At 44.1% G+C, this 287,452-nt stretch overlaps 6 protein-coding genes and 3 non-coding genes across 11 annotated transcripts; 3 read left to right on the forward strand and 6 right to left on the reverse strand.

The window, feature by feature from the left end:
• Nucleotides 1-28,022: 28,022 nt before the first annotated feature.
• On the forward strand, nt 28,023-99,021 carry UBASH3B (ubiquitin associated and SH3 domain containing B). The gene is made up of 14 exons (XM_075116106.1): nt 28,023-28,512; nt 76,711-76,764; nt 77,355-77,541; nt 78,068-78,266; nt 80,508-80,677; nt 82,906-83,114; nt 89,008-89,143; nt 89,547-89,667; nt 90,619-90,741; nt 92,735-92,827; nt 93,570-93,714; nt 96,469-96,575; nt 97,524-97,633; nt 98,513-99,021. The coding sequence occupies exons 1-14, from the start codon at nt 28,352-28,354 to the stop codon at nt 98,648-98,650; spliced, it is 1,953 nt and encodes a 650-aa protein (XP_074972207.1). The 5' UTR covers nt 28,023-28,351; the 3' UTR covers nt 98,651-99,021.
• A 6,587-nt stretch (nt 99,022-105,608) lies between these two features.
• CRTAM (cytotoxic and regulatory T cell molecule) lies at nt 105,609-120,766 on the forward strand. Its single transcript, XM_075116317.1, has 13 exons — nt 105,609-105,695; nt 108,936-109,082; nt 111,671-111,823; nt 112,035-112,166; nt 115,148-115,318; nt 115,859-115,930; nt 116,063-116,128; nt 116,360-116,467; nt 117,184-117,255; nt 117,764-117,868; nt 118,276-118,422; nt 118,794-118,877; nt 119,619-120,766. Exons 1-13 carry the CDS (start codon nt 105,647-105,649, stop codon nt 119,747-119,749), a joined length of 1,437 nt encoding a protein of 478 aa, XP_074972418.1. The 5' UTR covers nt 105,609-105,646; the 3' UTR covers nt 119,750-120,766.
• A 640-nt stretch (nt 120,767-121,406) lies between these two features.
• JHY (junctional cadherin complex regulator) lies at nt 121,407-140,345 on the forward strand. Its single transcript, XM_075116316.1, has 9 exons — nt 121,407-121,523; nt 122,018-122,444; nt 125,366-125,864; nt 129,827-129,937; nt 132,560-133,176; nt 133,998-134,283; nt 136,197-136,277; nt 137,525-137,650; nt 140,038-140,345. The coding sequence occupies exons 2-9, from the start codon at nt 122,050-122,052 to the stop codon at nt 140,239-140,241; spliced, it is 2,319 nt and encodes a 772-aa protein (XP_074972417.1). The 5' UTR covers nt 121,407-121,523; nt 122,018-122,049; the 3' UTR covers nt 140,242-140,345.
• An 8,835-nt stretch (nt 140,346-149,180) lies between these two features.
• Nucleotides 149,181-150,920, reverse strand: BSX (brain specific homeobox). Its single transcript, XM_075116433.1, has 3 exons — nt 150,656-150,920; nt 149,538-149,734; nt 149,181-149,426 (listed from the first exon to the last, which is right to left on the reverse strand). Exons 1-3 carry the CDS (start codon nt 150,918-150,920, stop codon nt 149,181-149,183), a joined length of 708 nt encoding a protein of 235 aa, XP_074972534.1.
• Nucleotides 150,921-177,053: 26,133 nt separating this feature from the next.
• On the reverse strand, nt 177,054-182,551 carry HSPA8 (heat shock protein family A (Hsp70) member 8). The gene is made up of 9 exons (XM_075116044.1): nt 182,231-182,551; nt 181,258-181,467; nt 180,528-180,733; nt 180,279-180,431; nt 179,621-180,176; nt 179,088-179,290; nt 178,569-178,767; nt 178,049-178,281; nt 177,054-177,533 (listed from the first exon to the last, which is right to left on the reverse strand). Exons 2-9 carry the CDS (start codon nt 181,460-181,462, stop codon nt 177,336-177,338), a joined length of 1,953 nt encoding a protein of 650 aa, XP_074972145.1. The 5' UTR covers nt 181,463-181,467; nt 182,231-182,551; the 3' UTR covers nt 177,054-177,335.
• LOC142067666 (small nucleolar RNA SNORD14) lies at nt 177,867-177,963 on the reverse strand. Its single transcript, XR_012664122.1, has one exon. It is a non-coding gene; the product is annotated as a small nucleolar RNA SNORD14 (small nucleolar RNA).
• Nucleotides 178,851-178,947, reverse strand: LOC142067665 (small nucleolar RNA SNORD14). The gene has a single exon (XR_012664121.1). It is a non-coding gene; the product is annotated as a small nucleolar RNA SNORD14 (small nucleolar RNA).
• On the reverse strand, nt 179,365-179,455 carry LOC142067667 (small nucleolar RNA SNORD14). The gene has a single exon (XR_012664123.1). It is a non-coding gene; the product is annotated as a small nucleolar RNA SNORD14 (small nucleolar RNA).
• A 3,233-nt stretch (nt 182,552-185,784) lies between the features above and the next one.
• CLMP (CXADR like cell adhesion molecule) lies at nt 185,785-231,111 on the reverse strand. Of its 3 annotated transcripts, XM_075116225.1 has the most exons (8): nt 231,033-231,111; nt 230,525-230,870; nt 195,098-195,255; nt 194,192-194,393; nt 193,210-193,377; nt 192,732-192,854; nt 190,960-191,101; nt 185,785-189,504 (listed from the first exon to the last, which is right to left on the reverse strand). In XM_075116225.1, the coding sequence occupies exons 2-8, from the start codon at nt 230,550-230,552 to the stop codon at nt 189,210-189,212; spliced, it is 1,116 nt and encodes a 371-aa protein (XP_074972326.1). In that variant the 5' UTR covers nt 230,553-230,870; nt 231,033-231,111; the 3' UTR covers nt 185,785-189,209. The 3 variants fall into 3 exon arrangements, with proteins under 3 accessions (XP_074972326.1, XP_074972325.1, XP_074972324.1); XM_075116224.1 differs by lacking the exon at nt 231,033-231,111 and having other exon boundaries at nt 230,525-230,943; XM_075116223.1 differs by lacking the exons at nt 230,525-230,870; nt 231,033-231,111 and adding an exon at nt 196,227-196,344.
• Between the last annotated feature and the right edge of the window lie 56,341 nt (nt 231,112-287,452).

Raw genomic sequence — 287,452 nt, forward strand, 5'->3', positions numbered from 1 at the left:
ACACCTCTGAAGAAGATGCCTACATGATTCAGACTCTTCACTAGACAACCTTGGAACTCTTGCTTGTCTATGTATTTTCTAATGCTGAAAGTTGAGACATTTCATAGTGCCATTTGTCCCCTAAGAAGAGCTTATTGCCAAAAATCACTCCCTACTTTGCTTAGGTGTCAACTCCTCAAATATAGGGACGAAAAAAATTCAAATGTCCCTTCTTTACACAAAAATGATTCCAAATCCAGAGATCTATCTCTCACATATTGACATTTCTCCATCTGTGACCCACCGAAGGGTTAAAGCAATAGCGCATTTGTAGATGAAGACAACTGCAGGTGTGAGTGCACTAATTGGATAAGCGAACAATAATGAAAGCAAGAACAGGGGATGGTGGAAAGTGGTTTTTGCAGTAGACTGAACAATTGCAAGTGCAAGATTCTGTGAATGAAGATAAAACCACAATGAAGTTTAGTGGTTTGACACTGCCCCACACCCAGCACATGCAGTTCCCACTGAGCTCAAGGAGAGTTACGCCGCCAGCGAGGCCAAGTCCATACATCCCTCATTTGTTTGCCACATCTCTTCAGAAGTACACATTGGCAAATTTCTACATCAATATCAGGTTCTGCTGACCCATGTTACTTCGGGCTGTGAGCCTAACCCGAGCCTCCAGCTGCGAAGGGACACAAACATTGGGGCTGTGATGGAACAGCACACCTAAAGTTTTCGGCCAAAGCCCAGGGGAAAAAAAGATTGTAGTTTGGCTCAGGTTTCAGTGCTAAGGAAACAAAGGTAAATATTATTAATTATTACAAGCAGGTAGGCAAAAATGCCAGCAGTGGAGGATAAAAATAAAATCCCCAACTATGGTTCAGTCCAAGTTCCTTCCCTGAAGTCTGGCTCCACTAATGCAAGAACCACAACAAGAGCAATGTCGTTCAGCACAAGCATGGTAACAGCCAATGGCCCTCTGAGCTTTCAGCAAGCTATGAAAGAGGCAGGCAAATGCAAAACAAGAGCTAATGCTGCAGCAACACCCCAACTGTAGTTTTTAATGCCCACAACTAATCGCCTCTAGGGCAGAATCCCAGGATCTACTGGAAAGGGTCAATATGAGCATTAAGAGATCTCTTGAAGGCGTGACACACGAGAAAAGACTAAACGACTTACTGCTGGATTGAAAGACGGATGACTTACTAAAAAAGGGGGCTGGGGGTTGGTGGTGGGACGGGTGGGGACCACGATTACAAATACCTAGAAAGCTGGCACAAAAAAGGAAGAGAATAACGATTATTTAGAACAAGCGGCTTCTTATTCCCAGTACGAGGCTCACCGAATTTTCTCACCAAGGGATTCAGTAGAGCCTCCAACAAATCTCTGTGCGGGAAAACATCTGCCACGGGACAATCTGGGCCTTGTGATCCTGGACTGGAGAGAGGGGACGGACCACAGCGCATCCCCTCTGACCTTATGATTATAAAGCAACTTCCACTTCCTCCACTCTGCAGAGGTGGCCAACTTAGGTACAGACGGGTGAATCATGACAGACACCGAGTCCTGAGAGGGGCTCTCATTATGAAATGACTGGGCTTTTTCCTCAGATGAGTATTAAATAGAGTAATGCAGACCACACACTATTTGTTTATTATAGCTAACAGGGAATGAATATCAGAGACTTTTAAAGCAGGAATAGCAAAGAACTTCCAGACAAATTAAAAATGTAAATGTATTTCTGATATCGGTTTCAGATTCCTTCCCCCCCACCCCACTTCCTGAAAATTAGCGTATAAGCCTCTGCCACCAGATTTCCAAGATAGCTTCCTGTAATACAACTGGAGGCATATGCCATCAGCACCTGAATATTACTTTGTTGTTAGGGACCAGCCATATGTTTCCTATTTAAAAAAATTACTTTATATCACAGGAAGCCACTTTTTCTAGCAACAATAGCGTAGGTTCTTTTAACCGTTTCACCCATAGAGGGAAAAATAATGAGTAACGACCAACTATAGCAGCTTTATCAAAGTCACAAGGGTAACGTGTTTTTTGAGTCTTCATATTCAACAAATCTTATGTTCTGATTAATTTATTCAGTGAAATGGTGCTATTGCAACAGCAGCCAGGGGAAATTAAAAGACTTCAGGATATGAACAACATGTTGGAATAGCGTCAGCTTCCTCAGCCACTGAGCCTCCTGCCTCAAACTAACACTCACCTTTACGTAGGGATAGAAAACTTGAAATCTGACAGAGCATTTGGCTCTGACAAGGAGACACCTCTCCCTTGTTAAAACTGAGACCCAGTCACTTGACATAGAATTTCCGAATTCCTATTAAAGACAGTTTCTGACACTACCCACAACCGTAACATGGAGTATCTGGAATGGAAGGCAGACGGGAGTTTGCCAAAATTGTATTACATTTTTCACTTGAAAAGGAAACTTTCTTTCAAACAACATTATTTGCAATGACAGTGGTTTTCCTCCTGAAAAACATCCTGAGTGTATTTCGATTTGACAGACCACTGCGTCACTCCGAGGCTGGGGAGCATCGTGGGAGAGGGAGAAAAGAGTCTCCCATATAAAGAGGGACCAAGAAGCATTGCAATTACAGTTCATAAGACAGCGTGATGTCTTATTTCTGGAACCTAAATCATTTGGGGTTTCAACTACAATATTTAGTGTTTGATTTCTAGCAGGAACCAAAAAAAAATTTCTTCCTCAGAAGCTCTCCTGGAAAAGCTCCACATCCCATTCCTCCCTCGCCAGCTGGCCAAGCGTTCAGAAACATGGCACCAGGCAGCGCTTGCTTGTGGGTATTTATTTCCCTTAGATATTGAGGTAGACATTTGATGCGTCTCTTGACAGAAATCAAAAGTGTGCAAAGTTTTAAGAAAAAGTGACAACGATAAGGAAAACTTTCCAAAGATGAAAGGCTCGATATTTCGGCATTTTCAAGGTATTCTGATGGTGGCGGGTACACCTTCCATCTACTTTACGAGAAGGAAGGTATCCGAGTCTCAAATTCTGCTTTGTGAGAAACAAGTTTATTTCACTTTTCACTCAGTTACAGCTGGGATTTTTCAATTGCCAATATCAGAAAATTTCCAGTCAGAGCGAGCCGAGTGCTAAAGCTGGTTTGTCGTTGAATTCAGATTGTCACAACATGTATTTGAATTTGAGTTGAAATTCTCGTGATATTTTTGGGAAAATGAAAGTATATGACAAACTCTGCCTTGCTCTGAATATAAGCATTTTAGGTTTTATACCCCAATCTCAGTTTCCCCCTGAGGAGTAAAGTACTGCTTATCATGTGAAACTCCGGCACACACAGTCTATCCTGGTATCGCCACAGTGTAATTCATATTGTCCCTCCGAAATTCCCATAAGGTCAGAGTCAGACTCAAGACACCCTTCCCCTCAGAGCTTTGGCTGAGCTTCTTGCAAGATATTTTGATGTTTCCAGTCCTAGATGAAAACACATGACTTCCAAATGTGTGAAAATTCACAGGCAAATACTTAGGGTTAAAAAAAAATATATTATTTTCTGCCAAGTAGATGTTTTGGACAAAGATTCTGGTTGGCTGTGGGTGTGTGCAAAGTGGTTCAAACTGCCATCTGCATTAGAGACAGTAATGGGATGTGATAGGAGCGCAGACACAACACGGCAAAGGCAGCTCTCCCTCACTCGCGCTATTGTCTTTCAGCCTCTGGGAGCTCTGCCTGCATCTGGCAGAAAAGTTGATCAACTTGGGGTAGCTAATCAGGCTGCTGCAATTTCCGGCCCTTTCTTTCCCAGATTCCTCAGATCAAAGTTCAAGTCCCAGAATTATTATTCCCCGAATGCTTAATGAGCTCCAACCGAGGGACACCAAAGGCAAAGCTAAAACATTGGCCGTGCACTTCATTGAGTTTGGCCAATGTGGCTAAAAACAAGAGGGTGGGATCCATAGCATGCAAAATCGCAATATACAGATTCGTATTTTAATCCAATTAAGATTCCTACGCACGAGCAGGGACGATAAAGGACTTCAGTCACTTTGTAAAGAGGCGTCTGCTTCCCTCATATTAAAATTTTGCAAAGGTAGAATTGGCCTTGTTGTCAATCATTTCTAAAGAACTCTCTTTTGGGAGAATAGCAGAGCCCCACAAGCACAAAAGCTTCCTTGAAGACTAAAGTTCAGGATGTTGAAATGCAAAAGTCGGATTTTGCCAGGAGGCACGATTTCTGAAGCCAGATGATTCCACCTCAGATTAAGTTATTGAAGATCTTTGCATGCAGAAACATTTCTTTGTTCTGGCAAACACTCCCCGAGTTTTCTATTCACAAACGTGACCCCTCGGAAAGCCAGCCAAGATTCTTTCACGTTATCAGGTCAGAATGTTCAGGGCCCAATTATTTTAATAGTTATAAAAAACCCCGACAATGGTTCAGTACACCAGTGAGAATAGTATTCAGGGACTTAACAAGTCACTCTAACATCTGGCATGTTCTTTCGAGAAGACTAAACACATGGAGAGTCTTGCTGCAAAAGTCAATGGAAAGGAATGATAATTGCTCATTATAATGCCTCCTCCACAGGTTATTTTTAACTTCCCCTACTCTTTCTAATCATGGTGTATGCATCAGATGATACTGAAAAAGGTCAGTGCATAGGTTTCTCCTCTCCAAAAACACATTCATAACAAAGCCTTTTCACGAAGCTGAAGATTCACATGCTACACCGATGGCACCTGTTTTGTTTTTAGACTACAAGCAGGGGCCCAGACAAAATACTCCCAAAGCTCCAGGCTTGAGCCAGCAATCCAGATTGCAAAGGCAAAGACGGGCTATAAAAATAAAGAGCTTCATTTTAATCTATGATGAAGATAGTCGTTTTCCCTCGCCCTCAGCTTTAAGAGGGCTTTGCATGGGAAGAATCTGAGATGCCCCAATGCAAAGGCATTAGAAGACATGAGACATGGAGAACAAGGCAGAGTCCTGATATCAGGAGGCTGGCATCAACAAAGCAGTAAAGCAGAAGCCACTAAGTGTCAAATGAAGCAAAACAGCTATTCATCTACTTTTGAAGGGAGAAAAAAATCTGGCTGAATTTCCGCAGCGTATTTCAACTTATATTTTCAAAATGGGGGGCTGCAGGTCCTTTGCATTCTTAAAATCAGCGTTACTGGAGTATACCCACGAGTACACAGAAAAGAGACAGCAAACTGGTCAGGTCTGCACACTGTTCTTGAAAGGATGGACTGTATTAGCCAGGCTTGGCAGGGACACCTTTCTATCCCTAGCTGTGTCTCTTCTGCCTTTCAGCCACTGAAATGCAAAGACATCTCAAGCTCAGCCCTGTCTAAATGAGTTCAGATCTTTTTGCTGAAGCCATCACCATAGCATCTGAGCCTTTGTAAGAGACACAAAAACTATTTGCATGGGTCACCCCACTTCCTCTCAACCTAGTTACATAAAACTTTTTTTTTTTTTAATGGGGGTTCAGCAGAGCATTAGGAAAAAGGGGAGATTCTTTGTGGTGTAACATCAAAGACTGCACACAAGGAATCTTGTTCTGAAGCCTCTCACCAGGAAAAGCCAAACGAATGAAAAGCTCACATCAGACAGTTAGAAGACCGCAAAGGCAACGGACCTAGAGGCACAAGGAAAGCTTAAATCCAACAGTTTATGGCCAAGACTCAGGAGGCTGTGTCCTTATTTAAGGCTTTTTAAAACAGCAAAAAGCTGCATGAAGAGGAACTGAAGGACATGCTCATAATGGGCTGTAATTTGTTTGTTTATCTGTCTGTTTTTAATGAAGGAACCACAGAGCCTACTGGAGGATATTTGAGTTTCACTTCTGTCATTGTCCCAGCCATTCTCTAAAAGCACTGCAACCACATCAAATAGCTGCCAGAGCTCCCTAGGAACAGGCCTTAAAACATGTTTCAGAGCTCTGAGCCCTGGGGGAACGCAGTGGCTGGATGCTCCTGGAATGAAAATATTCTTTCAGCAACCAGAGATGACCCTGACAGTAGCCATGCAAGCATCCCCCGTGCCTCCTGCACCAACCTGCCCCCAGACCACCCGGGAAGGATAAATTGCAGGCAGAGGAATTGAGATCAGGCATAGAGGGCTTTTCAGCCTTGATAACTGGAGCGAAGCTGCCAACAAGCAGGCCACCTGCGCAGCAGCCGCGTACGCTGGGATGTTGGACACCCTCCGCTCCAGCTGGCCCACGTCTGCCAAACCGCTTCACCTCCACCAAACAGCTGTCTGCGGCTGCAAGGAAACACTTGGGCCAAAAACAAGGCAATGATTTGGAGGCGAGAGTCTGCAGCTCCCTGGACCAGCTCAGACCTGAGCCATCTAGCGTCTGTTCCCAGCCCCCTGCCTCCGCAAAGGCGTGAAATCCAGACCGCAACACGTCCTGCAGCTTTCCTTTCACGCTTGCAGCAAATCCCTGTTCCTTCCAGGAAGGTGCTCCTCACTAGCACCGGGGTTTCGCTGAACACAGAACTAAACCAGGGTGGCAAACTACCCAGAAGTGCCCGAGACGAATGAACCCTCCCTTCTGGGTCAAGTTTTCCTCCAAGGCCATGCTGCCTTTTTGCAGCCATATCCACAGTGCAACACTGACCTCCTGTGGCTGCCGCTCCTCAGACACGACCCAGAGCAGCGAGCTCTTCCCTTCTCCCCCGGCCAGCTGATTATTTACTCTACCTGGGCAAAAGGGCTGAAAAACTCCCTCTATGCACATCCCTCTACTTATGTCATCTTCCATGCATCTGTCACCTCAAAGATGATGAAGGAAAGCTTGCCTTTCCTCAACTCTTGGCATCACTCCCAAAAGAAAACCTACCTTTAGGAGACAAAGCTCGTGCCTGACCGAGGGACAGAGACATGTATTTCTACAAAATCAGGCTTGCGCTGTTCAGGGCCCTTGTGAAGTCATCTACAAACAGATGAACTCCACCCATAGTTCAGTGGCAATGTTAAAGCCATTTCTGTTTTTCTCTCATGGCTGCCTAAATTGAAACTGAAATGGCATCTTGCCTGTGTCAGAAGGGTGTCTCAGGGAAGCCAGGATGTACGGTCATTCCCATAGACGCTGCTCTTCTGAGCAATAGAGTGGGAAGGCAGCTTGCTCGGGTTCTTATGGTTGTCACAGCTACCAGGTCTTGAAACAACTTCCATAGTGTGTTTTCTCTTCCTGCAAGCTTATGCTCTTTTACCACAAGCAATATGAAAATCCCTTCTACGAGACAAATGCAGACTGTCCATGAGTTTCCACCTGAGAAATCATGCTGACCTGCCGTATGGCTCAGAGATCACAGAAGCAAGGAACCCCACAGCAAATCAAAGTGCTTTTAAAAGGTCACCATGGTAAAAACTTTCAAAACCTAAGCCCTACTCAAAAAATGCCTGGCCTGCATTCACGGCATTACCTGCCTTAATTTTGCAAGCAACCTTTGTTCCTCAGGAGCTCTGTTTTCTTGCTGGCACCACCACAGAGCATGTTGGGAGTGAGGAGAGCCTCTTGGCAGCAGACTAATATCCCCATACAACAGTCCCAAAACACATGCCTCAGCTCTCTGAGAGCCCAAGATGAAGAGGGCTCTGGGATCACCTTGCAGGAGGAAGATGACAGCAGATCCCCCAGGGAATTTCTCCATTCAGGACTATGGTAAGCCTGGCTACACAACTGAGCCATGCACAAGCAGACGATGCTGGCCTCAGCCACACTCTCAGATACCCTCTAGGATGCTCAGCAGCACCCAGCCCTGTACTGCCCGACTCCCACGCTCACAGGAGCCACACACATGTTCCCAGGAACCAAAGTTTGACTATCCACAGAGCGTACTATCTCCAGATATCACCAGACACCTTTTGTTGTTGCTGTTCCCGCCTTGTTTCAAACTTTTTAGGACCCTCTTTAAAACAGCCTGGCATTAGGAGACTTTTACACCGACGAGCAGCAACACACCATTCAAAAGCAAACAGTTGCCTCCTAGATGCAGCGGGAAATCAGCAGGTGCCACTGTGTCTCACAGAGCAAATTTATACCTGTTGGGCTGCCCTGGGTGCCACCAAAACCTGACACGGTCCTGCAGATATGGCTTGGAAGCTGTACAGAGGGCATGCTCAGCTGATAGTGGTAACCTGCCATAGCGAAAGAACACTTTCTGTGCCGTGCCCGCAGGAAACAAGTGGGAACCAAGAACCGTTGCCCTTGCCAGAAGCTGTTAATCAGTTGGTTTTTGCCCCTGTGCAGAGCAGTGGCTCCTGCTGAGCTGAGAATTATAAACCTACATTTTCACTCCCACCTGCCCCCAGCCTGCCCCTCATTTTGAACACTGGGTTGTAAATGATGCATAACCCTTCTGGGCCTTCTGCCTGGGCACAGAACTTTCCCATATTGAGGGAATTAAAAACTAGGTTAAGCATATTTATCACTCCAGTAAGTTCCTTAAAGCAGATGCAAAAGACTTTTTTTGGTCACTTCTCATTACAGTTTTGTGACAAGATTCCCTGCAAAGGCTGGAGGTGTTAGATCACAGCTGAAACGGGCTTGTCGTGGCCCATCCAGACAGCCACCTCCATGTGTTTAACAGGCTCATACTCCAACAGCTATCAGCCCTTCCAGAATTTATCAGGGTAAAGCCATAAAAGTCACGTAAGAGATTAAACTGACAGTCTACCTGAGCGCACACATTCATTACCCTGAATGCTTGATCCTTAACTGAGCATATTGTAGCTCTATCACCCTTAAGGAAAGTCGGATGGCAATATTGATGTTCGGATATGAAGCATCCCAAAGTACAAAAGATCAGGTTACCACATGGGGCATCTTCACTGCCAGCTCCACATTATTTAAAGACAAGGTAAAAGCATTCAGAAGATTCTTTTTTAAAGCCCTGTTCTCAACACATGGTATACATGTCATTGATACACAATTAACTGCATGTGTGCAATGACGGAGACATTGGCAGAAGAAATGTACATCTAAAGGAAAAGAAAAGCAAAGAGACATGCCGTGACATGTTATCATTAGGGAGTCATAATTTCCTTCCTGTAGTCATACAACAGCTGTCACTAACATCTTGAACACAGACCACGTATTAGAATACCATAGCAAATGGCTTTTCAGGCAAAAGAAAGAGAGGGCATGTTAACTGGGTGAATAGCAGGAAGAATATTTTGACAGCTTGAATGCATTAACCTCCCGGTAGAACGCCCCCAACCTTTGCTAGAACTTGGCTTGGTAGATATCACCCACGTGCCGGGCGAGAGCGGGTCACCCCAGCAGCTCTGTCGCAGGCACACCCCGAGGCCTCAGCTGTCCAGGGGAGATGCATTTGCCCATAGTCACCTCTGGGGTGCATCTCTATCTCCACCCTCCCAGTTTGCACTTTTTAGCCTGGATTCGGAAGGGCCAAAATGGATGTCTGAAATAGCGTGAGTGTCCTATCTTGTAGACAGAGGGAATGATAGCACAGGTAGACCTTACACATGAGAATATACCCTCCAGCCTTGTCTTCAGGAGGAGGCATTCTCTTACCTTCTAGCTATGACTGTTAACCAACACAGAGGTCTCACCAAAGATGCTATAGTTGCTTTTGCAAAACAGAAGTAATTCAACCTAAGTAGCTAGATGTCTCATGGTTTCTGCCTCAGTCTTGTCACTTGTGAGAAAGCTACACACCACCGTCTTCAGTAGGAATCTGCTTTCTCTTAGCGATAATATGTCAGCCAACGCATTTTAAGAACATGTTTTCCTGATGTGAATGAGGTCCTCAAAGGTTACCGCAATAGGACCATGTTCAGGCTCTTTGAGTGTTTGCCATAAGTACTGATTATTAAAGCTTTCTGTGCAGCTTTTCCAGAAGCGGTAGTTCTCATTACAAGGCAGGCTGCAACAACTCATCAACCTTGGGCAAAAGATAATTAATCAGCACCCAGAGCCATTTTTGCAAATACAAAGCCTGGTTGAAACAAACCAAAATAAGGCGGGGGGGAACCAAACATGACAGAGCTGTTGGCACTTGCCAACTCCTCTTGATTAAACTTATTTTCACCTCCAGGTGCATACACAGGATGAGTTTTGTTAATTAAACCTGCCAGTCAACTCATTATGCATTCAATTAATAAAGCCTGATGCCTTGATTTTATGCAGCTGGCAGGCTGCACAGTGACAGGCCGTGTTGTTATAGTGCATAAGTTCTAATGGGGAGGGGGGAAGAGACGCTCCAAAATATGGCTAAGTGCAATACTTGCTAATTGGACATCCTCTTGGTGTTTTGTCTTCTTTTTTTTTTTTTTTTTCTTTCTGAGGCTGTAACAGATAGGGTTGTTTACCAGATATACAGCCTGGCTGGGCAAAGTGAAAGTCGAGGCAGAAAGCGGAAAAGCGTGTTCCTCTCATTTGGAAACCCATCTAGATGATCAGAATATTCATGATAGACTCTGGCAAGGTTAGGAGATGAGGAGAGTGGCACCTAGATGCCATGGTGAGGAATGCTGTGTGAATAGATTAGACAGAGGCCCTGAAGCTTCTATAAAAGTGTGGGGGTTTAATTTAGATGAAAGATAGCCTTTATTCTTAAGGCATCACACCGAGAGGCAGCAGACCTGGATGCAGGCCCTGGCTCTGCTAAAAACTCCTTGCATGACCTTGAATAAATCCCAGAGCACCATGCTTTGAATGTATCTACAGTTAAATCTTTCAAGTAGCAACCCTTTGCCACCTCTGTGTTCCTCGTCTATCCACCAGTAACCGAAGGCTATTGCTTCTGCTGTGCCTACCACTCTCTGAGCTATTTATATTCAACTTCCTAAGAACAGTCAGTAACTCTTGTTATACCCTGAAAGAAAACCTGTTACAATGGCTCTCCAGTCTCAGTTGACAGACAGAATGAAAACCTCTAACGTTTGTGACAAAAAAAATTTGTGGTTGTATGCAACAGTTTTGCCATTACCTCACTCTGACATTTCTAAGTCTGCTTCATGCTGGCCACGAATATGAGAAATGACCTACAACAGAGGTGACCCATCTGTCGTGCTCTGAGGCAGAGAATTAATTTCCTTTCCACTGTTTCTGTTGTTTTCTTCAAGTTTGCAGGGTTTCAATATAGCTGCTTGGACAGACAAGAGGTATAGTATTCCAGTACTATGTTAATGTGCTAATGACATCTCTCCATCTCAGGCCATGCTCCAGTTCTTGTGATAATCTGGGGACTTTATTTAAAGCACATACCATCAATAGAAAGACCCTGGACACTGGCAATAGCATTGATTTCCCCTTTCACACACACACCCCCCCCCTTTTTTTATGCAGTGCTTTATGATTGTGACTTTTCACGTCTTTTCTGCAGCTCTTCAGTTTGTTACTGGGTATTTTGTGACTGATGAAGAATGAACCAGATGTTCTGTGGAGCCCTCTGAACTACACCTCTGTCCCAGAGTTGACTGTAAGTGTGAGGAACTGAACTTTGACCAAGGAGATCCCTTGAGCCTTGTATGTTTTATTAGATCATGAAACGGAAAGGGTTTTGTTGTTATTATTATTGTAACCTTCTTTGCTATCTGGTTTCGTGCCCCCTGCAACTGCTGGAAGCAATGGCCCAGATCCACAAGGATGTCTAAGGAGAAAAAAGACACACCAAATACTTGGTAAATCCTAACAGATATCTCTAGTGCCCTGAATCCCACTGTCCACCAACATATAAGAACTGGACCAAATCCAGAATGACTCTTCCAGGCTCCAGCTAAATGCAAACCAACAGTCAAGCCTCATTTCCCTTGCTGGATTTTTTTTTTCTGTTAGCAGCTGTGTCCCTATCATCAAAACTAGCAAGGCAATTAGTGGTTGGCAGTAGCTATCACAGCTGGTCTGAATTTTTTTTATTACAACTTTCACTGAGGAAATACTAGTTTGTCAGAACAAAAAAAAAAGTTGTGAAGGATGTTGAGTCAGATATTCTCTGTTGGGACCAAACCACAGGACAGATTATAGTCTCAGGGAGACACTGACCCCTATCCAGCCAAACACCCTTGCGATTGAGTCTGTTATTTGGAAAATGGCATGCTTAGGTTGAGATCCGCTTTCTGACTCAGACTTGGATGGGAGCCTTCCACATCCCAGGTGAAAACCTGGCCCACTGGGCCAGCAGCTGCTCTATTCAAGGAGTCTCATTTCCCTATGAAATTTTTCAGAAAAAAAAAAATCACAGCTTAGCCTCACATCTGGATGGAAGAAAGTGATAAAAAACTCAGGCTTTTTAAGCAACCTGTCATTCTTGAATTCCAGCCAACCATAGATGTTTATCACTTTTTCCAATAGATGGCTTGCAATTCCACCCACATGTGAACAGTTTATTAACACATTTGAACACACAGAGACCAGCAGCTACTGCTGAATAATCTTAAGACAGGACAAAATTTTCTGCCCCTCCTCAAACTTCCAGTACCGGAAAATAGTTAGGTTTGCATGGAGGATATCCCACCAAAGAGTTACGGTTGTTTCATCTGAAGGCAGCCCAGATCAGATGCTGAATCTTGTTCATTGTGTCAAGAGACACAATGCAGGCAAGCGTGGGCGTGCATGGAGAGGAGACTGCACAGAGGACCAATAGCCCATCTAGTCCGTGTATCCTGTATCACCATGGTACTAGGGAAGAATACAGGAACAGGACATGTACATGAAGATCTTTCCATGCTCTGTCTTTCCAGCCTTGGACACAGGCATTTTAGGTATTTTCTCAGACACAGGTTACACCAGGTTAAAAGTAAACTTGCCACCTCAAAGGAAATTCATAGAGAATACAAAATAAAAATAACAGATAGTCCAAGAGAAGTTGGAAAGCCTTTTTCCATCCCATCAGAGTAATTGCTGCTGTCCTCTATCCAGATTCCTTTGCAAGGATAAAATAGAAAATTACTGGTCTACAAGCAATTGCTTTCTTCCCCTGACCTAGAAAATAATAATAGTTTGTATTTGTATAGCTCCTTCTCTCCAGAGACCTCAAAGCACTTTGCAATCACTTATTAATGATTGCTCTCAGACCCCTGCAAGGCAGGTAACCAAGGTACAAGGTACAGTTACTTTGTACGTGCCTGGAGACGCACAGGAAACACACGGCGCAGTCACCACAGCGCACACAGCAAGTCTGACAGAGTCCCGCTCACCAAGCAATAAACTATATTCCCAGTCAAATGGAAACAGCCCCATTCGCCTTTACTCCGCTGCTGACTAACAGCGCAATGGGAGGCGTGTGTTCCGCCTCCAGGCTGGAGGAGCTCCGCGCACGGTCCGACCTCCAGCATCCACGAGAACAGTTTTCCAAGGCTGCTCCTCAGGTCCTTGTGAAACACAACAGCTCGCTCTCTGCTGCCCACCCCTCCTTCCATCCTGATCTTGCTCGCTACTCTATGGACCAGAAAGCTGGATGCTGCGCAAGTTTTATGCCGCTTTTGCGATGAGTAGGGACACTCTGGCTATATGCTCAGCGTGCCTTTCCAATAATGAACCTTTGGGCTACTGAAAATTGAGCGCGGGATCTGAGGAGGAAGAGGCAGGGCATGTCCAGAGTCTATGTATAAATTTGTCTCATCCTCTAAAGATCTAACATTGTTGTTTTGGTTCCCCATTCCTTTAGGCAACAATTGAAAATACTACCCTTACCCCAGACTATTGTCAGCAAAATTGGGGCTTACTAAAGATGAGGAGGTGGTGACACAAGCAGCAATGGAAGATTAACATAACCAGAACAAATTCAGAGTTACTGCACTTCATAATGGTAAGTCCTCATTCCTCTAGTTCTTTCCTACTTGAAACACTTTTATTACCCTTATGGTGTATTGTGTCCAGTACTTAACCAGATTAAAATTATGCCTGAAAGAAGACTATCTGTTTTAGCATATTAGAGTGAATTAAATAATAATTGTTCCCTTACCATTCTGACCTTGTATCCAAGAACTGTAATAATATTTTACACGTATTAAATTAAGACTCAGTCTCTATAAGGTAGGAAATATTCCCACTTGGTGGAATCAAGAGACAAAGAATCGGCCACTGTACACAGTACTACAGCCTCCGTGCACTCTGCTGGGTAGGAAATACGCCTGATTTGCAAGTGATACTCGGTCACTAGCAGAGCAGCGCAGCTCTGGAAAGCACACAACTGAACTAGACGCTTCAGTTCTCTTCTCAGACTTGTCTCCAGACCTTGCAAGTTCATGTTACTTTCCAGTGATATTGGGGCCCTTCGCATGCATTTGGAAGCAAAGCTGTACTCCTAACCCACAGCCACCACCCTCAACACTTGCACCACATTGATTATGCAGTTTCTTCCACCTAAAATCCTCAAGCCAGATGGCCTTTTAGTACAAACTGACCTTTTTGGCCAGGAGCTAAGCATGTTAAAATTTCTTCCAAGAAACATCCTTCTCTCTGCTGAGGTCTGAAAATGATTTCTCCCTCCTGGCAGATGGCAGAGCTGCCATACAATTCGCATCTTGGCACCGCTACAGGCTGGCCCTGCCAGGGGTTTTCTGGAGCGCAGGGCCATTATGAGATTCACAGAGAAGTTTGGAGGGACTCAGTGATGCACAGGAAGATGGGGAGGAGCCTTCAGATCTCGGATGTCAGTTCCATAATAGCATCGCAAAATAGCAAATGATGTTGAGGTCAGATAGGGTGTTTCAGACATTAAGCACACTTAAGGCATCCCCAAGAAAGCAAGGTTAATTTTGTGCCAGCATTTTAATACTTTATCCTAGATCCAAGTGGATTTGCTTAACAATTTAAAAAACTATTTTATTCTTATTTATTCTCATAAAAGCCAAGAATAGCCTCATCACATACTGAAGAGGCCCCTTGCACCATTTAAAACTGCAACATGAATAAGCCCTTAGCATTAGCTTTCTAAAGGAGAGACCTTCTTCATGTGTTCTGGAAGAGGGGCGAGGAAAGGGAAAGAACTCCCCAACCCATCGCACGAGATACAAAAACCAGGGTACAAAAGCATCCGCCCAGGAACAGCTACCCCATCCTAGCCGCCTCCAGTGGACGTGACCAACTCGTCCTCTCCCCTTTCTGTCCCCCAGTAGGGTCTCCTGGGACTTACCAGTTCCTCCTCAACAGGCCACATGCTCAAAGTAAGCAAACAGGACAGTCACGTCACGCGCGACCTCTGCCAAGGCAAGGCAGCATCAGAGCTCAGCTGCACTTTGGTCACAGCTGGGCAGAGGTCAGCGACACAGAAAGGCTCGCGCACACCCTGCTCAAACACTCTCTTGACCACAAAACAGGCGTCTGGGCTTCACAGTCCCAATTCTCCTCTTCCCTGCAAGTAGGCGGGCAGGGAAAGACCTATAATACACTTTCCGTGTCTACAGTAAGTCCCTGCATTCCCCACCTTGGCCGCCTTTCACTCTGAGGCACACCAAACCCTTATTTCTTCAAAAGCAGAGCACAAACAAATGTGGTACACACCAGAGTGTCGCCGCCCCGGCAAGGTTACAGCCAGAGCCACCAAGCATTTGTCATTTCAACATTCTCGATTAAAACATCCACCTGACAGAACTCATCCTCTGAAACGTGTTGGGTTTCAGAGGAACAGGTTTTGTATTCTCTAAGTGTCCTTTAGTTTTGTTTTTCTTCCCAGTTCTGAACATCCATCCTTTTAAGCCCATACCCTCACCTAGATAACCCTGACATTTTCCAAGCTGTTCTTCTCGTAATCTCATTCTGCCAAAGAATGTGCCCTCTTCACTCACTGCTTCCTTTCAATAACTAATGCTCGAGCTATTTCTCTGTGTGAGAACTAACTCTATCTGTGTATTTAACATGTATAAGTATTGCTTAAACAGCCAGAAGGCAAAACTATAATCGGGGACTGAGAGCTGTGTTAGATAAGTTGAATGCTGGAATTAAAATCCTACTGCCAACTCCAGGCTCAATACATAGTGTATCCACTAGATGGGGCAAAAAGCTATATTCTGTTTAAAAAAAAAAAAAAAAAACCACACACACACAAAAACCCACACAAAAACCACGCAGCAGCTGTCCAGGTGCTCCTTTCACTACCTGGCCCATAGCACTAGGGAGAAGGCCAGAGCAGAAAGAGCTGTGGGTCCTAAACTGCTTTTTTCACCTCTAAAACTGCTCCAGGCTGGAGCAGCCCAGCGCCTTGGCTGCGCTCCCGTGTTCCCCACATATACACTGACTTGCCAGGCCTGAGTTACTACAGCCAGGGATTAAATAACCCAGCCAAACCTAGCCTCCCTGTCAAAGCTGCCACTTGGGAAAGGATCCTCTGATGAGGCTGATGTGCAGGGGCTCCTTTGCACAGCCGTGACGTTGCAGAGGCAGAAAGGACACGATCCTTTGAAGAAGTTATGTCCATGACACAGAGCTGCCCCGACTGACAGCTCAGCATGCTGTAAGTGCTACGAACCCCACGCAAACCCTCAACTCCAAAGAAGCTGAAAGTAGATAGAGGAAACAAAAGGACCTTAACTCTTCCCCTGCCAAAAATTTCCCTCCTGCACAAACGTTTTACACAGCTTAATGCGCCAAACCATTTGCTGAGCTTGGACTGTTGCCTTCATTTAAGGCCCTGCTGCTTTGGTCATACGAGAGCCTTTTGTCTAGACAGCGTTGGTGTTCGGAATTGTTTTTAGGCTGGGCTCTGCACTCAGCCGCACTGCATATGGAGTAACTGCATTCACCCCCCCAGGGAATTATACCTGCTTCAAACCGATGACCCTGCAGGGGAGATCAGGACACCTGCTTCAGAAGCAATTGCTCTGGAAGCTGCATTTCTCCCCCTTCAGCATCACAACTGTGTCCAGTATTTGCCTTTCACAGGATGAGCATGACACTCTAACCAGAGCAATTTCAGGTACAGAATAGGAACGAATTACACATATTCACTAGTGCTGCATTAACGAGCTGCCAAAGCAAACAACCTCCTCCAGTGTTTTCGCTTCTAGGATGCAGGAATTTACACACAATGTTAGCAAATGACGCATTGACTTGATGAGGCAACGAACACAGAGCGCAGAATTCTGATCCAAAGCCCATTAGCAATGAGTAAGAACTGTGGAGCAGCTTCCACTGATCTCCCATGGCCTATCCAGAAAGAAATTCAAGGTTGCTGACACACTGGGAGAGTCCTTTCCCAAAATCTTCCTGGAAAACACTTGGAGGGTGAAGTTCAGGTATCAGGTAGGTTCTGCAGGCTGAAATCCCATTACCAGTTGCACTGTAATTCCAAACCCCACCATCCCAGACCAGTAGCTTCTTCAGCACCCAGAAACCAAGGCTTTACAGGCACACTCATCCCATATCTCTTCTCCTAGCAATTCCTGCAACAACTGGAGTGGGCATTAGACCCCAGCCTGCCCGTAACAAAATAATGTCAGTATTTGCTATAACCACATACTACAAATGAGCTTTCTGAACACCACAGTAGCCTCTCCAACAGAAAGGCCATCAACCCCACACCCAGAATTACCAGCTGATCAATGAAATTTTCCCACCTCAAAAGGCTTCTTTTCTTCTTTATGCTTTAATGAGACCATGTCACAAGAAATTAAATAAAACTTGGCGAAGCTCCACGAACAAAACCAAACAAAACCTCAGTTTGAGTTACTGTGAAGTTCCACTCTCTGAAGGCAGGAAGATCTGATTCACCGAAAGAGTTGCTGTGTCCCTGTAGCTCTTTTTATAGCACAGGTGTGGTCTCTGCTGGGTGCCTGATTGCCCATTTCTTGTTATACCAGACACCTGTGCAAAACCTGGTCCAGAAGTTAACTTTTTGCTTCGTGCCTTCGCGCCCCTCCTGCAGTGACTCATCACTTCCAACAGACTTCTTGAAAACGACCCATTCACACAAAAGCCTGATTCAGCACCTAAACCAGAATGAGTTGACTCGCTGTAATCCTGTACGTCTCACTATCAAAATGCAGCTGCTCCTGCTCAGAACAACACTAACATTTTAACAGGGGTGAGCTTAAGGCAGGGAATAAGAAATCTGCAGTCCAAACTCAGTGGGACTGACGAACAGGCTGAATGCTGCCTCCCAGACTGAATCAGAGCGGGTATGAATGAATGAAGCCAGTTAATTTAGTTTGCCTTGCCTGTGGCTCAGACTGGCTTGGGTTTCTTATTTCTATGCTGAAAGCTCTCATGTACCTCCAAGGATGGCAATTCATCGCTAACAAGCCACAACCCTTCCTCCACCGCTACCGAAGCACCGTGCAGTACTCTGAGAGGCAGCATGTGGCTCACGATCCCATTCTAGCTAAACATACTAATGCAGTCCCATTAAAGGTCTCACGTCATGTCTGAAAACCTCATCTTCAATCACACGCTTGGCCTGCAGAGACTGTACCTCGATTCATTTTTTCCCCTCCTTGTTTTGTAATAAATAATTGTCAGGCTTTCAAGGAGGAGGATAAATGGAAACAAGTCATTTGAGGCCTGCATTAAAATCAAGTGCTCTCATCTCTCTTTACCTGACCTGCTGGAAACTTCCTCTTCGGCCCTGCTCCAAATCAATAGCTGAGAGCAGCATGGTGCACGCTAAATAGCATCAAGCAAACCTACTTTGTATGGGAAGAATAGAAAGAAAGTCCATACATAAATGCCCATGGGGAACTTTTGCCAAACAGGTAACTGCATCTCACCACACAGACATAAATTTCAGCAGAGCAACTCCCAGTCTTCTGAAGACATGACTGGAAAATATTTCTATACAATATTCAGTGTTAGAAGTCCCTTTCAGCATAGTTTAGTAAGGGAAGCTGATCCCAACTCATATGTCTGCCTTCCTTATGGTGTCAAATCCAGAGCTGAAGGAGTAAGACAGGCATCTGCCTGTATATACTGTAAGGATGCCTGATCTTGCGCGCCCCATCTGCTGCAAAACTATGTGTTTGGATTTGTTGGGGTTTTTTAATTTGTCAAAAAGTGCCCAAATATTGTGCAGAATGCAGGGAAATCTTTTAGAAATAAAGCAGAATTTCCACATATGCCATGGTAGCTCCCCCCTTTCAAATACCTCTGTGGGAACACTGGTGGTCTGAGACTTTAACCTCTGGCAAATAGTTTAGCAATAGCAAAACCAGGAAAAAAGCCACTGTTAGTCACACTGTAATTAAGCAGCTCCAACCTCCTTATTCATCTTCGTGAGAAATAATTTACTGGAGTCACTATAGTTCTGGGGTTTTCACTATGACATGATTTTTCTTTAAAGCAAAAATCAGAAAAATGTGCTAGAACAAAACTGCTGGTAGAAAACCTCATCGCTTCATCTCTTGCTTAAAAAAAGGGCATACTTAATAGCTCTGGGACTGGACCCTGGTTTTGCCATTGTTTACAGGCTGGTTTAAACTCCATGGACTGGAGTGTGAAAGGATAGTCAGGACCTTGCCCTCTCGGGAGAAATCAGTGTTCCCTTACATGGATATTCTTTCATAAAAAAGGCAAAATGCCACTGTTCCAGGGCAACTCCTATTCTTGTGACCTCAGCCATATGGTATACAAGCTGCTCAGAATTATCTCATGCTATATTCAGTGCACAAAAACAGGGCCCCCGCCTCAGGGAAAAAAAAAAATAATCAAAAAAGGTGTGGGGAATTATTCAATTATTCCAACAACTCTTAGGAACGAAGAAAGTCTAGGAAGGGTAAACAAAAGCTGCTTGCCATTCAGCGGGATTGGGGGACACTTGTGGGGAGTGCGAGGCTCCCTGCGCGCCTGCAAGCACACGGCTCCGCAGGCAGAGAGGAAATACAGTATTATCAGCAAACGCAAGAGGGAAGCGCAGCACCAAAATCCAGCCTGTTGCGGGCAAAGAGCAACAGGCTTCCAGCCTCAGCTTAAAGGTTTGTGCTCACACTCTGGGGCACAGTGGTACAAAAGGTGGGTCATTTCACGGTGGAGCTTCTTCCCCTTGTACTGACGCCTGAACCCACGAAAAATCTCGTTGCCCTTACGTGGCTTCAGGGAGGCCGTTTCAGCGAACAGTGTGGCAAGCTCAGGCTGAGCGCGGGACGCGACGTAGCCACAGTCTCCAACTCCTTAGGCAAATGCTGTCATTGAAGCCCAATGTTAAATTCAGCTGGACCACAAGTTCTGTTTGAAAGTACATTTGCAATTCTCCGTATTTTTGCTTGTCTAAATTCAACTATTTCATCTACCGCTCTTCGACAGAATGCCTCTAAAAAGACTATGTTATTAGACCCTAGAGCAGGAACCTGAACCCAGTCACTCACGACTTTGTCTTCAGTATTTAGGAGGTTGATACAGGAGATCCTATCAGATTTGATACAAATAGGGAGTTTTCAGACTGTACTTTGAACACAGTCACAACAATTCTCCATTTTAATGATGGAACAGAATGATTCAAAAACACTTTGTCCAAAAAAAACTTGTAATATTTTTGTTGCTATTTTTAAATTGTACAAAAAATTACTGCAGGATCCTTTTGCATTTCCAGAAAACCCAGAGAACTCTTCTCTAGGAACTCTGGCAGTTCTCTGCAGACCCCTTCTCTGAGATGAAAGCCCCTCATGCTTCATTTCCACATTTGCACTGAAATAGCACAGTGTCTGAACAGACAGAAATGAAGGGGCAACAGCTGATGAGCCTGAGGGGCTGAAAGCTCCTGAGCAGCAGTGCCAGCGGCTCTGGCGCGTGTTCCTCAGCAGCCCCTGAGCTCTCCTCTGCCCCAGGCTGCTGATCTGGCCGCCAAGCCCTGCTGCAGCCACATCTCCATTTTCTACTCTTTCCCATTCCTGAGCAAGCCTATGCTTCACTAGGTGTGCGGTACGTGTCAGCCCCTGCACCAGGGACTATCTCCTCTATTAGGCAGCAGCTTGGAGCTCAGTTGTAATTACTCCGGGGTTGCTTTTAGCCCAGCGTAACACCAAGGATTCCTGCAGAGCCATGGGCCGTTTACACAGACCCGAGTGAAATAGGAACCCAGTTCAGAAGTAGGAAGCTCAAAGTGTTCATCCAGACTTTGTGTTCTTTAAAATGAGATGTATACAGTGTGGAAATGTTCCCTGGAGTCAAACAGAATGAGAAACAGATGGGAAATTATTTGCAAACAGGAACTCTTTTCTTTCCTTGTTTGCTTGCCTTGTTTTGTTTACCCCTCAAAATCCTAACAAGAAACACAAGTAGGATAATACAACTCCAAGCTACTTCATACTAGCCGAGCTGGATAAACAAAACTACAAAGCACTGACAAAGCAACGCATTTATTTTTATGTGATGTGTTGGGTAAGGCATCAAGCCTTACCTTGGGCCCCAGTCCAGCAGACGCTGATGCATGGACTTAATTTCATTGCTGGGAGTACAAGGCTATGCTGAGCAGTAAAGTTAAACATATGTGTATGCTTCTAGGACTGTGACCTTAACCAGTAAATCTTAATTACTCTTTTTGCGGATGACAAGAGCAAGGTTTATGCTAAGTATTATTAGTAGAGATTAGAGTTCTGACTGAGGGAACAGAGCGTATTTAATTTGCTGCATCGTTCAGATAAAGACAGTAGCAGCTGAAATCAAAGCACCATGGAAATGTATGCTCTAAGTATGAATGCACCATTTTAGTAAATGGTTGCAAAGAGTTACACATGGAGCCACATACGGTGGAATTTAACCTACAGAGAACAGCCTCTATCTTTTAGCCATTTGTATAACAAAGATTTAAATATGAAATAAATTGCAAACCTTTGCAGCTGAAGCAGAATGTTGGATGATGTTCATTCATATTGAAATTACATCTTTAAGTTACTCTCAAACTACATAAATGTATCTGTAACGGACATACACGTACATGTAAAAATCATCTGTTATAAAAACGTGTATTATTAAATCGCTGTTTTCCAGATAAAATTCTTATCATAAACATTAAAAATTGGTCCCTCGTGCTCCTAAGCAAGTTTGATGACTACATTAGAAATGTTTTTTCAAACTTTGTTTTTCTCTACCATTCCTGCTTTATTGCTGTTCTATGATTTGTTTCAATGACCTTTGTGAAACTTGATTAACCATTTTCACTTTTGCTTGTAAGCACTTTCACTCTCTTTTCCATTCAAAGGTTGTTGCCGTATCCAAAGAGAGGAAAGGTAAAAAGCAAAAACAACTAAAGAAAAATGAGAAAAGGAACCAAAGCAATCTTTAGTGTCACTCAACTGCTTTTAGTTTGTTATTGCCTGTCTTTGAGACTATACCAAATCACCGATCGTCATCTCTTTTCAAACAATTCTACACAAAAATTTGGAAGATTTCAAGTGACCATAAACACCCTCTTCCCCTCCTTTGCAATATTATATCAAACAAATTCATTCTTTTTGAAGTAATCTGACAAAGGCCCCGTTAACGGTACAGGAATGCAGCTAAACAAATTCCAAGCAAAAATAATAATTACAACAAAAGCAAAAGTCAGAAAGAGAGGCCTTTGCAGAAGTGCTGCAGACTTTGTACAACCTCCTGCAGTTCAGCATATTTTACTGTGTGGGAGTTGGGGAAATCCCAGCAGCTTTCTATTGTATCTCGTTATTTCTTGGCTCATTCCCAAGCAAATAAATAATCATTGTAATAAACTAGATTCATACAAGTGTAGCAGAAACAGACATTAAATCCAATAGATAAGGTAGCCAATGCTCAAGATGTTTCTTGCACATGGGCTAGAAGTAGGGAGCCTATTAATCTTTTGTTTGCTCAACTGTTCTTCCACTAAGAGAGACCAGCATTAAAGAGAGCAGACCATGGCAGGAACTAGCTAACCATGCTTCTCAAGCCCGGCGTAAGTGGATTTCATACCACTATGCTAATTTACCGGTGGCTTCAGTTCCCTTTGAAAATCCCACCTATGTTACCAAACAGAGTCTGCGAGCGTTTTTCTCAGCACACTGTGCATGCGCTTGCCCCGGTCGGCTGCGCTGCTGCAGCAAGCAAGTCTGCAAGGAGAAATTAAAAGGAAGATTGGCTGCATGCAACTATTTGCCATATAAATGAAAGAACTAGGTACTGCATAGGTTAAGAGAGAGAGGGTGAAGCCCGTCTTTGCAAAGCCTCAGCTACTCGCTACTCCTACCTCCATGGTTTTTTCGTTTTTTAATGACCCATGAAAGGCCATTCTGCAAAGGCTGCCAAATGAATCTGCCATCCCTCCCTGCAGGCAAATTTTGCTCTCGAGTACCCTGAGTACCCTAACTCCACGGGGCCACCAAACCGAGAGACCTGGGCTCCAGAGAAGAGCTGGCACAGTAAATCATTTCCTATGCATATCCAGACCTTCCTCACACAGAATCCCCTGTTGCCTTTTAACCAAAAATAGCTCAGAGCATTTTAAAATACATATTTATTTATTTTTTTACACTGAGAACAGGGATTGAAAGTTAGGCAAGCTGCACTAGATGTCACCTCCCACCCCCTACTCTCAAAGTGCAATATCTGAAGGACACTTCGACTCTTGGCTCATACGTGAAGGTCCTGCTTGAATCCAGAGCTCTATGCACAAATGAAGGGATTATGATGAAATTAAAGTGGATTTTGTTTGTAATGAGGAAAATACACTCCAAATTTGAAGGAAATCCAAGCTAGAAAAGCAAATTCTCCTGTGCCTGTGGCCAGCTTGGATCCTCCAGGCCCAAACCCCAGCTGCTCTCTAATGAAGCCAATAGTGCTGTGACCAGCCCTGGACCCAAATCCACCCCCACACCTCCACGTCTGCAGCAGAGTTTGGAGTTACAGCCTCAAGGCAATAAAAGCTGGAGATGGATAAAAAATCCCTGGTCATTGGGGAGTGCTCTGCAGCCCTAATGAATCCTCCCAGAGCCCAAATCTCATGGCAGAGGTTTGAGGTGAGGTAGATACGGTGAAGGGTGAGAAAGTCCTTTCACAGCCTTCTGGACAAAATACAGAATCCTGTTCTCCTATAAACCAGCTGCTCTTTCTATTTTTGAATACTCTGGAGGGATTCAAATACTGTGGTGATGAGAGAAGAGGAGGCTCATGTAAGTACCTAGGCAGATGGATGCTTAGCAAAGGAAGGAAACTATCCCTGCAGGACAGAGCCACAAATAAACGCTCATTCCAGCTCAATTATCGAAGCCCAAACAGGTAAAATATCTGGACAAAGGTGTTTTAGGCTTTAAGACTAAGCTGCTTTCAGGAATGCTGTTCTTCCACTTTCACCAAGGCGCAGTAGTTGTTCCAAACATGCTCAGATGGGTGTTACAACACAAAGCCCAAGCAGTCACAAAACACTGCCCACAGAGGAACCACCAACTACATAGGAAATGGGCTGAAGTCTGCTGACTTTGGTCTTAGCTTTGTAAAAACTCTGACTAATAATTTTGACTCAATATTCATGCTGCTTTGAATCAAGTGTGAGGCAGCTGTTCATTTTTCTCAGTGATAAATCACTGTTTCTTGACATTTGGCAACTTGGGACACAAAAAAAATAAAAAAGAGGGGAAAAAGTGTTGAGGGTAGACTTAATTTTATTTTTAATTATTTAGCGCATTCAGATGCTCAGCCTCAAAGGCGTGTTGACACCACTTCAACATGCAGGCAAATAATCAAAGGATGGACTTGCCAAGGCAAAGTAAGGGGGAAGGCTACAGCCCTCCTTCCCCCCCAGCTGCCAATGGGCCGTGTGGAATATCTCTGTGTGTAAAATGGCTTAAGCATGCAAATCATTGCAGGATGAGGCTCAACGTCTAGGAAACAGCGATCTTGCTGTGTCCTTCATTGTTCAGCTTTTGCTCAATGTTTGCCTTACAGCAGACTTCTCTGGGAGCGGGAGTGAGAAGGGACAGTCTTTTCTTTGCTGTTCCTACAAAGGAGGTGCTGGCCCAGGAGAAGCTCCGCGTCCTGTCCCTGTCCCTCCCTCCCCTCCGGGGCAACAGCACAATTCAATCGGTAATAATTCAAAAACAGAGTCTTGAACAAGGACTTTCTGAGCGCATCTGATCCCTTTTTTTTTAAGGGAGGGAAGTTAGGAAGGAGGAAAGCAAAACCCCTGCTCTGTTTCCTGCTGTTGTGCTGTTTATTTCAGAATATTTCCATTGTTAGAGTAAACCCTTCGCATGTGAACATGAGGCCGTAGCATCAGGCTGGGAAGACGACTAAATTTGGCTCAAATTCCTTAGGAGCCTGACCTCTTCTTATTGAAGTATATAGCAACACGACCACTCACTGTCCAGTGTGGCATTTTTAAACACTACCCCCCCCCCCCATTAATTCTGTGTTGCACTGAAGGAAGTGACATAAATAATTCCCTAAGAACGCATTTTTCCTGTAGGTAAAAGGATAATATTTGAGTTTCACTCAGGAAAACAGTAGAAGAGCACAGAGGACACACACAAGGCCGTTGCTGCAGGAACTCTCACACTTGCCTGGCTTCGTGCACCCGGAAGCTGTTGCGCTGAAGTCAGGAAAATGATCAGCAGCAATAAGTTAAGCACGCATATAAATTTCTAGGATCAGGCCGGCAGAGGGAAGGCCACGTGAAAAAAAAGTGAGAAAGGTTTTATGTGAAAATCTGATAGCATTTTTAAATATACTACGTATCACAGGTTCCATACAGGCACAATCTTTCATAGATTTCAATTTTTTCACTAAAAGTGTTGTTAAGCTGGGGGACTGAAACACAGTTTTCTGGGTGTTTGCTTTTTAAAAAATTTGCTTTCTACTTTGATATTCTTTCCTTTCCCTATCTGATCACTAAGACAGCTTCCATTTTCAGCTTTCAATCAAAAAAAAAAAGGTGGGAGGAAGCATTATTTCAAGGCACATATTTAATTGTTAAAAAAAAAAAAAGACTGCTTCCCAATGAAAAGATTTGAAGGTAAGAAAGCACAGCCAGATCAAATGCAGAGGCGCTTCCTAAAGTTACAAGGGCACGAGGCGTTTCTCTTAGCAGGCCTGAAAAATCATTTCAAGCCAGTACGCAGCCAGTTTCACTGATGGACTAGGAATTATACACTCAGCTAGCCTAGAGGTGTAAACATCCTATTTCTGTTCCTTCTTGTTTGTTGTAACATCTTTGATGCTTCCAGTGGAGTTAGTTGCAGCGATTCATCCAACCAACAAAACTTCAATATTATAACTTCTATAATGTGGATTTTGTTTTTTAATTGAGCATGTGAATCTCTCACAGCTAGAGGAGAGAGATTCTCATCTGGGCAAAGTCCCTGGGAGCTACTTCCATAGCAAATTACATTTTTATTTTTATTTCTTGATTGAGTAATACAGCCGGAGCAAGAAAACATGCATGAGTGAAGCACATGGAGTTAAGTCAAAACACAACAACCCTCACAGAGTTCCGTTGGCTGCAAATCCCTGTACATTGATCCTATTCTCCTGGGAATTGCCTGCAAGTGCTCGCTTGGGAAGCGGGAGGGTGGGGTCAGTGTTAATTTGGGATTTTCATCTTCCCCTTTCACAGGTCCAAAACTGGCTGTATCTTTGTGGTGCTCCTGGCATGGCTGGGTATGAGTCCGTTGGTGACGAACACTTCTGGCAGCTCTGGCAATATGTTTCAGTGCAAATATTGTTATTAATAAACCTTAACTCTCCTCCTCTGTTAAAACGGAATAGATTGGTGCCTGATCCTGATTTCACGGTTGCAAAATATCTAAAACGGGTGAAATCCATGACTAAATGCTTCTTGGTTTCACTCACTGACTCTAATGAAATGCTCGCCAATTAATAGTGGGGGTAAACGAAAGAATCAGTGCCTCAGCAACATCAAAGGAGTTAAAAGTGACTTCAAGGAACGAACAAGTAGCGCTTTGTGCAACGTCCTACTGGAGCTTTAATTTTCATGGCGCTTGTTCAGCCAGCGCGAGGATGACTTGCCGGCCTGCTGTCCCTGGGGGAACACAGACCCCAGTGTAGCACGGGGTGAGTGCTGCCTGCAGCACGCGGACGCTTCTCATCACGCCTTTGGATAAAGCGGCAGAAAAATAAACTGGCATGGGAGGAGAACGAGCGGATAGTTGGGAAGGAATTTTTTTGCCTTCTCTGGCTTCATTGATACAATAAAATGGAAATGGGCTGTTTCCCTTAATGCTAATAATAATAACTGCATTGATAGATTTGTCACTGCCAACATCGCTCTCCTTCCTCAACATGAACTACTGTACTTTTAAAAAAATGCCTCTTAATGGTTTTTATGTATTTGCAAGGTTGCGATTTCATGCTGTTCTTCATGGCCCTACGAGCTGGGCCTGCCCTGGGAAGGTCAGTAGCAATATCTGCTTGTCTTTAAAAGTGGAGGGGAAAGCAGGGAGGCTGTGGGGTATGTGGTTAAGGAGGGAAGAAGGGGACGTCAGAAAACAGACAACGGAGAAGGAGGATGCCTCTTGCCACATCTAAACCCCTTGGTTTCCACCCCAAACATACCAAACCGAGGTCCGAACTGAAATACCACTGGGAAGAAAGCAGCAATATTTGTTCCACCCGGCCCATAGGAACGAGCAGCTTCTGCATGGGCAGCGAGCAGGGGAGAGGAGCAGAGCTCTGTGTCACAGCAGACCTTATGCCGGGAAGCGCAGTCCCAGCCCTGGAACCCACACGCTCTGAGGCCATGGATGCCAAGCGATGGCCTGGAGAGGGCCGAGACGGATGCAAAAACGCAAGACTAGGGTGGAAATTTTGGAGCACAACTCTTTTACCTTTAACTACATCGACTTTAACCACTAGTGTTGCCACATCCAAGCCGTGCCGTGGGGCGGACAGAGCCCCTGGAGCCCTGGTGTTGTGCAGGGCACCCTACCTCCCCTCTGCTCTCTCTCCCGCAGAGTTAGGTCGAATTCGTGCAGAGCTTTTCGTTAAAAAACAAAAACAAAACAAAAAAAACCAAACCACAAAAAAACAACCCAAAATAACTGTTTGTGCACGTGCTTTTGTTTTTTTACAGCAAGCCTTCATTCTGCCGTCTGCTCCTGCAGCGCTCCTGCCCAGCGCATCCCCCCACCCCCCGCCGGCGCCTCCCCCCGTGGGTCAGCCCCACAGCAGCCCCCGCGGCGGGTGGGCGCCGCGACACCCCCCGCCCCGAGCCCCCGGGGACGGCGTGGGGCTGCGCCCGGCCGCCCGCCCGGAGGGCGGCTTTAAGAGCCGTGGGGGCGGGCGGGTTTCTTCTCGCCGCCCGCCGATCCCTCGCCAAGTCGCCGGTGGCGGCGTGGGTTGCGCGGGGCGCGCACGTGTGGCGGGCGGGCGGCCGGGGCCGCGGGTGGGCGCGCCGAGCGGCGGGCCGGGCCGGCGGCGGAGGAGGGCCCTGCCCCGGCGGGGCGCTGGGCGCTGCGGGTGTGCATGGCCCTGCGTGGGCGGCGATGGCTGCGTGATGGCCCAGCGCGGGCAGCCCGCACCGCACGCCATGGCTGCCAAAGAGGAGCTGTACAGCAAAGTCATCCCCCGGCGGAACCGGCAGCACCGCGCGGGGACCATCAAACATGGCTCGTCGCTGGAGATCCTGCTGTCAATGGGCTTCCCCAAAGCCCGGGCGTAAGTCGCCGCGCGGCCCCTTTTTCCCCGCGGCTCTTCCCCCCCCTCCCCGCCTCCCTCTCCTTTCGTTTTACGGCGGCGAGAAGCGACGGGCGCCTTTCTGCTTCGCTGCTCCAGACCGCGACAGGCGGGCGGCGCGGAGCCGGCGCAGGGAGCCCCGGCCGCCGGGGATGCGGGGCAGCGGCCGGGGGATGCGCTGCCGGAGGGGCCCGGGGACGCGGGGCAGCGGCCGGGGGATGCGCTCCCGGAGGGGCCCGGGGACGCGGGGCAGCGGCCGGGGGATGCGCTCCCGGAGGGGCCCGGGGACGCGGGGCAGCGGCCGGGGGATGCGCTCCCGGAGGGGCCCGGGGACGCGGGGCAGCGGCCGGGGGATGCGCTCCCGGAGGGGCCCGGGGACGCGGGGCAGCGGCCGGGGGATGCGCTCCCGGAGGGACCCGGGGATGCTTAACGGGCCAAAGGACGCCCTGGGTCGCATCTCCCGGCGGCCGGCCCGGCTTCGGAGGGCGAGGGACGCAGCAAGGTACCGGGCGCGCTGCAGGTGCCGTCCCGGAGCTGACCGTGTCCCGTCCCCGCCGCCCGTGGGAACGTGGGGTGCTGAAGGGCCTCCGCACTGCCCGGGGCAGCCCACCTGCACCGCCCGGCAGGCATCGCTGGAAAGTTTGGGATGGGCAGGGAGGCAGTTTTGTGCACCCCCCCGTTGAAATCAGAGCCCATCGTTCCTCTGCTTTGAAATTAAGGAGCCCTGGGTGCAATCACTTTCGCTGCCTTGGTCACCCCGGGAGATTTTCTTTAAACCGCGTACAAGTCAACCAAAAAGGAACGGAGCAATAGAAGAAAATTTTTGTAGTCCAAAGTGGTAGGTTTTTCTTGCCCAATTTAGCAATGCCCTGGTATAATCTCCCTGCATGTGCTGATGCTTTAAATTAATTAGGCAGCAACCTAATGATAACTTCATAATGACTCTCCTGTTTTAAACATAGCGACTCCTGAAGTGGGACTGGCCACTTCAGGCTGCAAATGAAACCAATGGGGATTTGGATGATTCCTTGATCTGCTTAAGTTTTCCTTTTGTTGTTGATACCAATTAGAACTCAGTAGTTTTGCAGCCTGTCTTTGTGCAGTTTTTTATAAATATAAAGATACACACATGTGGTCTTAAGGACATATGTCAGGAGATTGTCATGGATCTGCTAGCATGTACAGAAAATCTGTTGTGTTCTCCATTGTCCTACTTACGCTCCTTACGTCTGTCAGTGATCTACAGTTATCTGTTGAAATCAACATACAGCATTTATATACAGTGCCTGCATATGGAGATAGTAGGAGACCGGTGACTTCAAGCTCTGCTCCTTTGGAAAAACAGATGTGCATCTTTCAGTGCAGCTAGAGAAAAAAGCAGCTTGATACCATGGATGAAACTAGTTATTACCTATACAACAGTGCCATCAAGGCTGACAGTCGGCCCTGGTCTTACCTAACAGTTAGCTGAGGAACTGTTTGTGGTTCATATTCGTGCCCAAGAAAATGGTAACATTTGACAGAAATGGACCCAAAGCTTCATCATACGAGATAAAGACAGAGCGAGCCAGAGAAAGGGGTAAAATATTCCCAACTGCAAAGAGTACTTACTGCAAATGTAACCAGTGAGACGGGTAAAACTGTCTTGATACTAAGTTCGAGATGCTGCGATATAACTGTTTGACAACTCAGCTGTCTGCTGGGAGGGGGACCACTTTCCTGACCTGAAGCAGCAATTAGTGCCCCTATTCCAGCCTGCTGGAAATACCACAAATAATTCATCATTAAAATTCAGATAAGAAGCAAAAGAAATAAATCCAAACCATTAAGCACTGGCACCAAGGGCACGCTATGGAATGGCACACGCGTTCGGAAGCGTGAGAGGCAGGACCACAAAAGACATTCCCTAAAGGTCGCTGCTTCCCAGAAGCTGCTTTTTAACTCCCAGCTCTGCAAATGTGAATGAAAGAGATTACCAAGTTGTCAAGGAGGTAAAAGCACCCTGTCTCCCAAGGACGTTATTGAGAAGTAGCCTTAAAGTCCTTCTGAGTCATCTCCCAAAACTCTCCCATCCCTGTTTTCTACCCCAAAGCCACAGTTACAACAGGAGACAGAGAATTCAGCCAAACGGGGGATTTCAGATCTGTGCCTGTAGGTCCAGCATACAAATACAAGCCAGGCGGATACTTAAAAGTGGTGACCATCTGTTTGGATGGCTTATGTGAAATAAAGCTCCAAGTTGTCAGGCAAGTCTATCAGGCACGTCACAAAATGCCACTGCTGTTGGCATCAGTGGCCTCCCGGCTTCTTGTTAGAACCAGGGGAATTGATTGGGGCAGGGGACAGAGAAGACCACTGAAGGCAGGGTAAGAGACACAGGAGCTACCTGGAGATCCCAGGGGCACTGTTTTCAGATGCGGTCGTGAGGCAGTACCGAGATCCTGGGGAGTACTCACATTGCCTAACTTTCAGCTTCTAATTCAGCTCAAATAACTTCATGTACCTCACACCCCTACCGATGGGCAGGTCAGCTTTTGTCTTCCCAAAACAGAAATCATTAATTATTTTATAATACTTTCAGTTTATAACAGCAATAAAAGCTCAGGTGGCCAGGGTGATCCTGGGCTTGGACTGCTGACGGGATTGTTGTGTTCATTTTTTTTCCTGGTTTCATGTTACTTTGGACAAGCCACTTCTACCCTATGTATGCTAAAATAATCAAAGGTGAAAGACTAAATATGATTTCCAGGTATTCCTGGATGGTTAGTATAGACTAGCTCAGTGAAGGGTAGAAAATTGTGTGAGCCAGGCTGAAAGCGAGAGAGGATGCCGTAGGCATTTACGCTTCAGGTATCGAATGCAAAACTGCCGCGCATCTTTTGTTCAAATCGAGGCATTATTAAATAAGTCTTTATTTGTTCATCTGGCATGTGGTTTACGGGGGACTGTGGATAAAGGGTCCTTCAAAGAAGGACATGTCCTTCCTTTCTGAACTAAGATAAATTGAGAGCAGGTATTGAAATTAATGGAGCTCCACTGATGTCAGCGTCCCACAACACAGACTGAGACCCCAGAGGTTTTCCCCACTCCCCCGCCAAAGGCCTTGCCAGCACAGGCAGAAGAGCAGCTCTGTTGTGTGCTCCTCGACAGGTGTCTGTCTCTTTTCCTCCTGCTGAGCAACAGCTTCAGTTCAGCTGGGCTACTCCAAATTACGTGGTGAGGCAGTGATGTACAAACCACCTTTGGATGCATTTACCTGGGGATGGCAATTTCTCAAACCACTGTAGTATGTCATTGCTTTGGACTATTACCATGAAGAGCTGTTGTATTCCTTTTTTTTTTTTTTTTTTTTTTGTCAGCACACAATCATTATTTTTTTATTTTGCAATTAGCCCATTATATTACGTACTGTCTAGTCAAACAAGAGGAGGCTGTCCCTATCCCAAGTAGTTTCTGACTTAAACGAGGAAGGAAAGAAGGCAAACGCGGTGTTATGATTGCCATTTTGCAATTTGGGCACCAAGGCAAGCATCTTACCCAGCGTCACGCAAAAGTCTGACCAGATCCCCAGTGTCTCAAGACCCTAAACACAACAACAGGCTTCCTCTAGAAAGAGATTTCGCACAACTGGTATTTCCCTGTTGTCCTGAAATACTGTACCTCATCTCGTTATGGACCTGCTGTCGGTGGTTGCACCAGCAGATCTGATCTGACTGCCAGCACCTCTCATTATTGTGTGATAATCCCTATATAGGTGTTGATAGTCTTCCCGACAGTAAATAGAAGGGGAAGCACAATGTAGTTTACAGGCCACTGAACCTATAGGGGATCACTTAAAACTATTATGCATGTGCAAGCAGTTAAAAAAAAATTCTATGTGTAGCATGTATCTCTGTAAAATGCTAAATATAGGAAAATTTAGTGATGGACTGCAGTTTCTTTCAGGATGGAAAAAGGCCTTTGACCAAACTTACATTATTGGAACTAATACAGGGATAAGCAGTTGAAATCCTGCAGCCTGCATGGTGCAGAAATCAGCATGGCTCCAGAATCTGAGAGTTCAGTGATTCACATTTTTAAAAGTTTCACATCAGAATTTAATATCCTCAAAAACAGAAAGTTAAAATTCTAGCTGAGAAAAAGTTCTGCTTGCTTTGTTTTAATTCTGGGTGCGCACAAGTGCATGAATATATAAATATAAAAAATTTAAAATTTTACTTGGGTTTCTGCATGCAGCTCTGAATTCAAGCCACAGCCCTGAGGTACTGTTTCAGAAGAGATCCAGACCTAGAAAAATGAAGATAATTCTCTGGCCCCTGTCATTACTCAAACTGGGTAAATCACTAACCGAACACTTAAGTTAGAGGCATCATGCTTTTTTTGTTGCCATGCTCTGACAAGTGTAAGAGATGAGCGCTCTTCTTGACACAGGTGGCAAAGCTTTCCAAAACTAAACTGATGTTCCTTCCCATCACCAAAGCCTGAAAAATTGGGGCCACTTTCTGCAGACAGGTCCATAATGTTGGTTCAATGTGTAATGCTGTGCTCCTGCGTGGATCTGCTGATGCTAGACATAATGGCAAAGCACTTCCCCCTCATAAAAATGGGATAGACAGGAATATTGTACAGTTTACCACGAATCAACTGCACCGCTTCCCCTATACTACACTTTTCCTCCTTCCTCCCTCCCTCCCTCAAAAGACCACCTGGGTTTAACTCTGTGTTCACGGGCATGGAGTTAATTCATAAAGCTGTTCCACATTTCCCCTGGACCTGAATAGAACCAAGCCAGTCTGATTTTGAGTTGCTTTCTCCGTAACTATAAGAATTTAGGAGTATTAGGAGTTTCATTATTCTCAAAGAAAAGAAGTTCAGATCCAGTTTACAAACAGTAAAATCTTCTCCTGTGTTTTGAAGATGTTTTCTAGGCTGCTAAAACATGTTTTGCCTAGTAACAGACTTAGCAACATAGCAGTATTTCAGCACAGAAAGGCTGTGAAGTCTCTCATTCCTCTAGGGTTTGAGCTGGATTTGGGAAAATACTGCATGGAAAAAAAGTGCTGCAGATAATCTTTTGATTTTGAAGTGGTTTCTGTTCCTTCACGGCCTTGCTTTCAGGGTACTAGTTTTCTGCAAATACTCCTGCCTGAAATTCATCATGCTACAAAGGTATGCCCAAAACGTAGGCACCCCCTAAGTCTCACTTAAGCCCAAGCTTTAGCAGGCTTGTCAGGATTCACAGCGACTTGTGTTGGCTCGGGGTGTGGCGGGAAACCCCATCGCAAGTGAAGAAGCTGGTGGATAGAAATGTGTCTAGAAGCAACAGTGTAGAAGGGTATGTTGGATGTGGATTTCCAAGTTTGTTAACAGCACTGGAGGGAATCTTCAGCTGCTGAATAGAAAGTCCAGGTGGTGTAGCTGCAAGAGCTTAGGCAAAAGCTTCCCCTACTGCTCTGTCTGTGCCCATCGTTCAAGACAGTGGGTTTCAGGCTTGGATAGAGCCACTGGACTGTGCAGTAGAGAAACCATCTAACCAAAATACTGCCAGTGCTGCATATCAGCCATCAGGCCGATGGACGTTTTTAAGCAGGGGCTTGGTAGGAAGTATTTGTGACCTGTTTACTCTCCACAAACAGCAAAACAGGAAGAGCTTGCTGGAGGTGCACCCTTTGGCAGATCACTTGGAGAAGGCCTGCTTCCCCTACTGTGACCCTCCCCTTCTTCATGCCTGCCAAAGCTTGTGTGAGTAGCAGTGGGGCAGGCAGCTCTTCGCCCACACTGGGGTTTAACGGATGAGATTCTGCATTGCAACTTGAGCAATGGTTTGAGCAATTAACTGGTCTAGTTCATGTATTGCAATTCCTAGGTTCAGCACGGAGGCCTCTCAACAATTTCGTACATCTGTGCTGGAAAGGATCCAACAGGTCTGCACTGCGCAGTGGAACATGGATACTGCGATGGAGTTAGCAGCTGCCAGGAAGGTGCACTGGAGAAAGGCTTGAGCAAACATACGTTTGGGACTGAGTCCCATGGCTCCTCTGCATATGGGTTTTTTTCCATTGGCTTTACTGCAGATTTCTGCTGGGGGACTGAGGGATGATTACTGCAGTATTCAGACTGTTAGGTGCCAGCAGCTCCATTCTGTTTGGTGTGGGGAAGATCTTTGTCAGACAGCTCCTTACTTTAAAGGTCTAAGGTGATAAAACATAGAGGGCTCTTTATTTCCACCGTATAGTCTGGAAACTGAGGGACAGAGAAGCTTAGATATATACATCAAATCTGTAGTTAGGCTGGCACTTGCACCTAAATCTGTAGCATTTCAGTCTGTTAGCTTAATAACAGGACTTAGATATCTGGTCTGAGTAGAACATCTATTTCCATGACATTGTATAAAATTTTCAAATGGAGAGAGTCCTCCTTTTAACAGAGGCTGAATGAGTCATTCCTGTGATAAGATCACACTCTAAAACGATAATGGCAGCAGTAGCACTCCATATTACCTCAGTGATTTAGGGTACTGTATACCTAACTGCCATTAATCGTATCTGATAGTTAGGAGAAGTGGAACAATCAGATATTCGGGTCAAATATTGACAAAGAAAATGCTTCTGCCACAAACATCAAGAAAATTGTTTAAGGACAGCGCACCCCTATGCAAAGACTGCTCACAGTAGAGCCAAGGTCAGTGAGGCACCGCAATATTTGCTGCATAAGTGGTAGCTGCCCGCAAAGCAAGCTTGCACGTGTTCACGGGAGGAAAAATCCCCACCTTCATAGTGCCTTCACACACCATGCCTCATTGGGATCTCATATTTAAATGTCTAAGTAGCATCACCATATGCAGTGAGTTCCTGATTCAGTGCTACATCACCCAGAAGACAGCAATCCCTGGATTTCTGAGATGTGTTTTTCAGGGCTATCTAACTTTGGCAAACACTGTAAGCGATGTCAGAAAGTTTCCTGGTCCCTGAGGACTTAGTTCATTTTGGTATGAAAATGGCATGGTGACAAGAAAACATTTCCTTGTGCTTCTGTCTCTCTGATGATTTTTTTGTCGTGGAGCAAAGGGCCTGAACTTGGTCCTACCCTCTGCACTAGGAAGGAGAGGAGCTTCAGAAAGTGCAACCCAGAGCCCACATGTCACGGACAGAGCCTGAAAAATTACTTTGTGCCTTCTGTGTCAAAAACCCGAGCAGTTAATAACGTGCTCCTTAGTATGCAATTCCCTTTTAAGCTATGTATCAGTTTCGAGTGATACAGATACCAGTGTTATCTTTTCCTTTTCTGTCCCTTTTTCTGTCTTACTTCACAGACCTGATACTACTGTCAGGAGCCAGTGTAAGTTTACTGATGAGATTCTCAAGACAAAGACTCGCTAGAGAAACACATGATTTCAGATATCCAGCATGGACTACTTGAATGGAGCCTTGTTTGCATAAAATGCTGATTATTCTTCCTGCTTGAAGGCTTGGTGACAGTGGCAGTATGTTGGCCCATTTCTGCAGAATTCTGCAGCGCTTTCTCATAAAGCCTAGGAAGTTAACCCCGGGATTACTGTTGCCACTCTGCAACGCAAGAGCCCATGCTCGAAGGGTGCTGCCTGCCCTCGGGATCTCCTCAATAAATACACTGACAGAAGTCGGGGGAATTCCGCTCTTTGAAAGATCATGAGCAAAAGTTAAAAAAAAAAATTAAAACTTGGTACTTTCAAATGTCAAGTGCTAACCCTGCTGGCTCCTGGCTCCTGATGAGACTTGTGTTTTTAAGTCACCGTTGAAAGTGAATCTTAGACGCCAAAGTCTTGCTCACACTTGAACACGTCGCCCTAGGTTTTAACTGGCGCTCATAGTGGATTCACAGCATGTGCTCTGCGATTGCTAAAAGAATAGAGACATCCGTGTGTGCGTCTGTACTGCACCAGTCTAATTATCCTCAACAAGCAGAGTCATCAAAAGAGCTGTAGTTTAGCAGCTGACAGCATTTTGGATTCCATCACCAAGACTCGCTGCAGGCTTTGTGCATTACAATGGGGTGCGCCACGGCGCCTGTGTCTTACTCACCCCCTATATAAACAGACCTGAAAAGAATAGGCCTTGGCTTTGCTTGGCATTATTCTGTCCCGACCATATCCTATGCTGCCCGGTTGTGCACAAAGACTGAGTCTAGAGAGCAACGTAAAGTGAGGGGGAAACAACAGCAGCGAGAAATAATAGCATGGGTTGAGGGAATTGCTAAAGTCGCCGCAACAAAGCAGCCGACAACCTACATAAACAGTGTTTTAGACATCTTGTACCTCTTGTCTGTGTTCATAAGACACAGATGCTGCCCTTTCAAATCCACTCTCCCAATATTTCTCCTGCAGCTTTGAGAAGTCCCAGCAGCAAAAGGCACTTTTTAAGGTACTCCTGAAATAACCGCAACTCTCAGTACGCAGCTGAGCGCTGTCAATCTCGCACCTCGCTCCGCCATTCCTCGGGAAGCCTCAGCCTTCCTTTTTGTTTTTTAAAAGCATTCCCAAAAGAGTAAAGATAGGCATGGAGAGCAGAGTTGCATGTATATGACAATATCCTGACAGGTATTGTCAGGACCAGAGTGGGTTCTGTCACCCACCAAGCAGCAGCCTAAAATTTAAATATCAATCAAGCAATTACAAACCAGAACCCGGAATGAGTGACAGGAGATGTGTTTGATGTCTTTGCTTTCCCCAGACACCAAATTCAAGTCCTTGGGACAGAAGCCTCCTGTCACTGCCAGCAGGAATACCTTGCAGGCCAGGCCCTGTCAGCAGGAGATTAGCATGAAAATGCCAGGAAAAGGTTATGCACATGGCTGAGCAAACAGCAGCCTGGAGTAAACGTTGGGATATCTGTCTTCGGTGCTAGAAATGCAGAGGCATACCCAAAGATAGGTAACTGATAACCACCCTGGCCTTTCATAGCCTCACACTGAAAGAGGTTTTAACTGCATTTCACTCACACCCATCACCCCTCTGTTATTATCAAATGCAAAGCAGGTGCCACTTTTTTCCCCTTCGTGTAGTATTAGCTAGCCTCTGCAGTTCATGATAGTGCAGAATTAATCATTTGCGGTCGGTGACTGTGAAATAATTGCCAGCGTAGAGGTGGGTGTGTTTCAGAGAGATTTTTCATCTCCTGATTTGTAAAAATGACTACTTTCTTTCCCTTCCACCTAATGAAATATAGCAAGTTCTTACACGACACAAACTCATTAATGCCCCGAGTCAGCAAAGCCCTTGAGCACGTACGTCTCTTGAGATCAAGATCTTCAATACGTTTCTACCGAGCATGAAGGGGGGCGCGTTAAATGGCATTGGAAATACCTGAAATAGGTGAAGTGGTACTGTTTTTCTTCTAAGCTGTTCCTCATTTTATTGAGAGCGATTGAATCGGTTTCATGACACAAATTTCAAGCCCTGAGTTTGTGCTGACATGAAACACTAGTGTCGTTTTTCCCTTGTATGGCACCACTGAGTAGAAGTCTGATTTTTATGCACCACAACCCTGTTGTGCTGGGGGCTGTACAAACAGAAAAGGAAAACATCATCCCTGCTCCAAGAGCTGGCAATGTAAATAGGAGCCAGAAAGAGCAAATGTCTCTAGAGAGGAGGATAGGGAGAGGCCACGCGAGGAAGCAGACGGTATCATCTCCCGCTGACAAGCAGTGATCCCAGCATCGCTTCCAAAATCCTTTACTCCCAGCCGTTACCCATAGTTACAGTGAGTTAGATTGATGGGTGGAATTCACAGCTGCATGAGAATGGCACTGTTATGAACAGCTACTTTGAAATAAGTATCATTCCCATTTTACAGACAGAAAAATTTAAAATAAGACAATACATCAAGTTGCTGGATGCCAGAGAGGGCACCTTAATTAACATTTGCCATCCACTCGAGACAAAGGGCGCTCCAGAGCTGCAAGCTGTAAATGGTGTCAATGATGTCCTGCTCTCTTGTTCTACTGTTATATTGAATTTATTCTTCGCAATCAATATTTCTTTCTGAGAGTAGCTGCCAAGTTCTAGCAGGTGTCAAATCACAATACATTACCCATGGATAAGCTGCAGTCAGTTCTCCCAGACACCGCTCAAAGAAATCCCAAACTAACCAAGAATTGGATCTGGTTCCTATTCACACTAGTCCGTGGGCAACGGAAACAAGCCTTGGAATAAATGTAACTTACAGCTGCACCTTACAAGACACATTTATATTCCCCTCTCCGAACCTCTCCCATAGTGTAGCTGTATCATAAATGCGTTTATGTTCTAAAGGGCAAAGCCTCTGGTAGTGTAAATCAGCCCAGCACCATTTACTTTGTTGTAGCAGTACTAATGCACACCAGCTGAGGATCGTACCCAGAAATAACCTGACTTTCTCTGCTGTGAAAGCATCCTTTAGAGAAACAGCTTTTTACACCATTCAGGTAATGCAAAGAGCCTGTGTGTAAATAAGAATCAGTACCAAAGCCTCTGGGCGAAAAATATAAGCCTCGGGTGTCTCTTGCCTATTCACGGTGCATTTATATGCTGGGGCCAGAGTCTTTTATAAATAGTGACTCCAGCTCTGCACCACGGCACCGCTACTCGCTGCCCAGCTGCTGTGTGCTCAGGGAGCGCTTTCCAGAGCTGGTGCACGTAGTAATGTTTTCCCAGGCAGCGCAGGTGCAGCTGGCTCCCCAGGTACCCTGATTATTTGGGGCTGAAACACGTCAGCCAAGCGCGGCAGGCTGGGGAGAGGATGAGTCAGGATGGGTCCATGGAGAGCCGAATCACGCACGCTCTCCGCAGCAGGCAGATAGCTTGTGCTGTGATGGCGCAGGAGAGCTGATGCTGTTTCCTTCCAGTATTACAGCGATTACAGGTTCGCTGCTCCACGAACATCCATCCTCTATGCTGTTTAACCCCCTCTCTTCTCAGAGTTAGCCCTGATGTGTACAAGGTGCCTCCTGTGTGGGGTGGGTTGCACAACTGGAACCTCTTACACTGACCTGAAACCACCTGTATAGGGGTAATTTAAGCCTCACTTTGATTTTATAAAAATAGTGCAGTTGGGGGGTGGGGGGGATTACCCACTCCCCCGTGGTATTTCCTTTCTTCTCCCTAAGGTAAAATTTTCTACTTGCAAATGGGAAGGTTGGCCTTTATAAGAATTCTCCATTTCATCATCCAGCTTTCCAAAGGAGGTCATCAGATGCCATCTCTGAGACAGGAATTAACTCCCTATGAAGACCCTGACTTTGGGGGTCAATGTATCTTTCCAGCTTCTGCCAGTTCCTCCCCAAAGCTGCTGATCCTCATCGGGATCAAATGACTTTAAGCCCTTGGGAACTCTAAGGGAGAGAATGGCATGTAAGAAGTGTATGATGTGACTGGGGTTTTGTTTGATTCCCATATGCCTACCAACAACCATCATTCACACAACCTTTAACTCCTCTGAAAGTGCATCGCACAGGGAGAGACTTCTGCTAGTGCACCACCCCTGTAATTTCAGCCTAGGCTGTGTCTTAGCGACTCGAGAGGCCAAGAAACGTGTCTTGCCAGGCTTCTTGCGTGAGTCAGCCTAACCAAGGGCGCTGGGCAGCCTGCTGCGATCCTTTTCATGTTCTCCTAGGAAACTCCTGTGACCAGCTGCTGATTTCTTTGCTTGTGCCTGGTGTTTAGATAGGCCCATCTGCTGCAAAGTGAACTTCAAAAGGGTAGAGCCAAGGCTGCCCAGCTAAAATGTGGCAATGGGCAGGAAAAAATGAATAGGTCTTTTAGGATGATGCAGAAACGGGCTGCAAGAGCCCGAGGCCAGATTGGCAGAACTACATTTGGAAGGAGGTACTGGGATCCTTTGGGCTTAGAGATCCTTTGCATGGGAACAGGACTGCTGTGTCTTAATGATCTTTCCTTCCTCCATTCGCCCCCCACCTCTGCTCCACCAGCCTGCATGACAAACCGAGATAAAATTCTCCCGTTGTTGTTGCTGCCACTGCCTCTTTTCAACCGTAGAACTAGGAGCTTGCTGAGGTGTCGTAGGATTTCCCGGGATGACAGCTGAAGAATTTTACATACTTGCTGTCACGAGCTTGTTCTAGGGGAGAAGGATGGCAGAGATGACATTTCAGTCCTTCCTGATGGCCAGTGGGCTCATGCAGAAATGGGAAGGGGTGAGGGCAGTGTATGCCGGAGCATGCAACCCAAGCTCAGCACCGAACACCCTCTCTTACTTCTATGGCAGTGAGGGGCAGGAGGGAGGACACAGTCACCAGGGCCTGTTTATCATCCTTTCTGACATCTAAAGGTCAGGGGAAAACCTTGTCAGATCTAACAGGAAGCTCAAGTGAGCAATGCAGCAAGAGCCGCTGCGGAGCAGCCTGCCCAGCAGACCGGCTGCAGGCTTAGGAGGAGAAAAATCTGCCTTGGTTCCTTGCACCACAGCCAGCTTCAAGGGCAAGGTGCCTCTTTCTTTTGGCTTCAGGTGCCCATTGGTGGAGGACTATAGTAACTCCCTGTCTCACAGGTGTTTCAGAGGATAAATACGTTAAAGATTGGGAATATAAAGGTGCAAGCTCTGATAGTGATGGGGCACAGGGGTTGTATCTAGACCACAAAAAGGGCATGATTCCTCCCCAGGATCACCAAAAGCAAAAAAAAAAAAACCAAAAAAAACCCAAACCAAATTACTTAGCAGCACACAGGAGAAAGTCGTATTGTTGGGTTTTGGGGATTTTTTCCTTGCAGATAAGAGTTGATTCACCGAAAGAAACTTAAATATGAAACCTGAGTGCTTTGCTGTGTCTGGAAACCAAGCCCTTTTCAGAGGTCCAAAATGGATTACCTCAAGTCAGCAACCACTTTGGAAAATTTTTGCTAACTGATGCTCAATATCTCTGCAAATTAAACACCTCCCAACAAGCATGAAAGCATTCTAAGGTATTTGCCTGAGGACACAAAGAGAGTCTCTTGCAGTACTGGGTTAGATCTCGGTAATTTGGATTTGCCATCAGGCCATAAATAACACAAAAACGTACTCTTATGTGGCAATTAGATACTGTTCCAGGCATCTAGCTCAACTCTCCACCTACTAAATATTATTTCAATTTTGCTGCAGCATATCCCCAAGTTTTACAGGACCTTTGATGATGTGACTTTCATTTCAGTAATAGACATGAAATTTTGTGGTTTCATAGGTTGGGCGTAAGTAATGGTACGGAAGGAATGGTAAGGAAAAAGGAATCCTTTTTCCATGCTGCTTTATCTTTCCCTTACTTGCAACACATTGGTTTTGAGTGTCAGGAACATGCAGTCAGTTTATTTGTGGAGTATCTTTCTAATCACAAAAGTGTTTGAAGCAGTTGAACAATTTAGATGAGATTATGCAAATGGGATTGAATGTTGTGACTAGATAATTGCCCCTTTGCTTCAAGGTACGCGTCAAAGCCAACACAAGTTTTCGGTTGAAATGAAAATTTCTTAGAGCTACAGCTTTTATGTTATCGTTATCAGTGGTCGGTTTGAAAACAATCGGCAAATCCTCGCAGCATCCCATCTACACCCTGCAAGGTCTGGGCAGAGTTGTTTCCACTGCTGAAGAGCAGTTTAAGGTATGACTAGCGTACAAACATCCCTGCAGCTTTTGAAGTTTAAGGTGAAGTCGAGCTTTGCAGCAGCACCCTAGGCAGCGAGAACATCATCCTTTGAACGGCGCGCTCTGAGGAACCGCACAGGTTTCCAGAGGCAACCCCACCTGGCCCCACATTCAAGGAGGTAACTGGGATGAATTTAGGTGCCAATCTGGCAAAGGATTCAAGCGTGTTGCTCAAGTTCAAACACAGGAATAGTTCCATTGGGTTTAATCGAGAATACTCAGGTGCGTAAACGCACAGCTAGCTTGTGGCCTCTGAAACAATTTTGTTTCTAAGTAGTGTGGCGCAGGGTGGAGTTCTGCTGATAGTCCTTTGCTGTTGTTACCATTAGCTAACTGCCATCCCACATTAGAACTGCATAATTTAGTTATCTGGATTAGTGTCTCTAATTTCATTTCCTCTTGGGTGTTAATCAAGAAGGTTTTTTCTCTTATGTGTATATGTGCATATGCGCATCCTGTTTGTTCTGAAACATGCAATTCCATTATTTGGCTCTAATTATTGCTGTACCTGCTGCCCATGCTGTTGCCTATGTTCTGCTACTTGTCAAGGAACAGGGTTTCAAGTACAGACATTGCCCTGTAATAACTCTGAACGTTCTGCCGCCCACTGCAGTGTAAGGAAGGCAGAGAAATTTCCGGCATCTTTCTTTGCCATCAGCAGGGTGATACGTGTTATTGCCATCCCCATTTCACAGATATGGAAACTGCAAGTACAGAAGGATTAAACTTCTGTTCAAAACTGGCTTTCAATTTTTTTGTTTTAAGCACGTAAAAAAAAGGGATGTGTGAGCACTCACAGATCCAATCCCAGATGCATCACACTCTCCATCTTTGAAAATCCTTGCACAACTGAAATGGAAGCATTCAAAATCAGCACCTGCTTTTGACAAACTGAGTCTGTGTAATTTGTCCAAAGCCAAACTACCAGTCCAATTCGCATATACAACCTGGCATGACATGTCTAACATACTCTACAAATTCAATAGCTGTTTTCAAACGTGATTTGGGGCTAGATTTTCAAAAGTATTTAGGCATCTAGACACACAACAATTCCATCATGTTTCCAACTATTTTTTTAAAAGAAAACACATGTACAGTCCTGCCCTGGTCCCCATTTGAAATCCAGGGCCAACCCAGGATGGGTTCAGGCATCACCTCCTGTTCATTCTCAGCAATTCCCTATGCACCATCTTGGCTGCTACCACGTACCGTTCTGCACTTTCCTGCCTGCCAGATTTTGCTGTACATCTGAAATCGCTCCACTCATACCTGTGGTGTTACATTGCATTAATGCGGCATATAACTTGGAAGAAAAAGAGGCTTGTATTCTACCTTATTCAGGTTAGCTTTTCTTTTTCAATACTAGTGCTTAAGATCTTCTAACCACACGGAGGAGGCAAGGGGATGTAACATCTAACAGAATAGCTTTCTTTAAAGATGTAGCTTGCATTATAGGAAATGAGAAGCAATAATCAAAGGAAGTTCTTCATTCTCATTATCAGTTCTCACCGTCTCATTTCTCACAATAGAGTACTTCTGTATATCCAGCACAGCCCCTCTCAATTCTCTTCATTTGAGACTGGAGCCTGCCTGCCCGTCATCATCGCAACCTCTGCACAGCCACAGTCACCTTCCCCAAGCCAGCATGGATTTTGCCTTTACTTTTAAACAACTCATTTTCAAACCGAGCAAAAGACGCAGCTCCTTTCCCTCAAAAATCAATCGCTGTCAAAGCCTTCTTTTGTCTACCCTCATTCAGAGCATGCTGACTTGAAAAGGAATCATTCCCTCGGATTCAGCAGCCTTTGAATTGGGTTGTAAGCATTGATTTTCCTCCCTCACTCGTGTGCTAGTGGTATCCAAGTCATCTATAAACTAGCTTCAGCCAGGAAACGTGATTAGCCTGGCCAGCAAGGCTGGCATGGCTTCAGCGGGTCAGAAGACCAGAGAAGGTGTAAATGCTTGCGATAATTGGTGACAATGAATCTTCTGTGCTGATGGATGAATGGGACACTGTTAAGACCTGCAGAGAAGGACGTTTAGGTTCTCACTCAAGAAAGCCCTAAACACATGTTTACCTCCCATTGATTTCAGTGAATGGGATGGACTGAGGTAGAGAAATGTTTTGCTGTCTCCCTCCCTGTGCAAGCTAAGCCCAGCCTGTCACAACAGGAGTCGTTTCCCCACTTTGCATGTCTTCAAAATGGCTGCACAGAGCAAATGGCAGTAGGAAACCCAACCCTCCGGGTTTCAGAGAGCAGTGTGCTTTACCGATACTGGTTAAAGTTTTCAGAAAGCACTGAAGTAACCAGAGGGTTTGACTCTGGGGAGGCTTCTGAGTCACCGTGAGCACCCAGCTCTGTGCCATTTTCGCCCCACAAGCATGTCAGTGCCAGCTGACACGTTTGCAGAGGTTTGTCTCTGCGAGCGACGTTTGGGGTAACAAGAAGAGCAGATGTGGAGAGGGCCGTGGCCATCGTGACCTCCCGTCCAGCTGCAGATCGTATCCCTCACCGCCTTCCCTCCCCGCAGAGGTCGTTCAGCATTAGTGTAAACACGTGGCAAACCTTCCCTCCCCGTTGCGCTAACGCTTTCCAGGCATGCTCCACAGCAGCTTTTGCCAGGGCTATTGTGCGTATTTCTTCCCTTCTCAGGGTCTCTGCTTTTGCGGAATCTCATATTCCCATGGTGTGATAGCTCACAGCAAAGCAGCGTTGAATGTGTCCCAGAAACACAGTCCCTGGCTTCCTTTCCAACCCTTCCCTCTCCCAGGAGCGCGGCGGACAGAGCGCAGCACGCAACTGCCCGTGCTCTGGGCGGAAGCAAAGGTCAGAAATCTGGAGCTGTAAATCTGCCACCAGTGGCCATTTCTGGTTTTAGCTCTGGTTACAGAAATATACACTGATGAAAGGTGATTTCTCTGGCCCACCTTAGGTGAAAGAAATGTTGAAATACAGAATTTTTGTGTCTTCCTCTCCCCTCTTTATGACGCATTCAAAGGAGAGAAACAATAATTTTCACCCCTGAACTCTGCAAGTTTTCAGTCTGCTATGACTTCTTATATTTTTCTGGTTTCTTGCCAAGGCCAGGGCAGCCCCTGGAGCCCATTTCCATAATCTTTACAAGCCACAACAGAAGCACAGAGTATCTAGGAGATAGTGGAGGCCCCTTCCTCCACCCAAACACTGGTACTTGGGTTTGCTCCTTGCTCTGCCCCCCCTACCATCCTGGGGAGCTTGTCGTGACACAACACAGGGGCAGTTTGTCTCCTGTGTACTTCTGCATCTGAGAAAGAAAGGGCTTCTTCCATCTCTGCAACCTTCTGCAACTATATAGCTCACCCAAAACATCTTAAAGCAGTTGCACATCTATTCAAATACAACATATCTACAGTGCTGAAAATCCCTGAGATTACTTAGGGCTAGTAGCTGTAAAAATACACTGCAATAGACCTACTAACTATATATATATACAGGCATATGCACACACGTATATACTCGTACACAAGCATATGTTCCTACAATATACACAATGAAGTATGCAGGGTATGTACAGTTGAAGTCAGGCAGCAATTTGTGGCCAGTGTGTGGTTTTCTTTCATTTTTCTTTTTTCCTCTCTACAATACAAACCAAACCATCCAAATTAGGAGTAGAAGCCAGGAGGGCTTGATGGTTCAGAAGGGAACCTGAAGACTGATGGCAAACACCACTTACAAAAGCTGAACAGCGCATCCCAAACAGAGCGCAAACTATTGCGGAGGGTCTGCAGTGTTAAGCGATTCAGACCACAAGCCAAGTATGTGCAAGGGCCGGCACTAGAAACACAAACCTGTCCTACGACATACTTGTTCTGATGAGGAATGTCTTCCTGACCACACTCATAGGAACTTGATGCCCGATTAATAACATCTTAGGTTTGCACAACGTATTACGTTACTACTTCACCCGTGCTTTGCAAGTTGTGGCCTGGATTAACAGCAGGCTGTTGTCAAACAATATGTAGGACAGGGCTTAAAAAGAACAGGACACTCAGCAAATCACCCTCAGACCCTTATTGAGGTGATCAGTGCTTTGGGGAAAGTGGTATGTATATATTGTCTTGCAAGGCCTCATTTTCTGTGGTTTCATCTAAGAGATGCACACCATTGCATGGTTGAACACTTACAGGATGTGAGCTAGTGGTTTCAGGAAATGAATGGGCTTAATTCTGATCACGTTTGTACAGTGATAAATGAGCAGTCCAAATCCCCTGCTGCCAGTGGGGCTCTACCACAGCTATCACACTGAACGCAGTGATCAGTCCTGGCCTGCTATGATATAAGAGATGTCAGAAATCATTCGTCCATGCTATAAAGAGTAATGGCTTGCCCTTCCCCTAATGTGCGTGCATAAAAATATAAGGCTTGCACAGCCCGTTAGATGAAAGGTTCATTTAGCTTAATATGCCACAAGCAGTTCTGTTCTTAGTCTGTGCCAATCAGCAACTTGAAAATTTCCTTAGGCAAACTTTGCATTTGGCCCAAAACGCTTGAAAGCCATCACTAAGCCAATCTTAATTTATATTTCCTTTTCATAATGCGTTTGTACTTTACCCTCCACGACACCATGTGCCAGTAATTTCTACCACTGAGTAATGGATTATCTGAAAAGTATTTGAGATTGCTTATGTTTTTAAGCACAAAAGACCTTGACTCTTTTAAGCTCAGATCTCAGGTTGCCTGAATAACCATTTAAACCATCTCCAGAGGGTGCCCACGGTTCCTAAGCTTTTATTTTAGGCGGCTCAGTTAAACATAGCAGGTTAAGTGAGCAGCATCCAAACCTGAGTTTAGCAAACAAGATTCAGCCAAGAGGACTGAATTTTACTAGTAAAAAAAGGTAAACATCTGCTTTCCGACTCTCCCCAAAGATACCCAACCCCTTTATTCCTCAGCCATTCATGTGGGTGCCGCTTGTACACTTTTAAAATTGGTAGACCTGGGAAAAAGCATGGACATGGCATGCCCTTAGTTCTTTGAAATGAATTTGACAAAACTTAATTATTAATCTAAGTTTTGACAGCACAGAAAGTATTAGATCGGATACATTTTAATCCTGGCCTTCAGTGGGTATTAACAAATCCGTAGTTCATGTGGGCTGGGCATCTGCCTGCTGTAACTCCATCAAGTACTACGCTGAGGCCATTATGGAGAGGTTTCAAAGACAATACTGCAAAGCCACATGAAAATCAATGGCAGCACAGTTCTCACTTGTAATCAAAGCATAGTGAATGCAGTTTAGAAGTCCAATCTTATTGATTTTTGAAGGAAATTGAGAGAACCTGAGGACATAAGTTACTGCAATAGTCCAGACAAACAGAGATCGGTGGCTATTATTTAGCTTCATTCTCTTTTAATGGGAAGCAAAAAGGCATCCAGTAGAAGTGGGAAATCCCCCTTCTCCCTTTTAGATAAAAAAATGAGGTTAAAGTTTCAGTGTGAGAATCTTGTCTCCTCCCTGCTGCTTGGGATTCCCCTATTCTCCAGTTTGCAATGAGGACTGTGTAATACTTCAGTATTAAAATATTCTGAACTCAGCCTAGGTTGAACGCCCCAGGAAGTTGTCAGCAAGAACAGGAGCGAGCCATTACCAGGCAAAGCGGTCGTGTTTCTTCTCTGAGCCAGCGCCGGGATGAACAGAATTATAAACCAGTTTACAGAATTATAAACCAGTGATATAAGCAAATCCCGGCACCTAATTCCTTTGATTCTTAGCTGAGCTTATTATTGGATGGATGACAAAGGTTAATTGAACATGGGGGGAAACAATACAGGAATAGTTGGAAGCAAAGTCTGCCCCTTTGGTCTGTGCAGTTTGTCCAAAAGAAAGTACCCCCAAGTGAGCTTATGTTTGCACAACCAAGAAACTGAAAGGACCTCAGAATTTGTCCTGCAGTTAACATAGTCTACAGTCTGAACAAGAGCCAAATTGTGAAATCACCGGGATCCCTGCCATTCAGTTTCCTTCGACCTGAATGGGAGGGTCACAGCTTCTGCATTTTAAAAAGTGACTAAGACTAATAAACAGCTGGCCTATCTTTTGGTAGCAGAAGAAGGTGTCACAGTATCTGCTATGTGGGTGGGAAAACACCTTACTTCTATTTGGTGTCTCTTTTGTCTATTCATTCATCCTGGACACTCGATAACAGACCTTGCTCTAAAAGCTGTGGCTTGTAACCTGAGCAGCAGGCAGTGTGCCGACCCTCAGCTGGACGCACAGGTGAGCACAACGAAGGTCATGAAATCATGCTGTGACCACCAGTGACTTCATACTAGCTGCACTTTTACCCCTCTTTCTTCAGAACAGGTCACTTCAGTTGCAGGAGGATTTTCCCTGAGTACAGTTTGCAAGAAAGAGATGATCCTTGGCAAAGCAAGGCCAAAAGGTTCAGGGGCAATTGCAGGGCTACCAGGATAAGGACTCTACCCAGATGAGTTTGGGTGGAAGCACTTTGACAGTGAAGACTGAATCTGCATGTGTAGCATAAATGAGCCTTTATTCTGCAAGCAAATGCACACCAGATGCCAGGATTAAAACTGAAACTTTTCCCTATGGTCCTAGGAAGGCAGAATAAAATCTAAACACGGGCCACTTCAAAGCTCAGCAGCATTTCAAAGCTACTTTGCTGTGATCTCTGGTGGTTCGGCTCTTAGCAGGTGCAACAGTTGTAGCTGACGGGAGATTCAGCTGCTGACGGGATGGAAAAAGCTTCACACGAACAGGTCACTTTTCAGTTCTGGAGCGAAGCTGTGAGTCATGTGAATGACCAAGTATTGGGCAGTTTTATAACCACTGGCTCCCCCCCGCCACAATCACACATCCTGTACGCATCTTAGACTGGGGGGAGGGGGGGGGCATTGCTAAAATCTACAGGATTACGATTTGGGGAAATGCTTAAGGGAGAGAATTAGCCTATTGGCTTCTGTTACAGCCTCCAGCTCAAACTATAGATTACAGCATCACATAGTTCACTTTCTTGGATGTTTGTGCTGAGAGGTGATAAATCACAGTATTTACCACATCAAGCCCCTCTACCTGTTGTTAAGAGTAGGTGATTCCACTGGCACAAGAGTCTTTTATGCAAGAGCCTCAGAGCATTTTACAGTGCGGCATGAGAGGGGTGGCGGGGGTCCACCCTGTGCGTGCAGAGTGGGATGTCCTGTGTGAAAGCTGTTTTCCAGGCAGAGGAGCTGCTTTCTCGAGACCCCGGCTGCGGCCTGTCTGTGAGAGTGCTGCAAGCTCCTTGTTCAAGCTTTGCTTTCAATTCCTTGCAGCAACTTGAGCCATTTCAGATTTACCTACTTGTTGGCTTGTTGGGCAGCTGAACAAGGGAAGGGGAGTAGCCGAAGTGGTAGTGCTACTGCAGAAATTGCTCTGCATTGTGAAAGAAAAGCTTAGTAAAACGAGGGCTGAGACCTACGCAAGACATCTGACCCGCTCCCTCTTTGATGCTAGGAGGTCCCAAGCATGATATACTGTACTGTTTACTCCATTCTCTGTCTTCTCTGCTTAAGCTCTGAGTACTTCAGGGCAGGGATTGTGTCTTATCCTTTGAACAAGCAGCAGCTCCGGGCCTGAAGGACGTTAAAGCCTCTCTCTCAGCTTGCATATTTTAGCATGCCTGAGGAGCCTGCCTGTGAAGGCTGTGGGGAACGGCTCTTAAACTAGCAGAATACATGAGATGGGAGAAAGTATAGTAAACAACACTGGGTTATTACTGTTTATTTGATAGGGGTTTGGGGATCTGGGTGGTGTGCTTTTTTTTCCCCCAGTCACATCGTAGTTTCTTGACTATTGGGTTGCGCCATGTTATAGTGAGAACTGATGGTTTGTTCCTGTGGAAATAGATGGAGCATTCAAAGAAACAACACCCTATTAGTTATGAGCAGATTTAACACCCCTGCAAAGCTACCATCTGCCACCAAGAAAGGGAAATTAAAGCAAGACGCCTGAGATTCAGACGGCTGCCAGGGTTTGACTGCCTCCTTGCTTTCTGCTTTCCCTCTAAGCAGTGATTCGTTCTAGGTAAGCATCAGCAGAAAAGAAAGCTGACATGTAGTTCAGGTGTTGTGCCATTAAAAGAGCAGTTCTATAACTTCTTGAAAGTGAGAAACTGTTGGGTTTGTTTGGGGTTTGTGTTTGTCATTGATAGTTGTCAGCCTCGGGGCTATAATTAGCTTTTTCTGTACCATGTATTTATACAGGGGAAAACGGTGCTTTAAAGATCATGATTTTCCCTCTGTTAACAAAATGGTTGTACCACATGCTGTTTGCTCTTTGCTGAGTCTTTCAGGGCTCAGATGAATGCAAAACTAGCAGTACTGTTCATCTCACCCCATCGATAGCACAGGAAGTGGTTCTCTGAGTATTTCCTAGACAACTACAAGAAGGAAGTACCCACCAAGGCAAGACTCCCCAGATGTCACTGTCTCAGTCCAGACCAAAAGGCCGGGGGAAATTATATTCATACAGGGACACTCACAATAAATCCCAGCCTACAGACAAGGGCAGTGCCTATTCCATAATGGTCTTAATTCAAGCATGGAGGCAGAAGGGAGCAAGAACCGGTGGTATTATACAAGTCAGATGGATTCACTGCTGGCAGAAAGAAGAGATACTTTGGTCTCTGTGAAGTCATGCAAAGGGACTAGTGTGAGCAGGGACAGCGTTTGGATAAAGGAGAGAGGAATTTCGTAGGACTTGAGGGTCTTTGCATGAATTTATAAATAGCTGTGCATTTAGACTGTGATTCTTTTCGGTATTTCCATAGAGGGTTGCCAAATTCCAGCCGTAGCTGGAGACTGAAGGACACATCTGTGGCACTGCACTGGGGCGTTATCTGTTCTTCGATATCTCTGCGGTGCCTCATTGCACTGGAATGCAGTATCCTACCATAAAGGCACTGAGCTCTTTCAGGGGGATGGGGAAAATGGTGCCAGAAGTTTAAATTTAAGTCTTCTTCCTTTTCTGGGCGTGTACTGTCCCTAGCAAGCTGTAAGCACAGAAATGACCAAAAAGCTTGTAGGGTCTTTTGGTTTTTTTTCTCTCTTCCAAATCAGTCAGCATGGTGTGGTAAAAAAGCAAGCATGCCAGAACTTGGTTTTGTCAGCTCTTCTGCCCATTTGCAAGGTCAAAATGATGGGGAGCCCATTAAAAAACCCACATTCAAGATTATTCCTATGCTGATAAAACCCAAATTAATTTCTACAAATGTACTGATGTGCTCAACGCATGAAAATCAGAATTTTCTGGAAGTAGCTGGACCAAACCATGGCTGTTATCAAGGCAATGGTCTCTGCAAAAAAGGACAGACAATTCCAGAGATGGGAACTATTCACCATTATTAATAAAATATATAACATGACTCAGATGTTTTCATCTCTAATGAGCTTAGGTAATTCCAATACGAAGTTTTACTGTATATGCTTCCCTTTTTCTTCCTTTGTAAACTGTGTCCCCATGATTCTGCCACTAACATCCCTGCTTAACTTTTTGCCCTTAAGTCCCTGCATATATTATTATCTATGAAAAGACAATTCTTGAGGAAATAAACAATAGGAGCAGAAGAAAGAGGAGTTACACTTTTTTCTTCTAACGTTCAGCCAACTGACGTTCTTGTTCTTTCACTGAATTACCGTGTTCTAAGTTTAGCTACTAAATCCATTTGTGCTGTGGTTTTCTCTCTGTTAATAAGGGTAATGACTACCTGAGATGGCAGCGTAGAGTTTAATCCACTGAGCATTGTAAAGCATTCTGAAATTTGCACAAAATAAGGTGCAGGAGTAATGCTTACCTTCAAATTATGGAAAATTCAAATTTATTCCTAAGTGAAACACTGTCCCTTTAAATCATTAAATATGTAACTGCAATACAGACACACTTAAATAAATTATTTAAAGTTATTTGTAGTTGTGTGTGGGAGGTGGGTGGGTGATGAAGTTGATACTTAGTGGTTAGAGCAGCCTTTAGCCTTTACATTTCTCCCCATTTTTGCATGAGCATTTTTTTGTTGTTGTTGTCTTTTTAACTCCTCTGTCTGATGCAGACAATTGAGCTGGCTTTGATCAAACTTTCTGGGGGTTGTGAAAGTTTATTCTAATTCTGCAGTTTTCTCAGGCCTATTTATGCACCTTGAAAATGGCGGTTTGCAAGATACAAAAGCAGCTTCACACTGTCCCATCGGTGACACGATGAGAGGCCAGGAAGGACTCCTCACGCTTCAGAAGGCTTGTCAGACCCTTGGCTTCTATACTTTTTATCTAAGGATTAAAACATGCCATTTCCATGGGATTCTAGTGGCTTTTTTCATTAAACTTCATCTGTCTATAACCAAAACTCAGAAATCGTTCCTAAACCTGAATTACAGCCCTGTGAATGTTCCTTAATGAACACAAAATTCAATGCCAATTTCTCTCCCCACCTACCACATGTCGAATCACTGTGGTACCCAGGTACAAACGTTCCCGCTGCAGGAGATGGAGCAAATTGCATAAACCTCAGTACTGACTTCTCCCTTTTGCCACACTTCTGTCCTCTCATAAAAATTGTTGGTTAGGAAAAATTCTTAACAGACAAATTGGCCTTTTTCTTCTTAACAAGAAAAAGAAAAAAAAAACTTCAGGGAATGATTTTAGTATGAATAGGATTTAGTTTCAGAGAGAGGCAGGAAAATAGATGAAAAGTGATGATTCTCTGAAAAAACCTGATCCAAAAAGTTCTTACAAGATCAAAAAATACAGTTGCAGTTGACTTAGATCTGGATTGAGAAGGAACTACAGAGACTCATGCACTGAGGACAGAGACATGCACTGACACTTTGAAAGCCACAGTAAATGGCTTTTAATGTGTATTTGTTCATGAATTGCGTCCCTGAAACCTGTGTATGAGCCTAGCATACATTTTCTGTCTTTCTCCACAGCTATAACCTGCTAGTCCCCATACGGCATGACCTCAGTCAGACGTTGTTGACTGGACATAAAAATGCTCACCATTTAAAAAACAATTTCTCAAGTTAATAAGAAAAATCTATTGAAGTTTTGAAAATGCCAGTGTTTTTAAGGAGTTCTAGCTTAGACGCAGCAAATACAAATGAAGCCGCTTGATCTATCCTCACAGACCTTTATATACCAATGTACAAAGGAAGAAAATTCTGGTTCCTCACAACTAGTTGTTATGGTATTTGCATTAATAATGCATATGCTGGTAGAACCAAAAAGCCTCCTCCTGACATTAAGGTCACAAGCTAGTAAGCACTGTTCATACATATATTGATGCCCTTTACTATAAAAAGCTCCACCTAAGTAATGGAAGGGTAACATCATGTGAATACAGACAGGGAAAATGCAAGGAAAGATGGGGTCTGTAGCACAGGAGATCTGCCCGCTGTAGAGATGGGCTTTGCGTGGCAAATGGGAGTGCAGGCCTGCAAGTTGTCTACCCAGAGAGCTTCCTAGAAAGACAAAACATTATCCCTTTTAACATACCATGTATGTGTAATGCGATTCATTTCCCTCTGCAAGTCACTGACCGCACACTGAGCTATGTTTCAGCATGCACAGCATGGACATTATACATGAGCTCTAACCTACAAAGTCTTTCAGGGATGGGGTTTTCAGAGGAGGATAAAGGAGTTAAACAATTTAGATCTTTGCAAGAGAAGGTGATTTTTAAAACTAAAGTTGTTTTGGGAGGTACACACTTCAGCATGCCAGAAAAAAAATCCCAGCTCCAGAATGCACAGGAAGAAAAAATATCATCAAAGGCTTTGTTCTGCTGAAGTATCTACAGCAGAGAGCCATCGATGAAGCAAGGAAATTCAAAGAAAAGCTGCAACAAATGAATGGAAGGGATAAAACGTACGTTGGCTGAGTGACAGGGATGTGAATCTCATGCCCTTGCTGGAGTATCATGCGCTGGCAAAGTGGTTGGTATGTAGGAGTAACATCCCAGTGCTGTTACCAGTTAGTGGACGCACTGCCATGATGTGGCTGCCAAAGCTAAGCTCTGTGCTCTGGCTTTGAGGACCCTGGCTTTAAACCCTGCCTTCAATCCATGCAAAAAAAAACCCATTCCCTAAGCAGCCAGAAGGGAATGCAATTAAGGTTGCCTCATACAGTTCATAAAGGCTAATGCATGAAAACGAGCAAAGACAAATTATGGTGGAATATTAGGAAGAACATTTCTAATTGTAAGGTTGGCTGGCCTCGTTCCTTGAGCCTCTGACTACTGAGCTGAAGAAAGCAAATGAGACGATACTACCGGGAACAATTCTGTGCTGTCTGGGAGAAGGGCAGGATGAGTAATGTGGAAACCCCTCCTCTACAACGTAACGCACTTTTTCAGCCTTTGTCTAGAAATCCAGCCACAGTTTCTGGCACTTATTTATGAACCTGTGTCCTTCAGAAATTAAAATATATTTGTCGTTTTTGCCAAGCTGTTTTTTCTCTCCTTGCTGACATATTTTCTTTGCATAGTTTAGGATGCTAGCACGGGCTTTACTGAGTCAGGAGAAAGGAATATCTCCTATCGTTAAACTCTCAGTCACAGCTGGAATTGGTCTCCAACTCATGTTAATGTATTTGGCTCTTCTTTTTGGTTTGTTTTCAGAATTTGGCTGCGACTTGAGCTTGAATTACAAAAATACCACATGTACACACTGAGAAAAACCCCCTTGTTCTCAATGTTTCCTGCCATGAAGAGTCAGATATTCTGCCTATTCTGGCCTTCTTTCCAAGCAGCTCTTGTAGGCTTGTGTGGTTCTTGTAGTTTAGTTCAAGGAGGGAAGGCTGGGAAACCATCACTTTGAATCTGTCTCATCTTCTTGCTGCTTAGGATCACCCACTAACTTCTTGGTTTTTTCCTGTGCCTGTTTTCCAAACTGTAAAATGGGAATATTCCATTAGTAACCCAGGCACTCTAGCAAAAATCAGCAAGCTTTTTCATGAGAGTGTAACTGTGGTAATTAGCATATTTGTCACAAATGTACCAGTGATTAAAACTGTTTCGGGTTCATTCATGCCTCAGTGGGGAATGTGACGTGAATATGAATATGCATGTACATTTTGATTCTGTATCTCATATCTTCCAAGACAGCTGCAGGGCAGGGGGGATGGACAAATAGTAGCATTATTCTGGAGTATGTGTGAGTATATCTCACACACTCATGTACAGGGAAAAAATCATAAGATGGTGGTTAAATAAGTCTTTGTGTCATTTTTATCTATGATTTTCCACTATGAGTCACCATCATTTACATGTTATCTAACACTGAGACTCCCAAGTTTATGTTACTTTCTGTTCTATTCAATGCTTAGTGGGAGAAATCGACTTCTTGAGGATTATCCAGCCTGCTTGGAAGAGGTCCTCTTGGACCGAAGGAGTTAATGGATTGCTAAAATAACTGTCATCAGACAATTGTGTTACAAAGAGCAGCAGTTACCAAAATACATTTTAGCCTGCAGCATACAAGAACAATACAGCTATTGTGCTCTAACCACAGAACTTGGCACAAAGATAAGCTTGAAAGGGAATCATGTTTTGTTTATTACGGAAGTGATGGAATCCATTGAAAGGTTATTGTTTGATTCCTTTTGAAGCGAATTCCAGCCCCTTTGTGAAGGGTGTTTGCAATCTTTGGGTCAAAGGCAGAAGGGAGTTTATTTAGTGGTGTTACCTTTCACTGCACCAGAGATAGTCTGGAGGATAAGAAAACCAACCTGCCTCCAGGTGACCCTTCAGAAACCCCTACCAAATCATAATTTCCATCACAAAGGCAAAGACGTAGAAGAGTTTATCAGCATTTTCTTACTTTCATCAGAAAACTCACTCCCTAAAACTAAATCCAAGTTTGAAATTAGAACATTTTCCAGTTTTTTCAACAATGGTGAAAAATGCATGTTTTGTTTCCAAACGTAGTTCTCAGACAGCAAAAAAAGTTGATTTTCAGGCTGCATAAAATGCTTAATCCTCGTGGAAATGGACAAGGTGTGAGGCTGTCACTTATTTGGCTTTTACCCAGGACCGTGTGTTCTGGTCTTGCTAAAGGTCCTCCATCACTTGGTCTGTAGCTCCCTAGTGTATTATACCGACCCTCTCAGTTACCATTTTACACATCCTTTGGCCACGAGCAACGTAAGAGGCTCCCCGGGTCCTACAACTGGTGCAGGAAGCAAAAGGCTTAAAACAAGCTCAAGGAAGAATCTTTCACGCAGAAAATAACTACAGTGTGGAAGTCACAGAGTCAGGGTGTTGTGAAGGGGGAAAGCGAACACGGGTTCAGGATTGTCTGTCACAGTCGTTCAGGTGTACGTTTTGGCTCAAGAAATACTTCAGTTGCCAGTTGCTGAATTCTGGGAAGGTGCTAAGGCATGGACAGAGGAAGATAACTTCTGCGTGCCTGCTTTTATACTGGTTTTAAGTACTCACTGCTGGCCACAGAACAGGAAAAAATAATGGTCTGCATGGGCCTTTTATCTGATCTAATATAACACTTCTCAAGTATCACAAAGAACAAGTGTCAAATACTGCAATAAAATAAAAAAAATCAACAGTGGATTAGAATGTTCACAGAGAAGGTTTTTTCAGCAAGTACAGACTTTTTTGCCTTTTCTGTATGCGTAATGTCTGAATTAATTCAAGCCACCTTGATGTGAGAGAAGATAAAATGACGGGGATTTTAATACAGCGAGTAGATTTTTAAATGGTAGTGGACTGCCCCCAAAAATGCTCTGGCTGGTCTATTAATGGGACGGAGGGATACAGAAAATTAACCACATAACTGGCTATAAACTCACCATAAACTGCCATATATTTTTAGTTCCTGTGGGGAACTGCCACAAAGTTTGAGGGATGGAAGAATTGGGGTTTCTGACCCCTTTTTCTCTCTAATCTTCCACCTACTCCAATAGAGGACTGCAAAATTTAGGGCTTACGACTAAGGACAGAGGCTCATGAGATTGGCTTAAAGACAGTGAGATTTAATAACCAGAATATTAAAAGCTGAGGGTTTTTTTCTTCATGGTCTCTAAGGTTTTAGAATACACTTAAGTTGTTTTCTTAAGCTTTTCTCCCCAGCCAGGAAGGACATGGACTGACTTTGCTTTTTCTAATGAAACTCATTGATTCTGAAATAATCACTTGATATTAGGAGCTGTGCCATTGAAAAAAAAAAAAAAAGGAAGTAAAATTAGAGGATTGAGGAACTCTAATAATACAAATATGAAAGGGCTTTTAAAATTCTTCAAACGTTATTATGCCCTCAACACTTTGCTGATTTTTTAAAGTGCATAATTTGATTTGAGTCACTTCCCCTATAAATTACACACTTAAAAACCTGCTGATGTTGCCTCCAATACTTAGAAAAACATCCCATTTTAGACTTTTTTTCCAACCCCACTATATCTCAGTTTTACTTCGATAGATACTTTCAGGCATATGTTTTTTTAACCTCAGGAGCAGCACAGATGAACTCAGTTACAACTAGCTGTCACGTACAATGCAGAGCCATCTTAAGTCTTCAGTCCTTCTAGTTGTTTTTCAACAGAAAGTTTATTTTCTGTGATTTTGATTAACTTTGGATTTGGTATTACTAATTTTAAGCCAAGTTCATTAGGGAGCAGTGGCATTTCATATACTGCGGCATCTTATCCAAAATGCCTATACCTTTAATGAGAAATATTAAAGCCAAAAATATTCAGGCTTGGGTTTGTTAAGTTAAGCAGCAACATCTATATAAAGCAAAACAAAAGCAACCTGGTTTGACAAAATTAGAGTGCCTGCTGATCCTCAGAATGACAGATTTTAACAACACGTTTGAGAACCAAGGCAATTTTGTGTAGGTTCCTTTTGAGGTGCCTGACCTCAGTGACTGACATTTGAAATTTTTGCCCAAATAATCAAAATTCACAGTGCCTTGTGCAGCCCACAGCTTATAAAACCCTCCTCCACCTTACAGATGCTGAAACCAAATGGGAAGAAGCAGCTCCCTCCCTCCGTGTAGCCGTGTTGAACTGGAGCACGCATGTAAAACAGTCCTTTCGCCCACCCTGAAAGAGTCAGACCAATTTATATAGAGGTCCCAAAGGCTTTTGTAAGCCACTGGGATTTTCTTCTGTGGGCTTCAGCAGACTTTGGAAGAAATCTATGGTAACAAAGAATAGCAGCAGCAGCCAGGGACCTCACTACCTCTATTTTGGGCACAGTATAAAATGAGCCCAGAAATAGATTTGTCAACATCAACCAGAAAAAGAGAACCAAATCCAGCACTTGATCAAGCTGCTCAAGCCCCCTCATGACTTTAATAGTGATGTTTCTCCCTGAGTTTTGCTTGGCCTTCATTTTTGCAATGAAGAAGTTCCTCCATTAGAAAAAAAGCTACTTCTAATTTCTCTTCCACCCATAGTCCATCCATCCATCCATCCATCCATCCGGGTACCACAAAGAACTGTTGATTTCATGACACGGATGATGTGCAGCAGGAATTCATGCGATCTCATCGGTATTGGTGAACTACCAAACAATAGAGGTTCTGTATTCATGTAAACACCCCACAGACAAAACCGGGGAAAACTCAGAGAAGTATAAATCTGTTTATATCCAGAACGGTCTCCACAAAGAATACTTTGTACAGTTTTATTATTGTTGTTTTTCCCCAGAAGCATCAGCAGTTCCTTAGGCATGTAATTTATAAAAGGCTAAAATCTAAATTATGCATCAAAGAGGGAGAGATGCAACTTCAGGGTAATAATGCTTTTCAAAAATAACTTCAAATGCATAGTTCAGAGCAGCAGCCTATAGCTGGAAACGAGTGCCCAGTCAGCGAAGGCAGCAGAGGAGCAAAAATTTCACTCTTCCCCACATTAAAAAAAACAGGTTGGGATCTTTATTTTTAAATCTGGCAGCAGGGCTGTATCCTGGAACCCTGGATCTATTTGAAGGACTTAACAGAAGGGGTGATCCTTCAGAAACACAGTATACCAGCTGGACAAGCGAGTCTTGCAGGCAGGGCAGACAGGTTTGCAGCACTGACCTCTTCCCTCGTATGTGACTGGATATCCAAAAGGGCATTGCAGATCAACAATGCAGGAACTATCTGAAATTATATTTCAAACCAAGAAGAGTCCCTTCTGTTTAACAGACACACCGCTGTGAAATAGACATTCGTACAAATATGAGTTGTAAAGCCACCGCTTTGAAATCTCAGAGCGCGCTGCAGGAGTACGATCCCTTTTAGTCCTCCTTGAGCTCTCCTACCCCAGTCTACAGCAGGGATATAACTTCCTACTAAACTTCACTGAAACCTAGAGATGGGTGATCTTTTACTAATAATTTCTGTCAGGCTTCTTACAAGGGGTATTTAGTTGCGGATAAAGAAACTGTGAGTCATACGTAAAAGCTGTTTGCATGCCTTAAGGTAAAAGAACTTCCCCCTCAGCTCTTTTGATAGCCTAGAGACCACGCTATGAATAGTTTGTTTCTCACAACTGATATTTTTTTTTTTTTCTGTCTGTATGTACTAATTGGAAAGAGTTGTACTGTTATTTTTGTGACGATACTGCTGAAAGATCCCGAGATACCGTCACACCGATGTCACGCATTACAGGAGTTCACGGTGCTGAGGGGAATTTATGATCTAAATATACAGGAGAGAAGGATAGAGCGCACCAAGAAGAGACAGAGAACAGGCACAGAAAAATAGAGCGCAGGAGTACTTGCACATAACTGTACATGTCAGTAGGTGATGTCCATGTCTGGACTAGTCATCTCACTCTTTTTCCAGGCAATGGGGAGAAACAGGCGCTTACAGAGCATGAGTCATCTGACCTATTTTAAATGCCTACCCTCACCAAAAGTAAACATGCCCTACAAGTGCCTCCGTTGACTGTAAAGAGAAGTCCAGACGCGGGCATCTACAATATGAGTAACTATATTTAAAAGAAAGGATGCCACCACCGCAAGATTAATTCACTTCACTGAAACTACCCACAAAGGGAGCAATTGGTGCCACCACTGCTGTTTAATGGAGCGAATCCCCCTCAGCCTTTCCTCGAGGCAAAAGTCCGTCCTTGCACCACTGCCATATCACGAGGCTTTTTAACTGTCCACATTTACTGCCAGAAAAGAACAAATTCAACCTAAAATTCGACTAGGCAAAGGAAAGGTGGAGAAATCTAGGCATAAAATGATGAAGAACCACCAGAATGGCATGATACGGATTCTCCTTCCGTGTTGTCTTACTGTTTCCCACTAACAGCTGGCACTCAAAATATAAGCCAGATTCTGCTCCCAGCGACCCAGATGGAGTCACTCCAGATTTGCTGTGAATCCAGCACAGTTTCTGGGGATTCCTGCCAGGATAACTGAGAAGAGCACATCCTCTCCAGCTCCCTTCACGCTGCACTGCAAGAGTAAAAGTGTAAAACACTTGTTTGGGAGGTGACAAAGCCCTGTGCTCTCTTGGTAGACCAAAAAAAATAAGACATTTTGGAGGGGGGAGCACTAGAGACAAAACAGTAGCGATAGGGAAAGCAAAAGCTCTGAGCTAGTACACCTCCTCTTACTCCCCTTCCCACAAAGCTACGGGAGAGATGTCTTTCGACATGCAAATTTTTCTCTCTCAGGCTTCAGTTTCTTGTCAGGGCTGTGTTGCAAATTAAGGCCTTGGCTATCACAGTGAGGAAATTTTTATCCTTCACCAATATCAGGGCTCCAGTTAGATCTCAGGACCAGGGCTGGAGCTGGTAACAGATTTTTTCCCTTCCTCTTTTAATGCAGTTTCCTATTTTCCTCTTGCAACTAGGTTTACTGCTCCCAGGGAACACAGTCACATTGAAATACTACCAGAATATGCGATTGTAATGTAAGGAGACACAACAATAATCACTGATTAAAAAGGAAGAATGAAAGGAGTAAGAGCTGGTGGCAGGATTGCTAAATGCTGATCAGTGCTGTAAGACAACCTTTGATTTTTTTAATTAATTATACATTCCCTCATACTTTGTACTGCTGTTGATTTAATTGGACTCCTTATTTTTAGACAAGTACAGCAAGAGGAAGATAGGGTACAGCTTTCAGAAGCTCAGCTCTAGCCTAATTCTGCCTCATTCAATACCACTGGGAACAAAATTAGGCTAATGCTGAGCTCTTCTGAAAAACCTCACGGTCTTGATGCAGTTTAGCGCACTGCATGTTTATCTGTCTTGCAGGATGGAGTAATTTCTATGCAGATCAGTCTGTCCACACAGGAAACCATGCAGAACTGGGCTTAGCATCCACAAACATCCCAAAACCTTAATGCAGGAAAGAATAAGTGTTGGGCAGCAGCAAATAGTACCGAGGTCTGCCTCCTACCAATAGAATTTGCCATGATATTCACTTCAGCCTCACTCCATGCGATTTATTTGCCCCCTGAGTAGACACGTGTCTGCCAACGTGCTTTGCGGAGATAGAGCATTAAGTGCTAAACTGCAGAAGGGGGCGAACAGGAATGCACCGAGAAAGGTCTTTTTTTCAGCTGCAGCCTGAAATCATGTATTGCCACAGTTGAAAGGGACACGGGGAGAGCAAGAAGATAGCTGCGTGCACACAGTAATTCATATTTCATGGAACCTCCTTATCTGTGCTTCCCAAGCGTGTTTTGAGAAATGGTGGAGAGCCGTAGGAGCAGTGAGAGTCTAGCAAAAGCAGGTCTGTTCAGAGAACGGGGAAGGACTGAGGAAAGGTTACATTATCTCACGTGCCTTCGGGCACGTGAAATGGTAGCCGCCAGCACTGGGAGCACGGGAGCCTGCAGATCTGCAGCTGGGAGGCCGTTTACCCTGCAATATTCGTTGAGTTTCTCTAAGCCTCAGCTCCTGTAGCTGTGGGATCCCCCAGACGCGTATGTCTTGTTGAAACACAAATTCTGCTCTTTCAGCTTTCCCAGGATAGTAATTTCTGCAAAACTTTCCCAATATCTGCAACTGTGGCAGTATAAAAGTGCTTGTGTTGGTGAAGTTTATGCACCTTCAGATCTGAACTCCTGTACAGTCCTGATCTTGCTCGGACTTTCACTGTCTGCACAAAAGCCCTGCCTACCCTGATGAATCTACAGCAGAAAAATGTGCAGAGTGTGTCGCAGCTGCCTTTGAACCTTCACTGCCTTTGGACAACCAGCTCCAGGAATGCCAGAACTGACAAAGCCTCACTTTGTGCACATGTCGTTCTGATGGTTGATGCTTTTCTTATGACTGCAGCGTTTCTTAGGGCTCACCTCTGTGAGGATTCTCTGATGTCTAGTAACAAGTCAGCTCACCTCAGAATATTTTCCAGCTGGTGCACTCCTGAGGTGACTTACAGCTATCCAAGAACCTATTTTTACAGAAGCTGCAAGACATGAAATATCCCTGATAGCTCTATGTCTCTGTCACGCTGGGTTTAAACTGAGTAGGTTCAGAAGTTACTGTAGGATGTTGGAGAGGTTTGCAGACACACACGGATGCAGCACAGTCCTATACGCCTCAGCCCCTTCGAGAACCAGGCTAAAGAAAGGCCTCACTACAGAGGAAAGCTTGAAACGTGTTCCCAGGATACCCTCAAATTTCCAAACCTAATAAAAATGCAAGAAGAAATCACAATGTCTTCCTTTTCAATGTTTTTGAGAAGTGGATTCCATTTTTTTAACTCCTTCAACTTAAAATTTTGGGTTTTCTCTTTTTGCCTTAAGCTGAGGATCTCTCAGCCTGTCTCCTGACGTGGTGATGGCAAGCCTGCAGCTGACTTGGGCTGCAGACCGTAGGGCAGTGGCTCAAATGGGCAGTGACACCCTGAATGCGTTTGCATTCAGAAGGCAATGCTGGGCAAGGATAAAAGCAGGGCTGCAGCTTTCTGTTCTGTGAAACCCACTGGAATGAGTTTGTCTCCTGGAATAACGGGATTCTGGAGTCCAGAAGGGCTCACCCACCTCTTACGGCACACTTACATGCACAATTTACCATACATGCTTTGCTATTAGCCTCTGAAATTTACTGCAAAGAATTATTCTGAACTGATATCTAGTATTCTCCTTTCTTTCCTACTTTTCACAAAGCAGCTCTTATGCATTTACCAAGAAAGAAGCTCATGTCAGTCTATGTCCTCTACCATAATCACAGGAGCCTGCGTAACAAAGTACTCTTTAAAAACCAAGGGAACTTTATAACTGATCCTTATCCACACTAAGCACGTGTCATTCATTTAATTTATAGCTGTTTCTTATTTCATCTCCCAAGAGCCCACTCTGACAGGGCAGAGAGAGGGGGTCTTGCTGTAAGCACACCTATTATTTTGCAGTACTGATGCTGCAAGGTGCTCGTCCTGAGTACCGCTGCTGACGTGCCGCACTTGCTAATGCTGCTGTTAGTGACGGCTGTCTGGCTAGCAAAGGCTGAAGTGGATCAGTGACATACAGCACAGGACAGGCTGCCTCGTCAGAGTGACGGAAAGAAAGGCTGCAATATTATTACCATTCCTTCTGCATTTAAGAAAAAAAATGCACTTCTTAGTATGCTTTCAAGATATCAGACACACATGCAAAACAGATAAGACGGGGATCAGTTGTAAAAGATTTGCATCATGAATAATTTCAGAAATACACCCCCACATCAGTACTTATACTCCAGTGCGGGGGAGAGCTACGCTATGGAAATGAGGTGATGCTAGTGTGTGTCTGTCTGTCTGTCTAACAATACCTGCCTGAAAAGATCAATCTGGATAACAAGGTCTTCAAGGCAAGCATCCAAGACTCGGCCTCCTACACAACCCTGGCAATAGGATGAAGTGTGCTTCCGCTTGGGAGATGTTTCTCGTAAAGTGCTAAGGCGAGGTGCTAGGTGCCTTTGGTGACTGGCAAAGGAAAAATCATGCAAAAAAACACTTTATACTCAGACAACACATCTCATCTGAGAATCCTTATGGCCAAACCTCTTAAATAAAGGAAAGCCCCAAATCTCCCGCCATTTAGGTACCCAAGCAATCACAAAACATCAGTAGTCATATCAGCCAAGCATATGAATAGAGGAGGCAGAGGCCAGGCCAGGTTATGTCTCTGATCCTCATACACATGCACAATGAGGTTTTCTCAGGCAAAAGGAGTAAGGACTATCTTCTTCCTTATTCCCAGTCCATTGCTCCCAGTACCTGATTTCTTAGGTGTCAGAAATTAAAATTATAATGCTGAGAGAAGGGGAAGGAGGGAGACGTAACTAGACTGTGGGACCCGCTTCACATCGATTCTTGACGTGCAAAACACAGAATGGGGGTTGATCACCTCTATGGTCAGCGGTGTAAAGTTTGCAGGGTTTCAGCAGTGCTTAGCCCCTGGGAATTCCCATCCTTCGTGGCTGGATGAAACAGTGCTGAGCACTTTTTAAGACCTAATGCTGCTCACATTTACTGAGATGGCTCATAGGAGACTGAAATGATTGGGGGAGGGACCCGCTGAGCTGATGTTTTATGATCTATACTGAGGTTGTGCCCTACTGAGGTTTCTGAGCCCTATTGTGCCAGGCACTGGAGAGTGCTAGAGCTGCAGAGAGCATTTTAGGACATTAAACAGACATCTTGGAGCACAGAAAGGTGAAGTTACTCCTCCACAAACATAAGAACTGAGCGGTAGAGCAACCAGTGCATCACGATACCCGCTAGATTTGGGAGCCCTTAATTGAAGGCTGTGAAGCAGGTCAAGGAGAATCCCATGGTGAGGGGACAGAGCAGGACCGTGCGGGTGCTGTGCTGTGCTGAAGGTTTGGTCAGGTATGCTGCTTTGGGGTTTTTTGGGAGGGGGTAGGTGTGCTAAGTACGGTCCTGCTCCAGCAAACACACATCCATTTGTTGCTAGCATCAAATCCCCAGGATTCCAGTGAACTGAAAAAAGTTACTTTTATCATGGCAAGCACTTGCTTTAAAATCCTTAGAAATTCTGCTGGAAGAAAGAACAGGCCCAAAGCCTTAATTTGCAATAACCTTTCAGCACATGCTTTGCAGAAGAGCAGTTGGCATGTGCATATGCCTCGCTGAAGTCTATAAGTGCGTGCTTGAAGTTAAATATATGCATAAGCACTCGTTGGTATAAGGATAATTACTAAATGCAGGTCTCATTAAGGTCTTCCTATTTTCTTTTTTTTTTTTGTAATTCACTGATTTGTTCTGCAAGAATATGATCAGGTACAGGAATAAAGACCGCACATTTAGAACGGATGGGCCATAAGAAAATCAGAAAAGTATGCAGGGAAATATTCCCAGTCTGTGGCAAAGTGTTCTCATCACATTCTCAGATCCTTCTTTATCTCATTGTTTCTCAGTTTATCACAATTCTTAATTTCCTGTTCCCTTTTAGACTTCAAATATATATATTTTTAATGTGGCTTTTTTTAACCCTTCCATAGTTAGTATTTAAACCTTTCAGAGACTCTTGGCTAGACCTCAGGTACAAATTCCAGATAATTAACCAGACCCCACAAGGACATTTTTAATGCGTAATCTGGCATTAGAGTTTAAAGTCTGGCCAAGAATTTATGACTTCTCATTGTTACTAGTGTTATAACAACAAAATAATTGTACTGTGCATTTTTACAGCTTCTGCCACTTGAGGCTGGTAAAGGACAGATATTAACGCAGTAATACTTCATTTCAGTTTGGATATCTCACCTTAATGAGAGTACAGGACTCTCAAAAATATCCACGTTTACCTAAATTTTCTCCTCCTGCAATGTGTAGTAGAAGAGGCAAGCCAAAGCTGAGCTAACTTCAAGACCTCCACCAAAGTTTTTGTTACATCTTCATTTGACTGGAGTTTTCCTGATGCCCTAGTCCGTGGGATTACTTTAGAGAGTCCACCACAACTAACGAAGACTTTTGTCAGCTGAGGACTACAGAGCAATCCGAAAGAGACCAAATACAGTTACCCAAACTGAAATTCAGACCAGAGCTTGCTAACTAACTTTTTCTCCTCCCCCCCCCCCCAATGGAAACTTTGACATTAGCTTTTACTGGTTTAACCACACACTTCAAAATCTCCAAGGCAAGAGAGTGAGACCTCTGTGCGATTTCTCACCCCAAGATGGAGCTTCTAGTACCATGGCGCTCCCAACCCCAACACTGTTTGGGGGGGTGATTTAGCCTTAAGTCAGTGGCAAGTGTGCCTCGTCATCTGCTGCATTAACCCTCCTTTCCCACATCTCCTACAGCACTCTGGGGTTCTTGCCCAGGTCTTCCATACGAATCTTGACATAACTTGGTCCTAGCTAGATGGCAAGGGACAGTAAGCGAGGAATCATTATTTGAAATATTTGCGTTATGGAAAACAGCAAGGCTTAAAAAATTTCCTGAACAGAGCTGTCTAGAGCAGGAGACTATTTTGAGTATCCCTCTTTGCCTTTAACCCAACTATCTCAGCACTCCACCCTTCTTCCTTCCACCTTCCTTAATTTCTTAGACTTCCTTCTTGTTGCTTTGCGTGAGTCTATTTTAGGTGTGAGATAGTGGTTGGCTTCTTGCTAAGCATCTGCTTCCCATTTTCTGTCTCTGGAGTTTGCCTTTTCAGCAAAGTTGTGAGTCTGTTAGTACATACAACATGTAACATTCCTCACGATAAACAGACATTGCCCATAAAGAAGAGAAATTAGCTACTTGATTAGAAAATAAGGTGTCAGAATGAACACAGCTAGGCTCTTCCAAACGTAGGAAATAATGCAAAAACTGACTAGTGCAAAGAATACCAAACTAAGCTTGCCAAGTCCAGCTGTCAGGAGACGTGGGTGTCTTAACTCTTCCATCTGTGGCAAACAGATATTCACACTAACCACAAAATATCATTGCTTTGATATTAACCATGGCCTTTGTTCTTGGTAGAAAGTTGTTCTCTCCCCTGCACTGACCAACTTCAATATTAAATTCCAGATAGGCCCATGAAGCATTACTGTGGAGCCCACAGTGGGATTTAGCTGTGAGATATTCCCTTCACGCTACTAGATGGAAAGGGACTGAAACAGGGAATGGATTTGGCTATGCAGGCCCCAACCTGATGCTTCACCGCCTTTGAACAAAACTTCGGGGTACTTGTTGTTTGCCTGTAAGTGGACGTTAGAGTCCAAACCTCATTGCTGTCAAGTCAGAGCAAGTTCAGACAAACAATCAAACTCTGTCTCTGAGGATGTGCATGATGCAAAGACCTGGACTCTAACCTAGAAGGAAGTTAGCATCGCAAGTTTCATCACAAGATCCAAACCGAGTAGCTCAATGCTTTGTTTTCAGTGTTTAGCTATACCATGTTGACGTTGGTCTATGTTATCTCTACCCGCTTCCTCTCTGTCAGGCTGGGAAAACTTCCCCTTAGCTCTGGGGTTACTTTGTCTCTGGAGAACAGGTCAACTCTCCACTGGCAGTCAAGAGGACCTAAAACCACAGAGTTCCTACTAATAGGAGCAGCACATCAAAACCTCCTCACATCGCACTGAGAATTTGTCCCAGAAAATGAAGGCCTTGGCGGCTTGCAGGACTCAAGTTCCTGGTACAGCCCAGTGTCACTGACTTCACAGAACAGCAGCTTTCTGGCAAATTGTGCAACTGCACCGCCCCCAAACTTCCTGTTTTGAAACCCCAAGAAGCTGGAAAATGTTAACACTAATGTTAGCACTTTAAAGTGCTAGTTGTGGCTTTTTCTTTTTCTTCTTCTTCCTAAAGATCTACATGATATGAAAAAAATTCTACATACAAAGAAGTAAAGTGGGGCTGCCTTAAGGAACTGGGGGCAGAAAAGCAAGCGCGTGTCTCTCCAGGGAACCCCAAGCCAGGCACAGCAGAGCATCCATAGCAAAACCATCCCCTTTTCCATGACCTGTGTGACAATAGGTAGCTCGCTGTCTCTCCACCTCCCATCTCGCCCTCTCCGAATTAGGGTGGATGGGGCGTGCCCCATTGCTGTGGCTAGTGGTAAGCTTTTCGGCAGCAGGTCCTGGTGCTTCCAGCTGAGCTGTGCCGGGCACTGCGGACACCTGCTCAAACGGCGGTCGCCGAAGGCGAGCGGCGCCAGTTGGAGTAAGAGGCAAAGTGACAGATGGAGAGGAAGGTGCTCATGAAGTGGCAGCAAGGCAACTGCAACTCACGTGCCGAGCAGTGCTCACCAGGCACCACGTGCCACGAGCAGCCACCTGGCCCGGCTTCCCGCTCTGGCCAAACCGTGCGGCAGATCCACACTCTGCCTAAAACCCACCCGTGATGGGAAAAAGAGGCCCTAGCGATAAGAGGGCCTTGATACAGAAAACAGAGATACGGCAAATCCCTGTTCCATCCCGGCTCATTGCTGTATGGGAAGAAGAGCAATTAGAAAGAAGAAAGCATCGTGCTTGTCTTGAACGCTGCGAGGGAACGTACTTATTTCCAATCAGCATGACAACTGCTTCCTTTCCTGGCTATCACTGAAACTCCAGATGGTACATTTGAGCGTACTTAAACCTCTAACTTGGCTCCTTGCAAAGACATTGTCTTCCTGGTTAGCTAAAAATGTATTAATAGTATTGGGATGAAAGCTCCTGCTTTCCTGCACTGCGCTATTTGAATAATGAAATCTTGGTCATTCTGCGGCATTCTGGCTAGTATTAAAGTTAGGCGTTTAAAGAGGATGAGCCTCTGCTGAGTGTGCGCCAGTTATAAACACCTTCTATTTTAATTTATTTGTATTATCTGTATTTGGCTTTTTTGCTAATATTCAGAATTCTGCAAACCCTGTAACAGCAGCAGTTATCACCCGTCTTCCCTAACCCTGTCACCCTTTTCCAGCAATTGCTCTGCATCGAAGTTTTGAGCCCCTCTGAATCAGCCAGCTGAGGTGCTGCCAACTGTTATGGTTTTATTAGGGAATTGTGAGACATCATTTTCTGAAACCTCCAGATTCAAGACTCCTGTTATTTTCAGAGACTGCTGCTCTTTGTTCGAGTGGCAGTACCTTGCTAGATTCGCACACAGGGAGAAAAACTTAAGGAAGTGAACTAGGAAATCCAAACAAAAAAACTAAAAAGAAAAACAATATCATGGTTGTAAGCAAAACTAATGACAGGTTTTTGCACCTGAAGCTGAAGGGGAGAATGAAAGGACAGACAAATCTTGATGGTGTGCAACCACTTCAAATCAGCCAAAACACATGCGCCACGTTCCTCCTCCGTCACGTGGGGACCTGGTGGAGCGGCTGGCAACTGCGAGCTCAGGGCTTTCACATCTAATCCCATGCCTCATGAAAAGCTGCATTGTTATTGTTCTAAAGAAATTAATATCCTGTTTCCTTTTTAAACTGTGTATCTCTTTAAAAATGTTAAATGGCTGCTGCATTCCTGCCTTTATCCCGGACAATTTTTATGAGTCTGTACTTCCCTCTTCTTCTGCTTAACAAGCTGGCTAAGCAGAGGATTAGGGGAATGACTTAGTGCACATGTGCTGAAGAAGGGGGGGAAAAATCCGCCTTAAAAATCTTACATAACTTAAAGAAAAATAAACACATAAAACAGAGACACACACCCAGGCCCTCACTCTTTGCACTTAAAAATAATCATCATTATGTGGCCAGACTGCAGTTTGCCAGCTGGACTGTCCCCTGAAAAAAATGAACATTTTAAATTACGGAAAGTAGAAATACATTGCAGCATGTTTCCCAAACTTATTTCTGACAGCATTGCCCATTTCCCTCTCTTTCCTATTACCAGAGCTTGGTATTCAATAGCTTGGAGTAAGCAGCCAGCCACCTCTTGGGAAGGAGGAGGAAGGGAACTACCGAGCCCTATCATGCTGTCAGGCACCTTCTATAAATATTTATGTGACCTACAGGATATAGCACAGTTTGAAATCTTGCAGCTCCATAGCCACTGTGCAGTCAGGCAGTTCCCCGTCCTCCTCTGAAAGTTCCTGTATTTCAGGCAAGAGCTGGGTCTTCACATCGCGGGGATCTGCTTACGGCATTCGCTGACCTAAACTGGGGCTGTTGTACCGAACAGCATGTTCCTGAGGGATCTGGGCGTATAGCAATGAACTCGCGTTTTGCGGAGGATGTGGCTGCAATTAGAGTCACTCAATAAACGTGAGGAGGACTTTATGTCCTCCATCATGTGCGGAAAGCAACAGAAGGATAAGCTAAGGTAATGCTTGAAGGATTGAGCGAGAGCTCAGTGAAGGGAAGAAAAAGTAATTCTTCTGCCATGCACTTATGTTAGAGTCATTCCTGTCTTGCAAAGACACCCAGTTCTGGGGGGTATCTTTCTTAACAAACTGCAGAAAAGGAACCTACCCACCCCCTACCCTGAACAGGAACTTGATCCCTAGTGGTATCTTCCTGTCCCATTCCTATTTATAGCAGTAAGGTCACCCAAATAAGAACAGAAACAATATCGTATGATTTTTGGTGACCAACTGAACTCTGCATATTCAGAATTCAGAGGAACACATTTGAATAACCGACACCAAAAACCATTTGGAAAGAACACTTCGCTGTGGCCATTTTTTGTGTGAAGAACAACTAAGCAATTTGTGAGACACGCAGTCAGTTATTTGGAATTTGGGCATCTTTGCCTACATCAAATAATCAAGTCATTAGATAGACAGAAATTTTGTCTGCAAAACTGTTCTTCAACAGGCAATTGTTTATTGGCAGTCTAAAATAGACACGTTTCCACTATTGTACTGTTAACGGTATAAACGATGAAAACTGCAAAAATTAAAGAATCTGTAAAGGTCTCTTGATGGGAAATTTGTAAACACACACACACAAAAAGCTGGGAATTTTACTGTCTGCAAAGACTTTATAACTGCTTCCCTATACGTATTGCTGTACAGCAGGGCTGGAATGCAGACCCTCCGGCACCATGACTGAGTTTGACGTGTAAGCTAAGGGGGAATTAACTATTAGGCTTCTGACCTGTACCTGGCCCGACAGGCGTGCGCCAAACAGCAACTACAGCCACATTGAGAAAAGGGCTATTTTTTGTCATTTCCTGGAGCCAGCCAGCATTTTGTTTTCTATTCTTTTACCATAAACCAACATAGACTGAAAAAAGTCATGCTTTAAATAGATACATATACCTATTTGAATACATGTTTACATAAACACATATTTTATACACACACAAGCAAAAATAAACGTGCTTATTTTATAATCCTAACCAAAATGTTCTATCTGACAGCATTCTTCTTTCAAACTCATTTAGCGTAAATTATGATCCCTAATTCCTATCTTATCATGTCAGGCAGTCCTTCGAACTGAACCTAATCATGAGGAGAGCCAAGTACTTTCATAATGCACCATGCGCAGTTTCCAAAATTTTTTATTTACACAGCTAAATATTTTATGGGCCAAAGATTCAGGGCTACTTGACATTATGAATTCGTCCCTCCAAGGGGTTTTGTTTATGGATAAGAAGTTTGTCTAGGCTTGAGGCACATAATGAAATGGAAGATTTAGTCATTCCCTTTCTTTTACAGGCTGCCTCCATCCTTCCGTTGCTCATTCACAAATCCCTTGGTGCCACTGTAGGCAGGCAGCTGGTAGGTGGATCTGAGGTAGAGGCTGCTGCTAGCGTTTTCTCCTGCCTCTGCGAGCAGTAGCATGCAGCAGAGCAAGCTCTCTCTTACAAACAGAGGTCAGCTCTGCCGACGGCAGAATCTCTGCTTATTAGAGCAAAGGGAGAGCCAGTGGAAACAGGGAAATTCAGTCTTAATCAGTAGCCAGAGGGGCCAACTTTATATGAATTAGACGTTGCTTCTGGAGAGCAAACAGGCTCTCTGGACCCAAGGGTTCAAAACAGCTGCGTGACTCAGCCTTGGTGAGAGGAGGTTGCCTGCAGCGGCCTCTGCGCTGTACGTGCCTGCAGGGCCAGCACCAAGGGTGTGAGCGTCTCAGCCCCTGCAGCCCGGCCGCGATGGAGGCTGGGGACCCTGCGTGGCCACGGTGCACAAACGCAGTCATCTTCCCCACCCCAGCCCAGCACCTTGCCTGTCAGCTGATCTCTGCTGCGGGCATCAGCACCCCAAAGTTTGCATATCTTTTAGTGATAAAACATAATGCAGGCGCAGACAAAGAACTAACTCAAAATAGTTCATCCCTGTCCCTTGCTTTTGCACTACTTGCATTAACTTTCCCGCCTGGCATTTCGTTGCCCCGTGCACTACAGCACCACTGGCAGCCAGACATACCCTCCTTTTTGAAACTGGACTAGAACGAGAAAGCTGAGCGCTTACAGAGGAAGGATTTCCGTGTGGTGCTTCTGAGACTGAAGGTTCTCTTTATGGTTAGTGCATCATTCCCCGTTACGGCCATTTCCTCTGAAGTAAGTGGGAATTTGCCATTATACTTAATGTTTATTGATATATATTTCCTAGCTGAATTGACGTTCCCCTGTTGCCTTCTTTTTTCTACCCTGAAATTGCAGGAAGCCAAAAATCCTTGAAGAGTAATGAATTAAGTTCTGTAGCGTGCAGAACTGTGTGCTCTCCCATTCCGTGCGCTGGGGTTAAAATAGGCACCGTTTACACATTAATACATATTCCAGAGCAGCAACACCGGTTCTGCTTTAATGTTTCAGGCTAAGGGGTCAACTGTTTAGCTAGGATGCTTCCTAGCAATATTTTGATACGGTTTAATCAGTGATTGAGTAGAGGAAGACTTTCCTTGTGACTTGACATTGAAGAGTGTCACTGGGAGGGCTTTGAGTTTGAAGAATCAAAAAAATCTGATTCTCTGTGGTGGCTAAAATACCTGCAGTGCTTTTGGAAGACACTGCTATTAAGATCTTCTTTCCCCTTCCCTAAATCCTCCGTCTCCGGACGTGTAGTTGGACATAGCATTTCCCTTGTTCTTTGTTCAAAATTGCTATTACATGTTGCTGTGCATTGTTAAATGATTTTCCCATGCTTTGTCTCAGAGGCAGCAGAAGTTAAGAGATGGAGGAATTGGGTGGCTCGAGGGACACCCAATTTGCTGCACAAAGCTTATCACCTCCTATCTGAATGGAGCTGCAATTTTTGCATGACCAGAAATGGTTACTGTGTGATGCCAGTTTGGTAGATTCTGAAAAATAAAATCTTTTCTGGCTTTTTTTTCTTTTCTGATGCATCTGTGTCACAAAACCACTTCTTACCGCTAGCTACAATACTACAGCCAACACTTGCTAACCAGTGTGAGTAAATGTGAACACCTAAGCCATAGCTAGTTACCTAATTACATGACCCGATTTTCTCAGGAGCAGAATATGTCTTCCAGCCCCCACTGCACTCAGCAGTTGTGAAAACCAGGCCACTTTTATAAGTGGCCAAACATAGCTGTGACTACTTTTGGGTACTCAACTTGTAAAAAGTTGATTTTGACAGGGCCTGGGAGCTGGAGCACCCGAAGGATGGGTCCTGTCCAGGTTCTTGCTGGTGGCTAGGGCGGAGGGTGTTTGGGAGGGACGCAGCGCATGCCCTGGTTTGTGACTAACCAGAGGCTATCAGTCATCATCACCATTCCCAGCATCAAATTAAAAAAAAAAGAAAAGAAAAAAAAAAAAAGAGTCTCTCAGCTTCAGGTCCCATGATAAAAATATACCTTGGCTTTTGTTTGCCTTATGCAGTATTTCCTCCTTGCACTGAAAATTAAATTGAAAAGGGAGTTTATTGTCCTCATGGAAGAGATAGGCACCTTTTAAAATCACGCATGAACAAAAGCATGTGGGGCCCAGCCTAATGTTTTCTAATGCCCTTTGGGGTCTCAGGAGCACAAAGGCAACGGAGAAGGAGCTGCAGTCAATTCCAGCAGAGCTCTATTGTGCGATTTGTTCCAAGGAAACATCAATTCATTAAGCGAACAAGTCAACAAGGGTGGGTGGCAGAACCGTCTGTCCTGCTAGATTGTGCATGACTCCTTCAGAGATCTGCTCTGGGGTCTGGAGAGAGTAAATAACAAGTGAGAGCCAGCTTGTCTGCCTTCACTTTGCAAGAGGAGAAACTGCTCACTTCAAAGCCAGAGCTTTACTGGGAGGGCGTTTGTAATTCACTGCGTGGGATTCAGTGCAGACAGACACACTTCAGTGGCAAGATGTATGGTTAGGAGAGTCAAATATTAGTTGTGTTTTAAAGAGCATAAACAACAAGAGGGGAGGTGAACCGAGCAAAGGCATCATACAGGAATGTTGCCTTTGTACAGAAAACCAAGAGAGTGAAGATCCATGGCCACCATCTGAGGCAGCTGGACATTGCTCTGCTCAAGGAGCAGCCTCCCTGAAAAGTTCCCAGCCTGTGCAAGGGGAGAGGGCTTTGCTCTTTGGTCTTGTCTGAACTACTTTTCAAAGCAAAGCAGTGGCTGTTTTGCATAGTGCACCTGAGCCAGACCAGGAAAATGGCAGCAAGATAGAACAGACCGAACTATGATGTTGACCGCACAAGATACATCCTTCCAGAAGGCAGGTGCTTGGACTAGCACTCTGCTGATCTCAAATGAATGCTGGCAGATAAGGGCAGCAAAATGCTTCATGAGGAAGTATTTTCATAATCACACATTTGCAACACAGCCCTTTTCTGCAGCATTATCTTTCTGCCTTCCTCTTACTCTCAAAATGAACAAAAATATGTATATTCAAGGGGTGGGGAAGCCAAGGGCAGAGCTGAAACACAGCTGAGTCAACAACACATGTCTACGGGCTGGTGGGTAAGACTGCATATTCCTGCATGGTTATCAGAGCACTTTCGAAAGTCATCACTGCAGGCAGAAAGGGCAACAGAAGCGCAGTAAACATCCTACACAGCCCTATGGGCAGAAACAAGAAATGCTGGAGGGTCCCAGCTGCCCTAATCCTAGAGCCACGGGTTGGACCCTGGGTCATGATGCTTCTCCCTCACTTGGACCCGCTTCCTGTAACCAACCAGCAGCATCTTCTCACAGCAGATAACACAGGGTGTATAGTTCATTGATCTTGTCCCTTTGGTCAGACACATTGCCTCTAGCTTAAAGATGTCGGCAAGTCTTTTGCATTATTATCAAGCTGTTACATACCATATTTAGTAAGATTAGGTTACAGCTCGAGGCCAGCTAGTGTAAACTAGAAGTTTTCCTGTCCTCAGTCAAATTTTCTGTCACTAACAGCAGGCAGCTCTGAGACACGGCGTATAACCCACAGACCAAAAGGGAGGCAGCTGTGTCAGCCAAATTAACAACTGGAGAATACAACTGGCTGTCACCTTCGTCAGCCCCCGGGCTGTACCCCTGCTTGCGCGCCACACACCGAGCGGGGCTTTACCTTTGGTGGGAGCTGCGCTGGTGCCTGGATGCATTACGTGTTGCCTAACGCTGGGGAAGACACCTCTGTCTACCAGCCTAGTGCAGTGGGCCCGTAGGGTGGAGAGCCTTTTCTGGCACTGCCCATCTGCAGGATCCCTGTCCCTTCCCTGGTGGCAGGGGACATCTGCCTGGAGATCCCACTCTTGCCTTCTGTGAGGGCTTCTTGCTCTTCAGACCTTCCTCCACACCATTTTGCATGAGCATGTGCTGGTTAATTAGATGAAACCAGCATCCCATTCATTTTTGCCTTTGTCCTACCACACCTGTAGCACTTGTTTGAGAGCAATACTGCCATTTTTCCCTTAAGTAGGAAGCTCTGAAATCACCTATTGATGGTGAATTTGCCTCCTGAGACCTGAGGGCCTGACTTCTGCCCCACAACCCTAACGTTTCTATCCTTTTCTGCCTCTTTCATTCATAATTTTTCCTAAATATTTATGCCATTTGGATTCTGGGTGAATTCCTCATTCTGGCAGTCTCTAGCATTACAAAGCTGAGCTGATCCACAGCTGCATTTCAATGCTGATGTCAAGCATTTGGAAAACACTGTTACACATCTACCAGCACTGTGCTGGTTTCTTCTGCAACTGGAAAACTTGCTGAATAGACGACTTGGGTCTTCCTAGCTGGAGTGAAAAGTGATTTATTATTATTTCCTGAAGGGAAATAAGCAAAAGAGCATGTTCAACGTAGCAAGGACTGAAGGGAGCTAGCGAATTTTGGCAGGTTATTGTAACCTGGAAAAAGCTCTGGTTTGTGCCCCCTGGTGGCAGTTGAATTTTTCTTGTCCTCGGTGCTATTGCAATAACTGCGCTTCCAGACCCAAATCTTTTCATTTTTGTGCTGAGCAAATGACTAGCAAAGAGGTCATTTAATGCCAACAGCTGGTGCTTCACTATTCAGAAAAACATCAGGCCAAGCAGGGAAAACCCAGAGGTCCACGTCTTATACTTTGAACAGGCTGCATGATTTTGCCCCTCAAACAGAGTATGGCGATTTGACAGGCAGCACATCTGAAAGACAGCCCCAGGTCTGAGGGAATCAGTCTGGGAAGCGTATCCCACAGGTTTCTAAACACATGGTTACAGCCCTTCCCCAGCAAGGACCCCAGGCTCAAGCAACAGATGTGACTATAGCCATGTATTCCAGCATCACTGAAATATTCTTTTTGTTTTGTTCTCTCTTCAGACAAAAAGCACTGGCATCAACAGGCGGAAGAAGCGTTCAAGCAGCATGCGACTGGTTGGTATGAAGTAATAAATGTTAAAAAGTAGTAAAAGGAAGTAGTGGATTTAATGTTTAAGGTTTTAGCCATTAGAATGTGGAATGTTTAAACAGGGGCCTTATCTGAAAAGCACTTGCCAAATTAGTGAGACGTTATTTAAGTGCTGTAAATAAGCAATCCAGAAACAAGCCTTGTCTGAGAGAGTTTGTGATCTCGAGTAATAGGAAAAAAAGGTGAGAGAAAGGAACCGCTAGTCTCTCCACCCTAGCACCTAAACGGAAAACTGAGAGCTGCCTTTTCAAAGATGTTGAGCAATTTCTAGTGCTCTCCTCCCTGTGTTTTGTACACCTCAAGTCAGAGAGGCAGAAGCAGTGACCCAGGTTAGATCTTCAGAGCCTCAGTCTGAAACTCAAAACCAATTTTCTGTATTACTTAGTAGTGGTAATGGGCTGCAAGTGAGACAGCGCGCGCCTCTGCCTGACCTGCCAGGGCTGATTTTTGCCATAAAGGGAGAACAAAAGGGAGTGAGGACAGGAAGCTAATCTCGCAGGAAAAAAAAAAAAAAATGTCTTTACCTGTCAAGCTAACATTTCTTTCTCCCTCTCAGGCTGTTCTCCCATGTGGGTGACCCATTCCTTGATGACACCCTGCCTCGGGAGTACGTCCTCTACCTGCGCCCCACCGGCCCCCTGGCTCAGAAGCTGTCTGAGTTCTGGCAGCAATCAAAGCAGATCTGTGGGAAGAACAAAGCTCACAACATTTTCCCACATATCACCCTTTGCCAGTTCTTTATGGTAAACCAGAGCTCCTCTTTCCATTGCCTTTATGCATGCATTCATGAGCAGCCCTTGCCAGGTCCAGACTGGAGACATTACACGCTTCATTCAGTCGCTGCAGAAGGGTTTGTGCTTGGGAGTTCGGGGGGGTTGTTACCAGAACCACCTGACGCCTGGGCTTGTTGAGGAGGTAATTGGTGGTTTTAAGTGGTTTTTTTAGGGGGAAGAGCAGCAGCAGAAGATTAAATTCTCATATCTCAAGTGATCATTAACATGAGAATAGATGGAGGGTGTGTGGGGTGAGGTTAGGAAGGTTACTTGGGGATAGCTGATCCTGCTTTGAGGCCAAGGGAGGGGCAAGTGATTTCTAAACATACCTTCTTCTATGACCCTGTGCTTCTCTCACTGCGTAACAGCAAAGGTAGACCATTCACGCCCACCCACGCAAGCCTTTCCTTTCTCTGCCGAGTGCACTGGAGAGCTAAGCACAGGCGTAAGGAATGATTCTCCGCCTGAGAAATGCTTGTGCCGTTTCCTTTGGCAGTGCGAGGACAGCAAGGTCGATGCTCTCACTGAAGCTCTGCAGGCCACCGTGATGCGGTGGAAATGCAAATTCCCTGCCCCTCTGCCTTTGGAGCTCTACACGTCCTCAAACTTCATTGGGCTTTTTGTCAAGGAAGAAAGTGCTGAGGTGCTCAAGAAGTTTGCTGCAGACTTCGCTGCAGAGGCTGCTTCTAAAGCAGGTGAGTGACTATGCTGGCAGCTACCAAGAACCCACAGCTTGCTCAAGGCTTTGTGCATTTTCAGAAACCAAAGTTTTGATGGTATGAACAAAATTAAGCTCATTAAACCAATGCCTGATTTTTAAAAGTGGCTTGAAGACTAAGAGCCCAAGAGGAACACCCCATCAGGTGCTATGGGTTTCAGTGCTTTTTCAGTTGAAAGATCACCTCACACTTAGTCTCAAGTGTTATCTCTTGAAAGGGAAGTTGACATTTTGGTGGTTCCTTAACCTTTCAAATAACTGCTCTGTCTGCAAGGCTGAGCATTTCCTGCTCCGCACGCTACCTCAAGCCACTGTCACAAAACTTTCTTCAGCCATGTAGGGGCTCTTTTTGGTTTTTTGCTGCATTTCTGAGATGCAGAGAGGGCTATGTGACAAGACCTCAAGCGTCCTGGCAACCTAGGAGGGAACCTTTTCAAATAGCCCTAGCTCAGTGCTGACATGGCTGGCTCCGTTGCCTGGTCCTCTACTGCTTCTGGATGGGGAAACCCATCAGCAGCCAGGAGTGGGGAGACAGCCAGAGCATCCCATACTCTGACAGTCTCTGCTACTGAACAGGCTCTCTGGGTGTCCTCTGATTACCTCCAAACTTGGAAGTCAGAACAGCATCGGAGCAGTATAATAGCTCCCTGACTAATCCTCCCACCCTCTGTCACCGTAGTGCTCAGCCTGGCAACAAAACCGGTTTAGTCCTTCATTATCACAGGCTTATCCTGGAGGTTAAGTGCATCAAGACGTGGCAACTTCTGAGTCCCTGGGCTGTTTCCATGCTAGGCAGGCACACTGTAACACCATGCAGAACGCCTAGAAGTGCCTGTCCCTGGTTCAGAGGAAGAGATACAGACGTGTCGTAGGTTCATCACACCTCTGAATCGCATTGCTTTCACCTGACAGTGACCTAGAACTTGTCTTCCCTTTAGAAGAGGGCGGAAATGGCTGTTATCTTTACAAATGCACATTTTGGAAGGCAGCAACAAGCAGAGACTTTAGGCGAGTCCAAAGACTGCTGCAGCCACGTCAGAATCGTACAAATGTTCCCCTGCATAGCGTAGACGTACCCTCCAAACCAACACAGTCAGAACAGCAGATCTTACCCCAAAAACACTGACCCAGAAGAATGAAGCACCAATGGCTGCCAGCAAGCTTCTACCCCTGCGACTGCTCCAATTTAGACAAGCTGGTTCTTTCTTAGGGGAAGCTGATTGCTGCATTGCAGTCCACAGCTCGGTCAGGTTATCACATTAAAGTCTCTGGGGCTTTTCCAGAGATCCAGAGCATATTTTTTCTTGCTGATCAAAAAAAAAAAAAAAAGAAGATGGATGAGCTTGCAAAGCTACCGTGGGCTGGCACTTGGAGCCAAGTCTCTCAATAGCTGCAATTTTGACTGAATAATCAGTCAAATTTAATTGCAATTTTTGGTTGAATAAGCAAGAATAAATTACATGCAAACAATGTATCCTATGATTTCCACATCTACTGGAAGAGTCCCAGTATTTCACGTACTTTCACCTTTCTGCTGCCTGGAATCTTTTCCTAATAAAGGTTCTTTTTCTGCAGGATCATTTTGAATCATTATCATATCAATGTCTGTTTCCACTATTTTGGAATACCTCACCTTCAGTGGGCAAACTGGTAATCCAGCTAATGTCCAGGGAAAAGATTTAATCCACTCACATGAACCTGTAAATTCCATGGATTTGTAATTTCTACTGTAGGAGAGCGAACAGAGGAGGGAAAGTAAAAATTATTACTTTTAACTTCCTTATTTTGGAGACATCCTCATCTGCTAATGAAAGAAAGGACACCCCTTTCCTGGAAAAGTATCTTTTTTTGGCAGAAAACCCAGTGGCTTCAAAATTACAATAATTGTTATCACGCCATCCAGAAGCCCATTGTTTTCTGAATGTAAACGAGTTTTGGCAGTCTGGCAAGGATGCCTTGTCTACCACCCTGGTGTGACTCAGGACTGGATCAGGCCACAAATCTCTAATAATTTGATCCAAGGTGCAACATACATAGGGAACTCACGTTTGACTTCCCCAAAACCTTTTCAGAAACTGCCCTACAATTTGTTCCGCTTGAGCTACCTTTAAAAGTTTGGCTCCCAGCTCCTGTTCAGCGGCGATAGACACTTTTACAGCTTCAGAAAGCTGCTGATCTTGGCAGTCACTTGTTGCTAACTGACATCTTCTCATTGCAGACGTTCACGTGGAGCCCCACAAGAAGCAGCTCCACGTGACGCTGGCCTATCACTTCCAGACCAGCCACCTGCCCACACTGGAGAAGTTAGCACAGAACATCGATGTCAAGCTGGGCTGTGACTGGGTTGCCGCAATATTCTCCCGAGACATACGCTTCGTTAATCATGAGGTAAATTTTTGGAGCTTGTTTCAGTCCAAAAATTTAAAAAAAAAAAAAAAAAAAAAAAAGAGGACCTAGCAGAGTCGCAGGCTGTATTAGCTGCGTTTGCAGCTTGCGAGTACTCACAAGCTGTGAGATGAATGAGGACTCCCATGTCTGCTGCTGAGAGCTGCATGGATACACAGCGCAGACTCTACAGACATTAAGGAATTTGCCTCAGGTCCCACAAGGACACCCAGAACATAGATCTCCCACATCACCCAGCCATCTTAACAAACAGACTATCTTGCCCTTTTTTTGCTTTTTAGTCATACTGTCTAGACTTGCTATTTCACCCACCTCATTTCTTGCTCCTTGTGGGAACCATGTCCTGCTAGATTAATTAATTCTAACAATGTCTCTCCTGTTAGCTCAATGTAAGCTGGTCTGGTCTCTCAAGAACCAGGCCAGTATCTTAACCTGGCCACTATCCATTTCTTCTGTACAGACTTGACAGTATTATTAATCACAGCATTTAGTTTCATCATTTAAGAAATGTTTACCCTCGTGGCCTATATATTTCAGTTACTCATATGGATTCTGTAACTGCAGTATCCAAGTGTCTTAACATCATTTTCTTAATAATGTTGTTTTCCAACACAATATACAGAAGAAAACCATATTGTTTCCCATTTGTAGATTGGGATCTTGGGCACAGAGGAACAACGCATGAGATTCATCTCACCTCCCTGTAAATATCACCAAGTCAGGCCTCTTAAGTCTGGCTCAGTCTGCAGCTCCCTTTGTACTGGGCTCGGTGCAGAGAAACAGGCACCTCCAGAAAGTGAGTCATCTGACCCATCCAAGATGTCTATCTCAGGATGAGATGAGTCAACTTCTGGAGGAGGGAACCTCCAGAAGGTGCCTGCTCAGGCTTAGGCAGCTAACTAGACTCCTGAGGTTGGGGTGATGAACCCCACTGAAGTGCATTGTCCAGAATAAAACACACAAAACCTGTGGCAGAGAGGGAGCAGGTTATTTTAGTCCAGCACATGATACACCACAGAGTAAACCGACACCAAGGCTCCTGGAGAGCTGAAGTCTCTCATGCACAGCGCTCTGACCCAGCCCAGGCCATCCTTCCCATACGTGACAGCCTCCTTTCCTATCCAGAGAGTCATCTTGTCCTTTACAAGCTGCAAGTAGTCAACACTATCACTGATTGCAAAGGGAGCCGCTGATGAAAACCAGCTCACATCTTTGCATATCTAACTTAAGGCAGCCATGTGTGAAAGTTTTGGCCTTGTGGTATCAGGTGGCGGAGACTAGTTTCCATCTTCCTTTGAAGATATCTCAAATAGTCTAGGAGGATAAGTGAGCAAACGGGCTGACACCATCAGGAGATCAGAGCTGCTCAGCAGATTATGGTTTTTCTTTGTGTGATGCCATTGCAGAAGTTCGGTTTGCCCAGGGACAATAACATGTTTGTTCTCCTTTTTAATGGGGGACTGCTGTAGCCATTTCCGAGGAAAGTTACTGATAAGCATTTAATACCTATGGATTCCTCATGCTCCAGTGAAGAGAAGATCACAGAATTATTCTCACTGATCTTTCCCCCACCTTTTAACTTAATCCCGTTCACATTAGGAAATATGAAGAAAACAATGTGCCCACCTCCCAGTATTTCTTACCACCTGTGTTTTTTAACTGTGTGTTCTCATGAACAGTTTTGAGGGCAGGGTGTCACAGATTCAAATCTGTTAGCATCCCAACAGTGTCTCTGCCTTGTCTTCAAAAGCAACAGCACCAAGGAGAACTGCTCTTTCAGCTTAAGCATGAGTAGGTAAACCAAAAATGGTCACTGACCACTGAAGCTGTCTAAATTCTATGTCCCAATAAGAATTCAGTTCCATTTCTAACAGGGAGCTTAGATTTAAGCACACGGTCATGTTTTTGCTCACTCTAAAAAATCATCCTCCCCTATTCCTCCTGGTTATCAAAGACGGGACTGGAATCAAAGAGGAAAGGAGTAGTAAATACCAAGAAAAGCCTTCCAACTGCAAAGAGTGGGAAGTGGCAGGAATTCCCTGAAGGTAAAGCTTTCCTGGATAAAGGGCAAAGTGATGCATTAGAAGGAGAGCTGTTCACGCCTTCCTAAGGTTAAAGGTAGAGTATGGGGGTGCTCCTGCCCCACTCTGCTAAAGGGCTCCTTTCATTAACAATCCTTTCATTGATTTGTGCTTCTGTTTCTCCCCCAGACTCTGCAAGTGATCTATCCTTACACCCCTCAGAATGATGATGAACTGGAGCTGGTCCCGGGGGATTTTATTTTCATGTCCCCAGTGGAACAAACCAGTACAAGTGAGGGCTGGATTTATGGCATTTCCCTTGCAACTGGCTGTTCTGGGCTACTGCCGGAAAATTACATCACGAAGGCGGATGAATGTGGGACCTGGGTGTTTCACGGGTACGTAAAGCTGCTCAGTCCAGCTTCTGTTGCTGTGAAAAGGGGGCTCAGCGGCTGGCATTTCACCTGGGTAAGCGAAGAGTCTCCCAGAGCTGCTGAGAAGGTCACTTGGGGGAAAAGTACTGGCACACAAAGCCCCATCTCATAAGCAAAGGAAGACCAGATGCTATCCCTGTGCAAGGGATTAGAGGACAATGTGATTTATTTAGCTAAGATGTTAAAGCAACTATTACTCATAGGATCGGTGCTTCTGGTTAATGGAGACGGAGCAGATGGCCGCTGTAGAGCCACTGCTGTGTAGACACCTCTGTAGTGGGGCTAGGATAAGGAAGGTTTAAATTTGAGCATTAATCTGGGAAGCGAGATCTGCTGTGTATAATTCCCCGGGGAAAAGGAATTGGGATCAGCAAGGTTTCTTAAGATAGTAGCAAGATTTTCAGCAGTTAGTTGCCTGCCTGCTGTTGGCTTCAGTGAGAATGCAGACCTTACGTTTTGAATAAGGTTATGCCTTATGCCTCTTGATTTTGATGAGCATTAGTTAAACAGCAATAAAAAACTAGTGCCTAAGGGGTGGGCCTGGGCACTCCTGCAAGGCTGTCTTCTTCATCTCTAAGCACCCAAACACCTTTGACAAATCTGGAACACAGGGAGGAGTTTGTAGGTAAGAGCATAAGAGGACAAGGAGAGGCACGTTCCTGCCTGCTGCCGCCTGCTAAGCACCATGCGGGTGCAGAAGTTTGGTTATCATCACACCAGTGAGCGGGTTAGTTACAAAGGGAAGGGATGGAGATACAGAACAAAACACAGTTAGTTTATATGTGAAATTTCAGTGGGAAAACATGACCTGTGGCACACTGTCTCTGAGCACAAAGGGAAAGCATTCGGTAACCCATGTCAGCACAGGACAGCCAGAGGAACTGACCTAACTCGCACTTAACAGAACCTGATCCAACTCCTCCTCAAATCAAGCAAAACGCAGGAAACAAAAGAGCAAACAGGGCAAGCAGTCTTTTTCTTTGCCTGTGACTTTTCAGGCTTAACATGTGCAGCGTGGCAAAACACAGACGGAGAGCAGGCACGGGGCAATCACAGCTTGCAGACTGGCTTACAGATGTGATGCCACCGACCACTGCCCTTATAAGACAGCACTGGCTCAGCCCCGAGTCCTCCCCAACCTAGAAGCTGGTCAGGCAGGGACAAGCATAGGAAGCTTTACCCCTCGTGACAAAACCATCTCTTCTTTTCTTGCCTGCCCTCTGAGAAATGAACACCACTAATAAAGGGCTTTCATCCATATGTTAGCCAAACAGAAGAAACCTATCTATACCGAGTCTGTCACCACCAAACTCCGACTCGTCTTTCATTACAAGGAAAGAAAAGATCTGCAGTAACCAGGGCTTAAAGAAATGAAATTCAGGACACACGGGCAAAGTCAATCAGAGTTTGCATGAAGACAGGACTTAATCCAGACCCGCCACTCTGCAATCCAGCAAGACCATCCTTTCTTCCCCTAAAATTTGCCAGCTAAAATGGTCTCCGGTCCACATACACTGCAGCAGCCTGCTCTAGTGGATTCTGCTCTTTTTTCTTACAGTGCCTGGAAGGGTTTCGAGGCCTACGGACTAGCATGGGAAAGAATTACTCTTGCAGCAGCAACTAAAAGGAAACCTAAACGTTTTGTAACTCCAGCACCTCTGCCTCCAGAGAAGCAAAGAAAGGAAATGCCCCTTCCCTGATTACTGCTAAAGACTATAAATCATGAATTGGAGCATGCAATATGGAGCGTTTATCAAAAACGATATTACATACCCGGAAACAGTCTCATTTTACACAACAGCTTCCTGCAGGGAATATTAGGTTACAGAGTGTCATTTGGTCAAAACAATACGGCAAGCTAAGGACAACCTAAGCCCCATTGCCATCTAGGCCACAGTCTTCGCGGTAGGATCCTTGTCGTAAAAGAGGCATGGCACAGATACCTTCATTTTGTAGACATGAAAGTAAGCATGGCAGCACTCACCAGGACTGCAGGAGAACTGCTGTGGTACAGATCGGACCCAGTTCACGGTGTTGGGACCAAGGCTGCTGTTAGCGAGCGATGCTGTGATCCTGAGGGCTGGTTTGTGTTGTCTGTGCGTACACAGCCACATCTTGTTTCATCCCTGCAGAGGAAGAAAGAAATAACAGCCATGGAGCTTTCCCTCCTAGTCACAAGAGACTGCATTCTTCAAGTGAAAATCATGTATTATTGAGATCATCACGAAAATACAGCCTACTCTGGGCTGCAGCACCCTGGCTATACCACACAACAGATATGACAGGGAAAATGCTATTCTGGGATATTTGATCAAATCTCTAATACAGCAAAATTAGATTACTAGCACATTTCACCTGAAAAAGGTTTCCCTGTTGCACTGCTCAAGTGAGGCAGAAGCTGAATTGTGGCCCTTGCAGGACATGGGGTTTATTGCTAGTGTCCAAATGGTGCCTCAAGAGCTCTGCCCGGCACACAGACCTTTCTGGCTCGCACTGTACAAACGTAACACAGAAAGATGTCCCTGCCCTGTAAGAAGGTCTGTACCTCAGCTGCAGACCAACAGGCTGCCACACTAAGAAGACAAGCTTGGTGAACTATTTAATAAGGGAGAACAGGCTTTGCCTTCAGGGCAGTTACTGCCCATGAAACCAGGTTGTGTCTTGAGAGACTCCAGGTCCGAATCCTTTCTCTGCCTACTAAAAATAGGAATGGTATCACTTCTATTCTGCAAACCCCAAGGGTCTTCTGTACACCTAAACTACATTTCTTTGCTGGCTGTGGTGCATCCCTGCATGATTTCTTCTCATGCCAAGGACTAGACCTGCTGGGGACAGTGAGGAGAAACATTTGGTCTCTGATCAGTGCTATAAGACAAATTGCTTCAGTGCCCCACATAACACAACTCGTATCCTAAGTCCGTGTAACCCATTCTTGCCATGCCCTTCTTAAGGGTATGTGAGTGAAAAATAACCTTTCTGAAACAAGCACTGGACTCTCCTTTGGGGAGGAACCCGCTGTGTTTGTATCAGTGTCAGGAGAAATGTTCTGACTGAGCCTAGGAGAGGACCTGGCCATAGGTGTGTTAAAAACAAAATACTTTTTTCCCCTGTCTGTATCAAGGCGGAAATCCTCTCCCGCTAGAGGCAGAAACTGGTGAGCTGAAACTACTTTGAATGAATCCAAACAACAGACCCAGTATTAAAGATACATATGTATATCTATCTAAAGAACTACCCAGCAAACTGCTTGCAGGGTATTTTCTAAGTTGCCTTTCATGCCTGAAAATTAGTGGTCTGCGAAGTCAAAAGAAGAAACTCTCCACCCTCAGCACACAGAGCCCAGAGGAAGTGGGAAGCCCAGCAAAGGTACAACAATTTACTTGCCCCACAGAAGCCACAAAAACCAAGTGTTCAAGACCATGGGGCTCTCTTGCATATGCACGTAAAGGCATATGACAGAAGCGTGTGCGCTATCTTTGTATCTGTGGACCCAGCACCCCACAAAAGCTGAAATTTGCACTGCTTTTCCATTACCAGCAAAGCCAGAAATAGTCACCTCCTCTGCCCCAAAATGGAGAGAAATGCTGTAGATATTACACAGCAGTCTATTTCAGCTCCCCGTAGATGCCAAAACTATTCCTTGCCCCTTTAATAAGCCTGAGAAATCAGACTTGGCACAAGTAGCAGGGGGAGGAAAACCAGCCCTAATTTTTCAAGCTATATTTGGGCCTCAGTAGGTTTTTTTCCACTCTGTCTTCCTCCCATTCTGCAACAATGGCTGGTTCATTTTCCCTGGGGATCCCTCTCCTCTAGATAATGATGAGTGATGCGGCTCATCCTACACAGAGCTGAGGGCTAGCGCTGTCGTGCCGTGACAGAGAACCTCTCTCCATCCTCTGCTGCACCGTCTCCATTTTTCAAGGGGCCTTTCCTGACTGGGAGGACATTGCCTCTAGGGACACAACAGTATCACTGACAGAGCAGCGAAGGCAAGACATCATCCACTAGACAGTAGATGATGTTGTCTGCCTCCAGTCTCTGTTTGCCAAGCAGAGGAACCACAAGCCTTTGGGAAAAGCTTCCAAACAATGACCTATGCTTAGACAATGACTAAGCTGAAATAGCTTCAGTGGTTTCTGTTTTCCAGCAACATCAAGGAGATACCAGTGAAGTCAGGCGGGTGGCTCTCCGCCAGACACAGCGAGATAGTATGCCTTTGCCTCATCATTCACAGTGAATCCTAGCATTTATAAATAGATAGCACAGTGTCTGTGGCCTTTTAGTAGGTGCCTAAATTCAACTCCTCTTCAAGATTCACCACCCCTGTTGCACCTCAGAGTCGTACCATGCCTAACTCAGAGGTATTTGCTGCCCTGACCTGATGCTCTATCTGCAGTTGGGCAGTGAGCCCCTAAGAGGGGAACAGTTCCTTGGAGCAAGCCCAGACCTTGCTGAGAACTCACCACGAAGAAAATACAGTTATAAGAATCTGTGAACCTAGAAGGTCAGGTCTGAAAGAGTAAGAGTGGGAGGCTGGAGAGGTTATCTGCTGCCTGAGGGCTGTGCCCATGGTGGCTGCTGCTTCATACTGTTGGATGGGGATCAACAGTGCTCTCCCCAGCACGGCTGGTCCCCACTTCCCACTCCCCTTGCCTGCCAGCGCTTCTCCGCGTGGCACCTTCACCTGACTGAATAAGTCAGTAGCTCGATCTCATCCTTGCACCCTAATTCCACCAGACAAGGGTCCAACATCAGGACCAGCAGTGTGGTATTTTTTTTCTCCTTTAAACTGGTGCGAAGCATATGATCTTACAGATCAATTCTTTACAAAAATACAGATGACCTATTTTTATTCCATTGGTAGAGGCAGTTGGTGTTATTTTAACAGCTATGAAGCCCCTCTGAGATTTTGTCCTAACTAGGTGCTAGTCAGCAAGCAACTTCTGACATATATAGGGCACTGAAAAGTGCAAGCAAAGGCAACTACTTCTGTCAAAGTAAATGACCATCTACATTAACTGACAACTTTTAATGACTAAGCAAATGTAACCCATGCAAATGTAACCGAATCAGCAGAGGGACACCGCAGCTTCTGTAATTACCTGTCAAGAGTTTTCTCCCAAGGCCCTTGGTCTAAGTCCTTGAACGTCTGGGGATAAGAGCTTTATTCAGAGGGACCATCATTAGATAAATCCCTTGAGGGAGAATGGGAGCTCTTATATCCCTTTGGCTACACTTAACGGGAAGCACTGGTGAGAATAAATTCCCACAGAATAGACAGCACAGAAAAATGTAGAAACAACAACCCAGACAGAGTAAGCCACATCCCTACCAGAGGATACAAGCTATTTTGTGTGCAGGAACCGTGAAGACTGCCCGGCATGAGAGGCAGGGCTGTGCTCCGGCTTTCTACTGAAGCAGAAGCTGATGCTACAAAGGTGTGTGAAAACTCTCTGTAGCCATTAGTTGCCAAGCTTCGGTCTATAAGACCACAGCAAGTGATGTGCAGCTGGTTCCCAGATGATGTTAGCGAGCATCCTGTGCTCTGAGGAAGGTCTTGGCATTTTCTATTAGAATATTTGAGGGCTGACAGAGCCTTGCAGACCAAAGTTTGAGAACTGGTGTTCTGTTAAACTGTTTCTAAGGAAACAGCCTGTTGAGATGGGATTTGTCGCTCCATGTGTGTACATCACCTAGCAAGGTGCTCTCTAGGCAGCACTAAAATACAATAATAACGTCATAACATGACAACAGTAATTATCATCAGTTCCTGAAGACTAGAGAAATGTCCTTACTGCCGCCTGAGCACACAAAGTCCAAAGCATTCCCAAAGCCAACATCTTTCCATTTTTGGCAGGTCCTACTCAATTCTGAATACTACGTCTTCCCCATCCCTTCAAGCCTTCACTGACGGAGCTCTGGAAAGAAGACAGCAGGAAGACCAAGGGCCCGGGGATGCAGGGCCACTCACTATCATCTGCCAGAACGTGCAGGTAGGGACACACACACATATAAATCACACGCAGTTTTAGTGGCAGGTTTCCAGCACTGGGTTTTCCCCAACAACTTATCCTCTGGTCTCCTTTCACTGCCTGCATCAGGCGTTACAAGTTAAAGTTCTCTACAAGCTTTTGAATGACACGATTAACCACAGGCACAGAAGGCATCGCTGTCCCCAAACCTGCTCTTAGCATGGGACGGCAGAACCCCATCTTCTGCTCACGTTAGCAGTTTTATACCAGCATAAATTTACCAACTTCAGAATAGTTTCCTGTACCCGCATTTGCACTAGAGCAAAGCAAGAGGTGTCTGGTCCTGACTCCCATTCATAAATCAGATCTTAGAAAAACCCTTGCACTTTCATGAAGGTCAAACATCCTGTAATTTTTCTTCCAGCCCCTGAGAATAACCAGCCAGCCAGGGCCTCAGAAACGCTGCCTGTTTGTCTGCAGACATGGAGAAAGGATGGATGTTGTTTTTGGGAAATACTGGCTGTCACAGTGTTTTGATGCCAAAGGTGAGTCGGCTCCCGTGGGTGTCTCAGGCTCTAGGTTTAGATGAAGGAAGGAGAGCGACAACTGCCTGGGGCAAAGCTTAGATGGAAGCTGTGGTTTCCCAACACCAAACATAGCTTTGAGCAGTCATGAGTGGCAAAGCACCTCAGTGCAGAGCTCTGCAATGGTAGGGCTGCAGTCAGAAGCAGAAACACAAGCCAGGGAGTAAATATTACATTTGCTAATATTTGGGAAACTATTGTAGGAAAGATTACATTAAAGTAACGTTGCCAAAGAGCATTTCCACTTGGAAATTAAGTCATTATATTAGTAGTCAGTGTCCAGTGCAAACATTTACTACCATGAGGAAAACCTTTTGCACAGTGCGCTGTCAGTCTTAAATAACACCACTACAGCTACAGCTCAGAGTGCCTTTTGGGGCACAAACTGGAGTTTGCAACCCAGTGCTATGCTTGACTTTCAGCCTATAGTTAAGAGACTATACCTTCAGGCTCTGTTAGCATTAGAGATGATCAGAACTGTATCAAAAGTCTTTCTTTTGCTAAAAAAATTCCAATATCTTGTAATCAAAATCATTGGAAAAAAGGATGATTTTTTCAGCTACCTTCTGTCTAAATCATGTTTGAACAGCCCCAACATTTTATCCTCCTGTAAAAGTATAACATTGGAGGTTTTATTTGTTGTGGGATGAAAATTACTTTCCTTTGGGGCGAATTAAATCTGTCCTAAAGATAACCTTAAAAACATTAGCCACATTCTCTGCCGATTTTGAACTGATACTTAATTTTGCTAGATCCTTGATAGTTTTACGGGAAACCTGCTCGACAGCCAGGGCTAGGCAGCACCTGCAAGGTGCAGACATTGTGGTGAAAGAGGGTAGAAAAAGGCGTGATGCTCTCTGCCTCTCTCCAATTGCATAATTCCAGCAACTGCTTCTAACCTTTCCTTCACAGGAAGGTATATGCGTAGTAACCTGAATATGCCTCACAGCTTACCTCAAAGAAGCGGCGGTTTCAGGGATTATGAAAAAGATGCGCCAATCACTGTGCTGGGCTGCACCCAGGCAAGGCTTGTTGGTAAGTTGTCCTCAGCAGACAAGAGCTTGTCTAGGAAGCTTTGCTATCTTCCTCCCACACACCCAGCCAGAGAAAGAGAAAGTGCAAGGCAGAAAAAAAAGAAGCGCATACCCTGAACTAACGGGATTTAGACATTTCAAGAACCTTTGTAAAGTCCCTTCACCTTCCCCAGAAAGCCCTCTCTTTCAAAGGAAACCGTGTCTCCTTCAGCCACTGCAGCCGAAGGAAAGACAAGCACAAAATCTAGGACATGGTGTGATATCAGAGCCATCAGCAGTGCGGTTGCAGAGCATTCAGTGCCGCCCTGCAAACATGCCACACTGGAAGGTGCTGTTATTACCAACATTGGTGGGAAATTCAGCAGTGTGACAGTGACCTTATGCAAAATATGCTTTTTCCTTGGCTTTGACGGTCTTAAATTTGACCTGTGGTTTGCCACACCAATATACTTCTATCAGCCTGTCCGGCTTTATGTTTATGTGGCAAAAACATAGACCAAATTATTTCCAGTGTCCTCCCACCCCCCACCCTAGTCCCCGACTTCTGAGCCTGTTGGTTTGTGTACACACAGAATATTATTTGGTAGTCAAAGAGCACGTATTGAGCATTTTGATTAGGGGAGCCCAGCCCAGCCCCTTAAAGACATGAGCTTCAGAGAGCAGTACCTAGCATTTTCTCAAATTCAGATCCTTTAGAGTACTTTGCGTTGGTCACATTCAAACTAGGGCAGCTAAAATTATACTTGCTTTCTAAACAAAAATAAATCACTGTACAACAGCAGGATGCTCAGACTCCCGGCCACATGGCATCAGGGTTTGCAATATGCACATAACAGAGGGCGAATCTGTGCACAATCACAGCACGCTTTGCTGGTGTCATTAAATGGGTCCGAGCAGGCAGCAGCGTACGTGACCCAGGCGCCATCAACCTGGCAGCGCGGCTGCAGCGTGCCAGCCATCTGCAGGCAACCGCTCCCCGCTGCAGCGGCACAGGCTCGACCTTGACGATTGCCGGAGCCGTAAGTCCTCTGACGACTAAAGCAAACGAGCAGCTTCCCCGTGACGGAGGGCTGTTAGATGTGCCGCTCCTTCTAAATTACCCCACTTCTCTCAAGAGATTTATAGATTGGTTTGACATGGCTACAGCCATCATTAAACATATGAAGTCAAGGTTAATAACCCCTTCTTGCTCCCACTTCTTTTGTCCTGCCTCTTCAAATATAACACAAATATAACTCTTTCTTACTACAAGTCTGTGCAATGCTGAGCAGATTCCTATTCTCATTTGGTTCCCTTAGGCATTGCAAGAATATTAATAACCCTAATAGTGGAGTAGATTTTTATCTCATTTTCAGTGATCTTCCACCTGTGTAATGAAATGGTAATTTATACTAGCAAAGAATCAAGCCAATTGAATTAAGTTGGGTTTGAGTTAAGTTGAATCATTCTGATTTACGGCTTATAAATGAAATTAAATTAAATTCAAGCTCTCTACAATTTTTCTTAGCACACTGTTTGCTTTTTGGCTAAATCTAACAGAAGCAGAAACTGAGCAAAAGCTGCTGTGCCTTCTTTGCATACTGGCTAGGTATGCACATTAAGTATCATGCTCCTGCAGCTGCCTGTTGCTGTGTGCTCCCACAGCAATTGCTACAACCAAGAAGCTTGCTACCCCCAGTAAGAATTATTTACTGCAGAAACTGGGAAAGGAAATAGTTATAGAGGCATGAGACGCCCTGGCATTGGAAACATGAGTTGCATGTGGAGCAGCACACACGGAAGAACGCCTCCCGGTCCCACAGCTGTGCGCATCACAGTGGCCAACACACCTCTGAAATAAAATGCGATGGGTACGCATATTTCCCAAAACACAAGCAGTGCAGCTGGGAAGCTGCTTTAGCCCCTTGCTGGGTGGCAGATACCCTGCACGCCACTGTCGCTGTTACAATGCCATTTGTCTGGTTTTATTCACGGGTGTTGCACCTTGCTTGCAGGTGAAGCCTTGCTAGAAACTAATACCATTGTAGACTACATCTACAGTTCCCCATCCCTGCGGTGCGTACAGACAGCACACAACATCTTGAAAGGTAAGAACCCACTGAGCAGGAAAGGCTGCATTCTCCTCGCTTTCTGGGAAAAACACTGCCAACGAGGTAAAAGGGAGCCTGGCACGGGAGACCCGAGTAACTGGTAATTTGGGATGAGGATTATTTCCGTGAGAGTTTACGTCCCATTAGCGCAACCCTAAGGAGCCCTTTTCTCATTGCATAGTGCGACAAGTGCTTAGGCAAGCGGCGTGCTGGCCCTAACGCCAGCTGCCGGTCAGGGTTGGGTTTATCGGTCCCCCGGCAGGAACCAGAGGTGCGTTCATGATGGGTGGCCACGTCCAGCTCAGCAGGCCCTGCACCCTTGCCTCCTCACACTCCTGCAGCTGCTCTCTGCTGCGTGCTCCCACAGCGATTGCTACCCCCAAGAAACTTGCTACCCCCAGTAAGAATAATTTACCACAGAAACTGGGAAGGGAAACAGTGATAAAGGCATGAGATGCCCTGGCATTGGAAACAGTCAAAAAACAGCTCCAAAACACAGTCATGCCTAGGTTCAGCATATTGCGTGTAGCTGCCAGCCAGAGGTTTACGTTCCCTGGCACATCATACGCCAAGTACATATATTAAATACCTCATCTTTCATACCTGCTATTAATCAACTGACTACTTAGAGAAAAAAAAAAAATTTACAATCAAACTGAAGTATCAAAGCTGCAAAGTCTTGCTGCCTTCCTCCCCAGCTACTTTCACCGATACCTGGTCTCCTTTCTCCTTTTTCCAGGTATGCAACAGGAGAACAACCTGAAAATTCGAATAGAACCAGGCTTGTTTGAATGGACCAAGTGGGTCTCTGGGAACACACTACCTGCCTGGATACCCCCCGTGGATTTAGCTGCAGCTACTCTAAGCGTTGATACAACCTACAGGTAGCAGAAAAGGGGGGCTGAAAGGGTCTTGCATTGCTTTTTGGCTTTGTTTTTGAAAAGTAATGCTCTGCCAAGTTTTTAAATTTAAGCAGTGACTGGAAGAGCTGCTGAGGCTCCCAGAATAAACTTAGGGCAGGCTTGAGAATGGCTTATTATAAACCAAATTTTCCAGATCACTGGCAAGGTCCAGCTATATTGCTGATCACGGAGGTCCTCTTTGCAGTACTCCTTCCATCCTGGGCACCCTCAAAGTATTTCTGTTTGTTTTAATCCTTTTCCTAAATCTTAGGAGTTTGGGCTCAGCTAACAGAACTAGTGTTGCTGACTCAGTTTCCTGACCACCATGTTCACAAACTGAACTGGATCCTGGACTCCTTCACACCTGCCCTTCCATTCCCCAGAGGAAAAATCTTGTCTGCCTTTCTATTATGATTAATGTGGTGATGGGTCTTAACTGCAGATTTTGCAACACCCTGGGGATCATGTTTACATCTGTCAGGAGTTCAGGGTCTCCTGTGATATCAAAATTCAGAGGTTTTCTATCAAAGAGCTAAACCCTAAGCATTTATCACTTCTCAGCAATTACATCTGAAATGTCTTTAGTGGAAAAAATTGTAGGTTTCTGACTCAGGTTTTCATGGTATTCAACCCAAAAACAGTTGGTGAAAGCAAACAAAGCAAACATCTGGTTAAAACACATTTGAATGGCAAATGGATAAGCACCACTGATCTTTCCTCCCTCTTTGCAGAAAAGGGAAACACAGAGATAATTCACTCAGTTTTCAGGGGGCCTGACAGAGCCTCTCTGAAAGTGCGGAGCTGACCTTCGCAGAGCTCCTATTTTTGCCAGCCACCCCTGCGGCTGCACAGATCAGTCCTGCTGCCTGCTTAGGCTCCATATCCCAAACTCAAGCCCTTGCTGCTTTCCCTTTATCCAGCCACATGGCCATTCCTCTGCGTTCCTAATATCACTGGCAGCAAACACCGCAGGGCTGCTGGGAGAGACCTGCAGCCTGAGTCTGGAGGGAAACTCTTCTGACTTCCCAGTGAAGCACCGTAGCCGCGGTGCCCTTCGGGCTAACACACAAATGCTTTTTACTCTAAGCTGCAGAGAGAAAGGCTAAATAAAACCCAGCAGAAATAGTCATGTGGGAAAGAATAGACAAGATGATCTGTTCAGGCTTCCTACTCTCAAATTTATGATTCATTTATACAACCCAGACTCAAAGAGCTCCCACAAAGAAGGAAACTCCAGAAAGGTCATATGGTTCCCGTCTTCCACCGCACCTCACTGCTGAAATATCCCTATCGCTATGACTTGCAGAGACAAGCCCTTTCTGTCTAGTGTGAGACTGATCATCTGAGCACTCTCAGATAAAAACAAAACATTTATGATACACACATAGTATACATACACAGGAGTTCCACCTACATGGGCTTTGTGACAAATATGTTGTGGCTGGGCTTTTGTGGTTTATGGTATCACCAGAAACGCTGGTGTTTCCCGGTGTCCCAGTGCACCCCTTTGTTCAAGAACCCTCAAATGGAATAAGCAGCTGAAACATTAAAAAGAAAAACGAGAAAGAAAATGTAAAGAAAAAAAAACCCCTGATTTTTTTCATACCTAATTATACCATAAACGACTTGTGTGGTGTCCTTTTGGTCTGCAGCTAAAATTCCAACACTCTGAGGGCATCTAAATAAAAGTCCTTACGCTGTATTTATCCCCGAAAGGGTATCACATGGCTAACACTCAGCGGAGCAGCTGGACCACAGGAGTGTCTCTGCTTCAGAAAATACATGCCTCCTGGGAAGACCATAATGAATATTCTCAGCGCAAGAAAAGAGCCTGCCCTTGTGTGGCCAGCTGGTTAGGTGGGGGACTGGGAGACAGCCCTCCTGGTGCGCTCTGTCTCCTCTCACAGGGGTAATTCCTGTAGATATATCAGACCACTGGATGGAGGGAAAAGTTAGGTCTTTTCCTTGCACCACAGGACAAACATAGAGCCTTCTGCTTCGCACCCCTTGCTTCTCCATGCACATCAACCTACTCCAGCTGCTACAACTGGCCAGGCAATTCACTGAAACGCCCTGGCCCAGGAGGGGCCCAGCTAATTCCAGGCATTTCCCAGCCATGCGGCTTTACAGATGGCCAAAGCAGCAGCGTGCCTCTGCCCTTCACCGTCAAAGCGTGAGCAGTGAAGAGAGCCAGCATCTGCCTTCTCCACGCTCCACGTTTCTCCCTGTACCTGCCTGGTCTCCTTAGACAGAGACAGATGTTGCCAGCCCACCCTCTAAGCGGGAAGCCGTGGTAGCACAGGGCCCCCGTCCCTCCCTGCTCACCCACTCCTGCTGCGTGCAGATTTTGTTCTCCCGCCACTCGCTAACTTTATGTGGGTGGGTGAGCCCTGAAATCTGCTAGTCAAAGGACGCACGCCTAAATAAATGCAAAGTGGCACCGCTATTGCTGCGTGCTATTGCAAAAGTAACGCAAGGTCAGCCTGTCGTGTGCTGCCTCCACTAACTGGTCCGCGTTAGAGGAAGCGGTTACCATTTTTCCCAGCCAATGCAGAAATGGTAAACATCTCGGTCCTCAAGTTTAAAAATCATCATAGTGGTCCTGATACAAGACGCACTTCTGGGGATTTGGGGAATTAGAACAGTTAAAGAAACAGAGCTCTCAGATGAATCATAACTTGCACTTAAAACTTCATTGCTTCTTTCAATTTACCATACTTGTTTTTCTGCTCACAGACCTCATATTCCTGTCAGCAAGTTAGTGGTTTCTGAATCTTATGATACGTACATAAGTAGAAGCTACCAAGTAACAAAAGAAATCATCAGTGAATGTAAAGGCAAAGGTAAGTGCGACAAGGGGGGTGGAAAAAAAAAAGACAGGCTCTCTGGGGTGTCAATGCCAACATTCCTGACCAGGCTTTCCCTCTTCAAGGAGGTGAATCCCCATACTTGAGTCTCTCATCCCCTCGCCCAGAGACGTTGGAAACTCCTGTATGTGTCAGAAATACGAGTTAAGATACACCCAGCTTACGAGAAAGGTCAATAAAATTTAGTAGCAGAAGTATTTTAGGGATTCCTACCCGATGCAAGCTATCTCCTTCTCAAGGGAACAAATAAGCCATTTGCACTCTGCTGTCTGTTACCAGCATCAGATGGGGCATCTTCCGTCCCCTCTCTGAGCTACTCTTCTGAAATACCTACCCATACAGACTGTAGAACATTTCTCCAGACACAATATTGAAAGAAAAATCTGTAGCTTCTATTTTTCATTCACAGTATAGGAATAGGACGTTTCTAAGTTCTGGTGGTTTCGCTAATTTCATTTCACTGACCCATCTCTACATTCTAAACCTTTTAATAGTTTACCCACAAACCTCGATAGCACAGTGTGATATTGGTTGTAAAGGATCCTGGAAATAGAAATCTGAAGCAATTGCTGTGGAAAACCAGCAACTGAAGTTAAAGTGTTGTTTTAATCAGAATGAATTTTGGGATAAAAGAAAAGTATTTGCTTCACAAGAAGCTGAAATCTCAGTGGAATTCTTGTTTTCTTCAGAAAGCCGTTTTAGAACTAAGTAGCACTGAGTTAAGCATTACCCTGAAAATTGAGAAATGCTCTAAATATGTTACTAAACCAGGATTTTCCCCCCATGTACACGTAGTTTAATATGTTGTTATATGATAAGCTGAAGCCATTTTGAACATTTTAAATGGTTGTCTTGATCTTGGGCACCAGTCCCTAATGCTGGCTTCATCCAACTCCTCAGCCTGCATTTCTCACTTTATTTCAGGAAATAACATCCTGATAGTGGCACACGCGTCCTCCCTGGAGGCTTGTACCTGCCAGCTCCAAGGGCTCTCGCCGCAGAACTCCAAGGACTTTGTACAGATGGTCCGAAAGGTAATTACCACCAGCAAGGAGTAAAGCTCGCTGGCGTTGCAAAAAGAAATTTGCAATCTGCTTGCCCAGGAGGAGGGCACGTTGTTCCTCCCATCTGAGTGTTTTGCCCGTTACTGAGCTTCATCCATTTCAGAAGTCATGAGGGCAAAGCACATTGGTTTAAGAGGCTTAGCTTAACGTCTCACTTCTGTAACAGATAGCACGGGATCAGGTGCCCACCTACAAACGGGCTTGCAGTGACTCTGCTTTACGCTTGTAGATACCGGGGCTGTACAGAGACTCCCACAGTGCCCTCCAGTGCCGAAAACACCCTAACCACAGTTAACAGGGGACTTCTGCCCTATGACATTTCCCCTTCCCATTTCACTCTAAAGAGCTTTTAACGGTCAGGGGAAAGGCCTGAAAATTATAACGGGGTCTTCTGCCTTCACTGCTTTACTCCCTGGCTAAGGAGATGGCATTGGCCTCTGCTAGCCTTGCAGACACCCTCTGGGATATCCATAGCTGATACTTGATCTGAGGACACCTGAGCCACAGTAGCATCCATATTTCTCCTCCATAGTTGTGCTGGCCTTCACGGTTTGGCCCCACATCAGCCAACAGGACATCTTTGGTTTGAACTGGCCCATATTTAAACCATGCTACAAGGGTATAATCTGTCTTTCCCAGTGTTCTTGCACATACAGTGGTGCAGAAAGCCTGGCTGCCACACCCGAGTCCTACAATCATCTTTCGAAAATGGACTTTGGGGAGAGGGAAAGAGAGAGAAGACAGTGAAAAGCTTCAGCAGCACAGCAGGACTTCAGCCTGTAGGGGAGTTCCCCCCTTGCACAGCCCAATCCCTGCTCATTGCCTTTATTTCCATCTCTCTTCACACAGATTCCATACCTGGGGTTTTGTTCATGCGAAGAACTGGGAGATACAGGTGTTTGGCAGCTTACGGACCCCCCCATCCTCCCTCTCACACACGGACCAACTGGAGGCTTTAACTGGAGAGAAACCTTACTACAAGAATAGGCAAAGCTACATGAGCAAGGAAAACCCATGGCCTTTCTAAGCGTTGGAGAATGTCTCTTCTTCTTTGTGTTTATTGACAGTGGAAAAATAGTCATAATATGTTCAGTGGATCACACAAACAGCTGTTCTAGCATATCTCTCACACAGCCACAGTCATGCAAAAATTCTCATATACAACTAGGCAAATACAAAAGGATGTGATTTGAAGGACAAAATACTACAATACGCATTGAAACTCTCGCACCGCAGGGAGTCTCTGTTTAGTCAGTAGCTCGGGTAGGTTTTCCCACCTTGAATGGAGCTCTGGTAACACCAGTAACTTTCACTGCCTTCTGCATCGCATTAGAAACAACTAGCACTGTGTAAAAGTCGAGCATTCGGGATGCCGGGGTGTTTTTTTCACTACTATTTTTGCAAAGCATTAGCGAGCTTGTTCAGGAGGATACGTTGAGACCCCACACACACTCACAACCCCAAAGTCTCTGCACCTTCTATAAAGCGTATCACCACCAGCTGGACATGAGAGTCCAGCATTGCCTCTGCAGGCAGCATGAAATTATTCCTCTCCTCTATTTGAGCACTGTGTTAGGGGTTGTGTCGGGCACACCGTGGATGCAAAGACTGATGGGTGCTGATCCGTGTCAGAAGAAAATTCTGGATTTCACCTCAGTTACAGATGAAGTTTGCACATCAGAAGACAGCACAATTGTGAGCAAAGACTGGGTGCAGTTTCTTTTAAAAGGAGATGAAATAAGCCTTTTTCAAGCAAACCTGAAGAATTTAGAAAGTTGGGGGCTTTTTTTTTTTTTTTTTTCCTTGATTTAGGTTATTGAAATCCACCCTTGTGCACAGACCCAGCCTAAAGTGTTTGTGTCATTTAAATTCCCCTCAGAAGACCCTGAAAAAGGGTTTTCCTTTTTATACTGAGATTTTGTGCTGGTCATTTACACAGGGGTGGCTTTCTGTCCCTTGTGAGCTTTTCCGTCAGCCCTGGTGAGGTTCTGCAGTAAGCAGCTTTCTTCAGCAGGTAATGAGGAATTCAAAAAGAAGCCTCCACTGCATGCTTTGCTTCCTTTTCCTTAATTCCTAAGTGCCATCTATCATAAAGACAAAGCAGAGCTGAAAAAACAGCACACTTAAATGTAGGAGCAACATGCTTTGGCCTATTAAGATGCTCTGTATCTGGTGGGGGAAGGGTTATGTTTTGGGTTTCAAGTCTTTGAAATCACAAGAAGGTCCTCTTAGTGCAACAACCTGCAAGTTCCCAATACCAGCTGCTTCACAGGAAAATGCAAAATACGCCACAGTGGGTAGTTTATAATATAAACTGGCTTCAGAGGAGGTTTCTTTTAGATTAATATTAAGTCATCAGCCTTGGGTCAATGAGTTCCTGCAGACATTTGTACAGGTCTTATCAGTGTAGGCTCACTTTGAGAAGGTACTTCAAAACGTGCTTAAATGGGATGAAGGAGATTTAGGCATACTCCTTTCTTGGTTTGGGCCAGAAGTCTGAGTATTCTCATAAATACCATCAAAAGCAAACTCAGAAGTACCAAGAACAAAATTCTGGCATCCTAGGAACGCCTCTTCTGTCCAGCTTTCCCTCTGCAGAAAGTGTTAGTGTCCTCATTTGAAACATTTGTACGGCACAGAAGTTTATGCTGGCCAACTTTGACAAAGGCTTATTATTCACAGCCAGATCAAAGTTTGATTTTGCGTTGGTTTCTTTTAAGCTATCAAGCCTTCAGGAGGACTGAAGTAGAACATGACTGAGCTGCACTTTCAGCAGTCAGAACAAATAAGGAGTAACTGCAATCTCCTCTTCTTAAATGAGGCAAAAAGCTCGGCAATTGCGATGTAACAAATCTTAAGGGGTTTTAGCTTGGCTTTGTTGCTGGGTTTTATTGAGCTTGCCAGGGAGAGTACACCAGATTCTGTGCAGATTTTGAGTCAGCAGAGAGCTCATTATGTACTTTGTCATGATCCGTAATGAGAGTCCATTATTTATACATTTATGACTATGAAATACACGGTATGCCATTCATAAGTGCATTATTACACCTGAGATGTACACTGAAAAGCCAGGGAGGTAACTTATGAGATGACAGGAGAAACTGCTCCTGTGCAGTTATACTGCTGTCGCTTTCCTTTTTAACTGTAGTTTAAACTATTTTTGGCTGTATACAGACATTCTGAAGAGCATTTCTGGCTTGTTTTCCTCAATGCTTATTCACTGCAAATTTGCAAAGAGTTTAGAACTAAATAGATGACAATCACACCAAAATTAATATGGTACTGCGGCATGTGTAATTCTCCAGGCTGCTTTTCGTTTCATGCTATGGGCCAGCAAGACGTAATTTGAGGCAACAGAAAATGCCAGTACAAAACAGTGGAGGCTGCTCAGGTCCTAGTGCAGTGAAGCAACATTACAAGGAGTTTGTTTTGATAGAATTATGAAACAGAGAGGGAACAAAACCTGAATGCACAATTTGAATATTGTACTAGCTGATCTTTGCATATAGTAATATAGAAGAGTGCTCTGTTTGAGAAGGTAGATGTTAAAATATGCTTTTCTTTAAAAAAAAAAAAGTATATTTTTGGATGTTTGGGAAAGTATTTTGACAATTGTAGTCTTAAATCAGATATTTCAGGTGTCAAGAATCTCAAAGAAAAATCTTACTTTCTTCTAGTATTTTGATTTCTCATAGGGGTTTTGTGTTAAGTAGTCTTACGTTGATAAGGCTTAGCGGGGGGAAAAAAAAGGAATAATAAAAAGGATGCTCCTTTTAAACTTTTAATTGAGATGTTAAGAGTACAGAATAATTGCTGCTTCACTTTCACTCCATTGCTGCTCATTAATGTGTATTTAACGTCACTTTGGTGTTTTGCCCCAGAAGAACATTAGACTTGATCTAAAGTAGGTGCAAGTCTTTTCCTTGCCTTCACTGTGAGCTGCATCAGATCCCAACAGTTTAATAAGGGTATAGGAGTCAAATAGCAGTTCCTAGATTTTTCCTTCTCTTCCCAGTTAGGGAGTAAAGCTGGAAATCTGCCAAGAATAAGTTGTTGGTCCAGTATTTTCAGAGACTGCAACTTAAGGGTTGGGCTATAAAAATACAAGAACCAAAGTGCAGAATCCAATTCTAGCACAGCAGCAGCTGACTGGATGACACTTGGCACCAGAAGGTCAAAACCAGGGTATTCGAAAAAGTTCAGGTTTGATCAGTTTTTTGTCCCTATCACTGGACTTTACATCTCCCTCTGCTGAAGCGGATGGGAGGGAGCTGCCACATGCCCCAGCCCCAAGGCCTGAGCTCTGCCTGGGGATACCCTTTCAGTTTAACGCAGGTGCCAGGTCTAAAGGTTCATGCATTTCCCTTAGATTTAGTGCAGTGGCAGCTACAGCCAAATATTTAAATCCTCTGAGCATGAAGCCAGGTTCTCCATGAGTGTAAATTGACACTGTATAATCAAATCAACAGAGCTTTGCTTGTTTATGCGAACTGAGGATCCAGGCTGTAACTTCAGGAAAAAACCATATTTCCCTTTTCACTCCGTCTGAACAGTTTCAGAAAGAAGTCAGCTGATGGTAGGAGCCTCCTCCTCTCCTCTGGGGTCCACTTCTAGTGTCAACGTTATTATGAAAGTAACTATTTATATCACTGAATAAGTGGGTGTTTACAAGAATTCAGCAGGAATTGTCTTTAGTGAAGGCAACGCAAGCGGTAATTCTGCAAAACAAAGAGGGTAGGAGGAATGCTAGACCGCTATTTCCCAGCATATTGTTTTGTATCCGCAGCCCTGAGCTCCCCAGGTAGCAATATCTTGGGACCTGGGTGCTGTCATCTTTGTGCACTAACTGCAGCTCTTGGGAAAAAGGGTCACAGGATGGGGAAGGGGTTGTATACAGCACTGAGAGAAACTCAGCCCCTCTACTTAGCTCCTGGGTGCTGCCCTGGGTGTGAAGGGCTGCAAACTTTTCCCCCTGGGTCTTTACATATGCCTGATCCATAGCCCAGGGAAACAAAGAGGAAGATTTCTCATCGTTTCCTCAGGCTTGGGATGAAGCTGTGCAAAGCCCGGTCCTGCCACAGGCTGCTCTCCTCCACCTGCCGCTGACTTAATGAGGAATTTGGAGGACTCATATCTGTGCGGGTTGAGCCCTGCGGTCCTGACTTAAGAAACACATGCAGAAGTAGGGTGAGATTTAGAGTCTGATTATATTCACATTCGTTTCATAAAGAGGGACACAAGATAGCTGAGTTAGGCTGTAGTCGACTAACCCTCATTTAAACCCAGAGCTGGAAATTTGCAATGCATGCTTCAAAACTTAAAGCGTATTGAAATTCCCTATGAAAACTATTGTTTAGAAAGGGAACCTTAATAGGTTTGGTTTGTTTTAAAAAAAAAGAACAAACCTTAGCATAGAGGAAATTATTTGAACTTTAAAAATACACATGAAATGATGGTGGTAACAGACATGCTTAAAACGGTGAATGAATGAACAAAAAAAAATGAAGCAGTAAGTGTGATTGGTTGCATTCACTAAGTCGCTACTTACTTCTCACCACTTTCTCAAATATTTGTTCCCTGGGGAATATTCATGAACCATACATGCTACATAAGAGAAAATACACAGCCAGTTCCTTTCTATTACTTCCCATTAAATGTATTTTCTGAAGTTTCTCTCTGTGGACATCTCTTAAAACTTGATGTTATCAATAGATACTTTTTTAAATTTTAAACCTGTTGTATCATTCTGTTTATTATGTTTTTTAGTGTGAGCAGACTGTATTTATTTGAGAAAAATGTTTGCTGTTGAAAAAACCCAATAATTGTATTGCCAAAAATAGCTGTAATTACCTGTGACATCTGTATTTTTTTATTTTGGGGAGGGGGGTTGGTTTGTTGTTTTTAATCTCAGTTTCAAGTGCTAACAACTGTTAAAACAACCACTGCATTTTAATTTGCTTATGACATTAAATGGATTTCTCGGAAGTCAGACAAAAACGTCTCGTAGATGATTTAATAAAGATGCAACGCACCCACACCTTGCCCTTCCTATTTAAATTTTCCTCTCGGGCATGTTGGACTTTGCCAGGGTGAATATTCTGATACCAACCTTCAATGAAGTGCCCCTTCGGAGGGGCTCATGTATTGCTAGCGGGCACCTAAGCAATATTTTCAGTGGCTCCAGCAAGATGCAGGTAGGAAAAACGCCTGTACTGGGCGCACGCACAGAGAACTGGGACCTTGAAACGAAACGGGAGTCAGGACTGTTTCTCAGCTCGGGTTGCAATGCTGCCCTCACCACCTCCCATGTCGGGACACCCCCCCAGATGGGGTGTAAGCGCCGGAAGCATCAAGGAGAGAGCAGAATTTGAGCTATATTTTCTTTCCCTCCACTGAAGATGAAGTTCACTTATTTGACAGCAGATGGCACAAAACCATCTCAAGTCTGGTTTTCCTTCTACTGTACAAGGATGGAGTTTTCCCTGTGGGTTGGAGGCAGGTGTCTTCAGTGTCTCTAGTCCTTGACGGCCTTTTTCCCCCAGAGTTATTTTACTGTCGGGTTTAGGTGCGTGGAACTGGAAGCACGACTTTTAAACCAAAGCAATGCTCACCTTTACAACACATGATCTGGATTGTTTAATCCAGCAGTAGTTTTATCAGCCAGTGAGACTCTTTCCTTTTAAACCAACTATCTACATTACACTTTATCGCCTACAGCTCTGTTTTCCAGTAAAATCAATTATGGCTTTTATGTTAAATGTAATATAGCTTTTATCAAACAAAGATACAGTAATAGAATTACGCACTTCCAGGCACCTGAAAGATTAATGGAAACAGGTTCTAATAATTAGAAGTTAAATGTATAACGTATTTATAATTAACCATCTTGTCAAGTTCACTCAAACCCATGTTCTGCAAATCCACTCAGTTTTTAAACCATATTTCTTATCTTATTAAAGTCAGCTCATTTTGACAGTATTAGCCATTTGCACTAAATGTTGGGCAGTTGCAAAGAAGTGCCAGAAGAGGATCTGCCAAAGCCTTTTTGGAAGTCAGCACACACGGCTACATCACGAAAAGAGGCTCTGCCTACAACAGGCTTGGATATATCTTGTGACGTTACTGACACCAGGCACCCAGGAGGCACAAAAAGCTTTGCTACGCCCCAGACTGCTCCTGAAATAATCAGGCCTGCAAGGGGACGTGGGAAACCCAGATTCTGCCACTGGTCCTCTGGGACCTCCTTGATGCAGTCACCACCCTGCCCCGTGCTTTGGTGCTCAGCGAACCTTTCACAGCCACTTTACCAATTTTCTTCAATCCCCAGAGAGCTACAAACCACACACAGTGAATTACCTTTCCCTCGTGATTTGTTTTGCCAAGATCCGCGCAAGCGGAGCAATGCGAGCCTCCTGCGCATGCGGCAGTACAAGACGCAGAGTGACACAAGACTATTTTTCCAGGGATTTATGCGACCCTGCCACTTACTGCACCAGAGCAGTGTCCACCAAATATGCTCTGCCCTCCTGAGTGCCTCCCCATCTTGGGGAATTAAATCCTACCGAGTGCACCTGGAGGATCACTGCAGCAAGGGTCTCCAGTGGGATTACCCCAGGCCCACGATTCTCTTAACCTTTACCTGCTTCCCCCGCGTACGTCTCTCCCTCTCTCCCCAGCACAGACGCTGAGCCAGGCAGAGATGGAGGGGGTGCAAGGTGAAGTGCCCCCAGTCCTGTCGCCCACCAGTTCCATTTTAACGACCCATGAGGTCACTGATTTCTCAGCAGTCGCCGACACATGCGAAACGTGAGACGGGGGCAGAAGAGAGTGGAACAGCAGAGAGAAGGAAAGGAGGCAAAGACCCTGGCAGTGATGAAGTCATGGTAAATCTGCTTCCCCCCTTGTGCTGAAAAGGGACCGACTGCACGGCAGCCCCAGCAGACAGAGGAAGTGAGCACAGACCGCCTGCGCCCACACCACAACATGACTTTCACCGGTGTGCTACACATCGCGGCTCTGTTCATGGTGCAAGGTAAGCGATATGCATTGTCTTACACAATCTCCCCTTTGCATGCAGTCTAGCTTGGAGAACTTGATTTCCAGCGTTTCAGCACACCACGCGCAAGGCAGCTTTGCTACTGTTGGTCTGTTGTTGACAATGCTGTGCTGTCACCCAATTTCCAAAGCGCACTGCTGCCGAATTCCAGCTGACTCTTAAACCCCTTATCAATGAGACTGACTCACCTCCTAGCAGCTGGTGGCATGCCTGAGGGCAAAGCATTGGGAAATCGAAAGATTGTCCCTTACATTTGGACAGTGGATCACTGCTTACTCTTCATAGCTTGGATATCTGTGTATGCCTCTGTTCATGTGTTGCGTTAAAAGAAGCTAATAGAAGAAGTCAGAGTAATTTAGAAAGCAATGCAAAGTGCTTCTGAAAATGAAAAATACTAGAGGATGTAGCTTATACCTACTTTGCTAATCTCCTGTCTTTTATACACAAAAGAACGTGAGAGATTCATATTTGACCATGTCAAATAGGGAAAAGATTTAAGTAAGGAAAGCAGCAAGACAGGTATCTACAGCTCAAGATGTTTGCAGGCTTCACTCCTGACCTTTGCAGGAGGAATGCACGCACAGCCTGGTGCTGGCCAATGCAATAGCCCCGCTCCCTTCTTAACAAACGGTGGGGCAGAAACCACAGTTGTGCTATTGCTGACACTTTGCTAATACTCTCACACACAAAGGTGGTGTTAACAGAGGCCACATCGAATCTCAGTGTCCAAACAGCAACAAAGGATTCTGTAATGCCATATGCTTAGGATATTTTATTACCATTGATTGTGTTTAACAGAAGCTAGGCCTTAAGGAGCTGTCAGTTTTATTCTAGCTGAACTAGCACTTGCAGTGCCCCTAGACTTGCTCCAAATCAGAAGCCTCCACTCCGAGCGTACAACCCCTCTTCGCCCAATATTGCCAGACTCCCGCATGAATTTGTACCCGCTGACAACTGCTAGCCGCTCTTGGCCATCAGAATTAATCCAGACTCCCACCTGCAGGCTGGCAGCCACAGGTCAAAAATAAGTCATTGAACAGGATGTCTCTATGGGCTACAGTGTTAAAGATAACTCTGAAATGATGCATTGAGTGTCTATCACCACAACACATTCTCTGTGCACTTTCTGATGGCTAAAATAATAGCAACCAGAGGCATGAACCATTCTGCTCAGGTGCATCCTGCAATTTCTGGCAATAAATTGTTGCCCTTTCTTGCCAAGAAGGTGGATATATCACTGTACTTGATGCCAGGCTAATTTTTCCAGGTAGCTGGGGCAGCTGGTATCCACACGGTATAAGAACCTCTGTCCTCTGGAGCTGGCACAGGAGCCTCTGCCATGTCCCAGTGGCTGTGCTGTGGTGGGCTACAGCGGCTTGAAGACCACAAGCCATGTCAAACTGCCCCCTACACAAGGATGGAAATTTGACCTGTGAGTCATTGTCTGAATGAAGCCATGGCCTCTCATGGAAATTACATATATGCTGTGTTCTGGGGGATAATTTTCTCTGTTTTAGAAAAGCAAAGAACACCCCCACCTTTTGTTGCTCAGTCTTGCTGTTCTCACCTCAAAAGGTGTGACTTGAAAGACCCCACACTGCTGTTAGCAACAGGAAACTGTCACTATGAAAAAAACACAAAAGGGCCCTGTGGAAAACCACAGACGAATCCCTCTCTGCTGCCTTAACATGCACCTCCTGGTGCAGGTCTTCCATGCAAGGAGGTTTTCCTTTTCTACTGATCCTCTGCAAATGACCCCCCCATGGCACAAGCCCTGAGAAACCTGCTGAGATGCTAACGATAGGAAACTGAGGCAGAATCATGAGGAAACATCAGCTGAATTCATTGATGTGCCGTATGCGATGGTAAATCGGTTACGGCCACTCTAAGTTCAACAGGACTTCGCTGGTGCACAGCGATTCGGTCAAACCTGGCCTGTGGTGTCTCCTGGCAATGTGCAGTAAGGATAGACAGCAGATCTGTATTGCACTTTCTTCTTAGCTATAGCAGCATACACCATACTTACAAATTTGGAAGTAAAAATATTGAGATATTACAAGGAAATAGCTGGTGGACTCCAGACATTAGGTAGTAAAGAAAGATAAAAGCTCCATGGTGTATTTGCTATTTGTGAAGCCCCAAGCTACATAACTGACCATTTTTCGTGCCACCTCTCGCCCAGGAAATGTCATGTGTGCTCAACTCAAGGCTGAGGCATGGCAACAGATCCCCATGGGAAACTACTCTCTTACAGGGACACAAGTCCTTCCTCTGATTTTAGTGGTAAAAGATCAAGTCCAGCAAGAATGCCCTATGATAAAAACATTTTAAAACAGACCAGAAATGAAGCTAAGAAAATGAAAAGCTTTGCTGAAGCCCAGAAAGACTGATTGCCCCAAACTGCAGTACTCATACATGCAGTAGGAACTTGCAGCAGACAGCCTCCTGGAAAATAAAATCAAAACACAAAAAACAGGAATGAAAAATAAAACCCTCTTACTGCCTATTTACTTAACTCTGACCCAGGCACTGCTCTTAGCAATTTCTCCAGGGCACGATTTTTCTGGAGAAGGCAATTCATTCCAGGTCACCAAATATTTTCACAAATTGTATTCTATATTTTAGAATGTCTGGAGAGAAAAATGCACTTTACTGCCCGTCTGTAAAATGAACTGGGAAGACAGAGAATGAAATTTCATTTTAGTAACCTGTGCGCCAGGCCAGGTTTGCAGAGCCTGCCTGTGAAAGAAGTTTCGAGCCAGTTCAAAGCAGCTGCAGCATTATACTCTCCAAATTTAAAAGCTTCATTTTTCAGGGGTGCAGATCATTCGCTGCTCAATCAGGTTCAACAGCTCCAGAATGGAACATGGAATAATGAAAACTAATGTTTGGGGTAACATACAGGGAGGACATACATTAGAAGGGTCTGCTATCAATTCTTCAATGGCTTGTATGGAATAACATCCAATAACTAAATCTGGTTGTGCTGGCAGGTGAAGATCACAAACCTTTGGTACAAGTCTAACCTAGCGACTGTGATGACCCATCTGATAACTGTCATTTATTTATTATCAGTACAATCACACTGGCAAGTTTCCTAATGTAGAAAAACCTTTACACCCTTGAAAAGAAGGAAAGTTGACACGTTACTGTGTACAAAACATGGTCGCTTTATGTCAGGTTTTAACACTTGTTTTTTCCCCTTGCCTTGGGCAGTGGATTTTCCAGGAGCTGGCAGTGCAACCGTAACCCTAAAGGAAGGAGAGGACCTAAATCTCCGCTGCACCCTCAGCAGTGACGGCAATTCTGCCTGGGGGTGGTTAAACCCTCGGGGGTTTACACTGTTTCTGAACGACCAGCGGGGTAAGTGTGAAAACTGAATGCAGAACTTTCCATGTGGGGCTGGCGGGTCACTCAGAAGTGAGCTTTCCCAGCTCCGACCTGTGGTCAGTCTGACTCATCTGCTACCCAGCCGCTCACGATGGTTTTACTTTCAGCTCCTTTCTGGCAGGAAGCTGATGAAATGGAAACCCCCACAAGAGTGGTCAGGCACTAGAGCTTTTAGCACTGAACCGCAGTTATCACCAGCACCAAGAGATTAGTACAAAACCCCACTCTTGCCTTAAAAGAGAGACAGGAGTGGGTGTGCCTGAAAGCCCTGGGTACTCTTCTGCTCATCAGGGAGTTTGATGTAGCACATCAGGAGGAAATTTCTAGAAAACAAGCAGCGATTCCTAATATGTGCTGACAAAGCCAAAGTTACACTTATTGTGTTCGCTTCCACCCTGTACACCTCATGTCTCTCTGTCCTTATTGCTTCTCCTGTTGGTCCGAATTTGACAGCTCTGCAAGATGAGGACAGCCTTAGCCCTCCCCATTTGCACAGTACCTACTCAGCATCCCTGCTCGTTAAAGCCATTACGCTTTAATGATAATAGCGACTGAGACTTATCCAAATGACACTGGGTACCCATCTGCCATTGAAACTGCACAGAAAGCGAGTGTCCTTCTCAGGAGCTCTGCGAATCCCAGCCACCAGGTCTTGCCACCGGCATCAAACCAGCCTACTAATATTTCCCGCAAGTATTGCCAATATTCCTAAATGGAAAAGGTCATGAGTAACTGTTGCTCCTATTTACTCAGTAACAGGAGCAAGCGGGAGAAGTGTTCGTTAGTAATTTTAAATGACTCACACATGTATACATTAGGAACTGTTTCCTGTGGAATCCAGGATCCCACGTTCAATACTCTCAGTGTAATGCATATGAACCATTAGCTTCAAATGGGATCCAAAAAACCTCAGTGCTGAGCTACCAACAGCTAATCAATATGGGAAGCAGGGCTATTGCTATGTGCTCTCCGCTGCTTTGACATCCAGGCTTCCAAAAACCACTGCATGCTATGGCAGGGGTACCTCTGTCCTGTTGCAGTCTATTAGTCCAGTCACACCCAAGAACTGCAAGGCCCCTCTCCATCAGTTATCTCTATTTTTGACATATATGTACGTTCTCAGTATTTTACGCTGTAGAGGTATATGACTGTAGCAAGGTTCCCTTCATTTAGGTGAGTTCTCTATGGCATCTCCATCTTTTAATGGCTCTAGCCCTTTTGATGCTTAAATTTTTGCTAAGTTGACACAGCAATTTAATAGGGTTAGGGAAAGAACACATCCACTGGTATCTGTAGGAGCAGACTCACCTGAGTGAGCGGAACAGTATCTGCCTTTAATCACATTCCACAATTCAGTAAGAATGCATGACATAACACCCAGAAGGAGTAGACTCTGCAAAGCATTTGGATCCTTGATAAGTCAGACACACTGACTTTTTTTCCTTTTACAACACTGCAGAAAATAGTCCTCATTTAGAGAGAAACCAAGCTTTACATTATACACGGACATTTTCTTTTTTATTCCGAATCACTGCTGTGAATCTCTGTCACATTGCTTCTCTAACAAACCACTTCGTGAATCAGTTCCCTCCAGTCTCATTGTAGCTAAAAATATGACAAGCCAGCTACAAGTCTTACATTGTGTTGATTTCAAAAGCCTTTAATATTTAATAACTTCCATAAATTACAGTACTGCTGTGATTTTCTCCCAACTCTGTGCTTTTCCAAGACCTTAGCTAAAAAAATAGAAAATAAAATTACAGTTTTGGAGGTCTTTTTCTTCCTAATGACTGACACACATCCCCAGTTTCAGTTCAATTTAAGGGCAGAAAGTTACACTTTCTGTGCTGCAACTGTGGGAAAAGTTCATGTGACTTACTGCCCAGACCCTGAGGACTCCCATGGGTCAACCAGCAGGAGGAATGGAGCAAAGACTAAAAAGTCGAGAGAGAGAAAGGGGACCATACAGCAGAGTACAGGTAGCCTATGAAATGGTCTCATTAAAATCAAGGTAATTAGACAACGATAAGAGAAGCAAACCAGTCAATAAAGAGGTGTGTGTGCTGACCATAGTGTTCATTTATATATCACAAAATACACCCAAAGAGGAGAAGTGATTTTTTCAAGGCCAAATAAAGGCTTGGGGAATGGGGAAGGGAAAGGTCCTCAGTTCATGCATCTATGCTCTATAGTCAAAGATCATATTACTTTTCTGACCACATCGTGTGCTCACACCCCAATGTTTGCTTATGTTTATCCATCTAGATACTTAAAAAACCCAAACTGCTATAATACCTGGGAACACAGGAGTAAGACCCCCTGAAAATAAAAGCAAGGGAGGCCATGACGCCTTCCCTGCTAGCAGCACACATCCCCTTCTTCAGTTTACTGCTGCTTCTGTACTTGCACAGCACCAGCCAGGAATGCTCCCTTACGTCAAGTGTTGATGAATTTAAAAAAATGCAGGAAAGAAAACTATCCTCATTCATTACTGCTTTGATTATCTGTCTTCCTCTTATGTACCAATACGCATAGCATGTGGGGTTTTGTTTTCTTTACAGCTTTGAGAGATCAGAGGTACAAGCTTATCCATTATTCAAAGGATGAATTATCCATCCAACTGCCTAACATAACAGTGCATGATGAAGGCGTATACAAATGCTTCTACTACAGCAAACCACTCAAAAGCAAGACGACGACTGTTGAGGTATTAGGTAAGTTCCTTCACCTGCTTTGCTCAGAGGAGCAGAACAACAAGGCTAGCGCCTCAACTCCAGACCTGCATTTCCACATGCAACTGTACAGTGCTTAAGGCAAGATAATCCTGGTCTGAGGTCAGTCCCCCCAGATAATGTGTATATGCAGCCACTCATAAAACTATGTAGGAAGAGCTACTATAACTGATTCTAAATCTTCTTGCTGCAGCTGCTCCTTCCAATCCAGTACTGGAAGCATCCAGAGACACAGAAAGAAGCATTACACTGTCTTGCTATACCCAAGGATGTAAACCACAGCCCCAGATTACCTGGCTGTTGGACAATGGGATAGAGCTCCCTGGTAAGTGCTAAAGGACCAGGGATTGAGTACTAACAATTTCTTCTTATCAGCCTTGGACACATTTAAAAATACTGGAAGGTGAAACACCTTCTGCAACACATCAGCCAGGACTGCCACTCATGCGCACCCATTTAGTACAATTTGGCCCCCGTGGTGCTGGTTTGGAGCAAAGTCAGCACTAAATTCCAGTATTTGGGCAAGGGAGAGGGCTCATCTGCTTTGCTCACGTTCACTGCAGGACAACAGCACTTGACACCAAAACCCCTTGAGAGTCCCGAGTGAAATTCCACTGAAATGAAATGAAACCAAAACTCTGGAGGCACAATTTTCAAAGCCCGAATATCAAGTCAGTTAACAAATCCATTATAACTGTTTCCACGTCGTGACCAATGGACAGATTTTCCACAACTTCGCTGAGCAGCTCGTACGCACCCCAGAGCCTTTTTCTCTCATTAATCTGTTCAGAGCCAGGCAGCTCGCTTGCAGAAGCAAGAAGAGAGCTCAGGAAACACAGGCCACACCACCCCGTGAGGCTCTCCCCAGTGAGAGGTCTGCACGCGTCTGGGTGGACACACGCGAGGAGGAACAGAGCCACCACATAGCTTAGTTTAGCTATATAAATAGCTGCTTTGAAGGCCATGTTCCAAAAATAACTACCTTGTTAGCTGTAACTGTAGCATGGTAGAGACAAAATACACATCAGTATCAAGGTGTGAGAAGATACCTATAGATGCAAATGTATTTTCGTTCAGGTATTAACAAGCTGTTACTTGTATTTCGTATCATCAGGCAACTCATTCAAAGCTCAGCCTGTAATCTTCCCCACCCCCAAGGTGGCTTTTTTTAAGGAAGAGCTCTAGAAAGCAAAAGAGAAGTGTGCTGGCCTGGATATAGCTAGAAATCAAAACTAAAGCAAGAACTCCAGGCTGCCAGATACACAGGCATTAATGCAACCGCTTAGAGCCCTGCGCTTAAAGGGACTGCACTCAGGGGAAGTGGCATAGCTGGTACGCGAGCCACATGAAAGCCAGGGTGGAGGGCTCTTTACAATTGCAGGGGGAAAGTCACTCTAGAGCAGCGCATGGGTCTTGGAAAAGCAGATTCTAAAATCCCGCATGTCTTTGGGAAGAGCTGGGCTGCAGGTGTCTGTAAGGGCTTGGGGCAACACTGCCTGTGCACGTATCCAGAGCTCAAGGAAGCAATACATCACCTCTAAGTTTTTATACACGTTTTTCCCCAGTGTACTTCTGAAAACAGGGGTTTCCTTACACTTGAAACAACCTCAATTCTCGCCTGATATATTACTTGTAACATGACAACACAGACACTAAACACCTCCCACAAGACATAAAGCCAACCATACTTATTTTAACAAAAACCTATGCTTACCTTTATCTCCTCCTTACTCTCGTAGCACTAACCCAGTCAGCCATTAGAGCAAGCCATACCAGGGGCAAATACCTGACCATCCACCTCACACCCCACAGGCACCTGGGAACACAGTTAAGCACCGCAGAGCCTGTGCTGGGTCTGTTTGCTTGGTTTCAGCTGTGGCTGGTTTGCAGAGGAAGGAATATTTGCATGAAGAGGTGGCTTGCTTGTGGCAGACACAAAATGTTTGAAAGAAAAAATAACTGTCCTAATTCAGTGTTTGTCAAACTTTCTGCATGTGCCATTTCTTTTTTTTTGCAGGTAACTGAGTAACACTTCCCCCCCCCCCCTTCTCAGCTTTAATCACTTACTGCAAATATTTATACTAATTATAAAATACCTAATACATCCTAATTACTGGCGGCACCTCAGTTCCACCAGGGCTCAGCACGGGTGAACCAGGTGTAATTATGGAGCTGGTGCTGACAAAGATTATTTCCTGCCTAGCAAAACCACTTTGAAATCATTTTGAGCTCTTATGTGACCCTGCTGGGGATGGAAAAGAGGGTTGAGAAATACTGTTCTATGCGATACAGCAAGTTATCTGTAAAGGCTAATTTGGAAACAAGGAATTTCTTTCCCTTAAGAGACAAGGGTGTTACCAAGGGTAACAGATCAAAAGAAAGCATCAGTTTGTTTCCAGAGAACCTCTACATTATAAACAGACAGTAGAAATTATTGTGCAACTGTGGGCATTTAAGGTAAACATCTGAAAAAACCTCCCTCTCCACCAGAGCTATTCAAACAGCTCTCTTTGTGTCACATGAAATACATCTTTATTTTTCCATAGCGTATAAATGAGTAGAAGTCAGTATTACCTAGAGGAATCGGACAAGTTGCATGGCTTTCTCTAATTCGTGATGGCAAGGCAATTAATCTGTGTTTAACTTCCCCCAGCTGCAAAAGGAGACGAGTCAAACCTGCATTGTAGGGATGATGGAGGACTTGTACAGGATTTAATAGAGTTGTACCGATGTTTATTTATTACAAATTTAAGTATTGCACATCAATACAAATTTAACAACATCTTTTTATGTTTGGGGTGACAAATCCACAGCTACTAAGACACAAAATCAATGCCCTTGGATATCACATAGCAGCACAAGAACTTTTTTAGGTCTTGGTGGTGCTGCAGAAGGGCAGGTCCTTGCCCTGAGGCTCCTCACTGCCCGCCCTTTATTGTGTGTCAATAAATAAGCACATCAGTTCAGCAAGGATCAAAAGTTCCAGTGGGCATTTGGACATTTTGCCATGGTCCTGCAGGGTGCTGCAGGGGAATTTCCCAGCTTAAGTCATGAAACCGAGCAAAGGCTTTGGGTTGAGCGCAGGAGGTGCAGCGAGGTCTGCACTTAAACAACTGCCAAGGAAGAAAACATGACCTTGCTGCCTTTGGGCTCCTGTGTAATCCATTTACACAATAAGCCGCTTGTGCACAGTAATCAGGTACTGCTTTAGCACAGCAAAGTAATGCAGATTGCGCCTGGAAGGTTTTTCATTAAATTGCTCTTGACTAGAAAGCACTTAAATGTTTTCTTCCAATGGGTGTACAGGTGACACTAAGCACAAGCTAGAAGCTGATGGGAAGAAATGGACCACAACCAGCACGCTGACAATCCTCGCCTATGGGCCCAATTCAACAGCCAGCTGCATCGTGCGCCACCAAGCTTTAGGAGGAGAGAAGCTGATGGAGTCGTTCCGGTTTGAGGACCTCCCTAGGACAGGTACTGCAGGCTCCTTCAGCAGAGGCTATCCTGTTTTACCACTCTGAAGTGGTGAAAGCTATGCGGATACTTATGCAAAGCTGAGCCCATAGTCTACTGCCCCCCTGTGTGGAATCTATTTTTAAATGAGAGGGCTACCTGGGGCAAAGGAAGAACTCTAAACTAAGATTTTGGGGCTTTTTCTTACTTCTTAACTACTTTAAAATTCATTAAACATTAAGCCGCAGCAGCCCAGGCAGGTCAGTTCCCCAGTGCTGCTGCTAGAATTCAGGTGATTTTTTTCCTAAAGCTTTAAAGATAACTCAGAGTTTATATTCTCAGGAAGCTGTGAGCTTCCCCTACCTTCTGTGTATTAGGCACATCCACCTGGAAAGCCAGCAGGGTGTAAATATTGTAAATCTGCACTGAAGCTCCTTGTCTAATAATTCTCAGTTTGCCTTCCGCCTCTTTACCCTTCTCTAGTATGGATCTAATTATTCTTAAGTCAACAAGTGCTTATAAACTGTTCTGAAAGTTGTACTGTTATTGGGTTTTTTTCAGCAACAAAACCAAATCCTCCACCAGCTGCACTAGAGGTGGAGACACGTGTCTCTGAGAATGAGCAATCTACAGGTAGGCATTAACTGGGTGGCTTCTTTGCAACTGATGCACAGGTCAGATAAACACAGCATCTATCTCCAGTTGCTATCAGCACTGAGGGGCATTTTGCACAGCCCTCAGAACCACTTCGGTTTTTTCCCCCAGTGACTGCAGCAGTGTCAGATCTGCACAGCAGCACAGCCTCCGCTCCAAGCTACCCACAGCATACTGGTAAGGGTTTCACTTTTGGTTTTTTCCTCATTTCATAGTGTTAAATATACTCAGAAGACAGGGGTGCTGAAGGTGGGAGGGTAGGACTGTAATTCTAACCACTGGTCAGATAGACCACCCAAACAGTCTGGAGCATGGACCACACAGGGCAGGTTTTGGTTTACAAGGATTAGTTCAATGGCTAAGTGTGTCTTCTGATTTTTGTCTTGTGTTTGGGGGGGGTTTCTTTAGGATCCGAAGAACCAACCGTCCCTTCTGCAGTACCAGAGGATCCAGTAGTCACCAGCTCAACATCAACACCAACCCAGCAAAACCTCCAATCAGATGTCACATCTACTTGTAAGTTTGGTCTTGGCTACATGAATTTACCAAACCAGGACAGAAATGCTAGCGAGAACAGCGTGACATTCCCTGTTACAAACAAGCGCGTAACACAAAACACAACATTTCTTGCTTGTGCAGGGAGCCCTCAATTCTACAGCCATGAAGGCAGACAAAGTCTCTCTCGTGAGATGAACAACAACATCAGCATTAGCAGCAGCAGCAGCCAGATGGGCCAGTGTCGCAGCACGCCATGAGCCCAGGCTGGGACCTCTCTGGACGGTTGCACTAGGTGGCACTGTGCGACAACGATTATCTGTGCATATAGCGGTCTGCAGGTTGCAGTTATTGAACTCAGGACCTGTTTACAGAAGAATTAGGAGTTCCACTGCCCAAATCCGTTGGCCAAAACCCACCAAGGTGGGCACACACGCCTGCAGTGAAAAATCTATTGGCTGCGATTACATCAGTGATTACAAATGTCACAGAATGGCTTCCTCCTGATAAACAGTTCCTACATATGTTGACAAACATACATTGAAAGCTTGAATCTTCTAACAGGACTTTCACTAGGTGCGATTACATATCTGATAAGGAAGAAAATCTCTTACGAATGTAAAGTTTTGGTAGACACAGCACACATTATCATTTTAGTTTTACAAATCACTGTTGATTATACAAAGTTCTATTGTCTGTGTGTGCAAGAATGTCACAGCTCACCTCTGTTTGCGCAGGGTCCGAAGTAATGCCAGCTGCTGCAGGAAAGGAAGAATTGGCTGGTTCCTCGGGTTACCATGTCCCCAACGGTATGACCTTGCCTCATCAGACATGGGTGGGGTGGCAAAGGACGGGGATTCGCACACTGAGTGATTGCACTGCTGTGAGCTGTGGAAGACAGTAAAAGAATGGTCAGGGATATGACTACCAAAAGAAATAGCTGCTTTAAAGAAAAGGATACATGCTCATTCCTAGTTTTGCAAGTAAGCAAAGCAAAACTGATGGACAAGGAGAGCCAAAAATGACCGAACAGTCAAAGCTCAGCTTTGTTTTAATTTGGCTGTGAATGGGAACCATTGAATTCAACAATGTGTAAGAGACTGAGGATTTTATGTTCATAAAGCTTAGGTGGTCTTTAGATTAAAATGAAATACAGCATTAAGGAAGTGAGCACAGAGCTTTAAGTCATGGGCTCCAGAAACCCCTTTCTGCTGCAGAACCAGGTGCCCTGGACTTCAAAGCTGCTGGGAAAATACACATTTCTTAAGGGTCCTTTTGCCCATCAGAGAAATGCTATTCTCCTTTCCATTCCTCCAGGGACTGAAACAGCATTCAGTGGCAATGTCACAGAAGAGGAACTTCCCAGAACAGAAGCCCCACTACCAAGTGAAAATGTAACTGTGATTTCCATCGTCACCTTCGGTACGAACTCTTTAATGACAGCTTCCAAAGATGCAATGAGCTTTCTTTCACCAAGCTGGTTCTCTCTGACCACGTTTTCACCTCTAAACCTTTTGTCAGTTCACTAGGGTAATGCTGCCTTGCAGTCCTGGGGGGAGACCACAGAAACACAACCATTTTTATCATCTAGAAAAAAGCTACATTTTACTGTTCATTGTGCACAAGACTGCTAATTTCAATCAGTTTTTCTTGCTCATACAAGAAGAAAAAATTTGACCTCATGTCCTAAACTTAAGTCCAATAAGGTGACTTATGCTCTCCCACCATGTTCTTCTGGCCTGGTCCAGGATATATCGTTCCTGTCTTAACTACCAGAGACTCACAGGAAGCTATTTAACAACACAAACATTCACCTGCCTCTTTCACAGAGCAAAAGCTGAAACCTGAAGACATCAGAAAGAAGGAGAATAATCTCTTGCTGCCAATCTTGGTGGCTGCTCTGATTTTCGTGCTGCTCATCATTGTCCTGCTTTTTATGAGGAAGCTGAAAAAAGCTCATGCAGTGTGGAAGAGAGGTGAGTGATGGGCCTGTCTGAGCAACTGCTGACGCTGCTTTGTGCAGAGGGGCTGGAGAGCTGAGGAGCCTGTTAAGCAGAGACAAGACACGGCTCCTCCAGCCACCGATTAAATGTCCTTCTCCCATAGACAGTGACTGTCACTAGTTGCAAACAACTATTGAAAAGTCCCTGTAACTGACAGCCACGCTTCAACTGTCACAAGGTGCCACAAAAACCAACAAAATTGTTGTCTTAAGCATATCTCCTAGATGGCCAGGATGATTGAACCCCCCTTTTTTAACTAGTTTCTCAGGATTTTTATATGCAAGGCAGAGAGTGAGGAAGAGTCATGGAGAAAGCTCATCTGAATTATATTTTTTTCTGCACAGAAACTGATGTTTCAGAGCAGACGCTGGAGAGTTATAAATCCAAATGTAATGAAGACAGTCCGGGCCACGAGAAGAATGGACACGGTAAAAAGCTTTAACCAATATAAACTAATTCCTCTTAGAACATTGCTGCTGACCACAGCCAGAGCAGATTGCAGTCAATCTTACTATACAGCGATATTTGCAAATTGCATGTTTTAAACCTGGATATTCTAAACCTAAACCTTTCATACCCGGAGGTCCACCACAGATATTATAGCTTCAGCAAGAGTGATGCAGAACCGTACAAAATTAAAACCATTGCTTTTTATTTGATAGGTTAGACTGGATAATCAAAATGGGTTTATCTAAATTCTAAATATAATCTACTAAAACACTATTAAAAACAGTATGCATGGTATGTACCAGGAATGCTACTACTGTTAAACTGTCCTGAGTGGCTCTTATCTGATTTCACCACCAACAAAACATCAGTGCTTCATCACTCCTGTCCTCTGCCAGTGACTACAGATGGAGGCAGGTCTTTCAGCCTCCTCAGCTGAGATATTTCTGCTCCATGCTTGGACTTTTGTCTAAAGAAAGGCAGCTTTCAGCAGGTGAATAAGCCCACATGGCAAAAATGAGGGAACTTTGCCAGCGTCTTTCAACATGAGTTTATTGCAGCACCCAAACTGCATTAAAAGAGAGAATGGCTTGTAATTATTGTCAAAATTGTTTTTACACTTTCCTTCTTTTTCAAATATTTTTAAATAAAAAACACTTAAACAATGCAGGTACACCCCCTCCCTTTACAACATTAGTAATAAATGTGTGTTTATCTTTCAGCTGTCAGTCAGAAGTCCAATGTGCAATACGTAACAGAAGGATATGTGGAAACAGCACAGAAGACCCCAAGAGACAAAAGCATTGCAATAAGTGAGAAACTCTTTGGATGTGGACGGGAAACGGATGTATAGCGATGTGCAAATCTGTACAATGTGCAGGAACACCACTCTTTCCTGATATTTATATTACAGCATTCAGATGTCAATATGATTTCAGGGAGCAGAAGTACAAACAGCTACCCTCAATCCAAAAGCCAATTTAGACTGCTTTTCCGTAAACAGTGGGACAGGTATATGGGACTGGTGCTCCTAGAACCTGTTAGCAATGAACACTCCGATTTACCTGTAATCCTCAGAGGATTTAATTAACCACTCCCAGAAATAGAGTTCATCGACCCCACCTCAGGTCCTATCAGCAGTTAGAGTCCTGGCAAGGGAATGTGCAATTAGGCCCAAGGACCGCAGGGCATGAGGGTTTTCATGTAATGCTTCGGCCACCTCCTCTGCAAGCATGGGACTGAGTGGGAAACCCTGGGAGGTGCAACCCAGCCGGGACATGTCTTACTTCATTCTGACCCCAGAACTGGACGTCCAGCTGTATTTAGCCAAGAAAAAAAACACCGTGTCCAAGGCGCGCACAAAAAAAGGGGTTGTCCCCCTTGCTAGGGCTTCAGCCTCCGTTTCTCACCTGCACAACAATAACATCACTCTCTGCTGTGCACGGCTGCATCAGCGCCGGTCTGCGAGGGGCTCCGACACCAAAGCGTTTGGGAGTTACAGCTGCCACGTCGCGTGAGCTGCCAGGGGTGTCACTGGGAACAGGGATGCCTTCAAACGAGGGGCTGCCAAAGGCGAAGCGGAAGGGCAGTGGTACCCATGGCACCCCCCAAAGCAGGGACAGAGCCGCTCGCCTGCCAGCTAGGAGAACCCTCGAGGCATCACCTTCAAGAATCAGCTGGACAGGGTGCTGGGCCATCTTGTCTAGGCTGTGCTCTTCCTAGAAAGGTTGGACTAGATGATCCCTGAGGTCCCTTCCAGCCTGGGATTCTGGGATTATGTCTGCAGAGCCTCGTGATGCCATCACCGGCAAGCTTTTCTGGTGCAGAAAGATAGATCTGAATGCGGAAAATAAAGGAAATTTACATTGCAACAGAAAGCTGCATTAATTTTTCTCGTTAGAGGTGACCATTTTTCGCTAGATGTAAGAAAAATGCTGAAGAATTTAGCATTACATCAAAGCCCGTCACGTGACTGCTGGGAATAACTTTATCCTTAGGTGCGAAGCGGCGCCGCTCCGCAGGCCCGGCCCGGGCTCTACCACGGTTCCGCGAGGGGGGGGGGGGGGGTGCAGCACACGGACGCGCTCCCCCCGCCGCTTGGTAGGCGCGGCGTCCGCCGGCGTAGCCATGGCGACGGGGCGGTGCGAGGGCGGGGCTGAGGAGGAGGCCTGGGGGCAGAGCCGGGGTGAGGGGAAGGGGGCTTGGGGTGAGGGGAAGGGGGCTTGGGGCGGGGGGGCGCAGGCTTCCCTGAGGGGGTGAAGGCCTCCTTGCAGGCCGGGGAGAGGCTCTGGGGCGGGGGTACCGGCGAGGCCTCGCGGGCGCGCTGCGGAGGCTGCTCACCGAGAGGCATTTTCCAGCAAAAGGCTCCTTGCCGGGGCCAGGCTTTGCGGTGCGGGCTGCGGGGGGAGCGGGGAGCGGGGGCCTCCCGGGGCGGGAAGCGGCGTGTGGCAGGCTGTGCTAACCCTGAAGCAGCCGTTATACTGCGCGTTTCCGTATCTTACCAGTCGCTCGCGTGCTAAAGTGAAACTACGAACCTGTAAACCGATCCGCTGTGTGCACTGTAACTGACTAATGCAGCTTTCTTCACAAAACGCTGCCTTTTCCCTTCCTCCCAGACGCTTTACCCTGTAAGTATCCGGTGGTGCAGTGACTTACGGGCATTGAAATGCAATCAAACGGTGTAAGAAGTGCTCCGGTTCTTCTCACTGCGTTCTTCTCTGCCGCACATGCTTTCTTGCTGATAACTTGTCAAGATGGTATAAAGTTGAATGAAGAAAACATATAAAATTTCTTTTACCTCTCAGAAGATAACAGATACAGTTTTGTTGCTTTCTCTTAATTTTCTTTTTCAGAAGCTGTTTATACACGATTAGCTTTATTACCACTAATAGCTTATGGTAGATTTCATAGTAATAAGTCATGCATCTGTTGTGTAGGGACCTTGATATTAACCGCTTAAAAGAAAATCGGTGTAAGAGATGAAAGAATTGTTTAACCACAGTATATCAAATTCTGAGCCCAAGCCAGTGCTACTACCCACAATTCCAGCTTTTAACAACTGTAATCATTATCGTACAGTGAACAACCTTTTTATGTTTACTTGCATGTTTTCAAAATACAGGACTGGTGTATACCATCCACACAAAACACGGAATGAATCCTTCACATACAAAGTATATTTCAGTTTCTTCTCCACACACTTGCGACATGAGTAACAAATGTTTTCCCCAAAGCATACTCATGCAACCAGATTTCCAGCCTGCAAACTGGAAAAGGCCGTCTGTAAATGAAGGGGGCTTTGCCTCAAGTCCGCTTGACTCCCAAGAGTCTGATTCTGAAAGCCTTGCTCAGGAGAGAAGGTATCAGTTAGAACTCCAGCAACGGATCTGTGAAAATGAAGAGCTGGTAGGAGTGTATTCTGAGGAGTTGGAGAATGACAGCTTGGAAGAAGATAGCCTGGAGGAGACGAGTTTAGAAGAACGAGGAGGAGCCGAGTGTGACACAAATCAATATACAAATGGAATACAAAAGAATGACGGTAATATAAGGTAAGGCATAGGATTTTAGTAGATGAGTAGAATAGTTCTGACACTTTAAAACCTTACGCTCCTCAGAATATACGTTACATATTTGAGACCAATTTATATTGCCACAGTGATACAAAGAGCGCCTAAGGTCTTAGTTGCACACAAAGACGTATTGTTTCATCTTACCCACATTCATAATCATTATGCCCATTTCTCAGCATAGCCTCAACTGTTTATTAGTTAAAACAGCAGTGTAGGAGGGTAAGATGGAAAAGAAAACATCCCTCACAGATGTGTATAGGCTCCGCATGTGCTGGTTCTAGACACTGCACACGGAGGCAGACACTACATGCCTATTTAGGTGCCTCTAAAACAGGCAGGCAAGAAGGTAGGAAGTGGTGAACAGATATATGCTAACCCCTACTCTTAAACATTTCTGGGTAAGTTATTAGGGGAGCTTCTGGTAAGGGCCTATTAAATGTAGATCCCCTCTTGCTCCTGTCTACTTGATCAGAGCTGCGGTTGGTGGAAGCAGTCCCATAACTGTGATGGGCTGCGGACCAGGCACTACAATATTCAGCAGTACATGCTGGCCACCATCTCAAACAGGCAGCCATTGCCGTGTAACGGTCAGACCTTCAGATGGTGCAGCAGCTCTGAGATCATGGGCTAGAGGGTTTCTGGAGCTGAGCTGTGAAAAAAGGCCAGAGAGAAAACAAGGACCGGTACCAACACATTCTCTCTTCATCCCTTACAGGAAGACCTGTGCTGAGCAAACCAAGCCACTTCCTGTAACAAAACTTAGAGGCAAAAATTGGTGGGTTGAGTAAATGCAGTTTTGTCCCGATAGATGAATAAATCTAAAATTAAAATTTCGAGGGTTACTGTCACCTTTAAACATTCTTTAGAAAGCGTTAACTCGGTACATAAAATTTGTTGTCATATGCATAAAAGCTTTAACATTGTATAAATTGGGAATAATTCTCAAGTTTAAAGGGATTAAATTAAACATGAAGTAATAATAATGTGCAGTTTCAATTTAATTGTCTACTTAAAATAAAATGGCAAACAAATGAAGGGTAAATGATTAATAGCATGCTTTTATTCACCTCCTCAACAGGCAAAATGGCCAGTTATTGAATATTTTATTGTGAGTGCAAATGATGTTAATTGTACTAGAAACATGCTCTAATTTTTAGTAATTTTTTTGACTGAATACTATGCTGAATGTGAGGCTCTTCATTAAATGGAAATTTGATTTTATTTTGTTTGAACTTAGCCTAGTAAGTACTCAAATACAGTCCATTAACCGGAGCAAATATCACAGCATATACATATGAAACCCCCTCTCTACATCCATTACTAACCTCGGAATTTGAAGAGGAAATGCTGCATCTGTTGTCTACATACAACACTTTTGTTGATGAGCACAGAGTCCATCTAACCTTTATATCAAGTTGGGGGGAGGAATAAAAGGTGCACTTTTTGTCTGCAGATGATGAGAGATGAAGGAGCTCTTCACACTCATTTTGTTCCCGTGCAGTGACCTGGCCTGCATAATACAATTGAGCTGCTGTGCACACATTTCAGCACAATAGAACTCTTTAGCATTATACTCTGTTATTTGAATCATTGCAATTATATCACATATTTCTGTACTCATTTCAAAATATGGTCACCTATTTCTGGTTACCTGCAGTATATGACAACTAGGAATAATGATGTTTTCACTGATGGAAGTCATCTATCTCTAGCGTACAGGATACCACGGCAGCAATGCTGCTTACCTGAAATGAAAACCATTGCTAGAGAAACAGATCATTTTATTATTAGGAGCCGCCTGAAATACAGGCATAGGCCTGTAGCTAATTTAGAAAGGATGAATAAATGATTTGTGGTAATTTTAATATAATTAACTATGCCACAGTTTGGAGAATCCAGCAGATCAGTGCATTTCTTTCAATGGGGGCTGAAGAGTCAACCAGGTTTCCATGCCTATAAATGTCCCTTTGAAGGGCTCACTGTTTGCCAGTGTCTGAGAAACCAGGACTATACTACATGTTCAGTTCAGAAAAAAGTGTTTAAAGTTTTTTTCTCCAATGTTTCTTACTCCTGCCACTGCCCTCATGTCTCGTGGAAGTCAGTTTGTATGTATTTGTCTCCTGCAGTTGGTTTTCCTCCTGTTGGATCAGAGCATAAATCATAAATAAAAACAGTTGTGGGTTTTTTTTAATTCAGACCATCTTTGCTTTATGACCAATGTAGTTCAGAGCAATGATTTGGACGCTGGTTTTTAACAAAACAAAACAAAACACAACCAACCACAAATGCCAAACCCACAAACCTTTCTGATTTATGTTTTCCTGATTTATGTTTTTCTACTTTTATCTCAATTACAGCCTGTGTTTTAATGAGAAGTTACTTTAAATCTTTTGTAGAGAGCTGTAGGCTGTTCTTGCTCCGTCAGCCAGTTCTACTGATATTTGAGAGGGGTTTTACCAGGAATATGACTCTTCTTTCATACAGCAGAGTCTCTGAAGCATGAGCAACACATACTGTATTTGTAGGCTACATCATTTTAAAGAAAACAACAGAAGCAGTATGTTATAATTTCATCTTTTAGTTGATTCTACTAGTGCTTATGATTTCTATGCTAGATTTAGGATAAAGACAGTATTCTACTGTTATCTGAATGTTAGGCCGATTTATCATTCAATGATAATGACAATGAAAGATGAGGAGGCCCTGCCTGAATTTTCTACTAAAAAAAATGTTTGATAAAACTATTCTGTTCCCGATCCCACAAATGGCCATACTGTGTGCACTGAAATAATTCAGTTGAGCATATTTGCAGGACATTTGTTGGCTCACAGTGCATGCTGAAATAGTATAGAATTTATACAATTCATACATAAATAACTTTGTGTTTCTTTTTTAAATAGGAAACAACAGTCTGTGGACAAATATTTCAGCCTAAGATACAATCCTAACTGGAAGAACGCAAAAGAGGTAGCAGAATTTTCTGAGGCAGAAAGAGTGTGTCAAGTTGCTGGAGGAAGCAGTGTGAACTTTTCACAAGATTCATTTTACCTGCATTCCAATGGCTCCCCAGAAGAAAGGAATCAACAGGAGGCAAAGTCGCAAGATTCATTCTCAGAGTTTGGTACAGAATTACTGAGCTTTCATGAACAAAATGCCACGGTCAGCAGTGAACCTTTTAGGCTACATACCAAAGGGGAGGAATCTGCAGATGGCTGTCATTTCAAAGATAGTCCCGGTACATATGGCAGTGCTTTTTCTCTTCAGATGCAAGAAGATCGACCACAAAGAGAAAAAAAAGACTTTGTGGAAAAAAATAAACGGACTCTAGGATTACGTTCAGAGAAGATAAATTCCTATCTTCTATTACACAATAAAAAGCAAGAAGTTCTTCAAGAGCAGGTAGGTTTCCAGCTGCTCTTACGTGTTTTCTAATTGGTATAAAGTGAGGACTGTCTAGTGTTAAAATGGAATAGCTGCATGATCAGGTTTGCAGAGGAGGTAAGTAGATTTGCAATCTATCATGCAACTGATAACCTAGGATTTCCAGTGAGACTCTTGTTCATCTTTTGTGGAATAATTGACAAGTCCTCAGTTACAGCCCCAGTGATGGCCTTGTACAAGCCTAGTTAAGCTGCGCCTGTTCTTGGCCCTGAAGCATGTCTGCATGGTCACAGAAGTGATCTCTCACTAGTTTTTAATCCTGATGCGGAAGAAATGCTGTCCTCCTTCCTATGGGATCTTCTTTGCACCTTAACAGTGGTTCTTTTTTTAATGCCTCTGGTTTTTCTGTGCTTGGCCAACATGAATTTGGTAATGATCATCCCTGCGAATACCATATTCCCAGTTTTGCTCAATGCAGCAAATGCAAATTTCTTCTAATAGCAGAACACTCAAAATTTTTTAACTGCAGTAGGAAACCTTGATGTCACCATGTGGCCTAGAAAGCTGCATTAGTGTTCTTTCACCTGCACTGACGATAACAAAAAAGTATATGTGAAGTTACAATTGAGTTTGAGAATGGGAAAACATGTTGTGGTCACACTGCTTTCAAGGGCTGTGCACGCTCTTGCTTATCACTGTCATTTAGGGCCACACCTGTAGGAATATCCAAGAAATATGTGGCAGATTTGGGTGCTCAGACAATCCTTTCCCCCTAATTGCTTTCTCAGCCAGACAAAACCTTATATTTGAAATCAGTCAGCAGATACGAGTCATGTACAATACTTGGATTTGAAGGCCTAGCTTTCTTAAGACTGACTGTGAAATGTCAGTCAACTTGTGTTAAGGATTAAGTGGAAATGTAATTGCAGTTCCTAATGAACGATTATACATTAGTTTGTTGCTTTTACTTGCTACTTACTATGCATAATAGGAAGGTGGGAGTCATTGGATCACTCCACGAGTTGTACCGTAGAAAATTCTTAACTTCCAAAACTACAGAGACTTTCTGCTTCAAGTGACACATTTTCCAAGGCTAATGAAGAGTTGACACAACACTAGAGGGCATCTGCTGACTGCGTTACCATGAGTGTAACGGTGCACGAGCTTTTTTCTAGCAGAGCTATTAAGAGCACTTGGTTTTTTCAGTTATAATTTGGTTGATGGTAAAAATAATTAGTGTAGATTGATCCTAATTAAAGCTGTGTTGATATGATTATGTTTACTATTTGGGGAATTCTGAAAATGTTTCATATGTAAGTAATGGAGCCAGGGATCAGGACTTCATTGTGTAGACACTATTCAAAGATATGTAACAGAAAATGAAATATCTGTGGAAATCAGGGCTATGTTCTAAGATTACCTTGCTGAAGTAGCCATGGGGACAGCAGAGCTGTGACACAGCAGGATCCAGGTGGTGTGTGTGTAGAAAGGCATGGTTTTTTTCCTCCACAAGTTGATACCGCCTCAACAGCATCACCGCCCACTGTCAGCTAGCTTTGTGTCTGCTGCGGATAGGCATAGGCAGAAGTACTTACCTCTCTTGTTCTTAATCAAGACATCCATTGCTCCATCCTGTTGGAGGGGGTGAAAGAAGGCCTGACAGGAGCATTTTGTTGACCAGAGGAGGTGGTCCATGAGCCAACTTTGGTCACCTCACCTGGGAAACTGTATCAAAAGTGCAAAAGCACCAACCGCACGAAGAAGCAAACAAGCCACATGTCTTCTGCTGGAGCGATCAAACATGTACTGAATCCTATATTTGCCTAAACTGGATTATTTTGAGTTTTGCAGGATGTTGAAGCTGTTTTTATTGATACAATCACTGTTGGCTGTCAGGTACAGTGGTGGTGAAATAGAATTTGCACTACAGTAATTACTTTGTATACAGCTTTTTTCAACTGACATAACAATAAAATATTTGCAGCCTCGTTCTTGCACAATTTACAGCTGTTATCTCTCTGCATACAGACAGCAGGCTGTATGTACCAAAACATATAATAAATGTGTGTTGATCTGTATATTTACTAATTTATATGGCATTTTATAAAGCATCAAGTTCTTTGCAGTGTTGCCTGATTCTTTAAGAACCTGATGATGACTTTCTTTGAGAGAGAGAGAGAGAGAGAGAAAGAGAGAGTAGTAGTGGCCCAATCTAGCTCAGCTGTACTCAATATGAGTTGCTTTCCTACCTACAAGCCCCTTACTTCAAAGCAAGGAACATAATGTACAATTTTTTAATGGCTCTAGACCAAGGCACTCAGACTCTCTGTGCACTGCGCCTTACCTCAGTGTAAACACCTAATCAAGATTGCCTGCGCTTCAACAATAGCAGCCGAATGCAATTCGAGAACCACAAGCCTTTGAAGTCCTCACTGCAAAGGCCGGTTTTCTAGTCTGGGATAATGACATGCCATGATTGCTGTCTTTGTTGTATCTTTTCAGTAGAGAAGCAATTATGGGCCTCAATTTAACAGAATAGGCATTACACAGCTTATGATGCTCAAAATGCAATTTCATTTGATCATTTTCTCAATTTGATTGGTATTAATAGAATAGTTCACAAAAAATGCTGGCAGAGGTTGTGTCCTGTTCCTCTTTCAAAGAGATAATGTAGAAGTATGCTTTACCTGCCCAGTAAACTATCAATACAGTGAGTCCGTTGGTTCCACGAAAAACATCTTACTGACTGCAAAGCTGTATCTATCCACAGTTCAGGAAACCTGTGCGGTAACTTAATTTGTGAACTTTTCTAGTCACAACCAACAGAATGTGCATCGCCCTTTGGAGCAATGGGATCACCTGAAAACTCAGCAACAGACCCTACCTACCTTTTCCTAGTTGTCCTAATCTCTCGCCCCCAAAGACGAGAGGCTCAGCTCCCCAGGAGGATTTAACACTTCCTTCACACTGTTTTCACCATTATGATTTTCCATTAATAATTCTCTTGGTCACAAATACCTTCTCAGTGCAAGTTCTCCTGCGTTAGCCAGTGTCTGCAGTGGTGCGTAGGTACTTCTGCCACCAGCGTGAGCCCAGCACGTAGCCTCTGTATGGTGAGGCTGCCTAACTGTACACTTAATTGAGGTCACACCTGCTACAGTACTTAACGGGGCAGTTTGGGACAATACAAGTGTAAATAAAAAAATTTTAAAAGGATTTTTTTGTGTGAAGATTGGGAAAAAAAGTTTGGTGCTTTCAAGAAAAAATTTCATTATTGCTCTATTTATAAGGATATCTCTTGGCTTTGAAGTCTGTAATGCCAGCAGCCACCCTCAAAAAATTGCTGAAATTTTATTTCCAGCCATCGTGCTACCATGAGTGTGGCCACGTGAAGTTGATGTTCTTGTCTGTGGGCTTGCTGTTTTGCACAAGCTGTTTGATACTGTTGCCAGGCTATGTGTATTAGATGTTTTATTTCTGCAGCTACTCCTTGTACTTTTCTAGCAACGTTACTGTGTTTTGCCATCTTTTTCTGCATGACTCTCTTGTTCAAGACCTTGCTGCGGTGTGTGTCATCCATCAATATCTTGGTACCCTGGCTGATTGCTTGGACAGCGATGATTGTCTAGTTGCTTTTCTGCTACTAGGTATATATCCGCTAGCTCTCATATAAATGGAGAAGGCCAGACATTTGAGAGTTACAAGTAGGTTTCTGTGTGCATACTTCCTGCAACTTTCTTTTCCTCCCTTCTTCATAAAAGTAGAAGGAATACCCTGTACCACCACACCACTGTTAGTTGGTTTTTTGCTTCCTTTTTCCTTTTCTCTTTTAGCCATTCATTTTCTTGGTATCTGTTATAAAATGCCTAACTTTAGCATTTTAGCTTTAATAGGAGGCAAATAATTTCTCATTCTTTCCCCAAGACTTCTAAATCCTTTCATTTGTCTGGACTGTGGCCATAAACATTCTCGATTTTTAGGTTGCAGATCCTAAAACTGTCCATGAGGAACCAGTTCAGAGTGCCCTACCATTCCAGACTGTGAAAACAGAGCCTGAAGACAAATGGTACCTGAAAGCACAGCAGCTCAAGGTCCCTTTTCAACAGAACATGATAATTGAAATATATATGTGAAAGCATTGAAGTCTGAATATTTAAAGCTGTAATCTCATTACTTTTACATTACCACTTACTGACAATAAATCCTTAGAGAGATGTATATAAGTAGCTAATCACCAAAATTTAATGCATATGCTGCTTTATATACTGAATTATTTTAAATCAAAATTTAGATCCCAAATCCCAGATGGATCCCAAATCCCAAGAAATGCTGAGCTCAAAGAATCTTACCTATTTAGGACCTTATTTGGTTGATAATGTTGTAACAGCACAAACTAGCACAGGGTTGTGTCCGATGGTTCATGAGGATTCTGAGCTAGAACTTAACTGCTGTTGCATTACTTGTCCCCTAAAATCCCTGCGAACATCAAGGGGTTACCATGAAACAGAAAATGTTACAAGCAGGGAAAGTTGCACTGACCTTCTCCATACCCATAAGTCTATAGATCTGTTTTTTGCTGGCCTTTCAAACCAATGCTGTGGGATAGTCTCTGGAGCAATAAAAGAGACCAGGTTATCACCACTGGTGAAAAAACAAGAACTTCGGAACCAGAACTTCAAGCCAACTGGAACTGTTATTGGCAAACTTAGTAGTAACTGAGTTACTACTCTCTGTTTTACAAGCATTTGAACTAATTCACGCAGACTGTTTAAATTCCCTGCTGTTCACTTAAGACTGGAAGCTGCACTTCTGTAAAGGAGAAACACGATGTTACGCTGCTATTCATTGTGAGCGATGTGCTTTATGTATGGAATTTCAGAAGGAAGGAGGTATTTTACAGGGCTGCTCATTCTGTTTAAATGGGAAAAGTACTGGCCTGGTCCCAGTTTGGCAGCAGTTCATGCTTTCCACCAGTGGCACAGTATGCCAGAACATTAATCGTTACAGCAGAGGTCGAGCTAACAAATCATCATCTTGGCACCAGGAGTCAGGATTCCCCAGTGCTAAAGCTTTCGCCAAAACATTCTGCTCTATATGTGGATTTAATACCTACCATTAAGTAGTTATTCTGAGTGCATATACTATGTAGCGATTGCAAGTGTTGCTAACAAAAGAACCCTAGAGAGACAGGGGGATGAAACGGAGGATTTTAGCGCTGACAAAGATTAAATGGACTGCGAATGGATTTGTATATTCCCTAGAAGGAAAGCCATGTCTTTCCTTAAAATGGGCAACACCTGATGCTGTAATTGGAAAGCAATAAATCTTAAATAAACTCCAGATTTCGAGTATGTCAGTTTAGCTCAAGACAGTAGTCCTGGTGTGCTTAAATTCTTAAATTGTTTCTTAGCATTCGGGTAATGTTTTGCAGGATACAGGGCAGGGGAGAGTGCTAGTTTAGAAATTAAATCATTTAAATCATTGACATGAGACTGTTTCTACTGTGGACCAGTCTAATAGTGTGTACATAGCCATCTTTTCCTGAAATTTAGTCCAGTTTACGTCCGTTAGAGGGTAGGAACTGATTTGATTTTCGAAGCATTTTCCCCAGATGGTTGACAGTGAGCTACCACTTGTCTACAGGATTAGAAACAAGTAGTCCTGTGCATTTAAGGGCACCTATTTTTGCATCTCATTCAGATAAAACTCCCTCATTCCATATTTACCACAGCATCTTTTCTTAGATATGGTCTGCATCTATAAGGAGCCATTTTTATAGCATTCTGCTTCAGAATGTGTCTCAGGCCATTAAGGAAAGTTTTGATGCAGTATTATGCATGGTCTGTGCAACACCGAAATGACATCTGTGCTTCTGTTCTTGGCTAGGGGTTCCTACATATTTTAATTTTGAATTAAGTCTAGCCAGGCCATCCCCTGGTCTAGCGATGAGCATAACTTACTGAGTCAGCGTTAGGTACAAGCAGCACGGAGTGGTTTTAATGGGTCTAATCAAACTTGTGCAAACTGGGCTGTCTCATTATCAGTATGTTAAAAAACTGTTAGCATAGTTGTGAAGGACCGACACCATACCTAGGTCTCTTTAAGGGCCCTTCTATCAGGACATGTTTTGTTAATTCAAGAACCCCAAACTCAAAGCCTTACAAGCGCCACAAAGGAAGACTGGTCTCCCTATCATACTAGACCTCAGAACACAGATGCTTTTCCTTTTACACTTCACTGTCTGCTAAGAGCTCACTTTTAGAACTAATTTCCATCGCGATACTCGTTCAGCCATATAAAACATTGCTATAACCCTTTTCTAGTTGTGAGTGTGCATTAAACAGGGGTGGCTGGCTCCATACCTCCCTGGTTTTTAAAGGGACGAATGATGATGCACTCCAGCCTGTTCAGGCCTGTTCAAGGCACCACATCAACACATGTTCAAAGTTCAGTACATGTTCAGAACTCAGCCTCATTGTAACCTGCGCAGCTATTTAAGGGTTGTCTAAATAAGAACATTGTCCTGAATCAGAATCATAGTACATGAGGTAATCTAGTCAAAACATCAGTTAATTTGTAGAATTCTAAGAAATAGCTACACGAAAGGCATTGTAACAGGCAAACTTACCCAAACAGTTGTATATTGTTGATCTTAATGAATATAAAAAGTAGCAACCACTGAAATTCACCTCACTTTTGATAACTCATTTTAGGATCACCAAAATAAGTCCTCCCAGAGAAATAAAATAAAATCCAACCTGAGCCTCAAAGAGAAAGCTTTTCCAAGGAATGATAGCCAACGACCGCCAGGAGGACCAGCAGAACCAAAGCCATGGCACCACAGGCACCACCAAACATTGGAATTTCAGACTGCTCCCATGCAGGCAGTGGAGCAAGACAACAGCAGCGCGCTGCAGAAATGGCTGTATCCAAGCCCTTCTCTTGGCCCTGACACTAATACAGAAGCAAATTCAGATACTTGCTTAAATAATTTCCCAAATTCAAGACATTTTGTTAATCAGGATTTTACCACATCTACCTATCCCTTTCATCCAACATCACACAGATTTAACCCAGCAGAGGCTGTATCTCCAGCACATACCAGCAAGGAGAACAAGAAATATCAGGATGATTCTCTGAATGGACTTCCACATGACCAGCAACATTTATACAACACTGTGAAGCTTTTTGCAAGAGGTAACGATACCAATGGTCAAGCACATCCAAATCAGAGGAATATTTCATGTTTTTTTAATGCAATTTTTCAAGAATTGGTGAAGGATCAAGTATCACTTCAGGATTGTGAGAGACACATGTATGCAGATAAAAGGTATCAGAACTGTGCTCTCAGTAGTTTATTGTAAGGATATAAAACAGTATTATCATAACACTATGGTGCCCAGAAAAAATATAAAAGGCCAAGAAAATGTTTTGAAGTCCATAGTATAAAATGATTTTACTACAAACTTGCCACTATAGATTACTACTAACTTAGGATTCATTATAACTATTGATTTTCAAATATGGTGTTGGAAAAGAGCGGTTCTGTACTCCAGGCTCTTTTGCCTATAGAATTTTCCACAACTGAAAGTTTCCTTCTGAAAGGCTAGGAGGAGAGGTTTAAAATGATTCTATGATTCCATGAAAAAAATAAATAGCAGAGAGCACTGTGAATAAACAGTCTACTGCTAGCTGCATTGAGTTCTATCAAAACTTGCCTTGCAGGATGAATATCCAGAGTCATTCCAGCGCCAGTTCTGGCTCGCTGTACATGGGGAAGGGCATGAACATCCTTAGTTATGTAGAATTTCACCTGCCTTGATAAAAACGAAGGTTTTATTTCACATAGACGTTTAATTCTTTCAGTACTCAGCAGGCCCGATCCAAAGCTGTTTAAAGGCAGTTTTCATCGGCTTAAGCTAGCTTTGCATCGGACTGAGAGTTTCCCTATCTATATTTTTTCAATTTATTTTAAACAGTTTCCATACACTCCAGTGCAGACAAAGTCAGTCATTGTGAATTATCCGTCTTTCCATCTTCATGTTCCCAGTATATTCTGTGAGCAAGAACCATTCCATATACAGACTGCTTGTTGAGCTATCTGCTATATCAAATAAATTCTTTTTTTCCCCCCCCTTTTTCTTTTTTGAGGCCTTCTCAATCTTCTGTTCACAGTTCACCAACAGCCCCTTGTAGAGCCTCCCAATTTACACAAATGGTGGAGCGACATCACCAAGACATCACTCATCTGACAGAAGCTCACTTAGCTGACAGGCACGTGTTCAGCCTACTTCCACCTATAATCCCACAGGTAGAAAGTGGTTCAGATGTAGATCCAGAGAATGGTGAAGGAAACCAAGGGAAAATAAGCCGAAGCTACTCAGAAGGATATCTCATGCAAATGGAAAAGCAAAAACAGCCTAAAATCAGCAAGAAGGTAGGCAAGTAGATGTGGATTGGATGGTTTTACATTTCTATTTCCCCCTCTGATTAATATATTTTTTCTTAATAATCCAAAGATCTTCACAAAAAAAAAAAAAAGGAATGGGGACTGAGAAATATTTCATTGTTACGGAGAGCACGCTGACACACACAGACTTGCCCAGAGCATTAAAAACCAAGGAACAAAGGTGGAAGCAGACACTAAAATCATTTTAGTCTAAAGAGCAAGGCGGTTCACCGCCACCTCTCCCTCTGTCACTTTCAGTCCTGATTAGCTCTAAGAACACACAGAGCAGTGTTTGTCCTTTAAGTTATCCAGTGATAAAATGATTTAGAATAAAGCTGTTTGTATAAAGCAGCAGGTAGCCAGACCTCAGATCTGAGCAAACCATTATCCTGGTCATGCTCATTTGGTATCCAACTCAAATCTCTTGGTTTCCAAGGGAATCAAACTGAACAACAACAAACTTAGAGGATTTGTAAAGGTAACGGCGTAAACACTAGTACAAGTCTCCTGATGATCCCATTTCAGTCCTTATTAAAACTTGGTTCTTTTTGTCTTCCCTGTGTGTCCACTTGCATACTGTAACCAGTTAACACAGATGCAGTGGAATAGCATAGAGATATCCCTGTGTGTCCATGACAAATTAAATGTTTAAGAAGCTAGCTCCAAGTCTCAGGGCAGACAAACTAAGCTGGAATAATTACTCATGGGTTTCATCTAGGAGGCAGTTTGTGTATTGCTGCTCGAATGCCTCTAAGAAGAATTATCTGGATTATGATAGTAACTGAAGGGCAGATTTCCTTCCCTTTCTGTTGCCCTGAGTTCAAACCATTGTTTCTGTCCTGTATTTTCAGTAGCTTTCTCATGCTTCGTATGTAAGGAATGCCGAAAGAATAAGACTGTTTATGTCTCACAGAAAAATCCAGCTTTTCCTAATAAACAAGTGCAGTCATACTCATCGCATGAAGTGAGAAAACCCTGATTTTACTGTAGGCAGCTAAATGATTAACTCTTTACAGTACCTTAAATTAAAAACTAGGTGTAAGTATATCACCAAAGAATATAGGGATAACTGACACAAAGAAACATCAAATAGAAAATTGAGTGCATAGTATTAGTGTCTCTGCAGTTGAGTTTAATTTGAACGTGCCCCTTGAAGTAATGCACATTTTATTTGCATATACAGATTTCTTGGTGTTTCTGCATTACTCTGTGATTGAAATTACTACAGAGCTGATCATAATGTGTTTCCACTGACAAGTTTTTAAAACGTAGTCCACTTCTAAAAATTAATCTAGTGTCCTTGAAAGAGATTTAAAAGATTCTGGAAGTATTGGGGTCTTTGTAGTAATGTTACAATGTATTGAAATGGCATCACACATCACTCATCGCCCGTCTTCCCTATGCACTTGTAAAGCTTTTGCTGCGCTGCGAGGCACGTATTCTTCAACTCTTTGTGGACAATTTTACATTGCCATTTTGAGAACAAAGAAAGGTTACTACTGCCTAAATTTTTTACCACCAAAATGAGGTACTTTTATCTGCTTCTCTTATAACAGTTTCTTTGGAGTTTCATTCTAACAAAAATCAAACAGGTCACTTCAAGCTGTTTAAAAGTAAAGCTTACAAAAGATCATTTTTGACATTGAGAAAGTATTGCTTTGTGATTTGGATGATTGGCAATTACCCACCTAGATTCAAAGGAAATACAGTGTTATTTGACTTGTGCAATTAACTCAATCTTTTGGTCACTTACAATCCTTAAAGGAGACATGCCAAAGGTAAGACTGAGACTGCAAGTTGAATCCTGCTCTTATCTTGGGTGTTCGCTACAAGACTTGCTTTAATTATGCTCTCTGTGAAATCACATAAAGGAAAATCTGTCACTGCTGTTTGTTTTCCAGCCGTGCAGCTCAAAAGCCTACATAAATCTGAATGTGAAGCTTGGAGGCCTTGGACCTGACTATGAAGCAATCAAAGAGAAAGTAAGTGGTCCCTATTATGTGATCTACTTTTCAGTTGTGCAAAGGGAACTTAGGCAGGGGGGAATGGCCAAGAACTCCCTGGCTGGTACTTGGTGTCCTTGACTCTAGGTCTACCTTGAGATTCTAAGGGGAGATTCAAATAGAAGGAAAGACAATTGTAGTGTGGATAATTTTATCCCTCTAATTTTGTAGTTCCAGAAACAGGGAGCAGTTCACAGAATTCAACAGCGCTAATTGTACCTCAGTAAACTATACACTCATGTGACAGTTGCCTTGTGATTCCCAGTATAGAAGGTTTTCCTAACCTTCAAAGTGGAAGTAAAAGAGGAAGTTGTGTAAACACAAGAAGAGAATAGCTGGATGCACATTACCCTGTTGAAATGGAGACAGAACAAGTATCTGAACAATCGGTATCGTTTGACCTGTTCTCTGCTGATAATGAGGGTCTGGTAGCAGATGCATGTCTAAGGTGCTGCAAACTCCATCCTGCATGCTTTGAGACCCTATTAATCTGACAACAGGTGCTTTATATGGCGTTCTTTATAGAAACAGTGCAGGAGAGCAGGAAGGAAAATGGTAAAATGATCATCCCTTTGGAGTCATCGAGAAGCCCCTGTATTTCCTTCCTCCGTGCCATAAATGATACAGATCAGAGATCTGAAGTTGGAATGGACAGAGTGGTGCATAGCCCAGGACTCTGTGTTTTTAACACCATCATAGCACTTCTGGAACCGGGCGTGCCACTGGGCTATCATTGCATTGAATGGAAATAATTGACATTGGCTGAATACAGGGGCAAGGTAGAGCATACTGCTGAATTTGAGCATAATGCATTGCTGGAAATATAAAGACACAGAATATCAGTTAAGTAATGAAGCACATCATTCAGGGCCTTAAAAGTAGTGCAGAGGTTTTAAAAGTCATTGCAAAAGCTGACAGAAATTAGCACAGCCATTGTAGAACTGAACAGATATATTGAAACATTCAGAATAAAGATGCATCTGTTGCATTTCAGTTGAGCTCTATCCTCAATACGGTCCAAGAAAAAGCTCTTAAAAATGAAGAGTGACGAAAAAAGCTGTGCCACTTATCAGGATTTCCTGTTGTGTTCTGCTGAGGAATGATCAATAGCGTAGCCAGGTTAAACAGCAACAAAGGTGAAAATGGAAGACTCTGGTGGAAAAAGTGTTTCATTGATGGATCCACTGAGACATTAAATTAACCATACACTTTTTTGCTTTTGTCAGAAAGAAAAGTTAAAGCAACAAAAGGAATATGCAAAGCAAATTAAGGAACACAATATGAAAAGCATTGCTTCGGTTCAGAGGTTACCTACAAAACCCCAGGTCATATCTTCAGTCTCAAGACAGAAGGTAAGAGCAGAGTCCCTTTAAAATGCATGCAGGGAGAGATTCTGGACTTTGCACAAAGAAAGGGAAAAGCGTAAATATAACTCACAGTAGGCTAAAATAGTTTCTGCATTTTGATTTTCCTTTTAACAACTCTCAGGACTCCTGCTTTCATGGGATCCTGGCAAGTGCTCATCTGTGCATCTATTCTGTTATGGCCGTAGATGTATGCCAAGAGTTGCTCGTTTCTTTGCCAACAGCAGTCTTCAGTCCATGCATCTGCCTTGCTCTTCATGGCAGTGTACCGAGTGGAAACGGAGCAGTACGCCATCCAAGCTACCAGCACTCAACTTGGCTTAAACAGCTAGTGATGTTTTCCTGCAGAAAGGGTGGGAATAATGGAGAGCGGGACCCCCCTAGGAACATTACCCAGTGCAGCACATGCTCTGCTTCACATCAGCGGTAGAGGCCACACTACTGCAGAGTGCACTCATCTAATGGACCACAGATATCCTCTTGTTAGTCTATTATCCACCTGCCTGTCAGTCTCACTCACAAACTCTTTTCACTTCAGTTGCATAGCTACAGTAATTGGTCTTATTTTTCAAGCCCATAGAACATCACTTTAGCCTTCACTGGCCGTCAAAAATAGCCCAAATGAGCAACGACTGACTACATGACAGTGGCATACATAAACAAACAAAGGGAGCACCTTTTCCCTGTTGCAGGAAGTAATAAAGCTCTGGAAATAGCATGTATTTTATCCAATCAGTTCTGCAGGAGCTCACCTGCCTGGTGCTGAAAGCATGCTAACAGGTATTACTCCAAGGTGACGAATGAGAACTGCATGCTTCAGGAAGAAAGTTTTGGAGTTTAATATCAGTTGAATTCCTCAGTTACTTGCATTTATTTCAAAACCTCACATAAACCACAGAGATGAAACTGCATTCTTTGGATGTCAAAAGGGCTTTGGATTCCTTCAGAAGACTTCCCAGACGCTCTTTCACCAAGAACGTGAGATAATGCAACTTCCACTTGAGAATAACAGGTGTTTCCAAATACATGCGACTGAAACACAGACACCAAAAAATGTCCCAGGTTAAAGCAGGGCACTCTCAGTTTCAGCATTTCTGTAATACTGTTTCCATTCCCCCTGCAAGACAGCCTTCCAGGTTCCATACGTCATTCCGTACCATTTGACACTCTTACAGGTATCTGCTTGGCATTCCTTTTTCAGCATGGCCCTGCTCAGCTTCAGTGAGACACGTCAGATCTAGAACAACAGCTTCCCATTTTTCTTTTTGATTTTGATAGTTAAGCCTATCACGCAGTAGGACCTAAGCCCAGTTAAACAGAACTTAAGTACTTCTGGTTCATGCAATATAGTCTTTACCTATGTCTCACATTCACACGTGCAAGTTTACCTACATCCTGCTACAGAAATACATACTTGGAAAAACACATCATAAAAGAAAACACTCAACCAGTGTGGGAGGTACAGTTCTTCAAGATACGCTTTCCTTGTCAGTGTTCCGTTACTGCCCTCCCTTCTCTCTGCTTCACGGCATATTTGTTCAGTATAGACACATTCAGAGTGTCTGAAGCAGAAGAGAATTGGAATGGTGATACATTTCATGCTGCTGTTTATATTCATGTTCATACCCACAGTATAGTATGTGTGGGTTCTGTGCCGACTGGGTGTTACCGGTAAAGACGTTTCCAGTCACAACAGAATATGCATGGTTGTAACAGAATTCTGTGAGAGGCAATTCTTTCTTTACTCTGAAATAGTTCTCTGTTAAGGGTTGGCATCTCTAATACCATCCTCACTTCTTCTGGAATCTTTTCTTGTTCAGAACTGTGTTAGCTTTGAAAATAACAAGAAAGGAATGTGGCATGGGATTATATTAAATCAGGTTCCAGAGAATTTAAAACAATTACCTAGACTTCCCTTCAAAACTTGTTTTAACATTTTAGGGCTTTCAATACATCAGTTCCTTAGAATTTGTCACAGGAGGGCTCAGTTTCCATCCTTGTCATACTAACCTGCAGAACTCCCTGCTATAAGATATGACTGAGGACAAGAACTTAATGAGACCGAAAAAAAAAGTTTATAAACTTAATAGACTCATGCTGCTTTTTCTTTCTTAAAGAAAAAGACACTGCTTCTGTATTTAAGGTGGCCTCCAGTGGTAAGTATCAGAAAGCAAATCTCCTTGAGATGGGTTATTTTGCCCACCGCAGAGGTTTCTTGCAGTCGGCACTGAAGCATGTAGTATTGAACACTGTCAGAAACAAGATCAGGAATTAGGAGAACTATTAATTTGGCTCAACATAGAAACACCTACATTCTCTGAGAAATATTGGTCAGGTTTTCTCTTAATCAGTTACCCCAATTTTCATGTTTTTAGGCACTGGAATATGCTAAGAAGATTCCTAGACCAAAGACTTTCACAGCAAGACCATCAGATGAAGAGGTAAAAGAGGAAAGAGTTCTGCCACAGACTTTAAATGGAGACAGTTTACCTGAAATTGCATCCTTGGAAACTTTGCAAAATAGACACGAGAAGGAGAAGCAAGTTGTTGCTGCTTTCAGAACCCTTCATATCTTATAAGTATCTTGAAATTATTAGGGATGTCTTCAAGGCAAAAGTGTCCGAACTATTTAATTATGAGCTATGACCATCACATATTGATTTACCGTTCCATTGAAATATAAAGTGGCTTAAGTTTAATCATTGTTAAATTTTAGAACCAATTCTACTGTCCCTAATTTTAAAAATGTAAACAGTTTCATATGTAGCATTTTAAGTATGGCCATCTCTGTTGTTGTTTCTCTGAAGTCAGCTGACTGATCTAGCAGTTGCGTCTTCCAGACTAATCAGCTGTTGGCTTGTCACAGCTGGATCATTTTTAGACACGTCCAACATGGGCATATCTACAAAACATTAAAAATAAACATCCGTTTCATCTGATGATCTTAATACCAGCAATGTTTCTCTTTTTGAAGTGCAGAGGAGACTTTGGCAGACTGTCCAGAAATAAAGCCAAAAATAATCCATTGCTGGTAAGAAAGAGAACAAAAATGTGCACCGAACATTGCAGTTGGTAATGGTACAACGCTAATTATTCGAATGTTAGTCTGTTATCTGTTGGTGAATAGTTGTCACATCAAGACCAAAATTTTGAAGCTTCATCTGGGATGAGAAAATTCCAAACAAGTCTTGGCTGATCGTGCAGACAATCTGTTATTAGCCAGAAGCAGTTGGAAAATATATTGAGTAACTAAGGATAATTGAGAGCTACATGTTTGAGAGGAGACAGCTTTTAACAGATTAAATCTATAAAAATAACAACAAACAGATGGGTTTCTTACGATGGTTCCGTTTCTTTAACTTAGTAAATTATGATTTAAGTCAGCATATGAAATGTGATTAGAACACACAGCAAGGGAATTTTGAAGAAAACACACTATAATCTCTTCAAAAATAGGGTAGTTAAAAGGAAAAAAAACCTACAACAACCTTGTGATTATGTGTAATTGCTTTATCCAATGTATTAGGTCCCTTTTTGTGTGGGAGAAGAGAGAGAATTAGTCTTTGGGCAAAAAAAAGGGTTTGAGTCTCCTTGAAGGAGGCTAATAATGGAAAGGTAAGGTGGGGAATAAAAGAGAGTATCTCTGAAACGGCTCTTTCTTTTTCTAGACGCACCTGTTGTTAAAGAATGTAGATATGTTAAAGATAGAATAGATTTGTTAAAGGTAGAATGTGTAAGACTTAACACATTTCTGGGTTAACATTTCATTCACTGGATGTCTCACAGGAAAGGTTATTTTCCAGTAGATGTACAGTGAAGTTAAGTCATCGGACATATGACATATATTGCTGGAAAAGTCCTATCCCTTTCATTTTATAGACTCCTGGGTGAGTTTGACCTAGAACCTACAGTCCTCAGGATGCCTCAGTCCTCCTGAAAGTGGGTTAGTTGCTGAAATACACCCTGCAGGATCTCCAGTCAGGCTCCCAAGCTAATGTGGGAAAAACTGATCACCATACTGCATCTCTCCATCGTGGAAAAAGGGCATGTTCCTTTCTTTAAAGCCCTCCTGGCCCACCTGGGAGGTAGGAAGCTCTCCACCCTGTCGGTTGCTTCCCGCCACACGTGCTGAATTGGACTTCGCAGGTAGAAGTTTGTGACGTACACAGTCCCTGTGAGAAAGTTGGTGGAAGACGTGTCTTCCAGTGAGGGCATGGTTCGTGTTGCATGGGTCAGGTTGCAGGGGAAATGTTTTGCATATCAAAGTGCAGCTGTGGACGTCTTCAGAAGTCCACTGCGCCTTCTGCAATGGGACCGTCCTCTGCCTCAGCCTCCTTTCTCCTCGCCTTTGGGAACTGCATTTGCCCCCTCTTTGTAGAAGGTGCATGCCTGTGGTATGATCCATCAAGCTGGGCTGGGTAAATGTCTCCATGCTCTGCCAGTTGCTGCTTGTCTACTTTTATTTTTAAACCGAATGGTAACACTTTGAAGCATTTCTGATTAGGGAACCTCAACTTGTTGTTTCTGCTTAAAAGTGATAATCCCCCCTTAATACAAACCTCAAGTACCTATTTTAATGAAACCTTCAGATGAATATCAAAGAGCTATTTACTCGTATCTAATATTTTAATTAGATTATATTCTCAATTTAACCCATTAAACCCCCTTTGATGATCTCCATGTTTAGTGCTTAGCCCCAGATGCTGGAGGTAATGAATATTGGACCTTTGATTTAATGAGAACTTCTGCCTTTCCAGCCTGACTCCCTTTGTATCCCCCTTTTTTATTTTCTGAGCTATAGAATTCAGTTAATTGAAGAAGTCTCTTACCACCACACATTAAGGAACCTAAATTAGCATCCCTTTTCTGATTAGAAAATGCAAGCAGACATTTTCTCTTTGATCTGAGGATTGAGTTGAAGTAGGCAACAGCCCCCTGAAAATGAGCTGATGGCCTTATTATTTGGCTGACATGCAGATGCGTCCATGTGGTGCAAAATGCTTAATGTCTTAATTGATCACCTTCCTCCCTATCTGTCATCCTACTACCTTTTAGAGCTCCCGTAAATTAGGGTGGTCTGTCTGGGTGGGTGGTGTGTTTTGTTTGGGGCTTTTTTTTTCAGTAAAACAATGAACTTTTAGGAAACATTTAAATACTAAACCCATGCTAAACTAGAAGCCTTCTATACTTAGATGATGCTGCATCGTGGGGCAGGGGGATAGATATTTTTTTAAAAACACTGGTCATGATCATCTCACAAACTATTTGGAAAGGCCTGGGTTGGTTTTTTTTTCTCCCAGAAAAAGACATTATTTGCAGCATACGTGGAAAGAAAATCTTTTGATCTACCTCAATACTAATGCAAATTTTTCCTGCACCTAACAGATATGATGGCACAAAAAGGAGCCGTACAAGTGAATGATGAGCATCCATCTGCTTAAAAGCAAAGGCCAAAACTTAATGTCTTTCAAATTAGGAAGGCAAGGAATTTAAATAAGAAATAGGCCTTGAATTTTGCATTAAGCATTCAGGGAGAGATTGTGCTGGAGTAGAACCTGCCTGGCTTAGTCCCATGGCTCCAGCACAGCTATCACAGAGCGCAGTGTTACTCACCATGAGCACAGGCTGCCTTCACAGGGGTGGAAATGTATTTGTGTACACCCCCCAACAGAACTTCTCAACATTTACCTGGCGGGCCCATTCTAGTGCCACCATTTCTTAATATTTTGGATTCAGGAACTGTAGAAGCTGAGACGTCCTCCAGTGGTCAAAGACCCGGGGTCAGTTCTGCTTAGGAGCAATGCTGCCCAATAACATCACCATCATGTTTCTTTGGAAGATAAGTGAAGTCAGCTTCCCCCCACCATCTCAGGGAAGGTATCAACAGGTGGGTTCACAGGCTGCTGGCTCTGGCAAAAAACATACCGGTTTAGCTGTTAAAAACATTAAATAAGGCAGAGCCTAAAAGCCATGTTCCATCATTACTTCTCTAAAGACAAACTGTCAAAGATGAGGACTGTAAACCAGACGAGATTATGTCTAACTCCTGCAGTCAGTGAATACTTCAAATAGGCATGAGCAAGCTACCACCTCCAAACAGCCCGCGAGCCAAGCTTTTGATGGTTGACATCTCCTGTTAGGGATCAATTCTACAGTAAATGATAATACCACAAAGAATATGCTTTTTTTAATTACTATTTTGCACATTGCCCAAACCTAAGTGCTCCCTGCGTGAGAAAAAGCAGGCGTGTGAAGAAAGGACCAACGCTGGTGACCTCCTGCGTGGTGTGAGAAAGGGCTCTAGATGCACAAAGCCCCAGCGATAGGTAAAGGCAGTGAATCTCCACTGGTGACAGCTGGCAAGGGTGAGTTAAAGCAGCCTGCCTTACAGAAGAGGCTGCTTTGAACAGAAGTGATACTGAGCCAAAAACCTGGATAGAGCAGATGCTAAAGAAGCATCCAGCAGCTCAGCAAGAGCTTTGCATAATCGTGAGCGCAGAGCGGGCAGCTGCAGGTAATGCCACGGGGCTAGTCGTCACTGTGTCGTAGGAGCACTGAAGGGTCTGTTCCAGCAGTCACAGCAAAGCCAACAAGATACACAACACCCGAGAGTACTGAGTCTTTACTTCAGGAGAGCAAGCTGAGCGGTCTCAGCAATAGCTGAACGAAGTGAGTCACAAAATTTGGTCAGGTTGCCTTTGCTCCTGGCATTTCAGAAACCCGCATCATAGAGTTACCTCATTACTGTGAGTTAAAACCAACTTCTTCCTTGAAAGACTGTCTGTACCCTAACAGGTAGAATAAGCACTACAGTCTGCTGGGGGATCACCCTTTCTTTTCCTAAGGGTGAACTTTACACCCACCTGCCTTTACCACCAAGTGCAATGTGCTGCTGCTGCTGCATGGATACAGACTATGTCAGTAGCTGTAGCCACCCCAAGGCACTTCTAGCAGTGGAGCTAGAAGCGTTTCATCTAAGCTTATTATGCTATAGAAACAAGACAAATCCGAGACAGAAATAAGCCACTTTTTAAGCCGAGTAAGACCACCTGAGCAGCAGTTTGCCGTAAATTAAGGTGCTGCTGTTTGTTACTGCGACTAGAAGTCAAGGAGGCGACAACGCTCAGGAGCTCGCAGTGCTGTGGTCAGCCTCCTCTCTACTCTGCTCCTCAGCAAGGCCCACGCCTGCAGGAACTTCACTTCAGAAAAACATCAGCCAGCAGGGAGAAGCAACAAGAGGAAGCTGTAGAAAGGATTTTACGTAGCGCACGCAGTGCCTGGATCGCTTGCTGGGCCTGGCCGTAGGTTATTTACACCCTCACCAAGTGAAGCCCATGGTACTTGCAGGGCTGATGCTACACATGTGTGTAATAGCAAGAGTTTGCTCCTGATTTGCTCTATAAGTGCCCATACTGCCTGCCTGTCTGATCGGCTTTTACATAGCTCTGGCCACAGAAGGAAAAAAAACTTGGGCTGGAACTGCTTTCCAGTCCCATAAAAGTAAAAAATGATAAGGGCAGCAGACAGGAAAATGCTCAAAACAAAAACAGGAAGCAAAGGTTCATGGAAGGATTTTATAGACCATTTTTTAAATTTTCTCTAATGAAAGCAACCACTTAGGTGTTAAATTAACAGGAAACAATTTCATTTCAAAAACCAAGAATTTTAATGAAAATCAATACTTCAGTGGATTTCTTGAAAAACAGGAAATCCACCAAGATTTCCTATTTCCAGCAATTATTTCCTGCAAGCCATTTCCTCCGCAGCATTTCCCAAACAAATGCATAAATATTATAAAAAAAGGCAGCTGTAAACAATCTCTCCCCTACTCCCCAAGCTTCTTGGGGAGAGCATGAAAAAGTCAGCAGTTGTCACTGAATAGGTCAGGGCCCAGGAATAAAAACTCATATCATTTTTTAAAAGAGAAAAATCTCTGAAATAAACAAACAAAACTCCTCCCCAGCCCCTCCTTCTTCTCCACTCCCCAAACACAGGACAACCTCTTCCCAAAAGCTTGCCTTGATGGTCCAGCAACTGCAGCCTCCCGTCACCAGCCTGGCAGGCATTGCTTCCCAGCCTGGAAGGAGCTGGCTGGCGAGGGAGGGAATGTCTCGGGTAGCGACTATTTCCTTCCTCTGTCTCAGTCTCAGGGGGTTTTGCACTTGTTGCACCAAACTTCCCGGGATAAGCAGCCTGTTCCCAAAGCCGCCTCCTGCCGCCTGCAAGGCTCTGCGCACACCGCTGCGGTGCCCGGGCTGGGATGGGGACTTCCCTGGCGTTGGGTGGTTCACATTCTGCGTGTGCTTGTCCCTGAGGTTGCTAGCAATTAGTGGCTTTGGTTTTAACCATCTCTGTAGTTTTAAATGTTAGCCAAGTTGCCTAGAACCGCAGAGGTGAAGGTAGGTGGGCGTTCGTGGATTTTTTTATTGATTAGCGTAAATACTTTGTGAAGAAGGATGTTCCTATAGTGGCAGGGGAGAGGCAGCAGAAACTGGCATGTTATTTGATTCATATTCTGAGCCTTCCTCATCAATCTGGCATGTCCCCAGCGTGATAATGCCAGTAGCAGAAAGGGGAACGGGCTCTTTGTCACACCTCTGTGCCTCAGAGAAACTGTGGCACCTCGCTGCTAAGGGGGTCCCACGAACAGGGGACTGAGGTGAGGATTCACGTGGGTTTTAGCTGCCCCGACCTCACTAGCTGTCACCTGCAGCGCTGCCTGGCTTGTGGCACAGTAAAGGTCCTGTGCTGCAGAACTTCTTCCTGGACATACTCCCAGTGCCTGCACCTGAATCCCAGGATCCTTCCCTCCATCAAGAACCACCACCAGACTATAAATATCGCCAGCCCATGGGTGTGCAAATGCCCCAGGCCCTGCTACTGCAACGGAGGTGAACAGGAGCTTTCGGGGTGTTTGGTGCAGAGGGAACCTACTTGGCTACACAGCATCTGGTCACAGTCCTCGCTCTGTGTTGGGAGGGCAGAGCCTGGCAGTGCCCACTGGATGACACCACCATTTGCTTGACGTCTACCGGATGGCTCGCGAAAGAGCGGCATAAATGCACAGAGTTGCTTTTGCATGTCTGTACCCCAACACTTGTCATTTGTGCACCTTAATCTCCTGCTTTTACTTTCCCCCGCCTTTTTTCTTTCTGTCCTTTCCAGCTCAGAGTATTTTTACCTGCCTTTGTCTTTAGAAATAATAATAGGAAAGAATGAACAATTCTTTGCACAAATAAAAGGAAACACACACAAAAGTAAAGAAATGGGATTTTTAATACCCCTTTTCATTCGGGTGCAAGTTTTTTTAACGATTGCGTCTGTATACTTGCTCCTAATATTCTCTCTCACTAAACTAAAAGGGTTTCTCGTGCGTTTCTCTGAATGCCCTGCTGCCCAATCCTATTACCGAAGGCAAGTCCACCTGAGTGACTGGTGTGAAGTCACGGACCCCCGCAGCAGAGCGCGACTCGCCCGGCTGGCTCCGAGACCGGCGTCCGCACCGCACCGCACCGCACGCCGCGGTGCGCAGCGCCCAGCCCGGCAACAGCAGCAGCAGCAGACAGGCTCAGAAAAAAAAAAAAAAAAAAAAAAACAACTATCGTGTAAATATCACGGTAGAGCTTGTCTTTTATATCACTTTTAATAGTTCCTAATGAAATGCGTGCTCAGGGGGAGGCTGACAACCAGCACAGAGCGAATTGAACAAAACACCTGTGGGCGACCGAGTACGGACGGAGATGAACGGCGGCACCGAGTAGAAAGGTTTTTGAGAGAGTCTCCATCGCCTCCCTGCCTACGGCCAGGTAGGTGCTGAGAGAGGGGAAGAGCCACGGAGCTGGGAAAAGCGCCTCCAGCCAGCGGCGTGGCAACGCGAAATGACCTGCTGTACCCTTGGCTCTCCCCCGCGCTTCCAATCGCACCAAGGCGTCAGGAGGAAATCGGTTGGTTTGCCTTCTGAATCGTACATTTTTAGGGAGGTGGGTGGCCTTTTAGCAAAATTTGTTGGTGAAAATAATTGCCCGGGAATTGTTTATAAACACCCTGTAAAAGACAACTAGCCATTTTCTGGACGAATTGTTAGGTGTTGGCTGTTTCCCCCCGCCCCCCAGCGCGTGATCTTTATTATTTTACGTGTTAAAAATGTAAAGGGAAACCCACGAAAAGGAAGCAAACAGACATTTCAATCATCTATATTTTATATATTAAACAGGGACACATTTTCCCTCACAAAACCGCATGTCCTGTAGTCCAAAAATGCCCTCGAAGTGCTAACGGCACCAGACAACCAAATTAACTTCCCGTTAAAAAGAATACATAAGGAAAAAATAAATTAAAAAAACCTATCGAGACACCGACATGCTACCGGGTTGCTGGTGCAGCGGGGGCTGCACAGGCACCATCTGAGCAAGCACAGTCTCTCCTCCAGGTTTTTACCCAGGAAAGCCCCAGCCCTTCCCTGGAGATGCGGAGCCTCCGCCGCTCTCGCAGCGCATTTGCCAGCCAGCAGCTCACCCCAGAGAAAAAGCAAAAATGAAAAAAAAAAAAAAAAATCTTAATTTACCTGGAAATTAAAACCATTTCCTTGGCAGGAAGATAAAGGCAAAGCGAGCACGGACGGTGACTGCTTATCTGACGGCAACAGGGAGCTCTGGGCTGCAGGCGGGGGTGGGGGGAACAGGAGGCAAACGTGGGACCGGGTCTGGGGCCCTTTGAGAGGAAAAGTATCCGGAAGGTGATTCACACCTGGGAGCCGTGAAGGAATCACGCTGCCGATTGCAGGTGGTTCTCCAAGCTGCAGAAAAATCTCTTTTCTCACTGGGATTGCCTTTGCTCCGAGCAGCTCCGGCAGGATCGAGTTATTCGTGACGCTCCCCCCTTCCCTTCCCTTATCGGAATTAAATAAACGGTAATTTTGGTCTTACCTGTTTCTTGGGAGGACGTTTTTTGTTGTTGTTGTTTTGGGGTTTTTTTGAGTACATGCATGCCCTGGAAGCTCTGCCCCGGATCAAACCCGACCTCCCGCACCGCTCGCTGGGGCACTGAGAGAGCGGCGAGGTTTTACCTGGGCTGGGGGTGCGCTGCCTGCCCCTCGCAGGGACAACATGCTGGCACGGGTGCACATTTATTTTAAAACGGAGGAAAGTTCGGGGAGGGGAGAAAAGTCCGGTATTTCGAAGGAAAGGGGAAACTTCAAGGAAACTCGCCTTGTTTTGCTCTCCCCATCAGATTTTCAGGAAAAGCTCAGGTTTGGGGTGATGCTGGGGGTGGGGGGGGGGGGGGAGGGGAAGCCGGCGGGACCGCGGGGGCCCCCCAGGCATCACTGCCTTCGCCCCGGGACCCCTACCCGCCCTCCGGGGAACGGGCTCCCCCCGCATCAACACCTCCTTCCAAAAAACGCGGCCCCCGTCCCTGGGGGCTCCGGCGCTGCTCAAGGCTGGGGAGCTGGGGGCGACTTGCGGGGCCGGGGCAAAGCCCCCCCGGAGAGGCAGGTGAGCCCGGGCCGGGCCCTTCGCTCCTAGAGGCGGTGGGGGCCGGCGCAGATGTCCCCCTCTTCCAGGATGTCCACCTCGTCCTCGGGGTCCTGGAGCAGGAAGGGGCCGGGGGGGCCCTTGCGGGGCTCGGCGCCGGCCCCCTCGGGCAGGTCGGGCTCGGGGGAGCTCGGCTCCCGGCTCTCCTCCCCGCCCGGGTGCTTGGGGTCCTCCTGGGTTTTCCGCAGCTGCTTTTTGTGCTTCATCCGTCGGTTCTGGAACCAGGTTTTCACCTGAGGAGGGCGGGGGGAAGAAGAAAGGAAGAAAAACGGCATACGAATTCAAAAGCGGAGGAGGGGGCGCTGCGCGGCCGGAGGAGGTGGCGGCCCCCGCCGCCCCGGTACCTGGGTCTCGGAGAGGCTGAGGGCCGTGGCCAGCTCTACCCGTTCGGGCGTGGAGAGGTAGCGCTGGATCTCAAACCTCTTCTCCAGCCCGGAAAGCTGCGAGTCGGAGAAAACGGTGCGGGCTTTGCGGCGGCGGCAGTGCTTCCCGGGCAGCTCGGCGTGAGGGTGGTGCTGGAAAAGGGCTGGCACCGGCACTCCTGGGGGGGGGACACACGGCGGAGACTCGGCGCGGGCTCTCCCCCCGCCTCTCTATCGTTATTATTTCGTTTATTTCGTTTTCGAGGTCGTTTTCATTGCTTTGGTTTTGGGGGGGCTTGTTGCTGGGAGAACGCGGGGTTTTGCAAAGCGCTTCGCCGCTGCTGAGCCCGCCCCAGGAAGGCGAAGGCAAGGCAGAGCCCGCAGCCTGCCCACGCCCACGGCCGCGGTCAGCCCGGCGAGGCGAGGCTGGCAGGGAGACCTTCACCCTCCCGGCAATTGAACCACAACGAAACGGAGGCGGCAAAAATCAGGGGAACCCCGCAAAAGGCTGGGAGGAGAGCGGGCGGGAGGAGAGAGGTCCTCCACGGCCGCGCCGGTGCACAAACTTGGGCTACCCCGTGAGAAACTTTGGAGAGGGGTTTCCTTCCAGAGCAAGGAACGGGCCCGGGGAAGGGCTGAGCCTCTGCCAGCCCCGGGGGGTGGGGGGGAGCCGGCACAGCCCCAGCTGTGCTGCTGGAGGTGGAAAAGCGCAGCCCGGACACCGTCTGGAGGGACAACGCAAGGAAAAATAAATGTTATCGTCCAAAATTAAAAATAATAATAAAAGAATAAAGACAAAGAGAGGGAAACCCTCAAGATGTGGGGCAATGGAGGGAGCGGCAGGCTCCTGCCCCCGAGGGCGAAGCCGGCGCTGCCCCGCGGGGCTGGGCGCTCCGGGGGCCGCTGGCGGCGCCTGCCCCGGGGGGGAAGCGGCCACCACTTGGGTGAAGGATGCCAAAAGGTGCCCCGCCGCCCCGGAGGGGTTTGTCTGTCACTGCCGGAGCGTGTCCCGGCCCGGGGCCGCGGGCTCTCCTCCCCACCCGAGTCCCCTCCTCGACGCCACCTGGCCACGGGTTCCTCCTGCGAGGGGCTGCACTTACCCGAGGTGGTGAGGAAGTAGGGGTGGTGGTGATGCTCCGGCTTGTGCAGGGCAGGGTGCGGGTGAGGCGCCAGGAGGGTCGGGGTGGGCATCAGGGGGTACCCATAGTCCAAGAGGGGAACGCGGGAGGCCAAGGAGCCGGGGAAGTGCTCGGGGGGCACCTCCCGCAAGGGCTTGGGCTTGTGCAGCAGAATATCCTCGATGAAGAAGGAGGTGGGCCTGGGCGCGGAGACGGGGTGCACGGGCGAGGTGAAGTTGAGGTTCATTTCGGTTGTTCCCCCGCCTCGGGCAGCGGGCAAGGGAGAGAGCCGGGCTGAGCGCTGGCTGCCGGAGGAGGCAGGGCGGCCGGCTGCACCTCCCGGGGCCGAAGATAATAAATAAAAATAACGATAATGAATAAATAACAATTTTTTAAAAAGATACGGAGGAAAAATAAATAATAATAATTTTTTTAAAAAATCCCCCAGCCAGAAATAAAGCGGAAGAGCCGGGGGATGCGAGGCGGGCGGGTCGGGGCTGCGCGGGGAGATGCGCGCCTTTGAGGCGCGGTGGGAAGGGGGCTCTCCAGCGAGCCAATGGCGATCGGGCGGGCGGGGGGACGGGCCCGCGGGGCCACCCAAACCGTCGCCGCGGCGCGGAGGGGGCGCGGAGCCGCGCAGTCTCCCCCGCGCATCCCGGGCGCAGTGCGGCAGCCCTCGGTCCCCGTCCCAGCGGTGGCGTCGGGGCCTCTTCCCAAAAACGAGGGTTTTCTCCCTCTTTTTTTAAAGAGGAAAACTTAGGGGGGGAAGAAATAGTGACGCTTTTCCGACCCGTCCCACGCTTCGCTCCTAACTTGTCCCCACGCCGGCAGCTCGTGCCTTTCCGCTCAGGTTATCACCCCGTTGGGGTTTTGTTCCCATCCATTCCCTGCTCGGTCTTGTGCTAACACTTCTTTTTTTTTTGGTCTTTCCTTTCCTCTGTTTGTCTTTTATTTTTTTTTTTTCCACCCTAATCTGTAACATTCATTTCCCCTGAGTCAATTTGCTAAAATGAGGGTGATACACCACATCATAGCAGAGATAATTTCGGTTCGCATCTCAGAAAATTGCTCTAATTATTGATGTTAAACTCAGGGAAATTAAAAGAAGGCACTTCTCCTTCATCTCCTGATTTTAAGCTCTAATTTGTTGAAATCGAGTTGTCATCACAATTCCAATCACTGCCGTTAATAGTAAAAGTGTTCTAATAGAGCCAGAATTCGCGCAACCCATGCTATTAGATAATTAAGAAAGATGTTAGAAAGGCAAGTGCTAATCCTTGGGCACACAGACAGCATTTCCATCTGATCCAGCAGGTAGAACAAATTAATTACCAGAATCAATTAGTCCTAAAAGTACAGTTCTCAGGGTAAGCCATGTCTTCCATATGGATGAGCTGGTAAATGGTAAATAGATGAGGAACAACCTTTAAAAGAATAGAAATGGCAATCGCCCGGTTTTAATGAACCTGGAACTCGGAGCGCCCGAGTTTTCCAGCGATGCTGCGGGGCACAATCCCGCGTGGGTGAGAGCACGGGCAGCCGCCTCTCCCCCACGGTGGGCAGAGCAGTGGGTTTTAAGAACAACTAGTTATAACCCGTGGTAGCTTTTCAAATGCAAATATGGCTTTTTCATCAGTTCCAGCGGGCCAAAACTCAGGGGGGGACCAGAGAGCTCCTTGTCTCACCGGGAAAACCCACAGGAGCATTTTTTTTCTCTATATACAAGCAGCGCATGTTCCAGCCAAGCACACACTTTGTTTTACACGTGTAGTGCCCGCACACGGGTGGCCACCACACACTTAAGTGAGATCTCTATCTATCTATCCATCCATCCATCCATCCCTATACATACACATACATCTGTACCCACACAGTATGGATGCACAGTGCTGCACCGAGGCAGGAATGCTCCGGGAGGTGGGGGGAAAGGCTCACCCACCGCGGAACTGCTTCTCCCGCTGCTGCCAGCAAAACCCCCTCTTTTTCTCCAAGAACGGAATAAAAAAATAATTTTAAAACCCTGTTGCAGCATCCTCGTCTGAAACGCCCATTTCAGCATCAGCCTGGGATTTTGGTCGGGGGTTTAAAAATATGACAGGCTAACAACTTTCTCTGAGGAGCAAATGAGTAAGCAAATGAATTAACAGTGATGAAATGGGTCTAATGCCCAACTTGTTAATGGAGGGAGTGCAGCCAGGGGCATGTAAGCTACTTGACTGGCCATTTCATCAGCTGAGATTGCTTCTCCGGGAGGGCTGGGGCTTTACTTATCACTGTGGGGTGTGGGTGTGTGTATATTTAAAGCAGATCAGATATTTTTATATATATATATATTTAAAGCAGATCTGGGAGATTAAAGATGTGTTACTTCAGGCAGATTGGGTCACATCTTTAGGACTCAGGCAAGAGCTCGCTCGCCTGACAGCCACATTGAGAGGGGCTGCTTTTTGGGGTCCCTCTTTATGTAGGGTACAACTGCAGAGCGGGTAATGGAGCCATGGTCTTGGCATTACTTTGCAGCAACAGCAGCAAAATCCAGCCCCAAAACAGACAGTGGCACTTGAGGCACCGCAGCCTCTCCCTGGTGCTAATTCAAGGGCAACAGGCAGAGGTGATAACCCCGCACCTGCGGAGAAGTCTCCTGAAAGGAAGGTAGACTCCAGGAAGGGGGGGACTTCTGCACTGCAGTCCTCACACCCAGGGATATTTTTTTAAAATTTAACATTTCATGGCTTTTTGTGATGGGAAGGGGGTGCCAGGAGCTTCCCACTGTCAGCGGGCAGTATTGACAGGGTGGCGTCTTTGCCCTACAAGCCTCTTACCTTTTCCCTTTTGACCCTCTTCTGCAGGTCCTCACGGCGATGGGGACCCAGCAGTGTGGATCTCACCCCGGGACCCCAAACACCCTCAGCCCTCTCCGAGGACCAGCCCCCAGGTCACAGATTAGCCCTTTTTTCTGGCTGGCCAGACATACGCACACAGGCAGGTGTGCGAGGTTTGCATGCACACACAATTCTATTTGCTGCCAAATTCACAGGTGAGTCAGTTCTCCAGAGGGATCCTCTGTGGCCTCGTCTCAACAGAGTGGGGTCCCCTGTTGAGGTGGTCCCACAGCTTTTCCCCAGATTCGGCAGAAACTGCCCCAAACCTGGGGAGAAGCTGAGGTCTTGCTGGGCTGAGGGACATATCTAGAGGAGAAAATGAGAGGGACTGGGGTCAGTGCAAGGTAGGGAGAAGCAGCAGGTTTGGCTCTTTTGCTTACTGTGTGTTTCCCTTCCTTTCTGGTGGGGGACCAGAATTGCCCCTCGATGCTGTGCTTTTGCATCCTCCCCTGAACACCTTGTGGGCAGCATAACGTCTCACCTGCAACCCAAAACGATTCAGACCTCCTCCAGAGGCACGCATCTTTGAACCTGAGTAGCCAAACTACTGCAGAGTTTCTTCATTGTTTCTTCAACAAAATAAAATAAAATAAAATAATTTCTACAGGGTAAAAAGCTTTATAAACTTTGTCAGTAGCGATGCACGCACAACCCCCTCCATGTATGTATGCACACACACACCCCCTTTCATGACCCAGTAACGCACATAACACGCATGTGCTTTGCTTACATAAACACCAGTTGTCATTACTTGCACACTAAAGTGTGCACATTATGGGGAAAGTTTTGCCCAGGAAAACAGAAATTTATTTGACTTAAAACCTAGGGGGTCATTTAAAAGGTCAGTGCAGCTACATTGACGTTAGTAGCTTTATTTCTGTGTGTTGCATTAGGGATAAATTTGGTGAGGTTTAAAAATACATGCACTTACCTTCCCATGGCTCTTGAAGAGGTAAGGTAGCTTGGGAGCCCAGCCTTTTCATGCCTTTCAAGACAAATCCACTCAAAAAGGAAGGGTTAAATTAAAAACAGACAGCAGTGATATGATCAAAATGGGAGCCTGGCTGCAGGAAAGAGGTCTGAAGAGCTCAGTTTGAGTATCCACACACATAACAGAGAGAGGTCTTTTGAACACAAAGCATGGCTTAATGGAGAATGTTCCATGCATGATGCTTCAGGCAAAACCGCTCCCCACCCTGAAGGAGCAGGGTGCCTCTGCACGGAGGCTTACTGGGTGCTGCTGGCGAGAGGGAAAAACACTTCTATGCTTCACTGCGGCTGCTTTCCCCATCTACATCCTGTCTGCCTTTGCCTATGTCTACCCTTTTTCCACAGGTCTCCAAGACCTGTCTCATCTAGTGCCCAACCCTGCCTACCACCCTGCAAACTCTGTGGAAAATCGTAGCTCCCAGGAGCCCACTGGCATTTCAGCTTGGCCAGAGACAATACTTTAATATTGCCAACCCTCCAGTATGCCTTGACATCAGCTCAAGTTCAAGGAGGGCTTGGTGGATGGGTTTTGAGGTTGAACTCTGCCTAAAACAGGGCCTAGGAGGTTTTCTCAGAACAGAGAGTGCAAATGACAAGGCTGGTAGAGGGTGGGAGGAGAAAGAAAGTGCTAGAGAAGAGTTTACCTCCTAACCAGGGTTGATGGCAGCACCAGGAGAAGATCCAGCCAGGTCTTCCACGGCTTTGCCACCCCTTGGCTTTTGCCACCTTGAAAATATGTCGTCCTGCTGCCCACAGGCTGGCACTCTCCTTCCTTTGTAGCTTAGATGAAGGGAAGACAGAACGAGAAATAGAGAAGTAATCAGCCTGTTGGTTTTATTCCAAGACAATAAACAGCCAGGTTAAAAGCTGGGTCCGTGTTATTCTGATGGAATCACTGAATCTACCCACAAACATCACAGTAATTTCAGGGCTACGGTTCTGAGTAAAAAGCACAGGGACTTTGGAAGGAGGGAACCACATTAGGAAGTGATTGAGAAAGGAAGGTACTTTTGAGGCTTGCATCGCTACCAATAACTGCAAGAATTTTGGGGATAAAAAGGGATGTAGCATCAATGCCAAGCAAAATAAAATTTAAAGAGTAAAAGCTTAGACTGTAGCTTCTTTATACATCGCCCAAACCCAACTATCTATGCATGGGCTCAAGGGTTTTGTTCCTAAATCCAGAATTTTATACTGAAAATTTGCCTCATTAGCTGATAATCCTGAGCGTTTTCTGAAGGCAGGGTACTTACAAAAATAATGAAAGCATTAACATCGACAGGTTTGGTCTAAACACTTCCCCTAAAATAGTGATTCTTATTAACTCAGACCCAGAATGTTTTTAATTATCTAATATCTGTTTTCATCTTCAGCAGGGCTATCTGTATTGTTCCAAAATACAGCAAGATTCCTTCTTTCTTTCTTTCTTTCTTTCTTTTTTGTTTGAATGAGTCAGAAATTGGGAGGGAGGCATAGAAGTTTCCCTGGGACCTGCTTTCCATTAGCCTTCTCTTCGTTTGGTTACACAGCAATTCCTCCTCATTGTGTAACCAGCCCATGGGCATTGCTTACTCCCTCAAGGCGAAGGTGGTTATTTCACCCAAGACCATCTGTACTTTGGGATCTCGGCTAATCCTTTGCTCTCAGAAAATCCATTCTTGCTGCCGTAGTCACTGCTTTGCTGCCGCCTTCAGCGCGTTAATGCTTATTCGTTTTCTCTCATTCCAGCTGTGTTACAATCAACCGCACAACTCAATATTTTGATTCACTTTTTTGCACTAGTGACTCAGAACCTCTCTTTTTCCCTAATTTCACGACATACAAACCTTGTATGCCCTTGTTTTTAACCTTTTCGGAAGGATAATCCTCCTTTCCCCTTCCTCATCCATTCAACCTTTATTTCACTCCCCTTGTTTTCCTACTGTTCTTTGTGGTTTTCCTCTGCTTATTTGTCACACTCTTTCTGTAGCATCGGGTTCTTCATGAAAACCTCACATACCTTTTCTGCGTAGAGGTATACTTCGAGTATATAATCCCTGAGTCTGATCTCAGGCTGGTAGAAGTCAGGAGTAACTTATATAAAAACCAACGGAGCATATAAATCTAAATGACGCAAATACTTTGATTCTTTTCAATTCCACTCTTTACTTTTCAACTTTAAAGTGTCTCATTTTGAAGCCTTAAAACTAAAAAGCACACGAATGATGCACTTTCAAGGTCAGAGGAAGCTATTATGACCATCTAGTCTGACCTCCTGAATCACACAAGCCAGAGTTTCATCCAGTAACTCCTGTATCAAACTCATAAAAACCATCCAACCTAGGTAGACTGTGGAATAAAAGTACCAGTTTTCTAACATCTTTAAGTTATGTTTGATATATCACAATGTATGTGTAGGAAATACGTGTTTATACATAGGGTGAATGATCAGCTTTCTCTTATCTCTAGACCTCCGCCAAGCCTCTCCACTCTTCTGTATTCATATTTTGACAGTCTCCATTGAACACCTGTGATTATTTACAAACTTTACACTAAGCTTTTGTAAATATGATTCACCTTTCAGTTAAAAGGTCAATCTCTACTAGGCAGTAGATTTTATAAATCACTTAAGACAAGCCTCAACATACTGGCTTAGTTTTTCCTCCTGGTTTAAATATGCAAATTGTTATATCATCTTACGCTGAGACAGAAGATGTACACAAATGTCATGTCTCACATACGCCTCTCACACCACGTCTCTCACGTGCACAGTGACGGTCACAAACTGATGCTGTCTTAGCCCATCATTTTGTTAAAAGAAAAGGAATTATTCTTTATTGGTAGGTAATTAAACCTTTTTCTTTCATGTTTGCTCCAAACAGATTGCAAAACTAGTTGGACCTAGTTTACAAAAAAGATAACCTTTTTGATGATCAAAGGGAGAGATTGGTTCCATTACTTGCATTAGTCAGAGTTGCCTGTGCTGTGGCCTTCAGAATAAAGGGAGAAATGTACTTTAGAAAGATCTGAGTAACACACTTTACTCAAAACATTTTTGTATTATATTGCTTCTTGACTGTTTCAGCTTACTCTGTATCTGTGCACTTTATTTTAAGCACTCCAGAAGTGGATGACAGGTCTGGGGGAAAAAGATAGAATCTAGTCAGCATCTCGCAAATGCATCTTCAAATAATGCTTTAAAATTGGAAATTACATTTTGAAATGGTATTTTGTACATTTCCAAGGATGTGGTATTCAAATGGCAGTATGATGTAATATAATACTGCCTAATGTTAAAAACACTTCCTCACATTTGTCAATATTATTTTTAAATGGAAATATTAAAATGCTTTTGGTCATCTGAAACAAGTAATGATGCAGGCAGATGCCTCATTATAAATTAGTAAGATAATATTTGCATGATTTTGCCATGGTTCAAAAAATAAACTTCAGTTTATTGAGTTCAGCAGTATTTGGTTCAGTCCAGCTATTCTTTGCTCATTCTGATACTTTATTTTAATACGGTTTCCTGCCAAAAACATGAAACTTGGACATCGCTTTCTAACTCTCCCTCTTTCCCCTTACGATGGTAAGGTTTTAACAGAGCAGCCAATTTCAATCAAATCAGTCGGACAATTAGCAGCCTCAAACATACCCTTTCCCAAAATGTTTCATAAGAAAGCGGCTGAACAGGAGGCAGTAACTTCATTATTGCAGCGTGAGTCTGACCTGCGAGGCTGGAGGACCCCCACAGGCTCTCCGTCACTGACCCCTCGCATCCCCAAAACCCGATGGCCTCTTCGGGGTCTGATGTAGCAAAAGCAAACGCACAAAAATTAGATACCTCAGGGATTATCACACTATCAGCAGTAGGTGAGAGAAATGCAGCTGACTAAAAAGCTGACAGTGGTTTCTAATGTTGGAAAAAAGTCAGGAATCCTCTTCCAGCCATCCCTCACTGCCAAAATACGGGCAGCTAGCACAGCTAACAGGCTCCCTCCGGGGGACAGGGGATGTATGGCCAGGGCCTATTCAGGCAATGGGACGGTGCTATAGGATCGTCTTTAATTATGCATTAAAATCTATAGGTGCTTCTAGGGGGAATGGTGACTTCTCAACAAATGTAACTGGGTGACGGGCTCAGTTCTGCCTCTGGGAGCCATGCTGAAGAATTCTGCATGTGGGCTAAACACATCTGGGATAACAAAAAACTTCTATGTAACGAGCTTTTCAAGACTTCCCCAATTTGAAAAAAAATCATTACATATGGAGTTTGGCATTTTTTTTAGAACAGAAGCAGCATGATGGAAAACTGCACAGACTTAGAAACACGCTATGATTTCTTACTTATGGCATGCACAGATTTGATTTTTTGGTCTTGATTTAGCTTCCACCCACCTAGTATTTTTAATAGAGTTATGGGAGTTCCTATTTCATAAATACGTTACCGGCTCTCCAAATGTTAGAAAAGATCAATGCAATGTAATCACCAGGTTCACCAATGCAAAGAAAGTAATTGTTCTCTACCAAAATCTGCTTTAGTTTTCTTTTGACTTTAGGGGGATCAAGACTTGGCATTCAACAGCCTACAGCCGTCTTTGCAAATTAGTTTGCCATTTGTTATTATACAGGGAAAATTAAACCTAGACATCCAACAGGTCAAGAGCCATAAGCTTGAATGAAGGAAAACAGTGGCACAGTTATGGGAAACAACATATTATTCAAACCGTCCTCAAAGCTAAGGGGGTATTTTAGAATATTATGAGCTTGTGCATCTTTCTAACAGGGTCCCAAATGAGAGACGTGTGTGTGCACCCTTGTGTGTCTGCTTGTCTGTGCATTTCTGTCCAACTGAGATCAGTACTTGAGTTTCAAAATAAGTACAAAAAGGAGAATTTTCCAGTTTGTATCCTCTGGCAAATGCAATTTCCCTCCCAACACACATTAAATTCATTTAGCCTAGTGCATTTTTAATAGACATTATTCATCTATTACCTTAATGAGCTTGTGGTGAAAGCATATTGCTTCCCAATTTTAACAAAAGCAGCCTAATATTGCTGCAGCTTTCCCCCCTTTTGCCTTCTAAGGCAGCAGCACTGAGGGGGGAGGAAAAAAAAGCTATAGAGACAGATAAGGTTTTTATTCTGTGTCACAACACTACATTAAGAATAAAACCTTCCACTTAAACACTTAAATGAAAACATCGAGAAACTAATTTACCATTTGTAACCACATGATTTAAGTAGGAGCAGCTTTAATTTTCTTCCCATTTTCCTCATATTCAATGTGAGCCCACATTAGATTTCACTGGCTCAAATCACAACACTTAAAGCCACTTTCATTTTCTTTTTGATTAAATAATTGAAATTCCTGTCACTGCCTGCACTTTACTAGCACACAAATTTTATGTGTAAAGATAAATACTCTTTCTCTCTCCCTTCCCTGGCTATAGGCTTTTTTTTTCTTCCTTTTTTTTTTTTTTTTTTCAGTTTAATCTTAAAAGCAGGCAAGGTTTAGTTTATTGATGGTTCCATAAAATGGATCAGTACTCCATTCACCTATTTCGTGGAATTATACCGCTCCCATTAAGTGATTGTTTGGAGAAATTATGGAAAGCCATCTTCTCTAATTTAGCTGTCATCGTTGTAAGGTTATTGCTATCCAATCCTAAAAGGACAGGAAGCCTAGTTACTCGTGTGCTGTTCCCTCTCCCACACGCACATCCATTAATGTCTGAAGCCTTGATTTTTTATTTAAGCATTTGTTTCAATTAGGGTAACAAGTTTTATTAATGCTCCCTAATAAGTCACCCTGACAAAACTCGAGACACTTTCCATGGCAGCTCAGTGAAAGGCACAGTCAATACGCAGCATCAATTGGCGCTGCCTGTAATGAGCAGTGGTCTCAAACGCGACTTCCAGCTCCAGGGAGAAACACCTGCAGGACTCACCCACCTCAGCCACTTCTGAACACCTCTTGCAGGGCCGTAGCAAAGCCCATTTCCATTTCTTTGGCTTTTCATCTTAAGCCACAGGAGAGACTTAGCACCCCTTAAAGCGCACCTCTGTGGATCCTGCCTACCAGCGAGCATGCTGAAGAGGCTGGTGGCAGCTCCCCGTCTGCCCCCCAGCTGGCCTTGGGCCGTGAGGGCGGACAGTTGTCGCATCCCCGGGGGACAGGAGGGGTGGAGGCGCTCGAGCAAGGCTGCTTCACGAACCTCGGGCTTAGTTATCGCTTCTGGCTGAGAGTTTGGAGCAGGTGACCCTGCACAAGCGCTTTGGTCTGGGTCCTCCAAAGGACGGGGATTCTAACTCTGATTAACAGGATTTAGACTTGCATACCTCGGTGTGTCTGCGCTTCTGTTTCTTATATATACAGCATACATACCTCTCTCGTGGGTGCTCTGTACTTTTCACCATCAGCCTCACAATTTAACTTCCAACACTTTTTTATGGCTACTAACTGCAGATGATTTGACACAAAATAATAGGTGTTGCCTGAAGACCGCAGCAAAACACCTACAAAAGACATTTAAGCGAATTTAGAAAGACTCTGGATGCCCCGTTACTTCCTTTATCTAAACAACAAAGGCTTATATGAAACTCCATGTGTCCCCCTTCGCAGGCCCGTGGAAGCAAACAGAGGAGACAGAACCTGGCTGGATCCACACTTGGCCCTGCTGTTTTAATCTGCTTTGCTAAGGCATCGGGTTTCCCCAACCAGGAGGTACTGCAGGGTCATGAAGGATGCAGGAGAGGAGAAAAGCTATCGGTGCAATGAAGGATAGGGGATATAGAGGTAAATTGACAAGGAAGTGGACTTCCTTGAACAACCAGCTTCCATAAGAAACGCACATTATGTTTCCCAGCAAGAACCATTTTGCCATTGCATTGCTGTGAGTTCTCTCCTAATCTGACACTTTGATTTTTCCTGGGCGATGCTTACAAAGTGTAGAGGCCCTTACAGCATCATGCAGGAGAAGCAGCTACCGGGAGAGGTCATGAGGTGCAGGAAGATTTCTTCCTCTTCTGCAGTAGCACAAATAAGAAGGGCAACGTGTGTTGCCTTTAGAGTGAGTTTTTCACTGATGTGAAGTAATACAGGGCATGGAGAGACGTGGCCTGAAATGGCAACGGGCAATGTGGATGTACCTGTATCACCCAGCCAAGCACAACACAAGCTCTCAGAGCCACAAACACCACCAAGAACAAGGGTGTCTCTGCAGCGGTTATAAATGAAGACAGAAATTATATTTCGAGTCTAAATCAAGCCAGATTATAAGACTGGCAAAGATTAGGGCAATAAAACTGCCCAAACGATATACCAGCCATGCAAGCAGCTTTGTATTAAGTAGGACTGGCAGCCAGCTCAAGAGCACATCTAGTCCATCTCCCTGCCCCAGATATGTCTCACACTTCCCACCTGGAAAGGCAACAGTCTGGCTGCTGGATTCCTTTCCAATTCCTGCTCCCATAATCACCACGATTTTAAGGTGCTCTATATCAGCAATGCCAGCCTAATCAGAAGTCTCATTCCTCAACACACAGCAACACCCTCCTATTTTCTTAGAAGGAAAACCCAGAATATCTTTACAGTTCCTAAGGAATAGCAATATCTTACTGCTGACCTTGTACCCCCACCAAAGCAGCAATGGCTTTGAATTTTGTACAGAGTTGCTTGAGAAAAGGTTTGTGAGCTTTAAAGGGTGTCCAGGTTTTCTAACTCTATCTGCTGAGCTAGCAAAAGATACTGCCTTTCGCTGCCAGCCTGGCCAAGCTTGTCTCATATACCGTCAGGGAAAATGATAAAGGCAACTTTCATTTTCATATAACACATCAGCCCGTTCCACACAATTTAGAATCCTTCCTGACATTGCTGAATATGCATTTTCTAATGGAGGGGAAAAAAACCCCAAAACCAATACCAAACTTCCAGAGGAAACTTTGCCACCGGCATTTACAAGTAAGTTAGGTCCAGAAGTCGGGGACCTTTCTGTGAATAAGGCAATGCAATAGGTCAGCCACAGCTTTTAATTCTGAAAGAAGGTCCAAGAAACAGAAGGAAAACATCTTTGTGATTGCCCCTCCCTTTCCCTCTAACTACTCACCCTAGAGGACATTGTTAACATATAATAACTGGGCATGTCAGAATCAATTAGGCAACTCATAATAAAGCAGATGCTGCTATTGTGAAGACGATGCAGTGAAAGTATGGGTATAGGAAGGCCCTCAGCGCAGTCCGGGCTAAGCAGATATGATGCTAATTGAATTCTTGCTGGCAATTTTTCACCCCTAAATGAACAAGAAAGAGAGGAATCTTAGAGTCTCATCTGGTTAGCTTGTGAACAGGAAAATGTTTTCAAGCCCAGTAAATGAGCAACCTAATCCACAGGGACATTAGCAGGAGGGGTTTCTTTAAAAAAAGCAATGCCCCAAAGCCTGATATGTTGAATATGAGTTGTGCCCTGTTCCCACAACACCAGCAGTGACTGGGAAGTTGGTTATTTTATTTAACCTTAAGGAAACTAAGCTTTTCCACAGTTTTTCCTTGTCCAGAGGCTGGAGATCCCACACAAGGCAGTGAGAGGGCTTTTCACGCTGCCATCAGCACACCAGCCTGCCACTTGCACGGAGGCACTTTCAGAGCCTTAAGGAGGCTCTGACAGCACAAATATTTCAAATACAAACAGGACTTAATTGGACCCTGGGCACCTGAATTAAAAACTACTCCTCTCTATGCCCCCCTACTGCTAAACCCGCACCCAAAAACTTCCCTCTTAAAACTTCCCAATTCTCTCCCCTTTTGCTTTGTAATTCTGCTAGGAAGAGGGGAAACTCTGCTTCTAGCCCTGGTGTTTAAACGTGCTCAGAAGTCTCTGAAGCAGCCTCTGACCACCAAGCAGATGGAGGTGCCTGTTGGGCAGGAAAGCCAGGGTGCACTGGGACCCCAGGTTCTCCTTGATCGGGCTCAGCCTCCCCTGAACCCAGAAAAGAGAAGCGAGACCTTTCCCTGGAGGTTTAGGTCCCAGTTTGCAAGTTAAGCTTCACTAAACCGAAGGTGAGAACTCCCAGATTTTACATGGACTGAAACCTAAATTCCAGGGTTAAACCTGCTGGATATTATTTTTTGGCTAACAGCCTTGCTTTTCATTACTACTGGCACAAAAGAAGCGATTTCTCCACCTCATAGTTATCAATGAGTAATTAAGTCTCTTCTAGTAACCCTATGCCGAGAAGGCCTTTTAAATTAAAATATTTTCCATTTGATTTTGTTAGCTGCTAAATGAAGATTGGGAAAAATAGGCTAATTACAGCTATCCTAATTAAGCGCCAACAGCAACCCATAATTACACCCATACTTATCACCTTTGTGCTGGACACTTTAACCTGTTGTGGGCTGTAATTAGCACGTCTGCAGCGGGGGCTGTAAGCTAACGTCTTCTCTGTCCCCGGTCCGGCTAGAGTTTTGATTGAAAGTGTGGAAACAAATTCTCTGTTTGTGAAACTGTAATTGGGGTAATTCATGAGGCTTTCGTATTAGCAGCAAACCTAGGTTAGAGAGCTGGGCCAGGTTTTAGCACGCTAGGTGACTCTAAGCGTATTTTATTAAAGAGAAATTGCGCATTACTGCTAAGCAGCACAAACATGGCCTTTTTGGAGGAGAGAGAAGAGGCAGGATTTGACCTCAGATCAATACCTGCGCTTCTGGCTGACCCACTCTCAGAGCCTTAGAAAGTCACTGCTTGCATTTAGGGGCGAAAAAAATCGCTCGTGCCTCAATTTCCCCACCGTTAGAAAGGAGATAGGCGAGTGTTTCAGGGGGTTGAGGCATCACCCACACAGCATTCCTGCTTCACCCCACTTTGCCTGGCATCGCCTCAGTCCTCCGGTTATCCGCAGCAAGGGTGAGCCCGCACTGCAACCGACAGCGAGCTGCCGCCCTGCCAGGTGAGCCAAAAAAAGCACAGCCGGGCCAGAGGAGAGGAAAAATACGGTGCTTACAGCTGCTCCGGGCTGCTCCACTCTCCGTGCAGCGGCCAGCAGGTTTCTTCCTGCTCCCGATGTACGTAGCAAGCCTTCGCCTTCATCCTCGGGTTGGAAACGTGCAGGCTGGGTCAGGAAAGGACGGCACACCCCAGGCAAACTCACATACTCATTCCTGTACTCCAAAGGCGGTAGAGGGTGGTTCAGGTGTGTAGCTGGACATGGGCAAATATTTCAGAGCAGGGCCAGCTTCAGGTTTTCTAACTTTTACCCTGTTTTTAATCTACTCTTTCCTTAAAGCACTGTCAGACTAAGGAGAGCAGAGCTCAGGCACTGCTGTATATCTACCTGCAGCTCCCTCGAGCTGATAATATATTATTTCAGCTTTTTTTTTTTTCTGTTCCAAGGGGATAATAAAAAAAAAAAAACAGAGAGACACCTCACATCCACACACTAATTCAGAATAATATTTGGGCAGAAAAAGCTAGATCCAAATACCCCCAAAGTGGTGGGAAAAGGCTGAAATCCAGCCAGAGTAAATGGCATGAACCGCCAGCCCCCGTTTTGAGGAGGGGAGATGTGGTTGCACCTTGGCTGCCAGGCTGTTATATGCAGGGGGAAAGATGTGCAAGTTCCAAGCACTCATGGTGCTGAATGGAAGGGTTTTCCTTTGGCTGAGAGTGCCTGCTTTAACAGAGACACAAATGGGTTTACAGAGAAAAAAAAAAACAACCTCTCCTGGCTGCGCTTTGAAGAGCCAGGGCAGATGCATCTCCATGCCCCTGCACCCCGGGATGCATGCTACAGGGTGGGCAGGGCGAGGGTTTGGCACCCTGGGGCTGAGGAACAGCAGCTTTGCGGGCTCAGCTTAACAGTGTGAAGGCTGTGAATTTAAAGCACCCCTCAGAAGCAGGACTGGTATTTGCTAAATTCAATCCATGATGTCTGCAAAGGAGAAAAATCTCTTTGCTGTTGGTGCCCAAATGACCTGCAAGCCCAGAGGAGCTGCTGGTTTTTCTGGGGAAAAATCCAGTTGCCAGCTGCTACCTAGAGACAGGCAGCACAGCTGAGCTCGATAGCCCCAGCTCAGCTCTGCAGAAAGACCCTTCCCTGGTGCTTGTCTCTGCAAGAAACCTGAGGGCTCAAAGGGTCCCATGGTGTAAAAACTGAAAAGTAGGAGGGGTTTATGGCTAAAATGTTAGTATCTCACAGGCCCAGAGAGCTGTGGTTACAGGAATGACTTGATTTCTCAGAGCACTGCAAGTCTTCAACTAAATGGGAAAACTGCCTTTCCCCAGACGAAGGCTCCCTTGCCTCCTCAAAACACCAAACAAGGTGGGCTTTGACTTCTGAATCCTTTATTACAAGCCTTTTCTTTCTCTTCTCCATCAGTTGCTCCTCCTCCCTGGGTGGCTGGCTAATTTCTGTGGCCTTTCTGCCTTATGTCAAAGGATGAGCTTTGGGGTCTGGGTCCCCTTCTCAGAATATGGGGCAGTGTGGGATGACTTGCCCGTAAAACCATCCAGCTCACAGGCACGCAATGTGGTGGCTTTCTGGATGGATAAATTCTCCCCTGATAGACTTTGAGAGCTAAAATACAATAAGGGGACATGTATGTACCCTGTGCGCTGCAAACCCAGTGCTATTCTGCCCGTCTCACCCAGCTGAAAAACTGTCCATCATCTGTACGCACAGTGCAAATGTGTTCAAATAATGAATTGCTGTCTTCTAATCAAAACACACTCATCTCAATTAAATCGGGGGGGTTGTTGGTGTCAGTCTTTTGAGGACAAAGCTCTATACCAGCCCCACAATCAAAGCCACAGAGACTTCAGCAGAAACCAGTGTCACAATGTTTATTAGTTGTGAAGAAGTTTATTGTAAGACACAAAAAAGTAAAGAAGAACGCGGGGTGGGACCTTTGCACTGAACAGCACTGCCTGTGTGGAATTACTCAGAGGAAGGAAAGAAGAAATTTGTTAAATCATGTCATTTTACTGTTCTGGAATAAAGGGCACCCAGTGCTGCCACACTTACGAGGCCATTCAGAGCTGATTTATTGCCTGAGACCACAGAGGCAAAATCAAGCCATTACAACCTTTTAAAAGCTTTCTTGCAACAAACTAAAAATATCCATTGCTGACAGATGCAAGTTGTCAATAAGGAATTTAAGAACTCAGTATGAAGAGTGGAAAGAGTGCAAAGTCTTGATAAACATCTCAAATTGGGTCTTACTCAGTGGGAAACAAGTAGTTTATAGTGGTAATTGTAAAGGGCATTTTACATTGAATCAATTAAATGAAAATCTTTTAAACCCTTTTTTAAAAGAGACCTTTTTAAGTTAACAGGTGATTTTAATTGGAACCATGGGACTTGCATCACGGGAGGTGGGTTGGGTTTTTTTGTTGAGATTTTTTTTGGAAGCATTCAATATAGGGGAAAATCGATACACTTCCATCAGCATTCGAACTCCTAGAGTCTTGCAAGTTGAATAGTGAAACTAAGCAAGAATTACAGTTTGCTCTGGTTTTGTGTGTTTTTTTCTAGCAATTAAATATGTCTCCATCATAACTCCTTAACTGTGAAAGGTGCAGGAGAATTTATCAAGACCAGGTTACCTTAGGATAACTATTTTTAGTCAGAAGCCTCTGCCATAACCTACTATAAAACACAATATATTTTTAGAGATAGTTTACCTTTAGAGAAGATCTCAAACATCCCAGCTGACACAATCAAAAGCAGTAATTGCATGTGACAGGATTTTACTTTTAAATTCCTGTTCTGACTTCTTCTCAACCATAAAGGATGCTCTGCAGGATTATCAGCAGCAGGCAATGGCTGCAAGCCCAAGGGACTAATGCCACGAGCAAGAAAACCTTCCTTCAAAAGCAAATGACACTTTCAGCAATTGCCTTTTGGAGCTGGCAAATTACTTTGCTTCCCATTGCTCTGTACTTCATGAAATCTAGCACTATCTGCCTGCAAAGCTGCAAGGTGTGATCCAGAAACAGCAGCTTCCTAAATGGGAGGCGGCTAGGGAAAACCAGGGGAAGGAATAACACATGGTCCCCGGGTAAAGGCTTGGAATTGGCTCCCTCTATGGAGCCCTGCAGGCAGATGTTAGCTGGGTTAACCTGTGGATCCTTTCCAACTCGCAAATAAACTTCTGACTTTTAGGACATGAGACTCAAAGACTGAAGGCAATGCCTAGTGTTTCTAATCCAGACAGGGACATCTGAGATCCAGGGGCAGGCGGGGAGCTCCTGGAGGGGGAGGAAGGTTTGCAGACCTGCAGGGAAGGTAAAATAGGGGTGCCAGAAACAGCAGCAAATGCATCACACAACCTACCTGTGGACTCTTCACAGCCAGTTAAACAAAAGCTCATCCCTCCAACAAAAACAGCTAAGTCTTTGACAGCACTCGCTTTTGCTAGCTTTAAACCGCTACGGCTCATGAATTTAAACGTGTCCATTAGAGACCAACAGAGGAACCAGCACAGGGCTGGAGGCAGGCGACGGCAGTACGCGGGCAGAAACCTGCTCTTGTACCTGTGGAAGGAGCTGGCAGAGAAAACTCTGGTCCTGTAATGACTTTCACTGGCCAGGCAGACACTCAGCACAGGGAGAGCAGCATGGGTTTGCTCCCCGGCAGCCCAGCTTGCCCAGCAGAGCTGGCCACCTTCGCGCAGCAGGAGCGTCAGCAGCTCCTGGGATTTCACTGGGGTCTTTGCAAGAGCCAGCGCATTCCTTAAAGCAACCCCGCAGTTACATCCTGATGTTATCTCAAACAAATAAAAATGTGTCAGTCTCTAAAAGCATCATCCAGGCCTCCTGGCTGTGGAAAAAAGCCTGGAGGAATGGCCTGGCTGAAGGGTAGGAGGAGTTCGAGGCACGGCAGCTGGGATGGGGCATCCCAGCATCTTCCCTGAGGTTCTGCCTTCCCCTCCCCGAACTGTAGGACTGAGAAAAGAGGCCAGCAAGGCTGAAGATATTAGGCATTGCCACGAGTTTATCTACTTTGCAGAAGTGTTTGGGTCACAGGAAACATGAAATCCCCCCCCAGAGTATCAAAGCAGCACATCTCCTGCCAGCTTTGTAGCCCTCCTGCCCTCCCCTAACCCTGCAGTGGCTTTCTTGCACTTGCACACAGAGTATTCCCAAACTGCTGGGCGACTGAGCAGGTCCAGAAAGCTGGCAACTGCCTTCCACATCCCAGCAGGGCAGGTGGGGAAACTGAGGCACAGCCGGTGAATCACTGCACGGAGGGGAGAAGGCAGCAATCCAGCCTCCGCATCTTCGGTGTCGCGCCCACCCTTCCTCTGTGGAATTGATGTGCTTCTGCTGTGCACTAAGTGATTAGTCTGTGGCTTCGCTGAGTGTAAAGTTATGGAGCAGGAGATCCAATCACAGGCACAACTCCGGTTGTGCTACAGGCCTATTTGAAAGGGTAAGTGTTCCGCATTTTTTTTCATGCCTGGAACAATCTAGACAAATAGGCTTTTAAATTAAGCAGTGATTTGGAATATAAGTGAGTGCATTTAAGCTGCTAAGAGATGGAAAGATCCTAATGGCTGAAATATTTGTCATATCACAAATAAACTGGCTGTATCGGGAGCTACTAATATAACTAATTTTTACTAAATCCTTCACTGCTCTGTGACAGAAAATGAGGTCAGCATAGGTTGAGGCAACATAAAATGAGCAGCTGCCAGAAGGCAGCACAGAATACTGATAAAGGACTCTGCAGAAACTCTATCGCCTGCCCACAGAAAAAAGGAATCGGTTTCTTCAAATTAAGATATAGCTTTTCCAGAGCATCCAGGGTTTTAATGAAAAGGTGCCAACGAATAATACAGGATTTCAATGGATCCGGAATACAAATGCATACCGAGATACTTCCTCAAAGCCTCCCTATCCCCCTAGAATGGGTTCACCCAGCTTTTCCATCCTTGAATCATGAGGCCTGTGTGATTTTCGAAAGGCCCTTGGGTGTCAGAGAGGGCAGGAGTGTGCCCTGGGGCAGCTGATGAGAGTCCCTGAGATTTCTACAGTTCCTTTGATTCCTATGGGGCTTTTCAGTTACAGGAATTAAACCCTGGTTTAATCTGCCACTCAGAGGAAAAGTGAAATTAAAAGGAATTCAGAGGACTTGGCCCACTTTAATAGAAAAACAAGCCCAAAGCCCACAAAGATAGTGCCAGCAACAGCTCTTGCACCTCTAGCTGTTCAGGAACTGAAAGCAGCTCCCCAAAAACACATTGTCTCTGCCGTGACCCTGTGCAATCCTGTTACACCAGTACAAGGTACTTTAAGCTGCCACATTACAGAAACACACCCAGGGGAGAGAGGCAAATGCTCAGTGTCAGAGATGCAGCGACAGACTGTGTTTTGCCTATCATACTTTTAAGGCTGCCTCAAACATTTAGGACCAAGTGGGATGCAGCCGTGCTCTGGTTATATGATAAAAGCCATGTAATTGTTTTCATTCTCATGAAAAAATTCAAGAACACTTTGGAAGGAGAATTTCCTCCCTCCTTTAGAGACATGAACAGCCTGTCTTTGCATAAGGGGAGGATTTTGGTCATAATAATCAGCCTATTTCATCCCTAAACCCCAAGTGAGTGAAAAAAAGCAAGTAACTCCATTGGCCAAATGGGAAACTGAGGCAGAGGGAAACTGAGGCACGGAATGTCTTCCATAAAGGAAGAGATTGAGAGTCTTCTCCCCCCAGGCAGGGCTGACAGTATTTTTCTAGCTTCCCTGCCAGCAAACCAGGAGTGACTCTGCCATGGCAAAAACAGGTCAGAGAGGGCACCAGGGTGTCCAGTTATTATTCGGGATGATCTGTTAACGCAGGCTCACTTCTGTATAAATCCCGTCTCTCTGTGCCATGTGAGAGGCCAGTGTCGCTGAGAGCGGCTCTCCTGGGATCAATACACAGAGAGCCTTGGCAGGGGAAGAGCGACCACTTGGGAGCATTGGACAGTTTAAGAAAAAATAAGATCAACATGGATTAGCAATAAAACTTAAAGCTTGCTGCATTTCCTAAATGGAATGGTAGAAGGGTTCATATTTGATAACCATTAAATGGTTTAATGAAATAATTATAACCCAGACTCCTGAGCCTGGTCACAATCAATAACTATGAGCTCTAAGCAACAGCATGATCCAAGTTCTGCCATTTTCACAGTGCTCCCCAGCAGGCAGAGTGTGTGGCTATAAATGCGATTGACAGTAAAGTTGCATTAAAACATCCCCATCAAGGGCAATAATAGATTAAAGGCTACTGAGGCGCTGCAGTTGGCTGGTCAATATGCTTTATTTTCTGCATCACCCCCAATTTTGCCACCCTCCCGCATACTATTAGTGAGAGTCGATCTGCTGTCAATGACCAGCCCTGGCAAAAGATGCATTAATGCATGCTCACAAAAGCAGTGCGCATGGCATTATCACTTCACTCGCTTTCAAATTACAGCCTAATGCTGTCTCCAGGCAGCTTGTGACACGTTAACACTATGTGCGATTTGTTGGTATCGGGCTAAATATTTCATGTCTAAAGATTTCATCAGAGATTTGATGACAGAAATAAACTACCACCCGGAGGGAAATCATTCAAAATAATAGAATTAGGCATTGTTGGAAAATCGACAGAAAGGGGATGATGATGTGGGATAGAGGAATAAGAGCAGAAGAAGCACGAGGGGAGAGGGAGGGCTGAGGAGTACCCATTTGCCTGCTAACTAAAGGCAGGGCTGCTAATAAATCCAGTGACTGGGCAGAGATTGCAGATCAGGTGACTGTATGTACCTTGCTCCCAGGTGCCATCCTCAGGCGCTGCGTTGCCGCTTTTAAATGTCAAAGAATCCCACGTGATACATGGAACGCAGGTGGATACGGCCAGAGTTTTGCTTTATTTTCTGCCAAAGCCCATAAACCAGCCCATAACGGGTATGTCTTTGTATCCCTCTGCCACAGGTTGTATTGTCCTTCAGAGCTAGTGGAAAGGGGCTTGAAAACCGAAGGCACCGACTGATCTGAGGAAGAGCGGGGCAAGCAGTGGCAGAGCAGCCCGTCCCACTGCAGGGCTCCGGGCTGACCCCCAGAAAGCAGGGGCAGGAACTGGGGGACCCCACGAGCTTGCCCGCAGCCGCTGCTCAGACACTGCTCTGCACGGGGAGCGTGGGCTATGCAGCCCTTGGCACGGCAGGACCCGGGGGATCCCACCTGAGCGGCCAGCCCTCCATCCCGTGTGCCAGACGGCCTGGATGGCCGCTGCCGGCTACCCGCACGCCCGGGGACCTCCACCCCGCTCCTGGCCAGGCACCCCTGGCTTTGCAGCCTGGCGGCTAGCAAAAGACTTTATTCGGTGCAGACTTGGGTGCACAGCTCAAAGACAGCTAACCTATTACTGCTTGCTTTTTCAAGGCCCAGGACCTCTGCATTGACTACCTCCTCCAGCAAGCGCTCCTGGCTTTCAGCCTGAACAAAACAGCCACGGAGTCAATCCTGCGATGAAAAAACAGGCACTTGACCAGAGAGAGGAGACAAGTACTGAGGCTCAGCAGCGAGCAGGCTGCTTGGCCCCTGGTTTAGCTGCACTTTGCCTTTACACCAAGCCCTTCTATGCTGCCCATTTCAAACAACAGCTTTGATTCATGCCCTTTCATTACAACCAGCTGTTGCCACCCACCACTGAACACCCAGGTCTCACTTTTTCTGAGCTGTTTTTATAATTTTTTTGTGTGTGTGTGTGTGTGTGTGTTCCTAAGGATTATCTGAAAGAGTTAACAGCACCTTTGCAGTTGTTGGGGGTTAAGGGGTTCCTTCTTCTCCAAGGTAGGAAAGTCAAGTGCAGCGTGGTTAACTACTCTTAAGGCTACTGCAGATTATAAAACTGGATTTGCTGGCAAAACATGAGCATTTAACCCCCCCAAAAAATATGCTTTTGTCTTCTAGAAAGTGTGTAAGCTTCTTCAAATGTGCCCTTCTTTGCATTTTGCAGTATGTGTAGGAAATAAACTGGGTCTGAGTCCCAGAACAAACACAGGTTTCCCTGCATCAATAGCAGAGTACTTAATGTTTTATAATAAATCTGTACAAGGAACCCAGAGCTTTTTTCTTACCTCTGTTCCTTGACTCACAGTGTAAGCCTTAGGCTGTGGTTTTCCAACAAGCTGAATTAGGTGCTTGAACAGAGCTGACGCGGCTGCTTAGAGAATCGGCCTGACTCTACCCCAGCTACGGCTTCCCACCAGTTAGCAAGAATGCAGCGCTCCCCCAGCTGGGTCACTGACTCCAGCAGCAACCTCCTTCAAGTCCAAACCTGGGCTGCATACCTCTATCCCAGTTCTATCAAAAAATAAATGCACTCTGTCTCTCCTTCTCACACATAAATACACGGAGAAATTTGGTAATACCCCAAAGCAGAAGCTTTTACAGGGGCAAGCCAGCAACACATTCCTTGCCTGTTCTACAAAACAGCCACAGCACCCTTCATCTCTGAAAACAGACACCAAAACTTTGAAAAGGAAAAGAGGTGTAATTCACCTTGGTGAAGACACCCAGAAAGCAGTCACCAGAGTCCAAGCAGGCTTGTAAAACAAACACCTGAGCTAATTCCTGCCTTGTGAATGGGCTACGCAGCACGTTGTGTTACCAGCAGCAAATTCAGCCTCCTCTGGTGAAATATCAAGTAAAAACCCTCCCTTAAGCCTATTTACCAAGACATTTTTCGTGCTTGCCTCCAAGACAGACAACACTGGTCACTGATAGATCTCAGTTTAGCTGGACTTTACTCCACTGACTATTCCTTAGCCTCTAAAGCATTTGAGAGTAGCTGCAGGGAGAGGCTGCCCCCGGACACCAGCATTTCAGACCCCTGCACTTCAGTATGGAACCGTGCAGGAGAACTATTCCCCCAGCATTTCAATACCAAGCAGAGAGACTTGGAAAAGGCCCTCTGCTCACCACTGAGGCTCCAGTGGGAAGCTGCAATGCTAAATTCAAAATGAATGGTCTTTCCTTTACAATGTTGCTGTTATGGGAAAAGCAACCCGCGTGAGCCTTTCCATGGAGATGAAACCCCGGCAGCTTCTGAGGCCCCCTAAATAAACTATGAATTAATTTGGCCCTTTCCAGTAAGGCAGTAACCAAAGGACGTGAATCACATGGCCAGCTCCTTCATAGCCCTTAGAGGAAGGGAATAACTGGGCAGATCTTACAAGAAAGAAATAGGTGTTATCACAGGCACAGGAGCTGAGCGGCCCCAGATCAAGCCATTGCAATAGCTGCCTTCCTGGAAAACTTGCTAGTTAGGAAAGCTGGGAACCTGAACAGGGAGTTTGCCTCCTGCAGAGCTCTGCTCTCCCTGTCAGATGCAGCACACTTCTGTTTGCCCCTACAGAGACACACCTTCCTCACCAGTAAAGCGAATAAAGCTGAGTACCCTGCCACTTCAGAAGAAAACAATATTCTCAAAAGATGCAGAAAATAAAATTGTGTAGATTTACCTGCATTTGTTCCTTTGCCTCTGTTCTTGCACCCAGGGCAGCAGCAGAGAAACACGATGGCCGCAGGTGGTTGCCCTTGACATTAGCCTCACCAGGTAGGGCTGTGGAGGATTCCAGCCTATTAACCAATCTGCGCCTAATTGAGAAACACTTGTAACAGAAAAAGAAAAATCTTAAATTTAAGTTTTTTAACAGAGAAAAAATTGAATTCAAGTTTTTAAAGAAAAGAAAAGAGAACTTCTAGAACCAGTTCCCCTGTTTTGCACACAAGTCCTCAGGCTTCTTTGCTGTTCTGAACGAAAAAACTCACAAGTTTGACACTGTTTTCATTCATTTACTTCACTAAAACTGCCTATGCTGTTGTGCAAGTGCCGGCAAGAAGCAGCCCCTCCTCTCCCCTGCTCAGTCTCACATCCCCCGTGGCCTGACCCTCAGCCGGTACCTCTGCTTGTCATAATTTGCACTGTGCAACCTCATCGCTTAGCCTGACAAGACTGGTAACTTTAAATCATAGCTCTGACAACCCCCAGGAATGCCTGCCATTAAAAACTGTGCTGGCTTAAGGCACTGTTTCTAAAATACCCTAGAACACCACTCTCCAATTAGCATTTTCATTTAGTGTCCCCCATGGCAATAAAGGCATTGCACACTTAACGGGCGATGCTGCGACAGACAGAATTAAATGCCATGAACATTTGGGGGGGGGGGGGATTTAATTCAAAAAAAGGGGGCAGGGGGTGGGGACGGGACCAAAAAAGGCTCCTGTTCGCCATGCCGCGGTCAGGTGCTGCCATCTGATGGCCGAGCGCCGGCAGGCTGCGCCAGCCCCAGGCGGAGATGCAGAGTGCCGTACCAACGCGAGAGCATGGTGCCCCCCCCGCCCCGCAATTTTGTGAGAAAGTGCTGGAATTAAGGTTTCGGTTATTCCTCAGGCAGTATTAGTAAATTATATTATCCTCCTGGCAACGCAAATGACATTGCAATCAGCAGGCACAGACAGCACGGGGGTCGCAGGGGACGGTCGCTGCCCTGCTCACCCGCTGTGCTGGCTTTGGCTGGGATAGAGTTTAATTTCTTCAGAGGGACTTGTACAGGTTGTGCTTGGGGTTTGAGATGAAAAAGGGACGTGTTAGTTATTGCTGAGCAGTGCTTACGCAGAGCCCAGGCCTTTCCTGCTCCTCCCCCCAGCGAGCGGGCTGGGGGGCACAGGGAGCTGGGAAGGGACAGCTGACCCCAACCACCCCAAGGGATGGCCCAGCCCACGTAATGTCGTGCTCAGCAATAATAGCTGGGGGAAGAAGTCGGGGGACACGACGGTGGGGACGCACACGCGGTCAGAGAGCTGGCGTTTGCCCTCCCAAGTCACCGTTACGCGTGAGGGAGCCCGGCTTTCCTGGAGATGGCAGAACGCCGAATCCCTTGTTTTGCTGTGCTTACACATGCAGGCTTTACTTTACCTGTCTTTATCTCTTTCACCCTTCTGATTGTCTCCCCCGTCCCACCGGGGGCTCTGTGGGGCCGAGCTGCCGGCAAGGCCTCAACCACGACACTCGCCTCGCGGCTGAGGGGAAGGCAATGGATGTGGGTTTTCTGGGTTTTTAGAAAGGTTTTTTGATGCCGCCCCTCATGGTGTTCCTTCTGGAGGAGTTGCCCGGCTGTGGGATGAGCAGGTACACGGTGCCCTGGTGAAGAGCCAGCCGCATGGCAGGGCTCGAGGGATTGCAGTGAACGGGCAACACCTGGCCAGTGACCCCTCACCAGCAGCGCTGCTCAGGGCTCCGTCTTCGGGCCACTTCTGTTCCATATTTGAATTAATTTTCTGGTGCAGCCTCGCCTTGAGTACTGTGTGCAGTTCTGGGCGCTACAACTCAAAAGGGATGCGAAGGTGCTTGGATGCCTCCAGAGGGGAACACTGCTGGAAAGCACGGCCTGTGGGGACGGCTGAGGACGTGGGGCTTGCCTGGTTTGGAGAAAAGGAGGCCGAGGAGCAGCTTCGTTGAGGGGATGGGGCGAGGGAGGTGCTGGTCGCTTCTCCCTGGGATCCAGCGACAGGATGCATGGCAGCAGCTCTGAGCTGCCTCATGGGAGGGCCACGCTGGGCATGAAGAGGCATTTCTTCACCAAGAGGATGGTCAAACCCTGGAGGGGCTTCCAGGAGAATGGTGCCCCCCCAAACCTGTCAGTGCTCATGAGGCATTTGGACTGTGCCCTTAATGACTGGCTTTAACCTGGCCAGGCAGTTGGACTGGGTAGTTGCTCCCAGTTGCTTTCAACCGAGATAGCCGATTGCAGAGATGATTTTACAGACTGTGGCCACAATTTAAACTTGCCATTCCAGTATGCCAGGCTTCCCTGGGAGCAGTACTGCTGGTGCTGTATGTAACATGTTACATACATGTGCTAATACATGCACTATTATGCAACACTACCAGTACTGCAGAGGTGGCTGCCCAAAGCCACCTCCCACCCAGCAGTGACTTCTCTACACAACCACCTCTGAACTCACCTTCCCAGGAGGGGATAAATGCTGCCCGGGCCAGAGGGGGATTATCCATTTATTATTTTTGTATTTTTGAAGATGCTCTTTCCTGCCACAGGTTAAATGTAACTAGCTCTGGGAGCTCTTCTCTGAAGAATACACTAGACTCAGCTTTAATTACCCCCTTTTTTTAAGATACGCTGCATACATTGCACAGGGAACACCTTTGCTGTGATGGTGGCTGCTGTAATCCTCCACTACACTAAAAACTGGACTGTAAGTTTAGCCCATGCTGCCTCTGAAAGCAACGCTCCTGTGTCACCTGTCCTCCAAAGCACAAGGCTGAACATGACAGCTGGCTACAGCTCTTTCACTAAAACAGAACACGAGGCAGTTTCCAACAGGAAACCTCTCTTCTCAAGGCTCCTTCAGCTGGAGCCAGCACTAATCCTTGTGGTTACAGCTCAGCTAGTATATAGAGATCTTCATTGACCATTAGGTTTATGTTCACTTTTGTTTTCCACACCAGCCCAGCCAGAAGGAAGCAGAGACGGAGAGATTGTGATGCCCATTAAATAGTTTTTATTCCTTAGGACACAAATTGCATTTCCACTTGTTTACAGTACTGTAAAGTGCAATGGTATATTCATCTCCCCCCCTGTGCACATATTCAAGTATTTTAAATGCCCAGAATTTTTTTATTTTTACAGCAGCTCAGTTATGGAGTTTTAATCTGGCAGAATATACCCAGATGTGCCTACAGGTTTGGGTCCTTCAATCTAACCCCCACCCGGGGGCCCCCCCAATACTAACTGCTAGTGGAATGCATCTCTCCAGGGCTTTAGTCCACCTCCTCGATGGTTGGTCCAGAAGAAGCTCCGCCAGACGGAGGAGCTCCACCACCAGGGAATCCACCAGGCATCCCTCCGGGCATCCCGCCAGGCATGCCTCCCGCACTCTGGTACAGCTTGGTGATGATGGGGTTGCACACCTTCTCCAGCTCCTTCTGCTGGTGCTCAAACTCCTCCTTCTCAGCCGTCTGAAAAAGGGCAACAGCTCAGTACCCACTGCTCCCACTAAGCGAGCGCAACACAGTTCACTGGCACTATGTGGCTTATGTATTCCAGAGCCTGGGCTTGGTTTTAGGCTGTCTTCAGCCCCAAGTCAGACTTGCACTGGGTTAGACACAAGAGCATTTGTTTGGTAGGTTGGTTTTGTTGGAACTAGACCAATTTACAACTCCCTTAATCACTCCTAAAGCTTACAGTGCTCCCAGAGCAAGAGGACCTTGCTAAGGTTAGAGAGGATCGTACTTGCAAGCTAGCCAGTCTCAATTAAGAGGAACTGAAAGCCATACACTTGCAAGCTGTGGTCGCTCAGACATCCAAGGAAGGTACTTGGACCAACACGAGTCTTTCGACTTCTGGTGGAAACTACGAATGGCTTTGGAATCACTTTCATCACAGCAACCAGTAGTTCTCCTCCATCCTCTTGAGCTTTCTTTGTAGCTCAGAGACTAGAAGTAACACTGACCAAACACGGAATGTGACATACCTGATTCTTGTCCAGCCAGTTGATGATTTCATTGCATTTGTCCAGGATTTTCTGCTTGTCTTCATCTGAGATCTTGCCCTGGAGCTTCTCATCTTCAACTGTAGCTTTCATGTTGAATGCGTAAGACTCCAGGGAGTTCTTAGAGGATACTTTATCACGCTGCTTCTCATCTTCTGCTTTGTATTTCTCAGCTTCCTGAACCATCCGCTCAATGTCTTCCTTGCTCAGCCGGCCTGCAGAACACAGATTTCGCATCAGTTCTCATTATCATCCACTGAAGTTACTGACAGTCCCCACACACTACAAAATCAACACTTTGGGCAGGCAGGCCCATGACTACCAGATGCCTGCATCTTCAGCCACACCACGGGCCTTCTTAGAAGCTCACGGATTACTGCACTAAAACAAAGGCCCACTGCACACACTTTATAGCCAAGTGTCGATCACAACAAAGCAGAGCCTGGCAAGCCAAACTAAGCAGGTAACCACTGTTCCACCCTCAGAAACGTGCAATCCTTACCCTTGTCATTTGTGATCGTGATCTTGTTCTCCTTGCCCGTGCTCTTATCCACAGCAGACACGTTCAGGATGCCGTTGGCATCGATATCGAAGGTTACTTCGATCTGAGGTACGCCTCTGGGAGCAGGGGGAATACCAGTCAGCTCAAACTTGCCAAGCAAGTTGTTGTCCTTAGTCATAGCACGCTCTCCTTCATAAACCTAGTAAAAAGAGCCAGCAAGTTAAGTCAAATTTGACCACACACTAATAAATCATAACAAGTTGTTATCCTGAAGTGACATGGTCGCTCAGACATCCAAGGAAGGTACTTGGACCAACACAAGTCTTTCGACTTCTGGTGGAAACTACGAATGGCTTTGGAATCACTTTCATCACAGCAACCACCTATTTATTAGCACCCCTTACCAACAGCATGGGCAAGGCCTCTGGCCTAAGAAACTCCAAGTATCAATCACTGAAGCGCTGGGCAGGGCCTTACGGTTATTGAGCACATCAGTTTCCCCCAGCGCCGCTCGCCTACCTGGATCAGCACGCCAGGCTGGTTGTCTGAGTAAGTAGTGAACGTCTGCGTCTGCTTGGTGGGGATGGTGGTGTTCCGCTTGATCAGCACTGTCATGACACCTCCAGCCGTCTCAATACCAAGGGACAGGGGAGTCACATCCAGCAGCAGCAGATCCTGTACGTTCTCAGACTTGTCTCCAGAGAGAATAGCAGCCTGAACAGCTGGGGAAGAGAAAAACCATTAGGAGGCCTGCAACAGATACACAGTTAAGATGCACACCAGTTAAGCCCATGCCTCGCTCAGACATCCAAGGAAGGTTTTGGCCATCACTAGTAGACTTCTGGTGGAAACTACGAATGGCTTTGGAATCTGATTCATCATTGCAAGTCAGGGTAAGCTCCTCACTGCTTGAGTAGCCTTACCGATTCAGGTGGGAGACCTAGGGCCTACACCAATAATGCTGAGACTCCAGCTCAGTCAGGCAGCACCCAGTTCCCTAACATCACCGCCCAGCAGTTTTAGCAGAGTTTTGTGTGAATTTTTATCATTACCTGCACCATAAGCCACAGCTTCATCAGGGTTGATGCTCTTGTTCAGCTCTTTGCCATTGAAGAAGTCCTGCAGCAGCTTCTGAATCTTTGGGATACGAGTCGACCCACCAACCAGCACAATGTCATGGATCTGCGATTTGTCGAGCTTGGCATCCCGCAGGGCCTTTTCCACAGGATCCAGGGTGCCGCGGAACAGGTCGGCGTTCAGCTCTTCAAAACGAGCTCTGGTAATGGACGTGTAGAAGTCAATACCCTCATAGAGAGAGTCAATTTCAATACTGGCCTGCGTGCTAGATGACAGAGTACGCTTTGCACGCTCGCATGCGGTGCGGAGGCGACGGACTGCTCTCTTGTTCTCAGTGATGTCTTTCTTGTGCTTGCGCTTGAATTCAGCGATGAAGTGGTTGACCATGCGGTTGTCGAAGTCTTCTCCACCCAAGTGAGTGTCACCTGCAGTGGATTTCACCTCAAAGATGCCATCTTCAATAGTCAGAATTGACACATCAAAGGTGCCACCTCCAAGGTCAAAGATAAGAACGTTCCTTTCAGCACCGACCTGCAAGGAGAGATCAATTTTCATAATGCAGTTCATTTTCTACTGCCTGTTTAGCAGCTTTACTAGTTGGACACCAGGGAGTGCAGCCACTCCATAGCATACCTTTTTGTCCAGACCATAGGCTATGGCAGCAGCTGTCGGCTCGTTGATAATTCGCAGCACGTTGAGCCCTGCAATGGTTCCAGCATCTTTCGTAGCCTGACGCTGAGAGTCATTGAAATAGGCTGGTACAGTCACGACAGCATTAGTAACAGTCTACAAAAAAGGCAAGCAAAAACAGTCAGTTACATATGTTAGCTAGTCTCATGTACAGAATTAGTGATTACATTTCATTTGAGTCCTAAACCTCACCTTCCCAAGATATGCTTCTGCAATTTCCTTCATTTTGGTTAAAACCATGGAAGAAATTTCTTCTGGGTAGAAACTCTTTGTCTCGCCTTTGTATTCCACCTGGACTTTTGGTCTGCCAGCATCATTCACCACAGTGAACGGCCAGTGCTTCATATCAGACTGGACAACTGAATCATCAAATCTACGCCCAATCAACCGCTTTGCATCTGGAAAATAGTAATGGCCATATTAAATATGTTCATTCACAAAGAACGTGATGTTCTCCCTTAAAAACAATACATAAAACCCTAGAATGCTATACTGAAGATCGAATTAGCACTGCCTCGTCAAGACCCAGCTGCAGGCACCAAGTTCCACCTCTCGGATATGCACAAACTCACTGTATCACCTTGCAGCCACCACAGCCATGCCTCAGCTGCTGCTCCATAAACCAACAGTGCAGTCTAGGAATTAGACCGAGACACTTAGTCAAGCCCACTTAACACTAACTGCCAAGAACAACCTGCAGCGATTCAAGGGTTTAAACTAAGCCATGTACTTTCCCAGTACATAGTAAAAGCTTAATTATTAGTAATGCAGTTTTATTACTCACACTAAAAACAAATTAGGAGTTAATTTTCAAGAGGAAGCTTTAACCCCGTTATCAGTGAGTCATTCTTGTAAGCAGAGAACACGTAGCATCACCATGCTAAGCTTCTGTACATGAAGTACATCAATCTTACAGCCTTACCAAAAACTGTATTGGTTGGATTCATTGCGACTTGGTTCTTTGCAGCATCGCCGATCAGCCTCTCTGTATCCGTGAAGGCGACGTAGCTCGGCGTGGTCCGGTTACCCTGATCATTGGCAATGATTTCCACCTTCCCGTGTTGGAACACGCCAACACAGGAATAGGTGGTGCCAAGATCGATTCCGACAGCTGGTCCCTTCGACATCTTGTCTGAGAGGGAAGGAAATGAATATTGCACTGTGAAATTCAACTCGGGCTAGCGTGGCTCGCTGCTGTCACCCCACGCTTTGCCAGCGGCCGCTCTCCAGCCCGTTAATGCATTTAAGACCTCGGCCGCTGGGTGGCCCACGCGGCGCGGGACTACACCTCCCGTCACGCACCTCCCCGCCCGCACCACGTGGCGGGGGGCGGACATTTTAGGTGCCGCAAAGCATGGTCCCGGCTTCCCCCCGCTCCGGCCGGGCGGGCTGGCACGGCCCCAGCCGCACAGCCGCCCACCCACGCCCGGGGGCCCGCCCCCAACCACCGCGGGGCGCTCCGGAGAGCCCGCTCCGTCCCCACCCGGCCCGGGGACCGTAAACCCCGGCGGGCTCCTCCGCCCCGCGGGCACAGCTCCGCCTCTCCCACACCCTCCCCGGTCGTTCCCGCCGGGAGGGAACCTGGGCTCCGGGTCTCCCCCGCCCTCCTCCCCGCCGCCCCGGGCCGTTTAAGCCACACAAGAAGAGGGAAAGCGCAGAAATCGCCGTGAGGGCCGATTTAGGAGGGGACAAAAGGGGCAACAGCGCCCACCGAAAGGAGAAAAACCCGCCGGGGCAGCGACCAAAGGCCGCCCCCCAACCCCCCACAACGCAACCCCCAAGCCCTACCCGATCGCCCTCACGCGATGCCCACCCACCCCAGCACCGGAGCCCCTCGGGCACAGGCCGCCCCCGACCCCCACCCCCCTCCCCGTCCCGGCGGATGGCCCCGTTACCTGAGCGGCGCAGAAAGGCCGAGGCCCAAGCCCGGACCCGCACGAAGAAGGACGGCTACGGCGAAAAGCTGCTGCTGAATGAGACCGGTGGGCGCCCGTCCCGCCGCCTTTAAATATCGCCGCAGAACCTTCCAGAAGCGCCCGCCCCTTCTCTCCGGTCCAGCCAATCACCGCGCGTATTCCCCCACCCTTCCAGCCAATGGCCGTGAGCCGGAACCCGCGCCCGCCGTGACGTAGGCAGGAAGGGGGCGTGCCCGCCGGCCTGCCGGTATTCTCGAACCTTCATGCGCTTTCGTCCCCCCCCCACCTCAACCGCCCACCGCTGCGCAATGGGCGGGGGCGGAGCTTTGCGTGCGCGGGAGCCAATGGGAGTACTCCAGCGGCCGCATCCGGGTGACGGCACCGACGAACGTAGGCCGAAGGAGGGGGCGGGGTGGGTGGTGAAGGGGAAGACACAGCCAATCACAACACGGCGTCCGTAGGCTCGTTTGCATATTCCGCGCGCGGCGGGGAAGGCGCCTGGGGTGGATGATCGTTCCGATGGCGGGGCTGGGGGTTAATTTGCATAGAGTGTGGCGGGCTGGGGGCGGCGGGGAGCTGGGCACAAAATGGCGGCGCCGCGCGGAGGCCGGCGGGGGGGCGCCGCTGTCCGGCCCCGGCCCCTGCGGCGGCGAGAGCGCCGGGCCCCGCAGCCCTGCGAGCGGGCTGGCGGCGGCGTTGCTCTGGTACCGCTCCACACAACGACACACGATTAAACACAATTCACAGCAGAATTAACGGGTCAAATCCAGCCAGAAAGGAGCGTTTCGCTTTCTGACGGGAAAGCCGGAGGTGCAAGGGGCCCACCCCGGGGCAGAGCCTGGGGGTCACCCTCTGCACTGGCAGGAATGATGGCATTTCTCATTTTCACTCTCGCAACTGACGTTTCCCAAAGGCTTCCTGTAGCGTTTGCTTCCCTAATTCTCGGTATAATGATCTATAGCAGCAGCACATTGCTGCTCTGATCATATTCTGCTTAACGAGGCAAAAGGCAACGTTCGATTTCTCCCCACACCCTCATTCTGGCCCAGGCAGAGGAAGCCATATCTTTCCCCACAGAGCAGAATCCACCCTGCCCAGAGCTGCCAGTCCTTCCGTTTAATCCATCCTAAATTTTTCCCGTCTGTAATCAGTGCTAAAACACCAAACCAAGCTACGGGACAATGTGACGTCCGTTTGCATGACGGTGCTGCACGCTCAGCGTGACTTACTTCTGTGGAAAGGAAACAGAGGCTCTGAACAGTGTAAAACTGTGGCTGTTCGGTGTCCTTGGGGATCAGGCGAGCAGATGGGAGACTGCAATCGTTTAGCTGGTCTCAGCGCCTTAGGCTGAAAGCCGATCAGAGGTCATAAATCACGTAAGGCCAGGCCCTAGGAATGCTGTGAATTGCATAAAATGTTTACATGGCATAAAACACTGAGTGAAAAAGTACGAGGGAGCTACTAGGGAGAGGGCTGCACAAAACCCGTATCCTGGCCAGCCTCTGTGACCCTATCCAGCAGGAAAAAGGGCAAAGAAACTTCTATGATTGGGGGTAAGAACTGCACAGAAAAGGATTTCTGGTTTCCCTGGGCTCCTGCGGCAGATACGGTGGGAGTGCTGACCCACGGGAAGTGGCTCGCATCAAGCAACAGGCTCTCCTATTCTTGCTCTGCCACACACAGGGCTGGAATCTTAATGTGGACCTTGAAGCGATGACAGAAGGCACAGTTTGGAGTTGGAACATGGGTGTACAAGGTTACAGATAAGAGGTGCTGTGGGAAAAGGGCTCCATATCATAGACTGCTGTCGCCCTCCCCCGCCTTTTAAGATAAGGGAAGTCAGCACAAACCATCACCCCGTATCTGACTAGGTATGGCACGCAAAGCATTTCACCCTGTCCAGAGTACAGAGCTCCCAACTCCCAGGCTACACAGGAGGTGCTTCTCAGGGACGCAGCGCTAACTTTCGCCCAACACATTGCGCCGCCCCAAGTCTCAGGGGAGCCGTGCTGTTAGCAAGGGATTGCCTTTGCTTTGTTTTTGTTGTTTTTTTTGTGTTGTTTGTTTTTTTTTTAAATTACAGGCAGAATTTCAATAGGACCTAAGAATAGCACTACCTGCACCTTGAAATTAAATAGAGACATTTAGATGTGCAACCGTACTGCACACCATAGACTGATAGTAAGTGAAGGCAGCCTAAAACAACAGTGAGTCAGTGCAGGGAGGAGGGCAGTTTGGCAAATGACTCATTACATTAGAATTAAAGGCTGTTAAGATACTGGTCAGAAGTAGCTCATTTACCATGTATCAGAGAAATGAAGGCCCAAGTAGGCTGGACACTGACAAGTACGGTGTGTAGAGTTTTTTAAAATTATGAATTCCAACATTAGGCTTTGAAGCTAATTTAGTGCATTAGAGATCAAGCACTGCTTCTTCTTTAAGGATTTAAAACAGAACTGGGAAGAGAGTAGAGATTGTCAGAGAGACACTTCCTATTTGCAACAACAGCTGTCATTATTTATACAACACTTGCATCTGCACATCCCAGTTGAAGTTTGAAAATCATGCATTTCCAAGGCAGTCCCCTTCCTTTCCCACTGTGTTCTCCCCCTTCAGTGTGTCGGTACAAACTGATCCGGGTTAGAAATAATGCCAGATTCCTGATACTGTACCAAAAGTATGCAATTGCACAAGCCCTCTCAAAATGTGTATCGCCTAATCAGGGTTTTGGATGTCAACAACTCAGGAGGGATCCAGTGATAGCGTTTCCTCATGAATCTGAGATACAGAAGGACACACCTATGAGACCACTGTGTTGTCACTGTGTTTTGTTTGAAATAGTGTGTAATTATGTTGCAATTTTTACTCCCAGATTTCAGTAAAGAAGATTGCTGATGTTGGGAGACCTTTGTGCAAAACACCCCCGGGGAAAGAAGGCTGAAGCACTGCAAGAGAAAATCAGCCACAGTTATGTCTGGTTACCCTAAATTCCACCTACATCTCCCTGACCGGAGATTCCTGCTAGCTAGTCCAACATGTTTATCTGCAGAGAAGATCTAAACTGTCTGAACACAGCTCTTAGTTGTTCAAGGTTTCATTGTCATCTCACGCCCAGTTCAGGGGATGAACTGGTAACACACCAGGTATTTCAGAAGCAAGGTCGCGGATGCGGGAGTGGGAGGGCGGTGGCATCTGAGGTTTGTATCTGTGCTGTGTCTGCGCTGGCACTATTTACCATACTAGGCTGAGGCATCTACGTCCTCAGCCACAATATCTCAGGCAAAATAACTGCATTGAAGTCAAAACACCATTCACTTCAGTACACCCAAGGCTTCACATATTTCATACCACATCACATAATTTAGACTGAAAAAATACCCAGGAAAAAGACCAGCTTCCCCATACTTTCTACAGAAATATGCACCCAGTCCTTGTTAGCTTAAAAACGGTATTTTTGACTCTGTACTTTTTTTTCCCCTTGGATTCAGCTTGACAGCGTATAACGCATCATACCACAAAAGATGGAGCATTAGTACGAGTTTAGTTCAGCTGTAGCACTTAAGCTGCAGCACATTTATTTATAAAACGACCAAACAAAAAAAATATTACGAAATCATTGATTCAAAGGAATCAATAATAAATATTTGCTTTCCTCTGAGTTGTTCAGACACAGTACAAGTACACCAACTATAGCAGGTAGAAGAGATACAGGCTTAGTTTAGCTGCTGAGAAACAAAAGAAAGCTACATAGCATTGTATGCGTTTAATCACACTAGCAATAACTGGTATATGACAGTAAATGCTTTAAGTACGCTATTTTACAAAATAGAGTTTGGCTTATGGTTCATTTGCTTCCCTTGTGCAACTCCTGAGAGTATGATCCGGAGCTCAAAAAGTGTCCCTTTGAAAATAGAATACCTTTGAAACGATTTCTCTCTTTTATCTCCTTTGAGTAGTGAACATTTCCCTTTGGGCTTCATGCTAGCAACTGAAGAGCAGAATTGACGTTGTATTCACCTGTGAGACCACTGATGTGAGGTCTGAAAAGCACCGCAGCCTTTCAGACTTCGAGATTTTCAATCACTGTGGCGCCCACGCTAAGCGGAGCCACACATCTTTCCGCATTTGTTCCACACCAGGAGGTGGCCACGGTGCTTTTTCCGGCGCAGTTTGTATACAGGGCAGTCTGCATATGCCCAGACAGTGGGCACGCACACCGCCTGCTTCCCGACAGGGCTAGGAACAGCCAGGAATGATCACCCACACCAGGCTTCAGCAATTGCTTCCAAATAACCTCTTCTCCCCAAGGTCCATAAACCTTTCATCCTATGCAGACAGCTAGCTCGTATGACAAGGAGGGACTTCTCTGCTCCAGGAGAGTTGGAGACCAGGAGGGGGCTGGCACGGCTGATCTGTCCTGCAGCCTATTCCCAAAGGCCTCTAGGGAAGAGACTGCCAGGAGCAGGCTGGGCAAATTCTCCTAGCTGGCAGCAAGTGGCCTCTAGGCCATAGACGGAGCATCCTCCTCTTTGCTAATTGCAAGTCTGGCCTGTGACTCAAAGCTAACCTACAGCATTTGGCACTCGGACTGTAGGCAGCTCAACTGTTTGAATTATTACCCTTATTTGTGGTAATAAGCTTCTGGTTGCTCAGGCATGTATTCTTTACTGAGGAAAGCATTTCTGTTTTTATATGCATAGAATAAGTATCCTCAGATACAACGCAGGTAACATTAAGCACAATAAGCAACCATAGAAGAAGCCACAAACTACTGTAGCAGTCCTGCTCATGCTCTTCGGAACTTTCCCAGCTCTGGAGTTCCTTGTAGGCACTTTGGAGCGCCTAAACCATCAGAGTCCAGGAAAAGAGCGACTGCAGAGGAATCACAGACACTTACAGCTGCAGCTCCCAAGCAGTGACAGCCACTACCAGAATCACCAAACCACAGTTGACCCAGGAACGTACCTCTGGAGTATCCAGGGAAACTGTCTAGGTAAAATGACACAGCATCTAACACCAGGAGCTATCATGAAAGTAGAAGCTTATCAAATACCTAATACCAGATGTCTCCTTTGTTTAAATCTGTGACTCAAGACTGCCTTCCCTGCACAACAGATCGGTGCTTTGTCCTGCCAAGGGTCGCTAGGTTGACTCTGGGGTAGAAAGGGCAAGTGAAATATTGGTACATGGGATGAAAATGGGCGACTGCTCCTAGGAAGAGAAGCTCTCAGTATAGGACAAGTTTGAAAACTATTTCCCGTAAGGAAGTAGCCCAAGCAGGGCCTGGCTTTGATCAGGTTGTCTAAGATCTCAAGCAAAGAAGCTAGAATTCTGGGTCTCATTCAGAAAAGGAGGTTTATTACAGTCCCTGGAGTGAAAGAATTATAGATCTGTGGTTCTGTGCTGATCCATCTCCTGTAGGCTCATTCCACAAATTGGAGGGAAGCTTCCCTCCCTCAGATAAACCCCCCCACCCCCCTTTTTTTTTTTTTAAAGAAAATAATCAGTCCAGGAATACAGGAATCTAGAACCTACAAGCTCAGTGTCTTGTGTGTAGCAGTGGTCAGAGCCAAGTTCTTCAGAAGAAAATATAAATGACAGAATTATGCAAGCATCTGCCTGTCCCTATCTCCCATCGTTGCCTACTGGCCTTCAACTTGAAGTATAAGACTTTATATTCCTTGGAAGTGTTTATTCTAGCTAATTTAATCACAGAAAATATTTTTATGATTCTTGCCATTGTTTGAGTCATGCTAAGGTTTGAGCCTCGACAATAGCACGTGGCCCAACATTTGGTGTATAAATGGGAAATTGCACACAAGTATTTTCTAGCGGAAGCAGCATTGTGCTCAATTACCTGTCCCTGGTGTATTTTCCTCACTACGTGCTTCTGTCACTCTATCCTTCAGTCTTACCTGGATGCCTGAAGGTCAGCTCAAGAAAGCTGTTCGTTCAGTTTGGGAAGAGCTCTCCGTAAGGCTTCTACAGCACAGCTCAGCCCAGAACTGGTGAATTCACAACCTGGCGACCGCAAAGATATCTTCCAAATGCTTCGTCCAGGCTTTTTGGTAGATTGGTGGCCCTCACTTTTTGAGGCACTGCCTTCATTTTGGATTCAGTGCCCAATTCTCATCACACTAAGGCTCATTTGCCACAGATACCACTCCAGTGGAGTTACTGTGTCTTTGCAGTGCTGACCGTAAAAGCAGAGTCAGGCTCCTGGACGTATCTCTCTGAGTGCATCATTAAGTTTATTTTGGCAATTAAAGCACCTCTGTTTCCTTGACGTAAAGAGTTCTTTCTCTTTAGCACTGAGATTAGTTCAGACACATGCCTTAATACTGCGCATCTTGACCTTTTTGAGTGGTCCTTTCATTTCCACTCTGGTTTCAGCCTCCACAAGTATTTCACTGGAAGACTGAATTTAGGAAAGGTGAAGCATCTGCCAGTTCCCTTTGAGGCTGAACACCAGACTGCCTTCAGCAGAGTCTGCCTCAAAAATCTTCAGATAAGACAATGCACCTTTGAGAAGGTTCTCCAAAACCAGTACAAGAGACTTTTTCCTCCCCACAAAACCTCTCTGGAATATTATGCATCTTTATGTCTCTGTTGATCTCTCTTAACAATCCTGAGGTTTGGCTTAATTTCATTAGTACAGCACCTAGCTGTTTTAGTTTTAAAATGCTCAGTGTTCCATTTCCAAAGAAAGATAACTTAAAAACAAGGCTCCCTTTTCCCTCAAATGTATCTTTCCTCAAAAAACCAAAATTCTGTATCACAACCTCAGTGCTGGAAAATGTAAGAAAGAGTTGAGTGGGAGGGCTTCTTGTGGTGTGAATAATCACAAGTGATTAAAATTAAGCTGACCAGGAAGATAACTAATCTAACAACTCCTGTGTGGCTGGTGTTACGTGAGGCGTTTCTGGGCCGCAGGAGTCTCCAGACGGCTGGTGAGCGGTCACACGGTCTGGAACGCTCGGCTTTGGGCAGGCACCATGACCAGCGTCGCTCCCATTTTCATCAGGTTAGTGTAGTCAACTCTCTTTGGCTCAATTTCTTTTCCTTCCGTCTCCCTCTGGCTGTACTGAGGAGGAGTTAGATGGGGAGTAGCTTCCGTTGACAAAGTCCGTTGGCTGCGAGAGGCACTGTTGGCTGTCGACCTGGTTGAGGAGGAACCTGAGCGTGAGCTCCTGGAACCAGAGGAAGAGGAACTGGGCTTGACGAGATGGGCCTTGGGTGCCTCTGCATCTTCTCTGCAAACAGATGACAGAGCTCAAGTCAGAACAGAATAGAATGAGAACAGAACCGCGTACACATTTTACCAGACTGAATTGCTGCTGCAATAAACAGTTGCTTGTTGAAGCTGCAAATCACCAGGGCACGTTTGTCCAGCAGCCTGAGCAAGATGCAGGGTTTTCTGAATTCTGTGCCATGTAACTTTGTGGACTGAACTCCCTATTTCTCTGCGGAGCTATTGGTCAAACGGATTCAGAATACGTATGGCACACTACTGGCTCTTTGTGTGCGGCTTGGAGGTCTGTGGGATGAATGCCAAGGGTCAGTGCAAACAGTTCAGATAGAACTTACTCATAATGACAGATCACCTAGACAGGACTAGCTGAGACCAGTTCTTCTAGTTAAAAAAAAAAAATCTGGGTAGTGAAAGATGTGCAAGAACTGGGCCCAGAAAGAGAGAGAAGAAGTAACAGTCATGCGTGAAAAGGCGATACAAGAGGCTATAGCTCAAACCAAAAATAAAAAGGCATGCAAGATTTGAAAGCAAAGAGAACTGGAAAAAGGGAAGGGAAGAAATCAGCAGGGACTGCCTTCTTGCTGGCAACCTGACCATCAAGCAGAGTAGCAAACTGCTGAATGGATTATAGTGCTGCCTACTGGTACGCAGATGTCATATGAGGGCAGGCAGTCTTTTACAAATAAAAATAAGGATGGAATAAGGCAAGGGGTTTCTTCAAGGGCAGGAGCAGCTAAAACTCATTCCTGGAAATATCTTTTTCCAGCATTTTCTTTCGTGAGAAGTTTAGGCTCGATTGGCTAGAGACCAATCTCTGCTTAGGGAATTAAGTGGCAGACCTCACACGCATGTAACAGTTGAGTTCAAAGAACATGCGTCAGCATTCCTGGTACACCCGCTCAGGGCGAGGCTTCTCAACTCTGCACACAGCAGCTCAGGGGATTTTTCACCCTGAGCTAAATCCAGAAGCACAGTTGTTCAAAAGACTCAAGAAAGACTGTGAGAACCCGCCTGCCTCAAGGCATTCCCAACAGAAATTGCAATTGGAAAATAAAAAAAACCCAAACCAAAAAAAAACCCCGAAACTAAAACCAAACCACACCAAACCTCTCAGAACCACAGTGGACAAGTGGGTTGAATTTAGTACTGGAGGGGATTACACAAATGCTTTAAAATGCTGAAATTGCAAGCGTGAGAGTGAATATTTTATTGAGTTTTATGGTAATTTGTCAGGGGGTGAGGGGAGACATTTTCATCTATAATTTTCTGGAAAGTCTTCACAAAGATGCTTCACACAGTCAAGAAATTTGTCAGTGATGCTTCAGGGAGTCTTTAAAAGCTTTTTAGAACAACCTTTTAAGACACTTACACCCAGGTTACTTAAAACTGTAGTGAAAGATGTGTGAAACTGAAAGAAGGGAGGGCAGGACGTGGGGGATTAAATAAGAGGCGTTACCTGATTTCATTTGGCGCCTCCTCTTCCTCATATCTCTTCTTTTCTTTCCTCCTTATTGTCAGCCTCACCACCAGGAAGAGGAGGGAAAGTCCCACCACCACGCCACACACCGCTCCAGCGATCACGCCGATGTTTTGTGCATCTGTTGTCCAGAAAACAAATATGTTAGTTGGTAAACTCTCCCTAGGGTCCTATGGTCAGATTCTAGCCCACACTACAGCTTACAGCACTGGTTATAAATCAGAACAGAATGTATTAGTCTACTTATTTAGGCGTGTCTCCACACAGAGGTTGAACCAGTTTATCTTCAGGCACTGGTTCTAAACCTGAGCTAACAGTGAGAAAAGCATTCACACCTCTGGACGGGTGGGATCACAAGTGCCATGCCTTCAGCTACGGGTCAGAATTGAAATGAGGAGGAAAAATCCTCTCCTAGGAGCACAGAGCCACAGAAAGTAGAGACAGACAGGAGAGCCCAACATGCAAAGCAAAGCACCAAGCAGTTTCCTAGAGGCAGAAGAGTGTTTGAAGTACAAATGTTTCCCCATGAGGATTTTTTTTTCCCTTCAACTCACCCTGAAATGATTACAGCCCACTTGCAGACTGAATTATTCAGCTGGGAAAAAGGTGACCTGAGGCGGGTAGAGAGGCAGGAGGAAAGGAAGACCACACTGTGCAGGTGCAAGGCCTCTTTCATCCAAAATAGCAAAGTTAATGAGAGAACACTTCCTAGTGTGTATGGGCCCTCACCTGATACTTTATGACAACATCTTTTGATAAGAGTGGTTGGGTTGGGTTTGGCTGAAAGTTGTTTCCCCTTAAGGCTCGTCCCTACGGAGGGTTTAGCAAACCAAAGTGAGGTTTTAAACCAATTCGGTTCAATTGGCATAAAAGCTGCCTGGATGCTTTTGCTTCAGATGCCTGAGGCGAACAGGTTTTCCTTGCTACATGACCACATTCCAGTTATTTCAGGCCTGGCTGGGCAGGCAATTCCAAAGCTATGGCATCCCCACAGAAAAAGACTTCGCTCTTAGCAGCCTTTTATCACAGCAGTTCCAGCTTCTGCTGATCTCTCCTGAGAGCTGCACATAAAACCCTGCTGACCTCTATTGTTTGGATTTATCCTCAGTGCTCCTGCCAAAGGCCACTCTTTTCCTTGCTTGTATATGCAAAGACACAGATATCTAGACAGGACATGCACACACCCTTCATGGAGTTTATCAGGTGGGACACTGATGTTAATCTCGTGTGCAGGACAGAATTTATTAAATCTGGATTAAAACCAAACTGTGTCAAAAGTTGCTTTTTATTCCGCACATTACTTCATGTCAAAGTCAACCTTTCCAGCTGCCTTTAGAGAGTTTACTGTCTCAAATGCAACAGAGAAGTAATGTGGAATTGGAATGATGGACTATCCACACGGAGATTGTATACTTGAGAGTAATCTCATGCAATCACTCCAGCCAGAAGTACCTCTAAAAGCTGGAGGCTCTGGAACCTCTAACTCACCTTTTTTTTTCCCCTTTTATTTTATTAGTCATTCTCAAAACCAAATTTTCTAACAGACCAAAAGATCGGAGTTCAAATGATGTATTTACCACTTTAGGTTATACAGAGACCTGCTATGCAAACCAGAAGTGCAATAAAAAAAGAGATGATTCACATATGAAAGGGCGAAGGCGTGGCACAGAGTTTACCAGCTGAGATGCAGCAGCTGTGAAGCAGCACTGCTCGTACAGTGGTGCAAAAGCTAGTTATGTGCCAATACTTACGCTGCACCGTCACCTGAACAACACAGCTTTCTTGTCCGGCCTCATTGGTGGCAATACATTGGTATAACCCTGTGCTCATCTGCGTAAGATTCTTCAGTAAGACTTGCCCAGGATTAGAAATGTCTGAAACAGGAAAAGCCAAGATTAATCGAAAAAGACTAAGAAACCTTAACAGTAGATAGGACACCAGCACCACTTGAACTTCCTGATCCAATCAGTTCAAGAACAACCGATGATGCCTCACAAAAGACTATTTGTCAACCTTCAGCAAAGCACTGAACAAACGCCTTGCTCAGGGTGGAGCACAGCGCGGAGTCCAGCTGCAGCGGTGAGAGGTACTGGCACACCGCTGCTAGCGCTGCCATCAAGTCACTCCTGCTTAAAAAGCAGGCACATGACTGTACACGTGCACTTACATGTGGGTGGTTATCCGGCTTTGAGCGTACCGAGAGCTCTTGGAGGAAATGACCTGACTTACTGACTCTGGATGTAGGTGGGAGATGTTCAGCTCGCTCGTCTTCCTCATTTATGCGCTGCCATCGGTAGGAGATGGGTGCGGTGCCAGAGGCAGAATGGCACTGCAAGGACAGTTCCTTTCCTTCCAACAGCTCCCCTTCTAGCCAGCATTTGGGCTTGGAAGGTTTTTCTAGAAGAAACAGAAGACGGGTCATGCAAACGCAGCAGACTGTTTTCTCAGTGGAAAGCCTCTTCTTTAGCAAAGTACATAATTTAAGCAGCTTCTAAGATCTGCCTTCTCTGGAACACATTAAGAAGTGACACCAGCAATGTTGGTTAGGGGACTTTATCTGCAACTGTGTGCAACTTCATAGTCTAAGAAGCAGAGCCGGCTGTCTCAGACATAGAAATGACACATGGATACTTGCATCAGTGGAGTTGTACCACTGCGCTCCTCTTCCAGGTACTATTTAGAGAAAATCTTTTCCCTCCTCCTACTTCTCCATTTCTTCCTTCTACCCGCAGCATCTGGCAGGCCACAGCACTTCTTCCACGGAAGGCTAGCCTACGTGAAAAATCCAACCAATAAACTGAAGTCAGGGAAGAGAAATGCTAACCCTGGCAGCTTATTTGTCACCTCCGCTGACTTGGATCGGTTTGGGGTCCTGGGACATGAACCCAGAGTCCTCAGCAGGAGATCTGGACAGGGTGATTGCCAGCTAAGCTAGAATATCAGTCTAGTTTGTGTGATGAGATCATAGAGATAATTTGGAAAGAACAGTTCATATGATTTTGCAGATGATTATACTTACCTCAAAACAGTTCTTTAAGCTCTTCCTGTGTCCTGTCCTTTGCCAAAAATTGCAAAGGCAGATACAGAGTTGGACAGTGAAACCTGATCGTGAGATGTCTTTGTATTTATACCCTGCTGAAATAAATCTCTCTACAGGAAACGAGTCTAGTGATTTTTTTTTTTCTTTAGAAGAACAAGAAAATGACCTTACCTACAACCTTCAGGGTGATGCGAGCCCATTCGTACTGCCCAGCGTTTTTAACCTTACATATGTACTTCCCTGCGTCGCTGGACTGCAGGGATATGATTTGTAAGGATGCATCTCCAGCAAGAAAGTTGGATGTGAAGGAAACGCGCCCTTTCTGTTCCTCATTCAGGTCATCATAAACACGGCCTCCAGAGTAAGTAATCACCTGAGGAGCAAAGGCAGTCACAGATCAGCCAGTTGTCATTTTACTTTCACACAGAACAACAAATCAAAGCATTTTCAGGAACTACAGACTAAGGTTCTGCATGGTTAAGTGACTGGCCAAGGGTCACGCAGGAAGCCTGTGGCAGGGTGGAAGATTAAGCCTGGATTTCAGATCTAAGACTGATACATAAACGGTATTTATGCTAGAGATCTATAGTGGAGCATTCACGCTAGTGTCAAAATAGACATCAGCTTAAACCATAATATAAAAAAAGCAGTCTTTAATTTTGGCTGGTTTTGGCTAGCTAATATAAGTTACTGCAGACCTGATTTTCATAAGCACTAAAGGGCTCTATTTTTTCCTGAAACCAAGGTTTCAAGAATGGCCTACAAAATCCAAGGTCATTTTCGAAAACCTGAAGAGCAATTCTGAAGTTTATCCAATGATGAGTGGTTGCATAACAGCACAGTTTAAAGAAAACTCGATTGTAACACAACCTGTTCCAATACAGCATGCATAACTATCAAATAGCTTTTATACTCTATAAATCTCTAAATAAATCAGCTGTGTTTTTTAAACACTGCTTGCTTCATCAGAATAACTTGAAAAGATCATCACAAAAGTCTCTTTAAATCAACGGCTGCCGACGTCAACATAGGGATAAGACTATTTTCTCAGCAGATGCTAATCATGGTGGAACCTACCGCTTTTTGTACTGTTTCAGAAATGTGCAGCAGCCACTCAATATCCAGGCTCCCTTGCTCCAGGAGGCCCAGGCGGTGGTGGCAGGGCAAGGTCACGTTTTCTTCAGCCACTCTCTTAAATTCAGTTTGAGCCTCGGACAGCCAAACAGAACAGGAAGCTGAAAGACAGATACCGGTGGTCAGAGGCCAGGATTAAGGATGCACCTCTGCGCTGACTAGTGTTGCTAGCTTAGGCTTTGCTGGGTTCTTCCTCATTTGCTTCCCAGCATCAAAGAAAACTCAACAGCTTGGCTTCCTGGACAGATTGCAGCTGATTAAAGGAGACATCTATACATACATAGGCAGTTAGTTTCACACTAATATTTAAGCACGAAGAACAGATGGCTTCACACTCCAGAGCTGTCAATACTAAAGTCACACCCACACCTTCTACGTACTCAAAATTTCAGATAATCTCACTGGTTTTGCCTTCACCTTCTAGTACCTTAATTCATAAGCAGTATTTCCACCCAGAAGACTTTCAGAGCCCATCGCTTTATTCCTACGTCAGTCTGACAAGGCTTGGAGTCTTTTCCCCAGCACTGGATATTTGTTGCACTGGAAATAGGAGACCAGCCTGGCAACAAGAGGGTTAACCTTGAGAAAGTCATGGTACAAGTAGGCTAGTGAAGTGTCTTTGAATAGCAACGTGAAAAAAAAAGTTGTCAAAAACCTTTTGTCAGGATTTATTAAAAAAAAGAAACACAAAAAGGACGACATTGCCAAGCCAAACCACTAGATGGAAGCAGAGCCTTCTAAATGTTAGCCGGTAAAACCCAAACCGCGTGTTAACTCGCTGAAACCGGGAGCAGGAGACGTGCGCCGCAGGAAAACGTGGTGTTCACCCGCACGGCCTTAGTCGCTGTGAAACTCGCACCTTCTTTCCGCGTTTCTTTCCGTACTGCATCCCTGCTAAGCCGAAACAAAATCAGAGGTCGATTCTTGGCTTTGCTTATCTCCAACTGTTGATAACCATGGTAAATTCAAACCCAGTTAAACTGACCCAAAAGATCAGAGATATGGAAAACTACGGGCATTTAGGTCAGGGACCCCCAGGTCTGCTATGATACCAAATAAAAAGTTTTCCAACCAAGTTTCTGCAGGGATTTCAGGGGCACAGATGTCATCTGTCTTTTGTGTGTGAATCTTCAGAGTGCAGTTAGGCTGTTCTTAAGTTTTGCTGTTCAAGAAGAAAGTCTAACAGCATTTTTCTTTCCCCTGTGAAATGAATTGAGAGGAAATATCTTGCTTCTTGGACAAATTATTGTGAAACTGATGAAAACTCTGACAGCTGACAGCGCTGGGAAGTCGTGTCTGATTGAACACACAACCCTGTGATTACATAGCAAGATTACTAGCAAGTCCGTAAGAAGCTCTAGTTACACAGGCTAAATTTGTTCCCATACCTGTATTTAAATAGTGGATCTTTAACCTTTCCTTTACCTTTAACTGAGGGAAAAAAAAAGAAGAGGGAGGAAAAATTACATTAACATAACACTTCCTCAGCTTTTTTTGTTTCTTCATGACCATCTCTGGTTTTAGACAATTCATTCTGTTCCTGCTCCCATTCTCACACCTGCCGCTGGTTTCTTAGCATGACCGTCCCCCAGCCCCTAAGCCTTCTGATATTTAACTGATACTTGCCAAGCACTTCTATAAAGGTGTCACCTACTATGTGCGTGCACGTATATAGAAGACCTTGAATTTTAAGACATGTGGAGCCTTGCAAAGCATTAAGCTCTCCTCCCTTGCATAGATCTGTGCAGGAATTGATGAGAGTGAAAGCTCCTTTTCAGGCACATTAGCTGCTTTCTTTAAAAGGAAAATTAATCCAGTTTATCACTGGATTCGCTAGTCTCCAAGCTCCATCTGCCAAATACAATTATACATTCTGCCTAAGACAAATGCCTGCTTTCTCCTACAGCCCACATTGCTGCGGGCTGCCTTCATTAACATGCTGAAACTCGCTAGATGACTGATCAATAAGTTTAATTTAAGCACCACACAGCAAGCATTCGCATAACAGTTGCAACACTGTCAAAGTCCTGCACCAGCAGAGCACTGAGGTTTTTGTGCGCACCTCACAGGACGTTCTACATTTTAAAATGTGGTTTTCTATTTAAAGCCTTGATCAGGGGTTATAAATCACCTTCTGAGGGAGCGTAACAAGCATCATTTCCATTCCTCTCTGGCCCGGACAGACAGTTTTTGGATGAGCTCACACCTTGGTCTGTTCTTGTTGCCCCCAGCAAACATGCTCTGGATTTAAGACCAAGCTCTGTACCTATAAGCTCATCTTCTAAATGGGAGTAAGATCAGGGAGACATCCAACAAGACAGTGACTGCAAATTTCTAAAGCACCCTTTGTTTTTTCAATCATGCAATCAGAGGTAATTTGGAGCTGATTCACCATTGAACTGATAAACCAAAATTGTCACGCATATTGCATACTTTTCCATGACAAGTCTGTCATATTAAAAAAAGTCCCTTTAGTTCTTATTAGTTCTTTAATAATGCCCACAAAAGCAGAACAAAGAAGTTCTGCAGGTGTTCTAGACAAAACCTTCACTTCATTTTCTTTCCAGTTATCTATACCTGCACAGAGTCAAAAGGAAGCTCAAAACACAACTTCATGAAAGTACCCAAATAGGGGTGCCAGTTATGGAAGTTACCCACACAAAATCCAGAGGTCAATGTCAACAAACATCATGCCTTTTAATAGTTTGGGAAGGGTCTCACTGCAGCAAGCAGTGATGAAATGGAAATTCACCTTTAGATACGTGCTGGAATTTACAGTGTATGCCTCAGAAAGAATAACGAACTAGAAAACCTACTCAAGCATCCTCTAGGTTAAGTGTTTTATTATTCAACAAAGAAGAAATGGCCTCTGAAGTTCTTGTATTTGTGTAGATGAGACCTAGCAAGAATAGGTCAAAGAAATCAGATGTTGCTCATAGTGCATTTACCATTCCCCCGCCCCGCTCAGTTTAAGTTTCATTTAAATGAGTACTAAAGGAGAGTGGATGCTTACAGAGGACTCCTTACAGCAGCAGACACCTCCACACACTGGCCGGGACACACAGTGGCTGGTTTGCAAAGGCAGCTTGCTCCCAGCAGGCGCTTTCGCTCTGCTGCATGGGTGCACAGCTGGCTCCGCACCTTTGCCCCTCCAAGAGCTTCGCGGCCGCACGAGGGCAGAGCCTACACAGGGGAACGCCTTAAAGCCTGGCTCCGGTAGACAATAGATGAAGACAATAGATGATTTTCCCAGAACTCACATCCAAGAGTCTTGCTCAGTAATGCCACATATATGCAGGCTCCACAGTTCTTACCCGAAAAAACCTCTTCTCCTTCCGCATCCTGTGTGCAGCAATTTACACTGCAAAGAGCAATTTGGGAATTGCTTCTTTCAGCTTTACGCAGCCCACATCCCATGACTTCAGAGGGAGCTTGGTTTGTTTTTCCTGCAGAGCAGGAGCCCTAAGCTTATTGCAGCTACAGCATTTTGAAAGCGTTGGCCCTGGGCCTGAAAAAAAGCCTTGGGTGCAGCGCCAGGCTTGCTGACACACCACAGGCAATGCAATGTTCTGTATTTGGCAGGGAGGAGACCATTGTGATGTCTAAATGCTTGCTCTATTGTTCAGAAGACAATAACTCACCCAACACCCTGCAGACAAGGAAAAAAAGATTCTTTCATCCCACACTGATGTTTTAAATATCCAAGAAATACCGAGCCACAAATATTTTAAACAATACCAAAGTTAGCACACCTAAACAGACAGTACCCAAACAGCACAAGCAGAGAGTTACCAGGGGAAGGGCACAGATTGGGTCAGGGCACACAAAGGGATTTTTAACCCTCTCAGTAACAGGCCATTCTGCCTTGCATACATAGCAGATTGTAAAGAAGGGGAAAGAAATGTGGACGATGTCTCGTGCAAAGATGTCAAAGTATTTCCCACATTTTTAAAGGGCTACTGATTTTAAATGTATCCCATATAGGGATCTGTATCACAGATAAGAGGATTTGAATTTCAGGAAAGCCTGCCCTTGGGCATGCATCAACCATCTCCTGTGCAACGCAGCAAGTGCTGAGCAAATTAGGATGGGTATTTGACCTTAGCACAGATTATGACCACCCAAAGTAGTGTTTCCATGTCTGAATCCTTAAAATGATCACACATGCTTTCATAGACATGCTATTCTGAAGCCTAGCTTATTTTCATGCCCATCTAATAACAAGTATGTATACACAAATGCACATATATCAACAAATATACATATCTGCAAGGCACGTAAACATACAAGCAGAATCAAAGTGAAAATAACTGTTCTGCTGACATTTTTATTCATAGGCAAATTCATGTGCTAAAAGCTAAAGAGCTTCCAGATTTAAATCTTTCATTAGGTTCAGAAGAAGGTTTGAATTAGGGAGCAATGCTAAATATAGATTATACTTTTTAAAAAGTAATAAGTTGTGCTATATCACTTAACTGCTGGAATTAGGAGGAGCAGCCTAGAAAAGATTCAGAGAATTAAGACACAAGAAGCCTGTAACGATGCTTGGCAAACTCGGCCCAAACCATACCTACATCAAGTTACTGTAAGATGTGAACATCCAAAGCAGGTCTTGAAAAGTTTCAGTTGTTCCAGCAGCCTGTGAAGGTCATTCAGCTACTCTTTTTAGAATTTATTTTGGCTTTTTATCAAAGGTGACATTTGCGACAGACTATTCCAGCAAGACACTGATGTCCGAGGAGGAGTAGAAACGCAACCTGTAATTTTCCTGCAACTGGAGACATCTCACACTAGTACCAGACAGAGGGAAGTGACTCAGGAAGCAAGTGACTCAAGTCTGCTGCAGAGGAAAACTTGCTTTAATACAACAGCAAAAGCAGGAATGCCACTAGTATCTACACACGCAGTTTAGAGCACTGTCTGGACAATTTCCATTTCACCTGTGACAGGTGCTCTGTCTGCTTTTGTTCATTAATATCTAAATGTTTCCTGAATGAAAGTGTGACAGGAACAGCGAATAGCCACTGTTGTCATGGCACATCACAACCTTTCAGAAAAAGAACAACAGTCCTCTGCAGACAAGTTCTTAAGCGTAACCAATAATTTTGTGGTCTGATTTCGACTCCTTCTTAGGATACGCTTGAAATTATTTTCATATCTGTGTGATTGCACTATCTGAAAATAAGGTCCTTCTGAGAAGAAAGTTTTGGTCCTGTAGACATCTGAGTAACACACACGTTCTCAAAATCTAGGTAGCCTGGTGCTAAAAAACTCCTCAGCACATCTGCCAGTCCCGTGCTGTAGCTGGTCTCAGCTAGATCTGCAGGCTGAACTCCTTGTATATGGTGCTTCATTTTAGTCCAAATGATCGAATTAGCAAAAGCTTCCTGCTTACACAGTTTGAATTAGCCCAAAGAGAAGAAATATCCACAAATTATTCAGGCTTATAGTGTTCCTCTAGCTGAATAATCCTGCACAGTTGTCTCGCTTGTTCTGCTAAAAACATTTATCCCACTCAAAATGTTTGAAAACACAGTATCTGTCTAAATTAGATATATACAGGAACACTATGTTTGAGAATTAAGAAAAAAAAAGCCCAGGACAGCCTGCCGTGTTGCAACTTTGAATCGCTCCTTCATATGAGCCAGGAATTTAAGACACTTCACATCTGTCAGAGTTTGATCTTGCTACAGTCTTGCAGGAAAACATTTACTAAGCTCCTTTACGGAAAAGCAAAAGCCTGCCCCCGCTCCATCCAGTGGTCATTACAGTGGTAAGGAGCAAAACCTGAGCATTGTGTAATAAGCAAATTTAGAATTTTATATGCTTACATAGGAGACTGACAGCTACTTTTATGGCCGAAGAATTACATCTGGAGTAAGACTTTCAGAGATGCTAGAGTAACTTGGAAGCTGAAATCAGCTAAGTGCTAAAGCCACTACAGACACTAGTTCTACGGTTAAGTATTTAAGGCTCAGTAGGCCTTAAAATTAAGCTCTTTGTTGAGAAACCAAACATTTCCCCCCAAGTATTACTGTTCAGTAATGATGACAGACACATGTACATTAAGGCTTTTATCTTCCCTTTGACTCTGTTCCCTGGTTTCTGCTGTGGATAAACCAAGACAGTGGATCGCTATGTTGGCTTGTTCCAGAGCTGTAAGGAGAACCCACAAGGTCAACACCCCCCGCTCACCCTCAGACCACACTAGCCCTAGCAGTTAGTTACCCTGACAGCATTTTAGGCCAAAATAAATACAAAATAGTGTCGTCTTACAGACAGCTATTTTGCATTCTTTGCACAAGGGAGGAGAAGCTGGGGGGCGGCTGAAGTCTCCTAAGGATAATTAACTCAGCCAAGGCTGCGCTCTGGGACATCAGCTTTCTGTGTTCATTGGCTGGCAGAGGCATAAAGGCCAAAGGTTGCCTTCTCCCAAGAGCTCAAGTGCTCCAAGAGACCAAGACCTGGCCCCCAGCGCATGCTGCCTGCAGCCTGCTCCCCTCCGCCTCCCTTTGATTTCAGGAATTCGGTTGTGAAGCAAAAGCATCTCAAATAGGAAAAATGTGAGCTAACAGTCAGCTCCCACAGGAACAGGCTAACTGTGTTAAAATAAAGAGGTCAGCCTATCCCCATCCATATCCACATAGCATTGCAGAGGTTCTCTGTAATTGGAACCATATGTGCTTGGAGCTGAGGTTTGAGGAGGCTGTTAAAACAGAAAGCAAAGGGGAAGAGTCCTGCGTGTTGCCGAGTTTCCAAGTGGTGACGTGAAGCATTTGGAATTGAAACTGCTGAGAAGCTGGGAAGGCCCAAGAAGAAAAGGAAAAGCAACATTTCACAAAGCAGAGCCTCTGATTTTTAGAGGTTTGCAACAGCTAAGCAAGAGTGCAGGAGGGGGCTAGAATACGATACACAGGCTCCTACTAACAGAAACATCACCAGCTGCAGAAGCATGGGCCGTTGACCACCAACCCTTCCCTGGGCAGTCTTAGGTAAGCCAGGGAAGATGATTTGTGGGATAGCTGTTACCAGCACAGTGGCAGCGCACACGATGTGTGCCCAAATGCACTATGTCTTCACATCACCCCTAGGCGCGAACGAGATGGTCCACCCAGTGCAGGTGCGAGTCTCACAAATGGCCCTAGCTGTAAGGCTGCAAGTTTTCCCTGGGGAAACCTCAGGGTTTCTCCAGCAGGATAAAGACAGGTGAAAGATTGATCTGGAATTACACAGAGGCCACATGCAATCAAAGGATCTTACCTGGACATTCCTAGAATAAAGAGGTAAAATTCTGTCCCTGAAAACACCAACAGGAAGTTTGCCTTGAGCACCATCACACAATTCAATCCAAAGCCTGGAGATGCTTTGGAATAATGGATAAACATTGAAGTTTTTCATTAGCTGAGGATCTTCACAGGCAGCCAGCAGCTGTGGCTGTCCTTTTTCTCATCGCATTTTAAAATCAAATGCAAGTAGATTGTGGGTTTAGATCCCTGGAGACCAGAGAACAGAAACCAAGTCATCAGAACTGCATCTTCCTATTTAATGATTCACAGAGTTTTGTTCAGAGGAATGTGTGAAGTCCCTTAGCCTTTCGTCCAGGCAGTTTTATCAGTAAAATGGTCCAGGTGTCTTCTGTTTACAGTAACAAAGCTCAGCTAAGCCTTTCAGTAATGCAGCTGGTGATTTCAAGCTGTGTGGACTAGATCTGTACAGAGAGCTTGCCAGTATATATCACAGATTCCTCGGGGGCTGAGGCACCTGTGGCTGTCTGATACTCCCTTTCTCTGCAAGCGTCCTGGGCTGCTTTTTGCACCTCAAAGCTTTGTGAAGAGAACAAGACATTCCACCCCTAAACATCAAAAATTTCACTCCTTTTGACTGGTTTCAAGTGAGGCTTGAAAGTATGAGAAGAAAGATGGTTTCAGGAATAATTTCTAGGGTGTCTTCTGCCTGAGAAGTATGCTTAGGCCTCAGTCTTCCAGCAAGCCTATTGCTCCTGTCAGTTCAGAAACATAAAAGTGAAGGCACACAGAAATGAAGTTAGCTGCCCAAGGCAGACACCAAGCAGAATCCAGAATACAAACCAAAAGAGACAGCAACAAAGATGTTTACAAAATAATGTTTGTCCATCAGATCTTCCTTCACCCATTTCAAAATCCAAGGAGTAGGTTGCATCAGCTGAGGCAACTCTGAAAATCAGCAAGATCGGAAGAGACTTAAGGTTGATAAAGATTCCCAGTAAAACCATTCTTATACTTAGGATACTCTCTCCTTTTTTCTCCCCCCTAGCAAAGTGTAAGATGTTAGCCAGGAACCACTGAACTGATGGGGCTTTTCCGCTGCTTATCATCATAGAAATTCAACTTGTTTCAAGATTGCTAGAAAAGGTACGAAGAAACCTGGAAGGTATTCACAAATAATCTTCATGCCTTTCTGCATCTTTCACTTGCAGAGCTTTTTCAATGAAGTTTGATGCAGTTTTAAGGTACAGGCTTCAGTCCCTGTTCAACACATCCATGTTACCTCAATGAGATGTTCAGTTGCGTACTCATAATTGCACATAACACAGTGTGACATCTCACTTATCCACTACAAGCACTACTAATATGGTAAAAAATGAATGCCTAATGTATTAGCACTCTGTCACTTTTCATATTCACTCAATCTCAAATCCTTAGTTATAGCCTACCCTAGGGCAGAAAATGAACAGCAGCAGCAGCTCCTCCCTATCACCCTCATAAGTCTTGTGAAAGAGACAGATTAAACTCTGCAACACTTCTGGGATGAATACAAGGTGCAGTCTTCTGGCATGAGCATGGGACCAGGAACAGCAGCAGCTTAACTTCAGAAGAGTTATGATTACAGATACTGTGTGTCCAGCTGCCTGGAGCCTGTTTCTCACTAATGCTATAGTAGTTTGGATCAATTACTTCATATTTACTGAACCCATCAGAGGTTAGAAAATTAAAGAAACCTCATTCTCTTAGTACACATCCTTGCACTGGCTTCAGTATGAACCAGAAGGAACAAAAAAAGGGAAGAGCAGGTCCTTTATTATCTTATCACCGTGATTCTACTCCCTCCCTGTGTCTTTCCTAGAGTTTCACACAACAGCGTACCAGCTGCAAGCAGACTGAGAACAGATACATCTTTTCTCTTGTTTTTTTCCACTGTTACCAGGAGTTGTGGCATCTGGACATGGACACTAAGGTCTCAGACGAGTAGAGGCGGAGCTCTGTAAATCCCACTTTCTGAATCAGAGCTACAAACTGAGTAAGTGAGGATTACCAAGGCATGTAAACCCCACCATAAGCGCTGGAAGAGACGCCCACTGACTACATTTTAGGAAGCTGGCATTACGCAGCCAATTCACTAAATCTATGTGCTGAATATTAGTTTGCATTGTACAGAAGAAAGTCTGATCCTGCATTTGGTGAGGCCCTGTGCTCAAAAGGATCCCAAGGTTCTTCCCAGTAACATTTACAAACCAAAGACTAGGCTGAATACTACACTCGTGAGAACTTGTATTGACTTGAGAAGAGACAAGCATAATTTGGAAAGCATACTGCCTTCAGAGGGATGGCTTTCCAAAGTGGAGCGCAACAGCTATTTTAACTGACAGCAACACTACGCAGCTGCTGCAAGTGATTCTGAAGTTAAGAAAAGGGCTGAGGAGTCAGGCACAGGAAATAAGGAAATGTCATTTAACACAAAGTATGAGAGATTCCTGCATATATATATTCCCCCACCCCCACCCCACAACTGTCAGGACCCCAGCTCTTGTGTACTGACAATAGCCAGAGATGGTAAAGTCTAAGGAGGATTCCACTACCCACAAGATTGCAGTTTGTGAGCCGAGGGCCAAATTCCAACTTCTGGATCCATTCCAGTAGACAACAACCTACAGTCCTAAAAAGGACATGACTATACAATAAAGTTACATTAAATAAAGTTGGTTAAGTGCAACAACAATGCTGCAACTTAAGAAACAACATAAGAAAATGAAAAATTACTTTTTTTCCTTCTGGTGAAAGTTTTGGAACGTTTAAAAACATGAAGTATATTGTTTATTGGTTTTCAACTGTCTACTTATTTATTTATAAACCTGGGTTGTTTCTTTTTAAATCTTAGTGTAGATTTATCAAAACCCTAGTCTTATTTTAAAAGTTCAAAGCACGAACAGAAAGCAGATCCATTTCACTTCCCTCAGTAATAGAAGCATGCTTTAAATACTGACTTTTTAAATCTAATTTTAACTGGCTTTCAAAGACAGAGGTGGAAAGACTAAAACAAAGCTTCAGTATTACTTGAGCTAAGTAAAATGTGGAAACTGTTGGGGCGGCAACAGGGAGAGACACTATTCCAGAGTTAAACAGCTCAGAATCTATCAATCAGAGCTAACCCACACCGAACTACTTCATTTTTAATGGTCATATCAAACAAACTGCTTCTGCAATAGCAAGGAGGTTGGTAGAAAAGCAGATTCTCTTCTCTGCTCACCATAGGGCTCCAATGCCAGCAGCTGAAATGTGTTACATATATTTTGCATGTTTGCAAATACCAAGGGTTCTGCAAAGCAACAAAATCTGCAAAAGCCTAGGGCCATTGCTAGGGGAAACCCAGAATGAGAACATGCAAGCATCATGCCTGCCAAATATTCCTGTGACCTTTGCTCAAAAGAGCAATCTAGTTCTCCTCTGGCGCATGTCCCTTTCCTAGAGCAAGGGATGCCCCAAGTAATGGAGAGGCAGAGCCATTTGTAAGAACAGGCACTGGGTATCAGCATTCTGAGAGTTACAGTACATCATTGAGCTCTGGTGAGCAAGCACAATGTTTTCCCAAGATGCCGAACAGAAAGAGGGGTTTGAGGCAGGGAGGAGGGTAAAAATGGGATTCAGGCAACCGTTGAACAAATCTGCTAATTGGATGTGAAAAGGTCAGGCATCTTATCAAGAAACATACTGTAAAGGTCAGGTAAAGTATGCAGAACTAAGCCTAGGAGCAATGGGTAGCACACATGACCAGCTCTACTTTGAATTTCCTCTCTCCTTGCCAGTTTATCTAAGAGGTCTGACCAACTTAAAATTTTTAAAACTGAAATTTTCCTATGTTCTTATGCAGACTGAAGTCCCTACCACAACTTGACCAACTGATTTCCTTATGTCCTGGTTTCATCTGGGATCGAGTTAATTTTCTTCCTAGTAGCTAGCATGGGGCTGTGTTTTTGATTTGTGCCGGAAACAGTGTTGGTAATGTGGAGATGTTTTAGTTGTTGCTAAGTAGGGCTTACACTAGTCAAGGACTTTTTCAGCTCCCCGTGCTCTGCCAGGTACACAAGAAGCTGGGAGGGGGCACGGCTGGGACAGCTGACCCTGCCTGACCCAAGGGATATTCCAAACCATATGGCATCAAGCTCAGCATACAAAGCTGGGGAAGAAGGAAGCGGGGGGGGGGACATTTTGAGCAATGGTGTTTGTCTTCTCAAGTCACCATTACGCTTGGAGCCCTGCTGTCCTGGAGATGGCTGAACACCCGCCTGCCCATGGGAAGCAGCGAATGAATTTCTTGTTTTGCTTTGCTTGCACACACAGCTTTCACTTTGCCTATTAAACTATCTTTATCCCAACCCACAAGTTCTCACTTTTATCTTTCTGATTCTCTCCCCCATGCCACCGGCAGGGAGTGAGTGAGTAGCTCTGTGGGACTTGGTTGCCACAACACCTCAACATCAAGAAGCACTTCCACCAGCAGCCCTGACTTATCATAAAGGAGATGTTGAAGAAATAATGTAAAGTGTCGGAGAAAGGCTAGTCTCTGAGAACAAAAAACAAAGGTTACACTGCATTATTTATATCTTGTGAGCAACTTTATTTTGGATTTTGTTGTGATCAACATGTGCATGCCTCATCTTTCAGAGCCACTTTTAAAACTGCTGTTGAGGACAACAAACGATACCTGTAGCACCTGCCATAAACTCCCGGTATCTCAGTTTCAACAGAACTGCTTTAGAACCACAGAGCAGTGGGGGCCAAAAGGGACCTCCAGAGGTAATCTAGTCCAACGCCCTGCTCCAAGCAGACACTCCATCTTTGTGGCCCTTAGCTAGACTCATTCCAGTATATTTGTTTCATACTGGGGAGTCCAAAACTGGGGACAGTACTTCACATATGACTCACCAGTGCTGAGCAGAGAGGAAGGATCACCTCCCTTGACCTGCTTACCTACACTCTTCCTAATGCAGCCCAGGACACCGTTGGACGCCTTTGCCACAAGGGCACGTTGCTGGCTCACATTCACCTTGCTGTCCCACAGAACCCCAGGTGTTTTTTCTGCAAAGGGGAAAGGATATAAGCTAAAGGATAAAAGGACTCCAGAGCTAGTACAGGAACACAGGCATTGCATGGAAACAAGGATCTCAGTGGGTCTGTATAGTCTGACAAGAAGTGACAGAGGAAAAATTTCTACTGAATGATTTGGGAGACTCAGCAGTGGGGAATTCTCAGGAAATTCATCTGAACTTCCTGTAGGAAAGCTCAAGCTAGAAAAGGACCTCAAGCCCTGATGCAGAGGTAAGGTTTGCTGGACAAGCTGCAGCTTCTCTGTGCCTCATTTCTGTCCTCTTCAATTTATGTAAGAAATCCTGCATGCCTCAGGGATGCATATGTAAAGCTTACAGAGGGAACAATGAACTTATAGAGAAATCAGAGCCAGACTTCTCAGAGGTGCACAATGCGTAGATGAGAGGCAACAGACAAGTTCTAAAAAGGATATTCAGGGTAGATATTAGGAAAAAATTTCACTGTAAGAACAGTCAGCCACTGGAACATGGGCTCAGATTGTGGAATCAGCATCCTTGGAGCTATTCAAAGCTGGACTGGCTGAAATTCTGATCAGCCTGCTGTAAGCTGACCCTGCTTTGAGCCAGAGACCTCCAGAAATCCCTTACAATTTATACAATTCTGTGGTAAGCTCTAAGTCTTACAGCAGGTCAAGGAGAGACCTATAGGACTCTAGTCCCACCCCCTAAGCCTTAGGCCTTCTTGCTTCACTGCGACTTTTAGACTGCCCAGGAAAAAAAAAAAAGCATACAATGCTCCTCTCTCCCACTGCCTTCCCTCCAGAGAAATTCTTAAGTGCCAGAGTTTGGTTTCAGCAGCCATGACACACAAACTGTGTGCACAGCTGCTAGATTGGGGTGGTGGGCTCTTCGATGATTAAGTCCATTGTAATGCCTGGCAGCCATCTGTCAGCCACATTTACAGTAACCCCAGCTCTCCTAGCATGTGTGGTCTGAGGGGATAACGGAGCACATAATTTATTTGATGAATTCAACCTTTTTTTACTGCTGACAGTGTCTGTGAGGAGGTCACAGCTGTCTCCAGTTTCACTCCAGCACCAGCTTTTTTAATTTTTCTCTCCACATGATGGAAAAAACAAGTTGTTGTAACTGATCAGATACATCACCTGATATTGTTCCCAATATTTAGTTGGGCAACACTGAAATTTATTTCAAAGTGCCAGAAGAATAACTAAATCATTAACTGACCACAGAAAGTGGCACAAAAAGTAGCAAAGCAAATATGCTAAGGTAACACATTAAGATTTGCACAGTACATTATCCAGCAATGCTCCAGCTTAGGGAATTGGAGCAAGAACTGGGGAACCCAAACACTCCAGTTTGCTTCCTTGGTCTCCATACCCTGTTGGCGATCCTGGAAATGCATATAAACCCCAGCTTGCAGGGAGGTACCCTCTCTGCAAAAGCCACAAAATATGCTTTCATGCAAGTTGATTTCAATTTTTTAATGTTGTTGCTATTTAGTGTTCCAATGGGTTAATTTTGTCTTCAAAAATGCCCAATGTTCTTGAGTCAGAACTGCCACAAAAAGCTGCCAAAATATTTGGCTAGTCTCTGCTGTACTCATGGGTTTTTGCTGGTTTGGCTTCTCTAGGAGGATCTATTTTCTTTAATAGGAGCTGACACAGCTTCTCCCCCCTGCTTAAGAAGGCATTTTCAGTCAGAAGGAAGACTAGATAAAAACACTGTCTGTCTAAACTGAGCACTCTGGTCTTTCTCTGCTTCCCCAAGCTGCTGTTCACCCTCATACCCTTCACTGAGGACATACACAGCTGCAGGTCTTCAGCACCTCTGCAAACCATCCATCAAAAAATCTCCGCCATAACTTGTTTGTACTTTACCTTGCACATCCAGAAATTGCAGACACTCAACCCTATCTATTCCTCCTCAGGGACTCGGATATCACCAAAGACATAGAAAAGCGTAAAGAAAAGGAAATAGTATATTGAATGAAGTCTATCATTTATTTACTTTTTTTAAACCTTGTGGACTTCATCCAGTGGCAATCACCTAGTTCCATATTGTATAAGCAAAAACATCCTTAACATTACCTTTCCCCACTGGTGTCCCACAGTGTGACTTGGGCATATTGTACAAAAGGACAAAGTCACGGCTCTCCCATTGACCCTCCCACGCCAAGATTTCGGTGTTCTTTTCACAGCCCCATAGTGAAGCTCCAAAGTATCATTGCTTTCAGTTTGCAAAGGAAAAAGCAGATGCTGAAAACTCAGTTTGCCTGTGGATGTCTAGGGACACAACAAGACTGACCAAGGTCACAAGGAATCAGTGGCAGAGTTGGGAATAAGATCTACAATTCACAAGGTCCATCCAAATCAAACTACACACTGGAAACACCTCGACTGGCTCCTTGCAGAAGGCAGGCATTCTCAGTGCCCCTAACCACCAGGCCAAGCTTTAACTCCAGCTAAATTAACTTATGGCACAGTCTTTTATGCTTCTTATAGAAGGTAAGTTACATGAAATCTCATGCAAGTTTCCACTCAGTGCCAAGGGAAGGCCACAGAAAAAGGCTATATGCTCACTGTGCCAACTTGCACAAAGACTGGCACCCTATACAGACCGCAGTGGGAAAGGGAAAAAAATTCAGCTCATGACAGCTCATTGCTTCTAGTTTCCAAATAGGACAGAAAGTGAAGCCAGCACAGAGTCTAGGCTGCAAGGAGGTAGCTGGCTTCTTGCCCAATACATGGGCTCATTTTTCTGAGGCCCCTTCAAGCTTCACATTGCTAAAAAAGGAAGTTGGAAAATGTTATACTGGAAGCAAGGAGTGCTGAATCTCTCCCTCTCACTCCCTGCCAAGGGGGAACATCCCTAGGTAGGCTTCAGCCCGCCCAGAGGAGAAGCAGCACGCTGCTATGATTTCTCCTGACTCTTGCCTCACAAAGGAAGCATGGGAATAGTGACCAGCCATCAGTCATTCCTAACACTCATCATATTCCTGGCTGCTTCTAAAGAACTTGGCTGTAAAATACAGGTGTCAGGTTATACCACATCCCCTTGGCTATTTGAGAAACTCCAGATCCTGAAGGAAAACACTGGCAGTTTCTTTTACACTTAGTGCTGGTGCCACATGAGCAGAACTGGCAACTGACAGTGTTTCCTTCTGAACCTTGCACAATTGTTACAAAAGCTAAGTATTTTCCATTACTACTAAAAATGGCAACAAAAACATTCCCTTATTCACACACTCCAAGAGCCAGGTTTTCCCTAAAGGCTTCTTCTGCCTGGATCTGCCACTGCACAGTGATCAAATGCTCCAGAACAACTCCATCAGCTCTGGTGCAAACGTGCCAGCGGTGCCTTTCATCATCAACCATATGTTGCTGATTAGGAAACCGATGTCACCAGTACTGTGTTGGTTTTGAGAGTCTGATGCTAGTTCACCGGATGGAGAATAGAACAGCCATTTTATACCAAGCTACTAGGCAGTGAATGCCAAGAAAACCCCTTCTCATTTCCAAACCAGCATCCCCTCCTCCTGCTACAACACCTCCCTGCACAAGGTTTCTGGACCAGCGGGTGAGGAAGGCAGTTGCATAACTTCTGCAGGAACTGAGGGGGAGAATGAATGTCAAAACTTGCTAAAACATGAACCCGGGAGCCTTGTGGATTCAGTCTCTAAAATCCATCAAACCTGATTAATTTTAATGTCACAACATTTTAACGTCAATTACTTTTAATGTCACTGCTTCTTATTTACTAGTGCAACCACATTTTAAAGCTGATAAGAGATTCCCCCAAAGAACTTTTAAGATCAAATAAACAATCAAAAATAAATGCGACAAACAAGCAGCAGCCTGGTGCCTCCCTGCTACTCTAAGGCTCTCGATGCGGTGAACCTGACTATTTCAAAGGCTGAGGCAGTTGAGAAATAAAGCATCTGAGGCTTTCGTGTTTAGGACCAAATTACTACTTGGTAAAAATTTGCTTCTACTCCTGTTTTTCTGACTACATAGTTTGGCTAATTGAAGATGTCTGTTAGATATGTGGCTTGATATTATTTACAGTAGGCTAAGCCCTTGGACAAGAATATATTTTGTTTAGATACTTCATAGAGTAAAGAATAACAAAGACAGTTGTGATTCTGGGTCCCTTAAAATTTGTGTATAAAAGAAGAGACAACAGGCAAGTTGAGACTTATGAGGAAACTTATAAAGGATTTGAGACTTAAAAATCTTTAGGTTATCAAGTGGCTGGGGAAAAACTGGACAGCTGAAGATTTTTTTCGCAAAGCAACAGGGACGTTCACTCCCCACACAATTTCAAACCCATTCAAATGTTGCAAGTTTACAAGCCTATACTTTGATTCAAATTCCTCTGGTTTTATGTATTCTTTGGCAGAGACTGAGAAGCAGCAGATAGATGGGAAAAGAAAAAGCACATAACATATACAAAAAGCGCAATGAAAGAACATATTCTATACCTACGTATGCATAGTACTTGCTTGCTGCCTGCTACTCTGGAAAGTAATTAAAGCACCCTCCTTTTGACACAACGTTCAAATAGCTGCTGTATATCCAGAAAGTCAATTGTTTTAAAGGACTGATTCAGGCAAAAAAAAAAAAACCCTTGTGGATATAAACAACAGGAAAAATTGATATGTGAACTTCTGTTGATTAAACTTTTTTTTTTTACATAACTGGAGAGGTTGACAAAGCCTCAAACCCCATGGGGTTGCTCAAAACAACAAAAGCAGTGTTACACATATATTTATATTTAATTATAAGACTGGTAAGTCAGGCCTCTATCCTGACATGAAACTGAGGTGGGTAAGAAAAAAAAAAGATATTTACACACAAACAAACTAAAGATAAAGAAACAGAGTAAATCAGACACCCGCATGGCCTTTTTTAGAGTCTAAGAACTGACTTGGCCCACTCATTGATATACACTGGTGTACCTGCAATTGCACTTGCCGCCTCACTTAATGGTAACGCACTATGCACCTCTGTGAAACTAGTGCAGTTTTACTTCAGAAAGCATATTTTAAGCCCATAACAGTTCAGTGGGACATTCCGAGTGCGTAATTCCATCAATGCTACCAAATTAAGGCTCAATCGATAATACAATTTTAAGAATGAAATGCACCACTTAAGATTTTTCAAAGACAGAATTGATGACTTTGATCATCCAGATTTTCACTACAGCAAAGACCACAGAACATCACCATGATATTTACAGTTTGACAGCTTGTGGTTCTATTAGCATCTCTTTCCAAGAAATAGCCCTACTTGCTCCACTGATAGCCTGCTTCAGTGGCACATTAAAGTCCCTGATAATTCTTTGAATCTTAGCTTCTATCCTGCATTTCTCAAGGTTCATCTTGTAGCTACCCAGGTCTTAAAGACCGTTGTATTCTAGATTACAGAGCCTTCTGAAAAAGAGTTATCTAAAGACAGCAGGGGCTGCCCTGATCTTGGGCTCTATCTGGGAAGGGGGAGGTTTAGCAAGAGCCAGCCCTAACCGTCAGTTCATGTTAGGATCCAGGGCTCATTCAGAACTGAGGGTGGGATTTACGTAACTTGATGAGTTTAATTCTCTCCCTCTTTTCAGACAATGAACCGCAGCACCCTGCCCCTTGATCTGGACGAAGCATCTATCATGTCATCCTTGTGTCTGTGTTCGCCTGGACACATTGGTGCTCATCAAAAAAACATTTACTGTAAAAGGTAAGCAGGTAAAACATAAGAGGTGCCACGAGAGGCCAGACAGCACATTCTGACAGAGTTTTGTGTACATCTGACATCAAGCATAGCCCAGAGTCATCTCCCAGTCTTAAGCAGTTCACATTCCTTTCTTGAGCTAAACCCCGCTTGGCTGCATTGTTTCAACAAGCTGAAAAACAGCCTTGTGCCAGGGGTTTACTGCAGGGACCTTTACCCTGACCCAGACTAAGCGAGACTTCCGAGGCACAAGCTCCTAAACAAAGCACCACATTCCAGTTATTTAGGCATTTATTCTGTCCTGAACCAGCCAGATAAAAAAAGCATGGCTGTGAGGCTGCAGGGACATCGGGAAGGCCAGCTCTTCACAAGACTACCTGAGGCTACACAAAACTCTCCTCAAAGCCACGGCTCAAATTCCTCAATGGGTTCCCCAGCCTATTTTTGTTTCAACTCCTCAATCAGAAAAGACAGGCTGGATCATTTCTCCATTACAGCCAACTCAGATTGACTGAAGTTCAGACATATATACTCAGCCAGTGTCCATGCCTTTTATTTATACTCAGATACTGGCCACAAAACATGTTTTCCAATAAAACCTCAGTAAGCTCGCACTGAAACACACCTTAGAGAAGCTCCCTCCATAGATGGGTCCCTCTTTTCCATGAGAAGCTGGGTACATCATGTCAAGGATGCATATATGCTAAATAGCATCCCATTTTTTTTTCTCTGTGCACATAGTACTTCTGCCATGCACTTAAAATCCATTAGAAGACAGGCTTGCAGTCACAGTGGGCTTGTGATAGAACAGCACACCCACAGTACCAGCAAACCTGACATATTGTCCTTTCCCACAACCTGAGAACAGCAAAAGCAAGACTTGAGTTTGCAGTCCCTTAAAGAGCATTCCACCTCTCCCTTATGGAAAGGTCTAGTCCCACAGGTCAGAGACTACTATTTCTGAAACTGGCATCGTTAGTGGCTATTCACCCTTGGTGAGAAGACAGGACGGTAAGCACCTAGTAGTGTAACGTTATAGACTGGAAAAGGCAGAAAACCCATTTTACTCAGGAATGCACATTAAGAAATGTAGCATCCTGCTACAGAGAATAGCTTTAACATGCTTAACTTCTGTTTGGGAAGACATATTTAAAATATCAATCACAAGTTACATTAGAGTTCTTACTTCCAATATGTAAATAGGTAATTTTCCCTAACTGCCTAACATTCAGCAATAAGTTTCCCATATAGGCATGTGATTCCACATACGGTCAGTTATGGGTTTTCTTCCATCTCCATCTGATACTGGACCATTTTGGAGTGAAACATTCATTTAGATAAACTGTCAGCCTCATCTGGTCCAGTAGTTCCTAGCTCCTTATTTCCATGTTTGCTCTCAGGCAGGAGGAGTCTGACTTACTGGCTGAATCTATGTAAGAAAAATGAAATACTTATTAGGGTTATTGTAGAGTTTTCAAGGCATCTGTCAGAATTTGATGCAATTCTGGCAGCTCACAAAACTGCATCAAGGGTATGAATAACTGTGACAAACCTATGGACCACAGTAAATGAGTACATTAGCCATGTGCTCGCCGTAAACACACCGAAAAGTCTGGCCAGGCAAGAATCCCCTTTTTACCCTGTTCCTGTATTCTGTCGCCCAAACCAGCTCCTAATAATGGAAAACAAGACAACAGTCTAGGTCCTAACCCTTAATGTACCTCTTATTCTGTAGCACATGCTTATTAGATGCTGGCATTCTGTTGAGAACACAGTTTTAATGTGCAAACATTGCACTGACAATTAACATGCCTGTTTGCTCTTTCGTTGCCGTATCTGGAGCGACAGGAGATATTCACCCCTCATTTCCCTGTTTCAGGCCTGAGTTTACCCTTCCAGTTTCTGCCTCCTGTGCTGCTTCAGCCCAGCAAACTCAGTAAAGGGAGAAGTTGCAACAGCTTCATAACACTGCAAATAGTTTATTATGTTTGCCCAGTAGAGAAGGGAAAAGAAATCAAATGGCTCCATACTGTAGATAACAGCAGTTCATCAACCCCAGACCACACAAGTCTCTGCATCTGGCCCTCATTAGCCTCTAGAAACAAAACCGAAGTATCTGTCTGCCAGACAATGGGTCTTATTTGACACTTATGCAGAATAAGCCAGATAAGGTGTGACCACTTGCAGGGTCCTGACTGATCCTCCAAGATCATTTGGGATGATTGTAGGTACCAGCATGATTGCAGCAGGCATAACAGGGTATCCCGAGCAAGATTTACATTCTGGTTTGTGGTGAGGCCAATTCCCTTGATCAGCCAGCTGCTTCTGGCATCCTTCAAGAGAGAAACTGCTGTTTGGGGGGGGATGGTGCAAGGGGAAGGGCATTGTCATGGATTTGCTCAGAAATGTTTTATTCAGGCTGTTTATCCTCAAAAGAACATTTTCCTTTTGATTAAATTATCTGGATTCTGTTTATTCTAAACACAGGAGACAGGACTCAAGCATTTCCTCTTTTAGGAAGTATGGCTGAGTGTATTGCCTACAAAATTTATAAAGAAGTGAAGTAAGGACTTTTATGGCTCCCGAAGATTTCAAACTCTTCTTCCCTAAATGCTGAAAGGGCTGGTTCTGTCAGACCGCAGTTACATCCCAGTGGCATGAAATACAAATGCAAACAGACAGCAGCTATAAGATCTTTGGAAAGGGCAGGCTGATAAAAAACCAAAATCAAACTATTTACCAATACTCCGCATTTTCTCTGAAGACCATAAACCACATTATATGAGATGTTTCCCCACCCTGTAAAAAAGGGAAATGAAGGCTCTAAAAGGACTTGTAAAGCCACCTATAAGGATTACAGCTGAGATGAGACAAGTTAATGGAACAACAGATCTGAACCTTACCAGTGAAAAGTTTTCATTCTGATAGACTACAGAGTCACCACTGTAACTGGAAGGAAAAACAGATTCCTACCTTCCCGTTTTTCTCCTTACAATTCTGACTCTTGCTATAAAGATACTACGAGGTTATATATGCCCTTTTCCATGCACTAATCACACTCTACTTCTTGCAAGAAGTCTTTATCTCCACCTGAAGCACAAGGGTAGTGCCTTAGTCTTCCAGGAGACCTGAAAACCAGATAATGCAGAGCTCCTCTGCCCATAAGGCCAACCTGTCTCAACGTTCATAGCATAGTTCAGGTCTGATGCAAGTCTAATCATCCAGTATCTTTAATCTCTCACAGCTGCCTAAGACATTTTCCCTGGCATCTACTCCAAAGGTTCATATATTATGTATTGCTGCTGGGTCAGAGGGGGATAAAGAGAATATATGAACAGTGACTGCTATTTAAAAAGTCTGCAGAAATAACATTTATCTGCTACATCAGGTCTGCCCTGTCTGCACAGTATGAACATAACTGATGGCAGGTGTTTATAAAGCATGCATGATCATTACCTGCTCAATTACTGTTATAACACACAGTTGGCCATAAGAGCTGCCTGTCGTGGGGCTCCACCAGTTCCCTGTACTAAGGGAATTCTTCATGTTTTGTTTTTAGTTCTGCATCATAATCAGGCCCTAATTTTATGCATAGTGGCTCAGGATATTTTTCCTCTTTTACATTGTCAGTCTGCTTGCCACATCCTTGCTGAAGGGGATTCCTCACTCCAAGTCCTTCTCGTGGTAGGGCAGGATGGCCTCTTTTGGCTGAGGATTATAGACTCTGACAGTGCTGACACAGAAAAATAAAACCCTAGAATGATTTAAAGCAATGAGCAGGGTTGTTCCCTCAAGATCAGGAATATACAGCTACTACTGTCCTTTCCTCCTATAACTCAGACCTAGTCTAAAACTGGCTACTTACAGACATTATCGAGAGAGCAAGTCAGAGACCCTTTGGCAGCCTCCACCCCCATCATACACTCTTCACTTGCTGATAAGATAATCAATTTTTAGTGACGAGACCACACACTGTCCCCCCTCCATGAACTGAAGCATTTTTGGCCCAGTGTCACAACAGAAATTATATTAACTGGGACATTAAGGCATAAAGCGATGAAGAGACTTGGATATATGTAACAAAGGCCAAGAATGTCACAAACCTCCTAAAACCAGGGCAACTGGATCATACAGCCAGGCAGATCCATAGTGAAAGGGTGCTAGAAGATCTTGTCAGGAAGACAGTACTGACTGAGCTCAGTTCCAGTACAGATGCTTTAGAAAAAACAGAATATATTTTCTTCTTAAATGCGTTTTTTCCTCCATTCTGCTTATACAAGGTCACTACAAAGAATGAAGAAGCATTTAAATCAGGAGCAAGAATGGAAAAACAGTGGCAATTACTCCCTGAATAAGCTCCTCCCTTGCAGGAAGAGGAAATGGATTTCCCTTCCAAGGGCTAAAGATATGCCTGTGCCAGACTCGTCACATCAGGTGCTTTCAGTGGAGAGTTTCTACCCCACTGCTATGACACTGCCAGAATCTGGAGGTTTACAGCAAACATCCCAGACCCCATCAAAAGCTTATAAAGCCCAAAACCACAAGAGAAGACACACATGTAGAAATAAAAGAGCTTCAGCATACCCAAAGCATGTCTCATTGGAATGAGGGATGCCAGCAGCTACTGAAGTTGCTCTTTTTCTGGGTAGGCTGGGTTTTCCACACACATGGTTGCAGAAAAGGAAATACTGAGAGGCCAACTCTGAGGACAGGGCCTAAAAGGAAAGCTGTAGCCAGAAGCAAAACACGCTGCACACGTGGTTTTGTACCACATCGCATGGGGGAGGCCACAACTCTGCTCTGTAAGTGGGGAAGACAGGCAGGAACAGTACAGGAACAGGCGGGGTTCTTACATGTCATATGCCATTGCAAAGTGATAAAAAGTATTTGCATTCAAAGGATTCTCCTCAGGGAAGGCAGCCTTTGTCAAAATAAAGGCCATGCCTCTGCCCAGCACAGGCTCCATTAAGAGATAGTTTATATGGGAAATGCCCAGTACAGCTGTTTCAGCAGCAGTAAGTCACTTACAGCACACAACTGGGGTTTTATACTGTTCATATGACATATTTCTGAGCTGGGGTAGGGTGTGCCATACACCGGTATTATATTCTATAAAACTAAATGTGTGTGTGAATTATCAGTGCATTGGTTTCTGGAAACAAAGAATGGAACAGGGAAGAGTCACATCATCTTCAGTAGACCTCAAGAAGCACTAATAAGGGAGGAACAAATGACAAAATACCAGTGTTGTCTAACCAGCTACTTTAAGTACTTTTACATGCATGAATAATCAACTCCTTTTTGCTTAAAAATGTTTTTAAGGAGAAGGTGAGGGGTAAATAAGGAGAGAATTAATCTAAGCAAGTTTTTCGTTCCCTTAAAAAAGCTAGTATACAAGTTCTGGGAGCCAAGAAAACCAATGTAAGAACATACCTGAAGAACAGTATTTATGACCTGTCTTTCTAAGAGAGGACTGATTAAAGTAACTAAGAAGGTATTTTTGAAAATGCCCAGCTACTGTACCATGCTTTCAGAAAGGTTTCTAAAGAAGCTGTGTTCAAGGCAGCTTTTTTTAACACATAAAACCCTAAATTAGTCCTAAGCACATGGCAGAAATATGTGGTGCGCAGCACCGGAGGTGTGGCACAAGTCTGCTCCTTGCTACAGTAAATCTCTCTTGCTAGCCAAGCCAGAATTAAATAAAAGGGAGAAGCACAAAAAGCTCAGGCAGAGTCTCAGAGGAGAGACATTACAAGAACTGAAACCAGAAATATTCAAGTTATTCAGAAGATGTGTAATCTTGGTGACAAACTGATGGGAGATTTTTACCACCTAAGGCCTTCAAACCAAGCCTGGCTGTCTTTCTGGAAGAGAGATTTTACTCAAGTGATTAAAATGAAGGCAAGAACAACAATGATTAAATCCTCCAATATATTCCAGCAATCTTCAACACTGCCCTCATGTTCCTTCTAACTTTACCTTTGAAGAGGGGCAGAGTTCTTTCTCCAAGACTGCTTGAAGAATCCCTGTCACTGTGTGTATATCAGGATATCTCAAAGCTTTCTCAGATGTGCCCCTAAGATAGATTTCTGTTACATTTTCATCTGTGGCTTTAATGTGCGAAAATCCAGAGATGCTGAGAAATCTGATAATCCCAACTGCACATTACAGGGCTGCTCAGTAGTTGGGACCATTAGCAAAGTATAATAAACTCACTAGCAGATACTGCTTTGTGATCTGGCCAGAACAAGCCCAATTTACATAAACCCACAGTAAGCGAGCACCCTCAGCATCCCATCTGAATGGTTGTTCAGATGCCTGAATATCTTGGGTTCCCAACTTTTCTGCCTTCTCACTGCATGGATTTATGCTCTGGAATTACACAAATAGATGCTAACCTGTTGTCTGGCTTGTTTAGACAATAAGCAGGAAGAAAACTAGGTTTAAGACATTCTGGATTGCTATGCAAGCTCTCAAGTCCGTGGTGTTGTAGGGAACAGTACAAACAGGCAAAGAAACAGTCCTGCCTCAGAGCACTTACAAACCAGAAAATACCATCCTAAATACTTCCATCTGGTGCAATAAGGCCCAGTTTGTTCCACTCATTCTGGTTTTGGCTTCCCTCCTCTCTTCTGGTGCTTTCAGAGAAGAGGATATGGGGCAGGGGAAGGTGCTTGCTGACAACTTGAAGAAACACTGCAGCCTCCACTGTGTTCAATGCCTTTTACTAATGGGTATGTATTCGTTGCTATCCCATAATGGAAGCAACATGCCCAGACCATTACTAAATAGGAAAGAGATGCAAGCTCAAGTAATTTGAGGGAAAAGTATTGTGCAATGCAGGATCATTAGCTCAGCAGAGCAGAGGAGCTCAGAGTTTTGAACTTTTCTTGTACCAGGTCATACTGGGTCTGAATCAACTAACAGCTGCAGAATTGTCTCTTCTGTTTACTCCAGGAGTAGCCTTGGGCTAAATGGAAGCAGCTCTGACAAAGCCAGATAAGCTGGGATCCATTTGCCACACTAAGTGGCACTGATGGGAACACTCCTAAACTGCAATGCTATCTTCACCCATTAAACTAGTGCCTGACATGTCTTAACAGACTATCACTTCAGACTTGTGCAGCTCCATTTCTACAGTGATTTCAAGGCACTTTAGAGCACATGAGGGAAAGGTTGCTACATTTGTGAGTGCTCTTACACTCTGCAGAACAGCAGCTGAGGCACAAAGTGGTTGAAACAAGTATTTAAAACCAAAGGCACTCCCAAAACTTTGAATGCTTAACGGACACCTGACAGCATATAGTTGGTGTGACCAAGCTCACGCCTCCCTAGACTTGCATCTTCAGAAGTACTGACCCTTTATAACACTTGAAATGGAGACACTCAAAACTAATAGGCACTTAAAAATGGGGCCTGAATTACTAAATCAGTGCGTCACTGGCCAAACCAAGACTGGAATCTAGACACCCTGAACACTGCTTTGACCACAAAGCCCTTGCAATTGCTTAAAATTCCCCTTTGGAAAAGAAATGAGAAAAATCACAGCATTTGTCAACACAAAAAGCTATGCTTTGTCTGGTTGAAATTCCCTTTGTCTCCAAGCAAGAGCTTGAAACAATGGAAATGAAAAGGGGTTTTGCCCACAGCACAGACCACATCAGAAAAAGACAAAGCTGTGCTGGAGAAACATCTATCCAAACTGGATGGATTCAGTAAGTAGTTCCCTAATGAAATGCTGAGACTCCTAGGGGATTAGCACCAAGCTCTGTGCAAGTGCCACCTCAGTCACATTCTGTGATGGGTGCCTGCAATAGAATTGACCCACTCCAGGCATCACAACAGAAAACACCACAAAAACATCGGAGCTGATGACATGGAATACTTTGAAGGTCTCAGAACAAGAATAATGCCAAATTGCTCATCTGGAATTGAATTTCTGAACTTTGCTGACAAAATGTATGTAGTCTGGTTTGTACTCAAGTGGCAAATAATACCCAGTGTTTGTGTGTTACAGCAGCATCAGTTCTACAATGACACACGGTCTTCCCTTACAGGAAAAGGGATGAAGCTGGCACAGGTGGCTCTCAGTGACATCCAACCCCAGGCAGCCCAGAATAAACACTTAAAAATGAGGAACACTGTCACCACTTGAGGAAAACAACAGGGACTTCACGGCAGTACTAACTAATCACCAGAACTTCATTCGGCCAGCTCACTGATACATATCGCTCCCACTTTAGAAGGGGAGGGTCATGGATCCTCACTTACCACATGAAGCTAAACATTCATTTGATGCTGCTTTCAAAATCTGCTCTGGTCCAACATGCAACTCCTATTGTAAATTGACTCAGGTTCCTTAATATCCAGCTCCTAATGTCAGACCAGGTCTGCTGCTCATCATCTATTAGTCCAATGTAAAAGAGTCTCTCCAGTGTTTGCAGAGCCCTGATCATTGCTGGGGCCTTTGAGAACTACTATAAAGCAAATAAAGCAAGCAGTCGCTAATAATAACCCCTACACTCAGCAGGCCCAACTTCACTCACGGCTTAGTGCAATATGACTAAGGAAATTAAAGGCTTCACTAAGTGTGACTGAAAGCTGTGACACCATTTTAAGACTGTTTTTCACTTGAGCAGCCTGAAGTAACACTTGCTACCAGAGACATCTGAAAATTGGGTAGTGCTCCAGCTTCCATTGGCAATCATGTGTTGCTTCATTTTTTTAAGGACACAGTAGTTCATAAGGCTCTCCACTGGGTAAAACACACTGCACCAAATTTTTCACTTCACGTACCTAGAAGTCAGTAATGTTCCCTCAGCAGAGTCTCATTTCCCATTTTGAGCACACTAAGCTGTTTGCTTTCCACGAGCAGTACTCTTGAATATCTTACAAAACCCACAGAGCGTTTAGACATCCTCCAAGTTGCGTGTTGATGCACTGAGTCCAAGTGCCAGTTAATTCTTGGGGAAAATGAAGCAATTTCCTTAATATTACTCAACAAGGCGGGATCTGTAGCAGGATTCCCAGCACCACACCAGACACTGCCTCAAGACTCACTTCAGCAGATTGGCTCTGGAATTACCCTACCACAGCAGAGTTCCAAATCTGGCTCTGTACCTTTTGTCTGCAGAGGTTCGATAAATGATCCTTTGTTCAGAAAAAAGCCCTGACGTTAGAGAACATGGCTCCTTTTTCCTCTTGTCCCTGGAATTGTGATTGGAAATAATTGGAAGTGTCACTGGAAGTAATCAGAAGTGACAGTCCCTGGGCTATAAGGCTTTTGCTTCAAGTCTAACGATCCCCCTGCATAACAAAACCTAAATTTAAACAATGAAGTCATAAAGTGATTTGCCTTCAAGGTTGAAAACCCTGCAATATTATTTTTTTAATAAAAAAAGTGCCTGACTGTTTTAGTTCAATATTCAAGGCTTGCTATGTTTATGAAAGACTTCCCCCTGCACACAGAAACACCTCACCGTTTCCTGGCACTCCTCAGCCATGCCCTACAGATAAAGGTTCATATCTGTATTGAACATTTCTATGGCCTTTAAAATTTTATCAAGCCTTTAAGAAACAAGAAAATAACCTAAGCAGTCTGAGCTATGAGTCTCAGCCAGCATGCATCTCAAGTATCCAAATACTGGAAAAAAACACCTAATTCCAGTATTTTTGCTGAGGCACAAAGAGGGGAAGGGAATGGAGCCACTTTTTTTTTTTTGACACTCCAGTTCTGGAAAGGCCTCTTTTACCAGCCCTGTTTGTACTAAATGCCATGCAGGCGCATAGGGAAAGAGTCTCTGCTCAAAAGAAATTACAGCCTAAATAGGCAAAAAGCAAAAAGCACAAGGCAGTGGAAAAAATACTACAGAGGGACCAACATGACTTGCCAAGATCTAGAACAGAGCAGGGAACTGCATCTAGATTCCCACGGCATGCACTGAGCACTCCCTAATGCTTTCCTGAGCAGTTGCTTCTTGTTTTACCTCCAGATACTCCAGCAAAGCATACCACTTCCCTCTGCAAAACAGCCTTTGATAGGCATTTCCACTGACAGAGTACAATATTGTTAGAGGTACTATGTGACTACTGCTAGTTAAAAGATAAGGAGCAGTTCAATTTTGAGTGAATGCTGGTGCACATCCTTTAAGACACATATAAAAATATTGCCCTTATTGAAAGCCACAGGGAAGGACAAGGGACTCCCACCTACCATTTACTGTAGCTGGCTTCCAGGTTCTGCTTGCCAAGCAGCTCAGCACAACAGACACCTTAACTACATGTGGTTACTCCACAGATATACGCTAGCTAGAAAGATTAGATTTTCCTCTTTCATATGCAGAGCAAAGTAATTCAGAGACTAAACACACATGGTCTAGAACTTCCTTTCTGTGAGGGTTCTTCTGGTAACACAGCAGTTATTCACACCACGAGTGGAGTTTCTCAGCACATTGGTACTAAAAAGCTTTTACCAAGTATCTTATTACAAAGTAAGGATAAGTCAAACCTTCCAATTGCTTAGAAGTCACCCCTCCAGGTGGCAGCTCAAAGACCTCAGCTTGATAAATTCAGCTGCTTGTAAAGGATCTGCCCATTTTTGAGGGCAAATTAAAAGAAAAAAAGTCTTTAAGTCAGAGCTGCAAGGGTTCTAGACACGTAACATAACTGCTATCTCATATTTAGGCAGTGTGCACCCACCCATGCCTTAGCTTCCTCCTCTGTTAGATGGGCTTTATATACTTCTCTACCCAATATGGCCCTGCTGGAGTAAATTAGTTACCCAAAGCTTTATACAAGTACAACACTTATCACAAAGCATGCTACAGAAGTAGCAGCAGGGTAGTATTATGGTAGACCAAATGCAGCCTAGTCATGGTCATCAGTTGCCTCTAACTGTGCACGCTCCATTTCAAAAGACTGTTTCCAAGAGAGCAGCCTCTCTTCTGCCAGTGCATATTACAAGCACAACAAAATTTTCACTGACCTTTTCCTACCAAAGGGAATTAAACTGCAGGCACTAAGCTGAACTTCAACCTTTCTACCTCATCAGCTGGGAATAAGTCACATATACTAAGACTTTCATACTAATTTTCCAGCCACAAAAGTGGATGTCAGCTACACAGAAGAGGCAGGCTGAAAATACACTGTAATGTATATTGATTCTTGTAGGACAGCAATTCTGACATCATGGATCTGGGTCCGGCCCATTAAGAGAAATGCTGAGTTACACCATTTGCCTTTTTAAACTGCCAAATGCTTTTCTAGAGAAGATGAAGGAGCAGATGAGGACAGGACTTGTTTTGTGATCTTTTATCACATTCACCACCTTTGATGCATCTTACAATTGCTCAGTCCTCTGTTGCAAAGGAAAGATAGAGCTACCCAATGAGCCAGATGAAGAAACCAAGGTACCAAAAAAATGGCTTGAGAAAAGCCTAGCAATGGTGCTTTGCTGGGGCAGGGCAGTACCCATCCTTCTCACGTTGCCCAGTTGCTTTTTCTAGCACTTGGACAGTGAGCTTCTGGGGAAGGGGACCAGCTTTATTCTGGGTTGCTAACCCACTGCTAGAGCCCCCAGTCCCTACTGCATACACCTTCTCTGTATTCTGCTCAGGGAAAAGCATGTTTTCGGCAAGGTTTGGACCCCTGGCTGGCAGAGGTGGGCTATTGTTATTTCACTCTGCAATACTGAAGAAGCAGATTGAAGGGAGAAGAAAGTCTAGGCGATAAGCAAGATAGAAATTCCCCTTCCTCACTTCTGTTGACTTCACTTTCCATCACTTCACACGTTTTCCATTGTTGTGCTTCCTGCACAGCCATTTCTGCATCCTCCACTATCCTGTCATTTGAGTATCTATTCACAGACCTCAGTGACCTGACTTCACCCTTGGCTTTTTGCTGGGCTGCTTCTGTAAACTAACTGTTTCTAAAAACAGATGAAGAAACAGCTTTGGGGAAAAAGAGAGACCCATTCATCTTTTATACACAGCACCACCAAGTTCTCACTGCACCCAAAGTAGCCTCTTCTGTAACACACGGGTGCACGCAAGATAGGCGCAATATCGTGAGCCAAGCTCTCTGCAAACAGATGAAGTACGCTGCGGATACACGAGCAATGATTAGTGTCTCGGCTAACACAGGGGACTGACTTAGCTAGAAATCTAAGGTATAGTTTGACAGGCACTATTTCTGAAGAGAAAGGCACAGAAAGCAGCTTGCAGCACCCCACTCCATTGTTCCTAGACACACACTTGTGAGCATTTAGAATGGTGTAGCAAGCACACTTACACACAAGATTTTTTCATATACACACAAGGCTTTGTCAGAGTGACTGTTTACATTTCTTTTCAGGCAGTTCCTGAAAACTCAAGCAAATCCCAGACTGCAAACCTGCTAAGTTCCCTCTAAAGCCCTCTGCTTGCCTTGAGGAAAACAGGGGTGTTTGTTGTGATCCTGAGGATAAACACCAGGGTGTCTCCAAGCCAGTTGTGCAATGTAATTTCTGGGAAGCTTGTGCAGCTCTTACACAGTGTCCTTCTTAAGTAGGTCAGAGTACCCCACAGAAACAGACCACTAATTCTACATGGGCAAGGCAAGGTCCGGGGTAGGCACAAAGGCAAAACACCCGTTTTCCATGGGAAATTCAAAAAACTTTCCCCCTCCCCTTCCCCCCTCAGTTCTGTTTCCCATAAAATGAATTCATCTTCAGAATTTCAGCTCAACTTTGGCATGCTGCTTTGCCTCACTCTGGAAGGTTACCTTTTTCTCCTTTTCTTCCCCATGGTAAAATGGAAAAAACAGAAAGGATAAAAATAACCCCCAAAATAAACTTTTTTTTTAGATGCCAAAAATCCAAACTATTTCATACAAACCAAAGCACTACTACATGAGAAAATGGACTATTTTTTTCTCAAGTGTCTTGACAGAAAACATTTGATGCAAACCATCCCTGGCTGTAGAAGAATTTTCATCTCACAAGGAGTGTTAACCCTGATATCCCGCCAGATAGCAACTCAATCACATCTAGCTCCTTTGAACTCCCCCCAGAGTGCCAAACGGATACACTAGTTTTCTTTGCTCCCTTTCTTCAGGTATTCCTAGAGTAGTGTTCTGTTAAAGGGCTCCTTGCCCTGTCCTAGAACTAAAATCACACTAATGTAACAGTCTGAATCTTGCATACAGTTGTTTTGTTGAGGGCTTTTGGAGTTTTCATGACAGAAAAGAGTTATCAATTATATGATGCTGTCATTGGGAGAAAAGTCTTTCAAGCTGAATACACCAAGAAGTCACCTGCATTTCTTCAGAACGCAGTGACACAGAGAAGGTAAAATCCACACAGCAAAAATCACACACAAAATCCCTTTTCACAGCTACAGATTTTTCTTTTTGTATTCCACACCTGAGCCAAGGCTTTGTTTTTAAGTGCTGTAAAAACATGGGGCAAAATCCTTGTCCCACCAAGTACTCTAAGTACACCATGAAACAAAGAGGCAAAGGCAACAGAGAAGGAGCCATGACAAAACTGGGAAATAGCAAGAGCATTATATACTGTTAGTTATCCCTGAGAAACTCAGGAAATACTTGGAAAGTTAGCAGAAATATAAGATCCAGCAGCTTAGTTTTCAGGTTGATTGAAACAGTCTCCCTTGCTTTTTACTAATTCCAGGCAGAAGCATTCCATTAAAATGGAGAACTTCCCAGTAACAGTGGGAACATGAGTGCTCTCTTTTAAAAAAAAAAACAAAACAAACATTGCAGTGGTTCTTGGCTTTGCTTGAGTGTAGCATCACAAGGGTTTCAGGAGAAGGATCTCAAGGAGATGTGATAGGGCACACTGCAGGTTGCCTGTGCTCTTAAAGCAAGAGAGAAGCCCAGATTCAATATACTAGAGCAGAGCCCCAGGCTGACCTACCACTGCTGAATGCTGCAGAGCTGCTTCCGTATCATCACAGATTTTTCAAGCTAGAAGTCTAGTGAATACCTAGGCAAATGCATGCTGTCAGACCCAATTGCTCATGCCAACAGGCACTGGAAGGATCCGCGCCATAACCTTTTTCCCAGTGCAGTGATACAATCAGAGTCTTGGTGTTTAATGCAGCAACCGTATACCCCTGGGACAGCACTGTAAGAGAGTCATCGACCTCAGAGTTTAGAGGGCAGAGCTCAGCTACATCTGTACCAGAGGTTCTTTTGCTATTGCAGCTGCACCCACTCTAGCAACATCACCCCCATATAACATACTGATTCTAACACACCCAACGCATCTTTATCAAGCAATTATTAGCCAGACTAACCATGCATTGTGGTGAGCTACCCTTAACACTATTGTAAAGGTTCACTGCCAATAGCAGGACACCAGGAAGCTGGATGACTGATTTGGCTTGGCACATCTACTGCTTTGGATCTCGAACCCATCAGATTCTGAAGGGCAGAGCAAATACACGAGCCAATGAGTGAAGAAAAACTATGTAATACCAGTGTCAAAACCAGGCATACAAGCATTACCCATGTGAACATATTTGATTACAAAAAAATTAGCTTTTTAATTTAATAGAAGGCTCATTAAAAATATTCAGAATTGACTTGGAGGGGGTGGAAGAAGGCAAAGGAGACTTCCAGCACCTGGAAATTTAAACCAATTCAGTAAAACATTTAAATGAAAGCATTTGCTATGGTTTTTTTACTGGCTGAGAAGCGTAACATTATGTTAAGAATTTTCTACACTCAGAAGTGAAAAATGAGATATTTTGCTTGGAAGTTTCCATTTTTAAGAGTGCAGTGTGTCACACAAGGAGTTTGAGACAATTTTGACCAGATGTGGACTGAGAAGAGAATCAGGTGCTCCGAACACTTACATGTAGGCACACACATTAGCATGCATCACCTTCCACTCCTCACTCCTTCCTGCTTCTTTTACCTAGCCTTTATTAGGGAAGTAAGCATGGTCATGCTCCTACCCACACCTAGGAAAATCTTTCACCTCATCTTGTTTTAAAAGTCTCCTTAAAACTAATTAGCTCCCATTTCCCATCTCCTCACACAGCTGTTCCCTTGCCCCAGAGAGGGAAACAGTGTAAAAGACAAGGACTGTGTATTAGCCATGCTAGTAGTATGTTCACTGATGAAAACCCAAACCAAGCAACCTTGCTTTTTATGTTTGCTTGGCTTCTCTAAACCCTTTTTTTCCACACTAATCTTTCACTTTATCAGCAAGAAAAGCAAGTCATCATTGGCACTTCTATACCTTTTTATTGCAGAAAAACAGTTAGACTTTATCCAGCAAACAAGACTCCCCAGCCTCCTTGATTTCAGGACAATCTAAACAGGGAACCACAATACTTCCTTACTTTTCCCTGGATAACGCTTCTAATATTGGTGAATGAAACTGGACATAGAGCAGAAAGACCGAGTTATCTGTCAACAAGACAGGTAAAGCATGGGCAAGACAAGGGGCAGTTCAATTATTAACTTAGTACCAGGGAACAAAACATTCCCAGCTTTACTGTGAGCTTTGGGAAGCCGCTTATCCTCCCCTCACCAGTGCATGGACAACTCCCACAGAGAGCCTGAGAAACTTGACTCATGGGAGAGGGCATAAGATGTTGAGGGCAGGAACTGTATTTTGTTTTGTTTATGTGTTACGGGCATAGTAGAGATGCCTAGATGCCAAAGACATAAGAAAAACGATGATAAAGCCCTTGTGTTTTATAGATAAAAGACTAGTCATGCAAAGGTAAATTGTCATTCTGTTACAGCCAAAAGAACCTTTTCTCTAGCAACAGCTTATTCCTTTTGCTCCAAGCCTTCAAAATACAGGAATATTCAGCAGCTGAATAGGCTTGGTGGATAGAAGACTTCAGTTGCCGTTTGCACCCTACCTTTGTCTCAACTTCCACAGAGCAGCTTTCCTGGCTATTTCTGCAGGGCTGACCCAGCCCAGACACCTCTGGCAGAAGCCTAGCTGTTCATCCTAACCTTGCTGCCTCATCTCCTGGAGTCTTCTTTAAACACTGTCTCCACCATATTGAGACACAAATAACCAAGGCAGATGTGCAGGGGAACTAACTGCTGCCTGCACTCCCCTGCAGACTCTGCAGTATGGTCAAGCCCCCTGTCACATTCCTACAGATAAAACCTTTGCTAACAGCAATCCTTAGAGAAGAAAGCTTTTCTACAGTTTATTCAGAAGCTCTACAAGTGCTGCCTCTTTCAGATATCTAGAAATCTGGCTAGCTCATGTTCCACTCCTGTGAGACTTAAGGAACAGGACTGTCCCCTGCAACATTTCTTTATAGCTGTCCAAAAACTCTATTCTACCTGTGCCCAGCTACATCAGTCCACCACCCCGTGGGGCTCCACTTTTCCTAGGGGATCAAAGACCAACTCACTTTTTCACACCTGTACGCAGGTTCACAGGGGACAGGAGGACGCAGCAATCACAGCCTTTGCCCACCCACAACAGATTTCAAAGCTGTCTGCCTGTCAGCACGATCTGCTGAGCAGAATGGAGTCAGAAGCTCACTCATCACATTGCAGTGCCGCTGGAGATGCAGAAACCCAGGCTGCTTCCTAGTCAGTCTTGTAGGCAAGCCCCCTCAAAGACCTCAGGGCTGCAAACTCTTTTCTCCATAGGCTATAGTTTTAACAAACAGCTCTTCAGCCCTTCTGCCTTCACTCTCCCCTTCCTTTCATGTCTCCTTTCCCGTTCTCTGCTCCTCTTCAACAGTCAACGTCTACCTCTTTTCTCTCCCTTCTTTCAGCAGCCCTTTTTCTTCTCATTTCTTGCCTTCCCCCTTTATCTCCCTTCTCCCATGCTTTTCCCCCCAACTCCTCCCTCTTGCACTTCAACACATCTGTTTCTAATCTTAGGCATCAATTGGAAACAATAACTCCTTTTTATTTTAAAATGTGAATGTTAAATGCCCAAGCAAATCAAAACAGAGTTAAACAAATTTGACACCATGCCCAAAACAAAGACATTTTGTTCACCTTGTTTTGCCAAGGAGGTTCAAGCCCCTCACTAGTTCATTGCTTAAAAGCACTGCCCTCTTTGAACAAGAAACATACGTTTCAAAAGGAGTCTGTTTAACCACCACTCCTAAAAAATTAATCCAGATATTAAAAGATCTCTGGCTATCAATCTGCTAATAAATAAAGCAACAAGAAAAGCATCAGAACCCAAGCAACACTGATATTGGAGTTTTCCATAAAAGTTTTCTTTACAAATCCCTTTCTCTAGCTCATCAGAAATGAATTTCAGTCACGCAGAGAGGACGCATGGAAGTTTGATTAAAAACGCTAAACACCACCAAAAAGCCAACCTACCTAAAAAGAGAATTGAAAGTGCAGACATTCCGTCTCCGAGCAAGAGGGACTTTTCCTCCCTTTTTCTTCCTTTCTCCCAGGAACAGCAGGCAGACCTGCACAGGATTCAAAGGAACGCCTCTGGAATGCACTGAGTGTAATTACATCCATGTGCCAGAAAAATAACCAACTTCACTCTTTCTTCCCTCTGCTAGTCATCTCCTTGTCCATATTCCACCCAGATTCAGTGAGAGCTTTTAGACCTCTGCAGCTGGTAATTCAGGCCCTTGAGTTTCTGGAAAAGAAGAGGCAGAGGCAGTGCAGCAAGGAGTTCACATCTACGGCAGCGTAGAACAATTTCGCTTGTCTGAAAAGAAAAGGAGAGAAGCAGGGGAAAACACTGTGCTCAATGTTCACCACATGGCTGCCTCCCAGAAGAGCCCCTCCCTACCATCAGCTGGGATTAATAGTGAAGACCAGTCATGTGGGTGAGGTAGAGCTAATTTCTAGCAAGAAAATATATATTTACCTTTCGAGGAGAAACAAGAAGATTTCTCTAGCATCAAAACAGTTAAGTTTGGAGGCAGTAAAATTCCAGCATGGAAAAAATCAGATTCATCACTCAAGGGCTAGAGAGACACTACTCTCAGAAAAAAAAGCACATGCTCTGCAGAATGGTAAACACACTCACATGTATACATTATCTTTATTCTCTTTTGTAGCTAGTAAATTGCAGAATTAAAGCTTTTAGTGTTACTGGAAGACTTTCTCCTTTTGCTTCATGGTTTTCTTTTCAAGTTTCTAGGAGAGAAAAAATTCCTAAAAATTGATTTAATTATGCATTTTATCTGTGCCTCACTGACAAGAGAAAAAGCCAAATCAAGCAGACTTTTGTTGTCTACATTTAGTGACTGCTGTGGGGTGCAACTTATAACTTGCTTCCAAAGGCCATTTTAAGGTAGCCCGAGACACCTTTACAGCCCATCTTCAGCTTCACCCTAGCATAGTTAGCGAAGTTTTAAGAACTAGCTCAGAGACTCCATTCCATTTCTGCCATCACAGTAGTGAAGACAAACCTCTTAGTTCCTGTAGGAAGGATGTTCATCACAGAAGATGGCTTTGACCATCTGAGCTGAACCAGCCAGGACAGAGGTTTATTTATTCTTCAGTAAAACACATAAATCTTGGGGCTCACAGCAAGGCTATCGAAATAGTCATGTTTTAGAGGTGTGCATATACACAACTGTTCTGATCTGTTGCCTTTGACACACATACAGGTCGTACTTGCACCTTTACATCCATATGCCCTAGGACACATCTGCTTTTCAGAAAGGCAAAGTACTTTCAGCTAGCCTACTTGGGTATTAACAGAAGAGTAACACTGGCTAACTGAAACTACAGTGGCTGCAGAGCCAAAGAGCTGAGTAAGCATTTGGGTGGCTATCCTGTGCTGATCTGGGTGTTGCCCCAGCTATATAGATACCAGGACCCCTGCTAGTTAGTTTAAATTGGCTAAGGTGCATCTACATAAGCAGTAACTGCATGTTTTTCTAAAAAACCGGGCATACTCACAAACAAATCTCCATTATTCACAGCTGATTGCAAATCAAACAAATTTGCTTATCTTCTGCAACTTCAGGCCAAAGGAAACTTTTGAAGACAGAACAAAAATCCTTTCCCTTAGGAACACTTAGGAAAGAATTATTAGGACACTTAGGAAAGAGTTTCTAAGACCTAAAAGAACGAGCAGGCCATATACAAGGCTGTGCTTTGAGACCTCAGACTTCAGTTTCAAGCTCTCTCATTAGCTCCCCATCTACATGTGGTCTCTCTATACCTCCATTGTAAAGTCAGGGATAGTATGCTGCTCTCCCTCTTCAGAGATGGAAACAAATACAGCAATATATGTGAAGTCCACAATGACGGTCACTATGCTTAGAGGCTCTGTAGGAATTCAGTACCTCAGCCCTTCATTACAGTACAAGCTTTTCAAGCGTTTACTGGAAGACAAGAAACACTGCTACCCTGGGCAAAATCAGACCCTAGATTCAGGTAGATCCCATCAGAGAGAAATAACATGAATAAAAATTATCCTCCTGCATCCTCTTTCATTAAAGTTTCATTTGCCCCTCCCGGCCTCCAATGGGAACAAAAGCATTTGGCTTCTCCATCTCCAAAACAGCTGTTCTCTCTGTAACAGTGAGAAAATGTTTTAAACAGCATATTCAACTGATATAGACTGATGCTACAAAAGCAATCATTATCAGGTGAATATACAGTTCCTACAGAGCAGCTGTATCTGTCCCACCTACCCATATCATAAGGGCAGATTCCTTCAGAACTTTTCCCCACACACTTGGCCAAACAGGCTGCTGGTTTTCAAACAGCTGAGTGGATCTGAGAGAACATCATTGATTTTCAGTGCAGGACATAAATCAATGGAGAAAAGTGCATTTAATCCCTTCCCCCGCTCTCCAGAAGCCAGGCAGCACTGAGCTTGTCTCTCCGCATTATGAGTGTGACAGAAGATGTCCCAAGCTATGCTGTAAATACCCAGCATGCTGCTTCGCTTTAATAGAATCAATGCATCAGAAACCAAGACAGGGAGAAGTGTTATCACCCTGCACTCGCTGCCCAGCCTCCACTGAAATCCACAGAGCTGGGATATTTGAGGGATGTACACAGGGGAGCAAGGGGGGTGTGGAGAGTGAAAGAGGAGGCCATGCATGCAAAATCTCCTCTTTAGCATGTCAGACAAGCTATTCCATAGCCTGCTCTCACATTGCATTCAGCCCCTTCAGAAGGCTCCTCAAGAGAAAGTTATGCTTTGGGGCTCAGGGGGGATTCTCCCTCTGGCGTTCATACCTATTATGGCAAGGGTATCTCACTTGTTTGCATAACAGTTCCAGTAGGAGGCTAGTAAGGGCTGGTCTAAGTACATATAAGGGCACCCATGCCACTCACACCAGCACATCCTCTCGAGATCTCTGCTGATCGTGTTTGGGAGAATAGGTCCTATCTGCAGCACACTGTTTTTCTAGGAGGGGCAAATTCTAGCAGGCTTGTGAATGCGTTTACCTGTTGCTACACAATACTAGCACAGCATGGGAGTTACGTATCCTGCACTTCTCAGCAGTGAGAGTAGTAAAATAGAGAAGCTGCTGTTTGATATCATGAGCATTAAGGAAAAAGGTCTCATATAAAAAGCCTTAATAAACAGTTAGGTTTTCAGAATTCCTGTACTGCTGTTGACAGGCTACAATTTTTAAGTCTGGGGTAGGTTCAGATTAAAACAGCTGTATACAAACATGTGTAGAAATCCTCAGGGGCCACAGACCAGCTTCTTGGTGTTCTTCCTTGGTGCAGTCTCAGTTTCACAGAATCCCAGACTGGCGGGGTCGGAAGGGCCCTCGGGAGCTCACCCCGTCCTACCCCTGTGTGAGCAGGCACCCCCAGAGCAGGGGCACAGGGCCGCATCCAGGCGGGGTGTGAATGTCTCCAGGGAAGGGACCCCACAGCCGCTCTGGGCAGCCTGTGCCCCTGCTCTGGCACCCTCAACCCCTTTCAGGAAAACACGGTCTTTTAAATCTACATGCCCTAAGAGCCTGCCCAGCACTTGTTAGCTTGTTCCTAGCACCTCAACTAGCAGAAGCATGTGGGGGATCCTTTCTCTACACCCTCCTATTTTCTTATCAGTTATTCCATTCACCTTGTTCTTCCTGCTCCAGAAAAACAGCTCCTTGAGATGTAGCTGCCCTGCACTGCTGCAGAGCTGCACACTATCTTCTCAACACTAAATGGTGCTGTATATGCCCAGCAACAGCAGCTCCAACACCCCCATCAGCCAAAATGTATCCAGAAACCATATATTCTTCCAGAACTGTTATTACATAGCCATAACACAGACTATTGCTACTCAGCTACCCTCTTGTGCTGATTCTTTATTAAGTCCCTTCTCTGAGACTCCCTATACAAACTTACCTCACACAGTTTAAATTATTTAAGCAGCTTATTGATACAACCAGTAGGAGAACAGGTTTCATCCACCAGGAGAGCCAGATAAGCACTTTGAATCTCTTGAACAAAAACATGTTCTGTTCAGCTTTTAGCTTTGCAAAGGAAAAAAAAAAAGCGCAAAAAAATACTCTGACAAGAGAAAGGCAAACCACACAAACCAGTCTATGAGCAAAAAAAACTCAAAACAAACAAACAGCAAGGAACATTAGAGTAGAAAATAAAACCCTTCAAGCAGATTTCTTTTCACAGTAAGCCGGTGGTGTAAAGATTGTTTTATACTAAATCAAGACTTAGATATTGGCTTATAAAACAGTTGTTGTTTAAAAAGCTCTCATTTCTCAAGTAGGCTTCAATAATTGATCATAAAAGCACTATTAGTCATTTAGTATTAGTAAAAAGTCTCACTTCAACAAGCATTAGCACTCACAGTGTCAGTAAATATAACTATGAGAAAAAAAAACAACCAACCAAAAAGCCTTTAAAGCTCCAGCTAGTTCAAAGTGCCTCAGTCCCCATAACTCCTTACTCCAACATGTATTTTTATGCCTGCTTTATAGGAATATACCATTACCACTTTTTTTAGATTAGAGTTATTTTATAAATATCTTATAAATAAAATACTCTGCTTTTATACATTGAGAAATGAAGAAAACTTCCTCATATACAAGTCCAACATTTTTAATCTTTAATAACTTTATGCTATTGTAACAATAGTTAAAAAATGAGCACAACATGAACTACTTGTATTGTCTTATTGATTTTGTAGTAGAAGGCAAACCAGGTCAAAAACCTACAAAGTTTCTTTTTTGTAACACTAAAAGCTTTAAATATTTTTGCAATACAACTTTTTGCTTTCAAACAAAGCCCTAACAGAACTTTCCTGAGAAAAAAAGCACCCCCTCAACAAAACATCACCAACTAATCCAACAAAACACAGAAACATCATAAGCAAACACTATCCTCTCCTTACTTCAGAGTTCAATCCCCTTTTAACAGAAACAACCAAAGGAGGAATTAATCAAAAATGATCCATTTTGTTCTGTTTCCTCAGAAAAACCTGCCAATGAAACACCATGCTCTCATTTCCCAGCTGTGAGATTGGAAAATTGGTAAGTAAAGCTTATCTACGATCACAGGTGTGAGGCATATGAGATTGCACAGGGAGGGTCAGAACACAAGTTAAAAAGGAGGAAAGAAGGGTAACTAGTTTCTTAGGTGAGGAGTTCTGGTAGAAAAATGTAATGGTTTGTAAGTTTGAATAATTTATAATTTTTTTAAATGTATATTTTAATACATATGCAATGGATGGGAATAGAAGCTGTTGGAGGAAAAGCAAAGTAATACAGCTAGGAAGAAGTATATATGTGAAAATAATGGCTAAGAAAAAAAAGCAGAAAGGTTGTTTGCTGCTTTTACTGCAAAGTAGGTAAAAGCCATATTGGCTTCTTTTTAATACTTTCATGTAAGTTTATTGAATTAAAAAATGTGTTTAATAGTCAGGTTGCTTTTTTCTATACCTTTATTTGAAATAAAAAGTATAAGAGACTTGAATTTAAATTATTGACCTGCTTGAACTAATAAATACCAAACGTGTAAGGGTGCAAGATCTATCTCATGATAATATTATATACAATATTTAAGTAACTTTCCTATGAACAGAGTTAAACAACAGTTCACAGAATATAGTGATACTTTCAGAACCAGGGAAGCTTTTAGTTAATCAAGATAGCCTGAGTTTCTGCCACAAGGTAGTAGGGTATTAACTTTTAAAGAGTATCTCTGAGAGGACCTCCTTCCCGGTTTTTGTTTTTAAAGTAAGTACTACTTCTGTGTGTTGAGGAATGGTTTGAGCATGTGAACTTAATGAAGAAGATGCTGGAGAAGGATTGAGTGATATTGCTTAGGTGTTACCCTGCCTTAATGTTAGCTTAGGGAAGCTTAGGTAATGGTGGTGTCTTTCTAGGGTTTGTGACCTCTGGGCATTAATAGTTTAGTTTTGATGGTGCTTTTTGTGTTGGTGTAGCCTCCTGTTGGAGAAGCTTTTGTACTGTTGAAGGTCTTAATGAGGGAAGACAGGTACACAATTCTTGCTAGATTCAATTCTTGATGTTACTTTTCTTTTCCCAGCATGTAGTTGCTTCTTAGAAATAAGAATAGCTTAGTAACTTGGCACATTTGAGTTGACAGATATCCTCAGTCCTTCCTGCTAGCCTAGTCACTGACCTATTATGTGATATTCAGCACGTTACCCCTTTGTTTCCTTTCTCCTTTTTCTTCTGTACTGCTTTTACATAGCACAGTAGTTGTTAGTATAGCAACTAGCCATATGGAATGCGTGTCTTAGCTGGAGCCTTCAAACATTGATGTGAAACAAAAAATAGGAAGTTTGTTTGCCAAGTGTTTTCACAGTACAAAACACTGTTAATACTGGGTATAAGTTCTTTCAGGAATAGATGAAATGGAAATTAGCTCAGATACCTAGAAGCCAAATAAAGCAAAAATGTTTTTTACTATAATTGAACAGATAAATGTCAATACTGGAGGACAGAGTTTTTTAATTAACTTTAAAATATAGTCCTATAGTACTGATTAATAGACTTCAAAAACTCCTTGCAGCTGTTCTTCATGTTTGAGTGTCTGTCTTTATTCAAGAGATAAGAAGGCTCATTATGAGCACTGTCTTGACTCTAGAAATTTCCTTCTTCAAAGGACGCAATAAAGGTTAGTAGAGATGAAGTCTGACCTGCAGAAAAACAAAGGAGACTTTTTACTCCAAGAACAAAGGTTTAAACGTTTTTAAATGAAACTGTTGAAGGTAAAAGGTGAACTTCACATTTGACTTTGTTGTTGTTCTTGGCTTTAAACAAACATTTTGATACTTCCAATATAAAGATCAGTGCTGATTTTGAACAAATTTGTGATAATATGCTCCCGAATAGCAAGCCATGATGTGCATCTGAACTGCTTTCAGGTAATTTCTGTCCAAGTACTGCTGTCATTTCAAGATCTCTTCTGCTAATGAACAACTAGACTGAAGCTTATGTTCTTGACCATTTCCATCATAGGATGCAGTTTGTATGACACAGTATTGCCAGCTGCATGTAGAAAAGTCCTTTGGCTTGATTAACAGAAGGGAACAGGTTTTGGTTAGCAAAGATGATTTTCTTCTCAATAGTAGAGATTTAGAAGTGCTGACTTAGAAAAGAAGTATCTTTTAAAAAGTCATGGGGAAGGAAGAAATGCTTTGAGTTTTCCTACAAATAAGCTTATGAATGCTTAGCAGTGAACTTGGAGTTGCTGTATATAGTATGCTGGGCAATCCGGGATTACCTACGGTAAGACTGAAAATGCCAGTCCCAAGCCACAGTCTGGTTTTCATGTACTTCTCATTTATTCAGCCTTAAAGAAGGGGAGAGGAGGAACCAGCAGGTCATTTCCATGTATTATTTCCCCATCCCTGCTATCTTGAGTTCTGCTGTCTTGTGGCAGTCACCAGTTTGTTAGCAGTAGTGTTTAACAACTGGTTAAGATCTTCTGTGACCCTAAGAAAAAGGAGTGACTTGTATCAAACCAGAGAATTAAAAGAAAGAGCTTGTATCTTAGAAATGTCTCTCATCTATTAACCTTGTCATTAGGGACAATGGCATGCATAAAACCAATCTGTCGACTACCACCCAGTTCGGCTTGGGAGTTTTTGATGTGCAGTGGTTGTTTACAGAGCTATAGGAAATGAATTTGAAACTTCACCCAACTGCTTAGTGAGTGTACTAACCCCACACACAGTTACAGTGGCCCACCACAGGATGCGGGGGGAGGCTGAAGTCAAAATGATTAGTAGAGACTTGTGGGCTCATTCTTAAACATTTTTTTCTAGAAGTGAAAATGACAATGTGGTTTTGAATGGCAGCCAGTCTGTTGCGAGAAGGGGCCAGGCAGAAACTTTGTCCCTGGAGATTTGTTTTAGTCTGCACTAATACAAAGTTCACTTAAAGTTTGTGGAATAACTGAAGAGCCTATTTAATCAAGGGTAGCCAATATAAAGCATTAGCTGTAATGGCATGATCGACTGCTAGGAGATGACTGTGTGGCATTTGAGCACCTATGGTCCTGGGTTCTGTTCTCTTCTGCCTCTTTAGCCTGCTCTCTGAGATACAACAAGCTGTTAGGTTGTGCCCCAGTCTCCATAAATACATCTCCATAAATACACTGGAAAAGGTTTTTCTGAGCTGTTTAGGCATGTTTTTAAGCACTCTGACATTGTAAGATCAAGGCTGCCTGTTTGTAGGTTATAAGTAGCTTGGTTAGATGGGATCTGTTTCTTCTTTTGCTTTACAATTGCTTCACTTGAGTGGTATTTTATTTCTTAGCAATCAGATTTTCTAACCTCAGTGGATAGAATGACTATATAATTTCATTAGGTATCCAGTGTTGCAAGAAACATTTACCAAGCCGTTAGGATAATAAATTCCTTGTTTGCCAATGCCATGCTGAGCATATAGTTCCTCAGGGTCAGTTTTAGGAACCCTCAACAATAATATGAATACTGAAGTATGCATGTTTTCATTGAAGTTGCTCAATATCTAGATTTAATGACTGTTCATGGGTGTCTTGGTATCCTATTGGTATATCTTCCTCTCTTGGTTGGAGTTACTTGAACCCATTGTTGAAATATTTTGTTTGTCGCTGTTCAGCTATTGTACCAATATTGTCCCATGTGCAACTGTGCTGACAGGCTCAAATGTGTGGAGTGTGTTTTAAGGTGACCTAAAATTCAAGATATTTCATGTCTGTGCTTGCATGTCTGAGACATCATAGCTGGCATTAAAATGCTACCCTTTGCCTACAGTATGAGTACCACCAGGTATGTTTCTTCTGCTTAGATAGCCACATGTTATTCATTGATTGGGCACTTAAAGTAGGCAGCTCCTGTTATTAATCCATTGCTGCTTTTACAGGAGTTAATCCAGCTAGATCTGGGTACAAAATGGGGAAAAAAAATTCAGGAAAATACTTGTAAATGTGCTGTGTGTCTTAGTGGATGACTAGTCTAGCAGGACATTAACTAACTATATTTCTTCAAACATTGACTGCAACCATATTAACTACCAGGTGATAAGTTCCACATGTGTAACCCAACCCAGTGATAAGTTCAAGCTGCTTATTTGTTTATCTGTGTTTTCAATAGGAGCCACACTGGCCAGAAGAGACACAACATGGCTAAATTCTACAATTTCATGGTTCTAAGGGAAAATGAACCCTACAATTTCTAGACCTATGTTTATCTGAATCCTGCTTTCAAAGAAGCCCTTGTGCAACCTCTGTTTGTTGATACCTGTGGCTTTAAGTGTAATGTATATGACAGTCCACTAAAAATGGACAGAGGTCCAGATGCTGAATTGATTCTAAACCTGAAACTGTCCTTTTGAATCAAAATGAATTTTGTCCTTGAGTTAGAGTTGGCTTCCCATGTTTAATGAGTACCAACTTCTGGTCATGAAGCTTGATCTCTGGACTTGCTGTCCTGGTGTTTATATAATCTAATACAAGTGTTATCAGACTGTAGCATTAATTGCATGCTGCAGTAGTGAATTGGGCCAACTTGCTACTGGCTAGTAGAAAATGTGCTGTCAGTTAATTTCTCAGCCTGCTTTTATCTTGGTGTCTTGAATTTGATGTGCCATTCCTACTTACAGATGGTTAAGGCTTAATCCAGTTTCCAGGACAGTTAAGTAATGACCACATTACTCCAAAAGAATGTCTGAAAGTGTCTGAACGTGATTTTATTTGCTGCCTTTCTATGTAGAAAGTTCTCTCTGGGCTTGTTTTAGTGGACTTGGTCGTCTTGCATCTGAGGCTGTTGTGGGTACTTTCTCTGTTGCTAAATTCTGTATGTGATCCTATGTACAAGGATTGCTTTATTTGATGACAGCTTTATTGCACCAGTTGCTAATATAGATGACTTGTGCAAGTTCCTGCTGTAGACTGCATTGCATCATGCTGCTTAACACTAATATGTAACTGTTAATCGTAGTTCGGAACAATTAAATTTTAGTGTACTGTTGCACTAATAAATCAAGGCAAACCTCTGTGTAGGTAAACTGAGGCACTTCTCAAGATTAAACGAAATCCCTGAGACTTTTGGGTGCCTGACCCACGAAGACTGATGGTTCTGATTTTTAAGAATAGTCATGTGCTTATTACCTGAAAATGGGAGGCCGCCAGTCTGTTCAAAATGGCTGTACCAATTACAAAATGCTGGCTTTTCAGTATGGGCTCCTAATGGGTTTGGGTTTGTGCCCTGTGTCCATATGCTTCAGAAAAACATTGAAGCTTGTAAACTTGCCGGGGCACACTTATATGTGCAAACATGTTGTTGTACACTCATGCATATGAGCTACATAATCTCTCAGCTTTTCTGTTGCAGTTTGCTTGAGGCAAATGTCCTCTGAGGTTATGTTTAAATAATGCCATCTAAGATAATCATTTAATGTATATTACTAATTTAATGTGAGCTGTAAGGAGTGAAGGTTCCAAGACCTGTTCTTTCAGCTCCTATTAAAATGCCAGCATGGTCACTGAGGCTATGACATGGTCTCTGTGTGGCTAAAAGACACTCAGAAAGGTTTACTGCTCAGTTGCTAAACCTTTTCTGACAGTCCCAGTTGCACCAATCAAAGCCATTTAAACCCAAAGGCTCAAAGGACTCTTGAGAAGTGATAGGAAATCGTGAACACAGAGAAGGGACGCAGGCCATGGGAACATATGATGCCAATGCGGACAATGTTCTTAAAAGTCCCTTTGGAGCTCTGCCTTTGTTATCCAGTTGGGACTGGGTGAAATCCACACCATTTTTCAGAACGGCTCAAGCAGTGAAACAAAAAAAGGCAGTGAATGCTTCAGGCTAGTGCAGGAAATCCCTTGACTCTTTCCTCGTGGTCCCGTGTTCTTGTCTGGTTGTCTGACTGATAGTCAAATTGTTTGGGTGTCAGTGGGCAGCCTGGCAGAATCAAGACCATGGTTAACAGGAGTAATTTGATAACTGCTCAGGCCAGGACGTAAGGGAGGAATTGCTTTCTGTACAAGCCAGCTGTCTCGCAGGAGGCAGTACCTCAGTAGATGACGACTCTCTTGACCCCTGCCTTAGCTTGCTCAAGTGAAGTAAGGCTCCTGTCTCCTGTTATTTAACAAGAACAGCTATTCTGACATCTATTTCTCTTTTCATCTTCTCTGAAGGATTATAGCATGGTTCCTGTTGGAATTTTCTGTATAGATGTTAAGACCGATATGTTGGACTGACTCCATCTGGGACTGATCAAGTTCTGAAGGAATCTTATTCTCCCTTTGCTTCTTAATGTGGGTCTAATAAACTTCACTTAGCAGTTACTGGTCTATTCTTTGCTTTCTTCCACCTACTGTGTCTATTCTTGGGAGATGGCATGGGTTTAAGTATTTGGAAAAGGCTTACCACACACATGTACTGTGTTGTGAATTAATCATGTTATTAAATAAGTAATCTTTCTCAAAGGTATTCCTGGCTACTGGAAACTGGATTTTTGTTGATTGCAAGGAGTTCTAGTTAAGGAGAGCAGATAGACAAGATGGATTTGCTCGGGTTTCTTGATAGCCAAATTACAATAGCCTAGCATCTCGAAGGAAATGAATTTTCATTGTCCAGCAGTAAGGAGAGAAGCAGAAGGATATTCATCCTGTATGCATAGAAATATTCATGAAGATGTTGAGATTGCTAGGCTGGAGTGAGAGCACTCAATAAATAAAGAGCATCAGTATCTTATGATATTAGTGAGGAAAGAATGACAACTCTTTTGCTTTTATTTCCTTCTATTTTAGAACATTCAGGTTATAATATTCAGCTCAATGACACTTGAAGCAAGTTTCTGGGGATTTGATAAAAACATTTTGTGTTACACTGAAGGAATCCATTAACTCAGTGAGGGATGAGCAGCTGTGTAGACTACCCTAAGCCCTCTCCATGGGCACCTCAGTGTCTGAGGTAGCTGGTTTGAATGCCCTGTCCTCAGGCTGGAGAGGTCCTGCAGGAATATCAGGAATGCAGGTTCCCCAATAAGCTTATGTAGGGAAGGAAGCCAAGCAAGCTGGTGGATTTTTGTTACACTGTCAGGGATGGTAACTGTAGCAGAACTTCAGTCCTATTTGTTCAAAAGGATCAAGGCTTTTTAACCAAGGTCCAGTAACAATTAAGAGATGAGCCCTATCTAGTATCTGGTAAAATCTTGCTCTCATCTCACAACTGTTCTCTTATATAGATGAGGGAACCATTTTAGACTATTCTGTAACTGAGTTTCCTTCAAGAATTCCTTGCCCCTTCCACATTTCCCTGTTCAAGTGATCTGCTTATTGGCTATTTACTTAAGATTTAGGCAGCTTACAGGCTATTGCTTGATTCTAAATCTGAAAAGTGTTACCTGAAAAGCAGTATTACTTTTATTTGGAATTGTCTGCTTTTTTGTATGAGGAGCTGTACTGCTGTAGATTGGTGGTACCACCTTATTCATTCCACACTATGTAGTCCCCTTCTAAAGGGGAATGCTGGTCAGTTCTTCCATGCAGTATCTCCTCTGCTGGCCTAGAGATCTTGATCTCTGAGAGGGAACTGTGGGGGAGGGGGGACATGATGACAGCAGGGGAGATTCCAAGTGTTTTGATGTGATTGGATTCTAATTCAAATGTATTTGAACCTAAACCTGACCAACCTCCATACAAATGTTGAATATGCCCAATAGTTTTCTGGCTCAAGTAAACTCTTGTAACTCTTTATGTGCTTGTTTCTTTACTGTTTGTAGCACAGAAATGCTCTGGAAGTGCAGATATTTAGCACAGGAGCAGGCTTTTCACTTATAGATGTAGCCTGGGCTGGGATGAGCTAAAATGCAGAATCCTGTAGGTTTTGCAACAAAACTGACTTTTTCCAGCTGAGATTCTCCACTTGAAGACTAATAAGGGCATCTGAGGGCTGTTAAATATCTGGGAAGCTGGAGATTCCCACATTGCTAACTTCTGGCATCTCTTCCAGCTCCTGAAATGAGCTGGTTATTATTGTGACAGAATTGCAAAGGGGACAGCCTGCTCCATTCCCGCAGAGGAGAACCTCTTCAGGATATCAGTAGAGCCCTAGCCTCACAAATACAGTCTGAGAGGCAGCAATCCTCTCTGTGCAGGTTGCATACCCCTTCCCTATAGAAGGTTGCTACTGAAAGTGATGCTCAGCCTAAGTACACATGGCTATTCTGGTACATCAGTGGAGCGGTGAAAGAGGAGGGGCTTGGCAGACAAACCCCTGTTCCGAATGACTTTACCTGGAGGTAATCTTTTCCGCCAGGCTGAGTCTGACATTAAAAATGGAAGAGGCCAGGGACATTTTCCACCCAAAGCTCAATGGAAAGTGGCAGGTGTCAGACTTTTGCAAATTTCTTTCTCTTAACTCGCAGGCTTCTGCTGACAGGGACTTGAAGGCTCCAACCTGGAAAAGCTCCAAACTAAATTTCTGCAACTAACTTAAAATAGAAAATATTTTTAAAAGGTGGAGGGGAGTGGGAAGGACAGAGATGTTAAAGGTAGAAATGGAAGTTCTTCAGCTTGGAGAAGCTGCGTGTGGGAGAAATCTCATTTTTATACTGCTAGTCAGCTGAAGATGTTCACTTGCATGCTGGTTTAGTCATTCAGAATGCTGTGCCTTTGCCAGAAACACTGAACTTCGCACAGGATTTTCCTTCTCTTTTCATTTGAGTGCATATGGAGAAAACTGCTCACCAGTCAGGTCCTTGGCTAGCTCCTCCTGGGTTACTAGCGGTACCTTCTTGTGTGTATTAGATTCAAATATGTGTATCCTGGATGTAAGCTAATTCTCAGTATCATGCTATTTAGTAGTCTGCCATCAGATGAGGAACAGATGCTACAAGAAAGTAGAACCCAAATTTAGGTGACTCATTTCCTGCTTCTGACAGATCTGTCTTGGGCAACACTTGTGTCTTTTGTCATAGCAATAAGTTTCATGGAATTAATCAACCCTGCAGACTGACTTGGATAAGATGCAGTCTTAGGACTTGAGGCATGTGGTGAATATAATGTGCTTTAACCAGTTACTGTGGTGTCTGTTGCACAGTCATAGTTATTCATACTCTTAAGCCACTATGATCGCAAGGTTATGCAGCTCAGTTTAGATTGTGATGGGAGACAGTCTTTGCTTAGGCTGTGGTGATTAGGAACCTCTGTATTAAGCTGGTGTTCAAATGAGGTCATGCTTAATGTCAGCTTTCAGAAAGCCACTTTGAAGTAGTGTGTAAACTCACACCTGGGAGAGAGTGCTCTTTCCTCCCCACCTCCCACTAGTGCTTTCTTAGAAGAATAAAGTAAAACCTAATATTAAGCCGTTGACTTAAGAGGTAAGTTAGCCTGAGACATGCAATCTAGAATCTGTCTGGGGTCTGTAGATAGGAAGGCTACTGTGCATTGATTGCTTGGAGGAAACTGCTTTGCACAATAACCAGTTAAGTTTACAGCTAGGGGAATTAATCTGTCTACAATACTTCAGGAGATATTTGCTTGCTTGCACCTGGACAGGAACTAGATGGAGCAATTTGCTTTCAGATGCTTTCAGCTTTGGAATACTGACACAGAGGGATGTTTGAAGTGAAAATGAAATGAAGCTCAATTAGACCTCTGAATGAAGAACTTGTGCTAATAAATATAGGAATGTATTGCATTCACAGAATGTCAAACTGTTCCTGGTTTATTTTATTGGGCAGTTTTTCCAGGTATGTGATGGGGTAGAATCATACAAGAGTGTAGGCAAAGCTTTGCTTTCTTAACTGGTAATAAGATTAATCTGTTTCATGTACTAAGTGAACTATCAGATAACCTGCTACACTTCTTTGCTTCGATTTATATTGGTTCAAAACTAAATTTGTATTAATTCATTAAATAAACTTTTTTCTGCTTCAGCTTTTAATTTCAGCTGGCTATGCAGGTGGATTTTCTTAATGAGGTATTCTTAGCCTAGAATTAGAACTCCCATTCCATGATCAACAGCCATGTTTAAAAGAAAAAAATTCTACTTAGGAACAAGCAACTAATAACCTGTGCAAACTCAAAGCTGAATTAAAAATTTTCTTACAATAATGTTTAGTGATATTGCTTTGACATTTTGCTACTTAAAGTCACTATTATGGTTTGAAGTAAAAAATTGGAAAAAGTGAGGAGAAAATAACTTGACTTCTGGAATTAAATGCTCAGATATTTCTGTTTCTACCCCTCTGTCTGTCACATCTTGTTGGTAGACATGAATAAAGTAACTGACACTTCTAATGTTCCTGTGAAACCTTCACATTTCAGTGATGTTGCCCTCTTCCAAAGGAATAGTTTCGTCAGACATATTGCAGCTAGCTGCATGAGCTTTCACTCCCCTTCTCTGGCTAGAAACTGCATGCAGAGGGTGTTCAGTTAGAATTCCTAGGTAATATTGCTGTTCTGAAAACACTAGACTTGAGGTTTGGCTTCTTGCCCATGATCCAGTTCTCATGTGTTACTGTTCTTGTTCCTTTAGATTATAATTATTTTCTCTAAGTTTGGTAACCTGAGGATAAGAGGTTAGAATTGGGAAAGAAAAAAATCTAGTTCTTTCCTCTTGAAACGCTGTTTTTGGTTGCCTTTGTCATAAATTTTTTTAGTGACCTTTTAAACAAGTTGTCACAATGTGTTGCTATGAAAATTAACAGGAGTCTCCATAAACAGGTTGTACAGTGATAGCAATGTGAGATGTGCTGTTTCTTCTTTGACAGTGGCCTAAACATAAATGGTTTTAAATTATGCACCCATCCAGGTGGGGTGTATACACCCCTCAGCCTAAGAGGATAGCTGTTAGTTGAGAGCTCAAACTAGCTCACCTTCAGGTGAAGACTGTGTGCATGTGTCCAAGTGGGGATGCATGCACACAGCAGCACTTTCATCATTGTATCAAATCCTATTCCACGACTGCAAGGTTACTTATGTGTCCTGTCTTAGTTGTGGTTGTGGTCATGCACAAGAATTTTCTGCCTAGTGGAAGGTAAAAATCTAAAGAAAAGATCAACTGTACCTGATCAGAGCAGGAGTCCAGAAATGGCAGTATTCTCTGCCAGTTGGAGGCAAGAGCTTAGCGGGTGAGTATAAGAAGCAGGCAAGCATAGTATGACCTTCTCCTTTGCATCACCCTGACGTTTTACAAGGAGTGATTTGGAGATCCCTTGAGCCAGAGGCTGTAACTTGCTCCCAATGTTTGCTTGAAAAAATAAACTATTTTAACTCCATGGAGCTGGGGAAATTGGAAGAAGATAAAACCTACTGTTTTCATCTAGTCTATTCATGACTCAGTACTGTTTCATACAAGTATATGGCTCAATGTTTTATCCAGCATCCCATGTTGTTGCTTCTGTGAAATTTCAGAAAGCATAAACAGTCTGAGGCTTTAATGTGAGTCACTGTAAGCGTCATTATGTTTATAATTATGTATTTAGATAAGATGGCCTATCACCATCTGCTTGTATTGCAGGGTAAAGTATGCTTGTGCATTGCTACAACTGAATTACCTCGTGTGCTTTTGTACTTCATCCTTCATTGTCCCTGTGCTTAGATTTACATACTGTATGTAATAGCACACAGATTACTATGTCTGTGATTCTCTATTAATGGGAAATTGGTCCTTTAACTTTAGTGTATGTAAAAAGTTGAGCTTTGCATGTTCTTTCAGTATGTAGCTCTGAATTATTTATGACTGACCTTCAAAAAGCAAGGAAAAAAAGAACCCAGTTAATGGAAATGCTTTCAAAATGTAAATATGTTTCCTAAGTACATTGTGTGTCTGTTTGGAACTGAAGACAAAATATGTCTGGGAGAAGATAAAGCAAAAAGCTTTTCAGGACATAAACTGCAGAAACTTGTGCCCTGCTGTCTCTGAGCAGGGGGATGCTGGGTGGTCTGTCACTTGGGGGGAAGCAAGTTCTGGCATTGTAAAGCATGCAGATGTAGCTTTTCTCTCATGCTGTATCCTGTTCTTCATAGTGAGAAGAAAGAGTGAGCTAACTCACCAAAAAGTTCACTTTCTGGGAAAAGGGGACGCTTGATCACTGGTATTGCTATAGTTACTTGAAGAGGGGGTATTTCTGGTTTTGCTAAAAGATGGAACAGCCCATGTTCTAACCCTTGCCTGATATTAGCCTGGAGTTTAAACAGAAGTGTCCTTGGCCTTACAGACAAAAGGCACCAACTTTTCTATCTTGTAGTTGGCTGTTTTGACTCTTAGCTCTTCCTGCACCACCACCTTTTGTTTGGCAGCAGGACTTTGATCACTTTACTGAATAACAGGTTGATGTGGAGGGAGCAGCAAATATTCCTAGTCTTTGAGAATCAGAAACTAGCTAAAAATGTAGACTATTCTCTGCACTATCAAGGTCAAGTGACTGTTCTGTTGACTCATGCTCTGTCTTGAAAGTGGATGTTCATTCAAAGTTCTAGACTGACAGCTCTGCAGCTCTCTGTTTATCCATTTCTCAGGATCGTTTGGCAGTGGATTTGACGTGACCTCACGACAGTGGAATGACTGGATGTTTGAAGGGAAGAAATGGGGTTGAAGCAGTTATGTAACAGAGAAGGAAGAGAGATAAATATCTGCTGATAAAAAGTATGATGTCAGTTTTGTGATGTGAACTTAAGACTGGATGTGCACCTCAAGAATTGGATTCCATGATGCTTGCCGAGTCTTTTGGGCCTGTGTGCTTCTGACAGGGCTACGTGGACCCAGCTTTTGGAAGCTGTCCCCTGATGTCTGAATGCAGAAGTTCCACACTTTACTGAACATAACTAGAAGCCTGTTAAAAGGGAAAATATGTTTCAGGCAGATATGCAAGTTGTTACAGATAATGTTACAGATACTGTGGTTTTTCTTCCCTTTCTGTGGTTAGACATTGAAAAAATGTTGCTTAATGAATAATTCACAGATGCTCTGTTAGGATTCGTGCCTCTAACTGGTCAGATGCCTATCAACATGCCTGGTTTTCTGTAGCTTGTGTTGGAATCTGGGTTACTGGATGTTAATTTTTATAAGTGGTACAGTCAGATGGAAGAACGAATTACAAGAACAATGAGGATGCCTTGTTGTAACCAAACACCTCCACCCTCATTTTGTAAAGGAGCTGGGTGGTTATAGTGAAAGGTAAATGCTGAAACTGTGTACTCTTCCAGAACTCCGTTGTCAAACAGGTATGAATTTGAGAATTGCAGTGATAGGTGAATGCACCTATTAATGTGGCATAAATTCCATGCTGACCAGTATCACCTGAAATATTGGTAAGTTCTGTTCCTTGTTTTAATTAGAATTCCCAGTTTGTACAAGTTAATCCTCCCTAACTTAGGCCAGAAGGAAAGGTCTTCTCCCATTTGGTTTTACTGCCCTACGTTTGCTTGGTTTGGTATGATAACAGAACTAGAATCTGTTGTTATCCAGGTGTATCTGTGTCTTGGCATTAGCTCACTTTTGCCATGAGAGTGTATCTAGGTACCTGATGAGAAAGGACAGGTAATTCTTGGGAGGAGGGCAGTAGTCTCAGGACTCCTGCAATCCGTGCTCATTTCCTGGCTGTACTACAGAAGCTGTGGGTAATGTGGAGCTGTCTGCTTGATCCCTCAATGCCTAGGTTGCCCATCTGGGAAATGAGGACTATGATGCTTCTTGCCCCATAAGTGTTTACAGAGCAGACAATTCATAATGGGTACATGGGGTAGTCCCCTCTTGGAACAGAGTTTTGGCCTGTCCAGGGACTGTTTTACACAAGAACTCAGGGAAAAGCCACTCCTAAACTGGAAAACGATGGAGAGGAGAAATGAGAACAATGCACTTGAGGTGTTTGTAGCCTACCTTCCTTTCAGGGGGAGGATGTGAGATGAGGGAAGGTTTTAATGTGTTTTGTGTTTTAGTGTTTGAAGAATAGAAACTTGACTTGTGTGTGGAAAAATCAGAAGAAAATTTGGGCCTGTTATTTGTCATTCCTCTGGCAGGAAGGCACATCCTCCATCTTTCAGAGGGCTTCTGCCATTCATGTGTGTGCACACACACCATACAGCCTGTGGTATTGGTCTGTAAATTGTTTTCCTTCAGTTGGTAAGATGCTTGAGACTGGTGGTAGTTTGGGAATGCAACCTACTCCTACTTCCTGTTTTGCACAGTGAAGTAGAAAATGTCACTTTTTTCAGATTCTGTCACATTGATTACAATGGCCTTAGAGAAGGACAGAATGATCTTTAGCAGCAGAAACCCATGATTCTTGCAGCTTTCATGCTCTGCAGGAAACACTAGAAACTGTTCAGCCTAGATATCAATATCGAATAGAGTTGGAAATATAAAACAATTTCTTGTTCCTACTTATCTAGCAGTAAGATTTTTTTAATTAGGGATAGATTCTCTTTTCCTGTTTTGTGCCTTTATTGTAGTATTGATGAGGAAATCTAAGTGGGTGCCACTTGCACCCTGTGCTCAGACAAGATGGGTAAAGACAGGGACTGATTTTAACAAGCTTTGATTTCAGCTTTGTACCACCTGAAGGTTTTGAAGATGTGAATTGATTCAAAGGTGGCACTGTTGTGGCTAGACTGAGTTCTGAAATTAAAACAGGGTAACACGGGATGTGTCTTCCTGTGGATCTTCCACCATAACTAGACGTGCTACTTCATTCTATAGCCTACATCTTGACTCTAGGCTTCTTCCTAACTTTGATCCTTATCTAGTGGTTTGTAGTGGGTACAGTGTTTGCTTACATTAGATACCTGCAGTATGTTGTGTGTGGGTATTGACATTCTTAGGAGCATTTGTTAAACTGCTACCATGAGAAAGAATAAAACTGCTTTTTTGGTAAGGAGAAGTATACATGTACCATCGAGCTAAAAATGCAACAGAAATGCATTTCTCGGCAATTGCTGGCCACAGCATTTAACAGAAAATCAGAGCATATTTGTTTTATTTGAAGGTGGAATAGGAAAAATCTTAGACTTGTAACTTGAAATGAGACAAGGGACATGGAGATGGAAGACAGTGGTCTAGTCCAATCATTAAATATTGAGGCATATGTCAAAACGAATGAAACTGATGAGCTTGTTTCTGTTGATGATATGAAAATTATGATTGGAGAAGAGATGCCCAACAGGATGAAAGCTCTGGGGCATGACAGACACTGGTTTATTAAAGCTGGAGTCCAGACAGTAGCTGTTGGTAAAACAAAATTATACTGAAGCAAGCTTCCATGTCTCATCCTGTCCCTTGGAGGGGGCAGCTGAATGTTATTTGAGTTTGAGTAGTATTGAGCCTCACTCAGAGCTGTGTGTGTTGACATTAGGTGCTCTACAAATGCAGAACTGATACTGTCTCTGCCTTATTTCTTTCTGTGTTCGGCTAAGAGAAAACTTGGCATTAAAAAGCCCCTGTGTTTCATAAGAATGTGGTTTCCAACTTCAGTAAAAGTTTGGGGGTTTGTATTTGACAATTGGTTAATGGATTGTGAAATAATGAATTTTTAGGCTCTTATTCTTTTAGTAACGATGCCACCTAGTGGGTTTGATCGGTAGAAAGGACGGTGGGCTGTGTGAAATGGCACGGCCAGTTGGACTGGGTGAGGCTGGAAACAAGAATGGGTTCCCAGTGCTTTGGAAAAGCTGGAGGTACTTGCCTTTGCCAATGTTGTTCTTATATCCCTTACCATTATACAGCCTCACCTAGCAACTAATTCTTGTTACCAACTACTTTTTACGCTTAGTTATTCAGTTGCTATATGGTTACTTCCAACTTCTTGTTCCTGTATTGAGAAGGCCTATTTGGTGGATTTTAATTTGCAGTTTTAAAAGCAGTGGGTAGTAACTTTGAATTTCTGGACACCTCGATCAAATATATATCAAAGAAATATAGTGCCAAAAATAGCTCATTTACTGGAAATTTTAGTAACTTGTACTTCCCAAATGCTGTTCCTCTACTCAAGATTTCCAAGGGCTTAGCTCACAGATTAGCTGGTGTAGTTAAATCCCATATCCATCTGAGACTGAGGCATGGACCAAGTAGCTTCTTGAAAATTCTTGATATTTGTAACATCTGGGGCTGTCCTGTAACCCTTCCACTTACCAATATTGATGAGATGCCTTTGAAGAATGAGATCGCTTGATTTTCTCTGCTGTCTTCAAGTCTTAAACTCCTTTTGTGCAGAGTTGATATACCTTTCTTCCTTCCAGTGACAACATCTGGCATGTGTTCAAAGGCATGGGTAGTAGAGAGAACACTTGGACTCTTTGGCCTGTAGCATCAACAAAAATAGATGTTATTACATGCTGTGATATCTGTGACAGTGATGGACAGAAGAAAAAGATTCTGTTAACAGCAAAGCACAGGGTGGTTGCATGCATGTGCTCTCATTTGCAGGAGGAGAAAAAGAATCCTTCTCTCCACTATGACTAGGTCTCTTTAATTTTTGTGAAGAAATCAAAGTTGAAAAATCATCTTAACTTCATAAAATGGCTGTCTTGCTAAAGCTAGACTGCCAGTGTTTTGCATGCTGGTAGAACTCTACTATTTGGGCTCAAGCCACAAGTCTCATGTCGGAGTTAATGTGTAATGGCTTAAAACTGGTGGATCCCATCCATGAAAGGAACATGTATTTTTGTTACTTGCAAGGGAAGTGATTAGGAAAGGGGGGTTAGCCAAGAGGCTTTGGCTAACAGGCACACGGACTTGAGCCCTAACCTGGTCATTCACACCTAATCCTGAACTGGAGTGGGCTACATGCCTGTCTCCCACCACCCAGCTGCTGTGTGGCAGCTGACACATGGCAACTTCTTACACTTCAGTCAGCGAGTCACTCATCTACCCAAAGCCCCTTATTTCACTGATAAAGCTTCATTACTGTGGTGGTAGTATAGGCAACACCTCATGTTTCCATCTCTGTTCCTTATCTTTGGTTTGCTAGGAATCTACCTCACTGGGGGTGAGCCTCTTGTGTGCTGGGTATGTGATGTACTTACACAGTTTTTGCAAGCTGCATCTATGTGGTTCTCCTGAAGAATGTCAGTAGAAACCTGTTAATTTCTTTGTGCTATGTTCTTGCTGTAAAAGATAATAAAAAGAGTTAGTGGCCTGGAAAATTTGTCTTCGTGTTCCACTATTTTGATATTGCTTTATAATTGTGTATTTTTCATTGTTTCACTGTAGAAATAACAATCTGGTCTGAAAATGAAAACAGATGCTAAAACATTGCATTTTTAACTAAGTGCTTGCAGAATCTCACGAAGAATCCCCTTCAATACAGAGGGTTAGGAGGAAAAAATGGAAGTGCAGCTTATTAGTTCATGCTGCCATTGAAATACTAGATTTCTGTGTCACAAGAAACAAGTGTGTGCGAAATGAGCTCATGGCTTGCCTGCAAACCAGAAACATCCCTTCTGTTTCCATTTCATAACAAGCGTTTCTGGGGGAGACTGCCAACAGTTTTTACATGTTAGCAATTATTATCTTGATACACAGAATAAGCGCCGCCTGACAAGGGTTTGGGCCCATCAGAAAACATACTTAGTACAGAAACTACAAATGCTGAGGGAATGTGAAGGTATGAAGTAAGAAAACAGAGGTGGCTAGTTGGCAGGGAGGTGTTGCTCTAGTTTAGACCTGACACCTCTGCTCAAATGTAGCCCTTCTCAGCAGGGATTGGAAGCCACACTTGACTGCTTTGTGAAACGTCTTTCCTTTTGTTCTTAGCTCTTGCTCATGAATGCTATGGGAAGCACAGATCACTTCAGTCCAGTAGACAAAACAATGAAAAATGAGTTTCAGTAGAGCTCAGAGCCTGAATAAGTACGGGACACCTAGTTTTTGTCTTATCCAGGTGTCTGCCTCTTGGATTTGCAGGGGTATGAACATAGCGTTATGCATCAATGCTGTAACTCTGAGGCACCAGACCTGCCTGCCAGCTCTTCATCCCTGTATTGGGCTGAAGTGCCACCAGAGCCTGAGGCCTGCCCTGTGTCCCAGCAGATGGAGCCCTTGCTGAGCCTCTCCGTTTTTGTTTACTGCTGCATCTGCTAAACAGACCCTGGTAAGCAGAAAGTCCGGAAACAGTTGCAAGGCAGGGGTTAGTAGGGTAAGGAGGAAAGAAAAATAGTTGAAGCTTATTTTTTTGCACGACCTTATCCAGAAGATAAAGCAATTGCTACACAGGACAAGAGATAAAAGAAATTGCCGCAGTTGCCATTGCACTTAACAGCTTGAAAAAACTGAAACAGTTTTGGCCAGAGCCTAGTGCCTCATTCCTGCTAGGAATTTAGGGAAGAGGAAGCAGTAGGCTGGATCAGGGTCTAACAACTGTTTATTAAGTCTACTCATGTCATACCACATGAAAGCTTAAATATGTTTCTCCCCAGGCCTCTGAAGGAACTTCATGCCTTCTCCCAATGCTTTTATCTCTTTTCCTTGTACTTCAATTATAAACAAGCTCTTTTGCTGCTTTCCACAGTAAATTTTTTTTTCTAGGTCATGATTTTTTGTCTGGCATTGGAAGCTAAGCAAGGTTAGCATATGTTAACATTTGAATAAAGAGTTTTAAATAAAATTCATAAAATTTTATGCATGCTGGATTTCTTCCACATTACTTTGGACAACGGATGACATGAGATGCATTTGTGGTGTGAAAGAGCGAGATTCTGATGGCATATGCTTACTACTATTAAATAGCATGTGGTACTTGTCTGAAGTTATTTTTGGCTTTATTTCAAAGCAGATAGTGTCTTGTCATCTTGGTTCTTCCATCAGAAGGAAATATTGCCTGATCACTCTTACAGTTCTACAGTGTTTCAGTGACCTGTACTGGTGGCTGATTTCCATTGCTGCTTAAAACGCTTCTTGTTAGGAGTGACATATATGTAAAATGTGTTCTTCATTGCGTGATAAATGCTCCAGGAAACAAATGTTATTTTGGTGCCAAATGTCAGGGTTTGCAGTCTGAAGCAAATTACTGGGTCATGTACACTGGCAAAACCAGGATGGTCTGCAGTCATGTCTGCTCATAGAATGGCTAGCTCCTGTCCATGCAGGTTTTGGTGGTCACTAAGAGGAATATAGGAAACCAGATGGTATAGAAACAGATGGCTGCTTCAGCTGTTCGCAGATGTCACAGCAATGTCCTAGCAATGTTTGCAAATACCTGTGTAAGCTCTTATCTGTTACTCGATGCTAAAAAAATACCCTAAAGGCAAAAATGAGGAGCCGGGACTTGTGTGATTAACAAGATTTCATGAGGTCTTTTCCTTTTAGATGAAAGTCCTTTGTATAAGACTGGCTGGGAAGGCTGCTATTTAGCATAAGAGGAAAGCAAATTCAAGCTGGAAGGTGCTTATTAGGCAATGCTAATTAAGAACTAGTTTGGATGTGTTGTGTGTTGCTGGTGGGGAAAGGATGTTTTACTATGGAAAGGGATTTAATGCAAGTGAATGTATGCAAATATGTCTTCTGAATTGCTTAACTCAGAAAAGGATTCAGGAGGCATGTTTTTTGTGCTCTAGACTACATAAGAAGCTGTAAAAGGGCATATAAGGACTGTGGCTTCTCCTGTATGACAGAAGCACACTTAAGGAGTTGAGCTTTAATTAGAGCAGGGATGTCTAAAATGAGGGATGCAGTAGAGAGTAAACTGATGGTACAAGGTGCTGGGGGAAGAGTGACACTGTTAAAGAAGCTTTGGCAGGTGTTTTGTATGAAATAGGGCTGCCTGAGTTTGCAATTTCCTCACTGTCAAAAGAGCCAGAATGTCAGCTTCATAAAAGTGGTAGTCAGCAAAAGGCTTTGCATCACTGAAACAGATGAACAGAAGCCCTGTCTGGCCGCTATCGTTACAATTTTCCACTTGACCTCAAGAAAGGTCTTTCAAGGGTAAATGGTGTCTGACTCATGTCACTCAGAATACCTCGAAAGACCTCACTTCTACCTGCTCCTGAGGTACCATATTAACCCCCAAGCCAGAAATAGTTCAACAGTAGGGCACATAAATCTATTCCTATTAACGTTTAGCATGTAGAAGCCTTAAGCATGGACAAGGAGGCTGTTTTGCTAGGTGCTGTATAAACACCGAACAAAATATAGTTCCTGCCCTACAGACTATACTGCATGAAAATTAAGTCAATTATGGAAAGCTTAGAATAACTCTAGCAATTGCTGGCATGCTGCAGAGAGGCTAGGCCCTACCACATCCTGTTTGCTGGAGTTTTGTGGTTGACATCTGAGCAGCTTCTCCAGGCTGAAAGACACAGAAGGCTAGGGAAAAAGTGCTGGAGTGCCTTTTTTGAGGACAATGCTTTTTTCTCAAAAGGAAAAGTTTCTGTTCCTGTATAAGGGAGTACAATTATGCTTTCCATCAGCGCTTTTAAATCTTCCCTGAGGACCTGTGGGAAAGGTGGTCAGCCTACTTAAAAACCAGGGTGTGCTGGAATACTCCGTAGTGAAGAGACCAAGCTTACAGTGCTGGTCTCTTTTCCTCTATGGATGAAAGATGGAGATTTGTCAACTAAAGCCAACACTTGTAAAGGGCTTTGACATCTTTACTTGAGCACTGGTATTCGCTTATCAAGATGGTCTAACTAGTGTGAGTTAAGCTGTTAAGCAAATATTTCATGCAGGAACATGAGTATGGCTGCATCATGGTAAAAGTTTGTATTTATAGAATTGTGCTCTTGTGTTAAGTGGTACACTGCCTCTGTTCCTTATTACTCCCTTTTCTGTTCTGCTAGCTTCTGGTATACAGTCTTGAAATCTGACTTCCCAGTTGTCAGCGGTGTCCTGCTGGCATCCCTAGAGAGCAGATGATTTGCAGTAATCAGTGTTCTCAGTAGCAATCAGTCTGCCTTTCAAGTGGTTAGCAATTCAAGCTGCACTTTGAAAATGTTGATTGAACAAGGAAGGCAGCATATATTCCTGATGGAAATAATGAAGTCAAAGGCTTGCTCTGAAATTAGGCGGTTTGTAAAGTTAGTGTGAAAAGGCACACAAATTTCTGCAGCTCAGGACGTGAGAAAACACTCTTCAGGCTGGAAAACCATAGACTGGAGCACAATAGAGATGAATTGGAGCACCCCTCAGATGAAGTGAAGTTTGAGGAAAGATAGATCCTTTACAGAGAAGCTTTTCTTGACCATGAGTAAGGTATGACATGGCCAGGTGATCTGAAAACAAGAGGGATTTGTAGATGAAGTGATGATAAACTTGGTTGTATGCTGACCTTGTGTTGTGGTTCAGCCTCAGCTGGCAACTGAACACCTTGCCACCTGAATGCAATCCCAAAATACTTTGAAGAAGCATCTTGAAACCCAAGCAGTGATAGCCACCTCTGGGTGGCACCTTCTGGATGCAGCGTGGCTATGCCACCTGACAGTTCAGAGAATGACTCTCTTGCCTCCCAGTTTTGCACAGTGCAATATTGTGACTTCTGTAGCAAAGTTCATGCTTTTTCCAGTCTATGTAAATAAAATTATACCAGGCATGGATTTAGTAAAGGAGGCTAGAAGGGCTGAAGCCTATGACAGAAAACTGTCAAGGTAATGCATATTCTCACTTCACAGGATGCGATAGCAGTTCTTCCCTCACTCAGATTGGGGAATGCATCTTGCCACTACCTTACATAAAATGGGAAATTTAGCCTCTGAGAATGCACTGGATGTGGTTGTGTAATAAAGCCTAGCAGGGAAAGACTGCAGCAGGAACACAAGGCTGGATAATACCAGCAAAAAAGAATTCATCTTTCTATATTTGATACAAACCCTGTAGCTATGAAAAAATGGTTTGTCATGAAATCTTCATGTGAAGATCCATAATTTGCCATAGTACTGGAAGTAATTCTGATTGTTCCAGTCTGGCAGGCCTGCTACTGCCATAACCTCTCAGCAGTCAAAACAAGTAATGTGCTGCTGGCCTTGCCTGTCACATATTCTGACCCTGAAGGCTCATAATCTCCTAGTTTCCCTTCTACATACTGGAGACTGGTGGAAGGCATCTACTTTTCAATTCTAAGGGATACATTTTTATGCTTATCACTACCCAACCTGTTGTCAGCCAGGAAGCTGTTGTGTATCTTGCAAAGCACAAATCCCAATGGAAGGACGTGCTATAAAAAGTGATTCACAGCAAGAAGTCATAGAGAGGGACTCTGTCTTTAATCTCTGTCTCTACAGACAGCCCACACTTGGGTTCTTGAGAGCATTTCACCTTAGACAATGGTCTTGGTAAAAGATCAATGTGACCCAAGAGTACATACAAGTACTATTAACGGAGCCTAAAATGACACTTGAAGTAGGGTGTAAATAAAAAGTTGCTAGCATATCTTGTTTGTTTTGGTTTAGGTTCTGTTTTTGCTGAAGGAATTTGCACTGAAGGGGAATATTGGCAAATGCCACCACATCTTTTTTTCTTCCCACTATGCTGTTTGCTAACAGATCTTGCACAGAATGATTGCTATGAATATTTTACTTTGCTGTTCAACAGGCTAAGGTACATTACCCCAGGAAACTACGAAATATTAATGCTTTCCGTTTGGTGAACACTGAGTAAATAATCTAAGCCTTGGGTCAGAGGTGTTCAGATAATCTGGATCTAGATAATGGAAGAATGAATTTACATGCAATTTTTTTCTGTTGCAAAGCTTAAAATTCAAATTCCACACATCTACCTGGAGTGACTGGAGGGAAATGTATGTCTGTCAGACTTCTCCAGCTCTTGTATTCAGACAGGCAAGAGGTTTCCCTCTATCAATTCCGGCATGTAAGGACTTTTCTCCTTTATCTGACTAGTAGAATCCCCAGATTTCATATCAAATGCTCTGTTACTGAAATAATCTTTACTTCTAGAGAGGTAAATTTGCTGCTACACTGGACTATTTGTTCCTGGTCTATTGTGTTAAAAAAAATTACTTAGACCTTTTTGGCTTTCCATAGAACTAAGGCTAGCATGCCTCTCTCACTTTTCAGTTTGTAAGTTTAAAAGTTCAAAGAAGAGTGATTTCTCTTTTCTGTAGCATGACTCACAGGGATGTTCAGGTTTGCAAAAGCAGCAACAGGTTCACTCATTTGACAATAGGTATAAAATTTTCTGCCAGGGCAGCTCATGTGTAAGACTACACAAAGCAGAACTGAGAGACAGGAAAGCTTATTCAATAGTTGTCATTCACAGTGTTCCCCTTGTAATCTAAGGGCAGTTTTACAAACTATGTTCCATGTGAGATTTACAGCTGAGGCCCCAAGGATCTGTAGTGAAATACTATTTGCTTTACCCCAGCAAGGGCCCCTTACCAGAAAAGAAAGGAAAAAGCCAAGCCATAAGGAAATAAGGGGCAGAAAGGAATATGTAATCCCGTGTTTCAGGTTGCTTAAACTCAACTGATACTACTGAGAAACATGAATGAGACTGGTGGCTGCTTCCTAACAGGGGCATCCTGAATCTGCATCTAGCTGTGAAAGAAGAAATTGCCCTTGCCTAGTAGAAGCAGGCTGTGTTTTACTGTTGATTTGAGTCGACTGAAATAATTAAAAAGCTTGTACTGTCCCCACAACAACATGGGGTGACAGGAAAGGTATTACAGTGTTGTCTCCTGCCAGGATAAAATGAATATATGCTGTGTGGTGTTCTAGCTGAGTGCACTTGCATACCAGACATATGAGACAATTTATTGCCTGCACCCTGAAGTCCTTGATAATTGGCAGGTGCTTGATAAGGATTTGGGATCCATGACTAAAATCACCTCTCTTTGTCCAGCTTTCTGTTCTCTGGTTTATTCTTAATTCTCTCTGTGTCAATGGGGGGAAGTCAGAGAGGGAACTTTGCCATCTTTTTTTAAGCAGGAACTCTCCCCTACCCTTCTTCCAAAGGGAAAGAAAAAGGAACAGTGGTGTATTAGCTCTGCTCTAGTCCCTGGCTGGAGACAGATCTATTACTACTTAGATGAATTGTGAGAAGTTAAAAGCTTATGGCAACATGATCAAGCAGTTAAAGGAAGTTATTAGGAATTCAGCTGAACTGTTTCTTACCCTGACAAGGCTCCCCAGGTGGCACACAGCAAGTCACCTAATGTACACCTAGCTTGCACTAACTTTTCCCTAAAAATAATTCCTCTCTGGACCCTTTCCAGTGGCAATGGCAGTGCTGACTTAAGAAATAGGTCTGTATGAATACTTGTTCGCTAACCTTGCAAAGCTACTGGTGTCTTCTGCAGGTGCTCTGAAACACTGGGTGCTCTGAGGGCTTTGGAAAGGCCCTTATGGAACTGCAGGCTTGGAAGGAAACTGGTATAAAGCAAGCCTCTTGACAAACCTGTATCTTAGGCAGGCTAGGTTGGTACTTATGGGAGGTTTAGGCATGCAGTGTGGCAGCAAAGGGGGAAAAAACAAACAAACAAAACAACCCAGGGAAGGTGGTTCTTTGGTAAATATTCATCTAGTGTAATGGGGAATCCAAAAGAAATTTTGCTACTGAAAAATACCATCAGAGTGTTTGAGAAAAGGCATTAGCAGTCTCAATGCACCTGCTAGAAACCTCCCACACCGTTCCCCATATGAAGAGTCAGGAGGGTTTCCTGTAAGATGGCAAGACAAGGGTTGTGGGTGCCCACCCTGGCAAGAGCACGGCCTGCCAGTGATGCTGAAGCAGAGGGTTGCAGGACTGCAATGGTCGGCTGCTCTGACCTGTGTGTGAGGCAGTGATGCTACCCGCACAAAAATCTCTGTGGGGCATGGTGTGGGCTCCCAAAAGGCTGGGAGAGGGGTGGTTCTGAAGCCTGCCCTGCCCTGAGCAGGGAGCCTGGGCCCAGCTGTGGGGAATTTGCTCCTGTGATGAGCTGACTCACCTGTGCAGCCTTGCCTCGCTGAGGTGATTAAGGCTCTGTGGGTCCTGCAGGCCAGTGCTCCCTCTCTTCTCCAGGAAGAAGCCTCTCTGGGAAATGGGTACTTCTATGGAAAGAGGTAACTTTACACAATTTTATAGGACCAAGGCGGACAGGGCTGGGGCGGCTGGCAGCCCTCTGGGGGAGCAGCCCCTCAACCCTTGCTTCTGGGGGTCGGGAGGCCTGAGTTCAAGCCTTCAGTTCTATTGGTTCTGACCAGTAAAAAATCTATTTCTGCTACAATTCTTACTTCCTTAGTGTCCTAGTGACCTCCCAGTTGTCTCTGCTATAAACAGTATCTGTTATTGGTGGCTGGCTTTTTCCTGTCCAAAAAAACCCGGGCCTGTGAAGTGAAGTAATACCTGTAGGGTTGTGAGAAGGGGTAGGCCCTTGAAAAATGAGAATTGTTTGAATGTCTGAGGTATCTGTTGTTTCCTTTGCCTGAGGCTTGGTGATGTATATGGTCATGAGTCTCTAGTGGGGAGAGGAGACTGGGGTGAAGGACTTGCCTGTGATTGTCTTATGGGTGAGGGTTAGTCTTGACTAGTAGTGTTTAAGGGGAGTTTTATTCTCAACCCTCATGTTTCAGGTGGACTCCTTTTTTGCCTATGTTTCTGGAAACTGACTAGCTGCTGATACAGAACCTAGGGCAGATGCTGTGAATTGGAGTTTTAAGTGTTGTGGTTACAAATGTCACAGTCTTTGAGCTAAATATTCCAGGTTTTGGACTGTATTAGTTTGTTACATGATTTTTCTCCTTTAAGCTCATGGTTATTAATGCATTTAATAGCAATAACTGGGCTGCATTGTTAAGCTCTGGAACAGCTGCAGGGTTCCTTCTGGGCAGATAAAGGCAAGTACTTGCAGTATGGGACTTAAACAAGTTCTCATGAAGAAAGAATGGATTTGTCTTGAAAGAAAGGATTTCTTTATCATGTGCTCTGTACATAACCTGCGTTTTTAAGTTTTTTACTGAAACAATATAGTAGAGGGACATAGAAGTGATGAATCACTGCTATAACACTGCAAATCCTCAAATGTAACTGGTGCTAAAGTAATTCTTCTGGAGACTTTGTCAGGATCCCAGTTATAATACCTTGGTTGGTGTTCTTGGTTTATAATTTGGGTGATAAAAATAGATGCCAAAGTCAACAAATCCAAAGAGCTTTTTTCTCCCTAGCTATTTTAAGGTGCAAAAATTTTTAAGTTATATTTGTGAAGATCTATCTGGAGTAGGCATGCTTAACTAACCCCATAGCAGAGACCACAAGGGTTGAAAAATATTGTAATCAGCTGTTTCGGTGCCTTGATTAGAGGTAGGAGCAGCTGTGAATTCACTGCTGCATTCTTTCAACTTCACTGTGTGAAATGAAAGTCTAGTGCCTTCTGTGTCTGGTTAAGAAACTGCCTTGGTTTGTGTAGATAGCAAAAGCCCAGTTTTTGGAGTGGTCATGCTGAAGTTCCAGGCACCTGATTGTTCTTGCTGCCTAAGCACATGCCTTGGAGTTCAAGGCATAATGAGAGCGTGTGTGGTGGCTTGGGGTTCGGCATCTCTATGTAAATCAGTGTCAGTCAATAATAGTCTGGGCTCCCAACGTCAGGCTTGGGGCAGTAGTTGGTTACCTTTCAGAAAGACAAGGAAAGTTTGAGCTTTGAAGGCAGATACTCTCCCCATATGCTCAATGCAATTTCTTTTCCAGTACCACATTGGAAGCTTTGTCATTAGATTATTTTAAAGAGGAACTGTTTTACTGTTCAGCAGGAATGATGCCCTTGATATACTGGTTTTTCACTGGCTTTGTTGTTCTCTTTGCTGCTTTAAAGATACTTCTGAATAACATTTTTTGTGTGGAAATGCTAGAAAGGAAGGGAAATTGAAGAGCTAAATTTGGAAAATGTATCTGTTTGTGTGGAGTGTTTTTGGTATGGAGCAAACATTGCGAATATGCTAAATGACTCTAATAAAACAGGCTCAAGCCCTGTCTTTTTCCCTGAAGGCCTGCCTCAGTGGTTGAGAGCTGTATTAATCTTGCATTTATTATTAAACACCCTGTCCTTGAAAGAAGCCTTGAGGCCAGGGTGTTCCTCAAACTCTTATCTCTGGTATTTATTGTCTGCTGCTGCCTGTCTGTGTCTCATGCAATCTATCAGCTTTATGCTTGTCTTGGCCTTGATGGCAATAACCGCTTGAGTGGGAGGGGAAAGGAGTATAGTGAAAATATCATGACTCTCTTCTGTGCCTGGATTCTGGCCTTTAAAACCAAGATCTCTATTTGTGGCCATTACTCTGGCAAATGGCTTGGATTCTAACCCAAGAGGGCACAGCTCCTAACTCTGCCTTAAGGTTACCAGATGGTATTTATATGCTTCTCCCTATGCATAATGGGCTTTAGAAGTACAATGAAGTTTTTGCTCTGAGTTTGAGCACCGAATTTATAGATGAACTTGCATAAGTCTTTAATTTGTGCAGAATTTGGTATGGATTTGCCGTTTTACAAAAAGTAAAATTTGAAGTTGCAAGGTTGGAATTCTAAACCTGCCAAAGCTCTAATGAGTGTTTGAAAGTGGTGGTGTTAGAGGGATAGGCTTTTCTCATCTGCTTGGATAAACTCTGGATTGCTTAACCTTCTGGGACATGGTGCCTTTTTCCACAAGGTGTTTTAGTTGCAAGTTTTTTTACGGCTGTAGGTGTTACGAGGCACTGGCCATGTTACACTCTGTGCTTGGTCTTCAACTCTAGCATAGTTTAGTATCTCAGGAACTGGGAGAGAGTGAAAAGGTTCCTCAAGAGTGTATGAAGTAATGCATGAATTCATTTTAAAAAAATCGAACCATATTAATGTAATTAGGAAAAAAATAACCTTTTCAGAAGCATGTTAATGTTGATAAAAGGTATTTGGTTTGATAATTCTAGTGAGCTAAGACTGCTCACAGGTGTACCTAAAATCTATGGAATCACCATACCTAAATGAAACTTAAAGCGGTTTCATGTTTTTCACTGTTCAAGAATGGTATCAGAGGCTGAAAATGGTTAAGTTAACCATCTAATAATTTCAAAAAGGACCAAGTCAGGCAGCCTGTAACAAAGACAGCTTGTTTGTCTTAGTATCTTTGTTTCTTCTCCTTAACAAAGTGTTATGGATTGCAAGACGAACTGATAGTTGGAAAGTTTCACTGATGTGCAGTTCTACTAGAATTCTGCCAAATAAAAGATACAGAATCACTTTACAGCATGCAAGGCTTAGATAATAGCTTTATTTCCTGAGAAAAGGAAGCTCAAAGCTATCATGTTCTCTGCTGCCAGGTCTTTCTTGCCCACCCCTGTTGTTAGGGTGCTAAGGCTTTTGAGACTACTTTTTTTGGATTCAATTACTCATCTGTGCTTTTTTGTTAAAGTGGGTAGTCTGAGGTAAACATGAGTTAAGAGTGGGATGCAATGGATCACTGATGAAATTCAGCACCTCCTGTTGAGCATTTCTACCAAGAGTATTCAACTGATGAAAAGATATATCTGTTATTTCAAATCTGGCCTGACCTCCATAGCTTGAGGAATGTTTAGTTGTTTTGGTGTAAATGGCTTGTAGACCAAGAACTCTTCATGGAAATGGTTCAGAGTGTGACTTAATATTTCTATTTTCAAGTTCTCTGCAGTCTACATGTGCTTTAATTTCTCTGCTTCAGGTACTAAGATGGCTTTTATCTTCTGAAGTACTTGATGCCTTTATCTGAAACTAGATTTGGTTATATGGAGAAAAAGGAAAGAAATTATGTCAAAACCCAGGACCTGCTTCTGTGATAGAATCTCTGTTTCTCAGAAAAAGAACCCACTTCCTGAAGGAACTCCTTTCATGCTTGTGTAGTATTTACTAGCTGACAAAATGTAAGTTCAACCTTGTGATCAGCTGACCATATTTTTTCTGGTAAGGGTGTTTGAATACTTTCAGCTTACATAATATAGGCTAGCAAACAGTAGGCTTTTTGCCAAAATATTTTTTGAAGCGTGGTATGCTAGCACACACTTGTTTCCCAAGAGAGAAGGTGAAACCATCTTTCATTGTGTCATTTCACATTAGACTCTCCCAAACACTGGATTACATGTTCTATCAATCTCCAGTGGGGAACAATCCTGCAGAATGCCCAAGGGGACTGAATTGATGTCTAGTGAGCTCTTAAATCATATTAAGTCACTCGGATCCCATATTCCAGCTGCCCTATGAAACACCAGAAGTTGCTAAAATTTTTCTTGATTTTCCTGTCTTTAAGTAGTCTGCTTTTCTTTCTCCCTGATCCAGTTCACTGGTAACTAGTTTACATTCAAATTTGAGTGGTGAGAGGGGGAATAAATTCCACTGCTCTATTTTCTGTTAGAATGGAAGGGCCAAATTTCACTTCTTTCAGGTCTCCCCTAAGGACTTACAAATGAAGAATGAGGTATTTCGGCTTTTTTCTAATTGGCAGCTGAAAAAGTAAAAACCGGTCACAGCAGTTCCTAGCTGAATGGAGCCAATTGGAGCTGTGAATGATTTAGGAGTTGTACTTGCAGTGCTGAGCTTCCAGCTGCTTTCCCTGCTTGGTTCAGGAAAGAAACAAACATGTGGTCCCAAACTAATGTCTGCAAACACCAAAGCAATAGGATAACTGAAAGAGTTCTCTAATGGGGATAGGGTTTTTCTCCTAAGTTTTAATCCTATCTCTGCTGATCTTTTTCTTGTCTTTCTCTTTATGGGGTGGTGTACTTCTGCCTTGAAGGGATACTACTGTAATATTTTGAAAGCAGGGGTGATGATGTAAATGCAAAGCCTAGGTCTGTGGTTTATTTTTCTAGGGGGGAGAGGGGTGCTGTTTGTGCCTGCTCAGAGGAAAAAATGCTCTGTGTAGCAATAAAGCAGCATTTCATGGATTTTTGTGTCAGAAATTGAATGTTTGGCAAAAATGAAATACTGATTTTACCTTTGAGTCAAGTCTTAGCAGAAAACTTCATATTTGGGGAATAAGAACCTGTTGTGCAATCAGACTTAATACCATGTCTAGGTGGGCTATTTTAAATGTGTTTTCTTGTTTGTAAAACTGCATTCTTCCCCAGTTTATCAGTATCCACATAAGTCTTCGAGGTCAAATTCCATTCTCAGAAGCACTGGATTAGCTTTATGCTCACTCCCTGCTTGCAGAAGGGAGATTAGAGCCTGTGGGAGGTAGAGTTGGCTATAGGGGCACAAATACTTCCTCTTCCCAAGGGAGCAGATTTAGGTCTGCAAATAGGCAGGTGAAAATCTGATGTCCAGTTGCATAATTGCTGTAAGCACAGGAATCAACCTTAAAAAGTCACCATCTCAACTCCTATGGAAATCCCTGTGTAATGTTGTCATCCTAAAAATATTTTAAGCTGTGCATTGACAGCTTTGTCTTCAAGGATGCTTTTCTGAGCCATCAGGTGATGCATGAAGGAGTAGGCTTCTGGAAAGGGTCGGCTTTGCTTTTTATAGATGAGCACTCAAAATGAGAGATGAAGATAACATAACAAACTCGTTTGAATAAAGGGCTGTATTTGATTAACAGCTGTATCCCTGAAAAATTTTGGCTTCTGAGCACAGAATTTATTTTCTTCAAGTCTGGCTAGACCAACCTGAGACCCTGATTACAAGGTGAAGTTTGCAGTATGTCTGGATGGTCCCTTGCAGACAGACCAGTGCTCATTTCCCTTGTGCTGTCAGGCCACAGAATGGAGTGAACACTGCTTTAGTCAGGTATACCCAGTTAGCTGAAGAGCAATTCCTTTGAGTTCTTTGAGCAAATTTTCTTGCTTAACATCTAGAGAAAAGCAGTTAACTGAAGTTGTTGGGAGGTGGCTGTGTTGCTTGTTAGCTGCTACCTTGTGTGTAAATGTTGTTACAACTCAGTGGTAATCACAGCAGTGGTGCATCTTAGCATGTGTAATGCTGCTGTTCTGTATTAAATCAGAACAATGTATAAATTGTACTCTCTGAAGGGGCATGTTAATACTGAGAGTTAGGGGGACTGTCTTTTCCACTTGAAGGAATTAGGATATGTCAGTTTTTCCTTTTACTTGCTCTATACGTGCTACTGTGCACATGAGCCAAGTAGTCTAGCAGCACAGTGCTGGTCATGCTGGGTCGGCTAATGCACCCTGCTGCTCTGTTGTCTCCATTTAGGTTGCATCTGCTACCCGAGATACCCTGGGTATCTGTACTACAGTGTAGACAAACCTTTATTCCCTGACTACAGTTTTGTCTGGCTACTGTAATACTCCCTTATGCTAGATAAGGTTGTTCTCTGAAAGACTACTTGTTCTCTGGCTAGAGTCTGTTCACATCCTTGCAAAATGTAATTGCGCCCAGTCACGTGGCCTCACAGGTATTAAAGAACAAACACCAGAGTTTACCAATGTCTGACTTAAAGCTATGATAGGAAGGCTGAGGTTTGCTTTGAGAAAAAACAGTGTAAAAGCATCCCTGAATTAGTCTGCCTGGGGAAAGGGTGTTGGAGATGGCGAGGTTTTTTGGTAATCTGCTGTCTACATCACATGCTCGAAGCTACACCATGTCTCTGCCCATGGTCCATTTCTGGTATGTGTATGATTCTGAGCCTTTAAGGAAAAGTGCTTCTTGTTGTTTTAATATTTCCTTTCTCTGACTAGGATGGGGCAAATCAACCTACCTGAACAGTCTGCCAGCTTTCTCTGACATGCATTGTACAAGTCAAGTCTGCCCCCTGAGACTTATCAACCACAGGATGGGACCTAGTGTTTGTTGGAACTGGAGCCCTTAGGTGCTGTACTGAACTGCGGTAAAAAGTAGGCCCAGATATCAGTTTCAGGCTACACAATGGATTTTGACTTGATTACACTTAATGAGAACTTGGTGTCCAAATCCCTAGGGCATGTTTTTAAGGAAGGGAAATTTGGTCTATGGTCACTGAATTAAGACAATGTGCAAAAGCAAAGTAATCATGATCAGGAAAAGAGGATCACATCAAAGCTGTGAGCTTGTTTTGGCAGAGAGTAATGGTGTGCTCTACTCAGAAGTGGCTTAATGCTAGAACAAACCTGATTACCCATTAACCTGGTCTAGCTCAGTATCTGTGTCCTCTGGATGTAGTTTTTGTCAGGTAGATATAATCCTAGTGCCCTAATCTCTCTAATTCTTGGAACAAATAAATACTTAAACCCCTGAAGAGCTACATTCTTGATGCAGATGGTGGGGCCAGATGCACAAAACCTCTGACCTCTCTAGATCCCTCTGTAAATAGAGGAAGTATAAATATTCAGACCACTCCACTGTAAGATTCAAGCCACCTTCTTTTCACCTGCAGTCCTCTGTGTTTGATAACAATGTGGGATTCAGATAGTCTAGGCACCCTCTTTCTATAGCAGACCCTTGTTCAGCTGGTAAGAGGTTCTGTTTGTACCTTCGGCATCTGCAGCTGTCTTTGGGCTTTTTGTTGGTTTGGCAGCCTCTTGTCATTCCTTTAAATCTCTCTTTCAGATTACATTGTAAAATCCAACCTGATGTGGAAGAGGGGTTTCTCCAGGAGTGGCTCTGGGAGGATGGATTGGAAAGCACAGGGAAAGGAAGATCCCTTAAGAGAGCTCCTCTTCCTGCCCTACAGCCAGAAGAGGGTTAACAAGGCGCACAGCTCCTGTGCAGGCAGTGTGTGCACTTGGCAGTGAGAGATGTGCTACAGTACGAGGGGAGCGGAGCAGCTCTCTGCGCGGGTTGCCAGCTGTCAGGCTGACCCTGCGTCTCCGGAGCTGGTGGCCGCCTCGCACCGAAGGGTCCCCGCCTCCCAGCCCCGCATCCCGCCTCTCCGGAATGGGCTCTTCCCCTCCTCGCATGGTGGCGTCTGACCCGGGCGCGCTGCTGTGAGGCGCTGGCTGATGAATGAGCGCTCCTCCAAGCAGAGGCAGGTAAGACAGCCTTGCTCCCGTTCCAGCCGGGAGTCGGTGGCGGTACCGTAGGCACTGGGATTTCACGCTCCGCGGGTAGCCAGGCAGATACATGACGGTGCTGGTCTCTTGGCATGGAATGAAAAGTACAGGTCTCTGGGGACCCTTACGCTGTCCCCTCCGGACGTGTCGGAGAGGACTCGCATTCTTACCAGCTCTGTTACTTATTTGAAGCACTGAAGTTACCGCAAGTCAATAGTAAAGCTATTAACATGGACTGTTGAAAAGGCTGTGATGGGAAAGATCGAGTTGTACTTGTGGAGGGATAAGAAATTCTGCTACTTTTCACTTGTTAGATTTCAGAAGATTTAAATGCCTTTGAGAGTCACAGTATTAAAATACTACACACCATGTAAGAATAGAAGGCGTGTGTCTTTTCCCACAGGAAGGATGGTATGTTTAAGTAACTGTATACTTAATATCAGTGTTTTGTGGATCTCCTGGATATTGCAAAACACTTCTGCAGATACTGCTTCAATTTTGAAAACAAGCTTTTTTCTCTCTTCTCATATCTCTTAATTCTGTGTGTTTTCCCCTCTAATTTCTTTGTGTTTGTTTTTTTTTTAAAAAAGCTTTTACCTCTGTCAACAGATATTCCTAGCTTGCACATTTAAGTGATTGCCTTGGAAATAGCATGCCAAATGTGAGTTAGCAGGCTACTGAATACAGTAGGCTAGTCTAGCCTTCTCATTTGAGTTGTCAGGAAAGCTATTGCAACAAATGAATAACAGTCTGACCACACTTTTCATAGCTAGTTGTCTATGTGCTTTCAGAATGAACCTCAGTAAGGCTCCTGAATAGCTTACATAATTCATACATATTCACATATATGTATGACAGGAGATGTTACTTAGAGCAGTAAATGGAGTTGGCAAAAATGCTTGGCTGGAGTGCAGGGTGAGCTAGACGGGGATTTTGACCACACATTGATTATTCTGTGAATGCACTTGGCTCAAAATATATGCCTACCTGATCGTATTCATAGTGAGCCTTCTCTGACGCAGGCATTAGGCTTTCAGTAAAAGATGACACTGTTAATTTCGGTTGTTAGCTGGTTGTTATTCTCTGAATGTTTGGCAGAGAACATAAAATATTAGCCTTGTATGTTTGCATATATAGAGTGAATGCAGAAAAGGCAAACTTCATAAGCCAGTGGAATTCTCATCAAAATGTCAAATTCTGAAAGGAAAAAGCAGTTGAAATCTTGACCTAAGGTCTAGGAAGGATTCCCTCTATTTTTTTACTTAGTCTTTTCCACAGCTACTTAGTGTCCTGTTGTTTATAGCAATTGCAAGCATGTAAACCAGAATAAAGAATACTATAATTTGTGACCAGAGCTGATCTGCTCCTCTTTATCAAATAACAAAATGTTGCGTTATGCGATTCATAATCCATTGTGCCTGTGGCAAATATCATGAAAACGTTAGCATGCTGAAGCAAATAGGGGAAAAAGGAATTTAAGGTCAATATGGAGAGATCAGGTGCTGTTACCGTTGTCTGCTTTTGACTTTTCCCATATAAGAAGCATGAAACAATTGGGTAAATGTTAAATAAGAGATTTGTTACAGAATTATGAGTTCTCATGTGTTAAATATTGACCATGATTTGGATCTTTATCTGGATTAGATGACCTCCTGGTTCTTGTTTCCCTTTGCAAACTGTTTTCAGTGAATACTAATGACAAGACTGGAGCTCAGGTCTTGGAAAACCAAAAGTTTAGGGCTCGAAGCTCCTGTTGCCTTTTTCCCCCCTAAGCATGGAAGCAGGGCAGCGAATACTTCTATCTTTGGCCTATCCTGGGAAGAACATGGTCTCTTAATATTTCAGAGCACCAATTTTCTTTTGTGAATGCAGGTATTGATCATTAAAATTAATCTGGCAATTTATCAACTCCTTACTAGTAAGTCAGATCTAGGACTCCTCAACAAAAGAATGTTAGGAGGGAGTACAATTAGAGCACTATCTTGAGGGTTCTGTGTGTGCCAAGAAGTCATGCTGTTAAGGTTCCTCAGAGGATGTGTGCAAAAAAAAAAAATCTAACACTTCAGGTAACACTGTGTTGCTGGAGTGTCTATTAAAACAGGAGTTCCTGGCTTTCATTTACTGACCAACAACTGAGAAAGTGCACTATTTGAGTACAAAATATTGTTGTAGTTAACATTCTCTGGCTACCTTGGAATAGCCCACACAGGCTGAAGAAATGTCTTCTGCAGTTTTTCCATTTCTGAGATGGCCCTTGCTATGGAAAATGAAGAATCCCCGTGGTAGACATCAGCACTGTTCTGCTGGGGACACAAGTCAATTGCATCTGTCATCGGACCTAGCCTGTTGTGTCCCAGCTACCAAACTGAGTGCCAGTGGAGTCCTGGGAGAGGTGGTGATGTAAAACATTGGGCTGAGAGGAAATGGGAGGACTGTGCAATGGCATAAAATATGCCGATGTGGCAGCGGTGGGGAGAACAACCTTGGAGAGGTTGAAAATGGTCAATCTTTTGGGACTGTATGAGCTTTAAGTCACACACCTGTACACATGTTCAAACACCATGCCTTACTGTTGGCTTAGTGTCTGTGACATTATAAAAAAGGGGATTATGTTTATTCAATTGAGAAGCAGGAGTGTATTTTGACCTAGATTAGTACAAGCTAGAATACATACCACATATAACTAACAAGTGATTTCTAGAGTGAAGAGATATTTATGGAAAGGCTGTGCCTGCTGCTGAAGGGCAGAAAACACACGATTGTGATTACCTGGCATCTTGAAAAACTTCTGAATCTTGAAGGAGACTCATCCCCAGGAAGAAAATGAAGTAAAGTGCAAGACCTGGCAGGGAATAATCTTATTGGATGTCTGGCTAAAGTTTCTATGAATGTTCATTTACAAAAGACAGAATTTATAGTTGACTGTCTGGGAAACACTATGCTTGTAGCTAGACTGTAATGTGCCTATATCAGAGGTGAATTTAAGCAGTGAGCTTGAGAACTACTTCAATTCTACACAGAGCTACTGTTTACTATTTCTAAAGCATCTGTTGCTCTTTAGTTACATGAATGACTTATGTCTTAACATAACTGTGACTATTCACAGTATTGCTTTGGAGTTTTTTTTTTTTGCAAACAGACTTCTAAAGCCAAGCTTTCCTCTAGAATAAAATTTGATTTATACCGTAAAGAATGAGGTGCTGGAGTTCAAGGCTTTTGGTTAAGGAAAAATCTTAAATTGATTTGGGGATGAGCAGCAATGTGAAACAGCAATAGTAAAAAGCACTGCAGGAGAAAAGGAGGGACAAAGCATGATCTTACCTGACCTGAGGAATGCAATCATATTTTCATGAGCTTTCATGGCATGTTTTATTTATTGATCCAGAAAATAACATTGCTGATTATAACACCATACCTTTGGCAACATGTGCTTCTCCGGCATTTCTGTAGTTGGCATATTCTTTTAGTGCATCGTGCTTAATATATCATTCTATAAGCATTGCTCTAATATGTTGCAGAGCAAGATGCCACCCCACTTTCCCCCATTGTCATATTTGTCAGGTGAACTTCTCACCCAAGTATATATATTCCTGATACTACATATTGATGCTTGCCCTATGCACTTCATGTCTGTGCCAAGCTACTTAATGCAAGGGGTTGTGGTACACAAGTTTCTTAGTAATCTACTTGGGCAATATAGAGATCTTGGGTCTCGGAACAGAGCTGCATACTGCCATGAGTTTCTATGGTAATGAAATGCAAATCAGTCACTCCTGTGTTTCCATGCTCTGATCAGTCTTTACTTCGGAGACAGGTGCAGGGCAAAGTTAAAGACTTCAGTCCTGGAATCTCTGAAATAAGCTACTTTCTTGTAGGAGATCAAGTCAGCCAATATGCAAGCTCAGCCGGATCAGGTGTGCAGTCAGCAACTTACTGGGCACATACAGTGAATTTCAATGCTTTTCATCTGTGCAAATTAACAAGTGTGAACCTAGCTATGTCCTTGATCTTGAAGGCCTTGGGTTTGGCTACTGTCTAGCTATTCATGAAAGGCAGGATCAAGCCTGCTGTTCTTGGATGACAGATGAACAGTTAGATCTATATTTTAAACTTCTATTTAAATATATAATAACGGGTTGGTTAGAGAGCTAGCGTAGGACACGTGAAGGCTTGAATTTGGTCCCTGCTCTGCTGTAGACTTCTGGAGAGCCAGTAAGTAGGTCATTTAAGGCCAGCCATTTTATGGGTATGCTGGCATTGATTTTGGTGGTATCTGAGTGTCTAAATACTGTTGAATTGAGTGTGAGCTGTGCTGGCCCTCAGCCTCTGGCAAGGAGGATACTAGCATCATCTGAGAGGATGTTGTAATGATAAATACAGAACAAATACAGGAATGCTCTATAGTTGTAATGGGAACCAGATGAACATCTTAACTGATAGACTGGAGTTATCATTGCTTCTAGACTAGCACTACAGTTTTATTTCTGTTTTCCTCCAGACTGCTTAGATTTGCTTCTTTTGGAGAGAGCTGTTTCTCTTGCTTGAGGTAGCTGTACGAGTGACTACCTCCAAGACCTTGCATGTCCTAGACCCTTTTACTTAGCTTTGAATACTTTGAGACTGCCACATCATTCCCATGTCTGGTGATGGGATTTGGTTTAAAGCTTAGTGTGAAACAAAGTGGTAGCCCTGTTGCCTGTGGCAGTCCTTGCTGCTGCTGCTCCATTTCAGAGAATTATTCTGTTATTGTTTGCTGCTTGTCAGCCTTGCACAGCAGTGCTGCAGGTTTGTACATATTTCCCTACTTCTGTGGGGTGCTACACTGATGTTGCTGTGGGTCTCTTGAGCTGCTGAAGATGTATGCTCTATAACCAAAATGTGGCATTCTACCCCTACAAGCTTCTGTTTGGTGCCCTGTGTAGTGTCTCTTCTCTGTAAATCAAGAACGGGTGTCATGTTTTTCAGCTGTGCTCTTCTGCAGTCTATCTAGTTCCTGTTGATCCACAGTTTTATTTTTGTTATCAGCTTTATGCTATTTCCAGCACTTTTCACACATGCCCACATCTTTATGCATCCTTCTTCTACCCTCCCCTCCTCCCGTGGATGTTTGGAAAGATGGATGCCAAGAAATTGGGCTTTTAAGGATGATGATGCTTGGCTTCCGAAAACAGCTTAAAATGGAGTGACTTCTGTAAGGGATTGAAAAGTCATGCTTCTGGCCACGTATCTATATTTGCTGACGACAATGAAAATTTGGGGATGGAAGTGTTTCAGATCTGACTGTAGAACATCTTGCTTTAATCACAGATGAGGAAGGAGTAATAGATAAGACTGTGCTATGTTCTAGCTTTGTAGCTGCCATGTTTTGTGCTGCAGTTTTAGGTTTTTCTGATGTACACCCAAATTCTGAACAGGTGCCTGGTATTTTTTCCACTTCCTCTTCCATGAGACAAATGGATTGTATAGTGTTACTTCTGCCCTATGCTTCCTACATTGGAAGGAAGAGGGATTGGAAATGCTATCCGGAGATAATTACCGTCTTCAGCCCTTATGTTGTCTAAGAGAAGCTAATGTAAAAGAACAAGCTGTTGTCTCTGCCTGTGGTGTGACACTCATCGCTGTGGCACATGATGCAGTAGAAAGGGCAGAGGCCCGCAAGCTGTAGAACCTTGCTGCCCTCTTGCTCCCTTAAGCAAGGAGGGAACCCATCCAAAGGGAACAGTTTACCTGATCTGACAGGCTTGGCTTTCAAGTTAATTGAATAAAATATGGAACAGAGCATATACAGGGAAGGAAGATGCGCTTTCCCCTGTGCGTTGCTTGTCTAATGCTAAACTACCCAGGTGGCTCAGAACCCGAAACTGTTTGTGCTGTTTGGGGGCATCTTTGCTTTTGGTGGGACAGAGCACAGCTGGTAGGGAAATGAAACTAAAGGCTTGGTGTGCTGGTGTAGGCTGTAGTGCTGATTGAGTGTGAGATTTCTGCAGCTTTCTCACACATTCCCCTTTCTAACTGGGTCATTTACAGTAACCATGCATAGGTGGCAGGCCTGGCCTGATGACGGCAGTAGAGCCACATGTTTTCTCTATTCCAATTCTTACTTAATAAATAAGGTATTAAGCAGCTCTCGTGAAAATCTGCAGCGGGGAACGGTCAGGAAGAACAGAATCGGCATGCTTGCAGGACGCAGCGTATATATTTTGTTTGATACCACAGGAAAAACTCACTCCTGGGAACTGTGTTGCTCTTTCTTATATACTTAATTCTGTGGCAGGGAAAGAAGGCAACCTCAAACATTAACAGATAATCTGTGTTTAAACAAACGATTAATCAAGGAGCAGCTCTGGTGCGCTGCTGTGACTGAGGTAAAACTGCAGAGCCCAGCTAATGGCTTATTAGTTGGCTGAGGCCTGAGTCCCAGGAGAGAGCACTGTTGGGTTAATATTCTTTTTTTACCTAAATGATTCATGATTTTTCAGCTTGCAGTATTTGCTGGCAGAGTATCTAACTACTAGAAAAGAAGGGAGGTGGGCAAAGTATACTTAAGTTCCTCAGAGCAGTTATTTCTATACCCACAATTATCTATATGCAAGGCATCCAACTGTGACGTTGGACTGCAGTTTCTAGAAACAACCACAGTAAACTATTATGAGAGTGTGCAAGGTCAGATAAATGACTTTGCTAAAAGGTGGCTTATTCTAGACTACGCACAAAACAGCCCATGTAACAGCATCCAGCATGACAAAGGGCTGGGAAGATTGCCTTCAAAGGTAGCTCAAAGCATCATGTGCAAATATGCATGTACTTGTCATAAGCTTTTTAAAATGTAGGGACATGTATTGTGTCCTGAAAACAGTTCCTGTTTGAAATGTCTGCTAACTGCTGTTATGTCTGTGGTATAGCAGATTTCCTTAAAACATGCCACTGCCATAAAATGGAGAACTGGCTTTACGTAAGGGACCAGTCACGCGTGGAACAAGACGTGATTTATATCCTGAATTTAAAAAAGTTCCTGTGGAGAGTTAGACGTGATGATCTTCTGTTTTAAATTCACCTTCTCAATCTGAATTATCATTTGAGCTTTCAGGTTGCTGATCAGGATACAGGTATTACTATGTTGTAACCTACAGATGCAGATTTGTTGGTCAAGTGTTTTCAAGCTCTAAAAGAGGATTTGCATTTCAAGGATTTGCATTTGCACTCAAAGTGAGTACTGCTCCTATAGCACCTGTGGTTGCACCACTGAGTAAATGTCGTCTGGCTATGAAAACAGCTTGATCAAGTCTGGTATTGTCATGTATGTATGTAAGAGCACAATCCACTTCACTTGCATGATACTATTAAGGACATACTGCATGCATTCATTGAACACCAGTGCCTTGCACCCACAGTTTGAGTGACTTTCTATATAGTACGAGTCTGGAAAAGATGCATCCAGGTAGTGTTTTGTGATACAACTTGCGATGCCTGGGCTACATGTGATGAAGGTGTGCTTCAGGGATTGTGGCCTTGGAGCAGCGACTGAGACACCTGAAAGCATGGTAGTGTGTTTTCAGGAGGCCTTAGGCAGGCTAAGACCTAGCACTGTGGAGTTGGTGTGATGAGATGCACAGGGTATCTGTGATCCTAAAAATAGGAGCTCTGTGCATGATAAGTAATTACTGCAAGCAGAGAAACAATCAGGCTTGAGGCCTAAGTTGCTCTGAACTTTTTTTGTTGAACACAACTCTAATGGAATAAGAAACACTGACACATTCATCCAGGGAAGGCAAGCCTCATGCAGATTTCCTCCTCCTGTGCTGAGGGACTTAAGTAATGTATTTATGGCAAACAGAATGAGAAACAAGCCAAAGCTATTTTTATCACTTGGCCCCTGTCTGTCTGCTGCCTTTGCTGAGCTTTAGTTTCTGTCCCTCCAGCTGTCCTTTTCTTTGAAGTCAAGCACACCTTTTCTCACACTTTGAATTTGTTTGGTCTGTATTTGCCTGCTAGATGCAAACACATTTTGTGTTACTAGTTTTAGTCTTGCAACCTTCGATTCCAGGGAGAGAAATGAGAGCTCTGTTAGGCTTGGCCTGGATTAGCTATTGCCTTTCAGTGGTGATGCTGTTCCCCTAACACTTTTTTGTATCTTCTGGCCTCAATGCTTTTTATGCTTTCCCTATTCTACAGGTGAGGAAACTGGTGTAGAGAGAGGTGCAAGTCACTTGTGTAATGTCAGGCATGTTTAAAGGTCGTGTTATGAAAACAAGTTGTGGACTCTCCTTTTTTTGATGGAACTTCGTGGCCATTGCTTGTATATGACTTGTAACTTCTTGTAGCTTCACGTTAAAGTCTCTAGATCTATGTTCTTTATGCAGTATGTGCACTTTTGTTTGTGGACTCTTGGGTTACTTCCCTTGTAGGTTTCTTAAGAAGCATTTAAAATACTAATGCCTATGGGTGGTTTTCATAAACTTGCGGTGACATGTACACAAAAAAGTCACTTCAGTAATTTTTACCTGCCTTATTGTGAATTCAGAAATTTCAGTAAAGTGGGAACAGGACTTGGACTTGCTGTAACACCATCCTGAGTCTTCAGAGCATAAATACTGGAAGGGCCTAATTCTTGACTAAAGAGCAAGAGGTTAACTGGGTTAGTAGAGATAAAAATGGATAGCTTGGTGACAGTAGTGTGCTCAAAAAGCAAAAGATAACCCAGGCAGGTTTACCAACAGTCTTGCTGTAAAGAAGGTTTTAAGACTTGGTTTACTGACAATGCCAGGTCAGTGATCATGCTTAGGACTTAGAGACCCTGTGCTAGGAAATGCTTTTGAAACGGGATACCTGGAAAGGTGGTCAGCAGGCTGGAGAAAATCAGCTTGTTCATTATGCCTGTGTGATTGTGATGTGTTCTATGGTTATGACTAGTCCAGCCCTAATGAAAGGCATGGGAAAGATAGCTTCTTTCCTTAATCAGTTCCACCCTTTGTGCTGGGAAATGGTTACAGAATAATCTGTTTCTGATCACCAGGCTGGAAATAGTGAACTGTATCTAGATAAAAGTTCTACAAATGGCCTTAATCCTTGTTTGTGCCTCAACCCACACCCCTTGCCTACCTTTTCGCCCTCAAGTTCAGCTGTGTTATGACTGAAAGAAACATCCACATAATTGCCTCGGTTCATTTTTATCCTGTTATTCCTTGCTTCACACTCTGGAGACCTCTTTAAACAACTGTTGGCTGTGTGATGTTTTACTGTGTGAGTCACTGCAGCTGTCATCTAGCCATGATGTATAGATATAAACTATAGAAACTTTTTATTCTAGCTTAATGATCAATTTTTCCTCTACTCTTCCTGATTTTTCTTTTACCAGTTTTATTTTCCCTTCTAATATTCAGTTTTTCCTGGGCCTGGGGTACCCAATAATTAACTAGTATTTCACACATTGGTTTTGAGGTCTTGCCGAGTAGTTGGCAAGATAAAATCAGCAGACTTGGAGACACAAGGTCCTCAAGCCTAGGGAATTTTTGTTGCCAAATTACTTGGTTCTGCCACGTTTTCCACTTGGTGGCAAAGTTGACTAATTTCTTGTGATTTTTTTTTTAACCACATAATTGGCTACTAAATCTGAGATCTTTTTCCTTGGCCTTCATTTTAATCTTTACCCTTTCTTTTAGAGGATGGGGTAACCAATATGCAACATTTGTCTTTAATCCGAACTGAACATCTGCCCTTCCTTGTGTCTGCCAGAGGAAGCTTTGGGGATCTAGGCTAGAAGGGGCGGAAATCTAATTATTAGTATTAGAGCAGTCTAACTGTTGAAAAACTTCCCCTCTGCTCACAAGGGAGAAAAAGATAAAAATAAGTGTGACTTGTGTGTAGAGAGGCCCTGGGCTACCTTGGCAGTTGGAGAGAAGCTCGTCGTTTCATTTTAATGAGACCTTGGGGCACAAAGGCAACTGTATCTGATCTGTTACTTAGCAAAGCTGGAACAGAGCAAAATAGGGCAGCGTCCCTAAAGCTTTTACTTTGAACTTGTGCGAGGCAGTCTGCTCCTCTGGACTGGGAATGTCTCAGCCTCTGCCCTGCTAGGGATCATTTGGTACTCATGTGTTTTGGTTATTTTTTTGAGCTGTCTGTGCAGTGCTACATAGGTGTCTCAGATCTGGAAATAATCTATTTCCATCTGCACCAAGTGCTGCCCTGAGCTAAGAAGCCCTTAGAGCTCAGGAATGTTTGTGCTCCCTTTCTAAGCCCTTGTGATCTTATGGCTGGGGTAAGCAGATCAGGCCAGCTGTGTGTTTACTATTTGTGTAGGTAAGCCTTTTATCTCTTAATGTATCTTTGAGGAAAGGCCTATCTTCAAGTAGTTTGAAGACATGGGCCCCTAGCATCTACAGGAGTTCCTTGGCTCTAATGCTGTACAACTAATAGGATTTTTCTTGTGCAGTTGTTATCCCTGTGTATGTGATGGGGAGATGGAAATGAGGAATTTTCTGGGGAACAGGAAATTTAATTGGAGCAGGAAATAAAAATGAGTTTTTTAATCTCAGTAGTGGTTTATACGCCAAACTGCTGTCTTTTCCAGTGGAGTATGCTTGGTGCCAGAGCACAGATCATATGGATTGCAGCTGGGGGATGTAAAGCCAAGCTCCCTACTGCTCAATACTAGCTGATGCAGCTCTACTGAAATCAATGGAGCTGCTCTACTTTATGCCAGCTAAGAACTTCTGCCTGGAGTGATTTGCTTTTTTATGTGGTCCCGCAGGGCTGTCCATGTTGCTGCAAGTCTGTGCTTTTCTGTGGCCATGTTTTTATTCACTGTCTCCTTTGGCTGGTAACTGTGGAAACTGAGACTGAACAGAGCGAGCCAGGTGGCATTACTGACAGTATTTCACTGGGTGTGAAGAGCAAAATGCATGTAAGAGGCTTCCAGAGAAGGAGTAAGTGATTATGTTTTGCTTTCTGCAGGCATTGCCATTGAAGGCAAAAATCTTGTTTAAACAGGTCTAGGGATGTTCCCGAGTTGGTCTCCTTTGATGTGACTTGTTGAGATGTCAATTAATACCAAAGCTGCTCAAATCTGGATGTGAAAAGGGAAGGTGGCTTGATCTCTCTGTTTAAACACTATTGAGTGCTCTCAACTTAAACCCTAGGGAGTAGAAGTGTTTAGAGTGGCCTGCATCTCAGCACTATATGAGCAACAAGAGATCTTTTGGATGTTTAAAACATATTGTGAAGACCCTTTTACTGAAGCTGATGTCATTAAGTACCGTGGCTCAAATTCCAGGCTCTTGAAAACCACTCCTAATCCAAATGGGGCACAGTGACTGTTGCTCTGTTAATTTCTAAATGCTGCTTAGTTTTTACATGCTTGTTACTATGAGATCCTGCAGTGGCTGGTTTATTCTTCTTGTTTTTAAGAGGCAATTGTGTTCTTCAAGCAGGGGTTTTGGGCTTGGTTTGTAGCTACCCTTTCCCCTCACTCATGAGTCTTTTACAAAGTGTAGGAATTGAAGGAGTTTAACACTGCTCTGATGTTAGCCTGGTGTTCTTTAATGTTTATTGATTTTTTTTTTTTCCTGGTACTCAGTGAAGACCTAAATGAAATTATTGTAGGCTATAATTTAAATGTCAAGTGTAATTATTGCTAAACTGATCTGCTTACTAGTGCCCTTCACTCTCTGGACACATCTCTTCATCCTGAAGGGTGAACAGAAATTGGTATGAGATTGCTTGAGGCCAAAAACTGTAAGCCCTGTCTGCAAGGCAGGGTTTTTTTCTTACCCTCTTTGCAATGTGATGAAACTTTATATAGAGTATGTAATTTCTGATTAAAGGGACTATTAGGGGAGTGTATGAGCAATTGAGTCTTTCTGATCTCTGGCATAACCCTGGAAGAGGGCTGAGGTTACCTCAGTGTAGTCTAGGGTTTATAACTGCAACCTGGGAGTCAGCATCTCCTGGGTTATGCCCCTTCTGAAGGTGGGCATTGGTGACTGGCTGGATAATTCTGCACTATGGGATTAGAGCAGATGCTTCTGGGGTTTTTTGCAACACAAGATTGTGAAAATTCACAAATTCATGTCTGTTCTATCTCTTGCTGCTGTAGCAACTGCGAGGCTACCAGCTCTGCTTCCTCAGTTGTGTAAAAAAACCAACCCCACTACTTATAAAACCTGTGAAATGGCTTTCACTTAATAAGCATATTTTAGTATCTTCTGTAAGAGTACTTGTGAATTTTATGGCGTATTGTTGCAATGGAGCAGGATTCTGCTAAAGTAGTGTAGATGACTGCAAAACTGTCAAGACATTTGAATCTGTTTTAAAAAATGGGAATTTGGCATCATTGTCTGCTACGTGGGTTGAAAAGCATGAAAATGCTGAAGAACATCTCATCTTTAACCTCGGTAGAGGATTGAGAAAGTACAAGACTCTTGACCTTGCTTCCGTAAGAACTTTGACAAGTTGGCAGAGGCATCTAAAGGTCACTTCAATAACCACTTCCATGATCTGGGAGTAAGAAAAGTTTTGGAAGGAGCCTGTTCCTTTAGGTATCCTTTTCATGGGTTTACATATTGTTTTCCTTTCTCCATTGGCTACTGATTCCCTCCAGTCTCAAGAGGGAGAAGAAAACTAATCACAGCAACATAGCAAATCCATGTTAATAGTTTTACTATGAGCATGCTCAAAGATGTGCTGCATATGTGTTGAAATATGAAAATAAATGGGGTAGAGTTTTGTTGATAGCAAGTAAGCTGCTCTGCGTAACAGCTTGGCATATTCAAATCCAAATGTGCTGCTTCCAAAATGTCATAAAAATGTATGTGTAGCATTTGACTGTCTGTGTGCCATCTGTGTGTTTTCTAGTAAAGCTCTGAATAACTTGCTAATCATTACTGTATGTTGTTGCTTCCTTTAGCACCCTTGGATTGTAAGCAGAATTCCTGAGATGATAATTTTTCTTATGGGTTTAATTCAGCTGATTATTCTGCTTTACTGGAACTCTTATCTGAGGAGGAAATGAAGTCAGGAACTCTTACACCTACTTGAGTGTTTTGGATTAAGAAGTGATTCTATTTTAAAAATAAAGTAAAAAGCACCCACTAAAAGGGGGACAGCTCAGCTTCTATATGCTGAGCAGCGAAAGATGCAAGTTACTGCATCAGTATCAGAAATCGGAGTAATGAAGTGATTTGAGAGAAAGAGGAAGAGAACACAGTGTAGGCAGTTTGAAGAAGGTTGCTTAAGAGTAGAGCAAACAAACACTTGAGCAGTCTGTCAAGGTAATTCTGTTAAGTGGTGGTGGTAAATCTGTGAGCAATGCACCCCTGAAAGATTACTTCTGTGTTGGTTTCAATTGCAATTAAATTACTGCAAACCTGTGGACGATGTCCCACTGCTTGTAGTTCTAAAACTCCCATCTTCATGGTGATAAAGGCATATAAATCTGCAGTCAAGATGCTACAAACAGGCTATAAAGTGAAGTTGTCCCATTATGGGAATACTTGAATTGCAATGCTAGCAAGGAATGTGGGTAACAAAACTCTGAATTTGGAAGAAAGTAGGGAATCAGGCACTTGGGTGGGTCTCAGCTGTCATAATTTTGGCTGGAAGATGCAATTATGGGATACACAGTCTGTACTTTTGAGACTGGGAGGGAAAATTTTCTGTATGCATTTCTGCATTTCTTCCCAGAGAAAATATTGGTAGGTTATCTGAAGAGAGCGTATTGCCTGAGGCCCCCTCCAGTGCATAGCCCCCAAGTGTTGCACTATATACTGAATTTTACTTTTGTGATGATTTACATTTATGTAGACAAGAGATAAGCATTCTTTAATACTTTAAATTTTCAGAACTGGGTCAGCATAAATACTTGGGAGAGGAATACTCTATGCTGAGGGTTGGACAGTAAAGCAGTACTTTAGCTGTTGCCTTAATTTCTTGGCTGTTTGAAGACACTTATGGCTTGAGTTTTGTAAGTTCTGGGAAAATTGGAAAGGAAGTGGTGAGTGAAGTTTAGACAAGCTGAAGAACCTGAAACATTTCACCAGGGAGCTCTGCAATGTAAAGTCCCCATAATTTTAGGCCTACAGGTTTGTATGCATTTTTTCTCATGTGTAGCTGAGGTTGTGACATGTGTTAAACCTTATCCCTCCCTTCTTGTGAATAAAACAGAGCATTAGCTTTATGACAGTGGCTAGACAGTTGCATTGAGGTCTTTAATACAAACCAAATTCAAAAGACAACAAAATGAAACACTCCTGTAAGATCCTCCTCGTATTTTTACTCATTGTTACTTGGTATATTTTGACCACACACTGTTCATGAGGGTGGCTTGCTTCTCAGTTAAAGCAGCACACAGGCAGATATCCCAACCTACTTATTGCTGGATCCCTGCACTCCACTAAATGGGTGCTTCTACGTGAGCGTTTTAGTGTGGATCAGAAATATATTTCTGAATCAAAACATCCAGTCTGACTCAATGTGCATCACACAGCTTGCTATTTACATAGACTGGATTGCTTTCAGATGAAGATAAATTGTAACATACACCCCTAACTATTGAAGAGCATTCAGCCCACAAGACCAGATTTAAAGAAAAAAAAAAAAGCTATCTGGAATGTTGTCAGGTCCTCAGTACCAACTTTTAGAGCTCTCTTCTCCTGTGCTGCTTGCTAGTGTGGATGCAGCTGGTGAAATAACCTGGGCAATCTAGTCTGAGGTTTTTCTGCAGGTATGTACCTGTCTTATCCTTTTGCTGTTGTCTCACTGATTAGTTTACTACGATTTTCCATTAAGGGAAGTAAAACATTTTCATAGGAGAAAACAATTTAGTTTGTGATCCAAAGAAAACATGTAGGCTTGCATAAACTTTGCTTGGAACTGAGAGGAAGCTTGTATTCCATGAAGTCAGACCCAAGTCTTATTGCAAACATACCCATTAAAACAACAATTATCAGATGTGTGCTGGTGTTCTTAAGGCCTTCCCTGATAAAGGAATAAAAAGGCTGCTGTAGAGGCAAAACTCTGAGAAGTACTAGTGGTGATAGGCACTGGAAAGGATCACTTGTGAAGACCCATTGGCGCAGTCACAGCTGTAGCATTTTTCTGTTCAACACTTGCTGACCCTGTAAGTCATGTTCCAAAACCTTAAATTTAGCTAGAAGTTAATCTTCTGACGTTGTCTTTACAAAAACAAAGTTACCTCACTCTTCCATTTCTTGTAATACACCTGGTTTTCAGGCAGGCTGTTTATGCCATGCCCTCACTTTTCTGGCGCTTTTGCTGTCCTACTTCCCCACCAGAAATGTGTGTGTGACACAGAAGCTCTTGTCTTCCATGCTTGTCAGCTTATTTCCAGACATGTGACTCTTCTGTGTTCCGGACAACAACTAAAGTGCACACCCTTATAAAACCAAGCTATCTTTGTTTTCAAACTATTATGTGAGCCAGTACAGTTGCAGATAAGCATCTATCCAACAGATTAGGTTGGTTCAAAGTAGGATTCCTTCCTCCAAAAAATAAATTTGTATGGCACGTATCTTGTTAATGCTGCTGGGGGAAACGGTTACTTCAGATATTAGTCAACCTGTTAATTTTCATGAGTGGATATGCAGTTGGTTTAGGTGTAAAAATGTCAGTTCTAATATTTTGATGCACCTCAATATCTTGCTAGAAAGAGAACTGTTAGGTAAACAAATTAACAAGTTGCATTTTCCCCCCTAGTGTTCCTGACTTAGACCTTGCATGCTGCCGCTTGTGCTGAAATAAACTAGCTCTGAGGTGAATTTGGAAGATGCTCACAACTTCAGTAGTAGAAAATGTTTCTTGAACTTATGTTAATTGTGGCAAGGGGGAAAAGCACAATAGCCCAAGAACTGAGAATGTTTTTCAGCTTCAGTCTGTACAATACTGATATCCCTTATGCCTATTCATACAATCCATGTAGCTGTGTGATTGGCAGTCCAAGATAAGCAAGACTTGTTTGTGCTTTTGAGATGTGAAAGAGTGGTTATTAGAGGAGTACAGGTGTCTATTGAAGCTGCACACAGCACAGTTTGATTTGGAAGGTGTTTACTTAAAACTGATTTTCTTGACTTCTGTATTTGTTCCTGTTTGTTTCACCAACTCTGTATTAAAACTGTTGGAATGAAACCAAGTGCTCCAGAAATTAATGACTTCAAATTGTTAAACTTACCTTGAGTCTAGTTCTTGCCGTAATAATGCTAGCCTTCAGCCCAAAGCTCAGCTTCACTTCTCGTCATAAGCATATGGTGAAAAACAGTATAAGCTCCAAAGAGACCCACCTCACATCATGCCGGAGTTTTGATGGCTCCATTCCAGTGAACTGAAATTTGCCTTTTCAGTTTGCGATGCCTTTTTCCCGTAGGTTGGATTTAACATTCTGCAATGGAGGAAGTGGAATTTTCCAGCTGTAAATAGCAGATCTGTTACAAGGTCCAGAGATGGTTTAGAAAACTAGATTTGCTGAAAGGTAGATGAGTAAGGCTATTCCTGAGCCTCAAAGAGAGCAGGATTTTATAAGTAATGTGTTATGCGAGTTAGGTTTTGGCAGGCAACGTGGCTGAATGTGAAATCAAGCAGGGCAGGAAGAAGTTTGAGAGTTGTGGTGTAAGGTTGCAAGAAGATGAAATAGCAGGGTTTTGGAAAGCTTGGGGGCAGGGCAAGATATTGTGTGTACCTTTGAATTCTGGTCACCTTAGAGAAAAATCTTGCCTTGCATTAACTTCATGAAAAACAGGAGTAGATTCTGTGAGTGCTGGGTATGTAGCCTGCCTGGCCATGAGCTGCGATTGTGTGTGGCTTGACAATATTTCACAAGCTAGGGGCTCTGAAGTACAGCTGGATGGATTAATGTGACTTTACAAAACAGTGTTTGAATACAAAGTTCTTTTCAGGTAAATATAAGCTGAGAGAGAGCATGGAAAATAAGAAAAAGGCTGAGATTATAACCCTGTATCTCTACCTCTGTATCTTTTTTTTTAAGTCTGCACAAAATGTTTCTTCTCAAATCAGTGACAAAGCAGCCAGATGCTAGAGAAGCTCTGATTTTTAATTTTTTTTCTCCCCCTGGAAGAATTTGAGATGCTAACATATCTGTTTGAATATTTCCTATGCTTTATTTAACCTCATCAATGCTTAATGAATGCATTGGGTATTGGCTGAGATAATGTTCCTGTGTTGCAGTTAGGGAATGGAGGTGCAGATAACCAGCTGCTCCGACTGTTTCAAATAAACAGCATTAGATAATTTGAGGTTAGTGGACAAGCATGTGCTGAATAAGGATCAGATTTTACTTATTTGCTCTACGCTTCTGATTTATTTGTTTACTTCACCACTGAGGTGTAACAGATTATGTTTACCTTGCAGTACTATGGATGGATCTCAGGCAAACTGCATTACTTAGATGTTGAGGGTAGCTGACTCTTAGCCTCAGTGTCTAGAGCACAATCCAACAATAATATGCATTGCTGTGGTTTAGTCTTAGGTATTTCCAGAAGGTTTATTGCTGTTTCTTGCATCAGATAGCGCCTGTTCCAGAGTCTGCACTTCCAACATTGCCTCAAAGAATGGATACCATCTTTTTCAAAAGAGGGTCATCTGGTGATATTTGTAGACAACCAGGATGAAAACTCACCAGAAATCTCTCCATATTTTTCTTTCAGAGCAGACCTGAAGACTTTTAAGGTTGAGAATAGTTGGGGGTGGGTGAGAATAGTTGGGAATGGGTGTGTGTGAATTTAAGGACCTCTCCTGACCTTTCTTAAGCTTGGATCATATTTAATTATGTCAGGTTGCACTGGGTTGGCTCCTGGGTTTAGTAGTGGTATGGTCTACTGTAATCATATTGATGTATTCGTACATGTCCATTGCCTGTGGGCCCTAGAATCACCGGCCAACACCTGATCTCAAGTATGCGAGCAGTTGTTATGCTGTTAGTACTCAATGCCAGTCATGAAGTAGGCAGATGCTTGAATGACAGCTTGCCTCGTTTGCATGGCTCTTGTTTTACATATTTAGATGAATATCATCTTGGTGCCTTCCCACACAAACCCCCCTCCCTTTATCTCCTCTGACAGTCAAGGCTTGTTGCCATGGAGCTATTTCATCCATACCTTGAAACCTTTTTTCTGTTCCCCTATAGACATAATTTGAGGTTTCTATGGCAACGTGCGAGGAGGGAAAGCCCGTGATATGTTAAGCAAGTAATAACTGATTCTTGGTAAGCCACATGTATGATTGCATGCTCGTAACACACATGATGGCAGTGTTCGCTGTCTTATTAGTTATTCTAGCTTATGTCCAGTATCGTGGAAAAAAGCCTGAGGCTCTGCCTGACTTAATAAAGCTCAAACTCTGAAAGTTTCTGTGCAAAATTTTTTTTTCTTTTTGAACTGTAACTTAACTGTGCCATGCTGTGTACATCTGTAAAGACATTTGACATAAAAAATAAGTGGTGTAATGCAACTTCATTTAATGTTAGTCTTCTAGAAGAGTAGTAATAAATTCTGTAAATACAAAAGCTTTTGGTAATGTTTAAAGAAGTTGTAAAATATTAAAAATTATTTAAAAATAATTAAATTGACTATCTAGAGGAAAAAAGTTTTTTCTTTATACATCCAATATTGGGGAGGAAGGAAGTAAAACATTCACTATAAATTATGCGAAGGCCAACACCAACAGCATTGTGTAATTTAAAGAGAATCAGGAAGTGGAGTTCATTTGTGTTGGAAGCTGAGTAGAGATCAGGAAATGACTGCCGCTGAAATAGCAGAGCCTCATCTGAGGCTCTGTGTATGGTGAGGTTGATATAAAAAATCTAGATGAGCTGGTTAGAAAAAGATACCAGGCAATTTTTGGTGAAAACGTGAAGGCAGGTCATAAGCTACCTGAAACAGAGTTTCGCCACATTCTGTCCTACAGCACCTCTGCTCCCCAGCCAGCTATTGGAACTTCAGTTTGAACTGCTCAAAAGGAAGAACATAGTATATTTAACAAAAACTACTAATCTCTTATTTTTGTCACTTA

This window comes from Phalacrocorax aristotelis, chromosome 22 (genome assembly GCF_949628215.1).
Source record: "Phalacrocorax aristotelis chromosome 22, bGulAri2.1, whole genome shotgun sequence".
Lineage (NCBI taxonomy): Eukaryota > Metazoa > Chordata > Aves > Suliformes > Phalacrocoracidae > Phalacrocorax > Phalacrocorax aristotelis.

What these genes read in the sequence shown, in the direction of transcription:
- UBASH3B (XM_075116106.1), top strand. Translation starts at nt 28,352, where the DNA reads ATGGCCCAGCGCGGGCAGCCCGCACCGCACGCCATGGCTGCCAAAGAG. An exon ending in CACCCAGGCAAGGCTTGTTG is followed by an intron (nt 90,742 to 92,734) that starts GTAAGTTGTCCT and finishes CCTTGCTTGCAG; the next exon opens with GTGAAGCCTTGCTAGAAACT. An exon ending in CAGTGAATGTAAAGGCAAAG is followed by an intron (nt 96,576 to 97,523) that starts GTAAGTGCGACA and finishes ACTTTATTTCAG; the next exon opens with GAAATAACATCCTGATAGTG.
- JHY (XM_075116316.1), top strand. Translation starts at nt 122,050, where the DNA reads ATGAATCCTTCACATACAAAGTATATTTCAGTTTCTTCTCCACACACT. An exon ending in AAGAAGTTCTTCAAGAGCAG is followed by an intron (nt 125,865 to 129,826) that starts GTAGGTTTCCAG and finishes CTCGATTTTTAG; the next exon opens with GTTGCAGATCCTAAAACTGT. An exon ending in TGAAAGCACAGCAGCTCAAG is followed by an intron (nt 129,938 to 132,559) that starts GTCCCTTTTCAA and finishes AACTCATTTTAG; the next exon opens with GATCACCAAAATAAGTCCTC.
- HSPA8 (XM_075116044.1), bottom strand. Translation starts at nt 181,462, where the DNA reads ATGTCGAAGGGACCAGCTGTCGGAATCGATCTTGGCACCACCTATTCC. An exon ending in TCCAACCAATACAGTTTTTG is followed by an intron (nt 180,734 to 181,257) that starts GTAAGGCTGTAA and finishes ACTATTTTCCAG; the next exon opens with ATGCAAAGCGGTTGATTGGG. An exon ending in ACTGGCTGGACAAGAATCAG is followed by an intron (nt 177,534 to 178,048) that starts GTATGTCACATT and finishes GCCCTTTTTCAG; the next exon opens with ACGGCTGAGAAGGAGGAGTT.
- CRTAM (XM_075116317.1), top strand. Translation starts at nt 105,647, where the DNA reads ATGACTTTCACCGGTGTGCTACACATCGCGGCTCTGTTCATGGTGCAA. An exon ending in TGAGAATGAGCAATCTACAG is followed by an intron (nt 115,931 to 116,062) that starts GTAGGCATTAAC and finishes TTTTTCCCCCAG; the next exon opens with TGACTGCAGCAGTGTCAGAT. An exon ending in ATCAGATGTCACATCTACTT is followed by an intron (nt 116,468 to 117,183) that starts GTAAGTTTGGTC and finishes CTGTTTGCGCAG; the next exon opens with GGTCCGAAGTAATGCCAGCT.
- CLMP (XM_075116223.1), bottom strand. Translation starts at nt 196,263, where the DNA reads ATGACATCTGTGCCCCTGAAATCCCTGCAGAAACTTG. An exon ending in CTGAAACAGTACAAAAAGCG is followed by an intron (nt 194,394 to 195,097) that starts GTAGGTTCCACC and finishes TTTGCTCCTCAG; the next exon opens with GTGATTACTTACTCTGGAGG. An exon ending in TGTTCAGGTGACGGTGCAGC is followed by an intron (nt 191,102 to 192,731) that starts GTAAGTATTGGC and finishes TCTGGACAACAG; the next exon opens with ATGCACAAAACATCGGCGTG.
- BSX (XM_075116433.1), bottom strand. Translation starts at nt 150,920, where the DNA reads ATGAACCTCAACTTCACCTCGCCCGTGCACCCCGTCTCCGCGCCCAGG. An exon ending in CTACTTCCTCACCACCTCGG is followed by an intron (nt 149,735 to 150,655) that starts GTAAGTGCAGCC and finishes TCCCCCCCCCAG; the next exon opens with GAGTGCCGGTGCCAGCCCTT. An exon ending in TCAGCCTCTCCGAGACCCAG is followed by an intron (nt 149,427 to 149,537) that starts GTACCGGGGCGG and finishes CGCCCTCCTCAG; the next exon opens with GTGAAAACCTGGTTCCAGAA.